The sequence below is a fragment of the Malaya genurostris genome, chromosome 1 (genome assembly GCF_030247185.1).
Source record: "Malaya genurostris strain Urasoe2022 chromosome 1, Malgen_1.1, whole genome shotgun sequence".
NCBI classification, from domain to species: Eukaryota; Metazoa; Arthropoda; class Insecta; order Diptera; family Culicidae; genus Malaya; species Malaya genurostris.
The window spans coordinates 27,363,442-27,651,799 of record NC_080570.1 but is presented as its reverse complement, the minus strand read 5'-3'; the positions used below and the strand labels follow the sequence as shown (position 1 = coordinate 27,651,799).

Sequence of the window (288,358 nt, the reverse complement as noted above, 5' to 3'; positions counted from 1 at the left end):
CAATCAGAGAGGTCATGCGGCCCCTCCTTACAGTAGAGACACTTTTCATTGTCTCCACTGCAGGAGTTATCCGCATGACTCCCTCCACACTTCATACACCGGGATTTATTGCAACAATGGGATGCTGTATGTCCCAATTGTTTGCAATTAGTGCAGTTCATGACCCGCGGCACAAAAAGGCGAACAGGTAAACGAATTCGGTCCAGGAGGACGTAGTTAGGCAAAGCCGAGCCAACGAAAGTCACCCGATACGAGTCTGATGGGATATAGGACTTAGTGCCATCCTCAGCGGTCGATACTGAACGCAATTGCTTGCAGTCCAGTATCTTAACGTTCTTGAGTAAGGGGTTTTTAAAACCGCCTGCCCCATGCTTAAGAACGTCCTCGCAAGTCAGACTCGGATCGGTGATCACGCCGTCTATCTCGACTTCGCGAGCTGGTACGTATACGCGATACTCCCGCGTGAAATGCTCATTTTGAACGATCTCATTAGCCTGTTTTGCACTGGCTAACAAGACCCTAAGCTTGTCCGGGCGTACTTTTTCAATTTTTTGTACGGTATTGTATCGCGAGGACAGGTCTTCAGAAAGTCTTAGAAGATTCAATTTTTTACCGTTGGCTTTGGTCCGGATGTAAACCGCATACGGTCCGGCCGGGAGTGCAAGTCCATCGGGATAATTTTTTACACGAGATATTTGGCTATAAGATGATTCCATTTTGTCATCTGGAGGGAGGTCAGGCAATTCTGTGCCTTCTGTCATGGCACGGAAATGTGTCCGTGCGGGTAAATATTGGAGGACAAATGTAGTGGTATTGAAGAACAGGGGGAAAAAAGAAAAAGGCAAAAATACTTAGCTTTGGCTCTCGAAGGGTGAACGGCAGACAAGGCCCGGTCCTAGGCAATCGGTGGATATTCCTGATCAATAAAGTGCAAAAAACCTCCTAGAGGAAAAAGCACTTTTTTGCAGTCTCTTTCTGCACTGTACAATGGAATCTTATACGTTTTTTCACTATACACTGTCCAATGTATTTGTTAACAATATAGCAGCAGCGCCCAGCTGGGCGCTGGCTAACGGTACCACACAGTGCTTCTTTACACAACTCACAATTGACCTTGAAGACGGATTAATTCGAACTATCACTCGACCGCACTGATTCAGACAATAGAATACGAAATGACCTTGAAAGCGGAATAAAACAATTTACCGCACCACTGGAGAAACACGAACTTGCGTCCGATCAGCCCGATAGTTGCAGTGGAACTGGTGATGTTTTTTCAGTTATCTGACGAGATTTTATTTTTCAATTTTTAGCTTGTCAAACATTGAGCTACATGAAATTTCTTTGCAAATTACATGACCAGTTTTATCTGGTTTAACAAAATGATACTGACGCGTGTTCCTTACTGTAACTGCTTTTGAAAACCGTAAAGTCAACGCGTTTTCTTCGTTTTTGTGCTCTTCTTTAGAACAAAATTCAAAATCGATTTTCGAAAAAAAATTTTCGGCCCAAACAAATAAATCCTTTGGCGTAATTATTTGGTCATCTACTGGTCGTTGCAACCTTGCACGTCGAGCACTTCTTTTAATTGTACCACCGATTTCATCGCAAGCACTTTTACCATGAGAAGTGGCCAAAAAAATTCCATTCAATTTCAACTTTTGAATGCTTTTCTAAATATTGAAGGTTTAAAAAGTGGTATTTGTTCTTATACTGCGAAGCAATAACAGTTTTTTAACATTTTTCTCTCCATGAATGTTATTTCGCAAGTACTTCACCATTTTTGTGTTAAACAGCTTGACAGATGCAGCGTTGTGCTTACAATATTCCGAAATGATCACAAAACTGTGATGCTTCATATTTCCATCCTTTTTGTAATAAATTACGTTACGGGTGAAGCGTCGCTTGTTCATTCGAACAATGAAACGATTGAATAGCTTCTTGAATAACAAAACTGAAGTTTTCTGAAAAATCTTATGTAATGACAAATTCTCCGGTTTGAATAGAATGCTTGGTAGTATCAAGATAATCGGCTTGTGTTCTTGCAATGAAATCGTGTTTCAAAAACAATGGCAATTCCTTTTCAAGATTTTTTAAAAATTCAGTTCTCTTCAAACTGAGAGTTTTTATTTCGCATCTAAAAGATGTAATTTTTTTTTGTTGAAAGCATAAATTTGTTATCAATAATAAGAAATAGTTGTATATAAAAATTCACCTGTCAACAGTCGTCCAATTTTTAAACTGAATTTCATTAGTTGCATAATCCTCGAATAATCTTTCGAATATGTTAACAATCGGAATAACACCAGGGCAGTTTTCGCATTGTAATAAATAACATGCCTCTGTTACTTCGTCGCATACCATTTTTCCCAATACATTACGAGTATTGTAGAAAATTGTAGCTCCAGAGTTTTCTAGACACCTATTTACACCGATAAACTTTAGTTTTGCATTTTGATGTATTTGGCAAACACAAACATTGTGTGTTCCACTTATTCCAACTGGGATACACCAGTGCGGACGAAGTTTCGTAAACGCAGACAAACTGATTATGTGTTCAGGAAATTTGGCATTGAACTTTTGATGTAATTCTTTAATATTGAACAGCAATAATCGTTTTTGAACTTGTTCACGTTTGCTGTCAATTAAAATCGTGACGAAATCCTTTTTACCCGGCATAACTCGACTGCATTTATCCGCAACTGCTTTACTGCAACTATAGGATTTTTGGACAAAGCAAGGCCTTTTTTGCTGCCGGGGCAAGATCCATAACCAAGTGACTCATGAATTTTCTTAGCTCTTGAAGCCAATCTTCGAGAAACGTTAAATAATTCATACATTTGCCGAATACTCCAGCTTTGTGGCACTGTAGTCAAAATTCTAATTTTATCATTTCTTGAATTTGTCTTAGATAAGGCCAGTCTGATTTCGTTTACCAACTGTGCATCGATAATGATTTTTTTTCTGAAAAATGAATGTAATCTTATTCATATAACTCTGAATATAGTAAGAAATAAATTAACGAAATGACACATTAAGTCAAATAAAGTTCACTGTAATAAGTAAGGGAAATAAAGTTGATTGAAATATCTATTTTTATATGAATTTTTCGCGAAACTTTAAAACATGTGACATACCAACTCGTCGTCTTTTAAAATTTTCATTTGATTCGAAAGTAGACAAATCATCTGTTTCTCCATCTTCTGTGCTCGAGCTACTATTCGGTTTTATTAATACGTTCAAAACTTCGGCTGGCTGATATTTGTTTTTAGAAATAGATCTTCTGCATGAATCACAAACACATTTTCCGATTAAATTTGAAAATAAGGAACTCCAGTTTTCATTTACAACTTTTATATTCTTATGAATAGACAAATGATTTTTTTTTTATTAAGTTGGTTACAAAATCGTTTAGGATTAGGCATTTTGTAACGAAAAATGCATCAAATAGTTAAAGCGACAGATACACAACTATTCCTTATACGATACAAGTTCGGTAACTGCTTTCGACTAAAGACTGACGACCATTGATGCCAGATAGTTGCAGTGTAAACCAGGAAACAACCTTTTTCTGATCAGTCGGTGTTGAACAGTCGTTCGCACCGCACGCATATAGCTCTTGGCTCCTGGAAATTTTTTCTGGCTACCTAGAGTTTCATTGATTCAAGGCTTCAGTCTTTTTCAAGGCTACCTGAATCACTAACAGTCTTTTTAAAGACTAACAATTAGTCAGCCTTTCTCAAGGCTATACAAAGAGTGATATTAGAGTGACTAAGTGATACAAAGAGTGATATTAGAGTGACTAAGAAATTAATCAGCCTTTTTTAAGGCTAGCTATTCAAAGAACTACTATTCAAAATTCCATTCATTTCAAAAATGCCTGCGTCCAACCGGAAAGGCAACAAGTCTAAGGCTAAAAATAATTCAATACGTAATAAATCACAATCCGTTATTCAACATTTTTCTAATAACATTCACGATCTTATAGAATCTGAATGTAAAAATAAAAGATAACGGACGGATTTTTTGGTTGATGGATTGGTAGATTACGAACGTCTTATTCGATATTTGTCCGAGAAACTTCATAAATTTTATTCATATGATATAAAATCAGACAGACCCTTCAAGGCTGTCTTGAAAGGCTTATCAAATGATCAAAGTACCGATGAAATTAAAAATGAACTAAAAGAATTGCTTGATTTTGCCCCTTCCCAAGTAATACTTATGAAAAAAGAGCGAATGGTACTTCTAAACCACGCTCTGGAATTTCCCATTAACTTTACTTAATACACTTCAATCGAAGTGATGTAAACAATTTGAAAACTTTAGAAAAAGTACGTTTCATTTCCCACATTAAAATTCATTGGGAACCTTATAAACGGCATAATCGTATTGCAAACTTAACGCAATGTCGTCGTTGCCAAGGCTTCGGCCATGGAACCAAAAATTGTCATATGGATATACGGTGTTTGAATTGTGGTAAATCGCATTCGAAAGACGTTTGTCCAATGAATGAAACCACTGATAAATTTTCATGTTCAAATTGCAATGGAAATCATAAATCCAATTATTTGAAATGTCCTGTCAGGGAAAAAATTTTAAACGCTCGTTCGCTTAGACAACAAGTCAAATCAACGACCTTAAATTTACAGAACATACCTGAAAATCAAAAAACCGTTACAAATGCCACGCCTAATTCTTCTAAGGCACTGATTTCTTCGAATTTAAAACAAAAAACAGGTACGCCTGCCAATTCGTCTTCTAACGAAAGCAATTTATTGACAGGTAGATCGACCTCGTCATCATCTTCTTCTAATGTCAGTTATGCTGGTATATTAGGTAGAAATCTACCACCTATTTCTTCTAATGTAAATAATCAAAACACAGGACCGCCTTGCAGTCCATCTTCTAACGAAAACAATTTATTAATAGGTAGACCGGCCAAATCATCTTCTTCTAATGGCAGTCTACCTACAAATATTCCTTCAATGCCATTCGCTTCTTTAAATGAAGTCGTTTTAGGCGATATAACTGAAAATAAAATGATCTACCGACAAGATCAACTTTTTCAAATGATCATCCAAATGAATTCGACTTCATCAATTTTTGAAGCATTTCAAATCGGATGGAAATTTGCAAATAATATTATAATGAATTTAAAATTTAACAGTGATGTTAAATAATTATTTGAATATTTTAAATTGGAATGCTCGATCTTAGAAATCGAGTGAAGATGAATTTTATAATTTTCTCAAAGTTCACAAAATTCATATTGCCATTGTGACAGAAACTTTTCTTAAATCAAATGTCAAATTGAAAAGTAATCCACATTATGTGGTTCATCGATTTGACAGGTTTACTGGAATGGGTGGTGGAGTTGCCATTTTTGTCCAACGGCAAATTGAACATCGAATTTTACCTTCTTTCAATACTAAAGTTATTGAAAGCTTGGGAATCGAAGTTGAAACCATTCATGAAATTTATTTCATCGCTGGAGCATATTTGCCATTCCAATGCACTGGCGAACAATTAAATTTCTTTAAAGACGATTTGCAAAAACTCACAAGATATCGGAATTCTGCGGATATCGACACAGCAATTGATAATTTGAATCATTACATTATCGAAGCTAGAAATGTTTTAGTTCCCAAAACTCAAACTAAATTAAATTCTCCTATCATCGATGACAATCTTCAACTGCTCATTCGGTTGATGAATGTTCGTCGACGACAATATCAACGTTCTCGTGATCCTGCTATGAAAAATATAGTTAAGGATTTACAAAAAGAAATTAAACATAGATTTACTCTTTTGCGAAATGAAAATTTCGCTAAAGAAGTTGAACAAATTTAACCATATTCTAAACCTTTCTGGAAACTTTCTAAGGTTCTTAAGAAACCTCAGAAACCAATTCCTGCTCTCAAGGAAGGAAATCAAATACTTCTTACAAATGACGAAAAAGCTCAAAAACTTGCTCAGCAGTTCGAGAGTGTACACAAAGTCTCACTGAAATATGATCATATTTCAACCCAAGTGTTATCATGACATTATTGAGACGAATTTTGATGAAATTAAATCAATTATTAGGAAACTCAAAAACATGAAGGCCCCTGGTAATGATGGAATTTTTAATATTCTTATTAAAAATCTTCCCGATGTTGCCTTGAGACTCCTGGTTAAAATTTTCAACAAATGTTTTTCATTAGCTTACTTTCCAAAAAGATGGAAAAACGCAAAAGTAATTCCTATCCTGAAACCTGATAAAAATCCAGCAGAAACATCAAGTTATCGACCAATTAGCTTACTTTCTTCTATCAGTAAACTTTTTGAAAAAATTATCTTGTTGAGAATGATGTCTCATATAAATGAGAATTCAATTTTTTTACCAGAACAGTTTGGATTTCGTCATGAACATTCAACTACTCATCAACTTGTCAGAGTAACGAACATGATAAAAGCAAATAAATCTTCTGGGTTATCCACTGGAGTTGCTCTTCTAGACATAGAAAAAGCATTCGACAGTGTTTGGCACAAAGGTTTAATAGCAAAAAGGTCTGATTTCCAGTTTCCCATTAATTTGATCGAAATGATTCAAAATTATTTAATTGATCGCACTCTTCAGGTTAGCTATCAGAATTATAATAATATTTTCACTTCTGATCTTTCAAATCTACCCGTTGGTTGTCAGAAATCGCTATTCTGTGACGACACAAGTCTGTTAGCCGCATGTAGAAATCTAAGAGTGAGCTGCAGTCGCCTACAAAGAAGTTTAAATATTTTCAGTGATTATCTGTCAAAATGGAAAATTAAACCAAATTCAGCAAAAACGCAATTAATTAGCTTCTTTTCTTAAACCAAACAAAAATCACATTCTCAAATTGAATTGCTTGGAATTGACATGGTCTGATCAAGCTAAATACTTAGGTTTAACGTGTGACAAAAAACTCACTTTCAAGGATCACATCGAAGGAATCCAGGCAAAGTGTATAAATATATTAAATGTTTATATCCTCTTATAAACAGAAATTCTAAGCTCTGCCTAAAGAACAAATTGTTAATTTATAAACAAATTTTCAGACCAGCCATGCTTTATGCAGTACCAATTTGGTCAAGTTGTTGTTCCACCAGGAAGAAAACGCTTCAAAGGATTCAAAATAAAATTCTGAAAATGATTTTGAAGCGTCCTCCCTGGTTTAGTACAAACGAGTTACACAGACTCACAAATATAGAACCATTAAATGTAATGTCACATAATATTATAAGCAATTTCCGACAAAAATCGATGCAATCTTCAATTGAATCGATTCGCTCTCTGTATTAGTTAGTAAGTTAGTATATAAGTTCCTTTTCCCCATTACACAATACAAGTAGGTTTAGAATACACAAAAATCTCAGAATTGCGGAAGCAAATAATGTCCTCATGGTAATAACCAAATCATATATATAATAGGGCTGAAAAGTCACCACTTGTAACTGAACACCCAATTTTAATCATAATAATTTAATTTTAACTCATATTCCAATAAATAGTTATTTAAAAAAAACCTTTTTCTGATCGCCAGGCAACCAGTTTCCGTAGTTTTCCGTATAAAAATATGACTTTCCATAGATATCCGTAGAAATGTTCCAATAGAAAATCTCAGAATCGATAGATCTGACATCGTTGCTGACAACAAGACTCAGTGGAGAACAAAAGGTGTACCAGATATAACGTGTTCGGGCCGCACGAACACGAACACCGTAAACGAACATTTACGAACGCCTTGCGCGTCACATCAATGTTCCTAGCGCCTGGCATTCAACCATCTACGCACTGTTCATCGTACTACACGGTGTCATAAAATATTTAATAACTATTACATAAATAGCGGGTAATTTTTTTTTCAGCGCAAAGTTGTTTATTAGTGTTCTCTTCATTTATGTGACTTTTTTTTCATTTTTTAAATTGCTTGAGAACGCGCTAATAAATAAACATTGATTTAACATTGAAAAAAACTTTCAAAAAAATCCAAAAAATTCTTATTAATAGTGTAATTTAATGCAAAGAAAATGGCGTTGGATTATAATTGAATAATTTGTTCGAAAGTTATGAAGTTAAAAAAAAATTTTGTATGGAAAGTTTAATTTTTCATAACAGCAACAAAAAAATTTGTTGATCAAAATTGTTTGACATTTTATGTTTTTACGTAAACCGCTATCAAAATAACAACATTTCACTGCAATTCACAATGCTGAGGTTCTAAGGTGGCCCACTTGAGAAATTCTTACCCCTCTAGGAGAGTGATAAGTTTTTAAGTCGTGAAAATATCTGGTTGTGCCTAACGTTTCAGCATATTGTTTTCTGCACGTCTTCGGAGATATGAACCTGAACTTAGGAGCTAAATTTTGGAAATTAATTTTGGACATCGATCTGAGTTTAAAAATTGAACTCTGAAAGTTAAGTTCTGGTACTTCAGACCGAAATCCAGGACCAGAATTCAGATCCAAAAATAAGCTGTATGATCAGAATTCAGTTTTAAAATGCATTCCAAAATCCAGGTTCAGAATTCGGTTCCAGAATGCAGGCCTAGAATTCAGAAATTGATACCAGAATTTTGATTCTAGGCCTGAACTTGGGAACTAAATTTTAAAATTGAATTCTGGACATCGATTTGAATTTTGAAACTAAATTCTGGAAGTGAAGTTCCGGTACTTCAGACCGAAATCCAGGACCAGAATTCAGATCCAAAAATATGCGAACATCCCCTAGAAAGAATTGACCAAACGTCAAACAGTTTACGTGAATTTCCGGTGTGGAAAATTCGAACAGTGAGTTCAAGTGTAAGTAGTTTGAAAATTCGCGAGAATTTTTTTTAGTTACAATTTTTTACTACAAAGCAAAAAGAATTGTTATTTTGATTTTAATTAATATGCCGACTATGCCGGGTCAACCTTTCAAACCCACACCCGCGATGTGGTTTTTCCAGCCACTGAACTTCTAGGCAATTTTTCTGAAAAAATGAGTTCTTTTGTCGTGAATACGACTTACTTTACTATGGGGTGCCTTTTCAAAATTTACCCTCTGAGAGCGTGATAAGTTTTTGATCGTGAATATCTCTTGTTGTATCTAACGAATCAACATAATTTTTGCTACATTCCATCGGAAATATGATCACAACTTTATGATAAAATATTCAGCTGTATGACATTATCGCAAATAATTCAAAATTAAACTTTTCTGAAATGTTTGGTATAAACGAGTATCAAAGAGGATAATTCATAAGGCGCGTTTGCCTTTCTCGTTTTTTTAAAGCTCATAGCTCAGTGATTTGTGAAAGGATTTATATAATCTAACTACAAATAGAATCGAAATTTTTCAACTTAAGCGTGTAAAGAAAAAGCATTGAAGTATTTCAATAGTACACTATTGAAAAACCTGTCTCATTTGACCCATGTCAACACCAGCCAATCAGAACGCGTTCTGAGGAAGAGAACAAAATATCTGCTGCTGTACAACAAATCGTTCGAGAAAAATGTTCCGAACAGTGCTTAGTATCGTAATGAGTTCCACAATTTGGTCCTTCTGAAAGGCAGGAATGAATCCCGTACAGCATCCTGATAGTTTCTTTCAATGAAATGCAAATCCGAAATGAAATAATCGAAATTAAAATTCTGTATGCGGCTATTTTTATAGCCTTTGGGACCGCCCATTAGTAAAAAGCTACAAACGAAATCACGTAAAAAGAAACCTCCTAACAAAAATTGGATCAGTTTGGATTCTATCGCCACTGCGAGCAGATGTATTTTGTGTCATTTGCAAAGCTAGTTTCGTCTCCGACAAGAGCGATTACGTCACAGCTGCCAGTCATTTGCATTGATGAAAAAACAAAGTCGGAGAGCATTACACAAAATCAGCCGTTCTAACGGCTCTAAAAGTTTTTAAAGAACTATTAGGATTTCTTGCTCGCAAATTGAAGGTAAATATCCTCAATTTAGTGCAAATCTAGAACAGTTTGATTAGATTCATGATGATCATGATGATTCATGAGATCAAGTGAAGCCTTCTTTGTTTTTGCGAAAAATGTGAAATAGGGGAATGCTTGCATAATTCATACAATTGATCAACTAATTGATATTCGGAAGTGTTAAGGAACATATCAGTTGTTTTCGTATTCACGACATCCAGTTTTGTCTCTGACATTACCCACCCGCCTTTTTTTCATGGCAAAAATCTCCATGTGAATTCAATCAATATTGAAAATAACAGATCTCTGGTATCTAAATGTGATATGAACTGGCAGGTAAGTGTGATATGAACACTATACTACATTTTATCTATGAATCCCATAACTTTCATTAGATCAAGCATTAAACAGCTTCTAAATACCAGTCCAAATATTCACACAACTTTACACGTAACTATGATGTGATTATTTTTTTGAGTGTAGCATCTCCGGTTGCAAGGAATCTCCGGTGCGCTGCTGAGCTCTCCAGCGAATTACAGATTAGTGCCGCAGCGACAATATCAAATCTAACTGCTTAAGCCGTACTCGTTCTCATTCACCGGATCACATTATCGTTGTAGTTTAATTTACACTGTATAACTTTCAGTCGGAATCGACGTTCCGTGCGACGTGCCGATGATCGCTAAATTGTGCTCCGGCAACTGTTAGACCGTTGCAAACAGCTTTACCGGGCATTAAGCTAGAGCCGCAGAAAAAAGAAGCGGTGTAAGTGGGTGTTTGTTTTTAATTTACGATCAGCTATCGCGGCCTGAAGCGTGTCGGTAGCTCTCTTGGGGTTTTCAGTGTTTCACTGGGAGAATTCCTAGGGAGCTGCACAAATGTCTGATGATGCACTCTTAAAACCAATTCTCTAGCCCGACTAAGTTAATTGCCGAATACAGTAATATAAATTCTTATCGAATCTCGATAATTTTATGGCTGAGTTTCAGTTTTGACATTTAAGTGTGTTTACATTTCAAGATAGAAAAAATTTAACTCAAAATGTTTTGTTATATCTTTACTATATCAGTTTTACAGTGTCTTAGGCGAAGATAGGTTTTCAAGACTTTCCCATGGTAGCTTGGCAAATTTTTCATCGGTTTCGCACGTCGCACTTGTGCCGATTTTCTATGCTCGAATTATTCTGGAGACAGAAACGACCGCACAAATTACTATCATTATTAATTGTTACTCTGTAATAATTAGCTTGATTGGATAGGTTCGGAATACGTGTTGATTTAACTTATTATCATGAAAATAGATAATTGAAATATTAATCTGTATGCGTTCATATATTGAATAACATCAAAAGTCAAGCTTTATATAGGGTGATTTTTTAAGAGCTTGAGAACTTTTTTAAACAATAAAACGCATAAAATTTGCAAAATCTCATCGGTTCTTTATTTTAAACGTTAGATTGGTACATGACATTTACTTTTTGAAGATAATTTCATTTAAAAGTTGACCGCGGCTGCGTCTTAGGTGGTCCATTCGGAAAATCCGCTTTTTTATCGACAAATTTTGTTCAGCGATGAGGCTCATTTCTGGTTGAATGGCTACGTAAATAAGCAAAATTGCCGCATTTGGAGTGAAGAGCAACCAGAAGCCGTTCAAGAACTGCCCATGCATCCCGAAAAATGCACTGTTTGGTGTGGTTTGTACGCTGGTGGAATCATTGGACCGTATTTTTTCAAAGATGCTGTTGGACGCAACGTTACAGTGAATGGCGATCGCTATCGTTCGATGCTAACAAACTTTTTGTTGCCAAAAATGGAAGAACTGAACTTGGTTGACATGTGGTTTCAACAAGATGGCGCTACATGCCACACAGCTCGCGATTCTATGGCCATTTTGAGGGAAAACTTCGGAGAACAATTCATCTCAAGAAATGGACCGGTAAGTTGGCAACCAAGATCATGCGATTTGACGCCTTTAGACTATTTTTTGTGGGGCTACGTCAAGTCTAAAGTCTACAGAAATAAGTCAGTAACTATTCCAGCTTTGGAAGACAACATTTCCGAAGAAATTCGGGCTATTCCGGCCGAAATGCTCGAAAAAGTTGCCCAAAATTGGACTTTCCAAATGGACCACCTAAGACGCAGCCGCGGTCAACATTTAAATGAAATTATCTTCAAAAAGTAAATGTCATGTACCAATCTAACGTTTAAAATAAAGAACCGATGAGATTTTGCAAATTTTATGCGTTTTATTGTTTAAAAAAGTTCTCAAGCTCTTAAAAAATCACCCTGTATATACGAGTTGTAATGTCCAGCGATACGTTCAATGTTGATGTTCTAATAAAAATGTGCGAGCTGGAAATAAAATTTCGAAAGACAACGTAAAAAGCGAGCGTTATTGGTAAGACACCATGAACATCCTAAAACAATGTTATCAATATCTAATAGCAGGATTAGTACTAGCAAATTTAGCACAACGCAATTATTTCGAAGTACTGGCCATAGTTTTCTACAACTTTTGCTTATCTTTCGAGCAATTTCCGGATCAGAACCTCAAGGCAGACATCTTGAAGGTTCTGATCCAGAAATTGCTCGAAAGATAAGCAAAAGTTGTAGAAAACTATGGTCAGTACTTGTACTAAATTTGCTAGTACTAATTATATCAACGAAGCGAACGAAATAAACCGTTTTGTTGTTGGACAAACATAAATTTAAAGGCGAGCGATTCCATTTTAATTCGAAAGTCAATTTTAGTTTTTTATTTGGGTCAAAATTTTTCAAAATCATTCTTAAATTTGCAATTTGCGTTCGATGTTCTCGGAGATGACAGAACCTATTTTCACAAACTTTGACCTTATAGTCTCACATAATATTTCGACGCGAATAGGTCTTATTTTACTATGGGGCGTCTTTTCGAAAATTAACTCTGTAAAAGAATGAGCAGAAATTGATATCTCTTGTTGTCTTTAACGCAGCAACATAAAGCAAATCTCAAAATTGAACTTTTCTAAAATGTTCGGTATGAACGAGCATAAGGGTGAAATTCAGTGTCAAAATCAGGCGCACAAAACTCCAACCACAATAAATGAACGAATCAACGCATTTTTTAAAGGAATTATAGATACTTTTTGTCCACGGCTGGCAAGTTAGTATCAATTATTTACAGTTTAGTTAAAATCCAAGATTGCGACTTTATGATTATTCCTTCAAATCGCTATGAAAATTGTGCTTTCGTATCGGGTTTGACAAATAAGTTGTTGAAATTGATGTCATATTAATTATCGGTCTAAATTTACACATCCTAGATGACCTCAAACGATTTGTTGTGGATTTTTGTGGTTTAAATGTAATATGAATGAATTTTAACTTTGCATTTTCAATGTCATCGTGATCGGTTTTGACCACTGCACAACTTTTTGCTCTCGTGTGTCCCGCCTTATACCATTGGAGTTCTTCAAGTGATGCAGTATAAGTTTGCAAAATTCCAACTGTCAAACGTACGATCAGCGATAATCGTGAGAGTTGGAAAAGCACGTCAGTTTTAACCGTATTCACGGCATCCAGTTATGTCTCTCACATTGCTTATCTGCCTTTTTTTATGCGAAGGATACGTAGTCGAAATCACAAAGCAACTGGTTCTGGTGTCAAAGTTTCTTGAAAGAAAAGAAAATTGCAATGAGATTTCGAAAACCTTCACCTTCGATTGCAAATATTCCACAAAAAATCGATGGTGGTCAAGAAACCTGATACGGTACAATTTTGTCTATGAGGCACCTTTTCAAAATTTACTCTGTAGAAGAATGAGTAGAACTTGATCGTGAATATCTCTTGCTGTACTTAACCCAACAACATAACTTTTTCTTCGTGCAATCGGAAATACGATCAACAATTTATGATAAAACTTTCATTGGTATGAAATAATCACAAACAACTCAAAATTATAGTTTTCTAAAATATTTCGTTTCGACGTGTTTTAAAAAGAAAAACTCATAAAGATTATTTGTCTTCCTTGTACTCGGACTACGGTTTTGTTGCAGTGAGCGACATTGCATTTTCGGGCTACCAATTGAGTAGGTTTAAAATGAAAAAAATGACGCATTTCATGCATTATAGCCTGCTTAGTTGACTTTTAATTTCTGTAAGAAGTGTAAAGTTTAATTCGTATTCACGTCATCCAGTTATGTCTCTGACATTACCCGCCCATTGTTTTCTTCAGTAAATAGTTTTACACAAAAAATGCCTGTGTTACTCCTATTTAATAGTTTTCCTAAATTCTAACACTAAAAGAAATGTAGGGGAGAGTGTTCGGTATATTTTGAGCTTATAACTTCTGACTAAGTGCACATTATGCGGACATATATTACAGATCGGCGTTTCTATGAGAGGGCGCCACTAGAATTAAATTCATACCATTTTCAGTTAGTACCAACCTTCAAAAGATACGTGTATAAATTTGACAGCTGTCTGATTATTAGTTTGTGAGATATTGCATTTTAAGTGAAGCTACTTTTGTTATTGTGAAAAAAAAATGGAAAAAAAGGAATTTCGTGTGTTGATGAAACACTACTTTTTGATGAAAAAAAAGTGCCGCCGATACCAAAAAATGGCTTGATGAGTGTTATCCAGACTCTGCACCGGGCGAAGCAACAATTCGTAAGTGATTTGCAAAATTTCGTACTGGTCATATGAGCACCGAAGACGATGAACGCAGTGGACGTCCAAAAGAGCCTGTTACCGATGAAACCGTGAAAAAAATCCACAAAATGGTTTTCAATGACCGTAAAGTGAAGTTAATCGAGATAGCTGACACCCTAAAGATATCAAAGGAACGTGTTGGACATATTATTCACGAATATTTGGATATGAGAAAGCTTTGTGCAAAATGGGTGCCGCGTGAGCTCACAATCGATCAAAAACAACAACGAATTGATGATTCTGAGCAGTATTTGGAGCTGTTATATCGAAACATGGCTCCATCACTTCACTCCGGAGTCCAATCGACAGTCAGCTGAGTGGACTGCACGCGATGAACCGAACCCAAAGCGTGGAAAGACTCAACAATCGGCCGGTAAGGTTATAGCGTCTGTATTTTGGGATTCACATGGTATAATTTTCATCGACTACCTTGAAAAGGGAAAAACCATCAACAGTGACTATTATATAGCGTTATTAGAGCGTTTGAAGGACGAAATTTAAAAAAACAACGGCCTCATTTGAAGAAGAAAATAGTTTTGTTTCATCAAGACAATGCACCGTGTCACAAGTCGATGAAAACCATGCTGAAATTGAACGAATTGGGCTTCGAATCGCTCCTTCATCCACCGTATTCTCCAGATTTGGCCCCCAGTGACTTTTTTCTGTTCTCAGACCTCAAGAGAATGCTCGCTGGTTAAAAATTTAGAAGCAATGAAGAGGTAATCGCTGAAACTGAGGCCTATTTTGAGGCAAAGGACAAATCGTACTACAAAAATAGTATCGAAAAGTTGGAAGATCGCTACAATCGCTGTATCGCCTCTGATAGCAATTATGTTGAATGATAAAAACGAATTTTGGCAAAAAAAAATGTGTGTTTCTATTAAACGATACGAACTTTTCCGCCGAACTGTTACATCAATAAAAAGCTAAAGTCCTTGCTAACAGCTGATTAATGAACTGAGTTGATTCATTTGATTGAAAAAACTTTATTATCAATTTAGTAAAGTGATAAATGTTGGCCATTTAAAAAATGTTCGGTTACTGACAATTTTTCACGATTTGTCGACACAAATGGGGTACCAGTAACTGAAATCGGTAGGCATTTTGAAAAAGACGAACAAAAACTTCGTTTGCGAAAATTTTGATAGCATCCGGTAAATATTCAATCCTGCTCTTCAATTTAGGATACTATAAAAAAAGTCAGAAACAACTTTTAAGTTGATTTTCACACAATTGAAATTTGTTTTGAAAATACAAAAAAGTACAAGCGTCTGTTTGCGTTGGTATTCGGCACAAAAAGAACGTGCTGCTATTACACACACAGAGAGATGGCATTTCACCAGAGTGATAAACGCTAGAGTCAGATTTTTGCCACACCGAGGATGCAAAAAACGAAGCACCGCACAAAAAGGAAAGCGCACTTCTGCTCAGTGTCGAATAGACAGCATTTGAGTGTGTGCTTGTGGTTAAAGCAGCTGACACGAGTGAAACACATTCTCTTCGCATGAATCGCTCACACGCGCTCTCGTCTAAATACACCCAAGTGACCACTGGCGCGTGATGGTGAGCGAACACTTCTGTGTACTTCAATTAATAGAGAGTACATCTGGCCTTGCTATGAAAAATTTGCAAGGAAAACCGAAAATTTTACGATAAATTGTTTTATTTTGCTGATTTTGCGTGTCCACGCTTCTTCTACGCAAACCATACAGCAGAGTGCTCACCGGCGTGTACACCTCTGTGAAAGTATCTGCATCCACTTCAGAGAATTTATTAGCTAATGCTCTAGCACTTTGGTGCGATTCAGTGGAAGATGTAAAAGGAAATAAACAAACGCACCCATGATGCGTGCACACTTTACACAACAGTGGTGTATGAATGTGAAAGAGAAGAGCTCTCGTTGAAGTTGTCAGTGCGAGGGGAGAAATTTTGCTTGCTCTTCGTCACACAGAGGAGATAGACATCTCTGCACACACACATGACATTTGTCGAAATGACGCTATCTGCTTTCTGTCAAAAGTTACCGCACACTGTCGACAACCGAACACCTCATCCTACTTCAGAATGCCTTTCGCAAAAACGCTTCCTCGAACTTGATGGTAATTCCAAATCAAGAAAGCAGGCGAAATTTCTTTGCAATTCTTTCTTGAGAGAAAAGATACTTTTTTTAAGATAGATATTTCAAAGATTTTCTTCACTTCAAAAAAGTTATGATAAATTTTTTCTGTCACCGGAGCTCGGCTACAGATGTTTTAAAAATTCATGAAATGTCGATATCTGGTATTAGCTCGAAAAAAAATTGTTTTTTTTTATCGAAAAGTCCCAGAGTCGACGTATTGTGTATTTCTAAGGCAAACAAGATAACCGTATAACTTTGCAGATTCACAAAAAACCGCAAGACTTCGAAAATATAAAAATAATCGCAAAAAACTGCATGATTCGATTTCAATTCGCAGTCTTTGATAGTTAATGGCAAAACGAACCGGTTCCTAGTTTCCGTTTCCGGAAGTACCGGAAATGACTATAAAATATTCCAAAACAGAGCTCACCTTGATTTCCCAGAGATGGTTCAACCGATTTTTATAAACTAAAATTCAAATAAATAGTTCTATAACTTCAAAGTTGATTGTAAAATCATATCTAGATCCGACTTTCGGTTCTAGTATTTACAATTCTTCATTTTAAATGACAATGCAGAAAACGATAATTCTGTCCATGAAATTTTAACAAGAGAAATAAAAGCAGAGACAGATAGAAACCATCTTTTGCAGATATGATCTGGCACAATGTGGGTGCTTCGTCTATTCACCCGGCTGTAGAATGGTTGTGTGGTTTTAAAAATAACGTGAAATGCCTCGTGTATGTATATCGTCAAAAAATTGAACTAATGTACTACAATACGATGCGAAATCTGATTTATTGCATAGCTAGTGCTACGATCTCTAATGCCGTTTTCGCTTGATAAATCTTGAACTCAATTTTGCTTACTTTAGTTTCAGGTTTATAGTTGTCAAGTGATATTCCAGTTCCGAAATCAAACTAATGCTTATCTTGCAAAATAATAATATACATCAAATCTGACTTCAGTATCATATAACACATGGATCAATAAGTCCCGAGACTAAAAATTGAAAAAAACATTTTTTTGCAAATTTTTTTTATTCATCAACATAATCACCTTTTAGGGTGATACAATGGTTCCAACGTTTTTCCAATTTTTCAATACCATGTTTATAAAAAAATTTATCTTTCGCTTCAAAATAAGCTTCAGTCTCAGCGATGCCTCCTCATTTGAACCAAATCTTTTTCCCTGGAGCATTTTTTTAAGATCAGCAAAGAGCCAGTACTCACTGGGGGCTAAATCTGGCGAGTATGGGGGGGTGGGGAAGCAGATCAAACCCCAATTCGTTCAATTTCGCCATTGTTTTCATCGACTTGTGGCAGGGTGCATTTTGTTCCACCGAAAGCAATCGCGGCACCCACTTGGGAAAAACCTTTTTCATGCTCAATTTTTCATGAAGGATAGTAAATACACTTCCATATGATATCTGTGTAATCTCAGCAATCTCACGGAGCTTCACTTTACGATCTTTCATTATAATTTTTGTCACTTCACTCACATTTTCTGGTGTAACGGCTTCCACAGGTCTACCCGAGCGTTCCGCGTAATTTGTGTCGGTACGACCACGTTTAAACTCGGCGAACCACCGAAAAATCGTTGCTTTTGATGGACAAGAGTCCGGATAACATTTTTCAATCCATTGTTTCGCTTGCACGGTGTTTTTACCCATTAAAAAACAATATTTTATCAAAATACGAAACCCGGTTTTTTTCATTTTTTAAACAAACTACAAAACGACTTTACTCCAACCTCGACAACTCAGCTGTTTCTGGTAGGATCGACTTAAAATTTTGACCCGTTTCAAGCAAAGGTTAGTACTCTAGAAAGACATGGTTACAGGTTTACTACGAGCGCCATCTCTGCTTTAGTCTCGGGACTTATTGATCCATGTGTTAGTTGGCTGGTTCAAATAGCAAGTGTTATCAGAACACTGTCATTCGATTGTACTTGGGCTACTAATAGTCAGGACCGTCGGAAAAGTGGAAAATCCGTTCGGGCCTTTTCAGGGGGAATACGAAAATTTAAATTCTTAGTCCCGGGTTGGCGGTTCAATGCATAGGATACTGGCCTCACAAGGCAGTTGTCGTATGTTCGAGCCCCGACCTGGAAGGATTCTTAGTGTCAGTAGGATCCATAGTACTAGCCATGCAATGAATCGGCTGCGAAGTCTGTTGAAACAGAAAGGCCAAATTTCGCAAAAGGAATGTAATGCCAAGACTTTGCAACGAAAATTTAAAACAAGTTTTTATCCATTATTAAAAAAAATTCAAAATAAAAGCACATTTGCAAATGTTAATTATTTTGTTAAGGTTATGTATTTAAAATCTCCCAATTCGATGATATTCCTCTATGCCCAAAAATGTTTGAGAAACTTCTCATGTACAGTGGTGAATAATATTGTAATTTCCCCCGGAACTTTCTCTCGACGGAACTGTTTGTAGTGAATTACAAGTTTCTATTCGGCAGAAATGGAGTAACTTCGATTTATCGACGCTTTAAACGCGATAGACGCGTTCGAAAAGCAAACCTCAGACATATTTCGATCACCATTTATTAAAACAACCATGTGCTTTTGATTGCTTATCTTCAAACTTATCGAGCGCTCCTCGTAGAATTAAAGACTCTGTAACAATAGTTCATATATATGACACAACGCAAAGAAATCTGTAATGAACTCAATCCGTCAAGTAATTTCCACGAAGGCATTTCCGAACAAAAAACGGAACTCTGTTATATACAGCCCGTATCAATTTCAATGTGATCTGATATGTTCCTTCGATCTGTTGATTTCAACACAAAGCAAACTAATTTTGGCGCTCGAAATCATAAGATCAAAATCAAACTCCTAATGTAAAAAATATAACAACAAAACATTTTCCATCCCCCTCTCGCCCCAAATGTGCTACTCGAGCCAACTTGTCACGGAACATTGGCCCTAATTGATGGATTAAATAACAGCTCTCCGGGTTAGCAGTGGCATCGGAACTCGGCAGCTGCCGATTGTTTGCGCCCATTTCCTAGATAAGCTCGTAATTCCAGCTCGAAAGCAAAATATTGGATCCATCCACCAGGCAAAGCCAACAGCGAACTGAAGTGAGCCGAAGCTTCGGATGGATTTTCCGCATGGTATCACGTTTCCTTCGCCCTGGCCCCGGCCCGATTATGCTGGGTGGGGCTCCACCCTCCCGTTTCGAGTGATTATTTTTCACAAATGCTTCCTGATGCAGTTCTTTATTACTGTTCCCCTTTCATCGAATGCTATATTTCATACACGCTCCGGTGAGGCGAGATGCTGCTCGAAGCAGAAGTCACCGTCGGCGAACGACCCTTCACCAGATTGGTTCCGTCGCTATTGTGGCCACCGACGCCGACGACGACGACGATGAAACGCGAGACTGAAGCGTGCAATGTTTACATATGTTAATGTAATGAGCATAAAACATACCCAAGCTCATTCCATTCGAGGCGATCGTTGAACGTAGGGACTGGGCTGGGCAAGTTCGGTTTGTATTGTGACTTTGCAAAACGAGTGCGATAAAACACTTGCCATTTCCAGAGTTGGTAGATTTGAACGATAAAACTGTTTATACAGAGCAGATTATACCGTGGAAATTGCGCGAAACTTTGAAAAAAGAATCGCAAATCATTATTCAACTAACAAGTAATTTGCAAAACGTTACTTATCAAAAACCAAATAATAACAATAAGGTTTTGCACGATCATGACATAACCTCACACAACTAGCAAGATAAAGATCGTTTAACAGATGTCAGTGGTTTGTTTACATGTTTACATTCCGATTGTGAACATACCACTGATAGCTGTCCACCATTAGATTTTTTATCGTGACGTCACGAATGAACAAGCATTCATCCTTGACAGTTCAGCGGTACTGTTTACAAACAAGCGCAAACAAAAATCGAAGAACACATCTTAAACAATCATCTTTACACTTTGCAACTAGTTACTTTTATTTAAGAAATCTCAAAAACAAACCGTATCCAAACATGAACAAATGTTTTAAAAACCTATTCAGGTCATATGGACCGTAAATGGTCTCATCCAATTTGTCAACAGACAAACAAAAACATTTCTGTTTACCAACAGTACTGCTGAACTGTCAAAATGTGTTCATCTGATTGAGGTTAGCAGTGACGGTAAAAAACCTAATGAACTTTATTCATCGCGAGTTCATTCCTGACGTCAACTTGTAAAACCTCACAGGCAAATAATTTCCACTGTATACATTATCAATAATAAAAACATAAATTTTATCGCGACGACACAAATGTGGCCCCCTGTCACGACGCCATCTTGATGAGATCAAAATCGGAACTTCAAAATCAGCTGATTGAAACGTAAACAAACAATCCGTAATGCCATTGCTTTACGGTTTACCTCGTTTAGTGCACGAAAATTAGTGAATTTTGGGACGACTCTCTCACAATAACTTGTCGGTTTAGTTAAAATACAGCAGACAGTGTTTTGGGTCATCAAGTGCAGGTGGTAATTTTCACAATTTGAGAATCGCGATAATTATCAAAACATCGCAGTGTTTGGGGCTCGAAACGCGAGGGGCTCAACGTAATCGGTGTACTTTCAAATGGCTGGTGCTCACATTCCGGTGTCAGATGGCTGCACAAATGAAGCCAGGTTCGACCCTGACAGTTCCGTCAGCCTGTTTACATCAGTGATTTCCAAACTGGTCCCTACAGCCCACTAGTGGGAATTAGCTCATTTCCAGTGGGTAGTAAACTCGACATTGTTAACAGTCACAAATCGTCACAAATAGTAGGCTACGATACTTAAAAAATATTTCTGAGTAAAATGTATTCATGACAAGTTTATATAGACAATGTATCATTGCGAAAAACAGCTCCATTCAAATCTTTAAGATACAAAAATGATGTTCAATTCTCGTGAGATTTGTAAGGAGGAAAACGAAAGTAAGAAAATGAAATTTTAAGTGCTGTTACGACCAAGAAATGGTCAAATAAGAATGAGGGTGAATAGTTTCGATGATTCATTATAAATTCATATCATAATTCAATTCATAAAAATACAGAAAAAAAATCAGGCCCAGGTTCAGAATGATTTTTAGAGTTCATGATTCATGTTTGAAATTCAGATTCATGTTTGAAATTCAGGTCCAGAATCCTGCCTTCCGGTTCAGAATTTAGATTCAGATCCAAAGTTTTTGTCAGGAATTCAGACCCTAAATCTAGGCCTGTAATCAGAACTCATGTCCAAAACACGAGAAAATCTATGTATTCCTGTCAGGAGTTCAGGTCTATCACCCAGGTCCAAAATGGCCTAGGCCTAGAACTCGGATCCCGATTTACGCTCAAGAATCCAGGTCCATGTTCTAAAATTAGTTCCAGAATTCAATTGAAGAGTCAAGGTTCAGGATCTAGTTTCAGGTTCAAAAACTCTGTCAGGATCTGCTCCAGGGTCAGAGTTCTGGCCCAGAACCAAAGTCCAAGTACAAGTTGAAAATTAAATTCCAGAATCCAAATTCAGAATTCAGGTTCAGGTGAAATTTCTCTGTCAAGAATTTTGGTCCAGAATCTGAGTTCAATTTCAGAATTCAGATTCAGAATAAGAATTCCGGATGAGAATCGAAGTTCCGATTTCAGATCAAACATTCACGTTCAGAGGTTAGGTCAAGTTACTCAATTCAGGTCCCGGTTCTGAGTTCCAATTATAGTACGGAATTCTGGTCTAAAATTCAGATCTTAGCTTAGAATCCATGTACACACGGAAAGACCGAAATCAGCATTTTGGCGTAAAAATTAGTTGTTTTCTGATTTTAGTTAGTTATTTTTTGAGACAACTAAAAAAATCTTACTTTTTCTAATTTAGATTTTTTAATTCTCATTCCCTCAATAATAATAAAATATTTGTTCGAGTGGCTATTTTTTTTAGCTGAATTCACCAATTAAACGTGCTGTCATTTCTTAGCTAAGGCCAAGGGGCAAATCACTCTAAACTCTAGACAATCTCATACTAATAAACTCATGTCATTCCAAAATAATTTTCTCTGATCTCATTTAATCCCAACTAGTCTAGATAAGTTTGGGTAATTTAAAACTAATCCAACCTAATTTTGCCTAATCTTGTTTGAAGTGTATCTGTCATTCGAACTCCCACGCAGAGATGCCATTTATACAGATTTTTACATGCGCATACAGATTTAATACAGAGTACAGATTTTATACAGATTTTTCAAATTAAATACAGATTTATACAGATACCACAAAAAGTAAGAAAGAAATAATGAAACTTTTCCATCTGAGCGTGTTTGATTGCCCATATTAAAATGAAAATTTTTTCGTGCAGCTGTTTAATGATGAACGCTGAAATACATTTATATCATAATTTGAAACCAATTTGAATGATGTTCAAGGAAGTCATGGCGTCATGAAACTTTATTGTCAGACTGAAAAGTTGTATGACCTGACTTGACGTTGCGTATTGGGCGTTTGAATTCCATGTTTGAATTCCAAGTCATCATTTTCAAACGAAAAAAGTATATGGATTTACAATTCAATTGTGGTTAATAACAAAAACAATTAAATTTCGTCGTTGAATGTTCTTGTCAGTGCGGTAAGGACTTACGATATAAAGGAATGCTCCTTGCATCTGCCATTCTATAACAATAATCTAATGGAATAACATCTTTAAACATAATTTTATTTCCGAAATTTCCATTCATTAGTGAATACAGATAAATACAGATTTTTATACAAAGCAATACAGATTTTCTATGAAAATATCTGGCATCTCTGCTCCCACGTTTACAGCTTCTTATGTCAAAATAATGCTTTTCCAGATCTCGGCTAAACTTCTCTAATCCCATTCTAATCCAGCGAGATCCCTGCTAAACTTTTTTACTCCTGGTAAAACTTGTTTGAGTTCAGACAAAGTTTAGAGTGATTTGCCCCTTGGCTAAGGCACACTTAATTTCCATTGAACTAATTTTTTTTAGTTGAATTAGAGAAATAAAACGTTGTTTTCATCCAGCATAAATGGTTGAATTGGCTTCTGCAATTTGCAGCTATATGGCACACTGTCACCAAAAAAACGTTAACACCGTAATGACTACTAGCCACTAGATGACACACTACTCCCGAAAAAAAAATTTCAGTCGTGGTTGTCTTTTCTATATTGGCAGGTATAAATACGATGTTGTATTGGAAAAAAAGACATAAACGAAACATAAACTTCTTTTTGAAAATTGTTCTTCTAAATCGCTGTTTTCTTCATTCGACTTCGCGAAATCGACTCTTTCACTTTCACTTTGAGCACGCGGAAAACCGAATACAAGTAGTACAACGGACGGCGTAGCCCGGAAGGTTGGAAGATACAAAAAATATCATTTGACATATACAATTTAGAGTACAACATTTGAAACTCACTTCACTGTTCCACGTAAAAACATTATTACACACAATCGCTTCAAATGCGCACAAATTCTCAATAAATACACTTTCCACTAAGAATTTACGGCATTTTTACATATTGCCTTAGAAATTTAAAGATGGATATATCGTACCAAATGCGAAAAACATCAAAACAATTTGCAAGCAGTTTCAACAAGACTAACCTTTTTAGCTTTTTAATAGATTGTTTTGCTTTGACACTTCTCATGAGTTTTTGGCTAAAAAATTTGTTAATAAAACCAATTTCATGTTTTTTTTCTTTGTGCTGTCTTTCAGCAATGATGGTGATAGAAAAATAGAGTCAAATTTTCTGATTTTAATCACAAAATTAGTTGTCAATAAGAATTTCGTGTTGGATTGAAATATTGCTGGTTTGTGTCTAGGATATTCGCCAACTAAACACATTCTCTAAAAATAAGAGTTTTTTTTCAGCAAAGTAAATTCTCAGTTTCAACTAATTTCATAGTTATTTTGGAAATTTGGTTGTTAAAATCAACTAATTCAAAAACAGTAATACGAATTAGGCGTAGAGCTTATTTCGGTCGTTCCGTGCTGAATCCAGGTCCAGAATCAGAATCTAAATAAAGAATTCTGTATCAGGCTCAGAATACAGAATCAGAATCCAAAGTCAGAATGCAAGTCCAGAACTCAGATCCAGAAACCAATTGCCTAATCATGCTTCCAAATTTTGCCCCAGAATCCAAGTCCCTCTGGACTACGTTTCTGAATCCATATTCAGATTCAGAATCCAAAATCAGGATCATGTTCCAGGTTCACGATTCTGATACATTCCCAGTATGTCTGTCAAATTGTTTGAGTAAATATCTTGTTTGGAATTCCGAATCCAGTTCCAGAATCCTGCTTCAGATTTAGACCCAAAACCTTCATCGAGAGTTCAAGCCAAAGAATCAGGTTCAGATCTAGAATCCAAATCCATGCTCAGTGTCCAAGTGTAGATCTCGGCCTCAGGCTCAGAATCTCTGTCAGAGTTCTGATTCAAAAACCATGTCCGGATTAAGTATTCAGATCCAGAAACCTTGTCGGATATTTAAATCCAGGATCATGGTCAGAATTCTGCTTTAGGTTTAGAATCTCTGTCAATAATTTCCAATCCAGGCTCAAAGCCTCAAAATAAGTTCAAAGTTTAGTTTCGGAAACTCTGTCAGAAGTTCAGAAAACAGAATTCTGGCGCAGAATCTAGGTTAAGGTCTGTGTCGGGAGTTCAGATGCACAATCTAACTCCAGGTCTAGAATCCAGATCCATGTTCCGAATACAAGTACTGCATTCTGTCTTTCACACAAGAAGAAAAACCAGAACTTTTCTCCATTACCCAACGAAAAGACAGTCTGCAATTATCACTGATAAAATGAGTATAATGAAATTCAAAAACTGGCATCTTGAGCTTTCAGAGACAGTTATATAAATACGTTTGCAACCTTCTCCAATGCGGGGAAATCGTTCTTCCAACTGAACTACTGTGGATGTTATGATACACAACTCAAATGACTTCCCGCTAGAAAAGAACTTGTTATTTGAACTGACTGTGCACGGTCGGTTAGGTTCACATTTTAGTTGATCCCTTGTGATAGAATTTCGCACATATAAACTAAATCCCTCGACCAGAGTTGGGATTGGGTAACAAATTATTATTTGTATCATTTCTATCTATTTTATATTTAAATCTCGAGTTCACTGCAAACATGTAATTGTCGCAGAATTTAAAAAAAAAATTTTACTTGGTGGGCAGTAGAGCGAATAATATATTTAAAATGAGCATTCGACCAAAAAAGTTTGGGAACATGAACTTTTCCTAGCGTTGAACTACGTTGCCTTATGAGAATGTAAACAATGTCAAAAAATCGAGGTTTACTGCGACGCCAAAAAAATACCTAATGGCAAAATGTGTACTTTTCAATTTGGAAACAATTTCCCGGCACACTTGGATTATCCAAAAAAAAAAAAGCCTCCACTACTAAACGTTTCAAAAATATCAGATGTAACGATAACTGAGAAATGAAAGCGATTGAACAATTACATAACATCGCAACCCGACAGTAAGAACTTCATTTTCAAAGATGAAGTGAATTTTTCACTTCACTCAGGTGTCCTCGGGATGCTCCACTAGGTAAACGATAGAGAAAGAAAAAAACACCAATGGACCATTTATCTCCGCCGACAGGCCCTTCGCTCATGCTGGAACAAGCAGCAGGTTCTGCTTCCGCACTCCGTTCACGTTCATGCTAACATCATTATGATACCGATAAATTCAGTCCTTTATCATCCGTGGGCCAGCGGACCAACACCCGACACTATCATCACCATCTATCTCGTTTTCTTGGAAGATCCTCCTTTCCCTTCCCGAGCGCAAAACCGAACATTCGGGCTCCAATCCAAACTACCCTCGGCACTGTGAACAGGATTTGTATATGACGATGTGGAGACAAGAGAGAAACGAATTTTAAGACGGCGCCCAACCTTTGGCCGGCGGTATTTCAGAGCCGTCTTTGTCTTTCCGCCCCGTCATCCGTTATCTCGTTTCAAAGAATCTGCACGACAGATTCCGGCGATTCAGTTTTGCGCACTGAAACAAAAACAAAGGGCAACGCTCGGCGGCTAACGGTAACGAAATTTAAACGAAAAATAGACAACTGTTCGTGATCGTGTACACTAAATTGATCAGAAGATTGATTCGCTTTTCGTTCCCGTTGGAATTGCAATAGAATGGCGTCTGTCAGTGAAGTGATGTTTTTCGGTAAAGTGGGATTGATTGGGAGCAACAATAGTGGAATGACTTCATACCATGTTCAACCGAGTTATGTCTTGTAAAGAAAATTTCGTAAATTATTTTTTTACACATTCGATTGGATTCGATGATGATCCAAAATTGATTCAATCCAAACGATATGTGTATTACATGGTTGTCAGCATATCTTCTCAGTAGTGTTTTAAATTTACCATCACTTTCAAAATGAACTTTTCTCTAAAAAAACAGTTGGGCAATTGACTTTTCTGAAGCTCAATTACAACCACAATTGCAACAGAGATTGGTTTGTTTTCATCAGGAAATGCTTCATTAAACACGATTCCTCGATTTGGATGCGTTGTTCTGGAGTAAGCTTATTCTTGATGATTTGCCAAACAATATTGCGTAGAGACATTACTTTACACTGTTAAAATCACTTTCAGACAATAGAGTAAACCTGCTAAAATACACCTGTTATTATTAGTTATCTATCACATAAATTATCAATAAATGGAAAAGAAATAGAGAAGCCTCTCTTAAACCGAATGATTTTTAACTATTCGAGATACATATTTCGGAAATTTTCAAGGAATATTCATCTGTGCCCATGTCAAAGTTTTCATTATTTATGTAACGACTTTTTGGATATTGCACCGAGATGCTATATCTCCTCTGATGGCTAGAACGAAAACGAGTGACGACTGACTACTGGTCGCCGCAGACTGTGAACATTTAAGGTTTTTTTTTGGATTTGTTAGGCGAAGATGGCAGTTCAATTTGAACTGCTTTAAGCACTGATGAGCCGAAGTCGAAACGTTAAGAAAACTGAAATAAAATATGTGCTTCTCTGTACAAACCCAAAAAAAACCCTAAATGTTCATATATGTGATTGTTTTCATTCTCAAATTGTCCCGGGTTGGCGGTTCAATGCATAGGGCGCTGGTCTTACAAACCAGTTGTCGTATGTTCGAGCCCCGACCTGGAAGGATTCTTAGTGTCAGTAGAATCGTAGCACTAGCCATGCACTGGTTCTGTACACTCTGAATTGGCTGCGAAGTCTGTTGAAACAGAAGGTCAAATTCCACTACAGGAATATAATACCAAGGCTTTGCTTTTCATTCTTAAATAAAAATCAGAAAAACGGTTATTTACAATTAAATGCGGAGAAAAAAAATCGGATAACAAACCCCTGAGCTGGGACAGGTTGGACGAGTTTGAAAAAATATATGAAAAACATCTAAGGCATCAATGGAAAACGTTTATTAGTAAATAAGCATGCACAACTTTTTATTCTTGGTAGGTGCATAAAAATACTTCGCTTCTTTTCTCATAGTTTCTTTAACTATTTCGGACTTAGTTTCGGTAGCATTAGTGAACTTTTTCAGCTTCATTTCTACCTTTTCCTCTAACAGCGAACGTGTTTACATTTGGTTTTATTTCTCTCCTTCTTCAATGCTACTTTTGTTGGAGAATCGGTAAAATTTTGGATCATTTCGCGATTTACGATCTTGACACTCCTCCCAATCAGTTCGCCCACTCGCCTTAGAGAAAGATCTGATATTTTCAGGATGGCCTACATCTGCAGCAGTTTCTATACTGATGGACGAATTTTGTTTGGGTTTTGGGACAATCTGTGATAAATCCTGCCAGGAACTCTAATGCTAAAAGTTTGGATGGCATTAAGAATTTTTATTTATTTTCATTACTTATTTCTCATGTATATTTTTTATAATCATCAATATTAGCATAATATCCAATCCCGTCCTAAAAAGACGGATTACATTTCGCGAATATTCAAGTGCACATTGCTATAAACATAAATAAAATAAACCTAGATTTCCCAGTGTAATATTAATGCAGTTGAACAACCCGTGACACCGAAAGTGCCGTCTGGTGTAGAATGGGTGCGTAAATGCTCCTAAAATGCATGTACAAAGTTGCCTGCCCATTTAACACAACCACAGTAGCTTATAGAAAAAAGTACACCCGTTTCTCACTTGAAGCGCTGTTAGTGTCACCGTACAGTGGGAAATCTAGGTTTACTTAATTTATTAGGTGTACAACTTTGCTTCCGCCGTTTTTTTTCCAAAATTTAAAGCTTTATTGCGAAAAAGTGCTTACAGATGTATTATTCAAAGTATTGTCCGTCGCTAGCGACAACTTTCTCCCATCTTTCCGGAAATTTTCGGATCCCGGCTCGAAAAAAGGAGTCCTTTTTTGACGCTATCCATGAAGCAATCCATCTTTCCAACTCTTCGAAGGATTGAAAATGTTGATCTGCCAGGCCGTGTGCCATCGAACGGAATAGGTGGAAGTCAGAAGGGGCGACATCTGGCGAATACGGCGGGTGGGGTAAGACTTCCCATTTCAGCGTTTCTAGGTACTTTTTGACCACTTTTGCGACGTGAGGCCGAGCATTGTCGTGTTGGAGGATGACTTTGTCATGTCGCTCTTGATACTGTGGCCGCTTTTCGTTTAGCGCGCGACTAAGGCGCATCAGTTGCGTTCGGTAGCGATCTACTGTGATGGTTTCACCCGGTTTCAAGAGCTCGTAGTAAATTGTTATTCATCTTTGAAGGTTTTTTCTCTTCCACCATCATGTTTGTCTTCGACATCGAAATCACCATTTTTAAAACGTTGAAACCACTCCCGACACGTTCTTTGACTCAGAGCAGCATCACCGTAAGTTTCTGAAAGCATTCGATGCAATTCAGTTGCATTTTTTTCGAATTGTAACAGAAAAGTAAAACTTCCCGCAAATGGCGAGAATTGGGCACATAAACAGACATTTTCGAGCGTGTATAATACGAAAACAAGAACAACTGTCACTGAAACGGGGATGACAATTCGTTAGGCACTGTACACACTCACTTTAACGGCATTATCATCTATGTATTTTAAACAGCCTCAGCCGGTACAGCCACCTATCGGAAAACGGCGGAAGCAAAGTTGTACACCTGATATGATATAAGCTAAAATTACAACTCGGCCAAACTGACCCAATGAATGTTTTCGAGAACAATTACGATGGACAAAAATAAAAGTAAAACTATACTGGAAACCGATATGATATTTTGTAAAGTTTTGAATACCTTTTCTAGTGGTACCACGGTTTTGGAAATCGGATATCAATCGTTCCGCGTTACAGGTATTACTTTACAAGAACAGAAATTTATTCATCAGCGCCTAAAAAAGAAAAAAAACGTGCTCCTGCACAATTGACAACAAAAAAACACCTGAAATTGCGTCGTTACGTGGGTGACCTAATACTCCACCTAAATCACTATTGATGTAGCCAATGTCCATAATAGTCTTTTCGGAAAAGCTATTCGGCCAACCTGCCCCAGTATCCCCTAATTCATAAAGACTTAATTTGTCAAATGACGGAAAATTTCATTTGTAATGACTTAATGTTAGATTAGCATAAATTTTACTAGTTTCGACTGTAATTTGTAATCTATTATCAATCAGGTTTGCAACTTTTTTTGATGCCGAATGTCTTAGAATTAAATGAAAAGTACACTCTTAGAAAAAAATGAAATTTACGCTTGACGTAAATTCAAGTATGCCGTTATTTCTTCGGTGATGACACAATATTACATCTACTAACATGTAAACATAAATTTTGCGTCTGTATCGATGTGAGTTTCAGCTAAAACAACTGTGAAGTTAATGATATGACTTATCTTTAAATGCTTTACATTGTGAATGTAAGTAAATCGCGACGCTCCTTTTATGTGCATCTATAAATATGTAACATTTTTTGAGTGTGTAGAGATTCGGTGTCATCTTGAAAAAAATTGCACTTAAGTGCACCTTCTACCAGCCGAACATATGTGCGCTTCTGTGGCTCAGTCGATTAACAGACGTACTTTTTGATCCAATGATTCACGGTTCAAGTAGCGCGGCAGTCGCAATCACTGTTCATTTATTCAATCTATTTCATGTTATAGAACTTAAGACACAATATTGAATGTCCTACCACGTGAAGTTGCGTGAACTTCTTCGACGCTCCATCCATGTGCATTAAATAAGACGTCAATGAAAGTTAACACATGGATCAATAAGTCCCGAGACTAACAATGGAAACAACTTTTTTTTTGTAAAATTTTTTTTATTCATCAACATAATCACCTTTTAGGGTGACACAATGGTTCTAACGTTCTTCCAATTTTTCAATACCATGTTTATAAAAAATTTTATCTTTCGCTTCAAAATAAGCTTCAGTTTCAGCGATGACCTCCTCATTTGAGCCAAATCTTTTTCCCTGCAGCATTTTTTTAAGATCAGCAAAGAGCCAGTAGTCACTGGGGGCTAAATCTGGCGAGTATGGGGGTGGGGAAGCAGATCAAAGCCCAATTCGTTCAATTTCGACATTGTTTTCATCGACTTGTGGCAGGGTGCATTTTGTTCCATCGAAAGTAATCGCGGCACCCACTTGGAAAAAAACCTTTTTCATGCTTAATTTTTCATGAAGGATAGTAAATACACTTCCATATGATATCTGTGTCATCTCAGCAATCTCACGGAGCTTCACTTTACGATCTTTCATTATAATTTTTGTCACTTCACTCACATTTTCTGGTGTAACGGCTTCCACAGGTCTACCCGAGCGTTCCGCGTCATTTGTTTCGGTACGACCACGTTTAAACTCGGCGAACCACCGACAAATCGTTGCTTTTGATGGACAAGAGTCCGGATAACATTTTTCAATCCATTGTTTCGCTTGCACGGTGTTTTTACCCATTAAAAAACAATGTTTTATCAAAACACGAAACTCGGATTTTCCCATTTGTAAACAAACTACAAAACGACTTTACTCCAACCTCGATAACTCAGCTGTTTCTGGTCGGATCGACTTAAAATTTTGACCCGTTTCAAGCAAAGGTTAGTACTATAGAAAGACGTGGTTACTGGTTTACTACGAGCGCCATCTCTGCTTTAGTCTCGGGACTTATTGATCCATGTGTTACTGATGACGCGAATCTACATACGACACAATTCATAAGAGGGTATTCCGTAAAATGACTGATTTTGAGGGTATTCCGTAAAATGACTGATTTTTGAATGATTGATTTCAATATATGTAAAAAATCACTTTTTGAGCAGATGTGTGAATTTACATGTTTCAGCACTTGAAAATATATCGGAAAGCATTAAATATGTGTGATATATGCTCACAAATGAGTCATTCTTGATGCTCGTATATGTCTGTCTCAGATGACATTACTCTCACCAAAGACATCATATTAACAAGATATCCAGCTCTCACATTTCCCGAACAAATCATTGGCAACATCCTTTTTTGCGAGCATGTCGCCCTCAGGTGAGTCCGCATCGAATCTCATACATAGAAGTATAGGGAAGAGAAATGTCAAATTCGTGCGCGCCAAAATAGCAGGGCTGTGCACCCATACAATTGACATGATATGTTGAATGTGATGCCGTGCGATGGCGTTATTGAACTGAAGATTGATTTCGCTCCAAGCTGACAGGGTCTGCTCTCACGCAATAAAATGTTGTACTCTAAAAAACAATGTTCCATTTTTACCTTTCTCTATAGAATGGTATTAGATTTGCTGGAAAACTCAACTTTCGAACGGAGCCTCGGAGACCTATAGTGTTATATACCATTCGACTCAGCTTGACGAGATTTTTAACGCGCAGTTTTCTCAGAGATTGCCAATCCGATTTTACCAAGCTTAGAGTCGTTTGATGCCATTGATCAAGTTCAAAGATCAAATGACTGTGACTTCTACTTTCGGAGAGATGATGGTATAAGTGACGTAACCGACAAAACGCATTATTTTTTACTGCTCTAATATATATCAGGGTGCCAATATTTTGGAATCACCTCTAATTTCGTAAAGCGGAAAGTGTTCAGAAGTTTAAGCCCATCGATTGCCACCTAGATTTGAAATTTCCGAATTTGATTTTTTAGATGCCGAATGTCTTAGAATTACATGAAAAATCGAGACTTAGTGTCATCTTGAAAAAAAATTTGTTTTGAAAAAATTGACTTTCTGGAACTTTAAAAAAATCTCTAAATTTTTTGTGATGATTTTTCAAGATCTTTGAAAATCTCACTAAGTGAATTAGAACGCAAATGTCAAGCACTGAGAAATGATACCGAATACGTGACATAAACGCTGAAGCATGCTCTTATGAACTACTCGAATAAAAAAAGCAAAGCCTTGGTATTACATTCGTGCAGTGGAATTTGACCTCCTGTTTCAATAGACTTTGCAGCCGATTCAGAGTGTACAGAACCATTGCATGACTGATGCTACGATTCTACTGCCACTCCGAATCCCTCCAGGTCGGGACTCGAACATACGACAACTGGTTTATAAGACCAGTTCCCTGTGCATTAAACCACCAACCCGGGTACATGAACTACTCGAATCAATCATATTATAATTATTTGGTGTCAAAAATGAGCTCATATTAGTGTCTGAAATTACTCAGTAAAGATTAGGTCGACTTAACATCTAGGTTCAAACAGAAGAAGATAGATTATCAACTTTTATCCGAATTGGAAATCGTGATCCTAAAGCATGGGTTGGCAAGTATAGTCAATGAGGCTCTTATTTCTAAGAATTTTAATAAAACACCACCAACTGTTTAGATTTCACAGATGTAATAACTTTAACTTTCACTGAAACTTAGTGCGAGTACCGATAAGTGAACTTGTCTCCTCGAATGCTTTCGATATAATCGAAATCAAATAAATGTTTTGTGAGATATTCTTGTAACGGCAATGGATAATTCAGATTCAAAGAAACGCAATCCAATCCTTTTGATCTACAATGTAATTCCGTTCAGTACAATTCTTAGTCAATCAAAACAATTTAATTACAATTAAATGAAGAAAGTCGATTTAGACTTATGTAGAGTTTGAAGCAAAACCTTCTCATTCTTTCTTAGATTTCTTATCTTGTATGGGTTTTTTCTTCCCAAAATGTCTCCTCACAAGTAAATAATAACAGAAGGCCACCAACAGAACCACTCCAATCATGTCTAAGCCATAGATCTGGAACACATTCATATCAAGCGCCGGAGAACGAAGATAGCTGAGTCCTTTATTTTCCAGTACTTTTTCTATCCAGAATATCGCCCTATCCAACGGGTGCTCCGGTTGACCTTTGAAGTGGTACGAGCGTTTCTTCATTTTTTCGTAGTAGCTAAAAATGGTGAAAAGTTAGTCGAAAGTCAGTTCATTACAAACGACACTCACCTGGGTTCCTGTAAAATTCGAACAATACACTCCCGAAGATTAGTTTCGTTGATTTCGGTTAGAGGCAAACTCAGACCAACTCCCGCCTTAACAAGTTTTTCCGCATTGCTGAACTGATCGACAAAAAGCGGTAGGGCCACCACCGGAACTCCATGCCAGGACGCTTCCTGTAAACTTAACAAACCTCCATGGCTGATTAGAAGTTTTGTCCTCTGGTTGGACAGAATTGCCGACTGCGGAACCCATTTCAGGGGGAGAACGTTCGCAGGAAATACGTCTAGTTTTTCCGGATTTCCATGTTTCCAAATGAATCCGTAGTCGGGCATACTGCGGAACACGTTGAATATGTCTCTGTTCAGTTGCTCTCCCAACATACCGCTGTCGATGTTGGTTCCGAAACTGAGCAGTATAACACCTTTAATGGCCCGGGCAATGAACTGCTTAATGATGGGTGGAACTTCCTCCCGGCGGGACACGTGTAATCCTCCCACTGGGATCACGTTCGGTGGCAAGGCCCGAAAGTGTTCCATGCTGAAATCGCTGTTGACCAGTATCACATCGGAGCGCTTTTCAATGTGTCCAACTGAGGCCGTCTGCTCACCGAAAAGTCGTTTCGACCGTCGGTCTTCATTGGCCAAGTAAACGCAATTGCGATAGAAGATATCGAAGCCCCAGTACAGGGTGTTCTTAACCCGTTCGATGAAATCCATCTGAGGGCCATACGTCGATGCATAGTGGGGCATGTGAGTGGTTCGTAGCGGAGCGTCCGCCATGGTGATAACGTGAGGAGGGATGTTGAAGGCAGAAACGGACACCAGCGGAGGGTTGTCAAAGTAATCAACGAATCCGAGCAAAAATTGTCCCATCGTAAGATCGTGAATCACCAAATCAAACTTGAACGTTTTGGGATACGCGAGCAACCGGTGGACGGTGTCATCCTTTGCCAGAATCCGGCTGCCGGTATTGTAGTAATCATACATAGCTTTGATGTTTTTTAGTGGACTACGTAGATTCGAGAAGTCCCAGTCCTGGGAAAGCTCTGCCATCACTTTCTTCATGAAATCTTTCACCACCAGAAAAGTCTTACCGGGTATCGATGTTTCCTCTTGGAAGGAGATAATTGTAAGATTGTGTCCATTCTCGTAGAGCCGATCGAAAATTTGCTTGTTCCAGATATGATGACTTTTGGAATCCAGTGATTGAAGGAACAGAATGTTGTCTGTCGCGACCGTTCGGAACAACACTGACAGTACTAGCTGGACAGTACAGAATGCAAACATTTTGAATGCCATCTTCGCTACCGAGTTGATTGAACGACTACCGTAACGTTTACGTAACCTTTGTGGGGCAGTCAAGCGCGTTAGCCGTTGGCCGGTTATCTTTGAATTGGAAATTATGCTGATAAAAGTTTTGATATACTTATCATCACTTTGACGATAAGTTGTTTAACCTAGCTATTTCGTGTTTGTTTACTTTCTAGCACTTGTGTCGAATTCATTCAAAGGTAAACACAAACCGACAACGTCCTCGGTGGTCCTGTCTGTATCCTTCTGGACACACCATTTTCGTGGGGCGATAGGCGGGTTTGTACAGGAAACTGCCCCGAGCGGACAGAAGCGATGGTCCAAATTGAATCTGCGCCGGTATCTGCTGTGTGGTCGGTTCCTCGCAGCTCAGTGAGTTGAAACAAAGCTCCCGGCAGGTTAGCAGTGCCTCCGTTAAGTCACAGCAGGAATATTTCCACTCACAGTAATCTTTGATTGCCGTTCGTAAATTACGCACCGGGTCTACATTTTCATCGCTTCCAGTAGTCGAGATGCTGCCAATAGAAATCACAAGAATGAACACCGAATGTGTGATCTTCATATGGCTGTTCTGGCTGAACTGAGCACCGCTGAGTGGCGAACTTAAGCATGAAGTTTCATTATCAATTAAAATTCTAGAAATGTGCGTCATTCTAGAGATGATTCCATTTTGCACACGAGGAAAGCGTCTGAAATATACTAGTTGGAATACAATTGAACCGGTTACCACTGACTTGAGAGTGATTGAGATCACTTTTAATTGGTTCAATGTGCTCCAACGTGGAAAACATGTTGTGAACTGGGTTAGGTGATGATATAATCGAATGAAACCTTGAAAAAACATTTTCAAACTATTATTCGGTATCAAGTAGTCGATGGCATAAATATTAAATGTATAATTGATGGACAAATATAGGATTCATACACCTAAATTCCTTATTACTAAAAGCAAAATTTAACAAACTTTAGAAAACTCAGATAATTACAGTAGGATCTTCCATAGAAACTTGTAAAATATTTGATAAGAATATGACACTTAAAGATGATGTCCAAAACATTCAATATAACATAGTCAACCTACTAGCATTGCAGAGACCTGCAATCTAGTTATCCTTGAAAACCCATTTTGAGCTTTCCGATTACTTTCACTAGTGTCGTTTTCGCTTGATGCCAAACCTACTCCAGTTTCCACTCTAACTGCTGTCAAACCGTTTGTTTGAAGCTAGTTCGAGCCTAGCCGTTGTTGAAATGAAAATCGAGTCAGTTTCGAACCTGGTTTTGTTATCAGATTTGCTCAAACCCTCTTTGTTAAGCGCGAAATCAACACAGTTTCGTGAAAAGTGTTTATTTGATGAAACTACCCTAGGTCAGTTTCAGTTTTCTCAAGCGAAAACGACATAAGGTATCCAAAAACTCTTTGATAGTGATATATGATGAAATCCAGCCTTCACCACATACAAAAAAAGGCGGGTGAGTAATGTCACAGACATAACTGGAGGATGGGAATATGAATAAAAATGAGAATCGTTCGTATTAGTTGAATGTGTGAACTTCGCTTCCAATTAACTTATTTGCACAACTTTTTTTTTCTACCACCCAATTAAATAACGCGGAGCAAATGAGAGTAAAAAAACTCTTTTAATCCACCTAGTGGTGTAATGATGCCTTTCTCATATAATTTTCCAAAAATATCACTAGAAAATTCTGTACAAAATTTTTTGTTTCAATCTTGAATAAAATAAGAAACTTTTTCTGGGTATAAATTAACATGACTATTTCAATTTGTAAACAGTTATGTCAAGTTTATAAGAGTTTTTTCTTTATTTTGCATCGTCGCGCCAAATGATTAAACACACTTTACCGTATAGATCTGGAACCAGAAGTCGGACCCGGATGAAATCCAACAGCAACCTATGAGACAGTAGGAACTTTTATTTGAGCCTAAGTTTGTGGAAATCGATCAGATTTTCTCTGAGAAAATTGAGTGAGTCTCGTTCTAGAGTTTTTGTCCTCTATTTCCGGTAATTCTGGAACCGGAAAATTGGAGCCAGTATAGCCGAAGTCGGTTGGTTTGGTAAGTAACCAATATAACCTACAAATCGAATCTGTTTTGAGTCAAATCTAGAAGAATTTGGCCCTTTTTTGCATCGTCGCTCTAAATGACGGTGTGCAATTTTAAACATACTTTACCCTGTGAAAGCATGATGAAATTCGATAGCAACCTATGGGATATACACAGACATTCTTCAGCTCGACGAACTGTGTCGAATGAAATAGAACACTTAGCCCTCCGGGCCAATTTTCACTAATCAATTTTTCAAGTAATTGCATAAACTTCCTATATGAGAAAGGCAATCAGTGTACTTTCATAGAAAAGCATCGTTATCATGATAACACTATCAAATAGGTACAAATTGAAGACAAAATTTACAAATTTACATTTTTTTCACCTGAAAAATATAGATTTAAATGTGGCCCTGCACGCTATACAAAATTGAACAAAGCACGCTGCGAACGGAGCAAAGCCACACGTACCGATGCGTACCAGTTTTGCATCGTCATTTTGAATGACCATTTGAATGTTTTGACACTCATCGCCCCATAATTTCGGAACCGGAAGTCGGATCTGGATGAAATTGCATAGAATATTTAAAGACAATGGGAGCTTCAACTTGAATCATGGTTCGTGAAAATCGGTTCAACCGTTGCTGAGAAATCAAAGTAAGTTCCGTTATTTGAGCTTTTCTACACTATTGCCAGTGCGTTCGAAATCGAAAACCGGGCACCAGTAGTCCCAAAGTAGTTTGATATATTCACTAACTAAAAATATCCGCCAACTATACGAATTTAGCAGCAAGTTTTATAAAAATGTGCACCTCGTTTCGACATCGCTTGTGAAAAAATACTCATGAAATTGGGAATTTCCACCAATCGCACTGTAATACCGGAACCGGGAGTCGGGACTTTTTGGCGACTTAGTTTGTGAAAATAGGTTAAGAAATTTCCAAGAAAATTTTTAATAAATTTGCACATATTTCCTTGTAATTTCCGAACCGAAAGTCAGATCCAAATGAAATTTAAGAAAATCGTATCACATTTTATTTGAATCTAAGTTCAGCCATCTCTGAGAAGCGCTCTACAAGTTGAAACAGTTTTTAGCCTAATTGAAACGAAATTTTTCCTTTATGGCTTCGCCGCTTTAGGTAGCGGTATGAAATGTTCAACATTAATGTTTGAAATGAAAGATAGTAGATGAAAATTTGAAACTTTATTCGGGATTATAACACCTTCAACTTAAAACTAAGTTCAAGAAAATCGGCCAAACCACCTCTGAGAAAATTTGAAGTATTTAAACTCTATTTTCGATGCTTCCGGAATCGGAAACCAGGACAGCCGGAATCAGTTTAATAGGCCGTCTACTAACAATGACTAAGGGTAGGAATGGTTTCGAGCCCAGTTTAGAATTTTTCCACACGATGCAGTCCAATGCTGGCTTTATTCGTATTCGTTTGGTTCGAATTTTGCACACCGAATGTTGGATTATCACGAATTCTCCTGGTTTCGACTGTAATTGGCTAGCAAGCGCATTCGGCTAATGTGTGCATCCATGGTTCAGTCGATTAACTGTCGTATTTCGCAATCCATTAATCTCGGTTCAAGCCGCGGCGGTCGCTGTCGGCAACAATTTTTTCGTCGTGAACACGACTTACTTTACTATGGGGCACTGTAGCAAAATTTTCCCTGTACAAGAATGGGTAGAATTGAATTTTTTCGTAGAAGATTGACTGGAACTCTATTTCCTCCACTGATTTCCAATTACCGGTACCGGATGTTCCGAAAGTAGCAGATCAACATCATAATCCATTGTCCTTCCATTGAAAAAAGTAGAATGGAAAATATTCAGCATGTAAAACAGCAATTTTTCACGTAATTATGATGTCACTATTTTTTCTTAATGTTATCAGCTCCAAAACTATCCGCCGCGTTTATTCGTACTGCTTTCATACAACTAAAAATGTCATCATAAATTGATAAAGAAATGTTCGAATTAGTGAAGCATAAAGTATGTTTCATGAACGGAAAAGTGAGAAAAAATGATAAACTGATTGTAAAAAATCTCACTTTTAAAAATTGCATCAGGCTCCAGTAGTAAGACGTATGTTGTTTATGACAAAAAAAAACAAACGGCAAATGTTTACTTTTTTAATTGCCAGAAACGAGTGCCGCCCAACAGTGCAAACAAGTTTAGCTCTCCTTCCAGATACTATAAATTTTGCAGCAAGTACATAATTACAGTTATGTTTCGGGGTTCGTGCGCAGCAAATATTACACCTACGCAGAAACCTGGAATATACCATGAGTTGTTGATTTGTTCATTTAGTTTTGGACTACGTCTTAATTTCCCACACTACAAAAGAATCAGTCTCAATTAGCGTTTGTCTTAGACCTATTAGTTCAATTATTATGCTCCAATCGGGATATCAGTTGTTTCCACTGTTCAGTCATTTTGGTTTTATGAGTTGTAATAAGATCAAATAAAAAAAATTGAATTGTTTCATTGAATGAAAAAATCTACCGTTTCGAGTTATTATAACTTTCCTTTCATCAAATAAGGAACATTACAGACAAGAATAGAACCAGAAGCAGAAACTGAAACAGTAACCAAAACAACAACAGAAATAGAAACTAAAACTTTAACTACTAAAACAGTTGCAACAGCTGCAAAAACAGCAAAAGCAATAGAATCCGAAACATAAACAATAACAGAAACAGAAGCAGAAGCAGAAGCAGAAGCAGAAGCAGAAGCAGAAGCAGAAGCAGAAGCAGAAGCAGAAGCAGAAGCAGAAGCAGAAGCAGAAGCAGAAGCAAAAGCAGAAGCAGAAGCAGAAGCAGAAGCAGAAGCAGAAGCAGAAGCAGAAGCAGAAGCAGAAGCAGAAGCAGAAGCAGAAGCAGAAGCAGAAGCAGAAGCAGAAGCAGAAGCAGAAGCAGAAGCAGAAGCAGAAGCAGAAGCAGAAGCAGAAGCAGAAGCAGAAGCAGAAGCAGAAGCAGAAGCAGAAGCAGAAGCAGAAGCAGAAGCAGAAGCAGAAGCAGAAGCAGAAGCAGAAGCAGAAGCAGAAGCAGAAGCAGAAGCAGAAGCAGAAGCAGAAGCAGAAGCAGAAGCAGAAGCAGAAGCAGAAGCAGAAGCAGAAGCAGAAGCAGAAGCAGAAGCAGAAGCAGAAGCAGAAGCAGAAGCAGAAGCAGAAGCAGAAGCAGAAGCAGAAGCAGAAGCAGAAGCAGAAGCAGAAGCAGAAGCAGAAGCAGAAGCAGAAGCAGAAGCAGAAGCAGAAGCAGAAGCAGAAGCAGAAGCAGAAGCAGAAGCAGAAGCAGAAGCAGAAGCAGAAGCAGAAACCGAAGTAATTTGTTCAAGCGAAGCCCTCCATTTGTGTTAATGGACCTCAAGGAACGCCTCTAAAAGCGTTTACTTCCACTTCTAAGATCACGTAGTGGTCCTACGCTACTCTAGCTGGATTTGGCCTCGTGCCATTACTCGAAAAATGTTTTGGAGTGGTGCAAGGCTGAACGACTTCAATCCCCCGAAAGCACCGGAACGACGGCCAATTGAGGAATTATGAAGCAGGTGTTTTTGGAGCATCATGAGAAAATAAAATCGAAAAAGATAAAAAGAAAAATTGGATCTCTACGCAAAAAAAAGGTTGGTCTAAACAACGCACAAGACTTAAAGAGTAGTGTTAAGAAGAAGGCTCGTGCATTTATGGATATGGTATTGAAATTGAATAAAGCGAACATGAAAAAAGGAAATAATATCTTTAAATTTGAGCCCCTAAAAGTTTGGAAATGATTGAATGGGAGAATTTTGCCGAATTATTATGCAATTTGTTTCCGTACACGTTTCAGAACCAGAACCTGATTTTCGGACCAGAATATTGTTATTAACTTGATTATTATTATTATTATTATTATTATTATTATTATTATTATTATTATTATTATTATTATTATTATTATTATTATTATTATTATTATTATTATTATTATTATTATTATTATTATTATTATTATTATTATTATTATTATTATTATTATTATTATTATTATTATTATTATTATTATTATTATTATTATTATTATTATTATTATTATTATTATTATTATTATTATTATTATTATTATTACTAACCCAGGAAATCATGTCATTGACGCCTTCTGAGAAAAACCTTATGCCACGAATTAAACATTTCACTGAAACCAGAACAAATTGTCTAAGAACCTAATCTCAAACACATTTCACAAATATGGACCGGGACTTTTTAGACTGGTATTAGATAAAAACCGAGTAATATTTCTCCGGAGCCCCGTAGTCCGTTGCTGGCTATCGTCGCCATCAGATAACTGAAAGCCCTTCGTCTTTCGGTCGGCATTGGTGTTCTCGTCCCGTCGTAATCAAAGTGTCAACAATTCGTTTATCATATTTCAATGAGACAAAAACGGTACAAATTTTACCGTCGCCACTGCTGCTTGTAGTTTCTTCATTTGTAAGAGTCGCAGTTTGTCAGTGAAACCAGTCGGAACCACTCGAACGGATCGCTTCCGAGCGGAATAAACGAGGATAATTTTGTTTTTTTTCTGGTTTTTCTGGTCACGAAGAACAGTTTCTGGAATTTTATTTGGAGATTAAAAATGTAGCACCGTAAGTATCCTGTTGCTGGTGGTTGCTGGTAGCATGAATTTCAAACCCCTTTTGAATTTTATCCCAGATGAAGTACCAGCAGTGCGTAATTGATCTCGCAATCGTAACAGTTACGATTCCATCACTAGTCGTTGTAGCGCTGCTGTTGGAGTATACGATGAACCAAACCGAATGGTCAGATCAACTGAATTCCCAGATCATTGTGCTGTGTCTGGCGGTGGCCTTTTTTGTGATCTGCATCATGATTACGCTGTACCTCACGCACCGAGTTGGAACCTGCATGTGGACCGGTCCGATGCCCATCGATCAGCTGTCAATTTATACCGTTGAGCAATGTTTGCAAAGTGGACCACCACCGGACTACGATACAACCCTATTGGAACCGCCATCCTACGAAAAGTTGGACAAATATCTGCTTGCCATTGACGAGCTACCTCCGTCGTACGCAGAATCGGTGGCGTCCTTGGAGGGAGCTCATATCTGATAAGAAAAAACGATTCGAATGCGGCATTTGGTGCAAAGTCTCGAAGTCGTATGCAAATCAGTGACGTTAGGTGAGCTCTAGCGAAGAAATAAACGAGATTGTTTACGCATTGCTAGTGGTTTGAATCTGTTTTATATTGACTCAAGATAACAACCACCTGAAAGACGTTGCTTAGTGGCTTGGCGGCTATCGAAACTGAAACTTGACCGTATTCTCGTTGAAGGTCTAATGCTTCATATGTTATAGTGTTGGACAGTCACAAGCTGTTTACTGCATCGCTTCCAGTGAAATTTGATACAGATGTAAGGAATCGTTCTGGAATTTATGATAAAATTTTGAGTATCACGAAATAACTATGAATAAATAACGCTCCATATGTAGTTCTGCGGTAGGGACAATCTTTACTCCATTGTTCCGCCTTATTGACTGTAACCGCGTAATGACGCAGTATTTACAAAGAACCTTTTCATTCAGTTTCCATCAGTGTTGATTCCATTTTCATCGTGTGCAGTCCCGAGTTGACATTGCAATGCAAAGCGTCTGGTCTGGTCTAACAAGCCAGTTGTCGTATATTCGAGTCCTGAGCTGGAAGGATGTCAGTAGGTCCGGTAGCACCAACCATGCAATGATACGCTATGAATAGCCTGTGAAGTCTGTTGAAACAGAAGGTCATATTCCACAAAAGCAGAATGGAATACCAATGCTTTGCTTTGCGTGTTCAGGAGGACGGTCACGATTAGATGTGAATTGCAAACAAAGATCGAAATTATAACAAATTTTACTATCATATCTTGTCTTGATGTTTCTGTACTGCCGCTTCGATGCTTGATATTTTCTTAATATCTCATCAAAAAAAATCAAGAAATAGTAAGGAGCGTATCGAAAATAAGCTATCCACAAATTTTTCTTTCAAATTATGATAAAAAACGGTATTTTATTCAAACTAAAAATTGATCCTCTATTGTACAAGGTAAAACTTTAGCATAATGAAAACCGGATGAAATTTAAGTTATTCCTTCACGAATTTATTTTCGAACTTTTTATCGAACGCTCTTCATCAAGTTCCGGACAAATGTTGCATCGCATTTTTGGACGCTTGAGCCCAAATTTTTTTGAACTCCTGCATGTTCTCAGCTGCCTTACCAGTCTTCTTGAAAACCCTCTTCACGATTACCCAGTAACGTTAGATGGGTCGAAGCTGACGGCAATTTGGTGGATTGATATTTTTCTCAACGAAATTTATACCCTTTTCCGCAAGCCAATTGAGAGTGGTTTTCGCATAGTGAGCCGACGCTAAATCCAGCCAAAACAGTGGAGGGGTACTATGCTTCTTATATAAAGGCAGCAATCTCTTCTCAAGACGTAGTTCCGGTAGTGTAAAAAATGATTGATTCTAACCACAGGAACATATTGCTTGCCATACTAGTATCTTTCGACCGAATTTCTCTACTTGAATCGACTTGTCCTCATCGCTCACATCCTCCCCAATGACGACAGTAAAGTATTGTGCACCTGAAAGAGCCTTTGAGTCCTCCTTTACATAAGTCTCATCGTCCATCAAAACGCATGCATCCGGACACTGCAAAAGACGCGAATACAATTTCCGGGCCCATGTTGCTGCTCGCTTCTTTTGTTCCACTTTGTTTTGAGATTTTCTACTTCTTGTAGGTTTTCATGTGATTCGCCTCTTCATACGCTGGATCATTTCAATACTCGTTCCTGCTTTATTGTCAAATCACGTATTCACATTGATTTGTTCTTCATGATTAGAGATACCACTTTCTGGTCCAGTTGCGGGTTGGAAGAATCGGGTTTTCTGCCTCTTCCTGGTAGCTCATCCAAAGAATAGTGTTCCCCAAAGTTATTATTGATGGTTTTAACACTGGCATGATTAATTCCAAACCGTTTCGCCAATGGTCGCATAGTAATTTCCTTCTCACTTAGCCATGTGTCCAGAACCTTAATTTTCACATTCTTTTCAATAAGCGACATTTTAAAAACGCAGAATTTCAACCGCACAAACAAGTAAACAAACGAAAGCTGACAGTCAAACGCACAGCATACTGTGATCTGAGCATAAAACACCATCACAAATACATGCGTACAACACAAATGTATGTGGATAGCTTATTTTCGATACACTCGTTACAATATCTGTTTAGCATCAAAATTAGTTATTATATATTTTGTAGCGGTCGCAGGTTTCAGGAATATGGTAAAAGTTTCAAAAGTTTAAAGAAGTACACAAAAAAGGATAGTTATTGGTAAAAATGCCAAAATGCACTAACTATTATTGTATTTATTATTGTATTTATTTACCACACAATATAATTTAGGGCTCACAAAACACACAAAATATCAGAAGAATGAAAGAACGGTTCAACAGAGCTAGTTCCTTTGAAAGAATTATAAAGCTCTGAATGGTTCTTTGAAATTAACGGTTTTTCCCAGCGCACCATTATGAATCTGAAAGCATAGAAGTGATGTTATGTACCTGACATTATCCGCAGTTCTATTTTGACGTGAATACGACTTACTTTACTATGGGGCGCCTTTTCAAAATTTACCCTCTGAGAGAGTGATAAGTTTTTGATCGTGAATATCTCTTGTTATATCTAAAGTGGCCCTTATTCTGCGAGTCGAGTGAGGTGAGATAAGTCGAGTCACCCGAGTCACGCGATTCTGACAGTCGAATGAAGTGACAAAAGTCACCAGGATGAACTTCGATGAACTCTCACCGTATTCTTGCAGTCGAATCTGTATGACAAGAGTCACTACGCAGTGAGTTTCAAAGTCGGTACCGGTAAAGCAAGTGACAGGAGGAATATTAATCGAAAAATCTTAGATATTTTCAAACCTTTGAATTTTTTAACATGGTTTGATGTTGTTATTAAACAACAAAATTAATTGTATCTATTATGTTGTTACTTTTTAGATTTCCTATGAAAAATTCAATTCTCATACATTAAGATTAATTTATACTTCCAGAGAATTAGAAGAGAGATTGAGCTGTAAAATTATTAGATACAACTTTATGAGCACGATGGACTAGGCTCATAATACTTTGGGATGAAAGGACTAATAGTCACGAAATGCGCGAAAGCACAGATTATTGTGATGTAATGTAATGCTTTTCTCATATAACTCATGTTTTCATAAATGTTACTAAGGAAAAAAAAGCTTTAAATTTTGAACAAGGAAAGTTGTTTAAGCATATAGCACAACCTATATAATTTATAAAAAGCTTTAAGGCAAATTTACAGAAGTTTGTCTTTTTTTTGCATTTTGCTCTACATGGCGGAATACATTTTAAACACACTTGCCCTGTTGTTCTGGAACCCGAAGTGGCATAAAAAAAGAGTCAACGGCAGACCATAAAACCTTTCATTATGGTCTAAATTTGCAAAAATGTGCTCAGCTGTTTCTTAGGAAGTGTTTTCAGTTCAAAATTCAATGACAAAATATTCCATGCTGAATATTAATCATTATATATTTATCCAGACTGTTGATTTAGTCATATGCACTATTTCGATTAAACCCAACTAAAAGTTATTTAGCAGGAATTTGATTTTGTAGAAGTAGCAGGAGTGCAGGAGTTGGTTTCTCTCGAGTAGCTGGCAGACAAAGTGCTAGTTTGTTTGCAGTATTTTCTGAGATCGCCAAATCGCCATCGCTAATTCTGTGCTCCTGCTACAGTACATAATATTTAAGTGTAACTAAGAATTCTTACCCAGTATTAATTTGACACGAAATAAATAAATGATATGCAACAGTTTATGTGTCCCAAAGTCATTCGAAACTCTCAGAAATATTTGACCGTTAAAAACCAATGATCAGTCAGTCGAAAACTGAATATTCAATCTTCAGCACATTGGCTTGGTAGGAATTATTTTGTGAGAGGAAGGATGTTCAGATAACGAGATAGAAAATTATACTCAGGGCATCTGTGCCTCATGAAGACTCTAATACCAGCACACTGTACCATAATCAAACTAACACTTTAATTGGACTCGTCCTTGCCTAAACCGAAGCCATTATTAAGTACTCGTTATTATTGAGAGATTAGCTGGGAAAAATACAATTAGGAATCCTGTACAATCCTTTCAACTTGAACAAGAATGTTACAACGAGTCTGTCCACCGGTAAGCATTTTATTCGAATGAGTGACAGTGGTCTGGACTGCAATGTAGGTAAACTTAATACCTCATTTAAATCAAATAAACAAATCTTACAGTTGATATTTCGCTCCTCAGAAGCGTACTTTGCAAATAAGACCGATATCGAGAAAATTTAAACCTCACAACCGGCAACATTTCCCACTCGTTTTGACGTTTGGAAAAACAAATCGTTCGTCACTTGCGGTTCACCATCTCACTCACCATAGAATGAACCTGTCACGTCACCCGAGTTGACTCCTAGAATAGGGTGACTACAGTCATGTGACAGTGAGGTGAGATTTGTCGAGTCACGTCACTCGACTCGCAGAATAAGGGCCATCAACATAATTTTTGCTACATGGCATCGAGAATATGATCATAATTTTATGATAAAATTTTCAGTTATATGACATAATCTCTAATAATTCAAAGTTAAACTTTTCTGAAATTTTTGGTATTTCCTTGTTTTCCCATCATTTTCTGAGCACCGGTTGTCGCAAGACATACAGGAGAGCAACATCGAAGACCTCACGCTTTTGGAATGAAGCGACAACAAGGTTGTCACATATACAGATTAATCTGTATTTTATTTGTCCTGAAAAATACTGATTAAAAAGTTGCGGAAGGAGAGAATTTCTTAGCACCGCTAAAAATCCACATTTGTTAAAAATTTGTTTCACTAAATATAATTAAACTAAATTACGGACAACAGGTCAGCTTGGAAACAGATGACGGAAATCAACGGCATCCATTGGAACTCGAATTCATCTCGTCACTCTTAAACACGAGTTGCCTTAATAAAAGATTCGTACTTTGGTGTAGGTGCATCGTTTCAAATTCCAGTAGTGAAGAAGAGGAATGATTGCACAATTCACACAATCTACCAACAAACTGTTATGCGAAAATTTGAATAATCTCTTTAATAGTAGAGCCTCTTTTTTTCTTGAAATAAAATTGCTACCGGGTGAGAGATGAATTCTAGATGATAACTCTACGATTGGGCAATGAACTGATGTAGTAAGCCATTTTACATTCCCGCGTTACATACTGGGATGGTAAGAATGGTGCAATCCAGAACTCTGGGACTAGAACTGAGTTGTGAGCCTAGACTTTTCAATCGGGTTCTGAAGAATTTAGTTCCGAAAATCAGTTCAGTTACGGGATTTAGGTCCAGAATTCATTTCCAGCAAACGTAATCCACTTCCAAAATTCTAAAACCGGATTCTAGACCTGGAATCAGGATCCGAATCCTTAACCTGAATTCTTTACCAGAATTCTGCAACCTAAATTCTGGTTTAAACCAGAATTTAGTTCCCAAATCTAGCTCTGATTCTGTTCCAAAATAATTATTTTGAAATCAGGCCAAAAATCCAATTTCAAAACTCAGTTCTAGAATCCATGTTTAGAACTCTGTTCTAGGAACCAGGTCTAATAGTAAGATTGAGCTCAAGAATTCAGTTCCAGAGTTCTGGAATGGAATACTGGAACTCGGACAGAATTTTTGTATCAGAACTCTAGAAGTTGAGCTCTGAGCTGACATACTGAAACCAAAATTTAGGTTCAGACTAGAATCCAGGTCCACAATTCAATTAAAAACTTCAGTTCCTGAATACAGGTCCAGCATTTTGTTCCCGATTTTTCGGGTATCAGGTTTCGATTTCGAAATTCAGGCCCAGATTTCAGTTCTCGATTTTAGGTTCAAAATTTAATTCCAAAACTGCACTTTTAGAAAAAAAAAAATCTTGTAAATTAAAAAGCAGCATCGTAACTCACATAAATTTACAATGTTTCTGCACTTAAAAATATGTCAGAATGCATTACATTTGTGTTAGATCTGCGATAAAAATGAGTCATTTTTGATGCTCATTTTTATCGCAGATCTAACACACAGAAATGTAACCAAAGAGAAACAATAAATATTTAATATATTTATTGTTTCTCTTTGGTTACATTTCTGTGTGATGTTACATGTCAAGTGATGTAGTCATGTTACTTTCCATCTTTCAATTTACGGTAATTTTCTAGTTAATAATTTTTGATTAAATTTCTTTTTAACAGTTTAACTGAGAGACAGTTTGATTTGATTTTTGATGCTCGAATATAACAGTCTCAAAAGACCTAAATTTACACGATTTTTTCTCAGTGTGTAGACACAAAAGTAAATTTTTCCATCGATTTATTATTTTTTAATTGGTTTGACGTAGCAGTTTTGCAATAAATGAGTGGAGTGGAAACATATATTGAAGAATCTAAATGAATGAGAATTTTGCAGGAAATATTATTTTTTTTGGAAAAAAGATACGCTCAGAGGCAGGACTCGAAAATGCGTGCTTATGCAGTCTGTATGCGTTTTACCATTTCCACCACCCTGACCGGTGGTCGACACAGTTCTACAACAGCACCGAGTGGATAAGCGTACATCGCACCAGTGCAGAAAAACTTTATTCAATTCAATTGAAACTGAATGTGGAACACATGGACGATCTCTCTAATGCAGTAAACTTCACTCTCTGACACACACAATGTTTGCTGACGGCCCGAACGGGCAGCATTCAGTTCATCACTCGTTTCTCTTCAATCGAGGCTCAATTTAACCACCGTCAGTTGATCACTTGAAGTAACAAAATAGCTCTTTCAATAGTGTGAGAGCGGCCTTCAAATGAGGTCCATGTAAACATTCGAATTGGTTCAAGATAATAGATGAAAGACAAACCAGATAGCTGAAATATCAATAACAGAATACACATAAATTAATTGTTTCCTCCTTCAGTTTTCATTTTTAATACTTTACTCCATTTATAATTCTATTCGTTCGAATTTGCTTGCTACCAAGAGCGAAGGCAATGATGGAGCTACACTACTTGGCACTCGAAACTGAGCAAGCAAAACTTCAAATGACTAGGTACGATTATTCAACTGACGATGAATTCCGGCAGCTTCACTTGAAAATGGCAGCAAAAGTCAAATGAATTAGTAGGGATATGCTGACGGTCAGCGGCCATAAATGTAATTTTCATCTTAAATTATTCGATTGAAAATGAAATTTCACCGCACTGCATCGCACAATGGTCTATTGTGTCATCACCGAAGAAATTACGGCATATTTGAATTTACATCAATCGTAAATTTCATTTTTTCTGCAACTGTTAGGTACAGAATCTAGAATTCTGGAACTAAAGCTCTGAACCTAGATACTGGAGCTGAATTTAGAAGAAAAATTCAGTTTAGGTCCAGAATCCAGTTGAATTGAAGAATTTTACTCCAATCCAACTGAATTGAAGAATTTTACTTCGGAATTCAGTTCCAGCTACCGAATCTAGTTCCACAATTCTGAAGCTGAATTCTGAACCAGAATTCCGATTCGAAAATCTTTAACTTTATTCCAGGTTCAGACCCGATTGCAGTTCCCAAATCTAGGTTCAGAATCCAGCTCAAAAATTCAGTTTCAATTCCAGAATTCAGTTCAAAAAATCAGATTCCGAATTCAGTCATTAAATTCTTGAACTGAAACTAAATTCGGTAATTGGGTTTTGGAACTGATTTCGGACCATGAATTCTGATGTATAATTCTGAAACTGAATTCTGTGAGGTTGTGACAACCTCGTTAGAACCGAACGTTCTATCATAAATCAAATAAACATAGATTTCCGACTGTACGGTGACACTAACAGCACCTCTAGTGAGAAACGGGTGTACTTTTTTCCATTAGCTACTGTGGTTTTGTTAAATGCGCAGGCAACTTTATGCATGCATTTTAGGAGCATTTACGCACCCATTCTCCACCAGACGGTACTTTTGCTGTCACGGGTTTCTCAACTACATTAGTATTGCACTGGGAAATCTATGTTTATTTAATTTATGGTTCTATCCATTGTAGTGTGTTGTTGGTATCCATGGTGATACCACGTTTATTATTCAATCGTGAGCGATTCTTGAGCAGACTCGGTCTCTTTCGATTTTTTTTGTATTACAACAGGTAACAGACATTTCGGTATTAACATGTGACTAGGGCATATCGCACGATAGGCCCTTGCGAATGTTACAAAATAAAATGCTCATTGCTCGGCTCTACAACCTTCATTTACACAATAATCGAAATAATCTCGTAGATAGAAGTCCAATCTACGAAATTGTGCGCAATATGCTTGAATTTCATGTTTAAAACTTGAGTAATGAGCATTATTTTTCGTAACTTTCAAAAGTTACACCCTAATCACATGTTAGTACCGATTTCGCAGATAACTCCAACTCGGTCGAGTGTTTCAAATCCTGGAAACACAATTCTAGAACTGAATGCGTGACCAGGACTTTAGAACTGAAATCTAGAACTGGATTCAGACCGAATTCTTAATCTGCATCTTTGACTGGAATCCTGAAATAGGTTCAGACTGGAATCCAGTCCCAGAGTTCAGTTACTAAATTCTGTTTCGAAATTTAGTTCAGTTTACTATTAAGTACTTTTTGGGCTTCGTGTGGACACGGTGCTCAATATGTATAACTTGTTGTTTTCATTCGTAGTAACAGTTACTCCGTGCGTTTTGTTTTCGAGACGAGAGTTTCGGATCTGACTTATTTTTAATCTTCCACAAGAACAATATAAACATGGAAACGAATGAAATGTTTATATTTCGTACCACAGTTTCAAAAGCATATTTATTTGGAACAAATACAAATCACCATCACATTCAACAACAAACGTTCCATCGCTAGTACGCTCTTCTACATTTATTCCGTTTGTCACGCTTATACCCTTCCGGACAGGTGTAAACATTGAGAATGTTGACCAATTGTGGTTTTACAGCGGCATCGGCACACACGACAGAGGATGGTTCCCGGCAAATTTCATCACAATCACCATTGTCATTTTCTATGCAACACCTATAACGCCACTCGCAATTCTTTCCCTCGTCATTAACGTGTTCACCCATCATGCCGACAGCACAAAACACCACCACAAAGACTACTATCGCTTTCATTGTGACGCACATCAAAACACCAACTTACACGTACCCCGACGATTCAAACGATAACCTTCGCGACAGTTTGGAGCAACCAAAATATGTCTGGTGTTGGCAATCGCTGTCGTGGAGTCCTGATGACCAGGTTCACAAACAATCTCCGGATCACGGCAGAGCCTTCGGCAACCCGCGGCACGAGCTAGGTCGAACTGACAGCATCTGTACAGCCATCGGCAGTCACTGTTCCCGGCTGGTGCAGTCGCATGCAGCTCGCCCATTATAGGGCAACAGTACACGATCAAAGCAATCCACAACACCGCAAAACGCATTCTCGACTGTTCTGAATCACGCTAAGAGAGGTGATAACAAAATTTCATGAGTTAACAGCAGCCAACTTTGACTGTCTGTCGTCCTCGAGGTTCCGATTAATCGCTCAAATTTTGATACTATTTAATTAGAGGCCTGCTGAAAAGAACCGAAACAGACAGAGAGCTAGGAAATGTTACACCAAACGCAATGTTTTTTGGCACAGTAAATCAACAAACATTTTTTTCTGATAGTAATTTTGGTACACCTCTTTGTTGTGTAATACGTTTCAGATGATTTGTCACTCATTTTAACTTATTATAACCGGGTTCTTCATTCGTTTGTCTTCCATTCGAAGCACAGTTTAACCACATACGAATTTCCAGACATGACAGTCACAATCTTTTTTTGGCGCACATCTGCGGTCCTCCGTGAAACTGGCACCAATGGTGATAAATTGGTGGCACTGCTGAGTTCCCATCACCACATTCATAATGCAAATGTCAAACCGTGAGAACCCCTTCGATTCGTTAGCTCATTTGTATAAATATATTGAGATTTCATGGCACACTTTGGTCGAAATGACAATGCAATTAATCTCGCGCTCCACCAAGCGATGAGTGCGGTCATTTTAGAAATGACCGGGAACGAACCAGATTTTTTTTTAATATTTGTAAGCACATACATGTCTTTATTATTTATCTTTGGTTTAACCGCCGTCAGTTGATCGCTTGAAGTAACAAACAGAGCTGCTAAATGTCACTATCAACTAACAACTTTGCACGACGAAGATTGGAAAGTTTACGTCACTGGACTGCTGCCAACCAGTTTCTACCAATCATCATATATTGAGTGTCTGAGAGCCGATCTGTCATAATTTAAATTCTCTTGATATTACGCTCACCAGGACGCTCATTGATTGCGGATGCGCTTGATATTATCTTCATTTCTCCTGTCACTGCTTGGTTACGATGTGACTAAATATTAATCAAGCAGCAGCATAAACATTGAATTAAATTCATTTACACCAATAAAAGTGGACTTTATCAATTTATGTTTATGTTAAAACTCTCATGGAATTTTTTTACTTCAACATGGAATAGGAGAATGAGAGAAAACAAAAAAGTTGTCTGTCTTTGACTGAGTATACTTCTACTTTGTCATAGAACTATCGAGTAGCCGATCTCATTTGAGAGACACATTGACCGTACTGATTACAGTTGACGATGATTTTAGCCAGTCTGTCAAGGTCTTTCAACAGTGTGAGAGCGGCCTTCAAATGAAGTTCATATAAACATTCGAATTGGCTCAAGATAATAGACGAAAAGGCAAACCAGTTATGATAGCTCAAATATTTATTACAGAATTAACATAAATAAAATTCAAATGTGAACCGCCACCCTCTATTTATAATTCTGGCCGGAGAGAATTCCTGATTTTGAGCTGATGTTCAGGCCTATTCATTCAAATTTGCTCACCACCAACAGCGAAGACAATGAAGCAGCTAGACTAGTTGGCACTTGAAACTTGAATTGTAGGAGCTTCAATTGAGTATGACAACAAAAGCGAAATGAATGAGAAGGGATATGCTGACAGTCAGTAACCATACATTTTATTTTTATCTTATATTATTCAATTAAAAATGAAATTTTACCGCACTGGTCAGAACATTACAAAAAAAAAATGTTATTTTGACTCCGTTTCAGGGTGATGACACAAAATATTTTTTCTGTGTGAATCATTTTCTTCTACCTGAAAAAAAGGCGGTCGAATGAGCTTCAATAAGTTGATCTATCTCATCGATTTTTCAAATTTAAAGTTCTTAGGGTGAAGCCAGAGAGAAAGCGACGCGAAGCAAAACTTGGCAGATCGCACGAAGTCGCGCGGCAGAGCTCCGTCCACTCAAGCTCAGCAGAAAAATGTCATGTATGTCAGAGTGAGTGCGATGCGATCTGTCAAGTTTCTTATCGCTTCGCTTCGCGTCGCTTGTCTCTTTCTCGCTGGCTTCACCCTTAGCCTTTCCTTGCTCGAAACGATTTGATTATTTTCGACGACGCTTAATTCAAGGTCAGTAACAGCTTGAATGCTCTTGTTCCAAATTTCATCAACTGTACAATGGCGTGAAGCATTAAGAACGTCGGAAACGGCTTGTATTGATTCATATGATTCGAAGACGCAAAGAGTAGACCTTGCAAGTCTTTGTTTAATATCTCCACACGAACGAAAGTTTCAATCAACATATTCAAGTGAAATGCACACTCAAGCGTTTCCGTGTAATTATAAAACCCAAACACTTTAGCTGATACGGCTGATTAAAACCTTTCATTCATCAACCAATTTTTCTTGTATATGAATATGGAATCAGTCTTACTTGGTACTGTAAAGCTGATATAAAACCACACAAGGCGAAATATTTAGATATAATAATACAGAAATATTTCGAAAGTATTTATTGGTCCCTAAATTCAGCTCCTATGATTGATATTTTGATCTTTGATGCGTCTCGAACTTATTAGAAACTTTTTCTTCGATTCGATTCGGTCGGAGACGGCCAGAATGTAGACCATGTTCGATGTACATTCTATCATGCCTAACCGTGTTTAGAGCTGTGTTTATCTCAAGGTTCAGGGTGGCGAAATGGTAGAGCGTATGCACGGAATGTATAAGAACGCAGGTACGAGTTCTGTTTATGAGCGTATCTTTTTCCAAAAAATCATCTTTTCTGTTAGGTTTTTCATTCATTCGGCTAAGTTAAGTTGCTTAAGTTTTTCATTCATTTGTTTCCACTCAGGCAGTGTTGGTGATTGCCGAAAATTTCACAGAAGCTTCTATATTGCTATCTATATTGTATACAACATTTTCAATCCGGTAGAAGATGCTACAAGAACTCGAGTCTCTCAATGCATGAACCGCGAGAAAATTTTTCTACATTCCTTCGTTCCACTTCATACTCTGAGTATTTCTCGGCCCTTAAAAAAAATTATAGTCTGATAATGATCATTGCTGTGTGGCATTTCCCAAGAGAGAATCGCAAGTTGACAATTATCACAGAAAATCGAATCGATGATTCAACTTGATGATTCTCATACTAGGTTGCAATATTTCAAAACCCTTGTGTGGAGAATTCACATACATTTTCTTAGACACAACTTATACAAAGATTATATGCACATAGTTAGAATAAGCGGCAATAGTAAAATGATTCTATCGCAATTATCAACTGCCTGTATAGAATCGGATCGCGAAACGAGAATAAGCGACCGTTTGTTGTTTCAGAGAAAATCCCCACAGCGGCGTGTCAACCTTTGATTCACAGAAATGTCATCGAGAGAAATTCGCTCTCGCACTGGTGTCGATTCTATGTTAAATGAGCCATGCCGGGTTTTTGTTGTTGTGATGATATTTGTTTCTCTTTGATGGCACTAATTGAATCGTGTGAAGAGTTGCAAATGAGCATTCTTCGATACGATAAAAGCCATCCTTAATTTGAACTACTCTGAACTGACGAGTCTAAGATGAAACGTAAAAATAGTTCGTCCCTACTTGATGAATGAAAAACTGCACTTTGAGGAAATTAACCCAATATCTGTTTTTTCATGCTCATGTTATGTTTTCGTTCGTCAAACTGAGCTGTCAAAATTTCCCAGAAAAAAAACGAAACCATCATAACGACATTATAATAACATTATACTTGTTCGATAGCGGCACTAAATTAATATTTACAGCATGTATGTATTAAATCCGTATTCTGTACGAAATTTGAATGTGCGAATACAAATCTTTACACTACGGGTAAATCTGAGTAAATGGCAACTCTATTGATAAATAAAAAATAAACTCAGTCTGGAATACGGACTGGGTGTTTTCGACGGAAGAACGAGTGTGTTAGTGGCGCCGCCGTGACACATGTGACTACTGTGCCAACTAACGGTATATTTGAGATGACTGTTAAAATGATTCAAGAACTTAATTTGAGTGTCATGTCTGTTTGTCTGTGCTATGAACTTATGAAACAAGTAAAAATCAGTTCCATCAAGGCTGTGAACCATTTCGCGAATGTAGTTAACTTTTGGTTCAAATTTGACATTTCGATAACTGCGGCCCAATTCAAAGTTTGGCGAATGGAGAGATATTTGGGTTTATTTTGCACTGAAAGCAAAATGATAACAATTTGTATAATAATTGCAATGCAGAGAACGTGAGAACAACTTCGAGAAAAAGGGGTAGTTTCTTTGAATGAAAGTATAAAAAGAAATTACACAGAAGTAATTTTTACTGAAGCTTAGTTTATTTGACCGCCCGTGAACTCCCGTAATTGATCAGAAACCAGTTGATATTGCATATTGAACCAAATGCATGATACCACGCCCGAAAGGGAAGGAACGTTAGTTCAACACATGTTCCAACTAATGACCGAGGAATACTTCTTCGCAGTATGAGATAAGCAAAGATAATGGCAAATAACTTGCTGAGTTCTGCTCCGATAGGCTTGACAATTTCACCGAATATTCTTGAAATGTTTTACTATGAGATAACACAAAGAAAATAATGAATGATTTTTCAAAAGTGTTAGGCCCTACCCGCCCCTTAAGGTTTCAGTTGAGTTGCTCGGCTGATAACAAAATAATAGACACTAAAATCCTAACCGATTCAAAATCAAGTTCCATCCATTTATATTTCAAATTATAGCTCCTAAACAAAAGTACAATTCTTGCAGGCATCGAATCTCCTTAACCAATCGGCAATAAACAGATCGAATCAAATACAAGCATCGATGAACCGGAGCGTAATCATGATGTCGATTAATATTTACTGTAACGAGCAAGATTTGCCTCCGGACAACGATTGTATTGTTTCTGTTTATCACAACGGCAATCAGTTCCGATAGCACGGGTTTCGAAGGGAATGGCCGGTTGTAGTTGGCACCGTAACGGAATTTTCAAGTTCGTGTCTCAGTTGGAGAATGACCCGAAGATTTCCCTACAATCTACATCCCCCACCCCCTCCCGGTTACGGTCATCAATGTCCGAATCTTGGCTGATGGCTGTCGATAGGAGCTTTGTCTGATGCTGATTTTTTTTTTCAATTATCATTCTATCTGGAGCTTCCGTGAGTGTAAGTCGTCTCGCATGACTACTCTCCGGATTCCGATGGAAATGACAGGATAGAGCAATGTAATGAAGTTTCATGGCGAAATAGCAAAAATCAAAAGAATTGTTGCATGTTGCAATCTATCGAAATTGAAAGGGTAAACGTCTACTCGCAGTGGCATCTATGCTGTATGAATAAATTCGGCACATAATAGGAATACAGTTTTAGAACTCGTGACAGCCATCCGTTAATTGACAGACAGAGTAGCGAAAAATTGTATTGTCAAGGAATACGAAATGAATTTGACAAACTTTTGTTCAAATTAGTGGTTCCAAATCTATGACCTAGGTCTGACAAAGTTATTCTTATACACTTATAAACATTTGCACGATTGATTCATATGTAAACTGCACTTCAATTTAGTGTGCTTTTTCATTTAAATACATAACCTAACTTTTTCATTTAAATACATAACCTAACTCGTAACTCGAACAAGAATTTCAATTTGAGTGTACGGTATCTTTAGGCCGAGTTCCAAAAGTTTTTGAATCCGAAAAAATTTCTGCGGGTTTTTTTTTCTCTGTACACTCTTACCAACCGCTACTCAATTTTGGGTCAAAACCTACCCAAAATCAACTAAAGTGCATCTCCCCAATTTTGGGTAACGAGTGATGACCTCAAGATTTAGGTAAATGCTAAGACAAGACCTGACATCTGGGTGGGCTGCTTTTGTTCCAAAATGGACCAGTTTCTGATTGGCTGATTTTGATGTAGCCACCTGCACATTGTGAAAAGAAAAAACTTTTGCAGGGTACGCGAGCAATGATGCCAAGTATAAAGAAAATCAGAAAAAAATTAATAAAATGTATAATTAGCTCACCAATGAAAATGAAAATTTCCGGAGAATGTTTCACTTTTTTTCAATCTCATTGGTAATAAATGTTTATAGTGGCAGGACTGTGTAATTAAAATAGGCATCAAGCCGTTTTTCTTTTTAGTGAATTAAAGTGTAACCAAAAAAAATTGTTCCATTAGTGTAAATTCGAAAGTGTGTTTAGTTTTACGAGAAGAATTAACTGTTGTGTTCCACACTGTGGTCGCATTAAGCATCTCTATCCAAACCTGACTTTTTCCGGTTTCCAAAAGATCCGGTAATACGTCAACAATGGCTTCGATTTTTCGTTCAACATGAGATATTTCGTGTTTTGTCATCAAAGCTCAATTAATCGTTTTTAAGCATTAATATATAATAAAGAAATGCATTCACCAAAACACGTTTTATGTTTATTTCAAATTAAAAACCTAAAGTCCAAAAATTGAAATGTAATATTTTTTTCTAGCATAGTTATTAAAAAAATCTGTAAATATGGCTACACTGTAGCCGATACGTTGGTATTTATTCCACAGGGCGAAAATGACGAGAATGATGATTCGGAAGAAAGAATAAGAAGCCAGTTGTCAGGTCTTGTCTTAGGGTAAATGTATGTTTAGTACAAGTGTTATGCCATAACAAAGCACGCTACCCATTTTTACCGATCAATTCCAAGTTTCAGTAGATAACGACCTAATTTTGAGTAGCCTATAGAAGAGCTCGACAATGAGTGATTTCTCGTCAAAAAATAGGTAGAAATGATTTTCAGTGTAGAGTATGACACACAAACTGGTTTGGCGAGCAAAAAAAAACAGTGCGGCTGAAGGAATTTTGACGAAAGTCTGCGAAACACTCGATTTCCGAAAGCTTTTTATTTCATAAGAAATCTGAAAATCTGTCATATCTGGTGGTACCCGAATAAAAACTATTGTATGAAAACAATACGATTTGTTGTTACAAAACTTTCCACAATTTTGCTTTGACCATTGAAAAACATTTTAATGTATTGTCATACACTATTCAATTAATTGTGAACATGCTTTTTTACAATAGAATGTATAGGTTGTTAAGTATCGTAACAATTCAAATCATAAATTTTTTTTCAGACGTTTTCTTGAAAAATAATTAAATGTACAGTTTGGATATTGTTTGAAACACAACGTGCACAATAAATTAAATTGTGGATCGTAAAAACTATATATTGAATCGTTGAAAATGAAAAAAATCTTGTCAAGATACAATAAAATGTATTGTAACACATGGTTCAATAAGTCCCGAGACTAACAATGAAAACAACATTTTTTTTGCAAAATTTATTTTTATTCATCAACATAATCACCTTTTAGGGTGATACAATGGTTCCAACGTTTTTCCAATTTTTTAATACCATGTATATAAAAAAATTTATCTTTCACTTCAAAATAAGCTTCAGTTTCAGCGATGACCTCCTCATTTGAGCCAAATCTTTTTCCCTGGAGCATTTTTTTAAGATCAGCAAAGAGCCAGTAGTCACTGGGGGCTAAATCTGGCGAGTATGAGGGGTGGGGAAGCAGATCAAAGCCCAATTCGTTCAATTTCGTCATTCTTTTCATCGACTTGTGGCAGGGTGCATTGTAGCAATCGCGGCACCCACTTGGAAAAAACCTTTTTCATGCTCAATTTATCATGAAGGATAGTAAATACACTTCCATATGATATCTGTGTCATCTCAGCAATCTCACGGAGCTTCACTTTACGATCTTTCATTATAATTTTTGTCACTTCACTCACATTTTCCGGTGTAACGGCTTCCACAGGTCTACCCGAGCGTTCCGCGTCATTTGTGTCGGTACGACTACGTTTAAACTCGGCGAACCACCGACAAATCGTTGCTTTTGATGGACAAGAGTCCAGATAACATTTTTCAATCCATTGTTTCGCTTGCACGGTGTTTTTACCCAAAAACAATGTTTTATCAAAACACGAAACTCATATTTTTCCATTTTTTAAACAAACTACAAAACGACTTTACTTCAACCTCGATTACTCAGCTGTTTCTGGTCGGATCGACTTAAAATTTTGACCCGTTTCAAGCAAAGGTTAGTACTCTAGAGAGACGTGGTTACTGGTTTACTACGAGCGCCATCTCTGCTTTAGTCTCGGGACTTATTGATCCATGTGTTAACCCCATAGATCTAATTGTGAATCAATCAGGCGCGTAGCCAGAGAAAATTTTCGGGGGGGGGTTTTAGAACATGGTGATAAATCAACACATGTACAATTTATATCACAATGTTTCCCATGGGTTATAATTTTTTGTTTCGGGGGGGGTTTGAACCCCTAAAACCCCCCCCTGTGTACGCGCCTGGAATCAATTGTTTATGCTGTAAAGTCAATGGTTTATTTTTTTACGGGTATCTCACGCTTCTCATATTTCATTATTATAACTACTGCACGCTTTTTTAATGTTTTCCCATCACGCTTAGTCCACCCCTTAGAAAATAACAATCGTTCGGCAATTATTTCTCGCAGCAGGATTGTATTACACAGATTCGTAGGTTCTTATCACGAGTTCATGAACATAATAGTATATATTTAACCAAACCTGGCTGTCCAATCTTTGCAATTTTTCATTTCCGGTGTAAGGGAAGCAGGGGTACAATACACCGTCTTAAAAAGTATCAACCTATCGTAACAACGAAATAGCAAATAAAATTATTTGCACAGCTCGTTTCCCTCACTAAACATATACAAATCTCGATGAACACTGGAAAAGGTCCCAAGTGCAAATGACAGTTTCTCATTGTTTACTTACTCTTTCAATTATTACGGCATATTCCTGTATTTTCCAACAATTTCTTAACTAGGGTAACAGATGTATTTTGGCCCGCTTTAGGATCGATTTTATTTTGGCCCACTTTGTAAAAATATCCACCAAATGTTTTAATATCTTTGAAAAATCCTTCCGCAATAGGTAATTTAATGTGATTAGCTTCAAACTGATGCAACATAGGTTACCTAAGATCGATTGGATCCATATAGTTTGTTAAGTGGGCCAAAATATATGAAGTGGCCAAAATACCTCTGTTACCCTACAGATCGAAAGTCGATGGGTTCAGTCGTTATTCTAGGTAAAGAGTTAGAGAGAGGGATTACCGATAAAACCGTAATAATCGAAATAGGAAGTAAACAAAGAGAAACTCTCATTTACACTTAGGACATTTCTTCGTGTTTGTCTTCAAATAGGCTCAGTTGATGAAAACCAGTGATGCCACATTAGCAGATTTATCTCTAGATATACAGACTTCTAATGAACGCTGCAGGTATTTATTAACGCACAGTTTCACTTATTCTCAAATGTCACATAAACATTTTTTTATATTTCGTGTTAACTAAAAAGGATCTTTTCCACTGCCATTGCAGCAGCTTGATTGCATACACTTTTTTTAATCTGCCTAAAAATTTAACCTGGCATCCCTGTTGTGAACGGCATGTGACTGTTGCACTAATCCTAGTGTGCGAGAAAAAAGTTCCTTGCTATGATAAATATTCAGTTTCAAAAAATACCGATCCGGTTCAAGAAACGCAAAAGGGTACGTTTTACTCCTTCTTTCCTGAAATGTTTTCCTATTTCAACAGATAACCACAAATCATCTGATGTTACAGAAAATTGCAACCAAGCTGTTCTCTACTACGTACGAATCAATGTAAAAATAATAAACCCTGCTTTGGGGCGAACGTTGAACGTTTGCCTAGACACGTGCATGTTTTGTTATTGTTTCCATCTTCGAACAGTTATCTCTCGGATGGCTGGCTGATTGCAATTGCTCTAATCGTTCAATGCAGCAAAATAAACAGAATAAAGAGCCCATACCGTAGCAGATGTTTTCTCTTATGATTTCAATCCTTCGATATATGGCAAATTTGTCCCCTTAACTTCACTCTCTAAAGTTATTTTTTAGATTTGCATTTTCCGATGAAAATCACCATTCAACTGTCTACACTATTTCAAAATAATACTAAAGTACCCGCTTGGTAGAAATTCCAGCAGCCAGCAGAAACCTGGTTAGATGTCGAGAACTGTCAAAACAATTCTAGCAGAATTGTATCAGTGTTTCGCTTATTCCATTTGTCAACCTCATCCAATTAAAAGAGAAATTTCGAAGGATTCTGTGTTCAATGAGAATATGCCATCCCGGTAATCTTGTTAATTACTGACAAGTTCAGCAAATTTGATATACCAAATTCCGGCAACAAGATGTGCTTTACCGAAATATCAGAATATTATTTTAAACAATCTCAGATAAATCTAAACAAAATTTTCTGATTTTCTTCTCACAAAGAATCCATCCACACTTGAAAGAATTCATGCAGAAAGGTTAGTTGAAACGTTGCTAGCATTTTATAAATCTTGAAAACCGTTTTCATCTAAAGTTATCATAATTTGGATAAAAGCGTGATAGGAATTCTACTTGTTCAAATTTCACGTGCATTAACGTTGGAATTTGAAACTGACACTGGTTAATATTCGCATTTCTATGCTGCAGTGTTCTTCTCAATTGAAGCCAAATTTCAAGTACAAACAATAGATTCACCTTCAAAATTTGGCGCATGTAAAGAAAATCCTCTACTCGGTGTCAAAATTCTACACCCCAACGAGATCATCCCGTAAAGAAGAATGATAAAATTTAAGTCGCCATGGTGGAAGAAATTAAAGAGCCAAAACGTGATCCACGTATAATGAAGGGGGAATTCTGGCGCTGTTAGCTTGCTGGCGTCTTGCTTAATCGACAATTTCAAGTTTCATGCAAGCACGTCAGAAGAGCAACAAACATTTATTTGGCTCGTTCACGTGTGCTGAAGGCTGACTCAACTCGTTCCTGATAGGGATAGGATAGGATCGGAACAGCGTCCGTTGAGAGTAACTATTCTGAGAGCCCTTCTTCCGGTGCTTCAAATCATCAGAAGTGAAACACTCTACCTACAGAAACATGCACGATTTCAAAGGTTTCAGTGTGTCGGATGTTATCAATTTATGATGCTATCAAGTTAGACAAAGGAAGGAAATGGGTTCCTTTCAAAAGGAAGACCCAAAATGCTAGGTTTCAAAACAAAACAATGGAATTTGATTGTTTCTGGCGTGCACATTGACTTTTCTAAAAGCTCACTTACATTAACAAATGTGTTTCCATTTTGAAATTAGTTTGTTTTCATCACGAAACACCTTCTGTCAAACAGAATCGATTCAGAGGATCAGTCAATTTCTGACAACGTTACCGGGACTACGCCTGTAGTTTAGGTTAGTTTAAAGCCTTTATCATTGAAAGTAATTTAAGACCTCTCATTTGAATCATAGATGGTTTTCTGATTTCATTTGAATCTTAGATCGGTTCAGCCATCTACGAGAAAAATGAGTTGCATTATTTTAATTTCGTTTCACATATCATCCAGTGATTCTGCAATCAGAAGTCGGATCCAAACTTAATTCAGGAACCTTGTTTGGAAGTATACTACTATTCATATGAATCTGAGTTTGTAGAAAGCGGCTTAGCCATCTCCGAGAAAATTGAGTGAAATTATTTGTCACACACGCATTTGCTGATCTCTGAGTCGAATGGTATATGGGAATTGTGTTCTTCCAGCATTTATTACTGTAAGTAGTTTAAATCAAAATTATTATGGAATTACTTTCAAATTGAAAATGCTGCCATCATCTAGTTTACATGTCATACTCATGTTATGTTGCCAAAAACGAACCGTGCTAAAATCGGCCCAAAGCAAAATGCCGTTAAAAAAGATGCTGTACACAGTCTTTTTAAAACTTAGAAACAATTGCATATAACAGTATAAAAATCGTGTTTCATTTGGCTCCGAAACAGCGCTTTATCATCAAACGCTTAAAACTCTTACTACTGGAATAAGGCGAAAAGTCGTTTACACAAAAATATTTATATCTCCGTTAAAAATGCACAGATTTTCACAATCTACGGCTTGTTGGATAGCTATTACCGTGCGGAATGTAAGTCTAAAAACATATTCTGTTTTCAAAATCAGTTGTGACAAATATTGTCAAAAAACTGAAAATTTTGGCATAAAACTTTGTATAACTCAACATCCGTTCTCAAAACCATTCAATAGCGTTCTGGGTGACAGGGAGACCTTTCATTTGCGACTAGTTTGATCAAAAATCGGTCCAGCCATCTCTAAAATCTCGACCTCTTTGTCGACAACACACATACAGATACACACACATACACACACGGACATTTGCTCAGTTCGTCGAGATGAATCGATGGGTATATGGCATTTTTTTTTAAAGTTTGAGCACACTCTATACCTATTTTTTAAATATATATAAAAAAGGTAAAAACAAATTCTAGTTCAAAATAACCACTTTCTAGTTTTCCTCTATGGAAAACATCGTTCAACAGAAGGCCTCCGTTGGTCCAATACGTTGAACCGTTGGTCTGATGAGTGCAGATGTCATGTAAATATTTCAAAAAAAATCAAACTAGGTTACAAAAGTCTGTAAATCCGAAAAAAAAAAATGTCTGCGAGCTTTCATTTCTCTATAGAGTACGAAACACAAAACTGGCACAGCAAGCAAAAAACAGCTCACCGATTTCGAAAGTCTGTAAGTTTTAACAAAAGTCTGCAAAAAACTCAATTTTCAAAAGTCCACTAAAAATGTCTGCAAATTTGCAGACAAATCTGCAGACCTGACATCTCTGGATCAATGTCCAATAAAGTACGATTCAGACGGTCCGGCTTCTTCCGTCACCGTCACCGGAACGTCAACGTCCGTCACGATCCGGTTTCCTATCCGTGTTCGTCATGTCATTTTCTTACACGCAGAATTTGAAGAACTTAGTTTCGCCCAATTTTATTCCACTAATACAAAATCTGGGAGCTTTTGAAGCCAATCGATCTTTTGTTTTCCTACCTTTTAATCGAATAAATAACTTTCAAAAATAACTAGAGATGAAAAAACAAAACAATCAGTTCCACTCAACAACGTAACGTACTTTGCAAATCTACTGATAAGTTTAATTACTTATATGTGGTATATTTCGTTTAAGAGTGGGATCTTGACACCGAATACATATATAACAAACGTCAGTTCAATACCGTAATTATATGAATCATGCATGTGTGCGATAATCACAGTCCGTCAAATATTCTTTCGGAGAAATGTTGACGGAGCTTGCCGTTGACGGACGTTGACGTTCCGGATCTCTGCTGGATCGTGTGAATGCGCAAAGGGAAAACTCATTTGACTAATTTTGACGGAGGCTGACGTTCCGGTGACGGTGACGGAAGAAGCCGGATCGTCTGAATCGTACATAAATCGTCCAACGGGAGAGCGATTCGATTTTAAAACGAGGCGCTTTTTTAGTTCAACAAACCCGGCAGCCAGAGGTCCATTGTTGAGCTATTTGCAATATAAAGAGTTGGAGCCCCGTTGGACTAGTTTTACTGAAAAATTATGGAAATTTCTAATTACCTATTTTTTCTTTTTATTTTGAACAAAACACCCAATTTTGGCATTCTATTTGAAGAAAAGGAAACAACAAATAACGTTCCGAAAAACTGAATGAGTATTTCGTTCTGTATGGTGTTCAACACACGCTCAACGCCCAACAAGATCTGACTGATCGTTTTGTTGTTTCAATCAATTGAGATTTTCCTACGTGTAGATAGTTAAAGTAAGATCAACAAGCCGAAGGAACCTAACAAAATATGTTGTAGATTGATTCGATGGATTGACACATTGTCGCAAAGCTGATTTACCGGTAGCGACACCTGCCAATGAAAAGTGGAACCAAGAAAAGGAGGATTCTTTCGGAAATTTTCATATCGGCAGTAGTGATTGGCAACATTTTTATCGTTTATGTAATAGTACGAATAGATATCAGCAATAAAATAACACTCGGAGTAGAAGAAATTCGATTTCAAAGTGATTACTACTACTTTTTTTGTGTAAACTGCGATTAAACATGGAAAATCTTCAGAAATGTGTGAAATTGGGTAAGGTTAGGTTTTTTCGGATCAACATTTTATTAAACAGAAACCAGTGTAATGTTGATTTCTTGAGTACTAGAATGTATAGCGATCGTGTACTTATTAGTTTGGATACTTTATTTGTTATTTCCAGGCTTTTGAAAAATGGTGTCAAACCAAGTTTAATGCTCTATTCTGAATAAACCGTAGATTTCGCACAATGAACTAAGATCAGCATTACCACCTCAGAGTAAAAACTTTTTCTTCAACTTTTACTATGATTTTTCAGATGAATTTGCCCGTTTTCGAAATAAATCGTTGAAAAAGTGGAGTAATTAGTAATTTTCCTATCTATTCAACAGCTCTTGCTGAAAGTATCATCTCTAAACAAGCAGCGCCTCTACATTTCAGTTTTGCGACAATATGCCAATCAACACAAAAACCATAACTTTCATTCCAACATATGAACAAGAAGGTTAATGACTTACTTAAAATTAATTATGGGTTGAAATTGCGATTAATAAGTTTGTACAATAGAACTATTACTATTACTAACTTTCTTCATAATGCTAAATTGACTTAAAAATTATCGAAAAATTGTGACTAAATACTTTCGGATCGGCAAGCTTGATTTATCATTACGCCTCTCTCAGAATTTGCTCCTGTTTGTATGTTTGTTTCAGAGCTGTCTAATAAAATCTGTGCTTTAAAATTCTCGCTGCATTAAACACGATTCAGACGATCAATCAACTTCGGTCGACGTCAAGATTCATTTAACATTTTTTAGCCTAATATTACTCACGTAACTGACGTCAAAATGATCCGTGAACTGTACGCTGTGTCCCTCCATACGAATTGCCTAAAATTAATGTTGTTGTTCCGTAACCGTTCCAAACCGGTGATAGTCGCGTTCGATGCCACGTGTGAATCGCTCTTACATATTGTTTTGTTTTCATCAGGAAATATTGTCGCTGTAGCACCAATCTGCAATTCGCTGGACAGTCCAGCGCAGCGACGTCAGTTGAACTGTCATTTTCTCTACATCAACTGATCGAATCATGTTACTTTATAAATATTTTGTTGTCTTGTTTGTGAACCACGTGCTTCAACATAAATGAACACATTGTCTTGCCTCCAGTATCCAGAATCCATGGGTTTGAAGCTCAACTTAACAAGGGAGTGAATTTTCGTACGATTATGAGTAATTAATATATCGGATGACAGTCTACATACCATTGGTGCACAGTGAACTTCACTGGAGCAACATCAGGCGAGAGAGACGTCGCTTCCGACTTTTTTCTGCATGCCCAATATATTGGCCACCAAGGTTTCAATATTGAATGTCTTCGAAATTATGCCCTGATGATAGTTCTTAGGCTGTGGACTATCTCGCGAATTATTTAAACTTTTAGTTAAAATTCGAGTTTTTTTTTGACAATTCGATAGTTATTTTCCGACACTGAAAATAATCTTGCGAAAAAAATCTGGTTTCAGATCTTTAGTAAACATTTTTTCTGTGTGATTTCTTTTTATACCTTCAGTCTAAGAAAGTACCCCAATAGAAAAAAATAAATACTTTGTCAAACAAAGTAAGTTTATTCTCCAAGTTCTTCTCACGCTCGCTGTATTGCAATAACTATACCACTTAACTTTCTATCGGTCAAACTTTGAAATGAGCCGAAGTATTAGTTTAATTTAACTATTTGACCAAAAACAACTGCTCGATTTCTAAATTTTAACTAAAAGTTAACATAATTCGCGAGATGGTACACGGTCTTAAAAATAATTTTCTCAGCAAAGATTCCGAGTATTTTCACAGATATTCGGCAGATTTTTGAAATATTGTATAGACAGTTAACAAAAGTTGCCGACTTTTTGATCCGAATCCGTTTCTTTTGTTTTTCTCGCTAAGCCAACAAAGCTTAAAACTTTGTTCGTTTTTTTTCTCGAAACCACGTTTGTTCAACTGTGTGTCACCAGGGCTTGTATTGTGAATCCTCAAACGAACGAAACAATGAAAAAACACCCGCTGAATGAAAGACCTAATTTTTTAACGTCACTGCTAACCTCAATCGAATGAACACATTTTGACAGTTCAGCAGTGCTGTTTATAAAAAAAACACCTAAATAGAGTTTCAAAATATTTGTTCACGATTGAATACTGTTTATTTTTGAGATTTATTAAATAAAAGTAACTAGTTGCAACGTTTAAAGATGATCGTTTATATACCGCTGAACTGTCAAGGATAAATGCTTGTTCATGTGTGTCGTAACGATAAAAAATCTAATAGAAGAGAGAAACTAGATGCGTGAGAGTATATACTACTGAGCAGACCAGTTCCCTTGCTCGGTAAAATGTCTGTGCTCTCAGTCTCAGTTAACACATGAACTAAGCAATCTATGGAAATTAGGTTTTACACGATAACGACACAAATGAACTGCCGATGAATCAAGCTAATCTTTGACAGCTGCCGTGTGTTTGTTTTGTTTTGCGACTGCAAATTTTTAATTGAGAAATGACGAAAAAGCGCCTGCTATAAACGTGTTCCACAGTGAGAAGAACTGAAAAGATTGCCCTGTATGCGTTTCCAGCATCAAGGAGCGATATTTGTATAAATCTGTTCAGTGTGAGGCGACTTCCAATTTTTGAATTCAAACGATAAACCTCTGATGAACTTTTAAACTGTAAACAAACCACCGGGGGCTGTCAAAGAAAGTTTATTCTGCTCATTTTGTGTCATGTTCGTGTAAAACCTAATAACATAGCGGGTGAAATCCTTCTGTTAATATTCGTTGCTTCAATTTGCAAGCCCTGGGTGTCACTCGTATTCCAGAACTATAAAATAAGATTTTTATTCGTTAGATGTCTCTCTAGAATCGGAACTACAACCAATAATATTCATTGGTCACATATAAAAAATAACAATATTCATTGTTATTTATAAAGTACCGTAATTGCCTCTGATGTGATATCTTATTCTGATTTATAATTTTCAATTAAATGGCAAACACCTAAAACGAATTCATTAACATGATTCTCTTAAATTCAGCAAAATTTACTTGGAAGGAAAAGACTTTGTTTATTAATAACTAATGGAAATATTCAAAATGATTATTGGGATTATTCGGATACGGAAGAGAGAAGATTTGAACTGAAACTTTATCGAAATCATTTTATTCAGTGGTGACCTGCTTTCATTTTCCTGACAGCCATGTCGACTAGTTTCTGTTCTTGCGGATTTAGCGGCGGCAGTTGAGGCCAATCCGGCAACGATGGCAGCGGAGGCAATTGACTGAGATCCAGATCACCAGTGTCCACAAGGATAGCAATTATTACACTCACCAAATTGATATCCATTTTGCTATCGATGGTACCATTGAAGTTGAGTTCAAAGTTGATCATATCTCCAATGTTATTGTTGGAGACCTGTACTGGATCGGTCGATACCAGGAAGCAGAAACCAAGGAAAACAAATACGACCGCAGCAATTGTGGCTTTCATGATGTTGCTTGTTGTATTATTTTATCGTGCCTGTGAATCGGAAATGGCTCCAAGGGATTCCGCCAACGAACTGATAGCTTTCCGCAATGTTAGACCTTATTTTATACGGAACAGTAGCTGGAGGTCAGAATTTTGTTTATCACGATAGCGTAAAACACATATCTACAATCCGTTTAAGCTCTGATTTGACAAGGAAGTCTTATCGACAGAAAGGGGATTCAATGAAAGATTCAGTGCAATGAGTGTTCCAAGGTCCTATTGGAAATGCGGCATGGTCATAAATTTAAATTCAATAACGACAATGGCGCAACAGCAGAATTAGGTAATGAATTTCCAAAACCGGATGACTAATCTTTGCCCTGCTGGCAACAGTATAGTTTATTTGAGAAGGGTGAAGTATTACAATATAGATATATGATTTGTTTAGAAATTTCTTGTTTCTATATTATCGATAATCTAATATTTTATAAATTACCGTTGCTAACAGTAATCAACTATTTTCAAGTTTGTACGGTTTACTAATTTTAGTTTATTGAATAAAACTTTCGCTGTTGCGTGATTTTGTTCTTTGTATTTTGACAACAATTGAAGGAGCGAATGAAATGAAAAATTCAAAAGAACTCAAAATTAAGTAAAAAGAAGTCAAATAATAGGTAGTTTTTTATTTTTCGTGTAGACTGCCAAAATCTCAGCTACACACTTAAAACCTAAGACAAGACCTGACAACTGGCTTCTTATTCTTCCTTTCGAATCATCCTTCACGTCATTTTCGCCCTGTGGAATAAATACCAAAGTATCGGCAACAGTGTAGTCATATTTACAGGTTTTTTAATAATTTTATGTTAAGAAAAAATGTTTATTTAATTTACATGTTTATACTCGGTTTTTGATTTGTAATAAACATGAAAAATGTTAGGGTGAATGCATTTTTTTATTATATCGACCGTCCCACGACAAAAGGGCCTAACTGCAAATGACAGTTTCTCTTTGTTTACTTTTTCTTTCACGATTTATCGAACTGATTTTATATTTGACGCTATACTCTTCGCAAAACTTTCAAGGTAAAACTACAAGCTTTCGATTTATATTGGAAACTTTAGAGAATTTGCAATAATGACTCCGTAATAATCAAAAGAGAAAGTAAACAAAGAGAGGCTCTCATTTGCAGTTAGGCCCTTTTGTCGTGGGACTATCGATATATTAAAGCTTAAAAACAATTAATTGAGCTTTGATGACAAAACATGAAATATCTCATGTTGAACGCAAAATCGAATCCATTGTTGACGTATTACCGGATCTTTTGGAAATCGGAAAAAGTCAAGTTTGGATACAAATGCTTAGTTCGACACACACTGTGTGGAACACAACAGCTCATTCTTCTCGTAAAACTAAACACACTTTCGAGTTTACACTAATTTAAAAAATCTTTTTTAGTTACACTTTAATTCGCTAGAAAGAAAAACGGCTTGAGTTATCAGGTCTTGTCTTAGCTTAAAAGCGATTCTCGAGTTCTGTTTAACGCAATTCCGAATGTGAAACTTTCGGAACCATTTTCAGTGTTTCTACATAGAATCGAGCAAAGAGTTACTTGGGCTTCTTCATATTCAATAATTTGGTTGTATAAAATCGATTTTCAATCAGAACAAGTGTCGTCACTAATCCATACGACGTCCAACTTCATGGATGTCACGACTCTGTGCGGAACGGTAATGTCCTTTTTGTGCTTCATAATTATGTAAATAAAAATACTCGGAATCCAGTTTGAAACCTACTTCAAGTGTATAATTTAACGCTTATGTAGTCTGTAAAATTTTCTGGAGTTTGTACCATTTTTTGATGGCATAAAATTGATTGTTTTTCAAATGCACACTTCTGTCTATTTTCTTTGTTTGCATAACTATCTAATTATTAATTTTGAGTTTGTATTGAATATCAGTACTATTCATTGCACAAGTTTTGACCATTTTTGGGTTTTTATCTTTGCTGATTTTAATTTGTCCCAGTTGTTGTTACTCTGTTTTTTTTTTCATAGCAAAGTCTTGGCATTACAATCCTTTTGTAGAATTTGGCCTTTCTATTTCAACAGACTTCGCAGCCGATTCTTAGTGTACAGAATCATTGCATGGCTAGTACTATGGATCCTACTGACACTAAGAACCCTTCCAGGTCGGGGCTCTAACATACGACAACTGGCTTGTAAGACCAGCGTCATATGCATTGAACCGCCAACCCGGCTGTTTTTTCATACTTATAATAAATTTTGCATTAATACGGAGCAACAAAAAACGATCCCACATTTCTTCCAAGCAAAATGTTTTGCTAAATGTTAATATAACCAACCAGAAAATAGTTTATTCTGAGGCTCACATTGCGAAGGGAATACGCATTATTCGGTCTGAGTGAACTATGCGCAGATGGCTTTGAAATAAACAAGTCTGAATTCTTTTCGGTGCAGATATTCAGGTTATTTGCTTGAAGTGTTTCCTTTTCCTAAGTGAACGGACATTTTTTTGCAGCAGGTTTCACCCACGTTGCATCTTTGATGGAAAGGAAAGAACATTTGAATCAAAGCAAGATTTTGGGATAAAGCAGGTCGTCATTTCAAAGTGTATTCGATCAAGACACATCAAATTTGCTGCCTGGAAGCAGGGGCATATTTTGAGGGTGAAGGTGGGCGAAGGGGCACTCAACCCGGGCGCAACATTTTTAGAGTGGCGGCAAACCAATCCTTGGGACATTACAAGTCATCTTTCCTGAGAGGGAACGGCAAATCTTATTTTGTTCCGAGACACATGAAATTTCCAAGTTGCAATATTTACAAGACATAACCTGAATTAAAGTAACATTTAAACAAATGAATAAAACAATCAAACTTGATCATGTTATTTACCACCGTCTCTCCGATACAAATGCTATTAAATTTTCCGACTATAATTTTAAATGCAAATAAATTTCTCTCTCGGCAGCCGAGTGTTCAGAGATCAAATTGACTCATCAAATAAAACCAGACATAAAAAAAAACTGACCCAGAACCAGAATCCGACCGTTTTTTCTTCAGTACCCGATTCAAACGAATCAGTTGAGTTTGATATAATAACCAGGCGCGTACCCAGAAAAGGATTTCGGAGGAGCTTTCAAAACATGTTGATTATCTTTTATACGCATAGAAATATGTATTTAATTACTTGAACATTTTTCGGATAAAGTGGTTTGTTGAAAATTATTAATTTCATAACTGATTTCAATATGCCAAATTTCACAGTTGACAGAACTTTCTTAGACTCGAATGAAACTTTCTGGACATGTAGACTTTGTCCAAAAATATGACATTGCATACTTTATTTTTCCAAGATTGATCTAGACTGTTTTCAAAAAACGTTTAAACATGTTTATCCATTTAAATAGTTGACGAAAAATTAGAGAGCTCACAAAAAATATTTCACTAGTGATTTTTACAAAATCAGTCAAAATTTCCAATAACAAATTTTCATAACAAATTGACTTCAAAAATTTTAAATCAATTCACTAAAAACAACATGCTTTATATTATTAAAAAAATTACAGTTCTTTTTATAGAAAACAAAACTAAACTGAAAGTCATAATCATCCAAGAATTCAATGAATCTCAATTTATAGTAAAATCGGAATACTGGATGTCCGATATTTGCAAAAAGTATCAGTAATGGCCAAGAAAAAGTTGTAGTTTTTTTTCCTAGAACTGCCCGCCTTACACCACATGGACGGTTAAAAGGAAACATAATAACCTATCTTGGGACAAAGTTTCGTTTAATTTGGGAGTGGTGTTTTTTTAAATCGACTTTGAATTTTGAAAACCGATTTTTTTTTATTGTTGGAATCAAATTAGCAAATTTCGCGCAAAAATTGTATTCGAAGTTAGCAGCATTCATAGATTTTATTACGAAAAAATAACCTTTTCCTAAATTGATCTAGACTAAACAGTTGGAAAAATTCTAGTGATTTTACATTCTTTAAGATGCACGTCGTATTTCACACAAATTTATATTCAAAAACAAGTAAAATTGTGTAATTTGCAAATTACAAGGCTTGAAATCGAATGAAATAAAAACAAAAGATCTATAGCAACTGCACGACTTGAACCGAGAATAAATTGGATCATAAAGCAAACCAATTAATCGACTGAACCAGAAAAGTACATACTTGCTTGGCTAGTAAATGATAAAATTAAGTTAAGTAGCTATGAATGGTATCGTTTGTAGAATTATGTAACCTACAAAATTCATAATTTTTTTCTGTGTATCTTTTGAAAAGTACTGGACATTTCTACCATTTTTTTGCAAATAATTCGAATAGAAAAATGACAAATCCTACAAAAAAAAAGTTGTTCAGTTGATATCGAAATTTTCGAACGAAAATACTGGAAAAATTACTAATCGAATTTTACACTGAATTACAGAAAAAAACGCCATTCTTTATTTGAATGAAATTTTGTCTCAACATCGATAATTATAATCCCTGTCAACCTTCCACATATTTTAAGATAGGCATATTATTTTAATATAAAGAAAAACTTTTTCTTATCCAGCATTGATACTTTCTGCAAATATCTGGCAACTAGCAACAGGGTATTGGGTAAAATTCGGTATTCGGAATCTTGGATAATTATGACTTTCAGTTTAGTTTTTAGTAAAAAGACAGGATAAAAAACTCAGTTTGGAGAAGAAATAGTTTTTTTTATTTTGAAAAACTTTTTTTCCTTCAAAGTGCCCATTTTGCAATGTATGAACGGTTTGTAGGGAGATTTTTCTATTATCAATCTTAGGACAAAATTTTACCAAAATCGAATGGAGGTTTCCCGATTTACAACGATTTTAAATTTTTAAAATAAACTTTTTTCAGTGTAGGACTCGATAAGAATTATTTTTTCAGTATTGTGATAATCACTTGTATAACACTTTTTTGTAAGATTTATCATTTTCGATAATAGTTCTTTGGAAAAAATTGGTTAAAAATGTTTAGCCCTTTTCAAAAGACACTGTGGATAAATTTTGGAAATGCAAAGTATACAAAGTGACTTTTTGACACAAAATTTACACGTCCAGAAAGTTTCATCCAAATCAAAGAGGGTGCGGCCAACATTTGTTCGAGTTGGCGTGAAAATCGTCATATGTATAGAGAAGAGTTTTCATAACATAATGATTTTTTTTAGTTTCGGGAGGGGTTTGAATCCCTAAAAAACCCCGCCCTTGTATACACACCTGTCTTCAATCGAAATTATCAATCAACACAATAAAACTATGATTTCAATTTTTCAAAAAAAAAACTTTTGAATCGAATCAGATCCAAACAATGAGTGGAACCATCAATGGAAACTATTCGCAAAACTTGGATGAACGTATTTTAAATTGAAATTATAGTTAATGGTTCTTGTGAAACTCTACGAATCAAACTCTGTTTAACCATCCATCAAAAGCTAGATGAGCGAAGTTTGACCCCGAATGAAATAAATTGATTGCGAATTAGTCGTCGGAACATACGAGTAGTTAATCCGTCATAGTTAGCGCAATTTGAGCGATTGTAGTGGAGCAGCTTTTGTTTGCAAGCCGCTATACAATTCGCTTAAACGTTATCAATTAATTTATCGCTAATTTCACTCACGCGCTGTACTCTGCTGCATAATATGATGTCGATTGACGGCTACGTCACTGTCACCAGATGTTGAAGTGACCCTTGACTCGACCCAGCCGTCGAACGTGGCGTTCCGATTGGCAGTTGAACGAATTGATTGAACCAAGCCTTTTCCAGACATCCAGTCCGAAGCTTAGGGCATGATATTCGCTTTTCGTCGAACGGCACTGAAATGCAATAAAATACTTATCGAATGATAGCGCCGTTTTCAATTCTAGCATGAACCAGCAGATTTACTTTAAAGTCACCAACATAGTAACGGGTGCTGTGAAAAGAAAAAAACAAAGGAAACATCATGTTATCTAAGTTTAGCGTGTATTTTCATATTATTTGAATACTACCCGAAATCGATGTAACACATCAAAACAAAAAGCCTATTAACAAAAACATTAGAACCTGACTGTTTCTTTGATATTCAGAAATTGATTTCGTTTAATAGCATGACATTTTCACCGTAGATTGAAACAAAAAACACACAAAATCATATTGTGCATGCAGAAAAAAGTCAGAAGACGTCGCTTTATCGCTTTATTATGTTCCTCCTGCGAAGTTCACAGTGCCCCAAGGTTATACAGCGGTGAAGCCTGCGATATGTTAATCACTCAAAATTATACGAATTTTCACTATCATGTAACATTGAGTGTCAAACTCATTGATTGCTAAACATGCACTACCATGCCAGTGAAAGAAAATTATTTCATTTCTGTAAAAACGCGTGGATAAGAAGCAAGACAACAAAATACGTATGATATAACATGGTTTTATTAATTGATGAATAGGAAATGACAGTTCAATTGACGTTGCTCGGAATCTTCGCTGCGCTTTCCAGCAGCGATGACAGATTTACGGAAATCTCCGTAGATCTACGGATCCGAATATTTTCTACGGATCCGTAGACAAAATCTACGGATATTGAATTTTTTCTACGGCAATTTGAATTTATCAACAGAGGCATACGGAAACTAGTTTCATCTGGCGAGCAAAAAAAAATTCCATCGCGAGAGCTTCCAACACATATGACACTCTATGGCAATGATACTACTACTATCTGGCATCACAGCTGTCTAGCAGAACAATTGTTTCCTTAGTGATGGCCGTCAAAACGTTAGATGACAGGGCTCTCACAAATTCCTCCGAACAAGACAAATATTTTCATAGAACAAATATCTAAAATTCCTAAAGCGGAAACTTTCCGTTTTGAGAAAATCGTCGTTCAAATTCATAAATAAAATTGATGTCAATCAGGCAATTCTAAGGTTACGTCAGTGCATCCATGGAAACTTACTGACTCAAAGTCCAAACAACGTAGGCTCGATGACTGGGTCCAATCGACCAAAGGTTGTTCCGTCAGTCAGGCTGACGTTGATGTTTGTCGGTAATGGGCGAATGAGTAAAATCTCCATTCAATAACTAATCGCTGATAAGGTGCGTGAAAAAAATGTGCTCCGATGTGAGAAGGCAGGCAAGCAAAGGCTCGACTACAATGATTCATATCGTCATGACCATGAGGAAATGGTGGATATAATCCTCTTGTCTGATGCAAAATTTGATTTAAAATGGGCAAAGTCTGTGCGGTTATTTCAATTTATGATTGCAGAGAAAACGAAGCCATATTTTTTTTGATCGATGACTATTGTTTCCTAGATTCCAAAATAAATCATGTTATCAGGACTTCCATGGATTGACCTTTTCCCAGCATGGTAAATTGCAAACCCTGCTTCGGACTGTTATAAAACAATCCGGATTAAAAAGGAATTGGAACAGTACTTCCTTTGAAAAAACCGAAGTTGCGAAATGAGATTTTCGATTTCCATTTGCTACTACACCATGCCAAATTAAATGTAGTGTAGTATATTGTTTACATGCTCGCAAGGCAACTTGGTTAAACATAAGATTGCAAGCAATATCATATTATTAGAGCAAAGTGCTTTGAATCCTTTCAATAATTCATAAAAGCTATATTCAAAGTATTGACCATTGTTTAAAAATATTCAAAGTATTGGCCATTGATGTCTACACATTTTGACAATCTTCCTGGTAATATAAGGATTACACGCCAATAGATATGATCACTTTTTGGCGTACCTAGAATAGTCGAAGTGCTACTTAGCCAATGCGTGACCCAAATTGTAGCGAGAAGTGGTCAAGCCTGGAGAATACAGCTAAGTGCTTTGATTGTATCCTGAAGCGGTTTTCATATTTCAAATTCATCAGTTATTGTCTGTAGCGATTAGTATTAACAGTTTCACCAGTAACAATTAGAGTTTCGTTGGTAATAATTCGATGCCAAACTGATTTTCTTTCGTGTTTTTGAGGTAAAATTTCACTTTTTTTCATTTTTCCATCTGTCTTTCATTCAATTCATGTAGCATCTACTTTCTACACTTTTGGACATTTCACTTTTTTTTATTTTTCCATCTGTCTTTCATTCAACTCATGTGGCATCTACTATCTACACTTTTGGACATTTCTCATTGCTTTTAAACGATCAGCAATTGTTTGCTGTGCAACATTCCACATTGCTGACATTCGCTTTTGACTAGAAGTATCATCTTCATCCAATATTGCTTGCAATTCATTGTCTTCAACGTTGTCTCTCTGAACCCGTTCAATCGTGTTTTTCTTGTTGCTTGGGAAAGAGCATGATCATCATATGCCTAAACAAGCATTCGATGCGATTTCGCACCAGTTTTCTTCAAACAAAAAATAACCAATATCGCATTCTGGTACCAAATTCGACATTTTGAACACGATGAAAATATGTATATGATTTGTCTATTCAATGGCTTGTTTATTCTATATGTTTGGCAGATGTCATATCAACCAAACAAAAAGCGGGTGGGTAATGTTAAAGCTGGAAAACCTGAATACGGATAAAACTGACATGATTCTTTTATACTCCCCAATATAGATAATTGAATCATATTAGTTTATAGTGCGCAACTTTTACTACTTCATTTCCATTTCCGATTTATTGACGACAAACATATTCTACCATACAATTGAATAACGCTGAGCAAATGAGAGTAAGAAAATACAACAAACAATGTTTCAGTAATTACTTTATCGTAGATTTACATACCCAATAGACTAAAACTTTTGCATAATCCTTCGGGAATATTTCAATGGTTCTAAAACGATCCGATTTACGGAATTTATCCAATGACTTACAACTGTTAAGTACATTTTGCCATCATTTATTTATCTACACCAGAATCAAAATTTTCTGACAGAATTCAGGAACTAGAACTGAATTCGAAATCCGCAACAGGCTAAGAATTCAGTTTCGAAATTCAAGTTCGGAACCCAGATCAAGAATTCATAAATTTAGTTTCAGTTTAATGAAACTAAACTCATTTCAGAATCCTGGTTTCGAGCTTAGTTCTAGGTTCTGAATTCTGGGAATGGATTTTGATGCCGAACTTATAAATTAAATTTTGAAACTTAAGTCTACAATCAAATTATGAAACTGAATATAGGAATAAATATCAAGTCGGTTCCGAAATTCAGGCTCGGAGTTCTGATCTAGCATTTATGGTTCCAGTATCCGAATGAAAAATTTCATACAATGAATTTTGTTCCAGAATTTAAATCCAAAATCAGGATTCTGGACTTTCGAAAAAAAAATAAAAACAAAAATCTAACCAACCCAGTTCTAGGATCCAAAAATAGGATTCAGTTTCAGATTGATAGATTGAAATTCAGGACCTGTAATCTGTAACTAAGTTCTGAAACTGAATTCTAATACTAAAATCCAAACCTGTAACAAAGTTCACAGCTCAGGTTGTCCAAAATTCAGGTTCAGAGTTTAGTTCCAAAATTCATATTTTAGATTTCAGTTCCAGAACCGAATCCAAAATGCAGTTCCCGAATCCAGACACAGTATTCCAAAGCCGAATGCGATTACCAGCATTAATCTGCTGTTGCCAGTCTTCAAGAAAATATGCATCGCGTTGAACTTGTGTTTTTACTACAAACCTGTACATCGTGCACAGCAGTGGTACTCAGGTGCGTGAGCTTAAGTATGAGCATATGTATCATCGAGTTAGCGCACGCGACATTACTATATAGCGTTCAACGATTTCATTAGGAAAGACGATACAAATAACGTAATAAAATTGTTGCAATTTGAAGTTCTTGTTAGTGGCGATATTAGTAACCCGACTCCGATTTCGAATGTATCGGGAAAAGTGATAAAAACAATCTTCAAACTGGAAAAATGAAAGAAAACTCCAATCCTGTTCTAAAACTTGTTTAAAGCTGATTGCTGAATTATTTAAATGTTTAAACCTTGTATAGTTTCTCTAATTGCTAGAATCAAAGAATGGGGGTTTTGAACAATCTCATAGTAATAAATGTGAAAATATGAGTAATATGATAACGGCATCAATACAACACTAATTGATTCAAAACAGTGTTTATTTTACAGATTTATATTACTGCTTTATGTTGCCATGAGCGAAACTCAAACCCACTACTCAACTGTTCGCATCGTAGAAGCTTGCGCACGAGTTTAAAACATGATAATCAAACTTGCACACTATGCTTGTATACAATCTTGAGTAAGATTCAGTGCGTACAAGCTTAAACATAGGAGGCGGTGTTCAATTGAGGCTTTATACCACATAGAAGGTCTGTTTCTGCTGTTGCAGATGGGAAGTCATCAACACGACGAAGAACAGAAAAAATGCACAATTTTCAACCACCGTTTAGCATTTATACTCGTCCAGCTGAACGTCGCGACTCAAACTAGCTCGAAACCTTCGTTCGAGTGTGGAAAAAGAAAGTAAGCGTGATGAGTTTTCCTCGTTGTTTTCGAAAGTTTTAGAAAACCTAATTTTTGATTTATTTATGGTTCTCTCACACTGTTCAAAATTTCGTTATAAATTGCTGATCATATTTCTGATGGTATGGAGAAAGAATTATGTTGTTGCGTTTAGTATAACTCGAGACATTCACGATTCAGTTCTACTCATTCTTCAACAGGACGAATTTCGGAAAGGCCAAGCCCCATAGTAAGACGTATTCACGTCAAAACAAAATTAAGGTTCGTTCAAACCAAATGTTCATTATCCACACATTTGTATCTTGAAGCTCACTACATACCGTTATACCTCGTATTGCTTGAAATGACACTGCCTCACGATTGTCGTATTTTAAGCAAAGGTATCTCACGTCCATATTAAACTGTATACTGCTAAAATTTGAGGTTGACTATAACGAAAAATTGAATGAAAATACTTGTGCTTAAAAAAAATAATTTTCCAGTTTCTGCTTCTTAGAATTCCATCTCAAAGTAAGATTTCATGAAAATTTCCAACTAAAGATGATTACTCTACCAACAGCCATCTCATTAGTAGATTGTTATTTTGCACGTTACTTGACTTCCAAAGTTCGAATTGTTATAAAATCGAGCACAATATTTTCGTTTTGGTTCTGAGAAGCAACAACAATAGTTTTACAATTAAACAATCCTGCAACGCAGAATGATATAGAATAGAGGAGCTGAGTTGACTGGAGGTACTGTTGCCAAGGATGGCTTTTATCGTATCAAAGAACGCTCACCAGCAACTCTTCACACGATTGAATCAGTGCCATCAAAGAGAGACGGATATCATCGCAACAACAAAAGACCGGCATGGCTCATTTAACATAGAATATACACCAGTGCGAGAACGAATTTCTCTCGATGACATTTCTGAGCATCACGAGTTAGCACGGTCGCTTATTCTCGTTTCGCGATCCGATTCTATATGGGCAGTTGATAATTGCGTCACAATCATTTTTCTATTGCCGCTTATTCTAACTATGTGATTTTGAAATAGTGCAACCTAGTATAAGAATAATCAGGTCGAACCATCGATTCGATTTTCATTCCATTTGATAAATTCCACACAGCACCGAACATTATCAGACTGTAAATTTTTTAAGGGCCGTGAAATCATCTGTTTGGTATGCAATGAAATAGCACTTCTTGGAGCGTTCATTTTTCAATATTGCACCCATGAACTAACACAAAACGGTGGCAAAACTTTGATATGTGAATGTCAAGACCAGCATCTCAGCTAGCTGGATGGAAAACGATTGCGTTAGAATGGTTGTAACCCGAAAATATTACCAGTTATTGGAATGAATTTAAAATAATTGGTACTATAGAGCCTCTTAAGCAGGTCAAAATTAAAGATGGGAGATGCATAAAAGAATTTGCTTTTATGCATCTCCCATCTTTAATTTTGACCTGCTTAAGAGCAGCTGGAAGTTTTATATGGGAGATCTATAATAGAACTGGAACTTGAAAAAACGTATCTCCAGCAAGCCGTTTTAGTTTTATTCATTCGAACAGTTCTACTGTCAAATTTTAAACTGGTATACGCTGCCGTTCTATTTTTTGGATTTTTGAAACACGACCAAAACGCTGCTGGGGCTGCCAGTTTTCCTAGTTATAACTTCCATATTTTAATTTCAAAACTGTCATAAATTATGCATCTAGAACTAGAACACTCCTGAACATGCCCTAGCGGAACTGGAACTGAAACAAACGTAACCCAAACAAGCCGGTTACATTTTATTTTTTTCGAACAGATCAAATGTCAAATTGGAAACTGGTAAACGCTGTATACCAGTTTTTAATTTGACAGTAGAACTGTTCGAATGAATAAAACTAAAACAGCTTGTAGGGGATACGTTTGTTCCGGTTCCAGTTCGATTATCCATATCCCATAAAACTTTTGAGTAGCAAAACACGAGTGAAGCGCATCGATAACTCGATTAATTATTCGATTATTGTTGTCAATTTTTTAAAATTCTGCGATTAGTTTAATAATCGAATATCAATTTCAAATTGATCGATAAAATATTGCTCGATTATCTGGGTTGTTGATTACTCGATCAATCTATTGATATTATGCCATCCCTAGTTAAACTCATAGAGCAGTCCTTCAAATTTATTTCGCCAGAAAGGATCGACGAAAAATGATGTATCCTAATGTTGGTAGCTAACTACTTCAAGCAGTGACTGTTATACACCATATTACACTAGTAAAACCAACGTACATAAACGTATTTCGGAAACGGCCCGAGTGCACAAGAAGCAAATGCATTCGACGACTTCGTCATCGCTATGCTGCTGTGCTCCGGAACCAATATAATTTCCCTAAACTATCATCCACAAGAACTGCGTCGAATGTGCATGGCCATCCATCAATATTATTTTTACACGCAGATAAATGATTTAAAAAAATTAAATAGTATGAAAGATTTCAGGTACCTTGAGTTCAGATTTTTTTCTTATTATTACAAAATAATAAACTGCAAATTTTTTTTATTGCTCGAACAACTTCTTTCAAAAGCTATATAATAGAATTGACAGTTCATCGAAATTTCTCAAGTTTTTATGAGTTGTATTAAAATACCTCAACTGATCTTTTAAAATAAATTGAAACTCATTTTCTTCCGTGCACGTCAGCACTTATATCGATTGAGACTCGAAGACTGATGCTCCAATATAGAGTTGCACGCCAAGAAGAATATTTGCTAAATTTCCGACTCAAATTTGGCCAATTACCACCCGGTTGACTAACCTATAGGGTACCATTTTGCAATCCTTTTCAGGACGGATCAGTACGGTCGGCTCGGAACAGTGATTCGATTCGATTTATCCAGATGGAAAGTGAAATTTACGGTGCGGTGACGGTCCTGCAATGGACCGTTTGAGATTTTGAATCTTGTATTGGACATGGCCTCCTACGTTGTACGTCCCGAAATCAATTGCAGTTCCGGAAAATAACTAATTACGTAGCAATCGGTTAAGCGTGGTGAAATGACATGTCGGACTAAACTTGAATGTAGTCTGGAATAGTGAACGTTTTTTTTTATTCATTGATCAATATCGTTGAGGTGCTAAAAATCTACACTTAAATAAGGTATGCACCTCTCATCTGAAGTTTATCACGGCACTTTCGTGTATATTAAAAAAACCTAATATTGAAATTCAACTCTAAAAATTATGCACACGGCTATGAAAACAGCAATCGAACAAATAGAGCTGTATAACCAGTACATTTTTTTCGCCATCTCGAATTTGTAATTATTCGATTTTATCATGTGTGTGTGTGATTGTATAAAAGCTGTAAAGCCGGATACTGCAAATGCGGACAGGAGCCATCAACGAGAACAACTTTTCCTTTGATACAACCAGGGATACAGCAAGGACGGCAGCGGCAGCAACGACAATCATCGCAGAACAACCGGAAAACAAGGCGAAAAGTTTCCACCGATTGCTGAATTCTGAAGTAAAGTATAATAATACGTATTGCATATACCATTGCTGCCGCAAACCGTGACTGGTGCGTCCGGTTAGAGCAATGGTTCGTATTATAGTTGGTACATTCATAGACAGGCGAACACAACGACAAGAAACCGGCCCCGATCCGTCAAATTCGTGACACCATTCGAGAATACCCTAGCTGTTATTTTTTTGCGGAAACTTATTTCTTTCCAGTTTGCAACATACTCGCAGTTTGTGTTGTAAACAAGTTTCTGCAACAAGAATTGTTACTCAAGTAGTATCACAAAACCGGCAGTAAAAGTTGAATAACTGTATTGGAACTCTAAAATACATTTAGACATATTCGAATACTTATAAACTTTCAACTGTCCGTTGGCAACATTTTGTCTAAGCCAAACTATCGAAACTGTAACTATAATTCGTATGCTTTGCAGCAGTCAGCTGGCTAATACACAGCAACAAAGGAACGATAAGACCATATAAAAATTAACATAAACTTTTTCTTCTCTGTTCATTGTGACACTTTTCACCGGAATGAATGTAAATGCAAATGAATGTGTTCCGTCGTTTTCAGCTTTTCAGCTCGCACTGGTGGTGCTCCCTGTACGAGTGAAGACACTCGATTCCATTTGCTGTTATAAATGAACTTGTTCCATCAACAATGTCGTTTCGTTTCCGTCGATGAAATGAGTTGAATCTCCGTGTCCTTTGTTCGGCAGTGTCGCACAAGGCTCGGCAGATTCCCCAAAGTTCCGAAGTGAACCTTAAATCATAAAAATTGTTGCGTTGTAGTTGATTATTCTGAACATGAAACCTCCAGTTTCATACGCATGGTTGGGGTCTACCGCAAAAGATCAACTGTGGAGAAGAGTTTCGATCGGTTCCATAAGAAATTTCTTATGCAAAATGAATAAATATTACTCTATATTCACATTCAAAAATGTAATCCAAATTTACAAGAATTATTTCAAAATTTGGCAACTATAATTTGCCATTCACGCAGATACGTAAAACTACATGTTTCAATTCTAACTGTAAAAATGTCTGAAGTATCCCAAACTAAAAAGATTACTACTACTTCTAGATGCATAATTCATGCCAGTTTTAAAATTTGAATCTGTAAACTATGCCAAAAAAAAACTGGCAACCGGAGGATTTTACTCGTGTTTAAAATATCTAAGGCTGTGAACCATATCGCGGTTAATTTGAACTTTTAGCATTAGCATTAGCATTAGCATTAGAGACCGCCCGTGTGTTGCTACTCCGTTATTGATCTGGACCAATTGAGATTGCAAAATGATTTTTTGAAGTAACATGTATGGGAATAACACATTGTTTCACACTGTGCAAACTGTATTGAACCATGCATGCTGATCAATACCGACGCCGGCCACGTCCGAATGCAGATCTACTTGGGAGGGAAAGGATTGTTAGTTCGATGCATGTTGCTACTAGGAACCGAGGAATCCTCTGCATTCCCACATGCATCACAGGAGAGGATACTTTGTTAGTAAATGTTTTAATAATGTTATAATGTGTTTATTACTCTGAGTAACCGGCTACCAAGAATGTTTTAAAGTATTATGGTTTTATGTGTTACTTTGTGCTGGCAATATAATGCACAAAACAGTCAATCTCCGAAATTGACAAAACTCCGGACAGTTGGCTGTCGAGTATGCAGTCACTCGTTTATGCATCTACCTTTCGTGTTTTTTTAGTCATGCAAAAAAAAACATATTCGGATTGATAAAAAAAAGGTATCATCTCACTGCTAGGTGGATTAAGCACGTTTTTATAAATGAAACTACGTGATACAAAATAAACGAGCGAATAGGATTTAGACACAAAAGTTGATTCATTGCATTGAAATATTCTAAACAGTTATTATAAAATCATTTTAAATCACCAAACAAACGTCAACAGATTTCACACGCGTCTTGATTCTTTATTATTTCCGCTTCATTATTTTAATTATTTATTAAAATTATAAATTGGTTATATTAGTTGATCTGGGGAGCCGGCTACCGAGAAAAATATTAATTTACTGTTTGAAATATTAATATCAACTGTTTTTACTATGTATTCAATATACCGATATATGTTATCTCTGTTATTAACTTTGTAATATAAACGGATTTGCGCAATGGTTGATTTTTATCATTCAATTTATAATCCTGAAAGCCAATCAATAACATGGAAGAAGAAATCATTCCTAATAAAACTTTTCTCCGAAGCTAGACGGAAATTGATAGGTTGAATAAAGAGATGATTTAGTAAAATAGAGTAATCAGAAGTAAAACATTGAAAATATCTGATAACTGAAAGGAAAAAGAAACTCCGGCAATTGTCGCCTTTTACGACATGGAAGCAGGAACCCAGTGGATCTATTCTTGGTTCATTTTTTTTCCGCCGGATTCCACACGGCATCTAGGCTGGTACAGTCCGGAGAGAGCTAATAGGTACTATCAATCTCCTAGTGGACCCCAGCCCCTCATATCGCGGTTAATTTGAACTTTTGGTTAAAATCTGACACTCGAGTGGTTAATTTGATGTTGTCAAAAATAACCCTGCTCGAGAGTATGGTTATTTTTGACAGATCGATAGTTATTTTCCAACACTGAAAAAAATCTCGCAATGAAAATTCTAATACTAATTCTTTAGTTGAAATTATTTCCAGTGGAAAATAAACCCAAATAACTTTCCGTCCGTCAAATTTGGAAATGGGCCACAGTTTTAGTCAAGTTTAACTACTCGACACCAAATAACCACTCAAGTGTCAGATTTTAACCAAAAGTTAAAATTAACCAACAATTTTTTAAACAGTCGAATAAGCGACCACTTAGAAATGTAGCGAAATTTTCCAATCTGATCTTGAATCTTCTTCAAAATTCTAGTTTTGTGAGTTGTAGGTTGATGGATGTTAAGGCCGTGAACCATTTCGAGGTTAATTTAAACTTTTGGTTAAAATCTGACACTCGAGCGTTCAATTTGATGTTGTCAAAAACAACCATGGTCGAGAGCATGGTTATTTTTGACAGATCGACAGTTATTTTCCGACACTGAAAAAAATCTTGCAATGAAAATTCTAATATTTAGTTAAATTTAACTACTCGACACAAAATTACCACTCAAGTGTGAGATTTCAACCAAAAGTTAAAATTAACCGTGAAATGGTTCACAGCCTAAGAGAACAACAGAACGGCAGCATATAGAAGCAAGTGACGAATGAATTATACTAAAACGGCCTACTGAGGACATGATCATGACTAGGGTTAGCACCTCGGATGCCTACCTCGCCCGGCAGTAATATTTTTTTTTTTTTTTTTGAAAAGCCCAGGGTTTTTTTGTGGGGGCACGCGAGGACACGCAGTGCTCCCAAAGAAAATTTCGAAAATATTACCGTTACTCATCTGGCCATGTGGAGGTTGGGAGTTTTAGGCTGTGAACCATTTCGCGGTTAATTTTAACTTTTGGTTGAAATCTCACACTTGAGTGGTTATTTTGTATCGAGTAGTTAAATTTAACTAAAACTGCGGCCCATTTTAAAGTTTGACTGACGGAAAGAAAGTTTGAATTTATTTTCCACTGTAAACAATTTCAAACAAAAGAAATAATATTAGAATTTTCATTGCAAGATTTTTTTCAGTGTCGGAAAATAACCATCGATCTGTCCAAAATAACCATGCTCTCGAGCAGGGTTATTTTTGACATCATCAAATTAAACGCTCGAGTGTCAGATTTTAACCAAAAGTTAAAATTAACCTCGAAATGGTTCACGGCCTTAACATCCATCAACCTACAACTCACAAAATTAGAATTTTGAAGAAGATTCAAGACCAGGTTGGAAAATTTCGTTACTTTTCTAAGTAGTCGCTTATTCGGCTGTTTAAAAAATTGTCAACACTTATAATTAAGTGATTCAGGAACCGGAAGTCCGATTCGGATGAAATTCTGGAGTTCCCTATACAACCATAGGACCTTTGATTTGAATTTAACTCTTCTCATCAATCCTGTCCATACCATAGCAGTAACAATGAGAAAATAATTGCAAGAAGCTGCTTTAAAATTTATTGCGTACATTGTAAACAAAAGTTACTATTTTATAACAATAAAACCTAGATAAAAGTATAATATTTTTTTAACTAAAATATTATGTTTCTCACCAATAAAACAAAAATGAATATTTTCTCCGTAAAACATTGTGGAGGGGAAACAAAAAATCGTGCCACTTAGGGAGAAGTGACAAAAAAGCTCTGTATATAACTATATATCTAATAACCGGAAACTCACTGATGCGTGGGTTATGCGCATTGTTTTGTTTAAGTGATCAGTTCATTAATAACAATGTGTCAATCAATGAGTATGATTTTATGGCTCTCGAATAGAAAATGAAATTTTGTTTCAGCCGTCTTGCTTTTAACTCTTTCGACACAAAATCCTAAAAAGTATCTGTCAAGCATCGTTTCTTTTTCAATGAAATGTAACTAAATCAACAATGTACATTTTATTGGACCACTTTCATATTTTTTCACTTTTCTTTGCACTATAAAATTTTAATATTGGTACTCGTTGTGAATGTTATATTTCAAAACTCTTTGGGACCTGACTAAAGAAGTAAAAAAATGGAGTTGATTTTATGCCTAGAGCTTTTATCAGATTTAGTGTCATCTCGAAAAAATTATTTTTGGAAAAAATCGACTTTTTGAGAAAAAAATTCAAAAGTCCCAGAAAGTTGATTTTTTCAAAAAAAAATTTTTTGAGATGACACTAAATCTCGACGTTTCATGCAGTTTTAAGAGTTTCGACATCAAATAAAATGTTCGATTTTGGAAATCTCATGTGGTGCTTTATCAAGATCGAAAATTTTCAAACCTTAACCGCCGGGCAGCACCCCTTACGCATGTCCGATTTAGCTCAAATTTTGCATGAGGACATTTTTCGAGGTGCTTAAACTTTTGAGCACTAGCGCTTTACGAAATTAGAGGTGATCCCAAAATATTGGCACCCTTATATATAAGAGCGGTAAAAATCAACGTGTTTTGTCGGTTACGTCACTTATACCATCATATCTCTGGACCCAAACCCACAGCCATTTGATTTTTGAACTTGATCAATGGCCCGACAGTAGCTTTCAAACGAGCCCAAGTTTGTTGAAATCGGTTAAGACATCTCTGAGAAAATTGAGCGCGTAAAAATACAACGCTTTTTGTCGGTTACGTCACTTATACAATCATATCTCCGAAACCAAAACTCACAGCCATTTGATTTTTGAACTTGATCAATGGCCCGACAGTAGCTTTCAAACGAGCCCAAGTTTGTTGAAATCGGTTAAGACATCTCTGAGAAAATTGAGCGCGTAAAAATACAACGCTTTTTGTCGGTTACGTCACTTATACAATCATATCTCCGGAACCAAAAGTCACAGCCATTTGATCTTTGAATTTGATCAATGGCTTGACAGTAGCTTTCAAACGAGCCCAAGTTTGTTGAATTCGGTTCAGCCATCTCTGAGAAAATTGAACTCGTTCAAATATCTTCGACAAGTGCACACACATACACACACAGAGACATTTTCCGATCTCCTCGAACTGAGTCGAATGGTATATAACACTATATTCTATATTTTGAGAGTGGTATTTATATATACGATTCAATTTCTTTTAAAATCGTACCGGTGAAAGTACTATTGGAGATGAAGGTACAATATAAATAAAAATATTTGGTGCATTTTTTCCAAAATATACCTTCGTTTCGGGTTTTAGCGGATTGTTATTGATTAACATAATTATTTGTAAGCTGCAATAAACTACTAAATTTGTCGAAGCCTTTTATTCATGTTCTGGCCGTCAACAGATAGTAGTTATTTAGGGGTTTGGTACCGCGTGGGTAACGGATTTGTGCTAAGTACACATAACTATTTTCATTTTTTACGTTTCGCTTTCAGCTCATCAGTGCGTCAGGAGTTTATGTTGAACTGCTAACGCCACCTAACAGTTCAACATAAACCGTTGAGCAGACATGAAGTTAATGCTATTCACATATACACTTATCACACCGAAGTGCTATGCCTTAACTGACGTGCCGAAAGAAACGAAACTAAGTGACGACGTTATGGCCGTCGGACAAAGAATGTTGCCAGATCATCGGTTCGGACAACAATGCAAAAACAGCTTCCGCCAAAGAATGTTGCCAGATTATCGGTTCTGTCTCTACCGGATTGTTGCCATAAAAGACTGGCAGCACCGTTTTGAATTGGTTCGACATACCCGCTGCCTCTCTCATTGACTCAAAAAGGGATGCGATAATAAATTCCTACTCGACTGCTCGTTTCTTTGTACATGATCGACCCGATTGACAGAGACATTACAAATGTTAAAAACTTTATTACTTTCACTTTATTACATTTCAGCTAGTGGAATGGACGATGTCAACCAAGATAGGCCTCCCTGTTGGTTTCCAGCAAATTTCTACAACTTATGCTCCCGCCGTTTTTTTCTCCAAAATTAAAAGCTATATTGCGAAAAAGTGCTTACAGATGTATTATTCAAAGTATTGTCCGTCGCTAGCGACAACTTTCTCCCCTCTTTCCGTCAATTTTCGGATTCCGGCTCGAAAAAAGGAGTCCTCTTTTGACGCTATCCTTGAAGCAATCCATTTTTGAAACTCTTCGAAGGATTGAAAATGTTGATCTGCCAGGCCGTGTGCCATCAAACGGAATAGGTGGAAGTCAGAAGGGGTGACATCTGGGGAATACGGCGGGTGGGGCAAGACTTCCCATTTCAGCGTTTCCACGTACTTTTTGCCCACTTTTACGACGTGAGGCCGAGCATTGTCGTGTTGGAGGATGACTTTGTCATATCGCTCTTGATATTGTGGTCGCCTTTCTTTTAGCGAGACGTTTTGAATTGGCTTGCTGACGGCAAGCTCTTTTTTGGGTTTGGCACGAATCTTCATCAAGCAATGCTTCTAGTTCATCTTTGAAGGTTTTTTCTCTTCCACCATCATGTTTGTCTTCGACATCGAAATCACCATTTTTGAAACGTTGAAACCACTCCCGAAACGGTCTTTTACTCAGAGCATCATCACCGTAAGTTTCTGAGAGCATTCGATGCGCTTCAGCTGCATTTTTTTCGAATTGTAACAGAAAAGTAAAACTTCCCGCAAATGGCGAGAATTGGGCACATAAACAGACATTTTCGAGCGTGAATAATACGAAAACAAAAACAACTGTCACTGAAACGGCGATGACAATTCGTTAGGCACCGTACACACTTAATTTAAAGGCATTATCATCTATGTATTTTGACCAGCCTCAGCCGGTACAGCCACCTATCGGAAAACGGCGGAAGCAAAGTTGTACACCTGATATTTCCTAAGAACTTGAAAATTTAAAGATTATCTTCAATTATGTAAGATTTCTATTCCGAGTTCAACTAAAAATCTGTAAGAAAACGTGGCAAATCGGATAAGAAAACGATGAAAACGAATTAACGATTCAGTTCGCTTTTTAATTAAATTTAGACAGATTTCCGATCCAATCGGCTGGAGGCGAAATTTATTCTCATTCATTCATAATTCATTCCACATGGAATTCTGAATGAAAAGTTTTCGCTCACTCGCTTTTGATACGGAATTCATTAGCAAGTATGACACATGCATTTTTATCTCTAGAAATCACAATACCCAGACCTTCTTCTCATAATACGATTGATATCTTTACCTGCACAATAAATTTCGTTCGATAATTTTTGCATGTTTTGACAAGTTTCGAACAGCTGAACCATCAAACATTTTCATTCTACTGATATATAAGCATAAATAAATATTTGTATAGACAGCAGCGATGAAACGATATTTTAAATTAAAAATCTCACCTACCGAGATTAGAACAGCTGATATCAGTAATTTAAATGTGTAGTCTACTGGGTTCTTCTTGCTTAGGTTCTATAGATGTACTGATGTAATGAGGAACTACCAGTCTTCAAAATATGTAGAATAAGACAAAGACACAATTTTGCTTACGTTATTCGAAGGCTGCCCTATTCTAGCCAGGATCTGTCGGATTCCAGAAAGGGACGATACTCAAAGTTACACGGAAACTTCGAGGTTCCATTCAGTAAAATACTTTGAGGTAAAGTGGTTCTAAGGAGTATTCGTGAGGCACTTGCAAAAATATACTGACGGGTGAATTATATCTGCTCAATAGTAAGTTATAAAGGGTGATTTTTTAAGAGCTTGAGAACTTTTTTAAACAATAAAACGCATAAAATTTGCAAAATCTCATCGGTTCTTTATTTTAAACGTTAGATTGGTACATGACATTTACTTTTTGAAGATAATTTCATTTAAATGTTGACCGCGGCTGCGTCTTAGGTGGTCCATTCGGAAAATCCGCTTTTTTATCGACAAATTTTGTTCAGCGATGAGGCTCATTTCTGGTTGAATGGCTACGTAAATAAGCAAAATTGCCGCATTTGGAGTGAAGAGCAACCAGAAGCCGTTCAAGAACTGCCCATGCATCCCGAAAAATGCACTGTTTGGTGTGGTTTGTACGCTGGTGGAATCATTGGACCGTATTTTTTCAAAGATGCTGTTGGACGCAACGTTACAGTGAATGGCGATCGCTATCGTTCGATGCTAACAAACTTTTTGTTGCCAAAAATGGAAGAACTGAACTTGGTTGACATGTGGTTTCAACAAGATGGCGCTACATGCCACACAGCTCGCGATTCTATGGCCATTTTGAGGGAAAACTTCGGAGAACAATTCATCTCAAGAAATGGACCGGTAAGTTGGCCACCAAGATCATGCGATTTGACGCCTTTAGACTATTTTTTGTGGGGCTACGTCAAGTCTAAAGTCTACAGAAATAAGCCAGTAACTATTCCAGCTTTGGAAGACAACATTTCCGAAGAAATTCGGGCTATTCCGGCCGAAATGCTCGAAAAAGTTGCCCAAAATTGGACTTTCCGAATGGACCACCTAAGACGCAGCCGCGGTCAACATTTAAATGAAATTATCTTCAAAAAGTAAATGTCATGTACCAATCTAACGTTTAAAATAAAGAACCGATGAGATTTTGCAAATTTTATGCGTTTTATTGTTTAAAAAAGTTCTCAAGCTCTTAAAAAATCACCCTTTATTTACTCAACGGTCAAGTTGTAATAATTCGATTTCAGTTTAAATATGGTTTACCCAATTTTAGCTTATTGAGCAAAGCTCTCGCTTTTAGAATGGACTCTAATGAAAAGAGCGAGTGAAAGAAAAAAATTAAAACAATTTCAAATTAAGTAAAATGAAATGAAAAATAGGTAGTGTTTTCGTGTACGTTAAGCCGAAATTAATTTTAAAAAGGTGAAAACCTTCAATCTAAATAGAATATTGCTTCTATATTTCCGGCAAATTAATTTTTGATCTCGAGAAGTAATCAATAGCATAATCAAAATACTCGAGTAACCAAATTTGTCTTTCCTCCCCAAGGTATCACATTTCTCTAGGACATTTTATAGAAAAAAAAACTGATACGACTACGGTACCATAGTAAACAAACTGGCTCATACGGTACGACGAGTTCAATAGCATTGTTATCGGCATACCATGCCATTTTCACTGCACAATACGCCAGCTGCGAAGAACATATGAAACTCGAAGAATGATTCCGAAGCAGCTCCTCCGACCGGATCCGGAATGGACGTCGCAATTGTTTCAAAAGAACAAACTCAAACAAATAAACACTACGGATCGAAATGGGCCTAATCGGGAACACATTTGTCATGTGGGAAACGCAATCTGGACACCGGTCCAAGCCAAACGACTTGTCTGATGTGTAGGTAGTATACCGGAGTAGGCTCGAGCAATCGAGCAGCCGGCATTGGTTCAACATTTGAAATTTTCCAGTTCAATAGCAACGGAACGATTCCCTGACCCGCCCGAATGTGGCGAGAAGAGAAATTGATGCATTTGTTTACCAAGTAGATTTGCAATTATCGCCTGCTTTTCGGAAAAGTCCAGATAAAGCTTTGTTATTGGAGGTGTTTCATGGATGTTGTGTCGTACGGTGTCCGGAAAACCCCATGGCCTTTGCGGCACTACTCAGCTGAAGGGAAATTCAATCATCCAACCATACTCCTTCCCATACGTTGTGTCACCGATAACAGATGTCTTTGCAGGTGTCCGTTGTTATGAAAATCAGTTTGAGAATTTTTTGAAGAAAAAAAAAATATTGAGCACCATCAAAGGCTAATTTCTTTACTAGCCAGCGCCTACTATTCTAGAAAAACTGTGTTCAGAGGGTTTTTTCTTTGCGAAGCATTACATGCGTTACTTTTTTGTAAGTTATAGGCAACCGGGGAACAACTTGACAGCTCCCACCCGCATACGCATGGCTGCCAGATGGCTGACTAAACGCTGCCAGCTGGAAAAATATGGCTGGCAGACATTCTGGTGACCGGCTGCCTCACCGCTGCCAGGAATACAACTCAAACGATACAACCGTATCCACCAGGATTTTTCCACATTGAAATCTTTGACATTTTCAGCGAAGGTGAGAAGATGAAAACGCTCGGCTAACTTGGATACAGGCGACTTTGTTTTGTCAAATTGGATTTGACAACCGTAACTGAATCAATTTTGGTAGCCTTCTGGTGGCCATGGCTGCCCAGGTAGCCAAAACGCTATGCGGGCATTGTTCTCAAGCGTTGCAAAAATTTTGGCTCTCTGGTTCTGTCAAAACGATTTACTACATCTTAAAAGGGCGTTATTGTGATTGCTTCCAATTTAATCATTTTTGTACAAAATTAGCAGCGAGAGTCTCTCTTGTACTGACTGCTTCGGACAGTAAAAATTTTCTTGCGAGTTGTTTCAAACGCAAAGTTTTAAGAAATATTCCACACATAGTTTTGATAGTAAAGGGTGATTTTTTAAGAGCTTGAGAACTTTTTTAAACAATAAAACGCATAAAATTTGCAAAATCTCATCGGTTCTTTATTTTAAACGTTAGATTGGTACATGACATTTACTTTTTGAAGATAATTTCATTTAAATGTTGACCGCGGCTGCGTCTTAGGTGGTCCATTCGGAAAATCCGCTTTTTTATCGACAAATTTTGTTCAGCGATGAGGCTCATTTCTGGTTGAATGGCTACGTAAATAAGCAAAATTGCCGCATTTGGAGTGAAGAGCAACCAGAAGCCGTTCAAGAACTGCCCATGCATCCCGAAAAATGCACTGTTTGGTGTGGTTTGTACGCTGGTGGAATCATTGGACCGTATTTTTTCAAAGATGCTGTTGGACGCAACGTTACAGTGAATGGCGATCGCTATCGTTCGATGCTAACAAACTTTTCGTTGCCAAAAATGGAAGAACTGAACTTGGTAGACATGTGGTTTCAACAAGATGGCGCTACATGCCACACAGCTCGCGATTCTATGGCCATTTTGAGGGAAAACTTCGGAGAACAATTCATCTCAAGAAATGGACCGGTAAGTTGGCCACCAAGATCATGCGATTTGACGCCTTTAGACTATTTTTTGTGGGGCTACGTCAAGTCTAAAGTCTACAGAAATAAGCCAGTAACTATTCCAGCTTTGGAAGACAACATTTCCGAAGAAATTCGGGCTATTCCGGCCGAAATGCTCGAAAAAGTTGCCCAAAATTGGACTTTCCGAATGGACCACCTAAGACGCAGCCGCGGTCAACATTTAAATGAAATTATCTTCAAAAAGTAAATGTCATGTACCAATCTAACGTTTAAAATAAAGAACCGATGAGATTTTGCAAATTTTATGCGTTTTATTGTTTAAAAAAGTTCTCAAGCTCTTAAAAAATCACCCTTTATAATAGGATGATTGTTCACTGCATTTGTGTCTAAAATGTGTTCGTATATACCAGTAAACACACTTGGAACGTCGTTCAATTCTCGGAAATTTACCTTTTGTGATGGATAAATTGCGTTATTTTACAGATTGATACTATTTATGCATAAGTTCCCATATTTTTGGTGCCGTAATTTTTAATTTGGCATTCATTTGGTGTTTTGTAATATTTTTGTTTTACATATGCTGCTCTATACCATAGTTGAGTAGGTTCGGAAATTTCATCTAAAAATAATATAGTTTTTAAACGGAACGTATGGCTCTATTTTACTCTTGAAAATAGAGTTTCAAGTTTTTGTCTGCATGAAGCATTTTCACTTCGTCAAAATTTACGCAGTTTGAATGTGTTGTTGGTGTAACTTGGTTATTCATTATAATAGGTTTTTAGGCAGCCTTGAACTGGATGGCTTTAGGGTTGTAATTATTTCCAAATCTCCAAATATCAAGGGGAACGTGCCATTTGAGCCAATTTGTTCTGATACTGAATAGAAGAGTAGTCATGAATTCTATGCATCGTCAAATAAATAAATCCCAAAGTCATACACAACATCGTTTTTTAGTTTCAAACAATTCATTTAATTAGTACGCCCTTTTCATTTGTTGCTCCCACCATCATTCATATTTGTCCCTACGTTTCCACTAAACACGAAACGAAAGCGTAATTGTTCTTAGTGATACGAATAATTACGTTGAACTGAGCTAATGTGTCAAGTTGTTTCCCGGTTGGTTAAAAGGCGTCACATGCGCTTCTTTATTGGCGTTACGAAGCGTTACATACGTTATTTTTTGTAAATTAAAAGCATTACGATGCGTTATTTTTTTGTAGATCATAGGCATTACATGGGTTACATTAGTTTGTTAGTTGAAGACATTACGAAGCGTTACATGTGTTACTTTTCTGCAAGTTAGAGGCATTACGTCGCGCGTTACATGCGTTACTGTTTTGTAAGTTATATACGTTACAAAGCGTTACATGCGTTACTTTTTAGTAAGTTACAAGTGTTACGAAGCGTTACATGCGTTACTTTTTTGTAAGTTGTTGGCGTTATGAAGCCTTACATGCGTGTCTTTTTGCCTTTCCCATATAGGAAGGTTATGCAATCACTGTGAAAACCAACATTTGAACCGAGGCCATAGGGCCCGTAGGGCCGAGTGTCATATACCCTTCGACTCAGTTCGTTTAGTACGCAAAATGTCTCTGTGTGTGTATGTGTTTAACGATTTTTTGCACTAACTTTTCTCGGAGATGGCTGAATCGATTTTCACAAACTTAGATTTAAGTGAAAGGTCTTGTGGTCCCATACAAAATTCCTGAATATTTTTTGGATCCGACTTCCGGTACTGGAATTATGGGGTAAAATGTGCAAAAAAATGTAAGAATAGGTGCACTAACTTTTCTCGGAGATGGCTGAACTAATTTTCACAAACTTAGATTAAAATGAAAGCTCCTTAAGTCCCATACTAAATTCCTGAATTCCATTTTGATCTGACTTCCGGTTCCAGAAATATGGGGTAAAATGGACAAAAAAATTAAAATATGTTTTCTTGCTTTTCTCATAGATGGCGCGACCGATTTTCACAAACTTAGGTTCAAATGAAAGGTTCTGTGGTCCCATACGGAATTCCTAAATTTCATCCGAATCCGACTACCGGATCCGGAAATATAGGGTGAAGTGTGTTACAAATTTTATACCATCACTGAAAAGGGCGAAAAACCGTAAAAAAATCTAAATCAACCTCAAATCTTCTCCAATTGATAGTTTTTAGACGACCAAACAAACCGATTTCGGTTATTCTTTCAAGAATCGATGAAAATTATTTTAAAGAATACCACAGTATTCTATATGATAGTATGATTGATATGAGAAAGGCATCATTTCACCACTAGGTGGATTTAAACAGGATTTTGTTATTTGTAAACGTTACGAAGGGTTACATACGTTTCTTTTTGGTGAGTTGTGACGTTACAAAGCGTTACATGCGTTACTTTCTAGTAAAAAAATAGGCGTTACGGAGCGTTACGTTTTGGGTGTTACGAAACGTTACATGCGTTACGTTTTTGTAAGTTACAGGCGTTACGGAGCGTCACATGCGTTTTTTTTTTGTAAATTGTAGTTAGGTAACACATGGATCAATAAGTCCCGAGACTAAAAATGGAAACAACATTTTTTTGCAAATTTTTTTTTATTCATCTACATAATCACCTTTTAGGGTGATACAATGGTTCCAACGTTTTTCCAATTTTTCAATACCATGTTTATAAAAAAAATTTATCTTTCGCTTCAAAATAAGCTTCAGTCTCAGCGATGACCTCTTCATGTGAGCCAAATTATTTTCCCTGGAGCATTTTTTTAAGATCAGCAAAGAGCCAGTAGTCACTGGGGGCTAAATCTGGCGAGTATGGGGGTGGGGAAGCAGATCAAAGCCCAATTCGTTCAATTTCGCCATTGTTTTCATCGACTTGTGACAGGGTGCATTTTGTTCCATCGAAAGAGATCGCGGCACCCACTTGGAAAAAACCTTTTTCATGCTCAATTTTTCATGAAGGATAGTAAATACACTTCCATATGATATCTGTGTCATCTCAGCAATCTCACGGAGCTTCACTTTACGATCTTTCATTATAATTTTTGTCACTTCACTCACATTTTCCGGTGTAACGGCTTCCACAGGTCTACCCGAGCGTTCCGCGTCATTTGTGTCGGTACGACTACGTTTAAACTCGGCGAACCACCGACAAATCGTTGCTTTTGATGGACAAGAGTCCGGATAACATTTTTCAATCCATTGTTTCGCTTGCACGGTGTTTTTACCCATTAAAAAACAATGTTTTATCAAAACACGAAACTCGTTTTTTTTTCATTTTTTAAACAAACTACAAAACCACTTTACACCAACCTCGATAACTCAGCTGTTTCTGGTCGGATCGACTTAAAATTTTGACCCGTTTCAAGCAAAGGTTAGTACTCTAGAAAGACGTGGTTACTGGTTTACTACGAGCGCCATCTCTGCTTTAGTCTCGGGACTTATTGATCCATGTGTTAAGTTATGTGATACATTTTTGTAAACTACAGGCGTTACGAAGCGTTACGAATGTTACTGTTTTGTAAGTTATAGACGACACGAAGCGTTACATGCGTTACTTTCCGTAAGTAAAAGGCGTTAGGAAGCGTTATATGCGTTATTTTTTGTAAGTTATAAGCGTTGCGAAGTGTTACAAACCGTTATGAGCGTTACGCAGCATTACATGCGTTACTTTTTAGTTAGTTATAGACATTATGAAGCGTTACATGTGTTACTTTTATGTAAATTATAGACCTTACGTAGCGTCATATGCATTACTTTTTAGTAAGTTACAAGCGTTACGAAACGTTACATGCGTTACATTTTTGTAAATTGTAGACGTTACGATGCCTTACATAAGTTACTGTTTTGCAAGTTTGCGTCTATAACGAATGCGTTACTTTTTAGTAAGTTACTTTCGTTACGAAGCGTTACATGCGTTACTTTTTTTGTAAGTTACAGACGTTACGAAGCGTTATCTGCGTTACGAAGCGTTATATGCGTTATTTTTTTGTAGGTTATAGACGTTACATGCGTTACTTTTTAGTAAGTTACAGGTGTAACGATGCGTTACATTTTTGTGAATTACAGACATCACGGAGCGTTACATGCGTTACTTTTTGTAAATTAGAAGTGTTAGGATGCGTTACATGCGTATCTATTTTGTAAATTAAAAGCTTTGCGAAGCATTACATACGGTACTTGTTGTAAGTTAAAGGCGTTAGGGAGTAAATGCATTACTTTTTCGTAAGTTATAAACGTTACCAAGTGTGACGAAGTGTTATGAAGAGTTACGCAGCGTTACATGCGTCACTTTTAAGTAAGTTACAGGCGTTACATGCGTTACTTTTTTGTGAATCATAGGCGTTACACAGATGTTACTTTCATGTAAATTATAGACGTTACTGACCGTTATAAATATAAATACTTTTCTGAAAGTTACTGGCGTTACGACGCATTACATGGGTTACGTTTTTGTAAGTTGTAGACGTCACGAAGCGTAACACACGTTTTTTTGCGAGTTATAACGTTACAAAGCGTTACTTTCTAATAAATAATTGGTGTTACGGAGCGTTACGAAGCATTTTTTGTAACAGATCGGCTGAATAGTTCGTATCGTTTCTATGAGAGGGCGCCACTAGAATTAAATCCATACCATTTTCAGTTAGTAGTAATTAGTTATTAGTTTGTGAGATATTGCATTTTGAGTGAAGCTACTTTTGTTATTGTGAAAAAAAATGGAAAAAAAGGAATTTCGTGTGTTGATAAAACACTACTTTTTGATGAAAAAAGTGCCGCCGATACCAAAAAATGGCTTGATGAGTGTTATCCAGACTCTGCACCGGGTGAAGCAACAATACGTAAGTGGTTTGCAAAATTTCGTGCTGGTCATATCAGCACCGAAGACGATGAATGCAGTGGACGTCCAAAAAAGGCTGTTACCGATGAAAACGTGAAAAAAATCCACAAAATGATTTTCAATGACCGTAAAGTGAAGTTGATCGAGATAGCTGACACCCTAAAGATATCAAAGGAACGTGTTGGACATATTATTCACGAATATTTGGATATGAGAAAGCTTTGTGCAAAATGGGTGCCGCGTGAGTTCACAATCGATCAAAAACAACAACGAATTGATGATTCTGAGCAGTGTTTGGAGCTGTTATATCGAAATAAAACCGATTTTTTTCGTCGATATATAACAATGGACGAAACATGGCTCCATCACTTCACTCCGGAATCCAATCGACAGTCAGCTGAGTGGACTGCACGCGATGAACCGAACCCAAAGCGTGGAAAGACTCAACAATCGGCCGGTAAGGTTATGGCGTCTGTATTTTGGGATTCGCATGGTATAATTTTCATCGACTACCTTGAAAAGGGAAAATACATCAACAGTGACTATTATAAAACGTTATTAGAGCGTTTGAAGATCGAAATTTAAAAAAACCGGCCTCATTTGAAGAGGAAAAAAGTTTTGTTTCATCAAGACAATGACCGTGTCACAAGTCGATGAAAACCATGCTGAAATTGAACGAATTGGGCTTCGAATTGCTCCCTCATCCACCGTATTCTCCAGATTTGGCCCCCAGTGACTTTTTCCTGTTCTCAGACCTCAAGAGAATGCTCGTTGGTAAAAAATTTAGAAGCAATGAAGAGGTAATCGCTGAAACTGAGACCTATTTTGAGGCAAAGGACAAATCGTACTACAAAAATGGTATCGAAAAGTAAGAAGATCGCTATAATCGCTGTATCGCCTCTGATGGCAGTTATGTTGAATAATAAAAACGAATTTTGGCAACCAAATGTGTGTTTCTATTAAACGATACGAACTTTCCAGCCGAACTGTTAAGTTTTGGGAGCGTGACTTTTTTGTAAGTTATAAGCGTTGCGAAGTGTTACATACGTTACTTTTCGTAAGTCAGAGGCGTTAGAAAGCGTTACATGCGCTACTTTTTGTAAGTTATTGGTGTAACGAAGCGTTACATGCGTTACTTTTGGTGAATCATAGACGTTACAAAGTTACTTTTTAGTGAGATACGGGTGTTACGAAGCGTTACCAACGTTTGGAAGTTATATGCGTTACATGCGTTACTTTTTTAAGATCAGCGAGCAGCGGTACAGTACAACATCTCCATGCTTTGTGATTTAACAACAACAGCATCGAAAAATGGAATCGGTTTTATGCTACTTGGAAGCGTGATGATTTTCAGCTCTTTCAGTTTTATGTTTGGTAGATTTTTTTAAAACGCTTGAACGGAAGCTAATAATAATTCATCCGTGGGACAAAGACCCACCGTGCGAGAATCCTTATTGTTGACATAATTCATCACCTAATCCTAACATTACATAGAAGAGCTTCGGGGTAACACCGCACAATATTGACGACATGACACAATTTATAGTGCTAGGAGAAAAATGGAGCTGAATAAATAGGGTTACCGGTACCTTATAAACTTTGTTATTTCAATAAATGTAGGAATATTGACCAACTCCCTAATTATTTATTTAGCCTATCGCAAACTTAATTGTAAACAGGCGCAACAATGTATAATAAGCAAGTATATCTCACGACATATATTATCAAATGCAACTCATCCTTTTGCCTACGAGTATCATGCGTTCCGAATCTCTCCGTTCGTGCGACCTGTCCAACGACACAAGCCCGCCCGCAGCCCACTTTCGGATTATGGTGGGATGCTATCCGTGATGTATGTATGCTTTGGAAATTAAACAGTACCAGAACATGCACATCCGCATTAATGTTTATAAATGTAGAAAGTAATGACAATGTTTGCTGTTGTAAAGTAAATATCAAAACGGTACGGTGAGGCTTTGACATCGACAGTCACAGCCCCATTTGTCTGACGGGATCACGTCCCCATCCGTACATTTATGATGAGCTAACTTACGAGCTCGAGCCGCAAAAACCATAGCCACAGCCCCAATGAGAGTGTTCCACTTGCCTAGCAGAAGTTGGGGACAATGATTTAGTCGGGATCCCCGAAAGCATACAAATGACTAACGAGTGTAGAGCAGTGTCATTCCCGATTTCGGAACGATAATCACGATGATGAATGAAGGTGCACTTGCTCTGGCTCGGCACATGAGTGACAGACCGTACATACTTGCATGCGTAGTTACCAGGAAGTGTAACCATTATCCGACACGGTCACATGCTCACAACCGTAAACCTTGCGCGTTCATTCCACACACGCCGGGCAAGGGATCAACACGAATGGTCTTGATTACGTCTGCTGATGAATTAAATAAACATGAAATGGTTTAGCTTTGTGGATAACGGCGGCCGGCTGCATAGAGAAATTTTATATTGTAAAAACAATGAAACTGTTCCGTGCGTTGGTTGGGTTTAGAGTTACGGCCAGGTTGGTCAGTCATTGGGCTAGTGAGTCGTACCAGCAGCAGCGTCCAACACGGAATTGGTTTAACTTTTCCACGAAAAGTGTGCCTAACGAGTTTTCAAGAGGTTCACCTAGCGGAAAGTAATTCAGAAATACGTCTTACGGTTTCGTATTGTATAGCGACATTGTTGTTCCAATAGGTATCAAAGTTTGTCGAATGGATCGGATTTATTTTTGTACTTGAATGCTACCTTAATTTTTATTTTTCGGAATAATATCTCTTTTAGAATTTCTCAAAAGAAAATATGTTTTGATTCGAGCTGATCATAAATATTTACAGCAAAATACTAGACAGGGTGATTACTCAATATGCCCTGTTACGACTAATAAAATCAATAGTCATTCAAGCATAGTGGTAAATAAATCAGTACGGAATTATTGGCGAACGATGAATTACACACTGTATATGATATAACTTTTCGCATACTTTCAATTATTCTAAACTTTAAGGGAGTATTCTAGATACATAATTTACGTCAGTTTCAAAATTTTAATCTGGAAACTATAACAAGAAAAACTGGCAAACTCAGCAGTGTTTTACTCGTGTTTCAAATGTACACGGATAAAAATCCATTGCCAGTACCATGATTAAGCAATTATGAAATTCATGAAACGTGCCTTCGCATGAGTTCATATCTATTATTAATGATATTATGAGCAAAAAGATTAAAATCAAGAAAATTTGTATGGGATTTACTCACAAAATCATCAGTAATAGACATGGTCTCATAAGGAGTAATGTTTCATGATTTTCACGGTACCGGCAACGGATTTGTATCCGTGTAGAAACCATAGAACGGTAGCGTATGCCAGTTTTAATTTTGACAGTAGAAATGTTCGAATAAATAAAACTAAAACGACGTTTGTTTCAATTTTCTTTGCGTTTTGCCTTCGGCTCGTCAGTGCTTAAAGCAGTTCAAGTAGAACTGCCATCTCCGCCTAGCAGTCCAACTTAAACCGCTAAGCAGACGCAAAGCTTACACAACTTATGTAACGCTTTTGGATATTACACAGAAGTGCAATGTCCTTTCTGACGATTAACACATAAAACTTCCAGCTGTTCAATTTGCTCTTTTGTCTATATATGTCTTTTTAAAACTTCATTCAATTCAATTGAAATTGAATGTGAGCACACACTGACGATCACTCTACTGCAGTAAACTTCACATTCTAACACACACCGTTCGCAGTCGCATCATATGGGCATCATTGCGTCCTCCGTTCGTTTCGTTTCTTACCGACAGGCCTGTAACCAGGATTTCGTATCGGGAGCGGCCAGTTGACCATATCCGAAAGCACTGGAAAATCGATCAAAAACATAGAAATGAAGCTCATAACAGATCGGCTGAAAAGTTCGTATCGTTTCTATGAGAGGGCGCCACTAGAATTAAATCCATACCATTTTCAGTTAGTACCAACCTTCAAAAGATACGTGTATAAATTTGACAGCTGTCTGATTATTAGTTTGTGAGATATTGTATTTTGAGTGAAGCTACTTTTGTTATTGTGAAAAAAAAATGGAAAAAAAGGAATTTCGTGTGTTGATGAAACACAACTTTTTGATGAAAAAAAGTCCTGCCGATACCAAAAAATGGCTTGATGAGTGTTATCCAGGCTCTGCACCGGGCGAAGCAACAATGGTTTGCAAAATTTCGTGGTTTGCAAAATTTCGTACTGGTCATATGAGCACCGAAGACGATGAACGCAGTGGACGTCCAAAAGAGGCTGTTACCGATGAAAACGTGAAAAAATCCACAAAATGATTTTCAATTACCGTAAAGTGAAGTTGATCGAGATAGCTGACACCCTAAAGATATCAAAGGAACGTGTTGGACATATTATTCACGAATATTTGGATATGAGGAAGCTTTGTGCAAAATGGGTGCCGCGTGAGCTCACAATCGATCAAAAATAACAACGAATTGATGATTCTGAGCAGTGTTTGGAGCTGTTATATCGGAATAAAACCGATTTTTTCGTCGATATATAACAATGGACGAAACATGGCTTCATCACTTCACTCCGGAGTCCAATCGACAGTCAGCTGAGTGGACTGCACGCGATGAACCGAACCCAAAGCGTGGAAAGACTCAACAATCGGCCGGTAGGTTATGGAGTCTGTATTTTGGGATTCGCATGGTATAATTTTCATCGACTACCTTGAAAAGGGAAAAACCATCAACAGTGACTATTATATAGCGTTATTAGAGCGTTTGAAGGACGAAATTTAAAAAAAAACGGCCTCATTTGAAGAAGAAAAAAGTTTTGTTCCATCAAGACAATGCACCGTGTCACAAGTCGATGAAAACCATGCTGAAATTGAACGAATTGGGCTTCGAATTGCTCCCTCATCCACCGTATTCTCCAGATTTGGCCCTCAGTGACTTTTTCCAGATTTGGCCCTCAGTGACTGTTTTCCTGAGAATGCTCGAAATTAAGGCCTATTTTGAGGCAAAGGACAAATCGTACCACAAAAATAGTATCGAAAAGTTGGAAGATCGCTATAATCGTTGTATCGCCTCTGATGGCAATTATGTTGAATAATAAAAACGAATTTTGGCAAAAAAAAGGTGTGTTTCTATTAAACGATACGAACTTTTCAGCCGAACTGTTATTGTTTAGCCTATTTCAAAAACTTATATTCAAATGAATGGTGTCATTTTTCCATCAGACATTTATTTTAATCGAGATTTAACTTCTGGATCTTGAAAAACAGGGTGAAAATTTGTTGAAAATTTCCAATCGTCATTAGAGGTAACGATGCAACAATAATAGAAAAGTCTTCTTCACTTGATTCATAACTGTTTCAATTTCAAGGTCTTGTTAGTTGATTTTCTATACAAATTTGGTTTTTCCGGTCTCCGGTTTTCGGTTCTGGAAGTAGCGGTCAAAAAACCAAAACAAAATCTATCTAGATTTACCTAATATCGTTTTCGTTTTTGAACCTAGAAGCGGGCTACTCTGACTCCGAGTAAAACGAACACGTGGTACGCGCCCTAAACAACAGCTCATGAAAAAAAGAAAAAATAAACAAACTCGGCTGGATGCGTGGTGCGACCCGAGAAAATTTTCAGAGCGAAACTACGCGATTGGAGTCCGATCTAGAGCGACCTCAGGTTGCTAAAACAGGTTGCTGGGTCAGCTTTCGGGCTGCTCTGATCAATAAACGAAAACGGTATAAGATGACTAGACCGATTTTTACAAATGATATAATAGATTCAAATGGAAGCTTTCATCCGGCTTCAGGTTCCAGAAAAACAGAATTTTGAGTGTTAAAAATCTCAACCAGTTACGCACGTTTGTTTCTGTAATAACTTCTAAGACTTCTCAGAAATACTCATCTTTTTAGCAGAGTCGGTGAGTTGATGAGTGACCGGCGATTCGCGTAGCGTGGCAATTGAAGACGATGCAGCCATGGTCAATGTGAACATGAGCCCAAATTGTAACTCCATTATCAAAAATACGTACTAGTTCAATAATGTTTCTTGAGGCAAAAAAAATCTGCATCTTTCTGACCCATTGAGTCTTTTTTGAGTTGATCGTGTCTCTTGGAAGCACTCGAGCCGATATCAGTCCATTATTGGGTAATCATTCTTTTCTCTGGCGAATAATAATGGATCTAGTCAAACATGTATTCGAAGTGCGCTTGCGTTCGTCTTTTTAGTCCTAAATAAGTATATGCGGGATCCAGCGACAGGATATCTTTCTTCATTCAAGTGATCCAGTTCAATTCAATGTATTATTGTTCCTGTCGTTTATTTTGTTTCGGTTTCAATCTTCATTTCATGTAACTTTTGAAACTGTCAGCGGCAACGGAACTTCGACCATCATGAAACTCTTAAAACCACTATCGCACGCTGTAATCTGCAGGATCAACAGTCCCATAATATTCATAATTTTTTGTTTTTTTTCTGGTTTTGATTTCGGGAGGAGTCAGGGCCACTCGGGCACCCCTCTAGATACGTGTCTGCTTACCGAAGCTCAGTTTAACCCCCGCCAGTCATGAAGTAACAAAATATCTCTTATGGCGTTTTTGTTTTTAATTTGCACTACACCGGTGCAAAGCTACACTAAGGCATGAATAAAGCAAAAAAAATGACGAAAACATAAACAGTAACCATTGACTACAATAACCGATTCCATTGCACAGAGCTACACCAAACTTTTGATGAGCGCTACACCAGTGGTATCGGTGCAGAAAAAGTGTAGCACTGGTGTAGTGCAATTGGTAAAAACGAACGGTTTAGGTGCAGCTTTCGCTACACCGGTGTAGTGCAATTTAAAAACGAAAACGACATTACAATTGAATGAGAGTGCGGCCTTCAAGTGAGGTTTATGTAAATATTCGAATTGGTTCATGATAATGGATGAAAGGTAAACCAGTCATGATAATATAGAAATCAATTACAAAATAAACATAAATTAATTGTTCCCTCTATCAGTTTTTATTTTTAATATTTCGAAACACATCTCAGTACATTTCAAACAGTCGAACTTGCCGGTGATAATTGAAAACTCCAATGAGAACCGCCACCCTCTATTTATCATTATGGTCGGAGAGAGTTTTGTGTTATCGAGTTGATGCCTAAGCCTCTTCATTAGCACTTGCTCACAACCCACAGTGAAGACAAGGAAGGCTATGAAACTGGTAGACTACTTGGCACTACAAACTGAGCAAGCAAAACCTCAAGTGACTAGGTAGGGTTATTCAATTGACATTGAATTCCAAGAGTTTCGGCAACAAAAGTAAAATGAATGAGAAGGGAAATGCTGACTGTCAACGGCTATAAAGTTCATTTTCATAAAAAAAAATATTCGGTTTGAAAAGAAGTTTTACCGCACTGCTCATAAGACATTACAATTTAAAACCATTTCAAATTTGCTCAAATCATGCGGTACCAAATACAATATCTCGAGGTTACCGATATAGAAGATGTCATGCTACCGTTGTTACTGATTTGCAGTCCAAAAAGGCAGACCCGTAAGCAGTTGCACTTACGCAGATCTCTTCGGAAGAATTATATCCATTTCAACAATAATTCATTGAATTTTTGTGAATTAATTCGAAAGCTTTTCAGTTCGAAAATTAAAATATTGATGTACATGTTAGAATCACATTGAAAATCATAGGTATAAGTAGTACTGTCTTATGACCAGTGCGGTGAAATTTCAACAGGCATGAATTCCTGTGTGTGTTTGTGTATGTATGGAACCATTAATGTCACTCAATTTTATCAAAGATGGCTGAACCGATTTTTACAAACTCAGATTCAAATAAAAGGTCTTATGATCCCATAAACTGCTATTGAATTTCTATCTTTATGCGACTTTCGGTTCCAAAACTACAAGGTAAAATGTACAAATCTATGGGAAAATGTGCACTTTTCCCTTGGTCTTACTATTCAGCTTCCTTTGGAGCTTCTTCTGGCTCAGGGTCGTCAACCATCCAGCAGCATGTACGGTTCTCTGAATAGTTATGTTAAGCCGTCGTCCGAAATCTCGAAACTAGTTCAATTAGGATTCAAATTTCGCCGGTAGTCTTCCAAAAAACTTCTCTCCGGCCCTCTGTTTATGATGAGTAATGCTAGTTCTCCTAGTACGCGTTCAACGCATGCGCCATGTATAGATTTAAAGCGTTGGTTGGCTGAGTTTGTTTTAAGTCTGCAGGATTTACAGTCCATAAAACATGTCGAACAATTAACCGCTGCTTCCCTTATCTTATTACGAAACATAATGAATAATTTTATCGATTAGAAATCCACTCGATCGTTATCAGCGAAGCATTTCGCTTATATATACGGAAATGTTTCGAGTCCTCATTCACTCACCAAAGTGGAAGCTAGTCGTGTAAACGCTTCGGATTCAGACTTCAAACAACTTCGTGACAAAGGAAACATCGCGCAAAATGAAAGGGATATTTATTGCCGCCCTCGTTGCCCTCAGCGGAGTTGCCTGCGGACCGATCTCGATCAATGATAATAACATCGGAGATATTGTCAACGTAGGAGTGAACGTTCAAGCCGACATCAAGAGTGAAATCAATGCGAACATTATAAGTGTCATCATCGCGATATTACTGAAATCGGGTGATATAGAACTACCGTCAACATGGCCCACATGGACCCCAACATCTTCCACCACTGACGACATAACAGGAAGCACAACTACCCCTGCTACCACTACTGATATTAATGATGGGTCAACTACTATTGGTACAACTACTATTGGTACAACTACTATTTTAACAACTCCTATTGTAACAAATCCCACAACACAAACTATGACTGCAGGAACAGCAATTCGTGACGTGGATGAAATTGTTAGTGCCATCAAACAGATCAAGGAGCAAGCATCGACGGCCAATCTCACCAAGGAACAGAAAGAGCAGATCTGGCGTGATCATGCCGAACAGTTTGCCCAGAGTTTGATGGGCAATAGAAACTAAAGGCTGAAATATATTTAAAAAAATAACGCTCCCATTTAACAGATATTAGTTTTTACTCAGCAAATAAGATGACTCCGTACCCCCATTTTACTTAATTGATTATTGATTTTTTATTATTCCATTATTGATGTAGCCTCGATATGATTCATCAATTCACCTTTTTACTATAGCTGTTAGCGAAAAGCGAACAAAAAGGGTTGGACGGATCTGTAAGCAGAGTCACTTACTCGTATTCGGTGGGAATACAAGATGCTCTTCCAACCATTATATCCACTGCATGGAAGAAGCATATCGCTATAAGTGCTTGAACCCGCCTGATGGTTTGTTTGAGAAGGACGTGTCAGACTCATTTCGAACCTTCAGAACAAAACAAATTTCCTTCAAGTGTCTTCAGCTGGCTATCCACAAACCCTCGTCCAGTCATCAATTCGTTCGCTACCCTGATGCTCTCTTCCATTACGTTCACAAGATCAATGAGAGTACACCAGATCTCAACGTTTCATGCATTTTTAAGTAATTTGACGTCAAAAAAAATTTGTTGAAGTGGTTTTGTCAACGCGGATTTCTGAAGTTACGCGGTCTCAAATTCTCTAAGTGCAAGACTTTTTTTCCAAATTTTTTTCTTTAGATTACACCATATCATGATGTTTCATGCATTTCTAAAACATTTGGCATGAAAAAAAATTTTTTTAACTAAGCCATTTTTTTCTATACGGATTTTCGAAATCTCAAATTCTCTAAGTCTCAAAGTCTATATATATTTGTATGTACATGCAGGATTAACGAATACCGAATGAAGTCGAAGAAGAGCGAGTTAACAATAGCCAGACACGTCCGGTGAGAGATTGACGCAGTTTCGCCTGGCCAATTTTGACAGCAGCCGGAATGCAGCGAGGCATCTGTCGGTTGCCCGAACACTCCACAAGCGCGGGTTGCTTCCGACCTCGTTAACATCTCGAAACACTAATACTACTTTCATATGAATGTGCACCTAGCATAAATTTGTAGTCAAATAAGACAACTAGCTTTCCAGGAATTTTCATTCTGAAAATTTATTTGCAATCAATTCGGCTTAATTAACCCTAAATGTCTTCGTTTCTTTCTTTAATCGACTTTTGATTTCTTTCTTTAACGTAATTCCATAAAAAATATGTGTTGAGCTAACTTTCTATCTAAAATTGTCAGGTTTTGAGTGATCAAAATCGAATCAATTGCTGAACTTTTTGCCTTTCTCATAGAGAAAGGCTTTACAAACACTGTGAAAACCGACTTTTAAACCGAGCCCCGAAGGGCCGAATGTCATATACCATTCGTCTCAGCTCGATGAACTGAGCAAATGTCTGTGGGTGTATGTATGCGTGTATGTGACAAACAATATCACTCGATTTTCTCAGAGATGCCTGAACCAATTTTCACAAACTCAGATTCAAATGAAAGGTCTTATGGTTTCATAGATTGCTCCAGAAATAGAACTCCCTTCGATTTATTAGCAACGATTAAACCGATTTTCTCAAATCATAATTCAAATTAAAGCTCTCATTGTCTTAAAAGATACTATGAAATTTCATCCAGATCCGACTTCCGGTTCCGAAATTATAGCGTAATGAGTATCAAAACATTCAAATCGTCATTCAAAATGGTACGTGCGGCTTTGCTCCGTTCGCAGCGTGCTTTGTTCAATTTCCTATAACGTGCAGGGTTGCCACGTTCAAATCTATATTTTTCAGGTGGAAAATATGTAAATATGCAAATCTTTTATTCAATTTGTACCTACTTGTTAGTGTTTTTACAAAATCATGATAACGATGCTTTTCTATAAAAGTATACTTATTGCCTTTCTCATATAGGAAGTTTATGCAATCACTTGAAAATTTGACTATCGAAAATTGCCAGTTGTTTTGCCGGATTTCGGTTGAAGCTCATACATATTCCGAAATTTCGGCAAACGCATTTTCTGATCTCGGTATAATTGTTAAATACTGTTGAGTTCAGCAACATTTTTCAAAATCTAGGCAAAAAGGTATAACAGATCGGCGGAAAAGTTCGTATCGTTTCTATGAGAGGGCGCCACTAGAATTAAATCCATACCATTTTCAGTTAGTACCAACCTTCAAAAGATACGTGTATAAATTTGACAGCTGTCTGATTATTAGTTTGTGAGATATTGCATTTTGAGTGAAGCTACTTTTGTTATTGTGAAAAAAATGGAAAAAAAGGAATTTCGTGTGTTGATGAAACACTACATTTTGATGAAAAAAGTGCCGTCGATACCAAAAAATTACTTGATGAGTGTTATCCAGACTCTGCACCGGGCGAAGCAACAATTCGTGAGTGGTTTGCAAAATTTCGTACTGGTCATACCGAAGACGATGAACGCAGTGGACGTCCAAAAGAGGCTGTTACCGATGAAAACGTGAAAAAAATCCACAAAATGATTTTCAATGACCGTAAAGCGAAGTTGATCAAGATAGCTGACACCCTAAAGATATCAAAGGAACGTGTTGGACATATTATTCACGAATATTTGGATATGAGAAAGCTTTGTGCAAAATGGGTACCGCGTGAGCTCACAATCGATCAAAAACAACAACGAATTGATGATTCTGAGCAGTGTTTGGAGCTGTTATATCGAAATAAAACCGATTTTTTTCGTCGATATATGACAATGGACGAAACATGGCTTCATCACTTCACTCCGGAGTCCAATCGACAGTCAGCTGAGTGGACTGCACGCGATGAACCGAACCCAAAGTGTGGAAAGACTCAACAATCGGCCGGTAAGGTTATGGCGTCTGTATTTTGGAATTCGCATGGTATAATTTTCATCGACTACCTTGAAAAGGGAAAAATCATCAACAGTGACTATTATATAGCGTTATTAGAGCGTTTGAAGGATGAAATTTCAAAAAACGGCCTCATTTGAAGAAGAAAAAAGTTTTGTTTCATCAAGACAATGCACCGTGTCACAAGTCGATGAAAACCATGCTGAAATTGAACGAATCGGGCTTCGGATTGCTCCCTCATCCACCGTATTCTCCAGATTTGGCCCCCAGTGACTTTTTCCTGATCTCAGACCTCAAGAGAATGCTCGCTTATGAAAAATTTAGAAGCAATGAAGAGGTAATCGCTGGAACTGAGGCCTATTTTGAGGCAAATGACAAATCGTACTACAAAAATGGTATCGAAAAGTTGGAAGATCGCTATAATCGCTGTATCGCCTCTGATGGCAATTATGTTGAATAATAAAAACGAATTTTGGCAAAAAATGTGTGTTTCTATTAAACGATACGAACTTTTCAGCCGAACTGTTTATCGATAAAATCAGTAAATTAACTAAACGAATATCGAAATGCAAAGCTCGAGAATTGGTTTTATGTGTGTACACACTTAAAACCGATTCTCGAGCTCGGCACAACGAAATGCCGAATTAGATCGGCAACACGAAATTTTGCTGATTGTTTAGTAAAATTGAATGCTAATTCAGCATGCGAATGCTAATTGCTTAAATTCGTTATTGTAAAGTTCTGATATCTTGGTAAAGCGCATTTTATTGCCGAAGTTTGGCATAATATGTTGCGCAAACAACAAATATACCGAAATCAGCAAATCCGTTTGCCGAGATTTCAAACAGTGCATTAAGTTTAACTGAAATTCGTCGTGACACTTGTCCTCTAATGTCACCTATCGATTTTGTACAGCACCGAACGTCGCATTTTCTCAAGGAGCTGAAAAATATTTACGAATTTGGCGAATGAAAGAAATTCCAGTATTACGTGAAAAGCTAATTGGAATCAAAAGGTTCTTTTTATATATACTTTTGAATATTTGTTTATTTCCAGATAGGGCGAGCACTAGAAACAAATATTTTTATCTGTGATATTTCTTTTCGGGATTTGATTTTTTTTAAATTGAAGGGAGCATCAATAAAATACATTCCTTGCCCAAACTTGTATTTCGTGATAAATTTCTGCTACAATAACAAAGAAAAATCCTTTCTACACTCGATTACTGATGACTCGGTAATCCATGATTCGATCCCGATCGCTTTTACCGAACTAACAGTAAAATTGCTACTGACATGTTCGGCAATAATTGACAGTTCAGGATTGTCGAAATTCTCAGGCATTATACATTTTACCGAGACGGTAACCGAGCCCTTCGGCTGTGCAAATCTCGGCAATTATTTCGCCGAGATTCAGCAAAAAATTTAAGTGTGTAGGTGTTTCTGTTGGTTTCTAGCTAAGTTCAGTTTACGCTGCAATTCTAGAAGAAACTGATCATTTACTAGATCTATATATCCGAAGAAATTGAAGATTGAATTTTATATACATGGTAATATAAATCATTTATTTTTAGGGGACGGGTATAGCGTGATGGGTCAGAAAGTTTTTCTGGTTCGAAGAAGCGAATGACATTAAATGACACCTCTATAATAAAAAAAATATATAAAATATTTATTCCGAGTTCAACTAAAAATTAGCACAAATATGTTCAAATTCGAAGACGAATGCAGTTCGCTTTAGCTCACTTAATTTTGACAAATATACGAATATCGAATTCTTTAAATTCATTGAATTCTGAATTATCATTTTTTCACCCACTCGTATTTTATTCGGAATACATTCTGGAGATTTACTATTAGGGTTTTTATCTGGTATTGTTTTGTTGGGGAAAAATCAATGACTGACTCACATTCACTAATCTATGACTAATTGACAATCGAAACACACTATCGTGAAATAAAGACCGGACGTTTTGGGCAGTGATAAGAAGACCGTTATCACATGGGTGAACTTTTCTATCCATCAGCTCAGTAGCTCAAAAGTAAACCTAACGGTCAGACATCGGTACCTTACCCAAATCCCGAAGAATGTTCAAATCAGTTACCTATTTCGCAACCATTGTGGTACTGTTAGTTGCAATTGAGACCCTACGAGCCGACCCACTTCCGGTGAACAACCTGCTCGATCGCACACTGTTAGGCTTCGGACGAGACGTTGGTCAGGGACTGCCGAGTTCAGTGAGTGGACCGATCAGCATCAGCGAAAGCACGGTAGGTGATATCATCAACATCACGATCAACATCAACGGCACGGTGAACTCGAACGTGACGTTGGAATTCATAAACGTGCTGGTGGTAGCACTCAACGACTTTGGGAATTATGGGATTACCATGAGTGACGTACGAGCCGCGTTACTCGGCTACACCGCAAAACATATGGGCTGGAAACCGTGAGTTTAGCCTCGGTTCGAGCAGGAAGGTATTAAAGTATATTGAATTCAAAGTACCATGCAGTGATTTCTGATGACGAGTTTGAAAGAACCCTGCCCTGCCGTATCATGATTCATGATATGATGAAAGTTCATCATCTTAGAAACTGTATTAAATCACAGAAAACAGATATATGAACTGTGTGTAAAATTTTCTCAATCAGCGATCGACACTTTTTTGGGTGCTAAATTCACATCACGCTGAATTTTTGTTCTGCTGTTAGTTAAAATCACAAGTTTATTTCTGTTTTATTCCGATTGAATTCACGATTCAATGATACAAACGACATGGAAATAAAGTTGTGTTTTAAACTTAGAGAAATCGTGTGAGAAGTGTTCAAAGTGTTGTAGTTGGTATATATCTATAACAGGTAGGAGATCGTTTGTCATCGTTTCGGAACGTAGTTAAACGTTTTGAGAGATCGAATCGAATAGTCGAGTAGGTGGCAGTAGTGAGCTAATTGTTTCCAGCGTATAGTAAATTCTAAATTTACACAGTATTTTGAAAAATGTTGTTCTGACCTTTATACCTGTTATCTTACCTTACCTAATAGCTATAGGCCTGGGGTGTCCTTTGCTGTATCAAGAATACGTCTCCGCATAACTCGGTCCATGGCTGCTCGTCGCCAGCCACTTTTTTTTTTTTTTTTTTTTTTTTTTTTTAAATAACTATTTATTGGAATATGAGTTAAAATTAAATTATTAAGATTTAAATTGGGTGTTCAGCCACAAGTGGTGACTTTTCAGCCCTGTTATATATATATATATGATTTGGTTATTACCATGAAGACATCATTTGCTTCCGCAATTCTGAGATTTTTGTGTAGGGAAAATTCTAAACCTACTTGTATTGTGTAATGGGGAAAAGGAACTTATATACTAACTTACTAACTAATACAGAGAGCGAATCGATTCAATTGAAGATTGCATCGATTTTTGTCGGAATTTGCTTATAATATTATGTGACATTACATCTAATGGTTCTATATTTGTGAGTCTGTGTAACTCATTTGTACTAAACCAGGGAGGACGCTTCAGAATCATTTTCAGAATTTTATTCTGAATCCTTTGAAGCGTTTTCTTCCTGGTGGAACAACAGCTTGACCAAATTGGTACCGCATAAAGCATGGCTGGTCTGAAAATTTGTTTATAAATTAACAATTTGTTTTTTAGACAGAGCTTAGAATTTCTGTTTATAAGAGGATATAAACATTTAATATATTTATTACACTTTGCCTGGATTCCTTCAATGTGATCCTTGAAAGTGAGTTTTTTGTCATACGTTAAACCTAAGTATTTAGCTTGATCAGACCATGTCAATTCCAAGCCATTCAATTTGAGAATGTGATTATTGTTTGGTTTTAGAAAAGAAGCTCTTGGCTTGTGAGGAAAGATAATTAATTGCGTTTTTGCTGCATTTGGTTTAATTTTCCATTTTGACAGATAATCACTGAAAATATTTAAACTTCTTTGTAGGCGACTGCAGATCACTCTTAGATTTCTACCTGTGGCTAACAGACTTGTGTCGTCACAGAATAGCGATTTCTGACAACCAACGGGTAGATTTGGAAGATCAGAAGTGAAAATATTATACAAGATTGGAGCTACACTCGAACCCTGCGGAACACCGGCTCGTACGGGTAGCAATTCAGATTTACAATTCTGATAGCTAACCTGAAGAGTACGATCAGTTAAATAATTTTGAATCATTTTGATCAAATAAATAGGAAACTGGAAATCAGACATTTTTGCTATTAAACCTTTGTGCCAAACACTGTCGAATGCTTTTTCTATGTCTAGAAGAGCAACTCCAGTGGATAACCCAGAAGATTTATTTGATTTTATCATGTTCGTTACTCTGACAAGTTGATGAGTAGTTGAATGTTCATGACGAAATCCAAACTGCTCTGGTAAAAAAATTGAATTCTCATTAATATGAGTCATCATTCTTAACAAGATAGTTTTTTCAAAAAGTTTACTGATAGAAGAAAGTAAGCTAATTGGGCGATAACTTGATGTTTCTGCTGGGTTTTTATCAGGTTTTAGGATAGGAATTACTTTAGCGTTTTTCCATCTTTTTGGGAAGTAAGCTAATGAAAAACACTTGTTGAAAATTTTAACCAGGAGTCTCAAGGCAACATCGGGAAGATTTTTAATAAGAATATTAAAAATTCCATCATTACCAGGAGCCTTCATGTTTTTGAGTTTCCTAATAATTGATTTAATTTCATCAAAATTCGTCTCAATAATGTCATCGTGTGATAACACTTGGGTTGAAATATGATCATACTTCAGTGAGACTTCATTTTCAATAGGACTCACAACGTTTAAATTAAAATTGTGGACACTCTCGAACTGCTGAGCTAGTTTTTGTGCTTTTTCACCATTTGTAAGAAGTATTTGATTTCCTTCCTTGAGAGCAGGAATTGGTTTCTGAGGTTTCTTAAGAACCTTAGAAAGTTTCCAGAAAGGTTTAGAATATGGTTTAATTTGTTCAACTTCTTTAGCGAAATTTTCATTTCGCAAAAGAGTAAATCTATGTTTAATTTCTTTTTGTAAATCCTTAACTATGTTTTTCATAGCAGGATCACGAGAACGTTGATATTGTCGTCGACGAACATTCTTCAACCGAATGAGCAGTTGAAGATTGTCATCGATGATAGGAGAATTTAATTTAGTTTGAGCTTTGGGAACTGAAAGATTTCTAGCTTCGATAATATAATGATTCAAATTATCAATTGCTGTGTCGATGTCCGCAGAATTTTCTAAAATAGTTTCATGATCCACGTGATTTTCAATGTGAGATCTGTAATCCAACCAATTAGCTCTATGATAGTTGAAAATAGAACTAATTGGATTAATTATAGCTTCGTTGGAAAGTCTGAATGTTACAGGAAGATGATCTGAGTCAAAATCAGCATGAGTAATCGGTTCACTACAAATGTGACTTTGATCTGTTAGAACCAGATCAATTGTAGACGGGTTTTTCACGGAAGAGAAACAAGTAGGATTACTGGGATGAAGAACTGTAAAGTAACCAGCTGAGAGTTGATTATGAAGTATTTTACCATTACTGTTATTTTGCCTACAATTCCACTGGACATGCTTAGCATTTAAGTCCCCTATTACGAAAAATTTCGATCGATATCTTGTAAGTTTTTGCAAATCGCCTTTAAAGAAATTTAATTGTTCGCCGGTGCATTGGAATGGCAAATATGCTCCAGCGATGAAATAAATTCCATGAATGGTTTCAACTTCGATTCCCAAGCTTTCAATAACTTTAGTATTGAAAGAAGGTAAAATTCGATGTTTAATTTGCCGTTGGACAAAAATGGCAACTCCACCACCAATTCCAGTAAACCTGTCAAATCGATGAACCACATAATGTGGATTACTTTTCAATTTTACATTTGGTTTAAGAAAAGTTTCTGTCACAATGGCAATATGAATTTTGTGAACTTTGAGAAAATTATAAAATTCATCTTCACTCGATTTCAAAGATCGAGCATTCCAATTTAAAATATTCAAATAATTATTTAACATCACTGTTAAATTTTAAATTCATTATAATATTATTTGCAAATTTCCATCCGATTTGAAATGCTTCAAAAAGTGATGAAGTCGAATTCATTTGGATGATCATTTGAAAAAGTTGATCTTGTAGGAAGATCATTTTATTTTCAGTTATATCGCCTAAATCGACTTCATTTAAAGAAGCGAATATCGCCAGCCACTTAATGCACGGATCCTTCTGAGATCCCCCTCCACTTGGTCGACTCGCCTTGCTCGCTGCGCTACTCTTCTTCTTGTACCAGTCGGATTAGATTCAAGAACCATTTTCACTGGGCTGTGATTCATACACCGTCTCCACGTTCCGTCATCCATCTGCACTCCGCCATAGATGGTTCTCAGCACCTTTCTTTCAAAAACACTGAGGGCGCGTTGGTCCTCTGCCAACATAGTCCAGGTCTCGTGGCCATAGAGAACAACCGGTCTAATGAGCGTTTTGTAGATGGTCAATTTCGTGCGGTGGCGTACTTTTCTCGATCGAAGGGTTTCTCTGAGTCCAAAGTACGCACGATTTCCTGCCAAAATACAATAGTACCTTACGGAAACTACCTAGAGCCCTAAACTACGCTTTACCTAAAATCAGGTTATTGAATGGCACATTGTCGCAAAGCTGATTTACCGGTAGCGACACCTGCCAATGAAACATGGAACCAAGAAAAGGAGGATTCTTTCGGAAATTTTCATATCGGCAGTAGTGATTTGCAACATTTTAATCGTTCATTCAAGAGTACAAATAGATATTAGCAATAAAAGTACACTCGGAGTAGAAGAAATTCGATTTCAAAGTGATTACTACTACTTTTTTAGTGTAAACTACGATTAAACATGGAAAATCTTCAGAAATGTGTGAAATGGGGTAAGGTTAGGTTTTTTCGGATCAACATTTTTTTAACAGAAACCAGTGTAATGTTGATTTCTCGAGTACTAGAATGTATAGCGATCGAGTACTATTTATATCGGATACTTTATTTGTTATTTCCAGGCATTTGAAAAATGGTATCAAACCAAGTTTAATGATCTATTCTGAATAAACGGTAGATTTCGCACAATGAAATAAGATCAACATTACCGCCTCAGAGTAAAAACTTTTTCTTCAACTTCTACTATGTTTTTGCAAATAAATTTTCCCGTTTTCATAAGAAATCGTTGAAAATGTGGAGTAATTAGATATTTTCCTACCGATTTGACAGCTCTTGCTGAAAGTGTCATCTTTAAACAAGCAGTGCCTCTACATTTCAGTTTTGCGACAATACGCCAAACGGAACCGGCAAATTGAGTGGAAACTTCTTAAAAATAGGTTGTTTTGCGGTTCCGTGTATGTCTGTTGACCCAGTGAATTTTGTTGAGCCATATTGATCCGATATCGGGCCATAGCGCTCCGCACCATTTGCATCAACCGCGTCAGCATGAAAAAATGCGTCCACCTTATCGGGCCTACGTCGTCGCGATAGTAATAGAGAATCGGGTTTTGCTATCTATTTCACTCTTCTGCCATAGCGAGACACAATGGAAACGTCAATGTTGTTTGAAACGCAATAGTAAATTTCGACTACGATTTTTCCGATGTTCGAATATACCGTGGAGTGTCATCTAGAATTAAACAATACATATTGTTGAATTTTATCTAAATTTAGTACATTTTTAGAGAAAACTAACTCATTATCATTATTAGTGAAACAACTCATAAAGTGGTTTTTAAATACTTCCATTGGACTGTTATCGGGCCGTTATCGGACAATTCCGCACCATTTGCATCAACCGTGTAAACCAGGAAACACATCGACATAATTGAACAACCCACTTAGAAAAAAAAACGTTCAACGGTGGTCCTTCATTGGTCCAATACGTTGGATCATTGGTCCAATGAAAGTCCAATCAATCGTTCAACGGGAGGCCAACACGGGACCTTCGTTTGCCGATTTTGAAACAGACCGTTGAACCGAATGCCATTTTTTTGGCATTAAAAATGCCTTACTCTTCACTATATGGGGTCGGGTGTCAATTAAAAGTTTCAAAAATTGTCGCGTAACCTTTTTGTGTCATAATTTTAAACGTTAATAACTCGGTCATTTGTTGATGGATTGTTATAATTTAACAACCAATCGATTCGGAAACTTTTAACTTAAACATATATGACGACGTCGTTTCAGTATTTCAATAGCATACTATTGCAAAAATGGTTGGAATCGACCTATGTTTTCATCCACCATTCCCTGTTTTACAAAATGACGTCAACTTCTTGTTCGACATAGGAGGCTTTGCGTCATGCATAAAAACACCGCATCGTTATGCGTAGTATGAAGAGAAATCTATAAATATATGCTGCACAGTATTTCTTTGCTTAGTTGATGTTTGACTGTGAATAAAACAAGTAGCTCGTCCAGTGAGCTGATGACGGGATTGTATATACGTTCACTTGCTGGATTGTCGCTTTTGCATTATGTGTTGGTGAAATTTCCTGTTGTCTGTGCAACATCGTGTTCGCTTGAGTATCTTATATATCATCTAGCTATTGAAGAACCTAATCAGCGTGGTTACCGATTCTTTTGAAATATCCCATGTATTTAGCAAATGTTTGGTCGATTTTTCCATTAAAAATGCCTTACACTTCGCTTCCCGAGGCTAGGTGTCAATTTAAAACATGCAAAACTAATCGCGTAACATTTTTCTGTCATAATTTTGAACGCTTATAACTCAGTCATTTGTTGATGGATTTATATAATTCAACAACCAATCGATTCGGAAACATTTAACTTAAACTTATGAGATAACGTCATTTGAATATTTCAATTGCGTACCATTGGAAAATTGGTTTGAATTGGGTATTTTATTTGGGTTATCATGGGCGATAGATTTTTCGGATCTAATTAGCAGCGCTTGTTTCTCGATCATTTGTTAATGGATTTTCCTAATTTAAATGATTCAAAAGCTTCAATATTGTAAGCTTAAAAATGTTTTAATTTTGTTTTAATTTGCATACTTAAATCTCCATTCTCATACGAACAAACGTGACAATGTGACTGAACAAGTTGTTGTTCCACCAGGAATAAAACGCTTCAAAAGATTCAAAATTAAATTCTGAAACTTATCTAAAAGCGGCCTCTTCGGTTTAGTAGTGTAAATGAGTTCCACAGGCTCACATATACAGTACAATTAGATGCAATATCATTGTACTGTATATGTACTGTATATGTGATATATCGGACTGTTTCACACGCTTTCTTCCTCTTATTGTTGCCATATTATTTACGACACTTTCCGGATATTAACAACGGTTTTGAAGAAGGGTACAACATTTTTCGTTAAAATAAATAAAATCTTCTCTTGGATCGATTAACTGTTTATAAAATTAATAAGTTTGCACGTTTCTCGAAAATTATTATCATAAAATAAAACAGTTTCATTTTTTTCAGGTTTAAATCTTTAGGTTGTTTGTATCTAAAATTGAGCTTTCAAGTAACTTTGAATTCATCATAATTGACTGATCGAAATTGAATAGAATCAATTATCAAGAAAAACTCTAATTGTCAATTTTATCATTCGCTAACAATCTAAGCGTCTAAACTAGAGCAAGTTTGTAATTAGTCAATTGAATAAGTTTTTAGTTCAGTGTATCATCATCATTATCATCTTTATTTTTGTATTAATTATGAAGACTCTAGAAACGTTCCATTTTTAATGTTATTGTGCTCGGTCGTGTCTTGAATACAACCCTCTAATTTTTTGTTCAACAAACCCGGCAGACAGAGGTCCATTGTTGAGCCATTTTTAACACGAGGAGTTGGAGCCCCGTTGGACTAGTTTTACTGCAGAATTTCTGAAGTTTTTTCCACTTATTTGTTTAAACTAACAATACATACCTGCACAATACTTCACGTAGAATAAGAACAAATTTTCTTTCTATGTAAAGGTAACACTTAATTTTCACACTATTTTTGCAAGAGAAAAAACAACAACAAACCGTTCCAGCAAATTGAACGAATATTTCGTGCAATATGTCGTTCAACAAGCGCTCAAAAACCAACCAAATTGAACGGCCTGCTGAGAGGGAATCCAATCAGCGTGGTCACCACAAGATAGCGTTATCGACGACACGACCTGCCACTCGTCTATATAAACTGTATCGAAAATTTAACTACCCCTCAGTAACTGGTGATGTCAAAACGAGGTTGCTTGAAAATCTATTGAAACTGGCAACAAAAGTCGAAAACTGTTGATTTTAGATAACAGTTACCAGAACCATGGCTACGTATGTTTTTTTTAATGGAACGTACTATATAAATAACCACAAAACACAAAAAAGTTATATCTATAAACCAAAAGAAACATGGATTTCTGTGAACCGAAAAAAATAGGATCAGCTTAGCATTTACCTTCACCCAGAACACCCCGAAAAGGCAGACATATAGCAGTTATTTGACTAGATGTTCATAGCGCAAGGTGAACGGACGGCAGAAAATATTACATTCGATTGATTAGCAAACAGTAGCAGGGCATATTCGCTTGTACTAGTTATGAATCATCGTTTTACCATGGAGCTTAACTCTATTTTACCCTCCATTGCAGATCAAAAACTTCGGTATGAATAAATCCGTTGGTCTTATCTCGCTCGCCGAGAAAAGCGAAGAAAATTCGTATGCGGAAAAAATAGCGATCATACACGTTCTACCGCGAATAACCATCGTACCGGGACCTTCCCGAAATTGGATTACTGAAATTGGAGCATACAGCCGATCGTAATAATCCTGTTTGTATCTATCAAGAACCATTATCTCACATCTTTATGCGAAGAGGATCATCTACGAATGGTGCGCCATTCTATCGAACGAGAATGGGGGCGCCTATGTTTGAATCAGGGCGCGAACTGGCCTATTTACATTCTAGAATTCCAGACCGTCGGGAACAAATTTTACGACGGAGATTGTTTGATTCTAGAGCGACAAAATGTGATGTTGGTCGCGATCTTGAATAAGATTGTGAGCTACTACCTACTTTTACAATCTTTTGTTTGATTTTTGTATCCGTATTCTACATCATTACAGCTAGAACATTAAAAAACGCTCGATCGAAAAATTGTTTTTATTTCTCGATCATGAATTCGATTTTTTTACGAAACGTTTTGCAACTCCTGTCTTTGATAGTCCACCACCGCATGAGCTAGAACATGTTGACTGGTTAGTAATTCAATTGCGTATAATGGAAAGATTTGATACCTTCTTCGGATTTCATAGTAGAAGTAACTGGTTCCATGCTTGAAGCACTAACAGTTCCATATTTTCTACTATATTGAACAAAATCCTTACAAAAATGTGTACCTTTCGCATATCTTGCGTTTTTAAATTGTTTGTTTATTTACTCTGGACCTCCTTGGTAACTAGTTCGTAGCAACATAAACAGTGTTGCTCAAGAAGATTATTTTTATCATTGTCAAGGGGTCGCTTTTTTTGGCGGTAACTGGCGGTGAATCGTTAACGGACAATTTCATTGCCAATTTTTCTTCGAAGTGCCTGGTCGTGTCGTCGGCGTTATGGTGATTGTTTTGACATATCCCATGAATTTAGAAAAATTTTTGACGAATTTTTCAGTTTGAAAGAATGCAGATGGCAAAACTAAATTTTCAATTGAATCCAATCAACTCTTTTGCGATCGCTGCGCTGCCCGAATGGCGAGCTTTGAACTAAACGATGGTGATAATTTTCAGATTTTGCTTGAAGATTCGAACAAAATGCAGGGTTTTTACATCGATCATCAATGATTCAGTAACTTTCGGTGGTATGTTTGATTGATATTTATGGAGAAATCGTAACACGAAATACCAAATTCGAAGAAGTGAGGTTGGGTACTGTTTTCATATCAGGGATATTCGTTGTTTTTTGGGTTGGATTTTGAGATTAATTGATAAATTATGATCAAAAGTTTTATGACTAGTCTATTTACTCATGTTTTATCATCTAAATCAAATCTGTATGTGAACTGAAAATTTCAAATTTCATCCGAGATTGTCAAGAGTATAGGACAATTTGAAATCATATGTTTGATAACAACACGTGAACAATCGTTTTTCTTACCCATATTTGTAAGGTTTTACCATCTGCATTCTTTCAAACTCAAGTAAATTGAAAAAATCGTCAAAAATTTTTCTAAATTGAAAGTAACGTGTTGAACACACCGCACGGCTAGCTCACCTCTTATTTTGTCTCAGGGTCGGCCACGTACTCGAGAGGACTCAGAACACCATACTCACCCGGGGTTTTGTCTTTAAGAGATCACGCGCTGAACAATAGTAGACCATCCAAATCAAAGGAATTGACTCTCTTATAAGGAAAAGAAAACTAAATAAATTTTACAATTTTATTGAATGGCCAAATTTGCACGGTTGCGGCGCCGATCGTTGAACGTTGGGGCCCTTGGTGGTCTTCGTGATGGGTTGATCGAGAGATAAAGTGACATACCTCGTGGTTCAGCTATATAGGACCGCCGTGGGTCCACGGTTTCTGGCGGGGGGAGCAGCAACACTTAGCCTGGTCGAATACTCGTTGTCTCAGTGTCAGATGTCCAGGATTAACAACTGGTACTGGTAACGTCCTTCACGTGGTACTTCAATGGCTGATGGCGACTTTTTCCGGGACCAGTCTCGTGGGTCCAGAAACGTAGGGTGGAACGTAAAGCGTAACTTCGTCTAGATCGTCAAACGGAACGTCGACACGGGGTAGGAATCTTCGACGTCTCGATGCTTCACCACCGCGTACTCTGGTTATTCCTCGCGGTCACACGGAATGTTTTTTTGGATGGTACCCTGTATAGCCGGTTAACAGGTTAAGGTCTCGGTAATTTTTCGTGAAGATAAACTTGTCACTGGCTCTGACGCTCACCAACTGATCACGATCCCTCTAGCTTATCCTTCATATCACCTATCTCTCTCTCTTCTAGATCTCTCTCTCCCTCTCTCTATCCTATCCGGAAACAGTGGTTCTGCTGATAATGTATCCTCTCCATCCTATCGTCGAATCGGTTAGTAGGCTTTATCGGTTGAAAACATTTAGGGTAACCACCTATAACAGTTGCGTATTTATTATCTACCTAGATTGTCACCATTCAGGAAGAAACGACTGCGTCGTTGGGATAGGCTACCGTTCCAGATGGGAACTGGTACTAGGCCCCAACGCCTGGTATGGACGTTCCGGGGTGGGTACTAAAGACCTCTTTTACCTCCAACGTATTCATCTAGCAGGATATTCGAAGCTCTCTGAATGCTGACAAACTAGGCAGATTTCAATAGAACTCATCGTAGTTTATCGGTTTTTGTTTTATGTTAGTTCGGGTTAGTATTGAACTTATTCTATGTTAAACAAAAAATACAAATATAATTGAAGAAAACTTTATAAGCTAACCACAATGAAAGAGAGTCAAAAGAAAAATAGCAAAACTTTACATTATCTTAAAATCTAAAGCTAAATCTTATTGTCTATTTTCATATATACAACTTTGGATGGAATTTTATTGTTACGAAAATTGTTCGGTAACAAAATACATGGGATATGTCAAAACAATCACCATAACGCTATCTCGTGGTCACCACGCTGATTGGATTGTTCAATTGGGCGGAAGTAGCTCCAACTGCGGAGTTCTCATTGTTTTGCTATCTTCTTTACTCTTTTGCTTCAGCTATCGGGGATGCCAAAAGCTAAAAAATTAAATCTGTACCTTACGGAAGAAAATGTCCGGCAAAATCTGTGTACAGATAAACTACGTACCATTGTTCCTATGTTCCATTTGTTTTTTTTTTCTACGTTACGACATCGACTTTTATGTACATTAGGAGCTCGTGCATAACAACTTGAGCTCCTACACAGCGATTACGATCTTTTGAATCTGAAGTTTGTCAGATAAATCTGGTACTTTGGCAACTCTGCTATCTATACACAACGTAAACGTTAATCTTGTTCGAAACGCAATCGTACACTCGAATTAAAATTCACGTTCGATTCACTTGAAAAATCACGTAGAATGGTTTCAAATGTCAAATTGAATATTTTACGTGATGAAAATGAATGTTATACGAACATCCCCTAAAATGAATAGAGTCATCACATAAGGTTTACGTGAATTGACCAAACGTCAAACAATCTACGTGAATTTTCAGTGTGAAAAAGTTGATTTTGAAAATGGCGAGCAGTGGCCCTCGAAGTGTAAGTAATGTAAATATTTGTGAGAAAAGTTATTTAATTACAATTTTTTACTCCATCGACCGGACGATTCTAGTATGAAAGTTTCCACATGTTCAACTGGACCGAGTGCTTGCGTGAGTCCGGAAATTTACCCGTTCCTGCCGAATGCTTCAAACAGGCCGTTGGTATGAAGCTAGAGACACTAGAACCATGTAATGCGACTTCAACCTGCATCGGTAGTGTTGTGGGAGTTCTTGAATCTCGACTTCGGCTTCGGTTGGATGGCAGTGACAACAAAAACGATTTCTGGAGGCTTGTCGATTTGAGATACCACGACGTTATTAGTTGCTTTTTAAGCCATTGGAATTATATGACAATTTTCTGAAATAAATGTTTTATATTTCATGACATCTTCATTTTATAGATTTATATCGACATCTTATAGATTTATATTGACATCTTCATTTTATAGAATTATATGACAATTTTCTGAAATAAATGTTTTATATTTCATGACATCTTCATTTTATAGATTTATATCGAAATCTGAAATCTCCCTTTTGAACTGATAGATAAATGCAATATGAACAGTACATTACATTTTACCTATGAAACACGTAACTTTTACTGGATTATGCATTAAACAGCTTTTAAATGCCAGTCCATTAAAACCTACGTGACAAGTAGGGTGGAAAATATTCACATAACTTTTCACGTAACTATAATATGATTATTATTTTGAGTGTAAGCTTGGCCGATGTTCGAATTTATGTCGTTTTCGCTTTATGCCAAATCTAACCCAGTTTCCACTCTAACTGCTGTCAAACGGTTCGTTTGAAGCCAGTATCGAACCTAGTTTTGACCTTGTTGAACTGAAAATCGAGTCAGTTTCGAATCTGGTTTTTATATCAGATTTGCTCAAACCCTCGTTGCTAAGTGCGAAATCAACACAGTTTCGTGAAAAGTGTGTCAGTTTCAGTTTTCTCAAGCGATTACTGAGTGATCATCTTGACCAATTCGAAAGAAGCCAATTTGAACTGCCCTGCACTGACGAGTCTAAGACGAAACGTGAAGAGATGTATAAACTCATTAGCGAAACTGAGTAGCGGTAAATAAGATAGCAAACGTGATATTGATTGACTCGATTGTTAAACGTCAAATTTGATTGTACAAGCTTATTCAACATAGTTTCAACTATGCACTACTACATAATGAAAATAACGTATCAAAAAATATGTTTCAGTTGAAATCATCCGATTATTCGGTGGCATAATTTGATGCGATTCTGCTTATATTATCATCCGAAATAATGATGCAACTGAACGAATTCCATTATATTATCATCCGAAATAATGATGCAACTGAGATTACTTATGATCGAATGTAGTGAAAACCATACCCAAAAAGCATTTCATAAGAACTAATTACTGTATACATGACAACATACGTTAAAAAGCATGTAACGGAACGAGTAAATTATTCGCCTTTTATGTTGTGTAGAATAACACGGAGAATTCACCTCCATGCAAATATCCACTCCACAGTCGCTGTGCAGCACATTTTCCAAAAATGTCCTTTGAACCTTACGCTCTTTTCGTAGGTCAATGAAAGGAAGGAGTACATTTTATGTCCTATTCACGCTCGAACCCAAACTACGAAAATCGCTTCAATGAAACATACGGTTTAATTAAAAAGTATCCATTATTTTCCATTATCATAATTCAATCAAATTTATGTGTTTACAAATAATTAAATTTTTCGGGGAATGTTTCGGTAACATAGAACCGCACTGATAGTGAATTATTCACGGAACACAGACAAGCTCCCATTAGTCCACACTGTTTCCGATGTCCACCGCATAGGGAACGGCGACAGGTACGTTAGCCGGAGGCGATCCGTTGCCGTCAACAGAAGGTGGCTGTTGGGATTTTTTGATCATTTCGACGATGTGCTGGAATTGTTCCGAGCTGAAAAATGGCACTTTTTCGCCGTTTTTCTTCCACGACAAACCCTTGATTGCTTCCGTCAGTCCATCCCAGCCTTTGTCACCCTTGATGACGTTGGAAATCCTCACACCCAATTTTTGGCCAAAATCGGATAGTTGTTCCGTTTGCGGAAGAGGACTCGCGTCTGCAAGTAGCAAAATACCGCTCAGGGCAAGAAAAAAAGTGTATACCAATTTCATGTTGCAGGTTGGCCGCGCACAATTGAACTGATTCTGAGTCACCAGCGATAATTATTTTATATCAATCCTCGTCGCTTCAGCTTATCAGATATAGCGACTTCAACTGAGATTTACCGGCCAACCCCAGTAGCGTGACCACAAAGACACTGAGTCCGGGATGTAGCCATTTTTTATGTACATGCGCGTAGCTGCTGCAATATAACAAGGGTATAAGGTTAGCAAGAAAGATCATTCTAGCTAATTATGGATGATTGCCATATTTTTTTTTTATTTTTATACATTTGATCGAGATTTTCTCTCAAAGATGTCAATCCATCCTAAAATTTGGGTGAAGAGATCTAAGTACTTTACAGAACAGAAACCGCCACAACGCAACGAAGATTGTGTATCTTTCATTCACGGCATAAAACTAAATATCCACGAATTAGTCGTATTACTCGGAAAACTTGAAACTTTAAACTAAACAATTAATACAAATAACAAATATAATTGTGTGTCAAATTTTGAACGAGCAACTCAACGAACACTATTTTGGGTGCTGCATTCCCATTGGGCCAATTTCTTGTTTATTAGTGTATGTAAATAGCGCAAGTGGATAAAGTTTATCTTTATTCCGATTGAATCCAAGTGTAATTCAAATGAAGAGGGAATAAATGCGACATGGAAGTTTTCTGTAATGAATAAGAGAACTCTGTTATCATTCTGGAACGAAACCGAGCATTTCATATGGTTGAGGTCGAATTAGTGGCTGTTCAGGAACAGGAAGTTTGAGGTTATTTATTCAAACAGTAATAGCAAGGTCATGGCATTACATTCTTTTTGTGGAATTTAGCCTTTCTGTTTTAACAGAATTCGAATCCGATTCTTAGCGTTCAGAATCATTGCATGGCTAGTGCTACGATCCTACTGACACTATGAGTCCTTTCCAGGTCGGGTTCGAACATATGAAAACTGGCTTGTAAGACCAGCATCCTATGCTTTGAACCGTCAACCCGGTCAAACAGTTCTACTGTCAAATTTTAAACTGGTATACGCTGTCGATCTATATAAATACATTTGAAATTTGGGCTGCCAGTTCTTTTGTTATAATTTCCAGATTTTGAAACTGACATAAATTATGCATTTAGAACTAGAACGCTCCAGAGTACGCTCTGGAGGAAGGTTTTAAATGGGAGATCTATAATAGAACTGAAAATGAAACAAATGATTCCACATTAAACCATTTTAGTTTTATTTACGCGAACAGTTCCTCTGATATTCTATTCTTTTCACCCACGGTGACACGATTGTCATTTGCATACAACTAGCTTGAAGCAAATTTTTTTTGCTTCTTTGTTTCTATTTCGCTGTGCTTAGCAGTGTTCATATCTAGGGCTGCCAGTTTTTCTTGTTATAATTTCCAGATTTAAATTTCAAAGCTGACATAAAATATGCATCTAGAACTAGAACACTCCAGAGTAAAATACATAACGGCAGCGTATACCAGCTTAACATTTGACAGTAGAGCTGTTCGAATAAATAGAACTGAAACCGATTGCTGAGGGCATGTTTTAAAGTTTAATTCTAGAATTTATAACAAAAGAAACTGGCAGCCCCAGCAGCGTTTTGGTCGTATTTCAAATATACAAAAAAATAGAACGGCATCGTATACCAGTTTTAAATTTGACAGTAGAACTGTTCGAATAAATAAAACTGGTACGGCTAGCTGGGGATACGTTTGTTTCAGTTTTAGTTATATCACCCATCACCCATATACAACTTTTTTTTTGCAGAATTAGTACGGCTTAGAATTCCCTCTCAGCAGGCCGTTCAATTTTGTTGGCTTGTTGAACGACATATTGCACGAAATATTCGTTCAATTTGCTGGAACGGTGTGTTGTTGTTTTTTCTCTTGCAAAAATAGTGTGAAAATTAAGTGTTACCTTTACATAGAAAGAAAATTTGTTGTTATTCTACGTGAAGTAGAAGTATTGTGCAGGTATGTAGTGTTAGTTTAAACAAATAAGTGGAAAAAACTTCAGAAATTTCGCAGTAAAACTAGTCCAACGGGACTCCAACTCCTCCTGTTAAAAATGGCTCAACAATGGACCTCTGTCTGCCGGGTTTGTTGAACGAAAAAAATGGCATTCGGTTCAACGGTCTGTTTCAAAATCGGCAAACGAAGGTCCCGTGTTGGCCTCCCGTTGAACGATTGATTGGACTTTCATTGGACCAATGATCCATCGTATCCCACTTAGAAAAAAACGTTCAACGGTGGTCCTTCATTGGTCCAATGAGTTGGATCATTGGTCCAATAAAAGTCCAATCAATCGTTCAACAGGAGGCCAACACGGGACCTTCGTTTGCCGATTTTGAAACAGACCGTTGAACCGAATGCCATTTTTTTCGTTCAACAAATCCGGCAGACAGAGGTCCATTGTTGAGCCATTTTTAATATGAGGTGTTGGAGCCCCGTTGAACTAGTTTTACTGGAGAATTTCTGAAGTTTTTTCCACTTATTTTTTTAAACTTACACTACATACCTGCACAATACTTCTACTTCACGTAGAATAACAATAAATTTTCTTTCTATGTAAAGGTAACACTTAATTTTCACACTATTTTTGCAAGAGAAAAAACAACAACAAACCGTTTCAGCAAATTGAACGAATATTTCGTGCAATATGTCGTTCAACAAGCGCTCAAAAATCAACAAAATTGAACGGCCTGCTGAGAGGGATTGGACCAATGAAGGACCACCGTTGGACTTTTTTTTTCTAAGAGGGTTATTAACCATCGCGATAAACCAATGACTTTTCGAAGGCTCGAAACTTCGAATAGCCCCAAGGGGCAAATCACTCTAAACTTTGTCTGAACTCAAACGAGTTTTACCGGGAGTAAAAAAGTTTAGCAGAGATCTCGCTGGATTAGAATGAGATTAGAGAAGTTTAGCCGAGATTTGGAAAAGCATTATTTTGACATAAGAAGCTGTAAACGTGGGAGCAGAGATGCCAGATATTTTCATAAAAAATCTGTACTGCTTTGTATAAAAAATCTGTATTTATCTGTATTCACTAAACAAAGGAAATTTCGGAAATAAAATGACGTTTAAAGATATTATTCCATTAGATTATTGTTATAAAATGGCAGATGAAAGGAGCATTCCTTTATACCGTAAGTCCTTGCCGCACTGACAAGAACATTCAACGACGATATTTAATTGTTTTTGTTATCAACCACAATTGAATTGTAAATCCATATACTTTTTTCGTTTGAAAATGATGACTTGGAATTCGAACATGGAATTCAAACGCCCAATACGCAACGTCAAGTCAGGTCATACAACTTTTCAGTCTGACAATAAAGTTTCATGACTCCATGACTTCCTTGAACATCAGTTTACATTGGTTTCAAATTATGATATAAATGTATTTCAGTGTTCATCATTAAACAGCTGCACGAAAAAAATTTCATTTTAATATGGGCAAACAAACAAGCTCAGACGGAAAAGTTTCATTATTTCTTTCTTACTTTTTGTGGTATCTGTATATATCTGTATTTAATTTGAGAAATCTGTATTAAATCTGTATACGCATGCAAAAATCTGTATAATACTGATAGATCTGTATAAATGGCATCTCTGCGAGGGAGCTCGAATGACAGATACACTTCAAACAAGATTAGGCAAAACTAGGTTGAATTAGTTTTAAATTACTTAAACTTATCTAGACTAGTTGGGATTAAATGAGATTCGAGAAAATTATTTTGGAATGACATGAGTTTATTAGTATGAGATTGTCTAGAGTTAAGAGTGATTTGCCCCTTGAATAGCCCCTATTTTAAGCCTCAATGACTTCGTCTTATTTCCCCACGCCAAATATATATATATTGTATGGTCAACGTTTATTGAGGATTGAATCAGTTTAGATGCATTCAAAACATCTATATTGGAAAATCCCTTTTCAGTGGGGGGAAAATTCTTCAGAAATTTATTCGTTCTTATACAACACTGTATGTTTAAAATAATCAAACAGTTAGTAGATTTTTAAATTTGATTCATGTTCATTTCAAGCTAGAATATTATCGTGTTTAACAAATTTCTCTCTTCAATATCAATATTATCGGCAATGTTTATGTTGATTTTATCCTACTATACCTTTGTATCAAGAAAAAAAAAATGGTTCAATGTCTTGAAAAATTTCAAGGCTCGAACGAAAACTTGGTTTCTTAGAATTTAGAGACGAATATGAATCGAAATAAGAGTAGTATTAAAAATTACCTTGTTAATTACTGGGTGAGCCATTTAAAGTGGAAACATTTGTTTCTGAACAAAATATGCCCTGTTTTCGGTGTTTTTCATTGTTTTGCCCAATGTATCGATCGATATGACGGCGATTTCAAGTCGTATGTTGTCTTTGAGTTTAGATATCATTCTTGGCTTATCAGCTTGATCTCGTGAGACAGTCAAAATCACCGTTATTCGATATGACTCGCTCGAGGAACAATGGTGGTAACAAATCGATTGTTACTCGAGCTGTATGGCGCGTTGCAATAGACGCTGTTCCTCGATTAATTGACGGTTTTCAGTGGCATAGAACCGACAATTTTGCTTATTAACGCATCCATTTAACGTGAATTTAAAGTGAAATATTTGTTAATTTTATCTAAATGGCGCTTAAAACTAACTAATCCAAAGAGAAAAATTAATTATCTTATTTGTAGTTTCAGGCAGCAATGTTTGCTGTATCAAACCAGATTTGCTTTTATCACTATTTCAATGTAAAAATTTTTCATTTTTTGAAGTTAATTATTTTCACAATTCTTTTCTGTGCATGTAGAACTCCTAGATCACAAAATAGCAATATTACAATTGCTGTTTCTTGTTCTAGCTGTTACTGATGGTATGGTGATGATGTGCAGTCTTAACAGTAGACTTATCAGTAATATTCAAAAAAGAATCTAAAAAGTGCAGAAAAAGCTGCTTGATATTCTGTGAACATTTTGCCCATAAACTTTATCCTAGAAACTAAAAACTAGCGTTTCAACTCTACATTGTCAGCGAGAGTAGTGCTGGGGCCAAATCAAGTCATTCAAACAGCGAATTTTACTGCTTTCCAAAGGCTGAAATTTCATTGATTCAAATAAAAATCGCATTTAATAACATTACATCGTGATACATTACGAAGATGCTCGTTCATGTTCGATGATGAATAAATTGTTTAAACAACTGACCTATTTTCTACTTTTAATTCATGAAAATTTCGAAATCAAATAACTTTGTTACCTTTCACAAAGGAGGTAACTGCTGGGAGTGTGCCATTGTTCGATTGGTGTGTATGTCATTGCTAAGCTGCCAACATAAAAAAACAGTTTAAAATAAAACAATAATCGATGAGTTTACCCAATTTTAATCAGCTAAATTCAGAAAAATAATCAACTTTTTATTTGCTTTGCGATTACGGATTTTTCCGTGAATGAAGAAAACTATGAAAAACAATAAACACCTCTCTTACTAGCTTTCAAACTATAGTCGGAGCATGTAAAATTCATCCAATTGCAACATAAAATCATATCGAATGGGAAAATAATATAAAAAGATATTATTTACCAAACTTTTATTGAGATCAACATTGAGACAATTTTTATATAAAACGTATTTTTGACCAGGCTCTCGTAACGCATAAACCAATCCATTGTCTCGTGAAACCATTGCTTTTAGTTTCGAAAAGCGGGTGTAAACTGTACATTTAACGAAGTAAATGTCTGCTGAAACAACGAGATCGCTCAAATGAAATCGAATTCTTATATTATTGTCGTCTAGATGACATTCACCTGTCGCTTAAGATAAGATTCTTCTCGTCAGTCCCATTCAAATAACTAATGCAGGCATCTTTCGACAAGCTCCTGTTAAAGATACATTATCATTGCACGACAAAGGTTGAACGAAATTACATAATAGAAAATTGATAATGACAGACGAGAAGAGATCAGTGAAATTTAAGTTTTTCAACTGTTTGCTTAAACAAAGGCAACGCAATCTGTATGAAAACTAACAATAAAAGAAATCAATATTCAAAGAAAAATTACAACAAACTGAACTGAACATATCTGAAAGTGCCATACACATACAGAGAAGAAGTTTGCTCATTGATCTTCTCTGAATAAAAATAAAAACCCTTCTCATTCAAGAAAAGGGTAACTACGCTTTATTCATGTTCGTGCTCAAGTAATTAAGCCGAAATAAAAACTCCTGTTAATGGGGACGGGTATAGCGTGATGGGTAAGTCGATGCCTTTCACGCAGCCCGCCTGGGTTCGATTCCCAACCCCGCACATAGGGTCAGAAAGTTTTTCTGGCCCGAAGAGGCGAATGACATTAATGTTAAAGCCTCTATAATTGAAACAAAAAAAAAAAAAAAAAACTCCTGTTAATGTAAATAAAGGCATAGGATTAATATTTATACCATTAATATTGAGGTCTAGTTCCCAAAGCCCGGGTTGGCGGTTCAATGCATAGAGCGCTGGTCTTACAAGCCAATGGGTCTTATGTTCGAGACCCGACCTAGAAAGATTCTTTGTGTCTGTCAGTAGGATTGTAGAACTAGCCATGCAATGATCCTGTACGCTATGAATCGGCTGCAAAGTCTGTTGAAACAAAAAGGCCAAATTGCACAAAAGGAATGTAATGCCAAGGCTTTGCTTCCCAAATCTAGAACCAGAATTTAGGCATAGAATACTGGAACTGACAATGAATTCTAGAGCTTGATTTGATCTGAGTTCTTATCCTGAACTTTTGAACTCAATTCTGGACCTGAATTCTGAATCTGAATTTTGCCATTTTTTTCTGAATATTTTTGGAACACAATTCTGAAAATCTGTAATTTAGGTTAAAACCAGACTCCATCTCCAGTTCTAAATCTCGAACGTTTCAGAAATCGTTGATATTGATGCGTTTAGTAAGATGAGTTTTTTTAATTCATGCAGAATTCAAAAATCGTCGCGTTCAGGTTTTAAAGTGATTCCCTCCCTAACAGCTATTGTCGTGGGGTATAGTCCAAAGTACGCACGATTTCCTGCCAAAATATGCCTTTAAATTTCTCTGCTGGTGTCATTATCGTCGGTCACTAGTGAGCCCAAATACACGAACTCGTCAACCACCTCGATATCGTCACCGTCTATCGATATTCGTGGTGGGAGGCGTAGTGTTTCTTCTCTAGAGCCTCTTCCTCTCACGTATTTTGTGTTTGACGCATTCGCGATCAGTCCGATACACCTAGATTCAGCTTTCAGTCCGATGTATGTTTCCATCATCTTCTCACGGTTACGCTGCACACTATCAATATCATCAGCGAAGAGCGATTGTGTTGTATGCCGCTTTGAAGTCAATGAATAGGTCATGCGTGGGTACGTTGTATTCATGACTCTTCTGGAATACTTGTCTTATCGCTTAATGTGATCCGTAGTGGCACGAGCTCCAGTAAATCCCGCTCGGTACGGCCCTACGAATTCCTTAGCTACTGGTTATAGGAGACGGCAAAGGATTTGGGAGATCACCTTGTAGGCGGCGTTCAGCAATGTGATTGCACGCTAATTGCAACAATCTAGCTTACCGCCCTTTTTGTAGACGGGATATACCACTCCTTCCATCCATTCCTGCGATAGAATCTCCTCCTCCCAAAACTTAGAAATCATCCAGTGCAGCGCTCTTGCCAGTGCCTCTCCTTCATGTTTGAACAGCTTCCTGATCTCCTCACTTATCTCCGATAGATCAGGTGCAGGAAATCTGTCGTCGGCTGAGCGTGTACCCAGATTGATTCCTGTATTTTGTAGTGCGCTATTCAGATGCTTGTCATAGTACTGCTTCCACCGATCACCTCACGTTCTTTCGTGAGAAGATTACCACTGTTATCTCTGCACATTTTGGCCTATGGCGTGTAGCCTCTACGTAAGCGATTCACCTTCTCATGAAACTTCCGTGTATCATTTGCGCGGTACAGTTGTTCAATCGCATCGCGATCTTGGTCTTCTTGGTGGTGTTTTTTTCTCCGGAAAACCGTGTTCTGTCTGTTCCGCACATGTCTGTATCGTTCCTCGTTCGCTCTCGTGCGGTGTTGCAGCATCCTCGCCTTTGCTGCGTTGAAGCGCGTTTTCCTCTGCAGTATGAACGCTACGTAGCTGCTCGAGATTGAGTTGCTGTGCGACGATTGTCGTGGACCGTCGACAGTTTTGAGCGCATACAAACCGCAACAAGATAGTCTGTAATCTCCCATGTTGTATACTAGAGATGGTCGAGTTTCAGATATCCGTATTTTTTTTTATTCGAGTCGGGTACATGCAAAAAATTTACAAAAATTGGCTAACCCCTAAATGACCAAACCTGCATCGGCCAGAAATAGTCGAAAACACGTTTTCTTTCGGCACGTCAGAAAAAACATTGCACTTCGTTGCAAAACAAAAAGTGTTCTGTAAGTAGCAGAAACTTTACGTCTGCTTAGCGGTTCAAATTGAACTGCCGAGTTTAGCACTAAGCAGTTCAATTTGCACTGCTAACCACTTGTGCAGATGTTTATTCGTTTTCATTAGTTTGTTTCGAAATTCGTGGACTTTCAGCAGAACAACGTCGAAAAATTGTGTACAAAAGGTGCACAGAACGCGGACTGTCACTGAGAAAGATAGCAAAAATGGAAGGAGTAAGTGAAAAAACCGTACGAAATGCAATCAGGAAGTTCGGTAAGGAAAACACCTTTGAGAATAAATAAAAAAAACGGGTCGGAGAAAGGTCCTGTTAACCCTCAGTTGGATAAACGTATACTGAAGGCGTTCGAGCAAAAGAAGGAGGCTTCAGTTCGGGATGTGGCCAAAAAAGTAAGCACTTCAAAATCAAATGTTCTTCGTGCTAAAGAACGTTTGAATCTTCGAACCTATAAGAAGCAGAAACAACCAAAACGTAGTCCGAAACAAGAAGCATCGAACAGGCCGAGGATTCGAAAGCTGTACAATACAATTCTTGCTGGAAATTTGAACTGCATAATCATGGACGACGAAACCCACGTGAAACTCGATTACAAATCCTTGCCGGGACCACAATATTATACGGTGCGGGAAGGGCAAGTGTGAAACCAGTCCGAGACATCGATTGAAGTCGAAAAATTTGGTAAGGAAGCTATGGTCTGGCAAGCAATTTGTAGCTGCGGTAAGATTTCGAAACCCTTCATCACCACTGTTTCAATGAACAGCGATATATACATCAATGAGTGTTTACAAAAACGACTTCTACCCATGATCCGAAGCCAGAAGGATCCTGTTGTGTTCTGGCCAGATCTTGCTTCTTGCCACTACTCGAAATCAACAATAGAATGGTATACTACCAAAAATGTCACTTTCGTCCCAAAAGACATGAATCCACCAAATTGCCCACAACTCCGACCAATTGTGAAATTTTGGGCATTAACGAAGGCACATCTTAGGGAACATGTCTCGGCAGCCGAAACCATTCAACAGTTGGAAAAAGATTGGAAAAAAGTGCCAAAACTTGTCGCCTAGAAGTCTGTACGGAATTTAATGAGGAACATTCGCAAGAATGTGCACCAGCTAGTCTACAATGGCTATGTAGCAAATGTTGAGAATAATATTCTGTTGTTGTAGTCTAATATTATCAGTATATCGAATAAAATTTGAATATCTAACACTTGTGAATTATTTACAGCGAAATCAAAGTGCGTCCATACTTTCTGGTACAGTCTTTATCTAACTCTCATTCCTAGTTTTAAACAGTGAATACTGAGTTTGGCATCACCGTACTGAGCTAAACCGGTGAGGATATGTTTAAACCACAGAGCTGCCAATACAACCCAGATTTTCGGTTTTGTTTTTGCTGATACTCAAAACGAGTAAGAGCATTAATGTGCGAAAACAAAAGTCGAACCGTAGTGTGATGTATACGATACACAACTGGCTACTGAACTCAATACGATGTGCAGCATACGAGAACATGTGTTGAGAATTGGATTGAAATGACATCGATTCGAACGTTGGCCGCCCATGGCAACTCTGGTGGATGAGTAATACAAGCGAGACAGTGTCATAAGAATCTGATTCAATGTGTTGATGCACAAACACATCAAATCACAAGTCACTAATCGTCTCTCGGTTGGTTCTAATATTTGACGTGCGCTCATCTGCTGATTGCTTGACACTACGATGTTGAGACGATGTTTTTCCTACACAAATGGTTATCCAGTTACTCAACTCGCTCAGTGATGCTGAGAGATGACAGAGGAGTTATGAGACGATTTGTAGATGTCATCAAGACCGTCACACAATGTCATCGTTACCCGTGAACATTTGGCTAAAAACAAAACGAATATTATTCAGCAACAGAGGAATTCAGAGGAATTGCAGATGGCGCTGATAGCCATACCGAAAATAAATATGAATATAAAAAATGGCACAAGTGCGTTGCTGTCGATGGGGAGTACTTTGAAAGGGGCAATATCGAATTTGATATTGATACTCCGTGACGCCTATGGAGAAGAAAGATGAGTTGTCGTCCTTCCGGAAAGTAGGTGAAGAATCATCCTTTTCTCTCCTTTTGTTATGCTGTTGAGAACATCAGTTGGAGTTGGAATGGTATCAATATTTCCTAAGCAACCCTTATTTGTCATCGGCAGAAAAAAAACAGCTACCTATCACCGTCAATAACAAAACATCAATTGATTTATAACAAGCTGAATTTTAAATTCAACCCTTGTGACCATCACTACTCGCCCTGAAAAGAGCTGCTTTGTTCTTCAACGCTGCTTTTTACTGCGATGTTGGCATCTCAAACTAAAGCCATACGGTACAGAGCAAGCGTGAAATTCTTTCATTACTTTTGTGTGTAGGTTTAGCTCTAGGAGTTTTTCATAATTTCATATTGTGTTCGTTTTCTTTTTGTTCTGTGTAGAGGAGAATTCAAATCTCGACGAGCAACTCGGTACACAATAATGACGTTTGAATACCAAGCATTGTTCGTTTGCTGTTAAGAATATTTCCATTTCACGCATGGTGATATGTGACCGACATGTGGTTCTTTTTATGCTTATTTTAATCTTAATATGAAAAGGGAAGCTTACACCAATAGCAATTAACAGCACATTGTTATTTCAGAAATGATTTGAAAAAAAGACAATTGGCATGCAACGAAAAATTTTACTACTTGGAAGAAAAACATACCCGTATATAAAACAATGAGAATTGACCAGCATTGCACCAATTTATTAAAAAAACCAACAACAACAGTAAAAACAATCACCTCGAACCGTAAAACTTGTTCATCGCGTATAAAAAAAATTGTGCTAAGTGAGTCTAAAGCTTCGTTCCTGCCCCCTCCTCATCCATTACACATTTAATATCTTCCATAGCCTGGTAGAAAGCAGCCAGCAGTTTGTGACTGCTGGTGACATCCGAGTCTTTGTACGCCGAAAACATACACCACAGTGTATCGGATAATATCGAGTAGAAGCAACCATACCCATCCGTACACATTGGGGCAACGAAGCCACAATTGATCGTAAATCCCAGGGTGCTGGTAGACAGGATGAAGTTACCCCCACCACCACTGGAAGATAAATTAATCTATATTACTCCGTTAAAATAAAAGAAAATCTTCCTCAAATTATCTCACCTTTTACTGTACAATGGGTCATCATACAATTCCGGAACCGGTAGTCCCTCGTCATAAGCCATGCACCATAGACCGAAGAGATGCCTGTCGAACCCGTTTCCCTTTCGGGCTTCGTTCATCAATTCATTCTGGCGATTCGCCGCCACTCGAAATAAACTAGCTTTAGTGGTGATTGCTTCCCGCGAATCTTCCATAGCGTTTATAAAATTGACCGTTTCCTTACTACACGATCGGCAAGTCTCAGTTCGGCCCTTATAAAATTGTCGCATCATTGCCGTCTCATAGGTCGGTGGAAAAGCGCCATGCAAACGATAATACGCCAATATTAAAGCAGTCTGTACCCAGGAGTCAGGATGAATCTTTTTCGATTTCATGTAGTCCTTGCCGTAGGTTCGGAACTGATCGACAGATACCGTAACGCAATTTTGCTACAATGAAAACAAGAATGTGAAAAAAAAATCGGATTACTCTAAAAGAAGCACTAACCATCGAATCCACCATTGTTTGCATTCGATCGATTTCCATCCGCATTTCCTCATCAACATCCAGTATCAATTCAACCGGTTTCGTCAGCTTCTTCGGTGGTATGGTCCAATCGGGAATTCCTTCCTCCACCAGTGTCAGCATGGCGTAGGTACTCACTGACATCGAAATCGAACCGTCGTAACAAGAATGTTCACCCAAGCAACCTAACTTCCCGTTCGGGAAGAACACAGTTGCACAACTTTTATCGCCCCATTTGGAATGTAGGTCACCGATGAGTGACCGTATCGCCAGGTCCGAGTAATCTCGGGGGCAGTTTGTGTCCAACGAAAACAAAGATACGGCACTTTCGATATCTCGCAGTGCATCTCTATTGTTCTGTGATAATTCCATCAGATGGTTCCTGTTCCGAGCCCAGGTAGTTCGGTCGTCGTGAGTTAACAATGCAACTCTGGGATATTCGGTGATCTCTCGGTCCACTCTGGACTGAATTTGTTGAAAATATAACAGAAAGTCCTGTGCACTGTACACCTCACCGTTCTCATCGAGTCCTTCTATTTTAAATATTCTACCCTTGTAAATGACTAGCAAGTGTGAAGGACAAGGTCCCTCCGCTTCAGTCTTGAAGTAACTAACAATTTTATCAATTTCAAGCCCAGGGATTCGACAGGTGTTGAATAGTTTTCTGTAGAGATCGGACGAAAATATGATTCTCTTATCAGCACTAGCAACCGGTCGGAGGGTTTCTTTCCGCAGCATGGTCCAGAAGCGCAAATTGACAGTACAGCAGATGGCTGCGCCCTTCAGAAAGTTGTCCGGTATATTCTCCAAGCCGACCGTTTCGAATAGAAGCGGTTGCGCCATCATACAATAGGGCATCAGTGGCATACGCAACGTTAGATAAGCATAATCTTCCCACCATTTGGCGACCTGAAATCAGAAGAGGAATTATATTTCAACAATGTAATCAATCTCGAACTGATGGACATTGTCTTTCGGACAAACAGTTTGGATCAAGTTCGATTGGATGAGAGTTCAATTGTATTTAAATGAGGAAAGTGTCATTGGCTCACGCAGATATTCGACGAACTACGCGGAGTTATGAAGTCTACAGTGATTGCTATACTGCTAGTAACCCTACTCGACATTGTCCGGGGCTCGCCGATTGGATCTATAAACATAACCGGTAACACATCCGGAGACGTGGTCAGCGTAAACGTTGAAGTAAACGCAAATATTCGGAACGAAGTGAAACAGGAATTCGAAAATGCATCAACGAGTGTCATCACCGTAGCGGATGTGAAGAACATCTGGGATCGACTTCATGCACTGATTGGTGAGATAAACCTGAACCAACCTCAGCTGGAACACGTAGCCCACGAACCGAAACCTCCAGTTATTGATCCTCCCAAAACGGGACCGCTTTCGGAAGACGACATCAACGAAATCGTGAAAGAACTATTCGGACTGCTGTCCGGTCAGCCGGAACTGTGGGAAAAACTGCAGTCATTGATGAATCGAAGACCACAGGTCGGAAACGGTCAATAGAGAACAATAAATCCAACAATCAGTGAAAAACTGTGTTTTAATAAAAAATGTGGATTTCACAGGTTCACAAGGTTACGGTATTGAGTTTAAGGTGAAAGAAAATTTACGAACAACTTGACATCTACGCCAGTAAATGTTAAAAATGATTTGGTTTCAACTTACCTTAACAAATACTTCCATAAAAATTATCTGTCAAATGATGGAAGTCCGAAAATTAAACACATAGGTCTCTCAAAAAGCGTTACGTGTCAGGAAACCTGTTTTAATCCACCTAGTGGTGTAATGATGTCCTTCTCATAGTACTTATATTTTCAGGAGATTCTGTCAAGTTTCTTTTTTTCAAACTTGAATAAAATCAAAAACATTCTTCGGCATGCACTTCCATCACCTTTTCAATTTGTAAACAGTGATGTTAAGTTAATATATAGGTTTAAATGTGGCAATTCTGCACGCTATACTAAATTGAACAAAGCACGCTGTGTGCTAGGCGGGTGCGTTTTCTTCTTCTTCCGTACCAACACGTACCGATGCGTACCGATTTTGCATCATTTTGTGTGACAGTTTGAAAGTGTTGAAACTCATTGCCCTATAACTTCGGAACCGGAAGTCGGATCTGGATGAAATTGGACAGTATGTTTTAGGACAATGAGAGCTTTAATTTGAATCAAGATTTGTGAAAATCAGTTTTTGGAGTTTTTCTTCACTATCACCAATGCGTTCGAAAGCGGAAACCGGGCATTAGTAGTCCCAAAGTAGAATTATATATCCACCAACTAACAAGGTCTGCCAACTAGATGAATTTATCAGTAAGTTTTATAAAGATGTGCACCTCGTTTCGCCATCGCTTGTGAAAAAATACTCATGAAATCGAAAATTTGTGCCAATCCCACTGTAATTCCGGAACGGGAAGTCAGATCCGGATAAACTCTAAGACCTTTCATTTGAATCCTAGTTTGTGAAAATCGGTTGAGCCGTTTCAAAGAAAATTGAGAGAAAACTTTTTCTTTAATTTTCACATATTACCATGTAACTCCGGAACCGGAAATCGGTTCCAAATGAAATTCAATAGCAGGCTATGGAATCATAAGTCCTTTTAGTTGAATCCTCGTTTGTGAAAATCGGTTAAGCCATCTCTGAAAAAAGTGTGTGCATATTTTTTTTATTTTTTTGTGCATTTCATCTATATCTATATCTCCGGAACCGGAAGTCGGATCGGGATGAAACTCAATAGTTAAGTTAAGAGACCATAAGACCTTCCAGTTAAATCTTAGTTAGTAAAAATCGGTTAAGCCATCTTCGAGAAAAGTGAGTGCATATTTTTGTTACATACATACACACACACAGACATTTGCTCAGTTCGTCGAGGTGAGTCGAATGGTAAAAGTCGGTTAAAAAGTCGGTTTTCACAGTGATTGCATAGCCTTTCTATATGAGAAAGGCAAAAATAAACACTAATAATAAGTGCCCAATCCGGCGATTGCGAGTTACCGGTGATTTTTTTCTTACTCCTTTCATCACAATTTGAACAACCTACTTTGTCATTTTGTCGTGAATACGACTTACTTTACTATGGGGCTCCTTTTCCAAATTTACCCTGCAAAAGAATGGGTAGAACTTAGTCATGAATATCTCTTGTTGTATTTAAGGCAGCAACATATTTTCTTCTCCGTATCTTCGAAAATATGTTCAGCAATTTATGATAAAATTTTCAGTAGTATAAGACAATCACAAATAACTCAAAACTTAAGTTTTCTAAAATGTTTGATATGAACAAGCATTAGGGTGAAATTTAGTACCAAAATAAGGTTCGTAAATTTTCAACCACATGAATTGAACGAATCATCGCACAAAGCGTATCATGCCGAATTGACATATAGAAATACGGAGTATTTTCAGTGGTTGATTGCAGTGGGATTACATGTCCATAGCTAGTGTTGTTTATAAACCATGAGTGTTTTCAATTGACTAATGTAAGGGAGACATATTTGTGCATGTTGTTTAAGACGGTCATTTTAGTCATTTAATGTATAACCCAAAATTTCTCGCCTAGAGCGAAACTGTTTATTCTTTGGTACAGATCAAAATCATTGTAATGAGCTTTTAGATATAAATAAATATATTTGACATTTCCGAAAAATATATGTTTTGACATTTCCGAAATGGTACCCGTACAATCCCAAAATACGGAATATTGTTTGTTGAAAATATTTGGTTTCATTTGATTTTTATTTCCATGTTATAAGTCGGTCGTCAGAATCATTTTAGTTGAAGTATAATGAAAAAAAAGCAATTATTAGACATTCTTGAAAAAATACGACATAAATGTATTTCTATTATGTTTTGTTACCTTCTATGTAATAAATATGTATAGAATTTGCTCAAACTGCAGAACAATATTCCGAAGTCGGGAAAAGCATGTCAGTTTTATTTGTATTCACGTCATCCAGTTATGTCTCTGACATTACCCACCCGTCTTTTTTCTATCCGCAGGAAACCAGTTTGCGTTGAACTGCGTCTCACTGACAACTGTGTTTCGTAATGTTTTTTTTATGTTCTAAGTGTTCATGACCTTGTCCAAATGGGATGTTGTTAGAGGCATACCACTCCATGACAGTCTCCCGTAATGGTAAGATGCCAAAACCCACAAAAACATAACAGAAGAATCTCGTTTCTCGAAAGAAGGAAACAAATCTTTTGTTATGTACTTCTGTACATTAACTTCCGGGTTCCGGTTTTCTAAAATTTTTGGAATTAGTAAAAATCAAAGAGAAACATTTACGGATCGAACGAGGTAGTGATCCATACTTATATCACTCCAGCGTGTCTTACTTGTTTATATAACAGGTGAAAATTTGATCTATTTTTAACCATTCTAGCCTGTGCAGGATGTTTTAACGAATGCACCCCATTTCGGACGGTCTAGGATCCAGTTTCAGAACCCAATTTTAGAATCCAAATCCAGGTTTAGAAGCAAAACTCAACAGTTGAATACTGCTCCATCCAGGACGAGAATTCAGATCCGGAACTTGTGCTGGTCCATAATTTAAGTCTAGGTACAAAACTTGGATCCTGGTTCAGAATCATGGTTTAGTAATCAGATCTTGGTTCAGGTCCTGGAACCAGATCCAGGTACATATTTCAGTTCCAGATTCCTGATTCAAAATACAGGTCCTGGATATAAGTCCAAAATCTTGGTTCTGGAGCAAAGCTTCAAGTCCAGAATCCTGATGCAGTACTCATTTCCAGAATCCAACGTGGAGTTGGAAGGAAGAATTTTCGGCTATTTGCTTACTAAAACACATCTATGTAGACTACATCCGATGAGCAGTGCGAGGCGAAATATTGGTCTCGGATTTTCAAGGATTTTCAATAAGGATTGAAGTTCTGTTCCAACGTAGGATCACTGTACCGATCTTAGCATCCTACCGGTGAACTCTCGATAACCAAACAGGGTACGTATAGAAATCACGTGCAGGTCATGAACTCATGTCTAGGTTCAATATTTCGAACCTGGTCTAGAATCATGGTTCAAAATTTAACTCCAGAATCCAGTGTTCAGGATCAGAATCTAGGTTCAGGCCCTAAATCCAAAAACGTGTCAAGATTTCAGCTCCAGAATTCCAGTACAGAATCCAAATTAAAATTCAAATCCAGAATCCTGCCTCGGTATCTAGGTCCAGGTACAAATTCCATTTCATATATCTAGATTCAAAATCCAGGTCCTGTATCTAGGCCCAGATTTCTGAAGCAAAATCCAAGAGTAGAATACAGTTCCAAATCTAGAATTCTTGTACAGAGATTAAGTTCAGAATCCTGGTCTCGGTCCTAGTTCCAAAAGTCAGGTGTAGAACTCAGGTTCAGATCCACAATTCAGGTCTAGTTCCTGGTCTAGAACCGTGGTCCAAAATTCATCTCCAGGATTTCGGTTCAGACATTGAATCCAGGTCCAAGTACACATTACAGTTCCAAAAAATTCAAGTCCAGAATCCAGATTCGGTATCTAAATCAAGAATCTAAGAGTAGGTACAGAATTCTTACCCAGCATCACATCCAAAATTCATCTTCAGAATCCATCCCTAGATCTGACCTAGAACCTGAAGTTCTCATATTACCGGGTCCGGTATGTCTTCCAGTTCAAATTCAAATTCAGGACTTCGGCTTATCATATTATAATCGAGTTCTAGTTTCTGATCCAGACTTACCATTGGACCTATCGATTAACTAATCCAGATCATGAACCTCGAAGATTCAAATCCTGAACCTGGAAGTTCCAGGTCCAGGAACTGTACCAAGTTCTGGACTTACTGTTCGACCAGGTGCAGGTCAAAATCCTGGAAAGGGTTATTTGGTTACGGATGATTACGTTTGTATTCCAGTCATTCCAATTCATTTGTAAGTTTAAGCCTTGACCTAGAAGAAATCATTACATAAATATGTTATAATAGTAACACAAGTCGTACAATCGCTCATGTATTTCAATATTTCATACATCTCAATATTTCAGTGAAAGAAAATATCAAAATGCTGTACGGAATTTATTTCCGGCTTTCGGAAGAGCCAAATGCTAGTTTTATTTGCGCTCGATTGATGCGAAGTTCCCACTTCGAAAAATGCACAAAGCTAATCAAAATATTCACTAAACTGATGATTTTTACATTCGATTTGCTACGAAGTAATCTTAATAGTTCTGTATATAACATTCAGAGTCATTAGAACGGCTGATTTCGTATAATGTTCTCCATCGTTGTCCACTTTCCGTTTTATTTTTGTCCAGTGCAAACGACCAGCAGCTGAATGACGCAATCGTTCTTTTTTGAAGCGAAACTCACTTTTTCGTACTAAAACGTGATTTTTCCGATGACTTTGCGTTGTTCGAATCATATTTGAGGAAGGCAGTGTGTCCCGCTGGGCAGTTTCTGCGTTGACAGAACGAAGCCCACACTCCATGCTGGTGACTATGATTCGAAGTAAATGCAGGTTTTCAATACATCTAGAAAATCAAATATAAATAATTAACGCGTTTAAGATATGCCGATTTTTCATGGGTATCACTGGCACGAAACTACCCATGTAGCATCAATCATCAAGTTACATCATAAAATTTGACAGCTCTCTCAGTCGAACTCTAACCGTGATGGTAAAAACAGTGAAGCAACTCCGCTCAGAACTGTGCGCGTTCAAAGAACGGCACTTAGCCGCGTCTAAAACGGACGTGGACGCCGAAAACACCCGTTGCGGCATCTACAACATCTAGGCACTATTAGACAACAATCAGACCATCGGAAGAAAGTCCGATTTCGAACGGCCGAAGATCCCGAGCGACAAGAAGCTCCAAAGGAAGCTGTAGAGGAAGAATGAGGGAAAAGTGGCTACATCGCGACGTGCACTTGGAGTGGAAGTTCGGTACAACCAGGCGAACATGAACATATATGTCAGGAAACGGAAGTCGCTTTCACTGGTTTCGGAGCTGCAGGCAATGACGCAGCCGCTGCGGTTGAATAAGATGATCAACGGTGATGGCGGTGGTGATGCACGACTAGACCTACCAGGACACTTCGTATTTTACTTCCCGCAAGAAGGAAGTGAGCTCCGAGATGAAGTTCCCCAAAAAGGTGCTGCTGCGGCTGACAATCATCGATAAGGCGATGTCAAAACCGCTCTACTACGGACTGGCCGTGAACGTGTTCTGGGTGGATCTGTCGTCGGCCCACTACTCAAAGCAATCGTTGGAGGAAATGGAGCGACTGAATATTGATGTGATACCCAAATCGGTGAACACGCCCAGCATATCACAATTGCAACATCTGGATGCCACGAAATCTCAAGTCACCCAATCTTCTTATTGATGGAACGAGATGCGAGGTGGCGACAGCAGGAGTGTACGGAGAAGTAAATTCCTACCTGTCACAATTTCTGTAAGACCAAGAATGTTTCTGTGAAGAGCAAAGAGGATGTCAAGCCTCGATCAGAGTATGCAAGGTCCACTAGTACCAGTTGTATCGGATTTAGGTGCCAGTGAACCTAAAAAAAGCAAAATCGCCACCGAGATCGCCGAATCGAATGGAGGAATGTGGAGGAATACAGTAAAAACTGTCGTTTTTATTTTTGTTGAACACCTCAGTAAAAGGCTTCAGTAAACAGAAAACCGGGGAGTCCTCATATTTAGTTCTGCTGCTTGGCATTCGTATTCTTGGCAGATGCGTGTTTCATCTGCTACTCGTACTCTACTACTTTAGACTTTGAAGAGGCCTGCAGATTACAGAAATTGTATCTGTTCCGTATACGATGGGTGGATGAGGTGGAGTTGAAAGACTAAATCCGTCGACGGAAACTAGATGAGTAGTGCGATGCGGAACATTGGTTTCGGGTTTTCAAGGCTCCTCCATTGAACTGGAAGCTATGTTCCAAAGTGGGAACACTGTACCGACCTCCGCATCCTACTCTCGAGAACCAAACAACCGTCTGCAGTGACCTTGTAAAACGACGGCCCATATGGAGGCAATAAAGAACTAGCTTGATTTTTATCTCACTGGACAAGGTATATTTTAACAATCTTAATTCGAAATACAGATCAATCTTACTACTTCAAACAAAGATGATTTGATTTTGGATAATTTCTTCACGGACCAGTAACCAAGTCGGTAGCCGCATCCATCAGTTCGCGCAGCGCGACACCCAACTCAATCAGCGTCGATTGAATCTTGTCCGACAGTTCAGGAGAGAAATCGACGACACCACCGTTGGACAGTACTTCGTACAGCATTTCCTCCAACAGTTCCCACGGGAAGATGGCGTAGGATCCATCGACGATATAATCGATGGCTTTGTGGATTTGTGCAATCATTTCATCGGACAATTCCGCCAGTTCTGGGAAGATCTCAAATTCATAATCAAACAAACCGTTGAATCCGATTTTGGTCTTCTGTAAGCTGTCGGCGATCAACGCTTCTAGCTCAGGCGAAAAAACGAAAGATCCTTCATTAAGCAAAACTTCTTTCACGATCTCTTCTACCAGTTCAGTTGGAAATAAAGAAATCAACAGATCCACAGCATAGTTGAAATATTTCTGTACTGCTTCAATACCCTCTTCATCTAGCTCCGGTGTGGCCGGGCTGTTTAGTGTTAGTTCCAAGAGTTTCTGTTTCAGTTCAACGCGATAATGTTCAACGGAGGCTTCCAATTCGTCGACTAGTTCCGGTGAGAAGTCAAAGCTTCCATCGTTAGCTAGGATTTGGCTCACAACTTCTTGTACCAGCTGTGAACCGAAAACTTCCTCAGCAGTACGAACAACCGTAACAACAGTTCCATAAATGATTTCCATCACCTCATCCGAAACAACTCGGGCAGATTTTGGCACCACATGTTTCGCTGGTTCATTTAACAAATCGTCTATCGTGTCCAGAGCGTCCCGAAGCTTCTCACGAAGAATCTCTCTGGTCTCATCGATACGCTCCCACAGATCAGCCGTGAAATCGATAGACCCGTCATTGCGGAGAATAAAATATAAAAGATCTTCCATTAGTTCCCATGGAATAGCATCGAAGGTACGCTCCACCATAATGTCGGAAGCCTCGTACAACCTGAGCCGGAATTGTTCATCGATTTCGATCAGCTCTTCAAAAACTTCAAATTCGTAGTCCAGAAGCCGTTTGGATGTTTCCTTGTAGGATTCTTTGGCAGCATCAATTCGATTCCATAAATCCGTACTGAACTCAAACGATCCGTCATTATCGAGTACTTCCTGAACAATGTCTTCCATCAGATCGTACGGCGTCACGTCCAACATAGATTCGACGGCATAATCTACGTAGATTTGAATCTTTTCCACGACAAAATCCGGGAACTCCTCTCCTCCGATGATGATCTCTTGCATTGCGGTTTTCAAATTGACCCCTAGTTCAACACGTTTCTGTTCGAGCTCGGCATGTAACTCGGGCGAAAAGTTGAACGCTCCATCATTGGCCAGAATTTCGTGAACCATATCCTGCACCAGATCGGCCGGATAGGTTTCGACAATTGTTCGGTAGACAGTGACGAAGCTGTCGAAAATCTGATCCAGCGTCTCCTGCGACACGGACCGTATTCCGTTGATGGGAAATTTTCTGATCACGTTCGGAGACGGATAACCGGTGGCAATTGCCAACAGGCTCAGTACAAGAACTACGTGCAACTTCATCCCGCTACTGAAGGGTGGCAACTGACTAACGATTTTGAATATGGGTATTCTAATTTATAGTTAGTTGTTTCCTTATCATACTGATATCTATTGAATTGACACAATCCCAATTGACTGGGAAATAACTGGCAGAGATGAATGGGCATAATTTCGTTTATCTGCGTTGATATGTGGTGTGGTCGAGAGGAGTGAATCATTAGAAGGGCTTTTTCTGTATCCAACAGCTCAGTAAATGTAAAAATCATTGTCCATTGTGACGAGTGGCTATCAATGTTGGTACGGCATATTCAACATATGCTGATTACAATCTTGCGAAATGTCCATTCTGAGTTCCGTACCAATACGGTTTTCGTGCAAAGATTTCACTCCAACAAGATTTGTCTGTAAATTTGCTGATTTATCAAACAGTTTGCCTGAAAATTTGCAGATTTCTTGCAGGCATGCTCCCGATTTCCGAAGATTTTTATAGACAACCAAACTCACTAAAGTTGCAGAATTTAAAAACGGACTCGACCATTATATTTTGTTTTGCTTTGCTCTCCAAACTTACACAATAGAGACCTTTATTTGGAGCAATTTTCATTCTACAGATATTTCAGGATTGGGCCAGACATTTCTGATTGGCATATTGTCGCAAAACTAAATTACCGGTAGCGACACCTGCCAATGAAAAATGGAACCAAGAAAAGGACCACTTAATTAAGCAGAAACCAGTGTAATGTTGATTTTTTGAGTAGTAGAATGTTTAGTGAGCGAGTATCATTTATTTTGGATACTCTATTCTCGTTTATTTCCGAGCATTTGGAAAATGATATTGAGCCAAGTATAATGCTCCATTCTAAATAAACGTTAGTTTTCACGCAATAAATTGAGATCAACATTACTACCTCAGAGTGAAAACTTTATTTTACACTTCTGCTATGATTTTCCAATCGAATTTGCCCGGTTTTATAAAAAATCGTTTAAACGGCGAAGTAATTGATAACATTTTCGCTTGATGCCAAACCTAACCCAGTTTCCACCCTAACTGCTGTCAAACCGTTTGTTTGAAGCCAGTTTCGAACCTAATTTCAACGTTGTTGAACTGTAAATCGAGTCACCTGGTTTTTGTAACAGGTTCGCTCAAACCCCCGTTGCGAAACAAACACAGTTTCGTGCAAAAATTTCCTGGGTCAGTTTCAGTTTTCTCAAGCGAAAACGACATTAGAACAAAGATAAACTCAAGATGGAGTAGTCTGCGATTTCTTATGTATCATTTGAATAGGACCCCTCGATGAGCTCGGTTCACTGTCATTTTCAGTCTTTTGAATGAAAACAACAAGCGTCTGATCGCTAGATGCGTCGTAACTATGACAATGATTGTTTATGTTTGGAAAAATATTAAGTTGCAATATGAACGATATTGAGCATTTTGCCTTATATCCAGTGATTCTTACAATAAGAAAGTAGAAACTACTTAGAACCATTGCCTAAAATTTATTAAGTTTGTTATTGTCTCATCCCTTTGAAGCATTAAAGTCAGTTGTGGCAAGAAATCATTATGTGCTGAATGTAAACATATGTTTGCTCCTTTCTAACTTGTATTGTTTCCATGGCATTTTGCCTGAACTAGTCGACGCTTATTAACGAAGGGTCTGTAAAATTACATGATTACTGAGCTTACTGGTTCACGATTACTGACCCAACATTTTTCAATGAATCGTATGGAACATTGTAATCTTGAATTTGTCTTTGATTAGAATGCCCGAAATCAGCGTGACGGCTCCTGTTCGTTTGGAACTAGAGTTTTGTTACACACGTGCAAACGACCTATCAAATGGAATAAATTCGAAAAATTATGATCGCAGCAGGCGTGCTCTTCGGACGCGAAAATTGTCAATCCCATCAATTTTTTTCGAAAATCAACTTTTGCATGTTTTTCTAGATAACGCAATAAATATTGCGTTATCTAGAAAAAAATCATAGTAATTGTCATAGTAATTGTAATGCAAGTATTGACTCTCGGGTGGAGACGCGTGATGTTGTAATCAATTAAACTGTCTCTTGAGGTACATTTTTCATTATCGATCTTCTGGGCAGCGTTTCCAGGTCATTTTTCCAAAAATCTGTATTTGGCGCAAAAATCTATCTGTACCATATCGGTATCAGAATCTCGTCAACATAAGTTCACGGAAATGTCACCAAAGCTCATTTTGGTGAGCAAAAAAAAGATCTAGTAGCCAGTGTTGGTGATTGCCGAAAATTTCACAGAAGCTTCTATATTGCTATCTATATTGTATACAACATTTTCAATCCGGTAGAAGATGCTACAAGAACTCGAGTCTATCAATGCATGAACCGTGATAGAATTTTGCTACATTACATACTCTGAGTATTTCACGCCCTTAAAAAAATTACAGTCTGTTAATGATTGTTGCTGTGTGGAATTTCCCAAGAGAGAATCGCAAGTTGACAATTATCGCAGAAAATCGAATCGATGATTCAACTTGATGATTCTCATACTAGGTTGCAATATTTCAAAACCCTTGTGTGGAGCATTCACAGACATTTCCATAGGCACAAATTATACAAAGGTCATATGCACATAGTTAGAATAAACGGCAGCAGTAAAATGATTCTATCGCAATTATCAACTGCCTGTATAGAATCGGATCCTAAACGAGAATAAGCGACCGTTTGTTGCTTCAGAGAGGATCCCCACAGCAGCGTGCTAACCTTTGATTCTCAGAAACGTCATCGAGAGAAATTCGCTCTCGCACTGGTGTCGATTCTATGTTAAATGAGCCATGCCGGGTTTTTGTTGTTGCGATGATTTCCGTTTCTCTTTGATGGCACTGATTCAATCGTGTGAAGAGTTGCCAGTGAACGTTCTTTGATACGATAAAAGCCAGCCTTGCTCGTAGCAACCTTTTCGCCTGTCTATCTATGCTATCAACGAAAATCGGTATTTATCTGTACGATCCGTGAATTATCAGTATTTTGGGAGTACATATCTGTATTATTGTATAGAGGTCAAATATCTGTATAAACATCGATAAATCTGGCAACGTTGCTTCTGGGTGTCAAGTTAGTGATTAGCAAAGACATCATATCAACAAGATATCCAGCTCTCACATTTCCCGAACAAATCTTTGGCAACATCCTTTTTTGCGACCATGGCGCCCTCAGGCGAGTCCGCATCGAATCACGTACATAGAAGTAGGAGAAAGAAATGTCAATTTCGTACGCGCCAAAATAGCAGCACTGCGCACCCATACAATTGACATGACATGTTGAATGAGACGCTGTGCGATGGCGTTGCTGAACTGAAGATTGAAATCGCTCCAAGCTGACAGGGTCTGTGATTAGTTAGTTGGTAATGTAATTTTAATTTTGTAAATTTTTTATTTATTTTTTTTAGTTAGTTGGTAAATCTGTTTATCTGCAGATTTCGTACATAGTGCTGCAGACATTTTTTGTTGTGCAGACTTTTGATAATCGAGTTTTTCGCAGACTTTCGTCAAAATTTACAGACTTTTGAAATTGTTGCGACCGTATTTTTTCATTTTGCTCGGCAAGTCAGTTTACCGTATCATACTTCAGAGAGAAATTGCTGCCAGCAAGACATACTTGCTAACTGCAAATTTTTTGCGGATATACAGACTTTTGCAACCCTGTCTGAAGATATTTGAAATTTTTACCTGTCATCTCTGGTAATGATAAATTTCATTCTCCATACAAATTTGGAATGCTATTACTTAGTTATGATTAAAAATGACATTAATAATTCTCTTGTAAGGGCCGCTTAAAGGTACGATCCCGTTTTGCTATAAACATATGTAAATGTCATATAGTGGTTTTCAGCTGGACATAGAATGCGACGGAATCGTCGCGGAATAGCGAAATAATGAGCGTCAGATCCACAGATGCCAGGTTTGTAGATTGGTATGAAAATTTGCAATTTCGTTTGTTAGCAGACTTGTCAATTAAGCAGACTATTTTACAGATTTTCGAAGTTTTTATATATTGAGCTCACACAGGAGCATTTCTAGTGTGCAGACGCCCGAAATTTCACCTGGCTTCCCTGCCAGAATATTGGACAGTTGTTTTAACCCCTTCACTGTCTTTTGTATTGAAATTAACTAGCATTAGAGCTACAAGAAAAAATAATCGACTGGTGAATTGAGGTTAATTGCAGTTTATACTGGTGAAATTCCTTAGCGACAAGTGTCATTTCATTGTTCATTGAAAGCCTCAACAAATGTATATCTGTCAAAGACGACCAACTTTGTAGAGTGGACGATTAACGATTTATTGTAATAGATTATTTTTATAGTTAAAATAGACAATGTTTCGAATGAAGCACGAGGATTTGAAGACAGAGGCGTCGATTAATACAAAATATAAAAGAAATGGAAACACACTAAGCACAAAATAACCATTATGTCACAGAAAATAGCACACGTTTGAAAAAATCCGTGCAAGTTGTAGCCGATGGCAGATCACATACGTATTATCAGAATGAATTCATTATGATTGAAGTTTACTTAATAATTATTCTGCTAAATGAAATTTGTCATTGTAACGGTCAATTTAGAAAATATTTTTTCTGGCTTGTGGTCTCCAAGGGGTTGAATCGATGCGAATGACAGTTTCGCTATCTTTGCGGCATTTTGTCGCTATCTTATCGCATCGCAATTTTTTCTAGCCGACAGTGAAAATTACAATATTTGTAAACATATGAAATGAGTCGAGCTAAAATTCAAAATACATTTGGCCAATCATTTTGATCCTAACAGGCTAACTAAATAGAAATTCTGTTTCATGTTCTCATTAGAAAGTGTCCTTTTGTTTTACAGTGGCGACGAGTGATAAGCATGACAGTATGACCATTTTTTTCGCGTGTAATAATTTTCAGCATCTATACTAAAGTATGACTGGACCTGTTTCAAAATTCAGATTCGAAATCCAAAATCTAGTCAAGAAACCAATTTCAAAATCTAGTTGCAGAAGCTAGAATTAGGGTTTCGTTCCAGTCTTAGTTTTAGTTTTTTACCTGTATTCAGAACCAAAATTCTAAAATCCTAATTCTAAAACAAAATTATGCGCCTAAAATTGAGTTCAAAATTTAGGTGGACCTGAATCCAGGTTCTGAATTCAATTCCAAAATTCAGTTTAAGAATTCAGCTCTAGAAGGTGACTGTTCGGCTCACCTGAGACTACTTCAAACCCGTTGTCCGGGTGCGAAGATAAGTTTTCCTCATTGTTTCCAAAAATTCGACAAAACTTAATTGTTGAGCTATTGATGGTTATCTCACAATGTTGAAAATTTTAAAATAAATTGCTGATCATATTTCTGATGACATGGAGTAAGAATTATGTTGTTGCGTTTTGTACAACCTGAGATATTCACGATTAAGTTCTACCCATTCTTCCACAGGACGAATTTACGTTATTTTAGGTTTCGTCTTTGACTCATAACCTTGCATAAATTTGGGCGTTAAAAAATAAGATTCCCTTCAAATTATCAAAATCTGTACGGCTAGATTGTACAGTACACTTCGGTGTAATAGAAAAACGTGTTTGGCAAATAGCATTAACTTTAAGTCTGCCTAGCGGTTTATGTTGAGCCGCCAGGTCGCGCTAGCAGTTCAACTTAAACTGCTACGCACTGATGAGGCAAAGACGCAACGTAAAATAACTTTGAACATTTTGGAACTGAGTTTATTCCTTAATTTATGTTAGGAATTCGAATCTATATAGAATTTCAACTTCAAAGTTCTGGAACAAAGTTGAATTATAGATCTGGATTCTGGAACTAAATGTTAGATCTGAACTCCGAGCCTAAACCTAATTCCTGGATTCGGTTCCAGAATTCAATTCCTAAATTCCGAACTTGGATTTTGGAAAAATTCTAGAGCTAAATTCATGAACTGAATCCTTGATCTGGATTCCGAACCTGAATTTAAGTTCTTGAATTCAGTTCTATTTCCTGAATCCTGGTTCAGAATTTTGGTTCTGGTGTACATAAATGAATGATGGCAAAAAGTACTCAACAGTTGTAAAAATCGGATAAAATTCGAAAGTCGGTTCTCTTTAGAACCATTAAAATATTCCCAACGGATTATGCGAAGTTTTCCTCGACTTTATATATTCAGAAGTATGAAGGGAGCATTCTAGTTTTAATAGTATTCAAGTCCTCCAGTTATGTCTGCGACAGGACCCAACCGCAAAATTTCAAGTCAAGTCATTCAAAGTGTTATTAAATAAACTTTCTTGTTTAACTAGATAGATTGAAACAGGTTTTTTTCAGTTTACAGACTTTTCGAACCCAGTCAGAAGACATTTCAGACTAGATTCAATTTTACAGCGTATCAATGTAGAAATTATCAATGAGCAATGTCGAACATTGCTCTATTAAGATATCAAAAGCTGATAGATAAAACACCCTACCGACTTCGTGCGTTGAGAAATGAACATTTTATTAGTCAAAATGAGAAACGCTGCAGTATTGTTCGTCGCAATTTTGGTGAGTGTTGTTTGTGAAACAGAATTGTCAGAAATGGACGACCAAAACTATCAGCAAATGCTGGCGGAAATAGAAACACTCATTGGAGACTTCGGTTTATCGGACGATTTGAGCAGCAAAATTCAGAGCAATGTAACAACGATGAGACACATTTTTCCCAGTAAAAACGCAATCAAGCGGTTTCTGGAACAGTTTCCCGCAAACAAACAGGAAAAGGCGAAAAGTGCGTTGAGGCAAGCCCTAGCCGTTAGTCTGTTAGAACGAACCAGCACGGAATCGTCTACTCACAGCCCAAATCGACCACACCCGATCAGTCCTGAACGATTGCAGCAAATGCTTCCGATTACTCTTAAGCGTGAGATACTGGAGGAGTTATTCCAACACGGTGGCTTAGCTCAGTTGTCACCAAAGCTTAGACGAAAGATTCATGCACTAATGGAACAAGTCCGCAATCAGTACCTTTTACCGGAGGAAGCCATTATTGAACATTTTTTGTCAAATTTTCCACCACAGCTAAGAACGGAAATAGAAGAAATAATTAGACTAGCAAAACTACATGGTCAAATGCCCGAAGCTAACGATCAGTTACGAGATCAAATTCGAAGATATTTTTCAAAGCAAAACGGCCCAGACAAAAGCTGGCATCTGAAATCGATTCCCATGGACCAATATTGGAACATTTTCCCAAGCACGTTACGAAAAGAGTTACGATCATTCGTAATAGCTCCTAAATCCAAAAAACCGATAGACTATATTTTTAAGGTGAAAAACGAACTCAGGAAACATTTGGAAATGCAGAATAAAAATTATCTGAAATAAATCGCCTAAACGTATGCACGGCTCACCGACTTTACGTATTTTCATATTATCATAGTACAGGTCACTCACCCAGTTCTTTTCGGTTTTTGCTTTCTGTTCCAACATTGCATGTAGTTTGGCCCCTATTCCAGTGCGGAAGTGTTCGATGACATTTTTGGAATTGTTCAGTTCTTCGGGCGTTCCGAATGGCTTCAGTGATTCGTAGTATCTTTTGAGTGTATGTTCCAGTTTCGGCAGTGGCAACGCAGGTAACGATTCATCGTAGCAGAATGTTGTCTCCTTGCTGCCCTCCGGCAGATGAAAGATCGTATCGCGGTTCATCTTGACTATTGACTGTGGTATGTCTGGTTCTGCGATAAAAATACACTTTCATCAACAGGTAGAATACCTATGAACTGTCTGCACACAAACTACAGTAGCTGTACTTGTTTCCCGTGACCGCAGTCGAATTTGAACTCTGGCCGATAAGAACTTCGTGCGTAATTACGCCTCTGTTTGCGTTTAAAATACAATTTCGATGACTATGGATTTTACCTTATTAAGGAATGACTTTCAGGCCCTTCTCAATGATGATATGGGTGCTTGCTTAAGAATTACACCATTAACAAAAACTGAAAGTAATTTCAGTGCGATTCTTTGACTTGGTAGCAATAATTGACAAACGCCCATCAAGTAAGATAGATGATTACTGACTGGTTGAAAAACACAATGAGATAGGTTATGACCAAAAAAAAACAAACTGGTTGTAGATATAGTATTGTAGTAAACACTGAAAGTTTGCACTAATACTACTTTGAAGCAGTGTATGAGTGCATTTTTATTGATTCAATTGAAAATATATCTACTCGTTTGTCTTTGTTCTGCTCATACATCAATAAAAACATTCACAGAACCAATTTGCCGTACGAAGCAGGGCTCGTTCCGATCATTTTTTTAAAACAGCAATTCGAACAAGAACGTGCCTCTCAAACTGATTTCACGATGCATTACTTGTTCCACTTAATGCACTTTTCTGTCCTCAGAAATGAACTGCAGAAAATGATATCAAAATGTCAGGTTAATAAATGTGTTTGTGATATCTCTTATCAAAGTTTGATCAAATAGAATAAAAAACCAAATAGTGGAAAAGCGCTTATTATACATTATCTGTAATTACAAAAAGAATAGTGTTCTTACAATTAGAATCATTTACCAACAACTATATTAAAGTATCCTCCGATCGAATGTACTCCCCGACATCCGCTTGATGGAAGCAAACCGTCACCAGCGGGTCCGCGAGCTTACAATCAGCTGTCGATTTTGCTGCCACACCGAACCCGAGCGGTGTGTCGTTCATGGACATTACGATTACCCCCTGGTACATGGGTGTGTTCTCTGTGATTCGCCCGAGCCCGGACTTCGTAATGTGATTACCGTACAGGAACTGCTGTTCTGCCGACGGCTTAACCCAAATCTTGTACTGGGCGTACGGTGCGAGGAAATTTAACGCCGTGATGTGCAGAATAAATTTGTTACCCTTTGTGAACTTCCCGAAGCACGTCCCCACCGAGATCAGTTCATTCTGTTTCAGACATTCCGCCAGTTTTAGTATTTTTTCCGACATGTAGTACACCCGTGAATTCATCTCCCGGAAGCAGTACGTTCCATCAGCACGGTCAATCAGAAGTTTTACATTCGAACCAATGCTAGAAAAATAATGAAACAGTTAAAAAAATTCATTTACGGTTGGTTGAGGCACTGAATGTGACCTCAGATCCTTACTATTTCGATAGTTTTTCGAAAAGAATCTTCGTTTTCTCCTCCGATAAACGTCTCATTCTTTACAATTGCTCCTATATTTGAACCAAGAATTTGATTAGAAATTATTATACCACGTTATTCCAGCATGCGACAATAATATTATTAAACAACTGTGCACGTTGTTCTCGTTATTCTTTTTTTGCCGCACATTTGACAGCTGTAGAGCACACTAATGCAACTGAAAGAAAAATATGCGCAGGAGTGTTGTGAATGTGAAAGATTACACGCTGAAAACAAACGAGTGAAAGTATACTAAATCTGGGTTATTTCAACCATTTTTATTTGTACTAAAAATCAATGTGCGATTAGCGATGAGATAAATTGCATGTGTTCATATGTGGAATCAGTTGCAACAAACAAATTAAATCCGAATATGGCGATATGTTTTGCGATATCAATAAAAAATTTGTTCAATGTTCGACGATTAATGTTCGGGCCAAGAAATCCCCCAGAGCACTCTTACGGGATAAAGATTCTCGCAACGCTAATTTACTGCATGAAATTTATTGAATTACGGTCTGATATATTCCCTCAAATATTCAATGTTTTATTGAGCCATTACTTTCGTTGTAGCCGGAATGTGATTGTCTGTGGAAAATCAAATTGTGTACCCTACTGGAAATGACATGAGAGTGCATCCATTATAATGTACATACAGGGTCCGCCATCTAACTTTTTTTTCAACTAGCGGTTATTTCGACATTGGTAACCTTAATGTCACTTCTTATTTGACAGAAGCTTAGTTTTATCCTTCCGCTGAATGAAAATGGTTGTGTATACGCTTGAGAAACGCGTGAAAACAGTGCAGTTCTACTTTGAAAATCATGGTAATGTTGCGGAATGTGTGCCAAAAAATCATCTTCTCGGATGAGACACATTTTCATTTCGGCGGGTATGTTAATAAGCCAAATTGTCGCCTCTGGGGGACCAAAAACCCGCACGTTATCAAGACAATTCAAGCCTTGAAGGACAACATTCGTGCAGCCATAGCTGAATTAAAGCTGCATACAATCGAAAATGTACTAAAAAACTGGACCGACCGTATGGCTCTACAGACTGCAAGGCCAGCCGAGGCAGCCATTTGAATGAAACTATATTTCACAATTAACCGGAAGGATTGTACTTTAATATGAAAAAAGGCGGGTGGGTAATGTCAGAGACATAACTGGATGTCGTAAATACGAAAACAACTGACATGTTCCTTAACTTTTCCGAAAATCAATTAGTTGATCAATTGTATGAATTATGCAAGCATTCCCCTTTTTGCACATTTTTCGCAAAAACAAAGAAGGCTTCACTTTTTGTTGAGAGGCTTGTTTCTACCTGATTTCGTTTGTAGCTTTTTCACTAATGGGCGGTCCTAACGGCTATAAAAATAGCCGCATACAGAACTTTAATGTCGATTATTTCATTTCGGATTTGCATAATTTATTGATAGAAACTATCAATATGCTGTAGGAATTCGTTTCTAGCATTCATAAGGGTCAAATTGCGTAACTCTCTTCAACATTAAACTCTGGAACATTTTTCGCAAAAAAACAAAGAAGGCTTCACTTGATCTCGATTACTGTGAATTTCACACAGCGAAACGTGCAAAAAACTAATTAAACTGTTCTTGATTTGCACTAAACTGAGGATATTTCCTTTCGATTTGCGAACAACAAATCCTAATAGTTTTTTAGAAAACTTTTAGAGCCATTAGAACGGCTGATTTTGTGTAATGCTCTCCACCGTTGTTTTTTCACCAATGCTAATGACTGGCAGCTGTAACCTAATCGCTCTTGTCGAAAGCGAAACTAGTTGTGCAGGCGACACAAAACACATCTGCTCGCAGTGGCGATAGAATCCAAACTGATTCAATTTTTGTTGAGAGGCGTGTTTTTACCTGATTTCGTTTGCAGCTTTTTCACTAATGGGCGGTCCTAACGGCTATAAAAATAGCTTTTTAATGTTGATTATTTCATTTCGGATTTGCATAATTTATTGAAATCAACTATCAATGTAGGGATTCGTTTCTAGCATTCAGAAGTACCAAATTGAGGAACTCACTACGATATTCACCACTTTTCGGAACATTTTTCATTCAACATTTGTTGTACAGCAGCAGATATTTTGTTCTCTTCCTCAGAACGCGTTCTTATTGGCTGGTGTTGACATGGGTAAAATGAAACAGGTTTTTCAATAGTGTACTATTGAAATACTTCAATGCTTTTTCTATACACGTTTAAGTTGAAAAATTTCGATTCTATTGGTAGTTAGATTATATAATTCCTTTCACAGATCACTGAGCTATGAGCTTTAAAAATACGAGAAAAGCAAACGCGCTTTAAGAATTATCCTCTTTGATACTCGTTTATACCAAACATTTCAGAAAAGTTTAATTTTGAATTATTTGAGATTATGTCACACAACTGAAAATTTTATCATAAAATTGTGATCACACTCCCGATGGCATGTAGCAAAAATTATCTTGATTCGTTAGATACAACAAGAGATATTCACGATCAAAAACTTATCACTCTCTCAGAGGGTAAATTTTGAAAAGGCACCCCATAGTAAAGTAAGTCGGATCAAATGTTTAGAATAGTACTGAAAAGTGCAATTTCAAAATTTTGAAATTTAATTAAAATAGAAGTACAACACAACCCGTTATTTTTTCTTCAATTTATTGATAAAGATCCACCTTATCACAGTATTTTCTTTTCTCACTATACAAAACATACAAGATTTATAATATCGAGGTCATAAAGTACAGTTTATACACAAATCTGATATCCGGACTCACAAAATTGAAACCTGAATTACTATTAGATATGGCCTAAAAAATCCTGATCTATAAAACAATACAATTTCGAAGATATTATACATTACCTGTGCGGGTTCATTATATTTCCAGTACAGAATTTTTGCTATACAATAACGTCCTAAAATTTTCTCTTACGCTCTGTGATTTCAAGTTTTTCTAACAGTAAGTACACAACTGAATGCTTTAAAATCATCCTGATATACATTGTAGTGGTAACATTTCACTGATCATTAACTTCAAGTTCACTTTAGACATGAATCCGGTAAACCGCAGTGAAGAACAATCAAAGGTAAATAAATACATAGCTTCTAATATATATGTTTCGTTGTCATTCGGCTATAAATAAAATTACGAATTAAATAGGAATGCAAGGAGTCCTCTTCCGCTGTTACTTGTTGTTTAGCAGGTGTCGAGGTCGGACATCATTATTGAGACCATCTACTGCATACTGTCGGATGTAGAAAGTCACCAACGACTGTCATTAAACGTTCTGTCTCTAATACTGCTGTTAATAAGTAAGTCAAATTGCCGCTCAACGCTCATGCACTAAGAACCTGTTTGGGCGTGTAAGCCCGTTCCTTCATTAGTTGGTCCAAATCTTCCTCTCTATAGTAAACCACGAAGTCGGCAGGCGAAAGTCCTTCGAATACGGCACAAACACTTGGTTTGAGATTGTAGAAGAACAGCGGCTGATCACGTTTGACAAAGTCCTGCGTAATACTGTCTATGACCGTCGCGGCCGTAAAGTCAGCACCGTACACGTGCGAACAGTCGATCACCACCGGCAGCGATTGACGAATGGAATGTTTGGTCACCAGATTACGAACGTAATCTACCGAAGGGAAAATCAGACACCGATCTGGAGTAATAATCAGGTACTCTGCACCGGCCGGACTCTGTGAGGAAACGAAACAGGTAATAGTAGGGGGGAAACATCAGTAATTTATCTAATATAAACCTACCGTTAGCCGTTCTACGGAAATCTTTGGTCTTGCAGCATGGTATAATATGAACACGACGTTGAGTCCTACCCCGAGAAGAATACCAATTTCCAGTGGCAGGGCAAGGCAGGCAATGAATGTCCCCAAGCCGGGTATCAAATCACTCTCTAGAATCGAACAAAATGCTTACAGTTGGCACGTGTTTCATTATTTTACTACAAAATAATACTAACTTTTGGTTCGCCACATGGGTTTAACGACTTTGACTTCCACCATGAAAACCACGGCTGCTATGATGATGGCAGCAAGCGTTGCTTTCGGAATATATGAGAAGTATGGAGTGAAAAATAACAACGAAAGTAACACAAGGGCACCGGTGTAAATATTCCCTAGGGGTGTTCGCACTCCCGATGCATTGTTGACGGCACTCCGGCTGAGGGAGCCAGTTCCGGGGAAGCCTTGCACGAAGGAATTGGCAATATTCGCAACACCGATGGCGATCAGTTCCTGTGTGGCATCCACTGGTTTTCCGTTAGCTGTATATCGAGAAAAAAAACGAAATTAGTGAAAGCTTCCTCCTTGTAGTTACACATCTAGAATTCACTTACAAAATGCTTTGCAGATGGCAATATTTTCCATTAGAGCAATAAGTGGGATAACTATCAATCCGGATCCCAAACTTGATACAACCTCCGAAAAAGATTCCTCCCGTCCGTTGGAGGATTGGTTAGCAGTCAGTGAGAACGATGGTGGTTCAAATGATGGCATTCCCGGAGGAATTTCCCCAATCAGTTTAAAGGGCGCGGTAGCCGATGACTGAAACACATATCCGATAGCTCCGCATACTATCACAAGAATAGCATTCCGAGAGGTTCCAATGAGCCACATGAATTTGTTAACGTAACGGTGCTTCTTCGACTTAAGTTCTTCCTCTTCGGGGCCCACCTTGAGACCTGCTACAATCTAACGGACAAGTGTGTTATTGTAATTCTACTTTTGCATTCATCGACTTACCCTCATGATCAGTAACACTGCGATGCACGTGATTCCCAAAACCGTATCCCAAGCACGAATGTTATGGATATCTGCGAAAATCGACTGCCAGATTTCCAAGAAGGTGCTTCCTCTTGCGGTGATTCCCAGAACATCCTTAATTTGAGACGTCACAATGATCAGTGATACGGCCGATGTGAAACCGGACGACACTGGACCAGACACGAAGTCAACCAGAAATCCCAGTCCAAATAAACCCATTAGCAGCTCAACGATCCCGGTCAGGAAGCATAGAAGGATTGCCTTGGGCACATTTCCCCGTGCAGTTTGATATGTTAGCAAAGATGCAATGGCAGTTGGGCCCATCGGTACATCTTTACAACTACCGAGAAAAATGTAGACGATACTTCCGAGAAAGGAGCCATAAAGTCCGTACTAGAAAAAAAGTATATGTTCGAAATGAAAGTCTACCTCGTGACTCATCAAGAACTTGTCGTTGCGAAAAAAAATTCCACAATCATGATAATAAATCCAACTATACACTTACGGCGACTGGAAGACCGGCAATACCAGAATAGGCGAGCGCTTGAGGAATTACTGTGAGGCCGACGGTTATTCCCGCCACTAAATCCCCAATCGCGTCGGTTGAGTTGTAGCTGTTTAGGCAGAAAAACAAGAAAAACGTTTACATTTTAAACGAACCGTAAAACCGCAAATGTTGTGTAATGATGCTGTGTGTGGGGGGGAATGTGCGGCACTCTTATCAACAACCAGAAGCCTTACTTACTTTGGCAGCCACCGTAGTATGGGCAATCGTTTGTACATCATCTTCCTAGTGCAGGCACTTTTGACTTTTCGCTGGCACCATTGATTGACCTCCTGTACGCGGCTTTCTGATGTGATTTTCTTTCCACTCGATGACACTTGGAAAATGACATTAGGATCAGACTAATTCTATATCCAGTTTCTAACTAAAGGGTGATTTTTTAGGAGGTATAGGATTTGATTTAAAAAAAAACAAAAAAAAATGAGAAAACTAATAAAACCTTTATTGGAATCGATAGAGCGATCAACAGGTCGCGGCCAACAGTGATTTTTTTGGGATGCATTGGTAGCTCTTGCAATGCCTCTGGTTGATCTTCACTACAGAAGCGGCAATTTTGCTTGTTGACGTATTCATTCAACCAGAAATAAACTTCGTCGTTGAACACAATTTTTAGATAAAAAAGCGGATCTTCCTGCAACTTTGCCAGCACCCATTCATGAATAAATTATAGACCAAACTGAACAAGTTTGTCAGTGACACAAAACACGATTCAAGCGTGATTTGTCAAATACAGTGTTGCCAATACGATACCAGCAAAAAAATCACCCTTTATAATTACAACATAATTAACTGTAGATTTTCAACACAGAAAAAAATAGTTTAAGTCAAAATTTCAGTTTATTAACAAAACTTTGTACAGCAGCTTTGCAAAAAAAACACGAATGATTCCATACTCATACCAGATGAAATGCAAACCTTGATATAACATACCGTAGAAATTTAGCGTCCATTCTGACTTCTGTTGTGTCTGAATTAGAAGTATGTTAACATAAATAAAAGTATATTGATGGTAAATATCTGTGATTTATTGAAACCAAATTGATTTTTATATGTTTGATTATAATTGTGATATCGTTATGAAATGTCCGGTGCCAAATTGTAATACTGACTTTCACAATCGATGATGTGTTGTATTTTTGTCCATATTGTTTTCTTCGCGCTCACTGACTGTTGGCTTTGAATGCCCCAAACGCCCGAGATGTTGGCAACGATAGCACAGGCTAGAGCGCATTTTTGTTGTCACCGAGCTGGTCTGAATACCTCGAGTACTGCGCCCGCTTGCATGTGCCTTGAAGATTTCCGCCCGGACGCCTGGCAGCGTTTGCCAGAAGGTTTTGTCGGAGTGCTGGCAGAACTCCGGCAAGAGTCTGGCAACAATGCAACAACCGTTTCCGGCAGAGAATTTCACCTAGCGGTTATCAACGGTTCTGTTTCTGTCGGATTTTTGCCATACAAGACTGGTTTTTCATTTTTTGGGCATTTGGTTGAAGTTTTTTCATTAGGAATTATTGCCAGGCGTCTGAAGGAGAATCTACCAGGTACATGCAAGCGGGGATATGCCAGTATTTTCATTTCATTCACCTGGTCCCAAACTCGTTTTATTTATTTTGGATGTACATGCAGGATTGACGAATATCAAATGAAGTCGAACAGAAAAAGAACGGAGAGTGATCTTGCTAGACGACACGTGGCGAGAGAATAACGCAATTTCGCCTGCAAAATTTTGACAACTGCCGGAGTCTTGCCAGGCTTCTGTCGGCTGCCAGAATTTCTCACAAGCGGGACAGTTTTGGAAACAGAAATGTTAAACTTTACCCTTATCGAAGCGTATGGAATTGATATTTTCCATGACCAACGAAATAATGCAGAACGACGATTGCGTACGGGTATTGGGTTTGCTTCCCAAGAATTTGTTGTTCTACAATAAATCTTGACTTGAAAAAAAAATCTTGTCATGACACTGTATTATAATGCTTTTTTGAAACATTTACGGAAATCGAGGATTTGTTCATTGAAACAAGAAGTTTCTGTGTTGTAGACTCAATTAAAACTACATATCGCAATTACAAACTTCCATAAGCCGCTTTTGACACCTATCGCCCATACTCGCATATCAGTCCCATATGGGTCCTGACCATTTATGAGTTAGCTCGACGGATAACGTCTATTTTGACGTTCGTTTCGGAAATTGCAAAAATAATTAGGGGTTTGTTCAGTAAAATTTGAAAAAAATATCAAGTCGTGTTTTTCCCATATGGACTGTACTCGCATATCTGTCCCATGTATTAAAAATCACGTTTTAGTAATTAAAAAATGTACAGGTTTCATTTATTGCTTTTTCTTGCCAGTTTAAAGGAATTAAACGTATTGCTCCCATTTATACTAACAATTTCATCCTCCGAAGCAACAACTCCAGGAAAAGATTCAGCTCTTTTTCCATAACTTTAACCAAAATCAGATGCAGGCATATGCGAATATTTCAAATTGAAATTTTCTCGAACGCACTGTGCTGAACGAAAGATTTCAGAACATTTCTCTCGGGTGTTGATGGCATTGAAACCTACAAATTCACTGTCAGTCAGCTATCTTCCATGAAAGACTCTCCACAAAAAAAGAAAAGTTCAATTTTAAGTTAGTTGTGGTTATTTTATACTACTGAAAATTTTATCATAAATTGCTGATACTATTCCCGATAGAATGGAGAAAAAATATGTTGCTGCGTTAAATACAACAAGAGATATTCGTGATTAAATTCTACACATTCTTATACAGGGAAATTTTGAAAAAACCGGCTCATAGTGAAGTAAGTCGTATTCACGACAAAAACCAACTTTCACAAACAATCGTTGATATTAAATGTTAATTAAATGGATCTATCTATCATATTGGTTTTACGTTATGTTGAATAAATAACAGGAAAACATACAAAAGTTCAAAATACTTACAGATAAACTCATTCGAACCCGTTAAACCACCATGTGGCTCCCCGGCCGACATTGATATGTTTAGGCTTGAACAGTTCATCGCCTCATTGACGTAAGATCCGTCCGGACTGATTGTCGTTCCCATTGTTTGTGTCATAGTTGCCGTTGTTCTGCCACCGTGGTTTCAACTGACTCGCTCAGTCCAAATGAATGTTCTGAAAGTGACAACAAAAAAAATGTACAACATTTAAAATGATTGAATGTATATTCTTAATGTATTCTAGAAAATGATTCTATTTATATCGTTGTAACGGATTATTCATATGGAGATTGTTTGTAATTAAAATGAAACGTGAAAGCTAACAATCCATTCAGTAATGGCGCGAACCATCGACAAGATGATGATAATTGATGGTGTTGTTATTCGCGTTTAACTGATAGTTCACACCCTCATGACAACCACATTCGGAATATTACCTGAATTGTCAAAACGCTTTTTGCAAACAATCTACCGTTTAGTTCGTTTATGAAGATTGATCATTTTTGTTTGAAGAATGATTTGTGACTATTTAGTGTCTTTTTTGTGTTCATAAATCAGCTTCAATTAAATGATTAATATTAGAAGCCTGTGGCAGACAGAAATTATCACAGATAGGGCTATTGTACCAATACAAACCTGGGACCGCACTATGAAACTCGAAACGAACAGTTTTTTGTAAGTGCAATGAAAGAAAGAAAGTTGCAGTTTTTGAGGTTAGAGCACAAATAACATATATACATGTTCGCATGAGTTGTTTGCACAAATTTAAACGATCAGTGAGGCGAGTACTTGCAGATGTCGCCGCGATCAACACTGTTTTGGGAGCCGCGTTCACATCACGCCAATTTTTTTTTTGCTTTTGCTGTAGCCACAAGTTTATGCTTTGTTTTATTCCGATTCACAAGTAAATAATCAGTGATTTGTTATCATTTCGCCACAAAGTAAAACGTTTTTAAAGATCGAAGTGATCAGTCGAGTAGGTGTCAGTAGTGAGCTTCTTGTTTTCAACGTGTAGCAAATTTATATCGTTTTTTTTAAATTTCTTTTTCAATTTGAACATTAGATCGAAGGTTCATTATTACAATCAAGTATTAAATCAAAAATGAGTTCATTGATTCATCAGAGAAGATTAGAATTATTAGAATTTCGATTCTAATTCACTTCATAATGCTGGGTAAATTATAATAACTCCTAAATTTCTAAGTCACATTAAACACTATTAAAGATTTATTACCTTCGAAACCGTTTTTTTATCAACTGTATATTTGTCAATTTATCCAAAACACACCGCCCGAAGTACCCTTTGAACACTTCACAAATGCAGTATTTCCTAACAAAGTCCACTCACACAATCCCCCTGGTAAGCTGATCACGACTTGCTTCGATGCCGGCCGATCGATGACTGAGCCGTATCAGCCATGTTTCCCACCTATGAAATCAATTGTAACAGCCGCCCGGGAACAACACAATGAACAACATCAACGTCTCAATCCGCCACCCACAGAAAATTGCAGAATATGTAAATACAGTACGAATGCGAGGTGGAATTCTGTTTTCCCCCACCGGTAGCGATCGTGGCGACTACCGACCGATCTTCACACAGTATCACTTTGTTTGTTTGGCACTTTCCAGCGATCGGAATTTCCGTAAGCGTTCGACGGCGAAATAATCCGATCTATCTTAGTTGACCTGTACGGCAGCCGGACGGATCGGTAACATCTGGTAATGCTAGTTTAGATGGGGATTCCTCCCCGATACCGGCCCGGTTTTTGTTGAATGGTATTTTTTCTCTCCCTCGAAAGTCACCTCGTTTGCTTCGAATCACGTGCAATATTACACTGGAATCCCACACAGAACACGTTTCAGTCGGGTGATCAATAAACAAGTCGATTAAGAAGCTGTCGATAGCGAGTTAATTCTATTAAAATGATAAACCATCGGTGGTATCAGAATTTCACTAAGTAGAATTTCTCATGAAACTGGGAATTTTCAATAATTTCTTCTGTCTCTTTTATTTTCTTCCATTTTTTCGATTATTCTAGAAACAGTTTTTCTACTTTTTTGTGTTTCTTCATATATGACACTGCTCAAGATCCTTCAGAGTAAACAAGAGTCGGATTATCTTCATATTTTCAATGGTAATAATGTCAAGTTTTGCTGTTACTGGATCTTGCGCTGATGTTCTATTTCTCTAATTACAATCCAGTGACACTTGGAAGCTTTTATAAACATCGTTGAGAGATTTTTCAGTCTTATTTTCGTCTTTGTTATTTCCAAATGATGGAATCGTTGTGACCCGTACTAAAAGGAAAGTCCTCAAAAAAGGCTCATGCTCAGAAAGGAACTGGGTGTATATTGCATTCTTAGATTAGTTCAGTTTCAGCTCAAGTCTTTTGTTCACGTCGCAGCGCATTTTCGCTTCATTGAAGGCCATCATCTGTTGGTCTGTGTCGAAGCCTCTTGTTGGTTTGCTCATCTCTAAATCATCAACTTGTTAGCACCACACACATGACGCACTGTGTGACAAAATGCAATAAAAAATCCTCAGCTTTGATGAGTCGATGAACCAGATAAACCTACAATATTCAAAAGGTATGCAATTTTTTCCACTTTTCCTCAATATCCACTGAATTAATCATCATAAAAATAGTTTCGCCCTTTTCCGATTTGTTTACTATTATGTTCCCTGTGTGAATTATGAAATATTTTTTTGTGAAATTGGCTGATTTCTGCGACTAAGGCAAATCTGCGGGTAGTTTTGTCGTCTTAATTACTTTTTCCTATAGCAAAAAGTTCAGAAACCATCTAAAATAACGAAAATAAATGGTTTCACCCTTCCTTTCTAACAAATGAAGTATCGCCCTGTTTGTTGGCATGAAACATGGAGGGCGAAACTTACATAAACAAATGGAATGACAGTTTCGACCTTCATAGTTCTTTGTATTACAAAGGTTGAGATTTTCGTGGAATCCGAATTTTTAGCAAATTTTGTAGGATTTTAGAGTATTTATTCATACGAAAGAGAAACTCGATTTGTTTACTTTGTGAGATTCGCACTTCTGTGATAAACAGCTGATATTTCGTATTTCGTACACTGATAAAAATTTGCACGATCGATTCGATTAAACACCACCTCAATTTAATATGCTTTTTCATATCAATACATAACCAAAGCGATTTGTTTCAAGATGTCATATACAAATTCACTAAGATGCGAGATTATATTATTTTTCACTTAGCTTTGATGTGTTTTTCCTCTGGATATGATGTGTTTTGCTATTAAATCGAATAACATGTGTTAAACACTTCATTTTCTAGTGGAAATGAGTACAACACAAATGTATGTGCAAAACACTTAATTCGGTCAACTGTGTCTCAATTAAATTCTATGTGGAAAACAATGTGACATTCACATGAAATACATATAGAATCTAGAGGTAACGATTGATCTGATCGTTTTTAAGTGCAATTCATATAAACGTAGCGTGAACCCACTAAATATCAACAGTTTTTATACTAATTTTATGAGTTAAGTGTTTATTTTCATGAATTTCTTGTGTTCTACAAACAGTGATATAGCTAATGCTTTGCACATGATGTGATTAATAAATGGTGTGTAAGAAAATAAATGGTTCTCTATATTGCGAAATGTTTCGTCATTAGCTTGATATTAATAAAAGTCTCGTTGCCCCATACAAAGTTTCTGATTTTTTTTTGAATTACAGATTGAGATGTGCGAAAAATATTTAATTATATCCGCACTTTCTCAGTGATGGTTGAAGCGATTTCTACAAACTTGATAGATTCAAATGAATGGTCATATGCTCTAATACAAAGTCCCTCAATTTCATTTGAATCCATCTTCTGGTTCAGGAACTGCAGGGTGGTATTTGCAAAAAAACAAAAATCTTTGCAATATCTTTCCTGATCAATTGTCACAAACATAGATTCAAATAAAAGGTAATAAATTGCAATTAAAATACCTGAATTTCATCTTGAACCGATTTCCGCACGAATAAAAATCCATTTTTGGTACCATGATCATGGAAATCATGGAAATCGTGAAACATGTCTTTTCATGAGACCATTGTTATCCGTGCGGTTCCGAAATAACAGGTTAACTAGTGTGAAGATTATGATTTTAAGGGTGTTATTTCATAAATGACCATGTAAAGAGCTGCAATTTCCTTGAAAACTGTTCATAAATTTTTATAGTGTTTTGTTTGCAAATATCCGAAGAATCTCACTTTAATTATACCGGTTCTGGAAGTACCGGTAATAGAGGTCCAGTATTCCCAAACGGAACGCACTAAGATTTCTCAGAGATGGCTGAAAGGTACTCTGATCATGTACAAATCTCGTGAAGTATAACCGGACCCGACTCCCGGTTCCGGAGTTTCCAGGCGATGAAGGCTTACACTTTTGAAACGTCGTTTAAAAGTGACTATACGAATAACGGAAAAATCTTCTAAATTTGAGGTGTTTATTTTCATGAATTTCTTGTGTTCTACAAACAGTGATATAGCTAATGCTTTGCACATGATATGATTAATAAATGGTGTGTAAGAAAATAAATGGTTCTCTATATTGCGAAATGTTTCGTCATTAGCTTGATATTAATAAAAGTCTCGTTGCCCCATACAAAGTTTCTGATTTTTTTTTGAATTACAGATTGAGATGTGCGAAAAATGTTTAATTATATCCGCACTTTCTCAGTGATGGTTGAAGCGATTTCAATAAACTTGATAGATTCAAATGAAAAGTCAAGTGCTCTAATACAAAATTCCAGTTCAATTTCATTTGAATCCATCTTCTGGTTCAGGAACTGCAGGATGGTATTTGCAAAAAAAACAAAAATCTTTGCAATATCTTTCCTGATCAATTGTCACAAACATAGATTCAAATAAAAGGTAATAAATTGCAATTAAAATACCTGAATTTCATCTTGAACCGATTTCCGCACGAATAAAAATCCATTTTTGGTACCATGATCATGGAAATCATGAACATCGTGAAACATGTCTTCTCATGAGATCATTTTTATCCGTGCGGTTCCGAAATAACAGGTTAACTAGTGTGAAGATTATGATTTTAAGGGTGTTATTTCATATATGACCATGTAAAAAGCTGCAATTTCCTTGAAAACTGTTCATAAATTTTTATAGTGTTTTGTTGGCAAATATCCGAAGAATACCGGTTTTGGAAGTACCGGAAATAAAGGTCCAGTAATCCCAAACGGAACGCACTAAGATTTCTCAGAGATGGCTGAAAGGTACTCTGACCATGTACAAATCTCGTGAATTATAACCGGACCCGACTCCCGGTTCCGGAGTTTGCAGGCGATGAAGGCTTACACTTTTGAAACGTCGTTTAAAAGTGACTATACGAATAACGGAAAAATCTTCTAAATTTGACTGAACATAGTTTACAAATTAAAAAGGTTTTTGGATAAAAAATCAAATGATTTTTTCGTTTGTTTTCAAGCTCCAATGAACAGTTCTCATAAGAATTTCTTCATAATATTTCTGAAAACATTAGTAATATGAGAAAGGTATCATCACATAATAGCATTGGGTGGATTAAAACAGGTTTTATTTTCAAATAGATGTGTTACTTGGTTAGTTTTTTTCATACAGGTTTGTTTTCAGATGAGCATTGTCTATAAAATAAAAAAAATAAATAACAAATAAACAAATGTTTGGCAATGAGCTAAATTCTACTAACATTTTCTATACTTATTTATTAACTTTTTCGAAAATTTTTCATTTTTCGCTGTTTCATTCATTTTCATATTTTCTATCCGTTCTTTGTTACTCGTTAGCAGTGATAAGCAAAGCTTAAAATTGTCACGCATTCTCAATGAAAGAAACCATTCCAGCAGTTTCATTTTCAATGTTTTACTGTCTCATTCGTAAATGACCGACACCAGAACAAACGAAGAGAGACGAAGCATTTTCGTTTCTCATCGAAAATATGAGAGAGCATAATTGCCAACGTCAAATATTTTTTGTGACAAGACGAAACCAAACTAACGTCTTCAGGTAGCACTAGAAGTATTTCAATTCTCATTCTTTCATCGATGCATTGAAAATCTGTGACGCTTGGCTATAAAAAGTGACTAAAATATGGCAAATCGAAGTAATTACATCCCAGAACTTCTTTGGAAATCAAAACTACAATAAATTCGAGCACCAATAGTTAAAACTAGAGTGCCTATAACCAGAGTGACGACATCTCATCCGTAATGCTGGCAACAATTAAAAACATTCCATTAGCTTTACATTGAATTGACAGGTCGTTTGCTCGTTTGGAACTGGTAGCTGTCATTCCGAACGAACAGCTGTCGCCACTCTGATTATAGTCACTCTAGTTAAAACTTATTGTGAAACCTTTTTCTGTCGTTTTCAATTCTCACATCTTTGGTTGAATATCGACACTGCATACTATAGGATTTTCACTGAAAACTGCAAATGACTGAAAGGGCAAATGAAAGAAACAACACAATTTTGAAACTACTGACTCGCGTCTCATTGACTGGACATGGATTTACTTCTCATAGTTCGCAAGCGAAGCTGAGAGTGACAATAATTTCTTATCAATTCTGTCTATTTTTGAGTCAATGAAAATGACTTTTATTAGCTCTGGTAATAAGCAGTGTTGGTGATTGCCGAAAATTTGACAGAAGCTGCTATATTGCTATCTATATTGTATACAACATTTTCAATCCGGTAGAAAATGCTACAAGAACTCGAGACTCTCAATGCATGAACCGTGAGAGAATTTTGCTACATTTCTTCGCTCCACTTCATACTCTGAGTATTTCACGCCCATAAAAAAAAATATGATCGTGGCTGTGTGGAATTTCCCAAGAGAGGATCGCAAGTTGACAATTATCGCAGAAAATCGAATCGATGGTTCAACTTGATGTTTCTCATACTAGGTTGCAATATTTCAAAACCCTTGTGTGGAGCATTCACATACATTTTCATAGACACAACTTATACAAAGGTTATATGCACATAGTTAGAATAAGCGGCAATAGTAAAATGATTCTATCGCAATTATCCACTGCCCACACAGAATCGGAACGCGAAACGAGAATAAGCGACCGTTTGTTGCTTCAGAGAGAATCCCCACAGCAGCGTGCTAACCTTTTATTCTCAGAAATGTCATCGAGAGAAATTCGCTCTCGTGTCGTGTCTATTCTATGTTAAATGAGCCATGCCGGGTGTTTGTTGTTGCGATGATATTAGTCTCTCTTAGATGGCACTGATTCAATCGTGTGAAGAGTGAAGAGTGAGCATTCTTTGATACGATAAAAGCCATCCTTGGTGATAAGCATATACATGTTTTTTTTTTCATTTCGAGCAGTTATTTCGCAGTTAATATTAATTTGTTTCGATCAATTACATACTTCAGACAACACTAAGAAAAGCATTTCCTCGGAACATTTTTTTTTATTTTACGACTTTCTCCTGTTATTTTTGACTTAAAATTTTGAATTGTATTGTGATGTTTAGCTAAAACCATGGATCGATTCATCTAACCAGTTTTTCTTGCTTACAAAGCTGCGAAGTACAAATACTTCAGTTGTACTCATCATCACCAATGTGATATTGTTCTCTTCGTAACTGTTCACTTGAATTTAAACATCTTTTACTCAGCCTGCACTTACTGAGGAGAGTTGGCATCACTGGGAGTGCGATGCGGTGTCCTGTTGCTACTCTTAAAAAAAGTATAATTTCAATGCGTTGTTTGATGCGTATAGTTGAAAATTTGATTGAAATAGTTATTTTGAGTGATAGTGCAGGTGTGGCAAGCGTGTGTTTAGTAGTGAGAGCTGTGACGTACCAAGGAAAATTGGCGCCCGGGGCAAAATAAGAGTTTTGCCGCCCCCATCGTTGGATTAGTGAGCAAGAAACCAAAATCCGGAAATCCGCAAAGATCTTCGACGAGCAAAAAAAAAGGTCCCAAAGATGATTCTGCCGCCTCCTTCAAATGTTGCGCCCGCGATCTCTAGAAACAACGAGTATCGGACTAACATTCCTTCCTTTCCCTCAGTAGCACAGCGTTTGCTCGTAACCAGCGTCGTTTCTGATCATTTAATAAAAAGTTAGGAATGAGTGGGTATGTACAGTTAAAATGATCACGAAGTGCAACTACGGGCGCTCTACTTCAGCTCAGCTCAGCTGCACTTACTACTTTCCGCTGTCATCCAGCCCACGTCCACAAAACTCATTGTGGCTATCACAACCAGAGCTTAAAATTGTCACGCATTCTCGATGAAAGAGTTCAATCCAACAATTTCATATTCGTTTTTTTGCTGTCTTATTCGTAAATGACCGCATCCAAAACAAACGAAGAGAGACAAAACATTTTTGTCTGTCATTGCAAAAAAAGAAAGTATCACTGTTAAGTCACTTGTTCCCAGAGGTGCCAGGTTATTTTTTTAAAAATCTGTCAAAACTCAAAAATTTATTTGGATTTGTCTGGGTCTACTATATACAAGGAAATTGTTACCGGGCTTCATTGTCAGTTAGGCAAAAAAAAAGGTCTCAACGATCATACGTACATTCGATTAACTTTTTCTTTGCTTTTTAAATTGTCAACACAAATATGATATACTGCGCATCAGTTCTTTTATTATTCCATTCAAACAGCAAACTAATTGGTTACCAACCTTGAAAATACAAAAATACCAAACACGCCAGTTATTTCCTGAGTCAGCATAACGATCACTCGCTAATTTCAGCACATTCCATATGTCAATTGGAGCGATTTTTGTTAGCACAAAGTTATTTACTTCCAAACGAGGCATGGCAACCTGTCAAGTAGCACATAATCAATTTTCAAAAATGTCAAACAAACAAATATCACACCAAGTTTTGGATATTTCTAAATGAACGATGATGATGACTGAATTCGGCATATTGTCACAAATGTGCGAAAAGATCTATTACATTGAGAATTATCACATCGTAGTATTGAAAAGGATCATCCTGCAAAAAAACACCGATTTCGGGACAGGTTCCCAGCACATAACAAATCTCTATCTATTACCCGACTAATCTCACCAAACGTGACGGTATGTAAGGAAACCGTTCCAGCGTTCAGTTTACAGCTGGTTGAATAGTTTCGACCTCCACGTGTGTGCCAATGATATCATATTCCGAAACGTGCGACAATCCCAAAGTCGCACCAATGGCGCCGATATGTGGAACATATATCTGTGTATCACATGGTAAAGCATATGAAGTATTGCTGGAGTGCCAATGGGATCGACAAACTTCCTTGTCTCACACTGAAGATACTGTCGTCCATGTCTGAATTTCTAATTTTGATTAAACACGTTCGAAGATTTTCAGAAGATATGTTTCGAGCGGTGCCCAAGAATGCAGGTGCACAGTGATTCAATGACTGAAGAGAGCTGGCACGCTGGCAGAGTTGTTTACTTCTATCACGCAAACGATTGACTCCACACGAAATGGTCACTTTTATCAGTTTCTAGAGAGAAAAAAAAATTCACCGTTGTATGCTAATTAGTTTAAGCCCGCACTGCGAAATGCACTATCAAATGCAGGTTACATAATTATACGATTCGTACTTACTTCGATTGTGCTGATAAAGATGGTTCGTGAAAAAACACAATAGATGGCTAATTATTCGAACATGCTTTGATAAAACTAAATAGGAACCGCCGTGATCAATCGCACTGAATATTAAAAGTAGCTCAAGTGTGATTAAGATCGAGTACATTATAATCAGATTGTTTATCGAGCCTTTAATTCTTTTGTTTCCAAAACAACCAGACACCCGGAGTCGACGCGTTCCTCCAATATTGTATGATAATTTCACATGCAATCTACGTTAATCACTGGATTCGGTTGAATTGAAAAACAATCGATATTGTAGATATTAAGTTAGACAAAGTTTAGAATTCAAGTTAATCTAATTAAATATTGCGCACTAGTTTTAGACTTTGTTCCAGTTTATTTTTCATTAGAAAATTTCAAGAGTCGATCACAACGTGTTTCTTGATTATTTTGATAGCTACTAAATTACTGTTTGTATTTCTTATTCATTTATCAGGTAGTACAAAAAGTTATGTATATCCAGTTCCTCATAACGCAAACTAGGATTTGATTTGGCTGTTCGATATTCTTGCATGTGAAAACATCCTGTAAACTTAATAACAGTTTTTTAGTGAAAAGTAATTTATTTCATAAAATTATGAGAATTATCACCACATGACGAGTTGCACAAAAGCAGTTTTCAAATCGTAAAATCAAAACCGAGCAAATTTGGAATTTCAACCTTCAATCAACAAGCTCCGAGACTTCTCCGAGAACTACTTGAATAAAGTAATATTTATTAGCATCATCAGAAACAATGTCTTATATTTCAGTTGATATATTTTTATCTAGCAAAATTTAAATTTTTCAGGCTTTCATCGGAAAGTACGTTTTCATAGCCGGGAGCGTGTTTTCGGATACGTACGTACAGGTGACGCAAATCCACATATGATTCAGTCAATTAGGACGTAATTCGTAAAATGACTGAGTTTTACAAGAATGATTTGAATATGTGTCAAACACACCCCGTCCTACAAGCAACCGTGTAATTATACAGTTTCAGCACTCAAAAGTATGTAGTATGAGTCATGAGACCTAGAAAGTATGCAGATATGATACACAATGTCTTTATAGATGCACATAAAAGGAGCGTCGCGATTCACTTACATTCACAATTCAAAGGCTGTAAAGATAAGTCATATCATTAACTTCAGAAATTCATTTTTACATGTTAATGGATTTAATATTATGTCATCAACGAAGAAATTACAGCATACTTGAATTTACGTCAAGCGTTAAATTCCTTTTTTCTAAGAGTGTAGAGGTCATGAAAACGTCATGCCGAAGCCAACTTTAAAAATAAGTTCTTTTTTGCGCTCAAATATGTCGGTCTTTGAAGCCATGAATTTACTTGATCAAAAGAGAAAGTAAACAAAGAGAATCTCTCATTGTTACATAAGTCGTTTTGAACATTTTATACAGATATGAACTTATTATTGGGGTAAAACCAACGCGTTAAAAATGTACAACCGATTCAAAACGGTCAGTCTTGTATGGCGAGAATTCGGCAGAAACAGAACCGTTTATAACCGCTAGACGATATTCTCTGCCGGAAGCGGTTGTTGCATTGTTGCCAGACTCTGGCCGGAATTCATATAGCTCTTACTGAAAGCATCATCTCTAACCAAACAGCGCCGCTACATTTAATTTTAGCGTCATTGTGCCAATGACGTTGAATAAAAAGTTTTTACTCTGAGGTGGTACTGTTGATCTCAGTTCATTGTGCGAAATCTACCGTTTATTCAGAATAGAGCATTAAACTTGGTTTGATACCATTTTCAAAAGCCTGGAAATAACAAATAAAGTATCCAAACTAAATAGTACTCGATCGCTATACATTCTAGTACATACTCGAGTAATTTACATTACACTGGTTTCTGTTTAAAAAAATATTGATCCGAAAAAACCTAACCTTAGCCAATTTCACATTTCTGAAGATTTTCCATGTTTAACCATAGTTTACACTAAAAGAAGTAGTAGTAATCACTTTGAAATCGATTTTCTTCTACTCCGAGTGTACTTTTATTGCTGATATCTATTTGTACTCTTGAATAAACAATAAAAATGTTACAAATCACTACTGCCGATATGAAAATTTCCGAAAGAATCCTCCTTTTCTTGGTTCCATTTTTCATTGGCAGATGTCGCTACCGGTAAATCAGCTTTGCGACAATGTGCCAATCAGTGACACTAAAAGTTTCGTAGGGTGAAAAATGAGTAAGCAAATGTCAGTGTGTTCTTACAATGGTAAATATACGTTCGCTTGAATCATACTATTAAACAATATAGATAATCGAAAAATTGTCAAAGAAAGTTATTTCCTAAATAACGGTTACTATGTATTAATGCAGATTATTTTCCAAAGCGACGAAAATTCGGCAATTCATCTACCGCGTGAAACCCCAAATTTTGGCAAAGGCAAACCAAAATATAACTCAAAAATAATGATATTGTACGAATTAGCGCAATGAAATTGAAATAAAACGAATTCCTAAGTATGTCATATTTGTAAATCTATCAAAACAGTATTGAATTTAGGGTCAATATTCTCAATTGAAAAGCAAGTGATTAAAGCATTCAGCAAAAATACAACCTTGAATGAAAGCGTAAACAACAGCTAACCGAAGGTGAACTACCGATACAATCAGATAAATCCCGTCAATTGTCACAAAAAAACAACAAATACCGTAATCTGCTTTCAAAACTCACAGCTCTACAAACAACAACAATAACATTACCGGTAGTACAATCTGGATCAGTTTGAGTGAGATTTTCACTGAAAACAAATAACATGGGCTTCTACACGAGACCATCTGATATTGTAGTAGAACAGATAATAATTGCTATACGCGTACTACTTTCGTGACGTGTCAGCAGATTTGTTTACACAAATCTGACAGTTTATATTCAAATGTGTTTTGAAAAATGGAAGTTATCTAGTATAGTATTCGGTTTTACTAAATAAACTTCAGTATTTACCATATTATGAAAAATCTAAACCGGTTTCGGGGGGAAAATAAAGCTTTATACTGAAACATTTCCTACCAAATAGGCATGAACAACTGTCGTACGCATATTATTCTTCAAATACAGACGGTGACGGTAAGCAACTGTTTTGTAACAATTTAAGGAATTCAGCATCATTGTCAGCTGATTGTTTGTATTGATATTTATTAGTCATGAAAAACCAATCCCGAAGTAAGCAGTTTTATCCGCATATCGTTTGGTTTCAGGTTAGTGACATGACATTGATAAAACCAGACTTTATTATTTATACCGGTTCCTTTTGTACTATACAAACTCTCTCTCTATATACCAATGAAATTATTATGTCGGGAACAGAGTAACGAAAAACACGATTATGGTTGTTTACATGGATCTGATAAATCCGATAAAACACGTATTTATCTATTCGAATGTTGTTTTCGCTTGAAGCTAAACCGAACCCAGTTTCGACTCTAAATGCTGTCAAATGTATGGATTTGACAGCAATTAGTGTCGGAACGAGTCGGCTTCAAGCGAAAACGACATTTTATTTTTCAATAAAAAAGAGTAGGCCGTTTCGAAGTCTCGCCAAAGTTTTCACACCAAAGACTGTTGAAGCCCTTCGAAGAACACAAATACAGTTTTCTGTTGATTCGAATTTGTCTGTTTTCGTTACTCATTGAAAAAGAACATTTTTCTTTCTTATTTTTCCTCTTCGACCCGTTCAAGCTATGTCACGCCAAGTAAAGTAATTTTATTCCGGACACGTGTAGAACCGCTTAAGTGCTTCGCACGTTTATTCAAACAGAGTCAATCAAGCGACTGATGGTTAATGTCCTATGATTGATACTGTTACAAGTTTATTTTGTCAGCATCCAGTTCTCGCAATTAATTATCAACCGACAGCGGTGCCGTTTCAAATACATTCGCCGGATCATACAGAACGGCATAACTGCTACACATTTCATGCTAATCGGAGACGAGTTGTCAAACCGGACGTGATCGTGACTTGTCATCGATTAATGCAAGAGTACTTGCCAGTGTTAGGTTGAGATATATGAGAAATGGTTTTTTTTCGTGAATGTGTTACAGTGATTAGGTGATAGATTTATTAAATGATTTGTTCACGAGCGAGAGAAACTTTGCAAACGTTGTAAGAATTCGTTGATTAAATGATAAACAAATTTTAAAAACATTTAAGTAATTAATTCAGTGTTGTAATTATTTATGTCGTTTTTGAAGCAATGATGGATCATCATGATGTAGGATTACCGAACGTATATTCGTCTCAGCTTCTTTATGCATGGTTAGCTAGAGTTAGATCTGTTTTCCGAAGTACGAATACTATTCATTTTGTTTCTATGGATCTAGCTAATAAAAGGGATATAGGTGCAGTAACCCTACTTCCTGAATCATAACTCTAACTATTCCTGAATCCCTTTCGGTACAATTCCAAGTGTACTTTTATTGTAAATAGGGCTCACACCCGAGCGTGAAACCGCCCTAGCGTGACTCTCCCAAACGCAACCCTGAAACTGGATCTATTAATCAGAATCAGTTTAGAATAATAATCGAAATGATAATCATTCTTGCCTGCCAACACGCTAAGTGTTGGTAACTGACCAGCGGCTAAACGGATTAGTCAATAAAAAAAATAGTAGACCCGGGATAGCTGATAGCGAACCCGTAGGTCTAACAGAACAGGGTCGAACAATTTGAGATAGACAGACAAGCAGGATCTTGCTCAATTTAAGCGCGCAATCTAGGAGATTACAGTTTGCTCCAAAGCACACAATTTAATTGAATTTAATGCGACACGCCCAGTGAACTATAATGTAGGTTATTTTTCCCACCATTGGATAAACAGGATTGCCTGGGATAAATTTCCAAGTTCCACGAGGTTGATCTGTGATAGATAAAGATTAGTCACAATCGGACGGCTTTGGAATGAGTTCATTTCAAACCGGTAAAACTGTAACGAATAATAAAAACTGCAAATTATGATACTTATCGAATCTTATTTAATCTTTAAAATTTAGTTGTTCTGCACGTTTTTACCTTTTTACCTTTTTCGTATAGAGACCGATGTCCGGAGGGCCGAGTGTCATATACTATTCGATTCAGCTCGACGAACTGAGCAAATGTCCTCTTTTCACAGAGATGGCTGAACAGATTTTCACAAAGCAATATTCAAATGACCACTACTTGTTCATAAAACATGTGGCCTCTAGTTTCTACTGCTTTTTGTTGGTTTGCTTTCGGGCTCGGATAGACTTCCGATTTTACCGTACATGGCGGGGTTGAATTTTTGAATTGTCTTTGGAATTATTGTGAAAATTGATTTTAGGAAAAAATAGTAAAAATGTATACTTTGTATACTTGATGTGTAAGGAGACAGCTGAACCGATTTGCACAAACTTAGTTTATTATGACAGATTTCGATCCCATACAACGCTTTAGAAGTTTATTTAGATCTGACATCCGGTTCCGAAATGGATAACGGTCATTTCGCCGAATCGTACAGGTGTCTCAAGGAGAGGTAGGGTATAAATGATAAAAAAAAATCCATTTTCGATTTTTTTTTCAGAACTATCGTTCAACAAAATAAACAATCATTCGAACAACATTTTGTAATTTTTTCGTGGAAAAATATTGAGAAACAAGTAGGTGAAGAGGTATTTTTAAGAACGCTTTATGAAAATCATGATTTGCGGTGTCCACTGTATCTCAGCGCAGACTAATCAGAAGGCAACAAATCAAAGCAGCATAGTTAGAGTAGACTAGACCCCAACGTTTATGTTTGATTTTATTTGAATTTTATAACTTTGGGTGCTTGTTCAAAGTGAAAATTACGATTTTTCACAAGAAAAATCCGCCATTTTGTAGCTGGTAAACCTCCCCAAAGTAACAAACAACGAAAAGGGAAACGTTGGGGTCTAGTTTTATATATGTAGGAAAATTTGAAAAAAAATGGTGCAGTAGTTTTTGAATGACGATGGACACGGACATTCAAAACCTGCTTACGAGAAAAACGCGCTTAAAGTTTTTTGTCTATAAAATCAATGGAAACAATTTGTTACTCAAGGGAGCCCATAGGGTCTAACATTTTCAAAAAATCATATTTTCTCGTATATAATTTGTTATAATGAAACATTTCAAGAATGTTTTGTCAGGTTTTTAAGTCAATCGAAGCAGAAATTGGGCCTTGGACTGGTGCACCGAGGACTTACTTCTTCGCAGTATGAGATAAGCAAAGTTATGGGCCTTTATAACTTGCTGAGTTTTGTTCCGAAAGGCTTGAAAATTTCACAGAATATTCTTGAAATGTTTTACTATAAGAAAATATAAATTAAAAATAAATTATTTTTCAAATGTGTTATACCCTACCCGCCCGTTAATATCGTATTTGAATTGAAATGATAAAAATGACGCTCAATTTGTTGGCCTAAAAACGTTCATCTGAAATGTTTTACAGATTCATTCATGATGCTCAGAACGGAATTCCAGGAAATAACTAGTCAACTTTAACTACTAAGCATGAAAGCATTTGCTATCGACCAGTAAAATTTTTGCGACACTTTTTCCTCGTACCTACGCTGACACGGGCTTAGTTCTGTTTAATGTTTCATATTCATACTTCCGGCCCTTATTACCAGTATGAAGTGGAAATTGGCTTTCACACGATGAACGGTAAATCAAGTCCATCTTTGACGTGTATTGATGGTTTGTGTACCATAGAATATTGTGGAATGAGATGGAATATTGTAAAAAAGGATAAAATAATATAGATTGAATATGTGAGCAAATCACTGATAGCTGTCAAACGATGTTCATCTAGTTTATTTTTTGAGGATGTGTCGTTTGGGACCTGATGAGTGAGATGATGTGTGTGTGTGTGAAATGTAAGAGGAAGTAAATGCAAGAACGGTAATAAAGGCCACCGTTTCAGCTCAGGACTAACGATCGACGAAAGTAGGGTGACGGTACTCCGTTTATCTCACCTCCATTAGTCATCTCATATATGCAAACCATTAGTTAGATTGAGATCTGTTGTCTGTGTTCGATAGATTGACTGCAAGAGTAAGATGAAATTAGGAGCATTTTTCGAACTATTTTAACTTACAACAGTGACCAAGTGGGAACCATAGCCTAGGAACGTCTGTGTGTTGATTTAAAATAGAAGCTCATAGAAGTAAATTTCATCAAGGGTCCAGTGTAGAACTGTAGTAAGGGACTGCTGCCTCTGTGACTACTTACAAAAAAATCCTTTCGGTAAAATAACTTATCCGGTGAAATCACCCAATCAACGAAATGGCATTCGGCTAAACGACTTTCGGCAAAAGGGGTCCGTCGAAATGACCAACTCTCACTTAGATTATTATGAGCGATTCCCGGTTCTAGAGTCGTAGGAAGAACTCCGGTTTCATGAACGTGTGTAAAACAACGATGTAAAAAGCAATAAGTTCATAGAAACTGAACTGTAATTTCTCATTTTTTGAAAAACCTTTCCAATTTGTAGCTCTTGTTAGTAATTGCCAAATGAACCTGCTATTCCAGTTCCGAAAGTACCTAAAATACTGGTCAAAGCAATTAAAGTTTTGATTGAACTACAGGTTCAAAATTACTGGGTTATGAAGCATTTAAAACTTTAAATTCAAAGTATACTTTACACTAGAACTTAGAACATATAATAGCTTGCTAAATAAACATGATCAACATAAGGCGGTAGAACAAAACTAGAAAATCGGGAACGGAAAGCTTTTCTGACCCGGAAAACCGAATGACCTTGAGGTTAAAGCCTCTATAATTGAAACAAATATAACTAGAAATTCTGAGGTACATGAAGTGCTCAATGCATATTTTTTCTATTATCGAGCAACGAAGTCTTACGAACCATGGAATTATGTTATCCCTATCCGACTTAGAGGGATAACATTGCCAACTGAAAGTGTTTGGTTTTCAATTTTTGCCACCAATTCCAAATGTTTAAACGAACACATTCGCTACAAAATGATTCCTCAAATAAAATCTATAAAAATTACAATACAACAATTCAGAAAAAAAAATGCAAATCCCAGCCACAATCGACTTGGTTGTGTACTACCTGAAGATAATGAATTAAAAAAATCAATGTAATTATCAATTATCTCTATCAAAACTGCGCAGCTCATCTAGACGAGAGGCTGCCTGCGTTCCGTTTATACTGCAGCTGAGCGCATCTGACAGCTCTTGAACTGCACAAAACCGGCACTGCGACGATCTGGCACCACCGTGATTCATCGTCAGCTTGTATACAAACTGTCCATTCAGTTCCGCTAAATTTCCATTTCCCCATGTTGCAGAAAAAAAAACCGGCTTCCAGTAGGTGCTCGTGTACTTGGCTCTTTTGCTTTCCTCCGTCGTAAACTCAATATGTTTGTTTAATGGAGATAGCCATCATCACGTGCTTTGCGTATTGTACGTATCAATTAAGGCACACTCTCTGTCTGTCTTAGCCGATTATCATACAAACGACTCACGTGAACTGTACAGTGGTGTAAAGATTGACATTGAAGGCGGTTAAGCCGGCAATTTTAACAGGCTTTCACCCACGAAAGTAATTTGATTTACACTTAGAAAAAATCATGTATTTGTACGTGTTTTCAAACCCTTAACTTAACGAAAAATGACATATTTCTACTCCGTAGTTCACTAAATTTAAAAAGTGTAAACGACCAATCATTTGAATATGTCGAGTATAATGTTCACTTTTTCTCAGTGTGGGTTGAAATCATTTAAAAATTGTGAGTAGTTTTACATTGTTAATGTTACAACTCAAACATCTGAAAAAGAAATTGTGACCAAACCAGTGAGTGACATCAAAATGGTTTTACACAAATACGTATAATAACAACGAGATCGTTTGACAACTATTAGTAGTTTGTATACATGTATTTAATAATTAGGTTTTTTATCGTCGCAGACAACTTTGATGTTTTTAGCTGTTCAATGGGCTGTTCAAATCCTCGAGAGACAACTTAATTCGAAAGCAAAATCCATGTAAACAGTCCTACTAAATTTTCAAGAATGGATGAACCCGAGCTCATTTGTGGCGTTGAAACTCGTTATTAGATTTTTTTTTATCGTGACGTCACAAATGATAAAGCATTCATCCTCGACAGCCCAACGGTGCTGTTTACAAATAGGCTTAAAAAATTCGAGGAACACATCTCAAACAATCATCTTTACACTTCGCGACTAGTCACTTTTATTAAATAAAAATCTTAAAACAAACCGAATCGAATCGCTAACCAAATGTTTTTAATCCATCTGTCAACAGACAAACAAAAAAAACTCTATTTACGAACAATACTACTGATCTGTCAAAATGTGTTCATCCGATTGAGGTTAGCAGTGACGATAAACAGTCTAATACAAACAAATCACTGATAGCAGTCAAATCTGAACTTAATTCATTAACTAAATTAAGCCAAATCGGACAACCAAGATCAGTTCTAATCTCAGTTTTCGATTACTATTAATAGTCTGTCGTTGTCGTAATAGTGAACAAAACACTATTCAGAACCGATTAAATCTCATTTCCTTCTAACGTGAATCAAGAAAATTACCGCTAAGAGTGAAATCAGTCGATCTCACATGGCTCAGACAATGATCGCTTCAGTTACTCCAAAGTACTACTAGGTAATCAAACTCGTTCTATTGTTTCCCGACACTCAACCTTGGCACTACTCGGAAGTTCCATCATCATGATCGCAAATGATTTATAACCCTAATAAATGGCAAAATATTCGAATAATAGAAGGCATGACACCTGAAGACGCCTACACAGTTATGACTATTCAAAACTGACAGCTGCTATTAAAATAGTAAACAAAGATATAGAAAAAAGGTGCTTAAATTGCTAGAAGGGAACTGTAGAAGTGTGTTCTACTTTGTTCCCTAGTAGATCGTATTGCACCTATAATGGTTTTAACATCCGGTGTGTTGACAAAACAAGACGAAATTCTACATTTATCAGATATCACAGACATTTTGATTCACTACCTAATGCATCAGTGTCTAAAACGATAAAAATTTGAGTGAAAATATATGAGCATGTAACCTCACTTCAAATGTGTAAGGGCATGTTCAGGAATGTTATAGTTCTAGATGCATAATTTATTTCAGTTTCAAAATTTAAATCTAGAAATTATAACAAAATAAACTGGCAGCCCTAGCAACGTTTTATCAGTGTTTCTAGAGTGACTATAATCAGAGTGGCGACAGCTGTTCGTTTGGAATGACAGCTCCCAGTTCCAAACGAGCAAACGACCTGTCAATTCAATGTAAAGCTAATAGAATGTTTTGAATTGTTGCCAAAATTACGGATGAGATGTCGTCACTCTGGTTATAGGCACTCTAAGTGTTTCAAATATAGAAAAAATAAAACGGCAGCGTATACCAGTTTTAAATTGTACAGTAGAACAAACTGTTCGAATAAATAAAACTAAAACAGCTTGCTGGGGATACGTTTGTTTCAGTTTCAGTTATATAAGGTGATTTTTTAAGAGCTTGAGAACTTTTTTAAACAATAAAACGCATAAAATTTGCAAAATCTCATCGGTTCTTTATTTTAAACGTTAGATTGGTACATGACATTTACTTTTTGAAGATAATTTCATTTAAATGTTGACCGCGGCTGCGTCTTAGGTGGTCCATTCGGAAAATCCGCTTTTTTATCGACAAATTTTGTTCAGCGATGAGGCTCATTTCTGGTTGAATGGCTACGTAAATAAGCAAAATTGCCGCATTTGGAGTGAAGAGCAACCAGAAGCCGTTCAAGAACTGCCCATGCATCCCGAAAAATGCACTGTTTGGTGTGGTTTGTACGCTGGTGGAATCATTGGACCGTATTTTTTCAAAGATGCTGTTGGACGCAACGTTACAGTGAATGGCGATCGCTATCGTTCGATGCTAACAAACTTTTTGTTGCCAAAAATGGAAGAACTGAACTTGGTTGACATGTGGTTTCAACAAGATGGCGCTACATGCCACACAGCTCGCGATTCTATGGCCATTTTGAGGGAAAACTTCGGAGAACAATTCATCTCAAGAAATGGACCGGTAAGTTGGCCACCAAGATCATGCGATTTGACGCCTTTAGACTATTTTTTGTGGGGCTACGTCAAGTCTAAAGTCTACAGAAATAAGCCAGTAACTATTCCAGCTTTGGAAGACAACATTTCCGAAGAAATTCGGGCTATTCCGGCCGAAATGCTCGAAAAAGTTGCCCAAAATTGGACTTTCCGAATGGACCACCTAAGACGCAGCCGCGGTCAACATTTAAATGAAATTATCTTCAAAAAGTAAATGTCATGTACCAATCTAACGTTTAAAATAAAGAACCGATGAGATTTTGCAAATTTTATGCGTTTTATTGTTTAAAAAAGTTCTCAAGCTCTTAAAAAATCACCCTTTATTATAGATCACCCATATGAATCTTGCAGCTGCTGAATTTGCTCCAAAGTTAGATTCCGAAGTTCTGCCAGGCGCCCTTTGCACAGATGCCTCTAGTGCAAGGAATTTAAAATTTTTGACAGTGATTTGTTTGCATTTCTACATAGAGAACAACCGGTGTAAGTTTGATCATAGTAGTCGAGCGCGTTCAGAAATATCGGAACATGAAAGAAGAAAACATGACATCATCATTAAAATCCGGAGCGGTCCGGTTCCAAGCTGGTGAAAAGACTGGAGATGCCAGTTTGTCGAGAGCTCAAAATCTACAAGGAACCCCTATTGTCCAATCCACGTGTAAATGTGTTGGTGTGGCTCTTTTCAGCCGTTATGTGATGCGTGCTAGAGTGAGTATGTCGCAAATACCCAGTGAATTTTGTCTAGTCGCATCGTACCAATTATTGAAGACATATATGCATAAACATATACTGCAATGCCTAGAGAACAGTTAAAAAAGGCATAAAACCGTTTGTGAAAATCTTTAACACGTAATGGAACTGTCTTCTACTTGGTTCATAAGTTCATAGTTTACGAAACTCTATATGCTTTTTCCGCAGTGTATGGTAATGAGTCAACAATGTTTTTACCTCAGTGTAAGATTAAATCCCCAATAAACTTTGACTTCGGCTTGCACACATTTTAATTTCGTATGTGGATAGATCTATATTAGGTTTTTTACCGTCACTGCTAACCTCAATCGAATGAACACATTTTGACAGTCCAGCGGTACTGTTTGTAAACAGATATATTTTTGTTTGTCTGTTAACAATTTGGATGAGACCATCTACGGTCCATATCGCCTAAATAGAGTTTTAAAACATTTGTTTACGATTTGATACGGTTTGTTTTTGAGATTTATTAAATAAAAGTGACTAGTTGAAAAGTGTAAAAATGATTGCTTAAGACGTGTTCTTCGATTTTTGTTTAAGCTTGTTTGGAAACAGTATCGCTGAACTGTCAAGGATGAATGTTTGTTCATTTGTGACGTAACGATAAAAAATCTAATGTGAACAGAAATCAACGGACCTATGAGCAGAGATGCCAGATATTTTCATAGAAAATCTGTATTGCTTTGAATAAAAAATCTGTATTAATCTGTATTCACTAATAAAATGAAATCCTTGCAACAAAATAATGCTAAAAGATGTTATTCTAATAGATTGTGGTTATAGGATGGTCAATCAGTCATTTCCGCGCTCACAAGAATATTCAACGACAAAATTTCATTGAGATTTCTATGCCCGATGAAATTTTAACGGCGGCTTTAGTGAAAAATGGGAGGCCAATACGTTTCCTGATGAAAACAAAACAATATTGAAAAGTCATTCACACGTAGCATCAGGCGACTATCACCGGCATGGAACGGTCACGGAACAACAACATTAATTGTAAGCAATTCATATGAAGGGACACTACGTCAAGTTCACGGAACATATTAACGTCGGGTACGTGTACAATGCCCGGCTAAAAAAATTAATAAATTAATCTTTACGTCGACCGAAGTTGAATGATCGACTGAATCGTGTTTAAGGCATGCGTTTCCTGATGAAAACAAACCAATCTAGTTTGCATTTGTGATTGTAAGTGAGCTGTCAGAAAGCCTAATAGCTTCTTTTTAAACATTTTTAACCACAACAATTGAATTGTAATTCCATATATTTGTCTAGTTTGAAATTGAATTTCAACGCCCAATATGTAACCACAGACTAACAGACATGACAGTATGAGTAAATTCTTTTAAAAATAATTTTTCGTGATGCACTAGTTCCACCTATATTGTACTGCGCGAACTATTTACTATCTGTACACCCCTTGTGTTATGTACAAGTTTTTTTACTAGTTGGTTTCCCCTCGTTTGTCAACACCGATCAGCTGCTTGCAGGGATGCCTGATTTCATCAACATATTTGAGAATGAATCGACACAATAAATTATTGGATTACGTTGATAATACATTTAACTTTTTCGCGAAGATAACCATTTATTTGACTCAACCACAGACTAACAGACATGACAGTATGAGTAAATTCTTATGAAAAAAATTTTTCGTTATGCACTAGCTCCACCTATATTGTACTGCGCGAACTATTTACTATTTGTACACCCCTTGTGTTATGTAAAAGTTTTTTTACTAGTTGGTTTCCCCTCGTTTGTCAACACCGATCAGCTGCTTGCAGAGATGCCTGATTTCATCAAAATATTTGAAAATGAATCGTCACAATAAATTATTGGATTACGTTGATAGTATATTTAACTTTTTCGCGATGTTGGAAGGTAACCATTTATTTGACTCAACGTTGTTCATCCAGACTATTGTTTATTGTGTTGGTAGTTATCACCCGAAATTAAGTGGCGGCAGGCCAGAAGCAAGTAAATATTGTAACAAAACGGGTTCGATTTTGTCTTGCGTTTGAGGATGAGAAGTAGGCACAATTATGTATATAGTTTTGGCAATATGTATTAAGTCTGTATCCTGCATGAAATTCGCATGGACGTATACAAATCAATACATCATAGGTAATTCTGTATGAATGGCAACTCTGTTGGTAAATGAAAAAAATAAACACAGTCTAGATGACAGACAGGATGTTTTTGATAGGGTAACGTGGCGCCATCATGACACATGTGAGTACTGTCCCAAATAAAGGAATATTCGGAATGACCGTTAAAATGATTGAAGAATCTAATTTGAGTGTCCTGTCTGTTAGTCTGTGATGTAACGTCAAGTCGGGTCTACAACTCTGCTTGACAGTAAAGTTTCACGATGCCTTTACTTTCTTGAATATCAGTTCAAATTGTTTTCAAATTATAATATAAATGGATTTCACAACAGATATCCAGATTAATTTGTGATTTGTCCGTTGAATGATAAACTTTTATCTCACCACTGGAATCAAATACTAAAAGATAGCTCAGACAGAAAAGTTTAAATTTTTCTTTCCTTCTTTTTGTGAGATCTGTATAAATCTGTATTAAATTGAGGAAATCTGTATAAAATCTGTACTCTGTATTAAATCTGTATGAGCATGTAAAAATCTGTATAATACAGATAAATCTGTATAAATGGCATCTCTGCCTATGAGAGAACTGGAACAAGGAATCATCAGCTGCGCAACTTTAAACTTTTCAAACACAGTTTATTTGTACTTCCGGTGGAGCTCTAAACCAGTAAGCTCATTGTCTCGTGTTAATGCATATAACTCAAGTGGTAAATAAACCCTATGCTCACCTTCAAAATCATTCGTAAAAATATTAATTTATTACGTGATGTCTAACTGTTCCAAAACAATTCAACTTCAATGGACGACAACCAACGTTTTTTCCCAAACTCGTTCAGACTTCAAAACAAACAATTCAAATAAACCAATGATGCATGATTTTCCAAAATTAGTAAACAAAATTGTGTGGCATGTAAATTTGCACCGATCTAATTTGAGAATAATATCTACAAATAGAATCAATAGCAGTTTAAATGCGCAGAAGAACAGTTTCGATTGACGGTAAACAATGTAAATAACTCTAATTTTACATGATAATTACTTCAGGACATGCTAAATTTAGCACCAAACATAATAATATAAATCAATCTACAGCGCTACACATGGCACGTATGTCATTTATTGAAACTCTCGCAATGCCGGATTTCAGCAGTTCGCATAGTTCCTTAAGTCTAAACTTTCGTTTACCTTCTGACACCGCAAAACCCCGATTGTAATTTTATGTTACTAACACATTTAATACATCAAAACTTTTGATCGACTTCTGGTTTCAAAATCGTGCATATATTTTCATCCCATATGTATCTTTTGCAAGATTTATTGACACTGTATGAAACACTCAACAAATCGTTCCGTGGAGGACAATCGTTTAAAATATTTTCGTAGTAGATAGCGATCATTCACAGTAAGTAATCCAGTAAAACTTTGGACCCGTTCATGTTCCGCTTCAACGATTTATGAATCGTACAACACAATGACTTCGGTTACACTTCTGAAAATAGTGGAATCATGCTGCATAATCACGACAACCCAACTTTTTGTGGTAGTAGATTTCCAGGAGAAAGTGTTTCATGACTTTATGATTCGTAACTTGTGGAAAGTTAAATGTGCGATTTTGGCAAACGAAAATTCTATCGCGTGAAAGTAAACGTCAAATTCAAACCGTAAAGGATCATTTTTATGAAATAAAACTCTTTGAGGGACGATCAATTAGGTATCGATTGCAGATGATTTACAACTATATTTTCATACATCAAAAATGAACCTTGAGCCGGCCCTGGATACAAAGGAAACGACCTCAATACTCGGTATTTTAAATGCCTGAAGAATCAATTATCACATAATTGATATCTCCTCTAGTCTGCAAAACATCGGTTTAACGCTTGATTTCAAAGAAGCATGTTCATTGTAGTTGTATTTTTTAAACTTACATCAACATTACAACTCATGCACATATTTGAAGCAAAAAATTCAGCATAAATTTACTCTACATTTAATACATTAATTGGAAACCCAATGAATTTCAGTTCTCGTTTGAAAGCTAGCATTGAATCTTTTATTAAATTCGAAGAACGGAGAAAAATTCAGTACTGATTTTTTGACAACGCGATTCTCACTGAATCTGATTTTGCATTCCTCGATGATATTCAAGAAAATAGTTCGTACATTGAATATATCTGATATGATTCTCGAACAGAGGGTTTTTGGGAAATGAATTTCAATAGCCGTTGTATCTCTACCATTTGCAGAATACATTATAAATAAATTCGTCGATGAAAAAAAAACTTAACCTTTCTGAAAATGTTCAGTGTGCGTAGGGTGGTTAATAAGTGAATTAATATTTGTATTTGAAATTTATTCGGCACTACATCATTAATGAAAGCAGCAAGTGCTGTAATTAACAATAGTTGTAATGATAATGAAAACATTAATAAAACAATCACACAGCATGTTATGCAACCATTTAGCTTGAATAACGTACGTAGAAGTAACAAGAGCGCAGACTACCGCTATGCCAATTCAAACGCGCCACTCAAATACTGCGCCTACTGTGTTTTTGAGACCTGCTGACAATGCTACGCTCCTGTTACTTCTATGAATCAAATTCATACTAAATAGCGTTTTATTGGGTTTAATCTAAATAGTGCAGTGTAATCAGCTAGCTGGAATGGAAACAGCCTTTCATCGCTATAATCACTATTTGAAATGTGGCAAAAATATGTTTGTTCATCGAAGTATCATCGAAGACTCTTCTTCTTTTCGATTATCTCTTTAGCGATATTTCTTTGGGTGAAAATTCGTCCTCAAGTTTCGTTAACACAAAAAATCACTTGTGAACTTCGAGGTTCCGAATTTTGTGAATGCTTTTATCATGAATGAAAATATCGTAACTGATTTGTTTCAGTCATTGAGTTTTTTTTAGAAAATCTCTTGAACTGAGTTTTTCACGAGTGATAGTGAAATGAACTTTATCTGATCATGATTTTCCCAACACTGGTCATGACAGCTCAACAATTGAGTAAATGTAACTAACTGTTGTGTAGATATAACTCACATTTCAGTATATTTTCACGAGGTTCTAATGGAAACTAGGTGGCTTTACTTTACCTAAATTTAGGGTATTGAACGAAGCCCCGTAAAATCGATCACCGAATAGACACATAGACACCGGGCACATCTGTAAATATAGATGTTACATTAAACGAAGCTTGAGCTTGAGCTTGAGCGACCACCCCTGGTTGCTACTCCGTTACTGATCGGGATTAGCTGAAATTGTACAGGAAATTTCTAGATGATCCGACCTGGGACTGGTAAATCATCCTTCAATGTACATCTTCTGGTAATCCCAGAATTCATTGAACAGTACCGGCGCCGGCCAGGCCCGAACGTAGATCGTCTAAGGAATGGAGAGGGATGTTAGTCCAACACTTGTTGTTACTAGAGGCCGTATATACTACTGCGCACTCCACAAGTGTCACGGGAGAAGGATATTTGTTAGTAAAAATTTCAGTATTGGCACTATTTGCGCGCGACTCAGTATGTTCCGGTTTCAAGATGCTCGGATGCACCACTAAACTCACTGACCTCCCGAGTTAACGTTTCAGCAACATCCTATATTGAAGTCCCGGCAAGTCTTGATTCACAGCTCGATTTCGAAATTTCACAGCTCTTTATAAATGAAATTACGTGATACAAAATAAACGAGTGAATAGGATTTAGATAAAATAGTTGATTCATTGCATTGACATATTCTAAACAGTTGTTATAAAATCATTTTAAATCACCAAATAAAGGTCAACAGATTTCACGCGCGTCTAGATTCTTTATTATTTCCACATTATTATTTCAATTATTTAATAAAATTATTAATTGGTTATATTGGTTGATCTGGGCAGCCGGCTACCGAGAAAAATATTGATATCATGTGTTTTTATTATGTATTCAATATACCGATATATGTTATCTATGTTATTAACTTTGTAATATCAACGGCGTTGGCAAAAGTTGATTTTTATCATTCAATTTATAATCCTGAAAGACAATCAAGAAAACATTCCAAATAAAACTTTTCTTCGAAGCTAGACGGAAATTGATAGGTTGAATGAAGAGATAATTTAGTAAAATAGAGTAATCAGAAGTGAAACATTGAAAATATCTGATAACTGAAAGGAAAAAGAAACTCCTGCAATTGTCGCCTTTTACGACATGGAAGCAGAAACCCAGTGGATCTATTCTTGGTTCATTTTTTTCCGCCGGATTCCACACGGCATCTAGGCTGGTACTGTCCGGAGAGAGCTAATAGGTACAATCAATATCCTAGTGGACCCCAGCCCCTATAGATGTTACATTAAACGAAATGTACAAACCCCCATTTGAGGCAAGTGAGACGGTCGATGCTTTTTTGTAAAATTTTTTTTTTGTTTTAATCTCATCATCCCTAATCTCACTTGGGAGTGCAAAGTGCGATTATCACTCAATGTTTTTGTAACATGTTGTTTTTTTTATACAACGCTACGAAGCTTCCGACAGCCTACTTCTTTGCTTAGTTGAATATTTCAAACACTGCTACCATCAGCTCGATTGTTTCCGTTTTTATAGCCCATTCGTCACTGGAAAAGTATTCAAATTGTTCGTATGCAATGTAATTCATTTGGACTTTTCAATGACATAGCAGCAGGCTGAGGGCTCCTAACAGTCACTCCAGATAAATAGTTATTTTTTCAACCACTTCATCGTATCTATCACCAATCAACCGAACACAAATATGCGCCTACTTAGTCAGTAATACCCATCGAACGCTTCCGTGCGGCTGACAGCCGTGTATGTTTTTCTACTGCACATTTATTGCTACGCACTGTAAACATAAACCTATTTCAAACGCACCATCCACGTGTGTTTTGATCAACAACGCCTGCAACGCATCGCGTACCGGTGCAACCGGTTACATCAAAGGTCAGACGGTAGTTGCGCAAAAATAGTAAGTTCGCTATTGTCGATAAGGCATCGGGCACCGTTCGTCGTAGTGTACTTCGGTTCAAACCACTCAGGGGTCAAACAACTCAATCGTAACTTGATTAACATTCCGAGCATCCCTCCGACAAATGCTTTACCGATTCGGATTGTCGATATGCTAGAATATTTATCACATTTTATTGCTCCGTAACTAGCTCACTATCGCGATCATAGCGCGGCCATATCAGATGTCACCATTTTGGGTAGCACCGTAACAACGCACGACCGTTATACGTTCCGCTTCGATGTTGAAAACAGTAAAGACATGCAAATCGGGTAAAATGTGCTAAAATATAATGTATACCGATCGGATCGGAAGTTTATCGCTGCCCGGCGGCTAACGGCTAAGCCGATCAGTCAGACGCAGTCATGAGATAGCCGAAAGCATCCGGAAGAACCTTCAGCCAGTACAACTTTACGGTTTCCGCTCGTCTCGCCGAAACAACGGATCGTAGATTGCACACGTGACAAAGAACCGAAAGGATGTTTCTCTAGCAGAAAATTTATTAACTTCAAATTCAATTTATTGCAGAGCTTCGGTAATTGGAATCGAAATGACATTTTCGCAATGTGATTAGTGGCATTCTGTATGGAATGTCATATTTCAATCGTTTGTAAGCCAAACCGAAAAGGACTTTACAACCCTGCGTGGGTAGATACAACGAAACAGGGTTGCTTGAACCGGATTACAGGACTCCCCGAGAGCAAGAACCAGAAACGTAACGGAATCGAAGAAAAACAAAATAAGCCCCCGTCACGTGACGAACCGAAGCGAGAGTTACTCTCACTGATTAATTCATTGATGCGGCGGCATCATCGCGCGTCGAGACGTCTCAAGGAGCTGCATGAGAGATTGAACCATAACCAGTTTCGGATGACAGAGAAGTTGCGCGAATACGGCAAAAAGAAACGGCGGTTTTTGTTTACAATCATCGAGATTGGTTGGACGATCGTGTGTGATGGGGCTTTGTCTCACGCCTACTTTTATTAACCTGTCCTCCGAAGAATTATCCGGTACGAGGCGGAAAATACTTGCCGGTCCAGTTCAAACGCACGTGATAATCTGCTGAAAACATGACGTCAGTAAAATGTTCGTCTCGCACGAGGATGCATGTTTTATTTATTTTTTTTTTTTTGTTTTTCCTTGTTACCAGAAAGGTATGATACATTGGACCCTCAATTTACGCCCAAAGTCGAGGGTGCGTAAATTAGATTTCGCGTAAATTTAATACAACATCATGTTATTTCAAATTTTTCGCGTAAAATTTTTTTTTTTGTTTCAATTATAGAGGTTTTAACATCTTAAGGTCATTCGCCTCTTCGGACCAGAAAATCTTTCTGGCCCTATGTGCGGGGTTGGGAATCGAACCCAGGCGGGCTGCGTGATAGGCATCGACTATCCCATCACGCTATACCCGTCCCCTTTTTTTTCGCGTAAAATGTTTTTTTTCAATTTCATTCGTTTTTAGCATAAATAGCGCATACTACGGTCATAAGTAAAAGCTTCTAGAACCATCTGAATATATTCTGCAACTAAGGAAATCAGTAAGAGATATTCCAAGATTCAAGAACTACTTGGAATTTTGTCCTTAGAGACTGCACTGTGTCACAGCAAGAACTACAACGGGCAATGTCTATTTTTTGTTAGCTGTTCATATTTTTAGAAAAATGAAAACAGGTCGTAAGATCTTCACGATTAATCAGCAGTTTATTAATATCTTTTCAATGCTGTTCATAGTCACGGAGCTACATATTGCTTACTTGTCCATTCTGATCTGTTTCAGGAATATTTTCAGTCATCCAAGGACTTCAGTGAACCACGAGTATGGAGTGTGAATATTAAGTTTTCTAATGCTTCTAATTATTCTGGTAGATCTTACGGTCTAAATTTCAGGTAGTTATTGGATGGCGTAGTTCATTCTCAATAGGCCCATTACTTGCATGTGGTATCACGTGTATGTGCCGAGGACAAAAAGTTAAAAAAGTCGCAGTTCCTTGTGCTGATATATCTTAAAGACTGGGCTCCAGGTATTTTTTGGGTTACCCAGAGCATCTACAATAAACCTCGTAATTGTAAGTGAAATCACGAGTATAGATCGTGATCAGTACGTTCGTTATTGCGGTCTGTTACGCTGGTAGATTTTAAGGCCTGAACTCCAGGTAGTTTTTGGATGACCTAGAATATTCACAATAAGCGAATGATTTGTTGGTTGTATCACGAACGTGAACCGTGTACAAGGATCTTGATTGTTCACCTGGTTACGCTGGTAGATATTAAGGCCTATACTCCAAGTAGTTTTTTGATTAACAAGCATTACCTCATAACTCATTACAATGATCCAATTAACTAATTGTGATACCATGAGTAGATCTCATGGCTTATATTCCAAGGAGGTTTTGGACGGACAAGAACTTCCACAGGTATTACAACAGTATGTCAATTTGTTGAATATAGTACATATCGCACTCAAAAGTTAAACAGAAGTCACCAGTCCCGCGATCATATAGCAAAGTCTTGGCGTTACATTCCTTTTGTGGAATTTGGCCTTTCTGTTTCAACAGGCTAGTACCTTGTTTCTACTGACACTATGAATCCTTCCAGGTTGGGGCTCGAACATATGACAAATGGCTTGTAAGACCAGCGCCGTATGCCTTAAACCGCCATCCCGCGTTTATATACTGATTACTTTTTTCCAGAGAATTCTCGGATGTACGCGATCTTCAGAATCAGGAAGAATTAAAAACCGGTATTTTCAACCACGTATGTCACACCATAAAAAGCCTCTCTGTTTGTGTGTGTGTGATGTGACAAATAATGTCACTCAGTTTTTTGGGGATGGATGAGTCGATTTTCAAAAATGTGGGCTCAAATGAAATGGAAGGAAAATGAATTTAGGCTTACCCGTAGAAGGCTATTGAATTTTCTCCGAATAGGACTACTGATTCGGAAACTACAGGGTTCTGGACTGAAAGGGTGATATACAAAAAATAATTCAAGAGCGTATTTCTACGCATGACGATAATTTTAACAATGTGTACGTCTTATCGCTTGATGGCCAATTTCGAATATATCAACTTCAAGATCCCGGTTCCGAAAGTAGTTGTCAAAAACTCCAACAATGAACTCATTTTATTTTCTCAGAGATTTCACATGCTAAAGTTCAAATCAAAATTCTTACGATCCCACAGACTGCTATTGAATTTCATCCGGCTCCGGAAATACGGAGTGAAATTTCAAACTGTTATTTAGATCGACAATGTCAAAAGCAAAAAATTCTGCTTAAATTTGAGCCAATGCCAACTGTTCGAATTTGTTGATTATGTTAGTTGCTGATCAAACAAAATAAACCTTGGTCATACCGGTTCCTAGTTCCCGAGTCTGGAAGTACTATTAACTGGTCAAAAACTCCAGAAAGGAACTCACTTCAGTTACGTACACAGTTCGAAAGGGAAGCGTTTGATTAACGCTCATTGGGAAAGTTTGATTAACCCTCATTGTAAATCAAAATTGGTTCGAGTGTTTCTCGAGACTCTGTCTAGAAATAAGTACATACTTTAAAAAACCCTGTGATTTTACATCTTATTAGAAGCACATAAATGGAGCGTCGCAGTTCACGCAAATTTACGTCGAAAACCATTTAATATTGTGTCTAAGACTCCATGACATGAAATTTATTGAAATAAAAAAAAAGAATACTGATAGCAACCACCGCGACTTGAACCGAGAATCATTGGATCGCAAGTACGTCTGTTAATCGACTGAGCCACAGTCTGCTAGCAGAAGGCAAGTTACAGTCGAAACCAGTAAAATTCAAGCTCATCTAACATTAAGTCATTACAAATAAAATTTTCCGTCATTTGACAAATTAGGTCTTTATGAATTACATCGTATGCGGGATTAAGTCACCTGAAAAAATCAAAATTTTTTAGAATGTAGATATAATCAGTTTGCAATTTTACTTGTTCGATGGAATGTTGAATTTTCTTAACCTGTCTTTCAGATAGCCAAATCATTCCCTTTTATCCGAACTTTTGTTAAGTTTGAGGACGTGTTGCGATACAAAATCGACCAGTGACGTTAGATGACCATACCGAATTTCGGTAGACACTAATCGTTTGTTCGAAATCATGGCAAACGCTTTAGCCGATTTCGGCATATTTGTCATCAAATTCAGCAAACTATTTTGCCGAAAATGCGCTATACCGAAATATCAGAATATTATTTTAGCTAGTCTCGAAGTTAGTTACGTAAATTTTACGATAACACTGTCATCGTTGCAAACACAGTGCAAAAAGTATACACCAAAAACTGATAGGTTGTGCCACACGCTTCTTTTAACTGACATGTCTTTCGAATGCACCGAAGCACAACCCTGTGGCAGTGTTCGATAGAACCGCATTTATAATTATACATTACTAATTACAGATTGCAGTATTCCGCTATATGTTACCGATTACTTGTTCATAGTTTCAGCACAGACAAGCAAACGTAGCTCACGTCAATGTTTTGACACATGAATTTAATCATGACGTATTATCGATTTCGATAATATAACTATTTCTATGATATAAAAAACCATCTATTTGTTTTATATGAGAACAGAAATAATGAAATCAATTCTTGGACCGTAGTTCCGTAATTGGAACTTAGTGTGTGTAAACCGATTAGTAAATTTATGATAACAAGGTCGATGCCTGGAATTGAGCAGCATTGAAGCTGAAGAGATTGTGATTCCTTGATGCGACCATTCTACGTCGAAGAAAAAATGTATCATAAACAATCCTTTTAATTATTTTGTAAAAAAAAACATTTTACTCTTAAAAACATTAAATATTAGATTTGAAGGAACAACAGAGTAAGTATAAATACTTATCATTATAAATTATTATTTCAAATGGCAATGTTTATAAGTTAAAAGCACTAGAAATATTACCTTTATCCAAAGTTTGTTAATTTTAAATTAATTTTGCAAGTTAAATTTACTATGAAATTGGTTGTCAAGAAATTGACAGGAACGCACAAGTAAAATATTTGTTATTTTTATCAACATATTTATTGAAACAAACTAATTCACTGAGGCAAAACAAATATCATGTTTTGTAGTTTCAAGCAACAATATTTACTATATTAAACCAATTTTCAATAAAATAAATAGTTAATTGAAGAATCCAATCAGCGTGGTCACCACGAGATGGCGTTATGGTGATTGTTTTGACATATCCCATGCATTTAGAAAAATTTTTGACGAATTTTTCAATTTACTTGAGTTTGAAAGAATGCAGATGGCAAAACCTTACAAATATGGGTAAGAAAAACGATTATTCACGTGTTGTCATCAAACATATGATTTCAAATTGTCCTATAGTCTTGACAATCTCGGATGAAATTTGAAATTTTCAGTTCACATACAGGTTTTATTTAGATGATAAAACATGAGTAAATAGACTAGTCATAAAACTTTTGATCATAATTTATCAATTAATCTCAAAATCCAACCCAAAAATCAAAGAATATCCCAGATATGAAAACAGTACCCAACCTCACTTCTTCGAATTTGATATTTCATCTTACGATTTCTCCATAAATATCAATCGAACATACCACGGAAAGTTACTGAATCATTAATGATCGATTTTTTTACCAAATTTTCACATGTTTTTGTATGTTAGTATTCGATTCATAAGAAAAAAAAAATAAAAACCATGCATTTTGTTCGAATCTTTAAGCAAAATCTGAAAATTATCACCATCGCTTAGTTCAAAGCTCGCCACTCGGGCAGCGCATCGATCGCAAAAGAGTTGGTTGGATTCTTCAATAGTCTCTGCAGGAATGATAGAACTATGTTATGAGAGTTGGCATCACTGGAAGTGCGAAGCGGTGTCCTGGTGCTGCTCTCAAAAAAGTAAAATTTTTAATGTGTTGTTTGATACGTATAGTTAAAAATTAGGTTGAAATAGTTATTTAAAGTATTAGTGTAGGTGTAGCAAGTGTATGTTTAGTAGTGAGAGTGCTATTTATTGAATAATATTGATTCGCGAAACTAAAGATACTCAATAAGCGGATACTGTGAATTTGCCGCCCTGTGGTTAACGATGTTAACCTGTTAACCTATCGAAGCGCCGTCTGCATGTCATTGTCGGTGTTGTCGGATTTCTATGGAATGTGTGAAAGTTTACAAGTCGATCGTGTCATTCAGACTGAAGGTCTAGGGTTGGTCTGCAGCGGACCCATTAGCGAGTGTTCTTATTTTATTCTTTCGGTGGTCGTGTTTCATCTCGCGTTGGTGACAGCAGAGCGAACAGGAGAAAAGGGATACTGGTATGATCGTTCCTTTTATATTTTGTCGTGAATACGACTTACTTTACTATGGGGCGCCTTTTCAAAATTAGCCATATGGAAGAATGGGCAGAACTTAATCGCGAATATCTCGACTTGTATTAATGGTAGCAACATAATTCTTTCACCATTTCATCAAAAATATGATCAGGAATTCAGGATAATATTTTGAACAGTGTGCGATAACCACAAACAACTCAAAAATTAAGTTTTCTTAAAATTTGAAAACAACGCGGAAAACTTTTTACTTTCGCTTGGGTTTTTCGCGCAAGGACGACGATTTTGAGATAGTCAGGCACATATCTTCAACTGAATGCGTATAAAAGGGGAACCGTGGTCGAAAATCGATCATTTCTTTTCGTGCGTTCGATGGAAGCAGACGTCGTGGGAGTGGAATCATCAACCAGCAGCGAGAGAGAATGCACCTTCTGCGTGGTTAATAAAAACCTCAAACGCTCAGGTCGCATCTCTCATTCGCTTGCTGGCCATCGAGGCGACAGGACCAGCCAGCAGCAGCAGCGGGAGTTAACCAGCAGCGAGAGAGAATGCACCTTCTGCGTGGTTAATAAAAACCTCAAACGCTCAGGTCGCATCTCGCATTCGCTTGCTGGCCATCAAGGCGAGAACCAGCAGCGACTGAAACTGGATTCTGAGTCTGTTATTGGATCTAAATTTAGGTCTTGAACTCAGGGTCCAGTTCTCTATTCCAGACTTCTACTCGGTTCTTCTTAAAACCATAATTATACTCCTAAAGAATTATGCGGAATTTACTTTACTGTACCTTTATACAACCAATTTTTGTCGTGAATACGACTTACTTTACTAAGGGGTGCCTTTTCAAAATTTACCCTCTGAGAGAGTGATAAGTTTTTGATCGTGAATATCTATTGCTGTATCTAATGAATCAACATAATTCTTGCGACATGCCGACATGGAAATATGATCACAATTTTATGATAAAATTTTCAGTTTTGTGACATAGTCTCAAATAATTCAAAATTAAACTTTTCTGAAATGTTTGGTATAAACGAGTATCAAAAAGGATAATTCATAAGGCGCGTTTGCCTTTCTCGTATTTTTAAAGCTCATAGCTCAGTGATCTGTGAAAGGATTTATATAATCTAACTACCAATAGAATCGAAATTTTGCAACTTAAACGTGTATAGCAAAAGCATTGAAGTATTTCAATAGTACACTATTGAAAAACCTGTCTCATTTGCTCCATGTCAACACCATGTCAGAACGCGTTCTAAGGAAGAGAACAAAATATCTGCTGCTGTACAACAAATCGTCCGGGAAAAATGTTCCGAAAAGTGGTGAATACCGCAGTGAGTTCCTCAATTTGGTCCTTGTGAATGCTAGAAACGAATCCCTACAGCATATTGATAGTTTCTTTCAATAAATTATGCAAATCCGAAATGAAATAATCGACAATAAAATTCTGTATGCTGCTATTTTTATAGCCGTTAGGACCGCCCATTAGTGAAAAAGCTACAAACGAAATCACATATAAGGAAATCTCTTAACAAAAATTCAATGGGAAAGATCCTTCCTTTTCCAAGAGCTATCGGCCCATCAGCTTACTCTCTGCCCTATCCAAGCTGTTTGAAAAGTCAATACAGAGGCGAATTCTTGCTTTCGCAGATGAACAGGATATATTTCTGGAAGAACAGTTTGGGTTCCGGAAAGGAAGATCCACCATCCACCAACTCACAAGGGTTAACAACGTCATCCAGCAAAACAAATCAGTGTCCAAAACGACTGCCATGGCAATATTGGATATTGAAAAGGCATTCGATAATGTGTGGCACGATGGCCTGGTGTTTAAATTGCATAGGTATAATTTTCCCATGTAATTAATTAAAATTATCAAAAATTATCTTGCAGATAGAGCATTCCAGGTTTCTCTGAATAATGCACTTTCAGAAAGATTTACTATTCCTGCTGGTGTACCCCAAGGAAGTATCCTAGGTCCCATCCTATACAACATTTTTACATCAGACATCCCACCTCTTCCGGGTGGTGGTGTTCTGTCACAATTTGCTGATGATACTGCCATCCTTTACAAAGGTCGTGTTATTAATGCTCTGAAGAATAAACTACGGACAGGTCTGGACGCTCTAACTGAATATTTTACAAGCTGGAAAATTGTGATCAATGCAGCAAAAACTCAGGTCATCTTGTTTCCACATTCAAGATCTCCAAAACTTGTTCCATCAGACGAATGCAGAATACGAATCGGTGATGAGGTCATTCAATGGTCCGATGAAGTTATCTATCTAGGACTCACCTTTGACAGACATCTGATATTCAGGTCACATGTTGACAAAATCGTTCAAAAATGCAGCATACTCATTAGGTCACTGTATCCGCTTATTTGTAAAACATCTAAACTGTGCCTGAAGAATCAGATGGCTGTCTATAAACAAATCATCTACCCCGCAATTGAATACGCAGTCCCTGTTTGGCGGGGCTGTGCACGAACACACAAACTTAGGCTTCAGCGCATTCAAAGTAAGATCTTAAAGATGATTCTAAATCTACCCCCTTGGACAAGGACTAGTGAAGTACATGAGATGGCTTCCCTGGATATACTAGAACAAAAATTCGAACAATACTGCACGAAATTTGAAGAGAGGTGCTCAATCTCTGAAATACAAATAATTCAAAATTTGTACGTATTAGGTTAGGGATAGTTATAAATAGGTAGATATTTTATTAATAATTAAAATAAATATTATGATTAAACATTAGTATGTAAAACAAGAGTAACTAAAACACCTATTATTAATAACGAATCGTATGAACAACAAAGATGAAAGACCAAAGGGTCAAAACACTTGTACTGTAAAATGTTGATGTAATACACAAAAATAAGATTAATAAACAGATATTTATGCAAAAAAAAAATGCAAAAATTCAATCAGTTTGGATTCAATCGCCACTGCGAGCAGATGTGTTTTGTGTTGTCTGCACGCTTTCGACAAGAGCGATTACGTCACAGCTGCCAGTCATTAGCATTGGGAAAAAAACAACGGTGGAGAGCATTGCACAATATCAGCCGTTCTAATGGCTCTAAAATTTTTCCAAAGAACTATTAGGATTTGTTGTTCGCAAATCGTAGGGAAATATCCTCAGTTTACGGCAAATCAAGAACAGTTTGCATAGATTTGAGCACTTTTCGCTGTGTGAAATTCACAGTAATCGAGATCAAGTGAAGCCATTTTTTGCGAAAAATGTTCCAGAGTTTAATGGCGTAGAGAATTACGCAATTTGACCTTTCTGAATGCTAGAAACGAGTCCCTACAGCATATTGATAGTTTCTTTCAATAAATTATGCAAATCCGAAATGAAATAATCGACAATAAAATTCTGAATGCGGCTATTTTTATAGCCGTTAGGACCGCCCATTAGTGAGAAAGCTACAAACGAAATCACATAAAAGGAAATCTCAACAAAAATTCAATCAGTTTGGATTCAATCGCCACTGCGAACAGATGTGTTTTGTGTCGTCTGCACAGCTAGTTTCGATTTCGACAAGAGCGATTACGTCACAGCTGCCAGTCATTAGCATTGGTGAAAAAACAACGGTGGAGAGCATTGCACAAAATCAGCCGTTCTAATGGCTCTAAAAGTTTTCTAAAGAACTATTAGGATTTGTTGTTCGCAAATCGTAGGGAAATATCCTCAGTTTACTACAAATCAAGAACAGTTTGCTTAGATTCGTGCACTTTTCGCTGTGTGAAATTCACAGTAATCGAGATCAAGTGAAGCTTTCTTTGTTTTTGCGAAAAATGTGAAAAATGGGAATGCGTGCATAATTCATACAATTGATATTTGGAAGTGTTAAGGAACACGTCAGTTGTTTTCGTATTCACGACATCCAGTTATGTCTCTGACATTACCCACCCGCCTTTTTCTTTTTATTATATTTCTCCGGAGTATCGAAAATCAGGTTTTGTTGAGATCATATTGTTTACCAAAACATATCCTATCCCATGATGCTCGTGGAGATACAGTGGTACCCGCGGTCTCTAGAAACAACGAGTATCGGACTAACATTCCTTCCTTTCCCTTAGTTGCACAGCTTTTGGTAATAAAAGGTTAGGAGTGAGTGGGCATGTACAGTGAAAATGATTTGCTTCTCCCAAGCTTCATTTTCTTGGTTCATTGTACATTTCCACTCATTCGGTTAATCACGAAGTGCAATTATGGGCGATCTACTTCAGCTCAGCTCTGCGGGTGTGATAGAACTATGTTAGATATACAAACTTAACACTGAATTTATTCTTACACCATTCACATTCAGTTCAAAGTTTGATAATTTCCATACACTAAACTAATATCACTACATAGCAACAAAGTATTGTTGCAACCTTGATGTAATTTTTAATCGATGTAAAAAAATTAGACTTTTCCCTTGTGTTCGAGAAATATTGCTGATGAATCACACGATATTACATCGAAACAAAGTATAAAGTATATTACATTAGCTAGACTGTATACCGTATACGAAAATGCATGTAAAATTACAAGATATTTGTGTAAAAAGTGGAAAAGTATTGCACTTCACGTTTAACACATCTATAATCTTTTCACAAAGCTTGGAAGTTACATAACCTGAAATAACAATTCTTTTTGTTTTGTACATTGTTCTCAATAATGAGTTTGAACAAAGAGAACCAAAGAATTTGAGTCTCGTGTTTTAACTGAAAGTAAGTCATAGAAGTAAACGATAGAGCAATTTCTTTCAAAATTGGATGTTGGAAGATGGCTTTTGAGCCGTTATCCAAAAAACGGGTGAATTGTAAACAAAGATTTGTCTTTCTTACATTATTTTCAATTTTCGAATATAAATTGCTCGCTGTCTCATTATGAAAATACATTTGAATAATGCGTCTATTTGTAGGTGGTTCTAGCTTCCCATGAATAATGTTTCATAGGAAAAAATCCCCAAACTACCTACGTAAGTGTTCACACATGTGACGTACCGTGTCTCTGTGTGTTATTCTATAACGTATCCATCAAACGGAGAAGAATAAAAATGAATGATTATCATTTATTATTTAAACAACTATTAAGGCAACACATCGTGCGCCGAGTGGAAGCAATACATTCAATTATTTCTTTCAATTATCCATAAATCAAAGCTTAGCTAAACTCAACGGCGAGATAAAACCGTTGATGGCCCAGTCAATTCATTAGTTTTATATCTCTACAGGCATAATGAGTGTCCAATTGAACATGATTAACAACTTACGGATGGTGATACTGTAATCTAGAGATCGTGCTTTTTATAAATGCATACTTAACAAAACAGTTCAAAAAACTAGTTACAGATCGGGAAATCCATGATACGGAAATCACACAACCATAACATTAAAAAAAAAACAAACACTATCTGCTAAACCGACAAGTTTTTGTGAGAAAATCGAGCCAAAAATCTCTACGTTTCAATCAACTGATTTAGTAATTCAGATCAGAGATGCCAGGTCAAAATTTCAAATATCTGCAGACAGGGTCTGTAAATCTAAAAAAAATCTGCAGTCAGCAAGTATGTCTTGCTGGCAGCAATTGCTCTATAAAGTATGACACGCAAAACTGACTTGGCGAGCAAAAAAAAAAAAAAAAAAAAAAATGTCGCGAAAATTTCTAAAGTCTGTTAATATAGACGAAAGTCTGCGAGAATTTCAAAAGTCTGCGAGAATTTCAAAAGTCTGTAAAAGTCTGCACAACAAACAAAGTCTGCAGCACTATACCCCAAATCTGCAGATTTACAGACAATGGCGTCGTGACAGGTGGCCGACAAATACAAATGCAAGCGATGCCAGCATTTTGGTTTTGTTTAACTCGTTGCCAGATCTACGATTTTACTTTCTGTTGGTATTTGGTTGTAGGATGTCACTAGTGGAGTGATTCTTTACGTTTACGTAGGGCTTCAAGTCGCTAAGCCTTTATTCTTAATGAACTAACGAGTTGAAGACGTAACGTACTGAAACAAATGGGCCATTTTTGGTTCAAAAGCTCCCTGGTTGCATGAAACTTTGTTCCCACTATTTAGTGTATGTTTCAACTGATTTTTCTCGAAGCCTGAAAAGTCTAAGCATATTAATTCGAGGAATGTGATTGCGAGCAATCCGGTGGATAACTAAAAACTATCTTTGTCACGTAGATCTATTAATTAACGAGGACATACCATACTGCTTCAAACTTTAAAAAATAATCCTAAATTGAATGCGCACGTGGCTCAACAGCAGAGGGTTCGTAGACCTTTTTTTCCTAACAACCAAATGGGTAACCTTCACTGTACCTGAAGAAATTGATCTACTACGTGTGTCGTTTGTTAAACAATTTCCTAATGGTTTTTGTTATAGCGAACGGACGCTATATGACCATTTCCAAAACCGAACTGTTGGTTAGTTCGAACTTTTAACCATTTATTTTAAGTTGTACCAAGTGCGAATCAAAATAAATCACTGTTTCCAGCTTCACTAATTAGAAACAGTCAATCACGAGTAGTTATTATATTCTGTTTTCAATTTTTACCTTGTTATGGCTGTCGGTTTGCTAGTTGTATAGTAGCATCAATCGAAGCCAACAATAAAATTGTATAATTGCACGAATAAAGCGGCTGGAAAGAACATATTCAATGCGATGTTTTTGCTTTCGTTAACACTTTTCTCCTTTGTCGGTGTTTACGCTACTTTACATTGATACACCGTCAAACCGCGCTCGGTTCCGAAGGTACCGTCGATGGGGGTGGCTCTGAGTTGTACACTGGCTTTCTGCTGTACTCTCCGTGTTGTCTTAATACTAAACCAAAACTTCACCGATCTACGGTACCTAACTTGTAGATATTCAACTCGGAACCATACCGTATATGCACCGAGAAAAATCAAATTTATTTGAAAACAACAACACCGTGCTGAATATGTGTGTGGTAGAATCAAAACAAAATCAGTCCACCGTTGAACGAAAAATATTCTTTGAGTTTGAACCCGAAAAAGTTGGTTGAATTTGCGAAGCTTTTTTTCCTGAGTGTACGATCAGACAACCTCACGATACTATCTAGACTTTTCCGTGAAATTTCTTCCTGAACAAAAACTGCTAACCCTCATGATGATTCAATAACAATGAACAGCGAGATCGATATGCAGCGCACAGTGTCAATGTCAAATTGCCGCACAGATTATGCACCACCTAGCAAGCTGAGCTGAGATGCGAAACTTTTATTTACATGGTTCAGTTTCCATTCGTTTTCTTGCGTTGAATTCGCTGTTAATTTTACCGGTTTCAATAATCGGGTTCATAGAACGTTCGGAAATCATTTTATAGCAGCCATTTAAAAATTTTTGTTTTATTTATAATAACTGTCACTTTATGCCGACAAACACCTAATCTGATACGGAATTAGTGCAACAAAAAATGACCACGAATGCATGAAAAATGATTTTTGGAGCAGGGAAAAAACAAAGCAACCATTCACATTCACGTGAGATGACCGAAGAAGGCGCAACAAAAAAATATATCGCGCTGCAACTCTGTTTTTTGTTTCGACAATTTACCGCAGCAAAGTTTATCGGGCTTCGTATAAGCAGTTCAGAGTTCTTTAACACCGCAAGGTTCATATGCGGTACCGACAAGGTCAAGTGTACACTTTCAGATTTGAAAAACATAACAATTGGTCTAAGGCCTTTCGCACTGACGTTGAAAGCAGAGGGCTTGTTGTTGTTTTGGGAGATACGATTTTCGTTGCTGTTGAACGGAGAACAATTTTTGACATTTGTGGAAAAGTGTATAATTTCGATTTATTGTGTAGATTCTTTTGGCGAATGAAGATATTTATAATGCATAACAACGAAGAAAATTTCTAATTAGTTTACATACATCTTTAAAATAATTGTTCAGCTATGCTGTTTAGTAGCTCTCAACGTATGATTATATATGACCACATCTGCTGAAATGACGATATCCGTTTAATTCAACTACTAGTGTGTAACTAACGATAGCTGCAATCGATCGGCATCGTTATGCAACTCGATGATAAACGAGGAAAGATATCGGCTGCCCTGATCAGCTGGTTACCCGAAGACATGCCACCAACAGGTCCAGTGAGCGGTGTTTCCACACACTTCTGCGTGATTGCACTTGCACACTCAGTCTACCGGTCCTGCAATTCCCATAATGCTGTCGAACCGTTCCCTACCACTAGCAATGACCCGTCAAAACTTTCCTTTTGCAACCTTCAATTCCTGCTGCAAACCGAGCTTCTCATATGTAATAAATTGACTTTGAAACTTTGAGAAATAATATAAAATGAACAGATGAAACACAGCAGCGGGATCGCAAGCGAAATCTGGACACCCCTAAATACGTATATCTCTAGAAATACTTCATCAACGCGTGGAAAATTTCGAAGACTGATGAACGTATGCCTGGTCATTGTGTAAAATCAATTTTTGATAATACTACAAGCTTTTAGATCAAAAATAGCGTCGAAAAAAGAGCAATTGCGAAAAGCAATTGTGTGCGGTTGCAATGAAAATCCGGATCTGTCAGAAAGAAAACCTGCCAAAAAGAATAGTTTTGCTGCAAGCACTGTCCTAACCAGAGATGCCAGGTAAAAATTTCAAATATCTTCAGACAGGATTGCAAAAGTCTGTATATCCGACAGACAGTCTATATATCTGCAGATCTGGCATCTCTGGTCCTAACGTTCCTAAATCTTTCGATACACGTTTGACGACGCCCCTAATGCTGGGAGCGGATCAAAAACAGATCTCAGGAATCATCAGAAAGATCAGATACGTACTGTGGCTAGAAACATGAGAATGTGTTCAACTTTTCTGCATACTTCAAAGCACCGGCAAGGTATGAAGTCGTTTAAGGCGATAATTGTACCGAACCGTAATGGTGAATAGAATGTGACGGTTAGAACCCGGGCTCGCATGTTTTATTGCGAATATTTGACGAAGATGATAATGGACGATGAAACATATTTACTGGAATACTTTATGCCGCTTTCCGGAAAGTCTTTTTACACTGTCATGCAACGAAACGGCGTAGATGAGCATATCAGGACGAAGAAAAAGGACATGATTCCCAAAAACATTTTTGGTTTGGCAGGCAATATGCAGCTGTGGACGAGAAAGACATTACTTCCGGAATGGTAAACAAGGAAATATACCGTGGATAGTGCCCAAAGAAGCGATTGTCTCTATTCCTACGAAGCCCTCTCTCCGTTCTGGCCTGAGGTGGAATTTTGTCACTACGACAAAGATGTTTAGGAATGGTATAAAGTGAAGTTATATGAATTTTTAATAACCTTCCCTGTTGATGACACTTGCTATGCTCACTCCCCCATAAAATATTCTTATAATCATCTCTGAAGAGCAAGAAGTACAATCCGTTAAGTATCTGTGCCAAGTTTGGTGATAAACCATTCAATAGTTCCGATGTTATGGCGTCACAAACATACAAACTTCCATCCATTTTATATATATATATATATATATATATATATATATATATATATATATATATATATATATATATATATATATATATATATATATATATATATATATATATATATATATATATATATATATATATATATATATATATAAATGTCAGAATAACTTTTGTGTTGATTTTCATGCAATTAAAATTTGTTTTGAACGCAGAAAAAAATACAACCGTCTGTTTGCTTCGGTATTCGGCACAAAAAGAACGTGCTGCTATTACACATACATGACATTTGTCGGAATGACGCTATCTGCTTTCTGTCAAAGGTTACGGTGGGGTGCCGGTAACCGAACACCTTCCCCTACAGTGTAAATTTTTTGCAACATGTTCTTCAGATGATAGATTTTGCCTTTTTCATATAGAAAAGCTATGCAATTTCTGTGAAAACCGATTTTATAATCGAGGCCCGGAGGACCGAGTGTCATATACCAATCGACTCAGTTCGTCGAGATCACAAAATGTTTGTGTGTGTATGGGTATGTTTCAAATGAAAAGTCCTATACAAAGTTCCTGAGTTTCATTTGGATCCGACTTCCGGTTACGGAATTACAGGGTAATACGCACCAAGAAAGGGAAAAAAAATAGTCACACACGTTTCTCAGAGATGGCGTAACCAATTGTCACAAACTCAGATTCAAATAAAAGGTTTTAGACTGCTATTATATTTCACAGGTTGCTATTAAATTTTATCCCGATCCGACTTCCGGATCCGGAATTACAAGGTGATATGCACCAAAAAAGGAAAACAAACACGTTTCTCATAGATGGCGCGACCGATTTTCATAAACTCAAATGAAAGGTCTTACGGCTCCAAACAATTTTCCTTATTTTTATTTCGATCCGACTTCTGGTTCTGGAATTACAAGGAAATATGTGCAAATTTATGAAAAACTGCGCTAAGACTCCAAAAATGGAATTCACTTCTATTTCTTAGCAACGGTTTCCACGAATCATGATTCAAATCAAAGCTTTCATTGTGTTAAAATATACTGTGCAATTTCATCCAGATCCGACTTCAGGGTCCGAAACTATTGGGCGATGAATGTCAAAATATTCAAATCGTCATTCAAAATGACGATGCAATACTGGTACGCGTCGGTACGTGCGGTACGGAAGAAGACAACACCACCGTCTTTGCTCCGTTCGCAGCGTGCTTTGTCGTATAGCGTGTTACCACATTTAAATCTAAAGTTTTCAGGTGGAAAATATGTAAATTTGTCTTTAATCTTTTATTCAATTTGTACCTACTATCCAACACAGTTAATCGGGCTGATCAATTTCTCTATGTGAGTATGTGTCAAATAACGTCACTCATAAAATAAAAAATTTCATAGTTCCATAGGTTGCTATTGAATTTAATCGTGCTTTCATAGAGTAAAGTGTGTTTAAAATTGAACACCGTCATCTAGAGCAAGGATACAAAACACGATAAAATTCTTCTAGGTTTGGCTTAAAATTGATTCAATTAGTAGGTAATATAAGTTACTTACTAAACTAACCAATTTCGGCTATATTGGTTTCCAGTTCTAGGTTCCAGAAGTACTGGAAATAGTGATTAAAAACTCTAAAACGAGACTCATTCAATTTTCTCAGAGATGATTTGATCGATTTTCATAAATTTAGGTTCAAATAAAAGTTGTTATAGTCTCATAGGTTGCTGTTTATTTTTATCCTGTTCCGACTTCCGGTCCCAGATCTATAGGGTAAAGTGTCATTTAGTGCGACGAGGCCTAATAAAGAACATTTTTATCAACCTGAGATAATTGTTTACAAATTGATAAGGTTAAGTTAGTTCAAACCCAAACAAAGTTTCTTTTTTATATCAAGATTGAAAAAAAAATTCTTGACAGAATCTTCTAATGATATATTTGGAAATATAAGTAATATGAGAAAGGCATCATTATACCACTAGATGGATTAAAAAAAGTTTTCCATTTTCAAAAATACTCCTATTCCAAGATAGTTTGACCGGATTTGAAGATCCTGTTTTTCTACAAATAGTATTGATGGAAAAGTGTAATAATGAATACAATTTTGGAATTCCGTATTCTTTTGAATGATTAGCGCTACTGGGTCATTTCAAAAATCGTAGAAATCGTAATATATCAAGACTGTTACTTTTTCATTAATTACTAACAGATGCAATCGAATTTTTCTTTGAAATAAATTTTGAAAGTTATATTTTTTCATTTGTGTTGGACACATTCACACAATCTCGCCTTGCAATAATCGAAAAAAGCATTATCATTAAAATTATCATTTTACTTTTAAATTCCCTCAATAAATTATTCGAATGAAAACTTACCTCTTCGATGTTAGTCTAAACTTGATGGCATGCGTACAGGCCGACTTCTGTCAAAGCAGACACTGCTTCCTTACAATGGCTCAGCCACCTGAGTTATAGCAATAATAGACAGAAGAAGAAAAACAATAATGATTCACAACATCTTTCGGTGCACAATACCGTAAACTAACAATGCGAAGCAAAAAGAAAAGGATGAACACGAATAAACTATTCCATTTTTTTTGTTGCGAATCTAGCAGATCCTACTACGCTACTAAGCTACACTATAAAATTGCAAATTTGCCACTCAGTAAATTTAAAACATGTCTGTAATGTCTAATTCACTAATTATCCAATTATCGTTTCACCGCAATGTGTCCTGTCTGCAGAGACGCGTTTGAATCACAATCCGCAGCAGGTATATATTAATAAAGCCGTTGACACACTGAGCGAAAAGAGACACACACACACTAGACACAACTAGTTCTCTACAAATCCGTCCAAGTCACAGAAATCCTCGATTTTCCCAATTGAGTCAGCGAGTTTACACTTCCGTTTTGAATCGCCAATTCAACTGCAATTTGTTTCGCAATGATTGCAATGGAACGCAAAGCAAGCACTTACTGTTACTGTACGGTGGCGACAGGTTCCACCGTCACTTCCAGGTACGGGTAGCTCATAAACAAAACCCTAACAGTTAGGATAACGAACCAGCTAAAATGCGTCTAACTCGATCGCGATCTCATAGACAACTAAACCTAAAACAGCTGAACGCGTGCCGAGCTTAACGATCGTGTCCAGGCACTTAGAAACAGTAAAAGCAAAGTGTGTAAACAAACCATTTTCATCGCACCTGGGCCCCCCCTCCCCTTCTCTAGGCACTCACTGCCATCAGTAGCACCAATGCAGACGGTAATCAATTTTCCACCGGCCTACCGACGATCGACTACAATTCGTAACATTTCGAGTGAGGCTCTGCCGATTGATCCGATATTGCCTAGAACATATCGAGATTGTGTAAATGATTAGAGTACTAATTTTCATTTGGATTAATAGCTAATTTAGTGCATCAGTTTTGTATCTCTAAACTAACTAACGCAAAACTACACACCCAAAGACAGTTCTCGAGCTCGGTATAGTAAAATGCCGAGACAGATCGATAACGCCCAATTTTGCTGATTGCTCAGTAATTAATATTACATTTTCTGAGATAATTAGATTTACAAATTTTTCGGCAAAGTGCATCTTTGGCCGAAATTTTGCCAAATCTAGTGCTGAACTCATCAATGATTTACAATTATCTCGAAATCAGCAAATACGTTTGCCGAAATGTCTGAATATGTGTTAGCTTGTACCGAAATTCGGCAAGACAATTGTCATTTTCGCTTGGAACTAAGCATTTGGTTTCTGACCAAATATTACGGAGAAATTTTCCGGTAATCATAGGAAAATTAACTCTATCAAACTCTATCAATGTTTTTCGATCTTACCATTAGATTCTTGACAGCAAAATATAAATAATTAGAAAAAAATTTGAAATCGGCATGCAAAATCGGAAATTTTTTAAGTTCTATGCTTGTCGCTTGGGCAGCGCAGCCCACGCAGAAAAGTTGGCAGATTTCGTCAATACAGTTGTCAAAACTTCGTATTGAGGAATCCTATTGTGATTTTCACTGGCAGTTGACAAGATCGCGATGCGACACGATAGCGACAAAATGCCGCAAAGATAGCGAAACTGTCATCCGCATCGATTCAACCCCTTCGTATGTGAAGCCACCATCAGTTCAAGGCATTACCAGTGCATGCGGGTAGACTTACAGTAGATCCGAATTTGATTATCAGATAGCTTTCATATAACTGCTGTTAAGAAGGTCAAAATGGGTTTTGAGGACCCGACGCCTCCCAGCAAGAACATCCGGCCGCGAAGCACGGCTCTGATTGCACAGATTTCGCAGCCACATTACCTTTAGTGAAAATTTGACAGTCGTTGTCAAAACTGACCTGTGAATAGTTGACTACGCAACGAAAACGGAATCACCCAGGATGATGCACTTCTTACCTGTACAGTAGTCCGTGGTGTAATGATCATATAAGTTGTTCTATGATTTATTGGACCTTGAGCAGTTGTCTCACCACAATGGTCATGGCTTGCTATGCATTGATTATTATATACCAGTTTGTACCCACACATCCACCCTCTTCTATAAAAAAAATTGAGCTTAATCTATCTGACATATACCGTATTGACATGCGCCATCACTAAAGCATGTTTAGAAGAGTGTTTAGTTCTAGATGCATAATATGTGAATTGAAAATTAAATCTTGAGATTATAGTATAACAGAAAAAAGAGAACTGTTCGTATAAATAAAATTTCCTTACTGGAGATACGCTTATTTAAATTTCAGTTCTATTATCCATTCCCCATATCAAGCTACGAATGGCCAAACAAACCCTTGGGCTATTCGCGACATTGTGAAGAATATCTGTTCTGATATGACAAGCTGTTGAATAATTTATTATCGTCAAAAATACATCTGGCACAAGTTGGTCCCAAAGCTATATTTGAACAGCTGTTTTGAAAAGATTTTATTTATAGTATTACTGACCCTTATTACCGTTCTCACTTCCACTTTCACATTCACTTCACTTACACGGCACTTCACTTGATTTTCCCTATTACCTGTATCACGCTCAGTGAAGTAAACACTGTAGTGAAAAAATCATTTTTTCCAACAAAATTTTGATGATTTGATGTTCATAATAACAACAAGCTCAACTAAGTAATTACATTTTCAGCTGATGCGACTTTCGTGATAAAAACCTACATTCACTTCACTTGGTTTTCACCGTGTAGTGATATCGGTAATAAGGACCACTGTATCAAAAGTCATCTGATTAGTGGAGTCACCACGTTAGTTTTTGGATAGCGGATCTAACTGTGATTAAATCGAATGCAATAGCTTCGCTTTTGCAGCAATATCTCGGAAAAATTCGTTCGAAAAATGTGCAATACTGCTGGTAACTTGACGCGAAAATTGGAAGCGAATGCATCAATTTTCCATTCACCCTTTGAGCCAATGCATCTAACATAGATAGCGGATCACACTGTAACTAATGAGTTTAATATATAAGGGCATATTCAGTAGTGTTTTAGTTCTAGATGCATAATTTATGCCAGTTACAAAATTTAAATCTGGATTTTATAACAAGAAAAACTGGCAGCCCCAGCAGTGTTTTACTCGTGTTTCAAATATAGAAAAAAATAGAACGGCATCGTAGACCAGTTTTAAATTTAACAGAAGAACTGGTCGAATAAATAAAACTAGAACGGCTTGCTGGGGATACGTTTGTTCCAGTTTCTGTTCTATTATAAATCTTCCATATAGAACTTCTAGCTGCTGAATTTGCTCTAAGATGAATAGTGGAGATGTTACGAAGCTCATTAATGGCATTCTAAGCAGTCCATTTTCAAGTATTTATCCACATTTGAAAATTTGCGTGACGCAATCGAACTAACTTCTAAGCAGCTTCTATAATACATCGTTCAGCTTCTATGTAGCAGGAAAGTTTACGCAGAACTTGTGCTGTACTTTCAAGTTGCCAAAAGATCTACTCGTACTCCTAAAAAACGAGAAAGTTCACTCGGAACGGTTCTGTAGTTCCCGTGTCAACAAATAACTACGTGTTTTCCTAAGCTGCAAGAAATATTACACGGATTTCTTTTTGTAAATATAAGTTCTCTTCGGCGTGTAATTTAAAGTAGCAAGAATGTGAATATTCTTAGAAAAATGCCATTTTTGGTTGCTTGGATTCATACTAGAGACGTAGGTATTTTCCCAGTGAATTTACTCTAAACTACTTATTGAATTGGTACAGAAAAATCAACGATTCATGAAGTATATATCTATTTTGTAACATCCTTGTCAAAATTAGTTCTCGTAACCGAAATCGAAGTGCGCGACGTTGCTAAACGCACCATATCCTTATCGTACTTCGTCTTCTTCTCTTTTTGTTTGATTGGAAACTCACACAACCGAGCTATTACAGCTCGAAAAATTATTCTTTCCTTCTCGCGAATTACTCAAACTTCTAACGCATTGTCCGCAAAACAAAGTGCTCACACATTGAGAATTCCACCGAAAGTTCTTTATCGAACTGGTTACCTGTTTACATCTAAACTGCTAATTCTTCCAATCAATCGGACATATTTCCCATTTTCATCATGTTTTCAATGTTTGGATACTACAGCAAACACAATTCATTATGTCACTATCAAGTCTAATGAAATGAATGTGCGCGATCTGACGATCCGCTCAGTAATGCGCGATTTATCAAATCCGCTATTCTGCATTGCGCGGCCATGTTACCCGCTTCTTTTGTGCGCGACGTTTCCGGTCCGCTTATATATTTTTTTATTTAAATGCACGACCTTCCTGGTCCGCTCTGTAATGCGCGATTTTATTGATCCGCTTTTCCAAAGATAGATCAATTTTTTTATCCTTTATTGCGCGACTTTCGTTGTCCGCTCATAATGCGCGACCATAATGATCCGCCTTTTTCAATTTTGACTATTACGCAATCTCTTAGGTCAGTTCTTTTTCTTTCAAAGCGAAAGCTTTGTGTCTAAAATATTACGGCAAATATCTATAATTGTTTCCTGGGTGATTCCTTTCCGGGTGTACAAAAAATATTATTATATCACAGACGGTTCTTATTATTTGCTGCAATAAAAATTGCAGCACCTGGCAAAGGATCGCCATTGTGAATAGTTGACTACGCAACGAAAACGGAATCACCCAGGATGATGCACTTCTTACCTGTACAGTAGTCCGTGGTGTAATGATCATATAAGTTGTTCTATGATTTATTGGACCTTGAGCAGTTGTCTCACCACAATGGTCATGGCTTGCTATGCATTGATTATTATATACCAGTTTGTACCCACACATGACCCTACTCGAAAGTGTGGTTATTTGTGACAGTTCGATAGTTATTTTCCGACACTAAAAAGAATCTTGATAAAAATTTTAATTCAAGATTTTGAGTAAATATCACTTTTGGGTTGTTTTTTTTTCTAAACTTTCTGTAAATAAAATTTTTCTATACTTTCGGTAAAAAAATACCCAAAAAAAAGGTTTCAAAACATTTACAAACGAAATAAGTTTTTCTAGAGGTTCTTCTCGAGAGCGGGTCATATCGCCGAATACCATTTCGCCGAAAGTCGTTTCGCCGAAAGTTGTTTCGCCGAAAGGGTCATTTCGCCGAAAGGGTCATTTTGCCGAAAGGGTCATTTCGCCGAAAGGGTCATATCTCCTACATGTTATGTCTCCTGCTTAACTGGTGTGGCGCAGCCATATAACCGAAGCCAAGATGGCTCGGAGGCACAAAGCAGCCGACCCGACGCCAGTTGAGTCGGCCGCCGACCCGCCGACGGAAACGGCGGCCTCTTGCATACAAACCTCTAACCGCCTCGTTTGCCCGCTCTACTCAAAGCTAGGTTTCTTTGCTTTAGTTAGGTCTGAACGAGCGGTAGCGAGGTCGGACAGCACATGAACTAAAACGATGTGGCGTAGCCGCATTAGATATTTTTTCATTTTTACTTAATAAACGGAAAATACCACCTACATTTGCCTGGTAGATACACCTATGCAATTGCTTTGATGCTTAGTAGCTAATAGTCAACAAGTTTTCTTGGGAACCACTTGCTGAGGTTCGTGAATCAATCTTTATTCAAGAGTACAACAATCAATCATTATTCAAGAAGTACAATGGTAGGTCAACAAAACGGGCGTTACCGCTGTCATCTCTCGTTTGCCTTTAATTTAAATCAATTCTAATTACGATTTCAAGACGTTTTCAAGATTCGACGACATGACCCTTTCGGTGAAATGGCATTCGGTGAAGTGACCCATTCGGCGAAATAACCCTCGGGCTGGCCAAATGGCTTTCGACCAAATGGCTTTCGACGAAATGGCTTTCAGCGAAACGGCTTTCGGCGAAATGGCTTTCGGCCAAATGGCCCTGATCCGTTCTTCTCTGTATTGCAATTACTATACCGCTCATTATTATTTTGTTTTCAGTGCAAAAAAATACCAATTGAAGAATCCAATCAACTCTTTTGCGATCGCAGCGCTGCCCGAGTGGCGAGCTTTGAACTAAGCGATGGTGATAATTTTCAGATTTTGCTTGAAGATTCGAACAAAATGCAGGGTTTTTATTATTTTTTCTTATAAATCGAATACAAACATACAAAAACGTGTGAAAATTTGGTAAAAAAATTGATCATTAATGATTCAGTAACTTTCCGTGGTATGTTTGATTGATATTTATGGAGAAATCGTAACATGAAATACCAAATTCGAAGAAGTGAGGTTGGGTACTGTATGCATATCTGGGATATTCTTTGTTTTTTGGGTTGGATTTTGAGATTAATTGATAAATTATGATCAAAAGTTTTATGACTAGTCTATTTACTCATGTTTTATCATCTAAATCAAATCTGTATGTGAACTGAAAATTTCAAATTTCATCCTAGATGGTCAAGAGTATAGGACAATTTGAAATCATATGTTTAATGACAACACGTGAATAATCGTTTTTCTTACCCATATTAGTAAGGTTTTGCCGTCTGCATTCTTTCAAACTCAAGTAAATTGAAAAATTCGTCAAAAATTTTTCTAAATGCATGGGATATGTCAAAACACTCACCATAACGCTATCTCGTGGTGACCACGCTGATTGGATTGTTCAATTATCTTTCCATCTATCAAACTTTGAATCAGGCCGAAGTTTTAGTTAAATTTAACTCCTTGATAAAAATACCTATTGGAATGTCAAATTTTAACAAAAAGTAATATCATTCACGAAATGGCTCACAGCCATAGCGTACAGAAACTATAGTATGGTTAGTGCTACGACACTAAGGCTGTGAACCATTTCACGGTTAATTTTAACGTTTGGTTAAAATCTGACATTTGAGTGGTTATTTTGTGTCGTGTGGTTAAATTTAACAAAAACTGCGGCCCATTTCAAAATTTGACGGACGGAAAGTTATTTGGGTTTATTTTCCACTGGAAATAATTTCAACTAAAGAATTAATATTAGAATTTTCATTGCAAAATTTTTTTCAGTGTTAGAAAATAACTATCGATCTGTCAGAAATAACCATGCTCTCGAGTAGAGAAATTGAGTCCAAATCACCTTTGCTTGCGATTCCACTTAGTATGGTAAGCTCTGTTTGAATTTCATTTGTTATTGGGAAAACATGAAATCGATACTAATTTCTTTAGTTTCATACTTGACCATTCCAACATCCAGAATCTTAGACTTGATAGTTCGTATGGGGCAGCTCATATAAATACTCAAAAAACATCAATACAGCTTGTTTATTATTTCTTGTTTAGTAATGTCTCTCGGTAAATCCGTGATTCATTTCAATGAAGATATCATTCTTTATATACGACATGAAATATGCATTTGAAGGATGATTTATTTCAGAATAAGAAAAGAGACACGGTTAAATTGAGCTAACCTAAATTGGACCAAAATTAAATAATTTTCACATTTTGATTTTTGTTTCTCACGGTGGAGTCATAGACTTGGAGCATGTCAACTTTCCAATCCAGCTTTCCCCCTTAGATACTGCGATCATATTTAAAACGAGCTCAAAAAGACACTACGTCTAAACAGAGAGTTAAACACAAATCGTAAATCCTCAGTGTCATATAGAGCATTTGTCGATCAGAAACACTAGAAATAAAGGTTTTGCTGTGTATTTGCAGTGTAGTCAGCTGAGAACATCCAAATACCCAAAGGAAAGGAACAACACATTTCCGTGTCTATAATCTATAATAGAGTCTTATGTCTTTCAATATGATATATCAATCGAGTGCAAAAAAAAACTCTTAGAAGTAATTATACACTGATGATAGTAGATTGATTGAACAACGATCCAATTGCAATTTACTATTGTTCGTCCGTTTACTAGTCGGTCTCACCCCATAAGCATAATTATTGCGCGCTTCAAGCGTCACACAGACGAAATGCCAATAGTCTAACCGCCTTTCCATTTCTATAAATCTAAATAACCCGCTTAAAATCATTGTTATATGTCCGTCTTTGACGTAGTTCGACACTACTGCTACAGGAGAACGTTTCCGTATAGCAGCTAATCGATCCGCGCACTGTTTAATGAGACAGTCGGCCGGACGACGCTCGAATGGTGCATTCTTTCGCTGTTCTATTCACGCTTCATTGACTGGTGTAGCAAAATTACCGCAAATCCAATTCACGTTTTTGCGCCAGTTACTTTAACTTTCGGTGATTGTGGCAGCAGATTTTAGATCCATTGTTTGAAGTTCAGTACTCAAATGCAGAACTAGTAAAAGAAGAAGTTTTAGTAAGCGTAAACATTTATTTCATGAGCAATAAACAATACCGTTCTGGGCATATCGATAAACGATAAATTCAAATACTAGAGGATGAGTCAATCCACACCACTATATTTTTTTGCTTCATATTTTTGCGTCAATATTTTAACGATAATCAATCGTATTACGATTAATTTTCAGTGAACTCAAAATAATCCGGAATTTTTCTCTATGTGGATATTGACAGATGGCTGACCGTTATCACGTAAACGTATGAATTGATTAGTTTCAAGAATAGAACAAAATATTCAGCACAGCTGATTTGATTGATATCACACTATAATTCTATTGCCTTCGAAGCTATACTAATCATCATATTCTGAAAATTGCACAGTAATTAGAACATTTTTAGAAACAATTACCTTTAACGGAAGCGAATGGACGCGACAGCATTATAGCGTATCTAATAATTTCCAATTTACATTCACACTTCTGGTAACGACGACGAAAATGATTAAAATTGCAATACCGTTCCATATCACAATTTATAACCCAAAGGCAGCGGAACCGGATTCACCTGTTTGCCGTGAATTTTATTACCCCATGTAAACAGGAATTAGCATTCTGTTCTTCTTGCCGCCTTCTTACGATAACGATACGACTGCTAATTGGTACTCTTCTCTTCAATTACACAAAATTTGCAAGGTAGTTTAGTTTTGTTCACGTGACAAATGTAACGATTTAGTTATCGGGTTTTTCTTTTCCGATTCATTACTCATAATTTCAATTTTCCGTATAGATAGAGACCCGTTCATAACATATATTTAGGGCATATTCAGGAGTGTTCTAGTTCTAGATGCATAATTTATGTCAGTTTTAAAATTTAAATCTAGAAATTATAACAAAATAAACTGGCAGCCCCAGCAGTGTTTTATCTGTGTTTCAAATATAGAAAAAATAGAACGGCAATGTATACCAGTTTTAAATTTGACAGTAGAACTGGTCGAATAAATAAAACTAAAACGGATTGCTGGGGATACGTTTGTTTCAGTTTCATTTACATTATAGACCACCCATATGAATCTTGCAGCTGCTGAATTTGCTCTTAGAGCAGCAATCTTTTGAATATATTTTCGTTTCAATGAAAAAAAGGGATTTTAATTTTCTTATAAAAACATATGCGTTTTCAATGGTTCTATAATATGGAAATGCAATATTTTCAAGGAATTTTAGCCATTAAAAAAATGAAACATTGAAAAATGCGGGTGGGTAATGTCACAAACATAGCAGAAGGACGTGCATACGAATAAAGCTGACACACTTTTAAATATAGATAAACGTTCGTATTAGGTAGTAGATTGTGTGAATTTTGCAACGTTAATTTCTTCGCTTTCAGAATTGTAACGATGTATGTATATGCTAGTAGAGGTAAACTTCGCCTAATCCTTTGGAAATATTTTAATGATTCTAAATAGAACCGATTTGTGGAATTTATACAATATTCACAACTGTTGAGTCATTTTCTTCCATCATTTCACTCGATTTTTTAATTCTGTAGCTAGACTTAAGAACTAAATTCGAATTTTGTGACAGATTCGCAATCCAGATAATGAAATCAGGTCATTAGTTTAATTCTAGAATTTTAGAACTGAACTCGGTTTCAGGATACAGGTTGCGAATTTGGTTCTAAAACTGTATTACATCTAGAACTGTATTACTTGAATTCCAAACCGTAGCAAAAGAACTGAATTCAGTTCCAAAATCTAACTCTAGAATCCATGTTTCGAATTTGATTCTAAACCTTATGAAATTGATTTCTGGCTAAAGCTAAGTCAATTCAAAATTTCAGGTTCTGAGTTCAGATCTTATATTCAGTTCCAGAATTCAGATCGAAAATTCATATCCCGAATTTTGTTCATGAATTCTGAGGTTGAAATTTTTGGTCTTGAACCCATTTCTTGTGATTTCAGAAAAATATCTTCGTATAGTTTAGAAATTCTCTTTCCCTTAGCTCTAAAGTTCAATCATCAAAATTATTCTGGTTTGCAAAAAAATAAATTCGAATTAAACTTGGTGAGATCTCTCAAGTAATGATGTTCTAAAATATTACGGCTGATCATTTACTGTGTACTTTAGAACTTTCATTTTTTCATCGATTTTAAATTTACCCTGCTCTTTTCGGTAGCTTCAATTATTGTTTCTTCATCGATTATTTTGACAACTTGAAACATTCGAACTCGTGTGAATTCACCGACTAATGTTAACCGAAGAGCTTTTTCGTAAAATTGAATTGCCACCATAACCCGCTTGCATGTGCCTGGCAGATTTCCCCTCAGACGCCTGACAGTGTCTGCCAGAAGGTTTTGCTTTTGGTTTGTTTTTATTTTTGGATGAACATGCAGGATTAACGAATATCAAATGAAGTCGAACAGAAAAAAAGACGGAAGACCGATTTCTCATGACGTGACGTGGCGATGAATGATATGAATGATGCAGTTTCGCCTCCAAAATGTTGACAGCAGCAGGAATCTTGCTAGGCTTCTGGCGGCTGACATAATTTCTCACAAGCAAGAAATAGATTTTACTAGATGACATCCCTCTTAGAAAAAAATCGTCCAATGAAGTCCTTCGTTGGTCCAATACGTTGAACCGTTGGTGTCCAATGAATGTCCAATAAATCGTACAACGTGAAGCCGATTCGGAACCTTCGTTTGCCGACTTTTCAACAAACCATTAAAACGAGTGCCATCTTTTACGTTTACCAAACCCGGCTGACTAAGGTCCATTGTTGAGCCATTTTTAATATGAGGAGATGGAGCCCCGTTGGACTAGTTTTACAAAAAGAAATTTCAGCTAATTTTATTACTAAAACAAATTAACTATTTATTACATGTGAACAAAAGTTGAGTTGATTTTATTAGCAATATCCAAGTTGATTTGTATTACATTTAAATAATTAAACAATTTGACTCATTTTATTGTTAATATTATTTGTGTAAAGATACAGAAAAGTTTAAAATCCGAAATAGTCCGGTCCCTCTTGAAATTTTTTAATCTGTCAACTTTTCTAAACTTACTTCTAAACTCCTGCCTAATCGATCGTAAGCTAATCTTGCTTACACTTGTTAATCTCAAACAATTTCTTTTAAACTTTTCCTACCCCTACCCCTATTCCGTCTTGTGTGCGTTCAGACGAAGTTTTGAGTGATTTGCCTCTTGTGGCCATGAATCATTGGATACTGTTGAAAAAATAAAATATCACGGTTTGATTGTGGTATGTTAAAAATTAGAACTGTAGAAAGCTAATGAATATATGAATCGAAGAATATGGGAACCACTCTTGTTTTGAAAGTAATCGTTTTATTCTTTAAAACAAACAAAAATATATGGCAAAAACTAATCCGAATAAAAAATATTGTAGAAAAACAGTACGATTTGCTGTTACAAAACCTGTCACAATTTTGCTTTGACCATTGAAAAATATTTTTATGTATTGTACACTATTCAATTAACTGTGAACATGCTTTTTACAATAGAAAGTATAGGTTGTTAAGTATCGTAACAATTGAAATCATAAAGTTGTCTCATACATGTTCTCATGGAAAACAATCAAATGTATAGTTTGCATATTGTTTTAAACACCACGTGTACAATAAATTCAATTGTGAAACAATAAATGCAATTGTAGAAACAATAAATTGAATTGTTGAAAATGAAAAATTTATTGTCAAGATACAATAAAATGTATTATAACCCATATATCAAATTGTGAATCAATTGTTTATACTGTAAAATCAATGGTTTATTTTTCTACGGGAAAGTTTATGTAATTAATCACTGTAAGTTTATATCTTATGATTTGTTTTATCGAACCATACAAGTATTGTCTTTATATTAAGATAATTTTAAATTGATTCTTAAGGTGAATTTATTATGAATTTGTTTATCAAGAATTTGATCAAATAGGGTAACAGAGGTATTTTGGCCCGCTTTAGGATCGATTTTATTTTGGCCCACCTTGTAAAAATATCCAAATGTTTTAATATCTTTGAAAAATCCTTCCGCGATAGGTAATTTAATGTGATTAGCTTCAAACTGATGCAACATGGGTTACCAAAGATCGATTGAATCCATATAGTTTGTTAGGTGGGCCAGAATATATGAAGTGGCCAAAATACCTCTGTTACCCTATTTGGTTTTGTAGTTCCGAGCAACAATTTTTCTATGTGTGTGTCGTTGGTTGGTCGCATATTGAGGTGGCAGTTCAATTTTACGGAAAAGCTTTTTGGTTGCTGCCCACATTATCAGATCCGAATGGATTCCGAATGGATTCCGAATCAATTCCGAATCGGCGAGAAATTTTCATTTGGAATTTCATGTGGAAATCATAATGAATTCCGAATCAATTCCAACTCCAGTGCAACAACCGATTCCGAATGAATTTCGCCTACAACCGGTTGATTCGGAAATCTGTCGGAATTGAGTAAGAAGATGCGGACTGAATTGTCAATTTGTCTTCTTCTTCTTCTTTCCCGATTTTGCACGTTTTCGTGCTGACTTTCAGTTTATTTTTAAATGAAAACATTACATAACTGATTATACACATTGAAATCTTCATGTTTTTCGGATATACAGAACTAGTAAATAACCAGTTCTTCTTAGAATTCCAACATAAACTGTTGAAATTCGCTGGAAATTAACAAAACAGCCTACCTTAGTCAGCATCATCCATTCCTCTAGCTGGAGTATAATGAAATGGCTTAAGTCGCCTAAATTTTACTAACACATTCATAAAATGAGCGAATATTCAATGACATTTATAATGTCACAGTCAATCAGGTTGATCGAGCAACCAACTCAGGCGAAAATTCTAGCACTGAACCGATCGAGCACTGAAAAATCAAGCAGTCGAGTAAGAATTCATTACGCATTCCGTCATTTCGATAATGTGGGTGAGAGCGCTTTAGTTGGCGAGAGCATTCGTCGGCAAATTCACCGTAGTTGGAAAAAGTTCCACATCAAAACTCTTCTACTGTCAGAAGGTATTTGACGGTGTGTGCGATGTGTAGATCAATTCGATTGTGGAATTGAAAAAATAAAGTTTCCCGAGTTTCACTAGTCGAAAAACAATGGAGAATACTGGAAACGAACAGAATGAAGCATTTTGGGAAATGGGACATAATCAACAGCCACAGTATGCGACAGCGGACAGTTCAATTGCTGGCACATCCAACTATTTCCATCCGACCACCGAAGCAGGTTCAAATTATAGCCACCATCCTACGGGGGATAATTTTACTGTGCTTGCCGATGGATTTGGTAACTTCATTAAGGTTTACCATCAACCCAGTGAAGATGTCAACTTGAACAATCCTACCGGAAAATACGAATACGAATTGTTCTCCAATAACAATTTCATGCGCTCTGCACCTGGTCTAGGGTACTTGTTTCATCAGCAACAACCACCACAACATCAATCACAAGTGGCAGCATCTACAGCGAGTGCTGTTAGTGGGTCACCCGAAAACGCAGTCAGCAACACTAGCATGCTTATCAATCAACTGGTCGGAAATTGGGCTCCAACTATTTCGGGAACATATTCACCTTTTGGGGGAAACGGACCATCGCTCCTAACCGATGGCTTACCCAGATCATCTCCGGAAGCATATGTTCAAACTCCACCATACACTGCCCAACAACAGCCAATTCCAGTACCGCAAGCCGAACAATCTTCCGTGAATCAACCACATTCTATGGACCAGCAAGTGTCTCCGAAAGTAACGCATGCTTCTATGAATCTTCCACAACAGCAGCCAGTTACGGCTACTGTAGCTGCCACTAATGCCGCCATTAATTATAACCAGCTGAATGATGATAATAGTGCTAAATTGAATCAGAATGTCAACAAAAAGCAACGAATCGTTGCTGAAGTTAAACCGATGCGAATGTCTTATTCCGATGTGTTGAGCAAGAACGTGGCCCCGTCAACCTCGCCGACGATAGCTATGTCACCGAACAGTACCACCAATAGTGGTATCAATGCAAAACAAGCCGCTACATTTCCGGGAAATAACGGTCATACCCCATCCGGTGGCAAAGCGAACAAATCGGAAAAGGGTTCAGGCAAAAAACCGCAGTCTTCCGCCAATTCACCAGAAGATAAATTCAACCGGAAGATGGATCGAAACAATGGCCCCGGAATAAAGAAATCAGGAACACAATCTGTTGGATCCGTGGGAGTTCAACAATCTTTGGACAATTCCGGTGGCTCGAAACCAACGGTGACAACCAATGGTTCCGATAAGGCAGGTAAAAAAGTGGATAAGTCCAACGGTAAGAATCTAAAAGGAGGAAACAACTCTGCCGGGAAGAAGAATCGCTTGCGCAATTTCAACGATTCCTATACGATTCAGGATGTGCAGGTAACTTCCTGTAAGGAGACATCAAATTACGAAGAACAAGTTGAACTAGATGAGGATAACGAAGGCCAAGGCGACGAAGAAGATTCCGATGAATCTGACGGAGCCCAACAGGAACAGCAAGCTCAGCATACTTACATGTACAATGTCAAAAAGAATAACAATTCTGCGGATACTCATATCGAAAAGATCTCCGGTTCGCGCAGTGCACATAAGCGAACTGGACGAACTTCTGGTACTACTCGTACGAAACAGGACAAAGTATATCAGCAACCACTGAACAGTAAGCGGGGACAGCGACCTCGTAAAAATCAAAAGTACGTGATTATTCAGAAGATTGTCAATGCCTGGATTCAGTACACCGTAATAGCTTTGCTCTGGCTGTGGTCTTTGGTAAGCGACGTGGTTTACCTAAGTCTGAGACTTTGTTGGGATTATTTGGTTGCCGGTTATCAACATTGCCAATACTATGCCATTAGCGTGAAACAAGAGTTGCAGCAAAATCGACCAGGGGCGTGGTTGAAAGGTGTGTGGAAATCATTCGACAGTCGGTTCGCTAAGGATTCGAGTTGGGCATTTTGGCGTGGTAAGGCACGATCACCTCCAACCGATCCGACGACCGGAGGTGGACAAAATTACTACAAAAATGGACGGTTACCATCGACGGCGGATGAGGCCATGTCTTCCTTATTGAACTGTAAAGGTAAAGATGCATACAGCATACTCGGTGTGAGCCCCGAGTGTTCCCAGGAGCAGATACGGAAGCATTACAAAAAGATTGCCGTGCTTGTTCATCCGGACAAGAACAAACAGCCGGGTGCCGAAGAGGCTTTCAAGGTGTTGCAAAGATCGTTTGAACTGATTGGCGAACCGGAGAATCGTAACGCCTACGATCAAAGCCTGGCGGAAGCGTTGAACGCGGAAAAAGCCTGGTCGGAAATTAATGATCTATTGACTCAACTGCACACAAAAATCTCAGAAGCTGCTAACACGATCAGGTGCGTGTTTTGCTACGATAGATCATTGGTTTTTTTTATCGGCGTGATATTTTTTCAATTACAGATGTAGCAGCTGTTGCCTCAGACACCCTCGAAAACCCACCGGACGAGCTCACTATGCTGCCAGAGAATGTAACTCCTGTAAAATTCGTCATTCCGCCAGAGAGGTAAGATTTGTTATCTCACCCATATCACTCCGGATGTCGGAGTTAGTTGAAGTTATCTTCTGTTCTCTTAGGGTGATATCTGGGCCGAAACAAGCCTGTTCGGAATGCGCTGGAAATACTTGGCCATGATGGAGGGTAACGTGTACGACATTACGGAGTGGGCCAACTGTCAGAAGGGTGCATTGTCTCACCTGCAACCCAACTCACACATCGTTCAGTATCGAATAGTGCTTGGTGGAAACTCACAGCAGCAACAGGGCCCTTCCCCCGGCGGACAAGGGCAAACGAGCGACAGAGATACCACTGGTGGAAGAGCTCGAAAGGAACCTCCTTCAAGGTGCGTTGAGTTTATTTTGGCTAGAGAGTTAATTGTTTAGGTAAAACATACCGATTATGATTATAATTGCAGTGAACCGAACTTGGATGATTTTCTGAACAACATTTACGGTGGACAGAACCAACAGGGGCAACCGCAGACGCAGAACAACTTCCGACGAAGGCACCGTAGGAATTGAAGCATGGCCTACGACTTTCTTTTCCACTTAGCAGTAGTAGTTTGTAGTAGACTGTAGAGATTATTATCCTATATTTAGCTTATAGTTTTTCGTCGCAAATCACTAGCTGAGCTGAGATAATTTGCGTTAGCATTTATCTTCGAGTAAATCGATCAAGGTCCGTCATTTGTTAAGAGTAGACACTTCGGTCTACTCAGCTGTATTGAAGAAGCAAACAGAGTACATTTACGGTCCTATATAACTGTAGTTCTAGACTTTTAAACGTTGATTAGCAAATGTCAAAAACTAAATCCTGCAGCCAGCTGTGTGCACTATTGAACACAATATAATAAATGCCGAATATAGCGATAGTTGGTTTTTTGTTACTTCATTCCTTAAATGCCCTTAAAATGTTCCAAGACATCATACCGAAAGTGCCTCAAGCTTCATATTCACTTCACCGAATTGCTGAACTTCTTTCATGTTGAACAATTTTGAGTGCATTTTCCTTGAGCCAAATTCCTGCTGACTGACACTCGTATTTCAATGGAAGAAAATATGAAATGGTTCTGTCGAAGTTCTTGTTCTTGGTACCGTTTTGATTTTTTTTATTCATAAAGATTTTTCATCTGCGCTTAAGCTTTACGTGGCCGTTTAACAATGAAAAAAATGTTGTTTTTCTTATGGCTGGATCTAGTTGTCATCTTCTTCATTGGAGAAGATGCGTTTTCATTGCTATCTAGCGAAAGAAGATGGAGCAGTGGTTCGCTATTCACGCTTCCGTCCATTGGTTCGGTGTCACGTGTTGTTGGTGGAATCATCGTTATTGATTTTATTTGCCAGTCGATGGGTGCGTTGCAAGCTGATGTTGTCAGCTGAGGATGTTCTATTGTTGGCTATCACAGATACAGCTTTTGTTCATTTGCTACACTTATTTCGAGATCGTTCTATTGTTCACTACACAATACTGTACTTGGTTTCTGCCGAACCGAACCTAAGCGGTTTTGTTTTATCGACTGAATTGGATGAGTCAATGCATAGGACGCTGGTCTTACAAGCCAGTTGTCGTATGTTAGAGCCCCGACCTGGAAGGATTCTTAGTGTCAGTAGGATCCATAGTACTAGCCATGCAATGATTCTGTACACTAAGAATCGGCTGCGAAGTCTGTTGAAACAGAAAGGCCAATAGTAAGCAAATGAAAAATTAAGAAATGAAATGAATCGAAATGAAGAACGCAGTAATTTAGAAAGCAGTTATTTTGTGTATCTGAAAGCCAGTAACATACTAAAGCTAAACGAATTAGCTTTGCTAAGAAGCATACTGATAAGTTTCTAGAGTTTATAAAAACCCTTCTTAATTCACCTAGTGGTGTGATAATGCCTTCATCTTCTTTCATAACAGTCTCATGATAATATATTTCATACTTTTATTAAATAATTTCGGATACTAATTTTGGCACTAACTGATCCAGATTGATTCGAGTAGTTCACAAAAGCATGCTTCAGTGTTTATGTAACACAGTCAGCATCATTTATCCAAACTACTTACATTTGCGTTGCCTTTTTGTATGAGAAGAGTGATGCTAGTCTATAAAAACCCTTCTTAGTTCACTTAGTGGAATTTTAATATATATATATATATATATATATATATATATATATATATATATATATATATATATATATATATATATATATATATATGTATATATATTTATATATATATATATATATATATATATATATATATATATATATATATATATATATATATATATATATATATATATATATATATATATATATATATATATATATATATATATATATATATATATATATATATATATATATATATATATATATATATATATATATATATATATATATATATATATATATATATATATATATATATATATATTGAAATATCACCATAGGGGGACAGAAAATAGAAAAAAGAATTATGGTAGATTCCCACATCAACATCCTAAGGGAGAATCTTATGTGCTTTTTGACTTGAGAAAACTGAAACTGACTCAGGGTAGTTTCAGCAAACAAACACTTTTCACGAAACTGTGTTGGTTTTTTTGGGATTTGAGCAAACCTGATATGAAAACCAGGTTTGAAACTGACACGATTTTTAGTTCAACATCATTGAAACTAAACTAGTTTCAAACAAACGGTTTGACAGCAGTTAAGGTGGAAACTGGGTTAGGTTTGGCATCAAACAAAAACGACATTAAAGTTTCACAGATCGAGACCCAAGGCATAGTGGCAAGAAGACCAAATTGCCAAATTAGCTCAAATTGTAACAAACAGATTCTATATTTTAGTCTTCGGAATTCTCGTTCTCTATTTGAAATCGGTTTTGCTCAGTCCTTTTCATTTGAATACGTTCATAATATTTTGCAAATGTGTTTGGCATCCCTGGCGATATGTTTTGCGGTTTTGCCCTGTCATACGAAGGAGGAAATAAAAGAATGTGATAAATACAACGATTAAAACAATTCTGGCTAAAAATCAAAACAATTTACATTTTATTCGTGTCCTGCACAGTTCGTGAATCAAATAATTGATAGTTAATCAGTGTTAAAATGGCTGAGGAGGCTATATTCGAATACTTACATTCGGAAATTGTGAATTATACATTAACGAAGGAAAATGATAAGGTATTTTGAAAATAAATGTCAGTTGCTTTTTTTCTAAACTGAATATTTTCGCATTCATAGGAAAACGATCTTTCAGCTTTGGAATATATCGGCTATTCGACTGGGTATCGAATAATCGAACGGTTGACCCGGGAATGGCCACGATTCAAAGACGAACTAGATACGATGAAATTCATTTGCACCGACTTTTGGAGCTCAATTTATCGGAAGCAAATTGATAACCTGCGAACCAATCATCAAGGAGTGTATGTTCTACAGGACAATGCCTTTCGATTTCTGACCCGGCTGTCCGCTAACTCACAATATCTTGAACATGCTCCGAAGGTAAGTTTGATTGGATTTTACCCTAACTTGTATGAGTAACGGTACAAACGTTTTCTAGTTCGTCGCATTCACCTGCGGATTGGTGCGAGGCGGCTTAGCAAATCTAGGGATCAACAGCACTGTTACGGCCGAAGTGCAGAACATGCCATCATGTAAGTTCCATATTCAAGTTAATCGAGCTTGAATTATGAAAAATAAATACAATATTGGTCTCCGTGTATTTTGACGTTTCATTGTTGAGAAAGAACTGTCACAACAAAACAACTAACGCAGAGCGTGCACTCAAAAATTAGTCGAATTTAATTTTTATGCAAAATGTGTTCTCAGTGGAAGAAATATGTCCTGTGGTTTGCTCAGGAGCATGTAGATTTCCGGCAAGCTGTAAGTGTTGTTGAATAACATGGATTAATTATTTGTAAATCATAATTATATGCAGGAAATATCATCTTTGTTGCGGTTATGGAACATGAAAATGCGAACTGGCGCCGAACACAAAAGTGATCATCCGTTTTGGATTGTTGAACTACCTGATGATGAAACCGCCAGAAAGTTGGCTTCACGTTCAATGTCCCTACGGTGCATATTCGAACTCTGGTCACATTCCACACTTCTCAGTGCATTTCACGATCAGCTAAACATGTACATTGAAAACAACAGAACGACGTTGAAACCTCTGTTTCAGAAAGATCGTAGTTTTAAGGTAACCGTTGAGACTTACAATAAGCATTTTACGCAAGCGGAAAAAGTGGCTAAAATGGAAACGATGCATTACCTACCGATGCAAGGACCGGTTAATCTTAGAACACCAGATGTACACTTTTGGTACATTGAATTCTGGGGGCTTGACCCGATGAGTGTACCCGACCAACCGATCGATATTTTGTTCGGCAAATGGGTGGCAGATGGAAGTCGGGACACTATAAATGAAATCTCGTTGAAGAAACGTAAGTTTATCGGGAACACATCAATGGATCCGCAGTTGTCCTTACTGATGGCTAATCAAGGATTGGTGAAACCCGGTGATTTGATACTGGATCCGTTTGTCGGTTCCGGTTCGTTACTGGTGGCAGCGGCAAAATTCGGAGCTTATGTTTTAGGTTCCGATATCGACTATATGACTGTTCACGGGAAGTCGAAGCCAACAAGGGCAAATCAAAAAGTACGGGCAAGTGACGAAAGTATCTATGCCAATCTGAAGCAGTATGGTTGCGAGAGTTTGTATGTTGACGTGTTGGTGTCGGATTTCTCCAGGAGTGTTTGGAACGACCGGCTAAAGTTTGATAGCATCATTACGGATCGTGAGTACTAGCAGGCCTAGCAGCGATTGGTGTAATTTTTTGTTTTTAATTTTCAGCTCCTTACGGCATTCGAGAAGCTACTGAACGCATCGAATTCAAAACACAGAGACGAGCCACCTGCTTGAACGAAGGGGTTGTTCACTATCCGTCCACGTCCCCGTATCAGTTCGACGAGTTATACAGGGATCTGCTTAATTTCTCTGCACGATATCTTAAAATGGGAGGACGATTGGTATGCTGGTTTCCGATATTGAGGTAAGCAACGAGTCGATTTGATCATGATTTGTAAAGACATGGCTCTAATTTTCGATTCCAGAAAAGATTTCACCCCGGAGATGCTACCGCGACACAAATGTTTGGAACTGATAGCTAATTCGGAGCAACCATTGTCCGTCTACAGTGCCCGTCGGTTATTGACGTATGAGAAAATTTCCGACCGCCGGGAAGACATGCTTTCGTACGAGCTATCGCAGGTAATGGTGGAAAACTTCCGGCAACGGTACATGGGCATGGTTTTACAAAATAGTGGCTCCCGAAAAGAACGTCGATTGGCACTGCGGAAAGCGGGTTGCGAGGAAGCTATCAAACGTGGGAAGACGCTTGACGTCGACGGAAAGTGGAAGTTTATCAATCAGGGAAGTGGTGAAGATACGGATAAATAAATTACGCATGTTTTTTTGCGTGAAGTAAAATTGGTTTCGATCGTTTTTATTTGTGATGCGTATGTGATGGAATCATTTCCGATTGGAACAACTTAATGTTTACATTCGAGCAACGGTGATTTTTTGTCGGGGAACTCTGAAAGGAAAGCGAATCTTGATTTTGGCACATATTATGAAGCATTTCTGAGCAGAACCTTATATGAATCACTCGTCTACGATCACTAGGATGAATGAGATCTAGCTTTTGGCTCCATTCGTACTCTTTCCAATCTTCCTTTCGTTTTTTGCGATCAAAATAAGATATTATACAGCTTACTGGAATCCAAAACAAAGCTGTCAGCATTACGACTGCCACTAGAAACGATTTTAAATTGAGCACCATTGCTTGAACAAAGTTTAGATTTTAGACTCAATTAGTACTTACTGACTATGTTATCCCGTAGAAACCGCAGCACTTTGTTGATATTGATTTCCTCTATTATATCCCAGAAACGTTCTACCACGTCCTGAATTGTTTTCTCGCACATCCCCTTGTTGCAAAACCCTTGGATGCATGGCGTTCCATCGGGTAGCACATCGGGAGGTTCTACCGGGAAGCACGTTTCGTTGATACTCTGCCGGCAGCAACGCTTACAAGCGTCCGCCATGGTGTCACACATACAGCTCTGCAGCCCTTGTGTTTCACAATACGGTACGCATTTCCCGTTGCGACATTGTCCCCGCTCTTGGCACATAGTTCCGTCACCCATCGGTGGGCTCTTGGGACAATCCGCATGATTTCCGGTGCAGCGTGCCTCTTGCTCACACGTGGCATACTGAGCTTCTCGGCACTTTACTCCGGCCATCATATACTGACAGTTCTGACAGCACGGTGAATTTTTATCGCTGCAGACCGCCCCTTGATTACGTCGAAGTTTGCAGTTTTTATCGCAGCACGCGTCGTTATCTTCCGTCCCCAGCAAACCCGCATCGCACTGTTCGTCACCTTCAACGCGCAGATTTCCGCAGAAAGATTCTTCCGGTTCGGAAAAGCATCGTCCCGATTTTGCCTGCAGAACCTTGCGAATCGATCGCAGCGAACACGGGGAAAACTTTTTATTGTTCACATCATATCCACTAACGGAGTACGTGTACATCAGGAAGCTACCGCCTTGGGAGGCACTCGGCGAACACTCGGGAATGTCCGGATCATGTTCGGATCCCCAGTTATGGCCGAACTCGTGAGCCGTCACCAGATCCGCTTCACGAGTGATTACTCGTTGGCCGTAGTGGTTCCGAGAACTGCTCAATCCTGAGTTCAAATATAGAGTGTAACCGTTTTTGAAGTACTCTGTTGGGGAAAAAAACAACGAAAGAAACAAAACAAAAATGAAGTGTTATTCGGCAAGTGATTTTCCGTTTCCTCAATCAGCAGAAATTAAACAAGCACCTGGTGTACAGATACCACCGACGGAGTTACGTCGAGGTGACCCGACATAGGCTAACCCAAGAATACCACCCTCGAATTTAAGATCGGTGAAAAGATGCGCGAGACAAAAGTCTTTGTGACTGTACTCTCGGGAGAATACCTTTCCAGGCAGCATGTTTGAGCGGGAGAAATTATCGTTAGAAGGCTCACTTGTGTCGAAGGACAGTTATGTTTTAAATTTTTCTTCGTGAATCGAGCATCAAATAGAATAGATCAACAAGCAATATCTTACCTCCAGTAAATTGCGAACATCCCACTTTTCACGAACCATATTGTAATGCGCTTCGCCTCCCCTCACTCGGGTGGGTTCCGAATGTACCACGATTTTCTTTATAACAAATCCCATTCCTTTGAAGCCCTCCTGGTCGGAACGATCTTGCCAGATAGTGTCATTGTATATCTTATGAACTCGATCGATAAGACTGATCTGAAGTGAGTTAGAAGCATAACAAATACGCATTCCAAAGATGTTCAGAATCATCTTACCAAATAATTTATAGTGGTTTTTGTGTTACTGCCACCCATTTCCTGAAAGAACCTATAGTCGGCTACCAACAGCAGTGGGCATCGTGTTTTCGTGGGCGTATACTCGTACTGATCGGCCTGACGCTTCCGTCGAAGCTTTTTTCCATTCGTCGGTTCGGTTGCTGTCCACATTGATGGCACCAGTGTTTCAAACTCCGACTCGGATCGATACCCATCCGTACCGCCGCCATCTTCATCGTCCTGCTCCAGTTCTAGACCTTCCTTCACGTACCCGCACGTTTTCGGCACCCCGCCCATTTCGCCATCAACGGCATCTATATCGTCCCAACTGAACTTGATGTCGGACGATTTGTAGGCAATCATATGCCTGTTACTCAAATCGTTCAAATGTCTCCACGACGGTTCAATGTGGTACGTTTCATCGGGCAGTACAACTGAAGCCGTCAGTAGCCCGTCCTCCAGGTGAGCATTTACCTGTGAGTTCGTCTCTCCAAATACTCGACCCTTGAAAAAATTGTCACGATCCAGGTGTATCACCGACTCTGCACCGCTGCCATCTACCGAATATGCGTGAAAATTGCTGTGCAGCACATCCTTGTGCGGGTGAAGAATCAATCGAAAATTACGCCCTAGAGCTCGGAACTCCACTTCCTTGATGGTATTGAACGGATGACTGCTGTGTTTAGCTCCCCGTTTCGTGATCCGGTGTGTCAGATCGTCGACATGTAGTGTTTCGTAGTGCCGCAGATTTTTGTGCAACTGAGCTAAAATATTCGGAAAGATCGATACCGTGGTTAGATTTGCCTACACATAGGGGTAAACTTTTTCACTAACCATTTGTTGCCTGTATCCAGCATAAAACCGACAAAATTATACTAATTATGACCACAGGATCGGTTGGAAAGCGACTCCAACTAATTTTACTCATTTTTAGTTAATTTTCCTTATCAAAAATCTATATTTTTCGGAGAAAACCCATATTTTTTCACTCGGCCACCATTTTTATTTTTCTCGAATTTTTCTGACTATGAATATTTGTAGAACTGTCAAAATGAGAGCAAAAACATGCGTACCGCTGGTGCCTCTGTAACTATAATATTGAAACAGCTGTTTCAAATGCCAAAACCAGCTGATTTTTACATGCCGGTTTTTTGTACAACATTCACAACATTAGCCGCTGGAAACAATTATTTTGTGCACGACCGATTTGTTATGATTATAATCGTCCGATTTGTAAATTGATAATCCAGTGCTATTGTAATTGATTAATGGTACGGTAATATGATGAGAAATCTGCATCTAGTTCGGTCTTTCTGTAGCCAAATTAAACCTTATTCATTCGTGACAACTCCAATATTCTACGTTAATGCTGGTAAGTGTGAATAATAATTACTGTTTGTGACTCCGTACGAAAATATTAAAATCTGGAACTGTTTGTAGACGATCAAAACGAAGTTATGTTATCATGCTGCCTAGATAGCTGTGTGGTGTCCAAGTAACCAATAAGCATCGAAACGTTGTCTATGCTTTATGGACAAATACACAATTGTCATACCATACTCTTCAGTCCTACATGCTACTGTAAGGCAAAATATTTCTGCACATTTCTTTTTGAAATGTTTTTATAAAACATTGCACAAATGTCAAAAGAGAATGACCGGAAATTGATTTTCTAATGCCAAATACAAATTTCATCTATAGTATTCCTTATTATAAGTTGTATTTGCTAATGCTATTTATCATATGAAGTTTGCTGTCAAAAATAACTTTGATCCGATTTCTTTTTTATTATTAAGAAATGTTATGCAATCACTGTCAATCAGGGATGCCAGGTCATTTTTTCAAAAATCTGTGATCAAGCCAAAAACCTGTCTGTGAAAATCTGTGCCCGTTTTCCGTACCATAATAGGTGATCAAAATCAATTTGATGAGCAAAAAAAAACGGTCTCAACTACCAACACGCTCTCTACATTTTTCCTCAACCGCTCTGTATTTTTTGGTGCAAAACTGCGCTCGATTTCAAAAATCTGAAAATCTGTGATTTATTCCAGAATCTGTGAAAATCTGTGTCATTTTTAAAATTTGTGCAAAAAATTTGAAAATCTGTGAAACACAGATTAATCTGTGAACCTGGCATCCCTGCTGTCAATCACTAAACTCGACTTTAGATCAAAGTTACCATTTTAAATTCTGTATGTGAACTTGAAAAGTCTGTCTATCATCTGTGAGGCATATTTTCGTTTTAACTCTATCAGAGATGTCCATCTCCTCTGTGTGACGAAGAGCAAGCAAAATTTCTCCCCTCGCACTGACAACTTTAACGAGAGCTCTTCTCTTTCACATATATACACCACTGTTGTATAAAGTGTGCACGCATCATGAGTGCGTTTGTTTATTTCCTTTTACCTCTTCCACTGAATCGCACCAAAGAGCTAGAGCATTAGCTAATAAATTCTCTGAGGAGGATGCAGTTACTTTCACAGAGGTGTACACGCCGGTGAGCACTCTGGTGTATGGTTTGCGTAGAAGAAGCGTGGGGCACGCAAAATCAGTAAAATAAAACAATTTATCGTTAAATTTTCAGTTTTCATTGCAAAATTTTCATAGCAAGGCCAGATCTACTCTCTATTAAATGAAGTTCACAGAAGTGTTCGCTCACCATCACGCGCCAGTGATCACTTGGGTGTATTTAGACGAGAGCGCGTGAGAGCGATTCATGCGAAGAGAATGTGTTTCACTCGCGCCAGCTGCTTTAACCACAAGCACACTCAAATGCTGTCTATTCGACACTGAGAAGAAGTGCGCTTTCCTCTTTGTGCGATGCTTCGTTTTTTGCATCCTCGGTGTGGACAAGAATCTGACGCCAGCGTGTATCACTCTGGTGAAATGCCATCTCTGAACACTCTGAAAATCTGTGAGAATCGTTTCAAAAATCTATCAGTTTTGCAGAATATTGTTAAGAATCTGTAGAAACCTGTGAATTTTGGAAAAACTTGTAATCTGACATGCAGAAACTGTGGTTTTATAGAAAAATCTGTGAATATGGTAACACTGCTTTAGATCCGAGTCCCGGAGGGCCAAGTGTCATATACACAAGCTCCCAAACACCCGCTTGTGAGGAATTCTAGCAACCGTCAGAAGACTGGCTGCATTCCGACTGCTGTCAAAATTGTCCAGGCGAAATTGCGTCATTGCAGTTGTGTTTCCAACGTACAGCAAATTGGAAATTTACACAGGAATTTGAAAAATATTGTTCGAGCCTATATATCTGTTATCTGTGGTTTGGTGTGGATTTTGAACCGGTGGCATCTTCGAGCCGTACTTCTTCAAAGACGACGATGGGCGGAACGTTAATGTGAATGGCGAGCGCTACCGTGTGATAATTGACGATATTTTTTGCCCCAAATGGAAGAATTAGCCAAGCCTAACATGTGGTCTCAAAAAGGACGGGGCCACATCCCACACGGTACGCGAAACAATGACCTAATTGAGAGCCGCTTTTGGTGAACAGTTTATCTCACGTTTTAGGCCCATAAATTGGCCGCCTAGTTCGTGTGATTTAACGCTTTTGGACAATTTTTGTTGCGGGTCATGTTAAGGCTCATGTGTATAAGGATAAATCAGCAACGATGGAGAAAGCATGCCAAAATTGGAACTTGTGCATGGGCCATCTAAAGCGGAGCCGCGGCCAACATTTGTATGAAATCATCTTCAAACATTAAGTTATGTTGATCGTTCTATTGACTCCAATAAAGATTTCATCAATGTTCTCAATTTTTTACAAAAGATACCTTTATCTCAAACAATTTATACGAGAAAAATACATTTATTTTCAGCACCCCACATTGGTCATCTGTACTCTGCCGTCATTGCGGACGCGATTCATCGATTCAATGGACTAGTGAATCGACCACAATCCTCACATTCCACGTCAATATTCTGCACCGGAACAGATGAACACGGCACAAAGATCCAGCAGGCTGCTCAAAACCATTCGGTTCCAGTTGCTACGTATTGTCAGCAGATCTCCGATCGATATCGTGGTCTGTTCAACAATTTCGACATATCACACACACGTTTTATTCGCACAACAGATCAGGATCACATGTTAGCGGTTCAGCACTTCTGGAAAGCTTTGGAAGCGACGGGAAATATTTACTCAGCACAGTATTCCGGCTGGTACTGCATACCGGATGAAACTTTTCTAACCGAAAGTCAGCTAAAGGAGAACGACCAAGGAATAAAAATGTCGGCAGAGTCCGGGCACCCTGTAGAGTGGACCGAAGAAAAGAATTTTATGTTCCGTCTGAATTGCTACCAAGACGACGTTGTGCATTGGATTAAAGGTTGCAAAGACCGAGTGGTTCCGGAAAAATTTCAAAAAATTTTACTGGATTTTCTCCAGGACCCGTTACCGGATATTTCAATATCACGACCAAAGACCAGAGTCTCTTGGGGTGTTGAAGTTCCTTCGGATTCTTCTCAGTCCGTTTATGTGTGGTTGGATGCCTTGGTGAACTACCTCACCGTGGCGGGTTATCCGAAAGAGGAGTTTCGTCAAAAGTGGCCACCGACAGTACAGGTACTAGGAAAAGATATTCTTAAATTTCACGGAGTTTATTGGCCTGCCTTCCTGATTGCTGCGGGACTAGAGCCTCCCAAGCAGCTCCTAGTACATTCACATTGGACTGTTGATAACCAAAAGATGTCCAAGAGTAAGTTCAATGTGATTGATCCGAATGAAAGAGCCGTTCTGTATACTCCCGAGGGCATTCGATATTTTTTGCTAAGAGAAGGTGTAGCACATAGCGATGGAAGTAAGATCTGTATGAAATAATTATAATGTGATTCAAATCCAGCTTTGTACTAGATTATAGTGATACGAAAATTTGCCGAATCTTGAATGCCGAATTAGCCGACACCTTTGGCAATCTTCTGTCTCGTTGTTGTGGAAAGGTTTTAAACCCAGAAGCTGTTATTCCTGTTGTCGATCGAGCTTCGTTGGAGTCTTTACTTGCAATTGAAGCTACCCAGAGAATGCTGGACCTGTTGCACGAATTACCGGGTTCGTTTAACCTTGTACCATTATCAATAAGTTCTCAATTCTAAATCAAATATTTCTGCAGAAAAAACTCGTCTCAACTACCAACAGTACAACTTCTATCTGGTGGTAGATTGCGTGATACAGATGCTGCACGCAACGAATAACTTTTTCGAAACAACTACACCATGGAAATGTAAGGGCCCAGACGGGAAACCCAAATTACAAACCATACTAGCCGTGACGATGGAAGTTCTACGGCAAACTGCAATCATTCTGCAACCGATAGTACCACGATTGAGCGGCCAAGTTCTGGATAAGCTCAATGTAAGCGGCGATCACAGGTCGTGGTGTGATTTGAAAGTACAGTTCAGCCAGAGGGAACGTCCTTTAGCAGATTCCGAATCGGTTCTGTTCCGGAGAATAGTGCTTCCCAAGACAGAAACACCGGTTCCGGTGTCCAAAGCAAAAAAGGTGAAAACCAAAAGTTAGTTTTAAGGTTCAAGGTAGGTTGACTGTGTGTTCGTAAAAATAAATACTCGATTGTGAGCCTGTTTATTGTGTTTCATTTCACTTCTGTTTCCTGAAAATGGGGTAGTTAATTCATTTCTTACTTCCCAATTCCTTCTACAGTGGTGTAGGAATACAATTGTGGAAATTCATTTAATTTCACTACTGCATTGAATTTTTATGTTAAATTCACCTTATGGTAAAAACGGTCAAAGTGGAAATATCACTAAGTGGAAATCACAACTGAGAATACTTTGAGAAAGGGCACTGTGATAACTGTACGTTTCTTAATCGTTCCATCTTGCCAGAACGTTTGACATTTAGTTCAGTTTTATGAAGGTATTCTACACGAATGTGTCATGCTTGACTATAATGAACATTAGAAAAGGTCCCAAGTGCAAATGACAGTTTCTCTTGGTTTACTTTCTCCTTCAATTGTTACGGAAAATTGCAGTAATTTCCAACTAGTTCTACAGTTCATATCGAAAGTTGATGGTTTCTGCTATTATCCTATGTGAAGTGTTAGATGGAAGGATTACTGATTGGACCGTAATACTCGAAAGAGACAGTAAACAAAGAGAAACTGTCATTGGCACTTAGGACCTTTTCTCGTGTTTGTCTTCTATTGACTCTCTCCGGTAGCTTCCTCGCACGTCAATTTCTAAGCGGATTTTCTGTAGAATCACACTACGAAGATTGCACCGTAGCTCTTGGGTTCTTCTTGATTTCAACTATTTCCGTGTAGTTTTCGTTTGCACGGTCAAGTTTCATTGTCAATTCGCGCATTTCCGCTGATGCTTCCTGGATTGATAGCTGTATCGCTAAGGAGTGTATCGAAAAGTAGTTAGCAACATTGATTATTGAATAAAAAAGCGAAAAAAATAACATATTTTGACATCAGTTTTCGACATATTGTAGAAAAATTACATTTTTATGCATTTCACTGATTATATTGAAGAAAATCCTAGTTTCTGTGAAACGCTCGCACTTTGGACTTGACATTCTTCATTAAATTCTGCATAGTTACTTTTGTGACTTTCCTGGTGGCAGCTGTCCAGTTTTTTTGAACTCCTGCTTGTTTTGTACCTTCCTTCCGAAAGTGCCGCATGACAATTGCCCAATACCTTTCGATTGGCCGAAGATCCGGGCAGTTCGGTGGGTTGATGTCCTTTTCCACGAATTGTACATTATTTTTTGACAACCACTGTAGAACGGAATTGGCGTAGTGGGCTGAAGCCAAATCCGTCCAGAAAAGAGGAGGAGCCTTATGCTTTCTGTACAGTGGCAGCATTCACTTCTTCAAACATTCTTCCTCGTACACCTTGGCGTTAATTGTGCCCTTCGTAAAAAAAATCGACGACCGCAAACCACAGGTACAAATTGCTTGCCAGACCAACACCTTTTGCCCAAACTTTTCCATCGCCACTGTGGTGTCAGCGTCGTTCAGGTCCTGGTACACCGATTTCGTATAATATTGCGGTCCGGATAGCGCTCGAGAGTCTTCCTTGGCGTAGGTTTCGTCGTCGATCAGGATGCATCCGTCTTTATTCTGTAGAATCCGGTTATACAGTTTTCGCGCTCTTGTTTTGGCCTGAACTTGCTGTACCAAGGACTTTTTCGGCACCTTCTGTTTCTTGTACGTTTTCAAGGAGTTCCAACTTTGATCCGTTGAATCATCCCGATGCTGGTGTTACACTGCTTGACCAAATCCCGCGTCGACGCCTATGGGTTTTTCCTGATGTGCTCAACCCCTTTATGTCCCGGCCGGGCTGGCTGGGACCCGTTTTCCTACCGGATCGGGACAAATCCTTTATGGAAAGGATCTTACCGAACTTCTTGATAATATTTTTGGCACTGGTGTGGTGCACTTTCACCCGTTTTGCAATTTCGTTGTACGTGACACCACTTTCTGAGCACAAAGTGTGCAGAATTTTCATTCGCGTTTCCGGATCAATTCGACTCATCATTGAAACGATAAACCGTACCGAAACCAATCGATTGCGCAGCTGTTATTGACATGTAAACAAACATGTCTCCGCACAATACGCTGCAAAAAATTAAGCCATTTCAGAGTAATAACTGTTTGAATGTTGCTATCTACTTATCGATACACTCCTTATATTGCCAGTTGAACTAATCTTGAAAAATAGAAAAAAAAACAAAATATTTCGAAAAAAATCGCCTCGCGAACTCATCCGATTATAAATTTCATATGAATTGTAATAGAAAGTAGATTTATTAATTATCCTATTGTTTCTCTTGTTCGGACAACGTTGGCCGTAAGGCTTTTTAAATCCACAAAAAAGAAGCAGATGCATTTCTCCTTTGAAACACAAGCCGGTTATCTGGTCCTGTTCTGAGCTTCTCGTTAACTTTTAATCATCAGTCAAATTTAAAATTGAGAGCGCTAAAGATGGAAACGCTCCTGAATGGTATAAAGTTGTCTTTATTGCTGTTGTAAAGAGTTATTTTTTGCAGGTATCGTTTTGGCAACACTGTTTTCGACAGATCATAATGGATACGTCAACAAGCAAAATTGCTGTATCTGGAGTGAAAACAAATCAGAACCATTGCAAGAGCTGCCAATGCATCCCAAAAAAGGCACTGTTTGGTGTGGATTTTGCGCCGATGGTATTATTCGTAAAATACCGGCCGATATGTTGGAGAGAGTGTGCCAAAATGGACCTTGCGCGTGGGCATTTGCATGAAATCATCTTCAAACATACAATTATGTTGATCGTTCTATCAGTTCCAACAAAGATTTCATCAATTTTCACAATTTTTTTGTTTTTGTTTTGAAAATCCAATCCCGTAACGTAAGCCGTTCTAGTTTTATTTATTCGAACAGTTCTTCTGTCAAATATAAAACTGGCATACGCTGCCGTTCTATTTTTTATATCTGAAACGCGAGTAAAACACTGCTGGGGCTGCTTTTTTTCTTGTTAGAAAATGTAAATTTAAATTTTAAAACTAATATAATTTATGCATCTAGAACTAGAACACTACTACTGCATATGCCCTAAAGCTTGCAAACAAAGAATTATTCTATAGAAGTCATACAGGCAAAGAATTTCTTAAAATAATACTTTGAATATTTAGGGGATTTTTGAATCAATGTTGAAATCAAGACTATTGTTTTTGAATATTTTTTTCGAAATAAATAAAATCATACTTGGTTTACATTTAGGTTCTTCTTTCTCGAAAAGATAAATGTATTCTGTCAGTATTTTAGTGAGCAGTAAATTGTGTAAAGCTCCTGATTTAATAAGACATCAGATCAAATATATCGTGAGTAAACTCTTTACTAATTGTTACAAAGAAAAGAATTACAGCGTCCTTTACTACATCACAATAGTTTTATGATCTTTTAGCTATTACATCACTATGATTTCATAATAATTCCGACATATTAAGGAAAGTTGAAAAAAGTAACCATCTTCAATTGCAGAAGACTTCAAACGGATTCCTGCCGGGCGAAAAATGCATCGCAGTTGGTAACCTTAATGTTGCAACACTGCGAGGTTTCCGCTAGTAGTTCAGTCACAGATAACAGATCCTGTTTAAATTTCAAATTTGCTATACGTTGGAAACACTACTGCCACCTACTCGACTATTCGCCGCGATCTTTCAAAACGTTCCACTACGTTCCGGAACGATAACAAAATCCTTCTGCATGTTACATAAATATTCGAACTATAAAATTTTAAACACTTATCACACGATTTCCCCAAATTTTAGAGACAAATTTATTTCCATGTCGCATAAATCGCACGAGAATTCGATCGGAATAAAACAATAATAAAAATGCCATTTTAACCAACAGCAAAACAAAACTCTAGCGTGAAGTGAATATTGCGTCCAAAATTGCGGCTCTTTCACATGAGCGGCACCCAAATCGTGGTGACACCTCGGGTCGATCGTGGTGACATCTGCAAGTATTCGCCACGCTGATTGAGCAAATTTTACACACAGTTCATATGTGAGCCTATATATCTGTGGTTCAGTGAAAAGAAAGTCTATAGTCCAATAGACTACTGACGAAAATTTACTGGCTAAGTTGTTGTGTCAAGTTAGTTGTTGTATGTTAAAGCCTCGACCTGGAAAGATAATCAGAGATGCCAGGTCTGCAGATTTGTCTGTAAATCTGCAGATTTGGGGTATAGTGCAGCAGACATTTTTTTGTTCTGCAGACTTTTGCAGATTTTTGAAATTCTCGCAGACTTTTGCAGACTTTTGAAATTCTCGCAGACTTTCATCTATATTCACAGACTTTTGAAATTTCCGCGACCTTTTTTTTTTTTTGCTCGCCAAGTCAGTTTTGCGTGTCATACTTTATAGAGAGAAATTGCTGCCAGCAAGACATACTTGCTGATTGCAGATTTTTTTTTCAGATTTACAGACCCTGTCTGCAGATATTTGAAATTTTTACCTGGCATCTCTGAAGATAATTAGTGTCAGTAGGATCGTAGTACTAGTCATACAATAATTCTGTAAGATAAGAATCTACAAACAATGATCAGGTATTGAACAATAACAACTCGATCGATTTCTACTGTACTTTCTGTTCAGCAACGCCATCGCACGGCGTCACATTGAACATGTTATGACAATTATATGGGTGCGCATTGCTGCTATTTTGGTGCGCACGAATTTGATATTGTGGCCAATGATTTGTTCGAGAAATGTGAGAGCTGGATATCTTGTTAATATGATGTCTTTTATAAAAGATAACTCATAAAGTTTCGTAATTATGATGTTTATTGTTAAGTACATTGATACTTTTAGGTCTAACTTCATTGTCTGTTATTGTAAGCCGTGTAGATTGGTTCTTATTACGTTGCCACTGTGGTCGCGTTACCCGCTAGTCATATTTTTCACCAGTTCAACAAAAATATCGAGTTTCAGCAGGACTTTTAGAAATGATATCGAATTCAGTATATATTCAGCTTTTCACAATAACCATCCCTAGACGACTAGACAATAATTTCTACAGGCGGGCGAGACTCGTACAAGTGGCTAATATAGTTTGTCCAGATCTTACATTGATATTTCGTATGGTTTACACTACAGTAGATATAGATAGTAGATCTTCTGGCGATTTGTGCCTTTTGAAGGATTTGTAATCCTTCTTTCCACATACTCGGACAATAAGTTCATATAAGTAATATCTAAACAAAGAAAAGAAGATCAAAAGCCGCCTTGCGAAGAATGATACTAGATTAAATGCTATTGGTGTAAAAACTAATTTCTAAATGAAATCAGATTCGGAGTTTCCACAGCCCCGGAAAATTCAGCAACTTTCCACTTAGTTGTACACATTTTTCTCGTCCACAATACTAGTCTGCATGTCGGACATCTCGCGGTCATTCTTTCGATCGTGGTGACAGTCAACAATGGCCGCATTGAACAGTATCTGGCAGCCTCGTTCGATCCAAGCCATCGGTCGATTCCGGGATCGCTTGTTACTGTTCCATACTACGCAGATGTAGTACACCGGTACGCCGGAAAGTGTGATACCAAGACCGATCAGCAGATTCAGAGGTTCGGTGAACGATGGTAGCAATACCAGTATCAGACAGCACGTAAGGAAAATAATCGGTAGTGCCAAATTCACTCGGATAGGACGAGGCATGTTGGGTCTGTAGGAAAAATATAGGTATGTAATGTAACAGGGGAAGGCACGTATCAATACGTCGGATACTCACTTGGTCACACGTAACCACAATAGTCCGGCTACGCAAGCAGCAACCGAGAGCCACAAAATTTGGCTAAAGTAGTTGATCAAAGCAACCACGTCGGCACAGAATAGCGTCAGGATCGAAGTAGCGCACTGAAATACAAAAACAAAACAAAAACATTGAACTTTGATTTTTCGGGTTCAATATCCGACTTACGGTAAAAATCAATGCTGGTATCGGTGTTTGGCGTCGCACGTGAACCAACGAGAACCATGCCGGTAGATGTCCTTCTTGTGCACCAGTCGAAAACAGTCGAGCCGAGGTGAACAGAATGCCATTGACACCGCCGAAGCAACTAAGAGCCACGAAGATCGGTACGAGCCAGGCCACGGAACCGAACATACGGTAACCGAAGTTCACGGCCACTGCGATTGAAGCAAGCATGTCGTGCCGCGGAACTACGGCGAAGTAGGCCATGTTGACGAACACATAGATCCCGGTGACCATTGGCATTGCAATCCAGATGGCACGAGGAAGGTTCCTGAAAAAAAAATGGCGTGTATCATTCAAATCTGTCGTGAACGATGGTTTCGCAAGCAATACTCACTTGTACGGATTTTCCAACTCTTCGGTAACAAAATTCAGATAGTTCCATCCTCCGAACGCAAACAGACCCGAGTAGAATGCGTACGCCAAACTGGACAATGCATAGTCTCCCTCCCAGGCATTCTCGAAGTGATCCGTCTTTTCCGTAGTCATGAACCAGGTTCCTGCCAGTATGATGGACACCAGAGCCGTCAGTTTGGCGAACGTAAACACATTCTGTATCTTCATCGCCCATTTGGTCGAGATGCAATTGATGCTGGTCAGGAAACACAAACAGACGGCGGCTAGCAGTCGAACGGCGTTGTCCGGAGGTTCGCAGTCGGGGAAGAATGGTTTAACCGCATACTGCGCGAAGGTCAGTGCCACGATCGCCTGTAAAATAACATTCTAGGTTAACAAGTCGAATCGCGTGTCTGCTGGTTATCGATAACACTGTTTAGTTATGCGTGGATGCTCGAGTCGATCAATTGGCGTGGTGTGTTTATAAATAGCAGAGGGCTCGAAACTGGGCGAGTGGGCGAATGAGTAAATTGCAGTTAATTAAAACTGTTTCGATTGGCTGGATACGGAGGCGTGGTGCGCAGTTACGTGCGAATGTTGCGTACACTGGCGTGGGTGAATTTGCCAATTGGTTTGTTTACTTAGTGAGATCCCCGACCCACCGACCCGGCCGAACATCGAGAGTATAGAGACGCGGTACAAGTTCATGGCGACTCCTGCAGCTGTGGAATATGTTTTATATGTTTCAATCTGCATGTGGTTATGTCGGAAAACGATGCGAGCGAGTGCGGTGACAGACACGGGTCAGACACCAGTTGTTTGTGTGCCCTCACTCAGGGTGGAACTCGACATTTGCATTTTGTTTATAATTTGCTTCATTCCGCGGGTTGTTTGCACAGTATAATAGTCGAAGATTGATTTTAATTTCAGTACCCAATTAATTCATAAATGTTGTTACGCGAGATGTAACCAATAGAACAAGGTTTTAATAGAACCAGGAAACTTGAAATGACTTTCCATACTCCTACGGTATGGTTGCTTTAGGAACATATTAAGTATGCGCTATGGTGAGCTAGACTTAAGATAATTGTTGATGAATCTTAACCCATTTATACAGGATAAACTACTGGATTGTAATTCAACCGGTTTGGGAATCAGATGTTAGATGTTTAGAATCTAGGGAAATATGCAAACGTTTAAAAACTTCATTCGCGTTTCGTATTCCACTCGTCAGTGCATAGCAGTTCAAATAACACTGCTAGTGCATCTTTGCGATTCAATTTGAATCACTTGAAACGTAAACATAATTGAAAATGATTCTTCAGCGCAGATTTGTTAATCAAAACCGAACGTGAACAAATCTTGAATGTAGTCTAGAAATATTATAACAAATGAACCTAAATATTCGAGAAGAAATAATTCAATATTTTCGCAATTTAAAAGAAATTTGATACTAATGTGATTATTATTAGGGTTACGGCTCCCTATTTTAACTGAGCTCCCAATCCCATCTCATGCCTTCATCTCGTAATTTTGAACAGGAATCATATTTTTCAACGTACCTGAACCAAACTATGAAATGTTTTAAAATATTCATTTAAGTTTTTGTCACACTTTTAAATTAAAAAAAAAGCTTTTAAAGTTGTCGTTTCTTCCATTGAAAAATAAATTCATTTTCCAATTTACAAAACATTTTCGTTTCAAGTTTTGTATTTCGTCATGTTTTCGAATATTTACTAATTGAATCGTCTCAAAACACTATTGCTATTTCACATAATTACATCAGTATTCAAAGTTGAATGACTTAATAATTAGTAATGATGATTTTTCACTTGCTTAATCAACGATTGAAAACTTTCAAAATTACTCGCTAAGCAATAAAAATCTTCATGAATATGAGATGATAATTTGCACTTAATTCACTTGACTGAGTCTTGTTTTCATCTCACTTCGTATCGCAAGGTTGCCAAGTTTTCTAATAATGTTACGAAAAAAATTTTTTTCTTTAAATTACCATCAGCAATTATATTTTTGATATCCATGACAGTTTCAATAAAACTGATTCGGCTTCGAATATTACTAGAAAATGCGTGTATTTAACTAATGAAATAACTATTATAGCAAATCTATTAGCACTGGTTTCATTCCGATATATCTCAACATAACGCTGTTAAGTGTGTGTGTGTTTCATCGCCTGCGCATTTGTTATATTCATATTGTTAAAGGAGCCAATCCAGATTAACCTTATTGGCACAGTTAACAGTTCGACTTGTAGATGGCGCAGTGGTTCAAACGATGATGTTTTCGAATGAAGCTGTCAAAATACATAGGAATGGTCATTCTCCAGTGAATTTTTATTTATTTGTAGTTGAAATTTGAATAATCAAAGAATAGTCTGCTATAATTAGAGAAAAAACATTGATTTCTATCAATTAGAATTTCAACCAATATTTTTATATTCCGCTTGAGAATAAATCTAAGTTTTTTGCATTCAGAATGACCAACAGACTGATAATGTTGCGACTTTACTTGTCGACACTGCTCTGAAATAATTGGTCTGGCCGTTTATTCCACCCAGTAGTTGTTTAAACCTATAATTTCGATTACGAAAATTTATGAAATAATCTCACTTAGCATAAATATCTAAATACAATTCAGTATTGAAGAAATTAAAAGTTTACTTTTTATGCGAACGTTTAACGAATGCAAAAGTTTTACCCGTTCCGTAGGTTTGTTTAAGGAAATATGACAATGTTAGTAACTATTTCCACATTTAATTCTAGATTCCTATGTTGCTCTATGTGATAATTTGTTAACACCATCGTTTTCTTGGTCCATAAAGTGAAGCATAGAAGTTGCGTTTGAAAGCCAATAGTAAAATTGGAAATGTAAAAACGAAAGGAAACGAAAACGACCAAATAATTGATTCCAAACTGGTTCTAAAATTACCGTGTGTTGTCACATTGTAGTCACGTGAAAGCTATGTGAATATCTTCCACCCTGCTTTTCCACAGTTTTCGATGGACTGTTCTTTAGAAGCTTTCAAATGTATAATCCTGTAAATAAAAAATAAATTGTATTTGTTCCAGATAAACAATAGATGATGTTCATATCATATTTATCTATAAGATAGACAATTGTTATTTTGAATACTGCTTAAAGCTACATGTAATTGAATTTTTTTTCAGAAATCTTATCATTTTTTTCAGAAACCTAAAACTAAAACACGTTATAGTTCACTGGCGTGTTTATGATCAAGTTACAAGTACTTCATACTGTAACTCGCACCGCGCTGCACCAGATGCCGAATCCCGATAAAATTCAATTGCAGTCGGTAAGATCGAGGAAGTGGGTTGATTGGGACTATCCACTGACAAAATCTACAAAGTTGAGAATTCACTGCTTTTCGCGTTTTAGACATCGAAAGGGTTTTATAGCAAATTTACAAACTACTTACATTTTAAGAATTCACTGCTCGCCATTTTTAGGATGGAGTTTTACACACTGGAAATTTACGTATATTGTTTGACGATTGGTCAATTCACGTAAATTGTATATGAGGATTTTATTAGTTTTAGATGATGTTCGCATAACCTTCATTTTCATCACGTAAAACATTCACTCTGACGTTTGAAACTATTTCACGTGATTTCTCAAGTAATTTGAACGGGAACTTTTATTTAAGTGCAGTTTACCGCATTATAAAGAAAAGAACAGCTTTCATTTGTTCTTCCAAGCGTGCGTCTATCATTCTCTAACGAATTGAACAAAACATTATCAGTAAGAAATTTTCCTCGAACTCAGTAGGCCAGTTTTCCATACACGCTCGCTCAACGTTACTCTATTGTGAGTAATTCGTACTCACTTTTGCTTATTTTGTATAAATGTCAAAAAGTGAGTAAGATTGATTGAGAAAACTGAGTAGATTCTACTCTGTTTCCTAATTAACAACAATTTTCACTCACCGTTTTTTGAGAACGCTTTGAAAATTTTTGCTCATTTCCGCATTTTGATTGAAAACGTATTTGAACGAAAATGGAGCTGGTTGGAGCCGCGGTAGATGAAGACGTCTATCGAAAATTAAAAGGTATTAAATATATTTTATAATACGAATAGTTTTTGCAGTTTTTTACGATTGAAGGTTTTCGCTGCCACATATGTGCAACCTTCGTTTCGGGATACGTGGAAGAGTTAAAAGCTCATTTTCAAAAATTTCACAAATTAAACACGAGTAAAAATGAAGAACTGCCGTTCAAATGTTCGGAATGTGGGATTCTATACAGGAGTTTTAAGGTTCTGCAGCGGCATATAATGAACTCACATCCTTTGGAAAATTATATCGAAGAAATTTCCGAAGTAAAAAGTTTTGTCGATTTCGCTTCCAGTATCGACACATCGACAAGACGTGATACGGACCCGGAGCCTGATTACTCTAAAGTAACCAATAAAATGTTCTTTATGAGCCCAATAAGTGCCCGGCAGCTAGCAGACGCTATGAATAACTTTATAACCAAAATGCGTGCAGACTTATTCATTCCCGAAACTAAAATTCAGGAATTTATTGAAGCGTGAATAGTCTTGCGGCATCTTTCAAAGAAGCTTCCAGTGCAAAAGACTTAGAATTGTAGTTCAAGTTTCGTGTAAAAAACAGCTGTAATCACAAAATGTAATCTTTTTCTAAAATAATAATAAAATGTTATGTTGTTTTAAATCTATACGCATTTCTGTACGGAAAGAACAATTCCTTGGCAATTCAAATGAAACTGAGTAGCATTTACTCATTTGAGCTAATTTTCCCTTTTCTAACACTGAGTAAATGTTACTCAGAATTTGACAAATTCCATCTTTACTCAAAAGTGAGTAAATATAACTTCACTCACTATAGAGTAGTTCCACTTTTAGCGAAAGTGAGTGAAATTCTACTCACTTTTGAGTAACATTGAGCGAGCGTGTATATCCCACGAATATGATCTTTTGGTTTGATGCACGCTCGCTCAACGTTACTCTATTGTAAGTAATTCGTACTCACTTTTGCTTATTTTGTATAAATGTCAAAAAGTCAGTAACATTGATTTAGAAAACTGAGTAGATTCTACTCTGTTTCCAAATTAACAACAATTTTTACTCACCGTTTTTTGAGAACGCTTTGAAAATTTTTGCTTATTTCCGCATTTTGATTGAAAACGTATTTGAACGAAAATGGAGCAGGTTGGAGCCGCGGTAGACGAAGACGTCTATCGAAAATTAAAAGGTGAGATAATTATATTTTCTAATATGAATAATTTGTGCAGCCTTTTACGATTGAAGATTTTTGCTGCCACATATGTGCAACCTTCGTTTCGGGATACGTGGAAGAGGTAAAAGCTCATTTTAAACAAATTAAACACGAGTAAAAATGAAGAACTTCCGTTCAAATGTTCGGAGAGCCACCGTGAATAGTCTTGCGGCATCGTTCAAAGAAGATTCCAGTGCAGAAGACTTCGAATTGCCTTAAGTTCAAGTTTCATTCATTTCTGGTACAGCTGATAGCCTTAAGGTTTATATTCTCGATTTGAATGAATTTTTGTAATGTAATGTTATTTTTTACTTTTTATTGCAAAAGTAACCACAAAATGTAATCTATTCCTAAAAGAATAATAAAAAGATTATGTTGTTTTAAATCTACACGCATTTCTGTACAAAACGAACGATTCCTTGGACAATTCAAATGAAACTGAGTAGCATTTACTCATTCGAGCTAATTTTCCCTTTTCTAGCACTGAGTAAATGTTACTCAGAATTTGACAAATTTCATCTTTACTCAAAAGTAAGTAAATATAACTTTACTCACTAGAGAGTAGTTCCACTTTTAGCGAAACTGAGTGAACTCACTTTTGAGTAGCATTGAGCGAGCGTGTGGTTTTGTATTGAGGTTTCTATGCCCGGTGAAAAATTAACGGTGGCCCTACTGAAAAATGGGTGGTTAACACGTTTCCTGATGAAAACAAAACAATATGTAAAAGCGATTCACACGCAGCATCACGCGGCTATCACCTGAATGGAACGATTACGGAACACTAACATTAATTGTAAGCAATTCATATGAAAGGATACTACGTCAAATTCACGGAACTTTTTAACGTCGGATACGTGAGCAATATTCGGTTAAATAAAATTAATAAACCAATCTGGACGTCGACCGAAGTTGATTGATCGTCTGAACTGTGTTTAATGCATTCGTTTCCTGATGAAAACAAACCAATCTCATTTGCATTTGTGGTTGTAAGTGAGCTGTCAGAGAGCCTAATGCCCTAGGGTGAATCCGGGTGAGATGTCACACCATTCAATTCGAACCACTGTCAAAGATATTCGATTCCCAACACTAGAGGCGTGCAAGGCGCGTGTCAACTTACGTTTTGTCTCTCTTTGAGGTTGCATGTTTCCTAAAGAGGTACCTACAATCGCTTACAGGCACTTGCGTTGCACCCCGAAGTAATACCTAGCGGTGGTGCCGGGGAGGTAGGGTAGGAGATCCAAGGTGTTTTAGTGGGTAGTTCCAATCAACAGTTGGGTAGTCCTGTGGAGAGTCCCACACTCCGTGCGTAAATGCATTTCACCTTGTAAAAAAAAAAAAAAAGTCACTTGCGTTCGAATCGCAACGGTGACTTGCAACGAAACTTCAACGTGGAAACCGCTTGGTAATTAATAGAAGAGAAAGTAAACAAAGAGAAACTGTCACTTGCTTATACGCCCTTTTGAAAAATTTCCCGAGAATTGGGATGAAAAAATAAAAGCAGACAAAAAAGAGGTAAAAAATCAAGTGTCGATATCGCATAATTCACGGTTTCAATCTAATCCGTGGTGATTGAAAAAGGCCGACTCGACCTATGAATCTGGTCGAGTTGAAACCCAGTGAAATGAAACAAACATGTTGTTACCAAGTTGCACGTGAAGTTTTCCAATTGGTTGCCGGACAAGAGTTTTCCAGCATAGTCAATTGATCCCTGATACTGTTACAGAAGACAACACCGTTCAAATCGGAGAAATTAAATCGTTGCACTGATTAGAGAAAATGTATGTTCATAAGCCTATGAACAGTTGGAGCTCAAATAATTCCGAATAATAATGGTATATTGATATCACTGTCAACATAATAAACTTCATCACGGCAGCAGTGAACACCGGTAAGTCTGCACCCGATTACCAGGAATTGAACTGTCAATATTTGTACATCAGAATAAAAATGAATGCAACCATTGCGAAAATGAGGAAGTCCGTTGACTTCACTCAGAAAATGTTTTGAAACAAAAAAAAAGTTGATATTTGTGTTGATTTCTTGTATATAAATTTGGATTCAGAAATTTGTCACACATCAAAAATATTGCAAACAGTTATTTGGGATCGATTCGTCGGTCCAGAAAAGGACCGAAATACTCAATTTCATCGTAGCTAAACCATGTTGGGTGTATTTTTCTCGAATACGAAGGTTCTGTTACTGAATATCGATGAAAATGAGCAAATTGGCCGATGAGTGTTAATAGAAAACCGAATATATTCAAGCGACTTTTTATGTGACGAGAAAGACCTGAATAACTATGGATATATAGATTGATAATCACTTGACGTGGATGACGATTGTTTTGTTGTGCCTTAATTGCACAGGTTCCATTATGAAATTCTTTTAGCTCTTGGTAGTAGTCTTTGGTGAATAATTATGCTGTCATGAGATATTGAACTAACTGATAGAGATACAGTAAGTTCACGCCTAACGTAATCGTTCGTTGAAATTATCGATTTAAGTTCAACATGCAATCATTAGTTTCGACCATGAATCATTCGAACTGAGTACCTTTGAAGCCACCCGACTGTTCTTTACCTACAATACAGGTACTCTTCTGAAGTGCCGATTGTAAACCATACATCATTGTAGCACAGTATTCACCCAGCGAATGAAATTCTTCTCAACTCTTTTCACTACAGTAGATACCTTCTCAATATGACAAATATTGGAACATTTCTAGTAGATTCATTTGTTCACAACAACATTGTCACGATATTAACTTTCAAACGTCTTTCGATAGCTACTCGTTCACATCACATAGGGTAACGGTAATACATTTTGGTCTGGTGTACATATTTCTGGATGTAAGCAAAATGAAGTACATCTTATCACAGAATTTTTAAGATGTTTCCTCTAACATATCGGGTAACTTCATTTTGATTATAATCTAAATTATGAGCACTTGGCTAAAACATATTTGAGTGGAGCCAAAACAGCTCCATTGCCCTACACGAGCTGTAACATCAGCGACACCGACATATGCAAATATGCTGTATTTATTATCCAGTTCTCGGTTGCTTGGCAGGTGTTCTCACTACACAACAATGTAACCGGCAGAATCTATCGGTGTGCTTCGATTCAAAAGCAATGCTGCATTTTAGCACTTTCTGTGCGACAAAGGAAAACCGAAATTTGGTTCCCAGCTTCGATCAAATAAGTTTGGCTTCGGAGCGATGGAATTTCTGGTCACCGGCGAGATAACACGATATCCATGAAGTGGCATCAGAAAACCACTTTATTGAACTCGAATGATTGAAAAATGCAATACATTTTTCATCACCCAGTGTCCATAGTAACTGTATTACTTTTCTGTTACATTCGCATTTCGGAAAGTGGTGGATTAAAACTTTAACTGACAATTAAGCTGAAAACAAATAAAATTACAGACATCGATCATCGATTTCCTGTGTTTGCTAGAGCAATCGTCCACGTGGAGTTTTCTCGATTCGTTCAACTTTTTCCCGGTCGCCTATTTGAGTTGGTGTTTGATTTGAAAAGATGGATTACAGTTTACGCACCGACCCTGATGAATGCGTGACCTTTTCAGTGAAAATATTTTCCGTTTCGTTTCATCCGTAAATTCTGCGAATATGAAGAGCTATCCCGCAGGAGCATTATCCTTTCAATGATTTATTGGAATTGGTTGGAACAGTTTTGCAGTGAAACATGGTTTTGTTTTCAATACGCGGGGATATGCTTTAAAGAATCGAAAAGTTATAATTCACTGGATTGCGGTCAGATTTGGAACGGTATTAGCTCTAGTGTTTTTCGTTAAAAAATTGAAAGTTTTGTGGAGAACACAGAGAAGTACATTTGTAAACCGAGTTGCGTTTTGTTTCCTTGTGACGATGGTCTTGGCGGATTGCATACAGATATCATCAATACACATATATGTTGATTGACATTGAAAATGTATATCATTTCCACTCCGAACCGAACATCTCAACAGCAACACGCCATTGCCGAATGCCCCCATCTCCATCGTTCACTGAGAAGGATAAAAGATAAGGAGTAGAGGAAATGTATATGCTTCACCTACTTTCCGGAAGGACGACGACTCATCATTCTATTCTATAGTTATCGCGCAGTTGATGATTTGGGTAGATATGACGTCTAGGATACGCTCTAAGCTAGTGATGCGACCGTGAGATCTGATGGATTCAAGAATGAAAAGTTGGTTTTCATCACAAAGTGCAGAAAAAAAAAGAAATTTCATACTTTTGAGACTTTCGCAGCCATTTGACAGTAACACAAGGGTTCACAAAACAACAAAACTTGGTCAGTGCAAGGCAATGTTAACAGATATGCAGCAAACTTAAGAAATGCTGCTGAAGTGAAACCATAGTTTTTCTTATTTTTTTGGAAGTGCTTGAAAATAGTACCAAAGACAAAAAATAAGATATGAGGATGCCGAACAATTGCTGAAAAAAAGTGATTCACAACGGGTACTTTCTAAAAATAACCGAACTCACTACCAGACGGGGCGCGAGGCGTATGTTTTTATTGGATGTTGGCATGCTCGCAACAATTTCAGATTTTGACAGTTGCATAGTAAACAAATGTTTTGGGAACTCAGCAGCGCTGCCAGTTTAACATGATTGTAGCTAGTTTCACGGAGGACCTTTGTGCGCCGTCTGTATATTTGTTTGTGGTGCTACTAGAGTGCCTATAACCAGAGTGACGACATCTCATCCGTAATTTTGGCAACAATTCAAAACATTCCATTAGCTTTACATTGAATTGACAGGTCGTTTGCTCGTTTGGAACAGGGAGCTGTCATTCCAAACGAACAGCTGTCGCCACTCTGATTATAGTCACTCTAGGTGCTACAAGGTTCTGTACACGGAAAATAAAAACTACCTATTATTTGACTTCTTTTTACTTAATTTTGAGTTCTTTTGAATCTTTTCTTTCGCTCGCTCCTTCAATTGTTGTCAAAATACAAAGATCAAAACCACTCAGCAGCGAAAGTTTCATTCAATAAGCTAAAATGAAGTAAACCGTACCAACTTGAAAATGAGTCAATACGACTCAACTGTAGAGTGAATATAACTCATCTTTAAGTTTTTTTACATGCGCCTTACGGAAACTTTACTTTACCTAAAATTAGGTTATCGAACGGAACCCCCAAATTGAGTGGAATCTACTTAAAATAAGGTTGTTTTGCGGTTCCGTGTAGTAACATACTGAAGATGAAATTAGAAATGCTGCATGTTGCAAGAGAAGTAAAACCTGCTTGATATCTCGGATTTTTTTGTATTTAATAATACACTGGGATCCTTTTTTACGCGGTTTATTTTTACGCGGATTTCCGAATTTGCGCGAATTTCCGAAGTTACGCTATTATTTTTTACACGAATTTTTGATGTTACACAGTTTTTTTGCGCGGTTTATTTTTACGCGGTACGTATCCCTCGCGTAAAGTGACCTCAGTATGAGTTTATAGGCTCTCTGCTTATGCTCTAAGATCTCGTGGACATTTCCTATCTCTGAAATATAGTGTAGTGTAGAGATTATGGCAATTGCTTAGGAAAAATTACGTTTCTTAAACACCGCAATCTAATGCGCTTTTAAAGCTAAAATTGTCTTGATTCGATGAAACATTTTAGAAAGAATTTTCAATTTTCTACTACTACTACTACTACTCTTACTACTACTACTACTATTACTGCTACTACTTCTAAATACAAATTATAATACCCCTAGGTCTCTTACAAATGGATCACTATTACCCAGTGAAATTTGTCGACCCGCATAAGTCCGATCATCGGCCCGATTATCGGACCGATTGAGCACGATATGGGGCCGATCGTAGCGCTTCGATTAGCCCGTCATCGGACAATTCTGCAACATTTGCATCAACCGCGTCGATCTAAAAAAGCTTTATGTTTACATTATGTATCGCTAGAGAAACAGAGCGAAGGAATATCAAACAAGGCATTTTCGAGCCAACGTCTCACCGATAGGATGTGAAAGAGTGTTAAACATTCTTTGTTTCGATCATAGAGGCTTTAACCTTAAGGTCATTCGCCTCTTAGGGCCAGAAAAACTCTGGTCCTATGTTCGGGGTTGGAAATCCCGATATATCCCATCCCCTGAGTATCAGACATCCGCTCTCTGCTAAGGTATATCTTCACTCTTTTGTTCTACCGATACACTATGTAAGCTTGAAACGCAATCAAAAGCTTTCGTTCACGATGCGTCCGATGTTCGGATTTACTGGGTATTTGGTTCATCGAATGATCGATTTTGTTCAGCCGGCCGATAGAGTCGATATCGTACTCAATCGGGCCGATGATCGGACCGATGCGTTTCAACAAAGTTCACTGAGTTGTAGCGTTTCATTTTCCGTTTGGGGTGTGTGTCATTACTCATTTGTAGCGTTTCATTGGCAGTTATGTCATTGATATGTTTACGTTTCGTCTTTGACTCATCAATGCATAGCAGTTCAAATTGAATTGCTTTATGCAAAACTCAGCAGTTAAATTTAAACCGTTAAACAGACGTAAAGTTTCTGCTATTTACAGAACACTTTTTCCTTTGCATCGAAATGCAATATCTATACTGATGTGCCGAACGAAAACGGGTTTTGGACTTTTGCTGGCCGATGCAGGTTTGGTCATTCAGGGCCGAATTTTGTGCTAGGGCACAAAACCGATTTTGATATATTCACGTTTCGACTTTGACTCATCAGTGCATAGCAGTGCACCGTTATTTCATTGCTAAGCTGAAATTTAACCTTAAGCTAAATTTCAACCAGTCTAACTAGAAAAGTAATCAGTATTTTAGACGTTTTGCGAACGCGGTTTGATTCTGGAAGCAACTGAATATAAAGACCAAATCTATTTCGTCATCCAATGATCACTAGAAGAAGCCAAGCAAAAGGTTTTTATAGCGTTATTGAAACTTAAGTGTCACTCCTGAGAACTTTGAAAATGTCTTGTTATAAGACCAAATAACAATTGACTAACGAAATTGCACCGAATTTATAGTAATAGATACCTGCATTTTTTCGAGTTCGGGTCGAGTGTGGGTAAAGATTTTTATTTTCTATCGGCTACCAGTCGGTTTCAGGTTCGGAAGAAAAATTATTCTCGGGTTCGGGTACATTCTCTGAAATGAAACTTGAATTGCTGCCCCGTCCTCTACACTCGCCAAATTTAGCCCCAGGCGATTATTTTCAGTATTCACATTTAAAAAAGAAGCTCGTTGAAAAAACAGGATTGCATCGGATGATAAGCTGAAACTAGAATGTTTTTTTAGACTGGGGAGAAATCGTGGTATAGAAATGCTGGAACGCCGCTGGAACAATTGTGTTGCTCTTCAACGAGAATATATTGGTGAATAAAATCAAAATTTGGAAACTATCGTACTGGAATTTTTAGATCGCTGCGGTTCCTTGGGGGATAACAATTTTTTTGTGGCTGATGTAAAAATGGAAATTTGTGGAAACATCGAGTAAATTTTAGTATGTACAGACCAAATTTTAAAGTGTACTGCAAAATAGTTCCGTGCGGAAAAACCTTTCCGCAAAGCTTCACTTTCCTTCGCTGTCGACAACAATAGTCGCATCTATTTTTATACTTGCTACAGGAACGAGTAAAACGCAGTAAATAGCAATGACAAGAGGTTTATCAGCCATTAACCTTAGGCACGGTGAATAGTTGACGAGTGGAAGTGGACCCGTTTCAATGTGAGATCTTCTGGGAACAATTCTTGGAAAATATATGAAAGACAGGTAAAAAAAATTTGATTATCAATTAATTAGAACTTGCAATTATTGTCTTTTATTACCTTATATTTCAATTGTTTTGGTGGTAGTATTAGTAACGATGATTCCAGTTCATGACATTCTCGCTTCGGTTCGGCTGGTAACCCTATGTTCATTCTACTCGTAAGTCCATTGTGAATGAGAAAACTGTACTGTTTCTTCTTCTCTTCTATAACGCTGTTTACTGAACGGATGAAGATTGATTGACAAGAGCTCCTCGGTGCTATACAGCGGCACAACCCAACACTTGCTTGTTGGTACGGGTAAGGGTGCAGTTGAACACTTCCGTTCGAACTTTTGCGTTGGAAGTTAGTGCATATTTTTCTCCAGTTCTGTTTTGTTTCGTTCTTTTAGTGATAGCATCCACCTTCTTTTCTCTCTCTCTCTCTCTCTCCCTCTCTCTCTTTATTTAGGCTATCACCTGATAGATTCATACTTAAGATACATCAAACAGCCCGCAGGATGTTTATTGTCTAGCATAGTGTAATGGTTGCAAAATCAAAACATTCAATAGTATTTGTCAAGGCCGTAAAACCAATCAGCGGGTACTAACAAGTTAATAGCAGAAAGTTTTTTTTCTGATGTAATCTGATTAGTGGATCAAATTTCAAAAAATTGAAACACAATTGTTTTGACAGCACTCTGCCGTTATCTTTTGATCGGGAATCAAACATAAACGCAATAAGCGTTTGCGTACGTCCGACGCTTATTACGAGAACCGCAATCCTACGTCGTAGCAGGCCAACCAACGCAAATTTAAACGTCAATCATCGTTGCATGTCATCGCAGTTGGTTTGGTATTTTTGGGGGCCAAACATTACTGTCTACCAAGGAATGGCGCAAAAATAGAATAACTTCTTTTACATGAAGCTTCATGTGGTGTGGTTATTAGTAACGACAGTCAGTTCAAGCGAATTTCAAAGTCCAAAAGTGGTTTGATAGTAAAATACTGTACCAGTTAACGGCAGTCGCAATTCATCATCATTCTTTACACGAGCAGCGTCAGTCTACTTGTACATCATCCATGCATAACAGTAATTTTCCGTAGTGAAGTTTTTTATTCGGGAGTACATCAAAACTAACTGACTGTGAAAACTAGGAAATAATTTTGCCTACCAACTACTTGCTGGCTGTCATTCTCAGTTTCTCACACCCTAAGCAAATCTTCGCTTCACCACTCGGCCTAGGCACGGCTGAAGTCGTTTCACCTGTGGGATGTAATTACACCGATCGACGTCTTAACGGAGAATCCGCTTCCTTCGGTGCAGTTCCGATTAGCTTGTTACCGAGAGCTTCGCACGGAAGGGGATGATGGGGATCATATAACCAGACCGATCTTGTTTTCCCCAACATTAATGGATGCACGTGCCAAGAACTGGGACATGCCAGTAGGAGCAACGTTTTGGGTTTACTTGAATTGCTACGAAGAAGGTGCAGTCGCCGGTTTTATTGACAATGGAATTCCGGACAAGCGCAGTGCCTTCGGATGCGGTCACAGTCGGGAATATGATCCTTTGGGAAATTTGATAGCGATATATTTTGATTTGTATCGATGAGGGGTGGAATCTGACTGTTGTCATTAGGGTTTGGTGCTGCTAGCGTCAGTTCTCGGTGTAAATTGCTATAGTAGAGATAACAATGTTACCGAACAATCTAATTGGCTTGAAGCTGGAACGCTTTCTCGTCTTTAAATAATTGTATCTCGCATGTCCGATCTCCTATCAGAGAGGCGGCGGAATCTTTTGAAACAAGATGCCTAATTTCGAATAGAAGGTACAATGACAGCTGTCAAGTGTTGCGTCATCCATTCGAGGTAGGACTAAAACAAGCTTCCGTTTCCTTTACCAGCCTGGAATAGTGTGCTCTGTTTTGTGACCTATTGAAACGATTTAACATTTGTGTTTACAATTTGTTAGCGTTCGTTGATTGTGCAATTCAATTAACTTAGAGTGAGCAACTCCTTCCAAGCGTTCATTCATGTAGCAATGACGGTTCTAGGGAGAAACGATGCAGATAGAGATATGTACAGGGTCCGGCACTCGAAGTGTAACCTATTAAAAAGGCCATAAATTCAGTTTGGAAAATTACTTTTACTTAATTCAAAGTACAAAATGTGTAAAAATAATACAAAATTCAGAATCAATTCACTTTTGCTCGATATGACCACCTTTTGCCTTGACTATGGCCTTGAGACGGTCAAAAAACGAATCGCAAGCTGCCGAATGTGACTTGCAGGTTTTTAGGCCCACTCGCGGATAATAACTTTTTTCAGCGCCTCGAGACTGGTGTATCTTTTAGTTCGGACTTTGCTCTCCAAAATGGCCCAAAGAGAATAATCCATTGGATTCGCATCTGGTGAATTCGAGAGCCATTGTGTGGACGTGATGAAGTTCGGAACGTTGTTTTTCAGCCATTCTTGGTTCACTCGAGCTTTGTGAGACGGTGCCGAGTCCTGCTGAAACGTCCATGGTCTGCCACCGAAATGTTTGTCTGTCCACGGCTTCAAAGCAACCTCCAGAATACTTTCCCGATAATATGTCGCATTTACCTTGACGCCAGGCTCGATGAAAACGATTGGAGAGCGCCCATCTGCGGTTACAGCGGCCCATACCATTATCTGTTGCGGGTGCTGCCACCTGGTGGCCAATCGATGACTCAAATTCTCGTATGAACGGTCGGTCAAGTAAACCCTATCGTTTTGAGAGTTTACAAATTGCTCAATTGGAAAAATTTTCTCGTCAGAAAATACAATGTTCGGAAATTGACCGCTTTCGGCCAAACGAAGCAACTCCTTCGCTCTCTCAAGTCAAGATTTTTTTTTTCAGTTCGTGCTCGCATCTCAGCCAACAAAGTCGAAAATCGTTTGCGGTCGAAGCAAAAGAAACAAAGACAATACAGTGCAGTGAACAATAGAGTGTACGGAATGGTCAAATACGATTTAACAAAGCCTGAAACTTGGCCAACAAGGCCAAATTCAATTTGTATAGATTTCAAGCGTTGCAAAGTTAGACCAGCAGCAAATGAAATTGAAATCTTACTTAAAGAACGAATGCATCTAGACGCTAATAATGTAACTGAGATTCAATTCAACAAGGCGTCTAACTGTGTGTACATTATGTTTAAACGTGAAAGCGATGCAATTGCATTCGCTTCGGTTAACAACGAGGTGCACAGCGTTGAGTGTGACAACATTAAATACAAAATTCCTGTGCACATGGTGGACAACGCCATACAAGTACGCGTGCATGACCTTCCCCCGCAGTCCAGCGATCAGTGCGTTCGGGAAATTATGTCGCAATACGGTGAAGTTCTTTCCATCGAAAGAGAAGTATGGCGGAATTTTTTCCCCGGCATCCGGAATGGCGTGCGAGTGGTACGTATGCAACTACGTAAGGCAATTCCATCATACATCATTTGTGGTCAAGGTGGGACACATCCGTGTAAAACGCTGATTACCTATGAAAATCAGCTGGTTACATGTCAGTTTTGTGAACAACCTGCACACTACGGTAAACCTTGCACTGAAACTGCGAAAAGAACATCTTCAACCAAAGACAAGGTCAACCGTTCAACAACGAAAACTAGTGAGCGTAGTACTCCTGTTTCACCATCAAACCAACCAACAACTGCAACCAATGTACAACAAGGCGCTCCTACAGCAACTAGCAACGAGCTCAAGACTGCGAACAACAAGGAAAACGAAAAGAAGACGGAAATCAACAACAAAACCACCGATGCGGCAATGGAGGACGAGACGAGCCACGAACAAAGTGCCCCTCAACCCTCGCAGGAGGGAAATGGAAGCTCTTCTCCTCCTAGAAAAAGAGTGACAACGAGATCCACTTCAAAACATTGTTTATTTAAAAAATCGGCTAATTCGGCCACGTAAAGCTTGTACGCAAATAGGCCTGAATAAAAAACATCTTTTAAATAAAAAAAAAAGATTTTTTTTCGCGTTCACTTTTGGCAAAATGCTTTCCTGCGCTTGTAAACAATACAACTCCGTCATTTAGCAAATATCTAGAGAGCTGATGCCCGTGCGTCAGCTGCGCGAGCGGTCTGAAGTTGGTTACACTTCGAGTGCCGGACCCTGTAAACCTCTTGCAATTGTGATTTGCGTTTGATTTGAAAATTGTGCAAGATGGCATTGCATTTTTTAAACAGATCTGAGCCAACGTCTAAACTTACCCTAGAAACTCTTGAAAAAATGGGTGGGTGAGTAATGTCAGAGACATAACCGGATTATCGTATACGAAGCATTTTTGGGTGCGTTCCAATTGGTAGCTTTGCACGTCGTTATACGGCGCCCAAACTTGTACAGTATATTCCAAAATATTTCAAATTAGGGCGCAGTAGAGAACTTTTAGTGTGTATAAGTCATTCAAATTAGCGATATTCCGTTTCAAAAATTCCAACGCTGCAAATGCTTTAGCCGTAGTTGATGAAATATGGGCCGTGAAGCTAAGTTTGCTGACGAATATTGCGTCTAAATCACGAATAGAGTCTACTCTTTCAATGATATGCCCTCGAAGCAGCGCAAAACTAGCGAACGCCTGAAGCTTATCATCTTACATTTATTAGTGTTAAGCAGCATACCATTCAACAAACATCATTGTTCAATACTTGCTATGTCATCTCGAAGTACTACATAGTCGAACATTCGAAGCGATTGGACGGAAGATCTTCAGATCGTCAGCATAGAACAATTTTCCAGATTTTCTGCGAGTACAAAGATCGTTGATGAATAAAATAAATATTAGCGGTCCCAACTGACTTCCGTGAGGAACACCGGTAGGGATTTCGAGCTTATTTGAAAGAACGGCATTATTCCTGACGAAAGCGGATCGACCAGAAAGATATGATTCGAGCCACCTAGTGAACCATCAGGGGAATCCAAGTCGTTACAGCTTTAGGATGACATGAGGATGTAATGATTATGTTTCAGCGATAACCTCTTCATTCGGAGCCATTGTGCGTTTTCTTTGCCATTTGCGGTTGTTTCTTTGCAATTTCAGCCTTCAAATGCTCCAATAACGCTATAAAATTTTCACTATTAATCATATTTTCTTTCTTAAGATAGTCGATAAATATTAGACTATGTACATCTCAAAATACCGTGGACATAAGCTTTCCAGCCAATTGTTGTGCTTTTGGGCGCTTTGGACGAGGTTCACCAGTTGCTGTCCACTCAGATGACTATCGTTTTGATTCCGGAGTGAAGTGATGAATCCATGTTTCATCCATTGTCATATATCGTCTCAAAAATACCACGCCAAACACTGCTTAGAATCATTAACACGCTCTCGTATTTGCTCAACAGTGAGCAAACGCGGCATCCACTTTGAACAGAGCTTTCTCACAGTCAAATGCTCAGGCAATTTAAAAACAACACGTTCTTTAGATATCTTTACGATGTCAGCTAACAAACGCAACTTCACTTTTTGCTCATTCAAAACGATTTTGTGGATTTTTTAATGTTTTCTGGTGTTTTTTAATGTTTTCTGGTGTTTGTTTGGACGTCCACGTTCTGCATCATCGGTGTCTCTACGACCACGTTTAAAGTCAGCAATCCAACGTTTCATTGTTATTTCTGATGGAGCGGAGTCTCCATAACACTTTTCAAACCATTGCTTTACTTGAACGGTGTTTTTTCCATCAAGAAGCAGTATAAAATTAAAACACGAAATTGTTTTTAATCCATTGTTCTAAAAATAACAAAAGTAGCGTCACTCTTAGCATAGTAAATAATAAACTAAGTTTTAACTGATAGCAGGTAACTGCAATAAAACTAGTGCCATCTATGTGTTACGTCCGGGACTTTTCAGCTCATGTGTTGTTATTACTGAAAATTCTGGTTTGAAGAATGTTGCCGAATATCTGAAGCATGTTTTTGTGAAAAAAAACACAAATCAATTTGATTAAATTTGTCAAAAAAATGAACCCAAATTCTTGTCATTAAACTCATTAGCTTAATTAAAAAGACAAACCATGTTTTAAGCAGACAGTGTCCATGACAAGAGAAAGGCATTATCACACCACTAGGTGGGTCGAGAATGGATTCAAACATGGTTTTCCATTATTTTATCATGACAGATTTCTACTGTTCGTTACAATAAGCGTTTCAATTTACGTTTAAGGGCCGATAGTTTCAATTTAGTTGACTCTTATCTTCAAGCAGCAGCCTGCATCGTGAGCCATCTTTCATAAATCTACTTCATTGTGATTGTGATGTGCTCGCAATTTGCGTACTGGTTTGAGGCGAGATGACGAACCGAAAATAATTTCTTCAAAGATAATTTTCGATGCCGTAAAGTCAAATCATTGCCAATTGTGGGTAGCAAAAGAGAGAGAGAGAGAGAGAGAGAAACGATTCGTTAAAGTTGATGTGTGCTAACGAAATTTGGTAGAATCAATCCCCCTTCGACGATGTCACGCTGGCAGAGCAGAGGAACTACTACTTTGAGGGAACAATTAATTATATTTGCTCTCTTCTTATACCGCCTAAAGGATGGAAACCGATGGTTCGTTCTATCAACGGCAGACCATCGTGAATTTGTTTACGAAAGTAGCAGTTAGTGGATGCCGCTTCGTCTCATTTTTTGAATGAATAATTTGTACATAGGATGAAAAGTCTAGAGACTTGCGGTTTAGTCGAAAACCGAACAGTTTTTCCAATCTGAAATATACGGCTTCCGTAATTTAATTTCGGTTCGACATTTTCTCATCTCGAGATAAATCAACATCCACATCAGACACTCCGTTTCCCACAGTGACATCGTGAACTGCTGAAGGCAATAAATTTCATTTTCGATCATCAAGTCCGACTGCTGTTGAAGTCTTTATATCTAGACTTGAATTGTTGGGCTCAGTGGGAATAAGATTAAAAATAGAATTTTTGTCGTAATCTAAGTAGAAATTGAAATGGCTCATTCTTTATGTTTGCCCTCCTATTAGTAAATGTTATGTAGTTTTGTATACTAAAGGGTGTAACCTTCGCTTGAAGTGGCATGATGCCAAATCCACATAATTTCTACTGATTACTTCGCAAGATTCCACTGAGCGTGTATTTAGTAAAATTTTTTAAACTTCTACCAAAAACTTCAGGAGAATTAGTGAACTGGATAGATTTTTTGGAACCCATAAATCTAATGTAAGAGCCATTATATGGAGTTCAATTTTTTTTTTGAATGAAAAAATCATCGTATCATGTTTAAAGCATGAAATCAAAAGTTAAACAATGTTGAATAATTCCGACGAACGAAATTTTATTTTGTCCACTTGAACATAGTTTAGTTTTTGTATAAAAAGAAGTTCGACGGCCAAGAGAATAATGCAGTTTTTATGAAAAACTTTTTCTATATAATAGCTTCAATATAAACATTTGGGAAAATTTCGAATAGTATATTAAGCAGAGTGTTAATTCATTTCAGGTGACCTCATCATAATTATTTAATAATGAATATAACATAATGCATCACAACGCAATAACACATGGGATGAAAAGTCCCGGGCCTAACGAAGAGAGCACGATTTTCTTTGTTCAAAATTAACTTTAATCATCAACGCAATCCCCATCAACAGCAACGCAATCATTCCAGTGCCGCTCTAACATTTCAATATCACCTTTATAAAACGATTTATCTTTGGCCTCAAAATAGGTCTCAGTTTCAGCGATAATCTCTTCATTCGTGCGAAATTTCTTACCGGCGAACATTTTTTCAGTAGTCTGGGAGAAAAATCCGACGAATACAGTGGATGTGGGAACAATTCGAAGCTCAATTCATGCTTTGATTGACTTGTGACAAGGTTCGCCATTGTTTTGTTTGACTTGTGACACGGTGCGTTGTTTTCTTTGCCATATACGCTATATAATATTCACTGTTAATGTTATTGTCTTTTTCAAGATAGTCTATAAATATTACACCACACGCATCCCAAAATACCGCGGCCATAACCCTTCCAGCCGACTGTTGTGCTTTCGGGAGCTTTAGACGAGGTTCGCCAGTTACTGTCCACTCAGATGACGATCGTTTTGATTTTGGAGTGATGTGATGAATCCATGTTTCATCCATTGTCACATATCGAAGCAAAAATAAAAAATTTGTTACGTTTAAACATGGCCAAACACTGCTCGGAATCATCAAGACGATCTCGTATTTGATCAACAGTGAGCAAACGCGGCACCCACTTTGAACAGAGCTTTCGCATAGTCAAATGCTCGTGCAATTTAAAGCCAACACGTTCTTTTGTTATTTTGATGGTGTCAGCTAACTCACGCAACTTCACTTTTCGATCATTCAAAACAATTTTGCGGATTATTTTTATTCTGGTGTTATGTAAACTTAGCGAAATACTCGAAAAACCAAAACAAAAAGCAACAAATTCAAAATTATTAATTAAATAATTAGCAACTAATAGAAACAAATTACCCACTGGGTTTCGATTCGTTTTCAAGTTTATTTTCCGGCGAACGACCGCAACTTGGTTAAAGCCGGGTATAACAGTTCGGCTGAAAAGTTCGTATCGTTTAATAGAAACACACATTTTTTTGCCAAAATTCGTTTTTATTATTCAACATAATTGCCATCAGAGGCGATACAGCGATTATAGCGATCTTCCAACTTTTCGATACCATTTTTGTAGTACGATTTGTCCTTTGCCTCAAAATAGGCCTCAGTTTCAGCGATTACCTCTTCATTGCTTCTAATTTTTTTACCAGCGAGCATTCTCTTGAGGTCTGAGAACAGGAAAAGTCACTGGGGGCCAAATCTGGAGAATACGGTGGATGAGGGAGCAATTCGAAGCCCAATTCGTTCAATTTCAGCATGGTTTTCATCAACTTGTGACACGGTGCATTGTCTTGATGAAACAAAACTTTTTTCTTCTTCAAATGCGGCCGTTTTTTTGAAATTTCGTCCTTCAAACGCTCTAATAACGCTATATAATAGTCACTGTTGATGGTTTTTCCCTTTTCAAGGTAGTCGATGAAAATTATACCATGCGAATCCTAAAATACAGACGCCATAACCTTACCGGCCGATTGTTGAGTCTTTCCACGCTTTGGGTTCGGTTCATCGCGTGCAGTCCACTCAGCTGACTGTCGATTGGACTCCGGAGTGAAGTGATGGAGCCATGTTTCGTCCATTGTTATATATCGACGAAAAAAATCGGTTTTATTTCGATATAACAGCATCAAACACTGCTCAGAATCATCAATTCGTTGTTGTTTTTGATCGATTGTGAGCTCACGCGGCACCCATTTTGCACAAAGTTTTCTCATATCCAAACATTCGTAAATAATATGTCAAACACGTCCCTTTGATATCTTTAGGGTGTCAGCTATCTCGATCAACTTCACTTTACGGTCATTGACAATCATTTTGTGGATTTTTTTCACGTTTTCATCGGTAACAGCCTTTTTTGGACGTCCACAACGTTCATCGTCTTCGGTGCTCATATGACCAGTACGAAATTTTGCAAACCACTTACGAATTGTTGCTTCGCCCGGTGCAGAGTCTGGATAACACTCATCAAGCCATTTTTTGGTATCGGCGGCACTTTTTTTCATCAAAAAGTAGTGTTTCATCAACACACGAAATTCCTTTTTTTCCATTTTTTTCACAATAACAAAAGTAGCTTCACTCAAAATGCAATATCTCACAAACTAATAATCAGACAGCTGTCAAATTTATACACGTATCTTTTGAAGGTTGGTAATAACTGAAAATGGTATGGATTTAATTCTAGTGGCGCCCTCTCATAGAAACGATACGAACTTTTCAGCCGATCTGTTAAATTAACGATATAAAAATGTTTATTTAGGAAGTGTACTTCTTTAACTTTGATTTATTATTCAAGCAATGTTTACATAATAAACTTCTTCCATCCGTTTAGTACAATATTGAAGAAAAATACTCAAACAGAAAAAAAGTTATTGAGAAATCTAATCTGGAAAATTCCCTTGAAGTGTGAAATTTTGAAAATGTACCCAGGTGAGTATAGAAAAGAAGTGAGTGGTCCTACGGCACTTTGGTTCCACAGAGACCTGTTGTGTTTCTACACGGAAAAGCCAGCGATCCGAAAACAACTGAAATATTAGTTGTTTTTCTGAATTTGATTGGTTAAAATTTGGTACAACTAACCGATTGTTGTCATTTTTTATTTATTGTGCTGGCAGTTTTGCAATGACACCCAGCCAAGACACGCACCACAAACGGGCGATGAAACGTTACAGTTGAGCTATGACATGTACTCTAATCGGAAAATGAAACGTTTCAATGAGGTGTCACTCGTGCAACGGAGCAATGACACAATCCCAGCAAAGTTACCTGTATGCATGAAATCATAAAAGACGGGTTGGTAATGTCAGAGACATAACTGGATGATGTGAATACGCAGTCAGTTTCTCTGATGTTAACGATTCTAAATCTTTTAACTGGAATTTGGGAACCGAGTTTGTGATTCGAATGCTAGAATTGATATCTGAAACTCAATTCGGGAATTCAATTCAGCTCAGAAGATCCAGAATGTAGTTCGAAGATCTTCTTCTAGTTCCTAAATTCAGTCACACTTCCAGAATTGTACAACTGAACTTTGGAACCAAATTCAAGTAGAATAATATTTTACCACCATACAATTTCACTATATAGGTATAGTAGAATAGAATGGTGTTAAAATATAATGCCAGTGAAATTATTCTACTAAACGCTCAAGTGACAAATTTGTGGCCAAACTCTAGACTTGTATTCTAGTTTAGAGCTCCGAACCTGGACTCTGCACGGAACCACCCGCGATCCCATTTCAACCAAAATATTAGTTGATTTTCTGAATTCGATTGGTTAAAATTTGGTACAACTAATCGATTGTTGTTTTAACTAAACTGTCATTTTTGTTTTTCGATTAGCAGAAACGATGGTTGAAACAACTAATTTAACTGTTTGAAAAAAAAAAAATGCTGTCAATTAGTGAGGACACATACCTTTCAATTTCAACAAATATTTTAGTTGAAATAACTGGTGTTGTTATTGAAACAAAATTTTGTTAGTTGAAAAATAAATCGGTTTTATTTGTTTTAGATATTTTTATTAAATTTACCTAAAATGAGTATTGAAAGATGATGCCTTCAAACGGTTGAACTAAAGTTATGCACTGATAATTTTAGTCAATTTATATGAGCTTGGGTGCATCAACCGCTGGGAATTGGAATTTTGCGACGGCAATTCAAACACACCATTCAATCGCAGCGCGTTCTGGGTGTCTGGAACCCTTCGCTCCTGTTACTTTTCTAAATTAAATTCATGTCAAAAAGCGTTTTATTGCTAATCCATGAACATCATCATCGATATCAAACAGCTGGAAGTAAAACAGTCTGCTGGAAGTAAATCAATGATCGAATTTGTAGCATAAAATTTTTGCGCATACCTGAAACATTACGAGATGATCATTTTCTAATTTGTCACCAAATCTTTTTCATCTTAAACAAGGTTAATTTTATCACAACACCGCTGTTAGATAAACACTTGTTATCATAAATTTCTCAAATCGAATGAACACAATTTCACCAAACGCTTTAACCATCGATGTTGTTTTCATTGACATTTTGAAGCGACGCGAACAGATTTCAACTAAAAAAGTTTTTGATTTTGCATTGCAATTATTGTTTTGCTTTCAACCGTCTCCGGCATTTGACAGCATTCAAAACAACATATTTTTTCAACTACTTGAATATATGCAAATCAAAAACCATATTGGTTGAATCAAAAAGAAATTAGTTAAATCAACTATCGCAAAAATCAAAAACAACTATCGCAATTTTATGATCGAAGGGTTCTCCGTGTGGAATGCAGTTTAGAACTCAATTAATGAAATACAGTTTAATTTGGGATCTGAGTTCTGTTCCTGGATTTCGGTTTTTGGATTTTCTAATCTGACATTTCAGTTCCAAAATTCAGTTTCAAAATGCACATCCAAAGTTCAGGTCTCGAATCAATCCTAATCTCAGATCCAGAACTCGGTTCCAAAATCCCGAGTTAGAATCAAGTTCTGAAATTCAGTTTCAGTTCCAGAATTATGGTACTTGATTCTGGCCTTGGATTCTGGGCAAGAAACCGCATTTTAAATCTGGCTTCTGGAATTGAAAAAAATATCAGGTATTGGATTCTGAAACTGAATTTCAGAACTAAACCCTAGAATTGGATTCTGATCTTTACTGAACGAGGCAACTATTTAGGCAGGAATAACTGAAGCATCAATTAGAAGAGCTGCTTTTGTGCAATGTTCCCCATCGTTTTTCAATTTTCATTGTATTTTGCCACAATACAAACGACCAGCACCAGGATGACGCAATCGCTCTTGTTTAAAGCGAAACTGGCTCGGCGAACGTTCAACAATCGATTCAATATTGAACTGAATTCTTAATAGTTATAGAACTGGAACTGAACTCTGAACCTAAACCAACCGGAAAGATGCACTTGCTTTACTTCCTGCTCAGTCAACTGCGCAGGCTAGAATGAACGAAATATACCAAGTGTTATCCTTTCATACATACTGAGGTACGAGAAAAATGTTATCATAAATTGCTGATCATATTTCTGATGGCATATAGCAAAAATTATGATGATACGTTAGATACAACAAAAGATATTCACGATAAAAAACTTATCACTCTCTCAGAGGGTAAATTCTGGAAAAGCGCCCCATAGTAAAGTAAGTCGTATTCACGACAAAATGTCTCAGTTGTTTTAACCAATTATTCAGTTATTTGAGTTTAAGACGCCTATTGCAATAAATATTTTTTACTGCTAGTCTCTTCAGGGGCAGCTAATTATCTGTTATCTAAGAAGCTGCTTATATAGCTTTATTACTAAACTCACGGATGATTATACTTCCCAAAAAGGAATTCACCAGTGAAATGAACACAGGGCATTAAGAAGTTTTTCCTCCATTTGCAGAATGGCTTTTTTGATTCCGTTTTCAAGAATGTTGCTGATAAGCCGTAGCATAAGGCACTTTCAAGAAAGTACAAATAGTACCGCTTCACTTTAGTAGCAAATTTTTAAGCGTTAATCGTTTTTAAATACATTTGCTTCAACTGTCCGAAAACACTTTACTCGCCGATGAAATTAGAACATTTATACTGCTGGAATATCTATTAAATACATGGAAAACTTGTTTTAAAATTCTTCTGCACACTTTCACTTACATGAAGTGGCCACTACGTAACTGACATAAATGACGTTTATTTGCCAAAAAATTTGAAAATTCTCAATATGAAACGGAACTGGTGAAATGAAGAAAATTTTTGTCCTGCGTTTTGCTGTCTTCGTTGTCCGCCAAGTGACAGTATTAAGCTCTCTGACAGCTCACTTACAATCACAAATGCAAATAAGATTGGTTTGTTTTCATCAGGAAACGCATGCATTAAACACGATTCAGACGATCAATCAACTTCCGTCGACGTCCAGATTATTTTTATTTTTTTTTAGCCGAATATTGCTATCCGACGTTAAAATGTTCCGTGAACTTGACGTAGTGTCCTTTCATATGAATTGCTTACAATTAATGTTGTTGTTCCGTAATCGTTCCATGCAGGTGATAGTCGCTTGATGCTGCGTGTGAATCGCTTTTACATATTGTTTTGTTTTCATCGGGAAACGTGTTGGCCACCCATTTTTCAGTAGGGCCGCCGTTCATTTTTCCGGGCATAGAAACCTCAATTTGAATACAGCAATTTCGTTTACCTGTATGGTTATAACAAAATCAACAGAAAGGTTGGTGTAATCAACAGCATTTTAGTTGGAACAGCCAGGGCGTGGAACAACAATTGCAGTATTGTAATTTTGTGATCTGCGGGTTCTCCGTGTACTGTTTCCTGTAGGTCTTCAACCCATGATGGCGCTCTATGGCAAGTGTCACGTTGCTCGTCCAAGTTCCGACTTCTTCGCCCACATCCCCAGCGAAAAGCCGTGGTATCTGTGCTGACAACACTAATTTAAATTACACATCCAGAGGAAATGAAAACTCGACGTGACATGAACAAAAGTTACATCGTCTGATGTGGAGACAGGATACAGTATATGTATTTAAACGTGAAATAGAATATCAAGTCCGGATGTTTGTCTGAAGGATGTAAACCAATCATAACGAAATCAGAACCAGAATCAATCTGAACTCTACGCTCAACAGATGAAAATCTCAATCAGGGATCGAAAAATGGGTACAACCATTGATACGAGCACGTTCATTAATTGAATTTCATCCAACCTTTTAAGTAACGCATGATTTAAGCATGACAATAAATTACATTAAGCCTTCATACATTAGAAAGGATAGGTTCACAGAGCTCCCAACCGTTTTCTGTCCTCCTGTCTCAGCAAATAAATCTGATTAATGTCGTCGTCGGCTCTTTCGAGAAGATGCTACCGTTTAGCTGCAAATGTAGATGTAGGTGCCTAGCTCTCAACTCCCAACTCCCAACGAGCAACAAGTTGTCCTTTCGCTTGTTGACGTGATGCCGCGTGGAAGCTTGCAAATCCAACCGAGAAGCTTGCGTTTGACAGTGGTGTAGGTGTGGGAAACAAGAGGAAACAAATTGTGGACAAAGTTTTGCAGGCCGATTGTAGAACCTTTTCGGAATCCCCCGCTACTGCTGCTGCCACTGCCCCCAGAAACAAAATTGATGATGCTTATTTAGGATCACGCCGGATAGTGCGAGAAGTGTTACTCTCGAGTTGATTGCAGTTCTACAGTTTGGCTTTTGAATACCGGAAAACGAAATTGATTTTTCTGAGCCTCACAGGAGGTCCAAAATGAAAATTGATTAACCTGAAAAAAAAAAGAACGTATCAACACTGGCTGTGACTTGTATGACAATGGTTTCCTGCGCATATTCCAACAGGAAGATGACTGTAAATAAGATCTGTGGATTGGGAAAAAGCTATACATACGGGTGGGCGGATAGTATAAGTTATCCGTTCTACATCGAAACAAGCACGGAATTGTCGGGAAGAAGTTCGGAGCAAAATACAGTTGGAACATTGGAACGCGTAGATGGAAAAAGATACATGGTTGACTGAAGAGACGTTTTGATTGTGAGTCCTGTTTGGGGGACTAGGTGTTTAGAACGAATGAATCCGTTTTCCGCTTGAATCGGTCCCTTTTAATCGATTCAATTCAGGTCCGAATGCCAAGCAAGCGTAAGCGCAATCTTCGTCATCCGATTGATACAAACCTGGGTGGTGGGTCGAATGATGAGCAGGGCCATCCAAAGTCGTAGAAATCCAACAAGTGGCCCAAAGGCAACAAGTAGATACGCATAGTCGCCTCCAGACCGGGTGATGCAGGTTCCGAGCTCGGCGTAACACAACGCCCCAACCGTCGACAGAATGCCACTCAGCGTCCAGATGACCAGCGAAGAGCCAACCGATCTGGGGGGAGAAAAGGGGGAAAAATCGAATGGGTTAGTTGGTAACAAGATGGCAAAACTTTTGCTCAAACATCGATACGTCAAAGTTTCGAATGCGATTCCAGGCGTTCTGGACTTGTACATATATGGGATTGGAAACACGTGAACGTGAGGAAACTGGGCTAACCAGTTTGAAATGCATTCGGTTACTGCGTAAGATTTACGGTTGAGAAGACGGGAAGAACGGGATAAACAACAAGCGTGAGGTTTGAATTATTTAATTTTTCGCTCCTTTCGTTACCGTTCGGGTGCGATATAGGGTTATTGTACCGATAGTCGTCTCACTAGTCGAGTCACAAAAATTTTTGATTACTCGACTTCTAACAAACGAAATGTGATTAAATCGAATACAATATATTTGCTTCGGTTAAAAAAAGTGCAAGTTAGTGGATCTCATTCTAGCTAATGGTTTTAGAAAATAAGATGAATGGTAGAGCTGAGATGACGTGGGGATACCGTTACCCTAGGGTAACATTTGTTCGGTATGCACATATTTTAATTTTGTGATGTAAAGAAAGAACCCATTAGTCAGGTCAAGACATTCCGATTGAATTGTTAATTAGTTTTTCATTTGCTCAATGCTCTGTTCAGTCATCCACAAGAAAATTGAGTGCACATCAGGGCGCTTACTTTACTATGGGTGCCTTTTCAAAATTCGTAAATATGTACAGCAATTTATGATTACATTTTCGGTAGTATAAATGAATCACAAATAATTCAAAATTGGACTTTTCTACAATGTTTGGTATGAACGAGCATTAAGGTGGAATTCAGTGCCAAAGTAAGGCGCACAAAATTTCAACCAAATTTTTTTAAAATGAACGAATCATCGCACAAAGCGTATCGAGCAAAACCGACACATAACAGATCGGCTGAAAAGTTCGTATCGTTTCTATAAGAGGGCGCCACTAGAATTAAATCCATACCATTTTCAGTTAGTACCAACCTTCAAAAGATACGTGTATAAATTTGACAGCTGTCTGATTATTAGTTTGTGAGATATTGCATTTTGAGTGATGTGAGTTATTGTGAAAAAAAATGGAAAAAAAGAAATTTCGTGTGTTGATGAAACACTACTTTTTGATGAAAAAAAGTGCCGCCGATACCAAAAAATGGCTTGATGAGTGTTATCCAGACTCTGCACCGGGCGAAGCAACAATTCGTAAGTGGTTTGCAAAAATTCGTCATGGTCATATGAGCACCGAAGACGATGAACGCAGTGGACGTCCAAAAGAGGCTGTTACCGATGAAAACGTGAAAAAAATCCACAAAATGATTTTCAATGACCGTAAAGTGAAGTTGATCGAGATAGCTGACACCCTAAAGATATCAAAGGAACGTGTTGGACATATTATTCACGAATATTTGGCTATGAGAAAGCTTTGTGCAAAATGGGTGCCGTGTGAGCTCACAATCGATCAAAAACAACAACGAATTGATGATTCTGAGCAGTGTTTGGAGCTGTTATATCGAAATAAAACCGATTTTTTTCGTCGATATATAACAATGGACGAAACATGGCTCCATCACTTCACTCCGGAGTCCATCGACAGTCAGCTGAGTGGACTGCACGTGATGAACCGAACCCAAAGCGTGGAAAGACTCACCAATCGGCCGGTAAGGTTATGGCGTCTGTATTTTGGGATTCGCATGGTATAATTTTCATCGACTACCTTGAAAAGGGAAAAACCATCAACAGTGACTATTATATAGCGTTATTAGAGCATTTGAAGGACGAAATTAAAAAAAAAACGGCCTCATTTGAAGAAGAAAAAAGTTTTGTTTCATCAAGACAATGCACCGTGTCACAAGTCGATGAAAACCATGCTGAAATTGAACGGATTGGGCTTCGAATTGCTCCCTCATCCACCGTATTCTCCAGATTTGGCCCCCAGTGACTTTTTCCTGTTCTCAGACCTCAAGAGAATGCTCGCTGGTAAAAAATTTAGAAGCAATGAAGATGTAATCGCTGAAACTGAAGCCTATTTTGAGGCAAAGGACAAATCGTACTACAAAAATGGTATCGAAAAGTTGGATGATCGCTATAATCGCTGTATCGCCTCTGATGGCAATTATGTTGAATAATAAAAACGAATTTTGGCAAAAAAATGTGTGTTTATATTAAATGATACGAACTTTTCAGCCGAACTGTTAGAAATACAAAATATTTTCAGTGATTGAGTGCAGTTGGCTTACGACACGTTTTGTTCGTTAATAAAACAGGCACTAACCGGTCGGTTGGACAATTGAACTATGCTCGTATTTAATAAATAGTTCAATTTTATATCAAGAATCATAGATAAAAGTCGTATCAAATAAGCCAAAAGCCAATGCTAGTCGTGCCTCTACTCACATAACACATAGGCTGAAAAGACCCGGGCCTAACAAAGAGAACACGAGTTTTGTTTTGTTAAAAATAATTTATTCATCAACGTAATCTCCATCAAGAGCAACGCAATCACTCCAGCGCAGCTCTAACATTTCAATACCACTTTTGTAGAACGGTTTATCGTTTGCCTCAAAATAGGCCTCAGTTTCAGCGATAACCTCTTCATTCGTGCAAAATTTCTTACCGGCGAGCATTTTTTTCAGGTCTGCGAACAGTCAGTAGTTGCTAGGAGCCAAATCTGGGGAATACAGTGGATGTGGGAGTCGTTCGAAGTTCAATTCATGTAGTTTTGCCATTGTTTTGATTGACTTGTGACTCGGTGTGTTGTCTTGATGAATCAGAATCAGAACAAATTGGCTCAAATGGCGCGTTCCCCTTGATATAAAATGAAATGTGGTTAGACTTTAAACAGTATGTTTTATATCAATTATTAATATTATTTCATTATTTGATTGGAAATATTTTTACGATTCGATTTGCCACGTATTTTCAATTATAAATGATTGAAATTTTAATTAGTAGCGAGCAGTGTCCTATTTTGTCTGCTGAAAATCTCCGACATATCGGATTTGCCTGCCATAGACGACGGTTTTGAAGAAGTAAGCGATATATCAAAGGGAAAGCATCGCTCTAATTAGAAGCAAATTTATAGCTAATGTTTCAGTCCTATGCGTAGCATGCCAGAGATAGGTTGTTGCTAGACATCAGGACAAACAGTGACATAAAATGATTTGAAGCTTTATTTGTGTGGTCTGATCATGTGTCATGCAAGCTCGGATGAAATTCCATGTAATGTCGTTTCGCCTGAGAAATTGACCTCTGCCCCAGAGTAAATTTTGAGTGCCTAAAATTAATTTTTAATTTATATAAGATGAACTCGATTGATAATGAGAAAAAGTTTATCGCTTCAACCGAAATCGCAGAATGGTAGAGAAATCTAACGTTATAAAAATAACTTCTTTGCATACAAAACTTGAACACAAGCTTGGCGAAGAGAAGCTTTAATATCAAAATCGTATCGCAGGTATGTACAAAGATCTAATTGCATACATTTGGGATATTGGTGTAATTTCGTCGGTTATAAAATAATGTTCGGTGTTAGTTCCTAATCAAGATCAATCCAAGCAGACTCTCGTGCAATTGCGGATTCAAAAGTGTGACGATTGATTGAACTGTTTGATTGTAGATCATTAGAAATTTTGGTTGTTTTTCTTTGCAATTTCACCCATCAAACGATCCAATAATGCTATATAATATAATAATGTCCTTTCTCGAGGTAGTCGATAAATGTTGCACTACGCACATCCCAAAATACCGAAGCCTTAACCTTTCCAGCCGATTGTTGTGCTTTCGGGACACTTTGGACGAGGTTCACCAGTTACTGTCCACTCAGATGACAGATCCATTGTCATATATCGACGCAAAAATTCCGCTTGGTTTCAGAGTTTTCTCATAGTCAAATGCTCATGCAATATAAAGCCAACACGTTTTTGTGGATTCTTTTATGTTTTTTGGTGTTACCGTCTCATTTGTAAGTTCACTGCGTTCTGCATCATCGGTGTCTCAACGACCACGTTTGAAGTCAGCAAACCAACGTTGTTATTGTTGTTTCTGAAGGAGCGGAGTCTTCATAATACTTTTCGAGCCATTGCTTCGCTTGAACGGTATTTTTGCCAATAAAAAAGCAGTGTAAAAATAAAACACAAAATTGTTGTTCTGAAAAAAAATGAAAGTAGCGTAACTTTTAGCATAATAGCTCACAAACTAATGAATAGAATATCATGAAATTTTAACAGCTGTCTTTCAAATGTTAGTATTAACTGAAAAAAGGTAACTGCAATAAAACTAGCGCCATCTGTGTGATATATCTGGAACTTTTCAGCCTATGTGTTACATCCAAAATACAGGTGCTGGATTCAGGCTCAAAGTTGAAGTCCAGAATCCAGGCTCAGAATTGAGGTCTAGAACTCAGTTCCAAAATCTAAATCCAGAATTGAAATCAAGAATCCAAGCTTAGAAATGAGGACTAGATTTTAATCTAGTCCAGGCCAGAATTTAATTACAGAATCGCGGTTCAGCATTCAGTTCCAGAATCCAGGTTCAAAATTGAAGTCAAGAATTCCGGTTCAAACTTCAGTACCAAAATCCAAGTTCAAAGCTTGGTTCCAGGATTTGGGTTCGAAACTAATTTTCTCAATTCAGTTCCAGAATTGAGATTAAGAACTCAATTCCGGAATTCAGGTCAAAAACTTAGGTTCAGTGCTTAGTTCCGGAACCCAAGTTGAACATCCAATTTTAGAATCCAGGTTCAGAATAGAATTTCCGAATCCAGTTTCAGCATTCAGTTCTAAAATTCAAGTTCTAGAGTTCAGGTCCAAAATTTTGGTCCCGAACTCAGACCAAGCATTCAGATCCAGGTTCTGAATTCGGCCTCAAAATTGAATTCCAGAATACAGGCTTAGAATTAGGATCTAAAACTCAGCTACAGAATTCAGCTCCAAAATCAGGGTTCAGAATTTAATTCAAGAATTGAGCTAGGTTTCTTTGCTTTAGTTAGGTCTGAACGAGCGGTAGCGAGGTCGGACAGCACACGAATCAAATTGATGTGGCGAAGTCGCATTAAATATTTTTTCACTTTTACATTTCCCAGCTCGAAAAAAGGAGTCCTCTTTTGACGCTATTCATGAAGCAATTCATTTTTTCAACTCTTCGAAGGATTGAAAATTTTGATGCAATCGTGTGTGTGCTATCGAACGGAATAGGTGGAAGGCAGAAGGGGCGACATCTGGGGAATACGGTGGGTAGGGCAAGACTTCCCATTTCAGCGTTTGCAGGTACTTTTTGACCACCTTTGCGACGTGAGGCCGAGCATTGTCGTGTTGGAGGATGACTTTGTCATGTCGCTCTTGATATTGTGGCCGCTTTTCTTTTAGCGCGCGACTAAGGCGCATCAGTTGCGTTCGGTAGCGATCTTCTGTGATGGTTTCACCCGATTTGAAGAGCTCCCAGTAAATCACACCTAGTTGATCCCACCGAATACAATTCATAACCTTGGCGCCGTGAATATTCGGTTTTTCCTTCGACGAAGTAGCATGCCCGGGCTTTCCCCATGATTTTTTGCGTTTAGGATTATCGTATCGAACCCACTTTTTATCACCGGTTACGATTCGATGTAAAAACCCCTTACGATTTTGTCTTTGAAGCAGTTGCTCACATACAAATAGACGGCGCTCGATGTTCCTCGGTTTCAACTCGTACGACACCCAGTTTCCTTCTTTCTGAATCATGCCCATAGCCTTGAGACGTTTTGAAATGGCTTACTGACTCACTCCCAACTATTCTGCAAGCTCTTTTTGGGTTTGGCACGAATCTTCATCAAGCAATGCTTCTAGTTGTTCATCTTTGAAGGTTTTTTTTCTCTTCCACCACCATGTTTGTCTTCGACATCGAAATCACCATTTTTAAAATGTTGAAACAACCACTCTCGACTCGTTCTTATACTCAGAGCAGCATCACCGTAAGTTTCTGAGAGCATTCGATGCGCTTCAGCTGCATTTTTTTTTCGAATTGTAACAGAAAAGTAAAACTTCCCTCAAATGGCGAGAATTGGGCACATAAACAGACATTTTCGAGCGTGAATAATACGAAAACAAGAACAACTGTCACTGAAACGGCGATGAAAATTCGTTAGGCACTGTACACACTCACTTTAAAGGCATTAGCATCTATGTTTTTTGACCAGCCTCAGCCGGTACAGCCACCTATCGGAAAACGACGGAAGCAAAGTTGTACACCTGATATTAAGACAATTGCAAGAATAGGCGAAATGTCATTCATCGAAATGACCCTTTCGGCGAAACGACTTTCGGCGAAATGATCCTGATCCTTCAGTTCCAGAGTCCAGGTTCAGATAATTCACGTTTAGAATTTAGGTCAAGAATTTCAGATTCAGAATTCGGTTTCAAAATATAGGTTCTGAATTCAGTTCCAGAATGCAGGTTCCAAATTGTATTGACTTCAATTTGCGGTTCAAAGTTCCAGGTTCAGAACTCGGTTGCAGAATCCAGATACGGCATGAGGGTTCATTCAGTTCCACAAAGTAAGATTGAGGTTCAGAATTCCATTCTAGGTTTCATGTCCAGAATTCAGGTCCAAAATTTAGGTGCAGAATTCAGTTCCAGAGTCCAGAATTCTGGTGCAGAATTGAGATCGGTTTACTCAATAATTGCATAGCCTTACTATACAAGAAGGACAGAAACTCTGAAATTAATGTCGTTTTTCATTGATTCCACTCGCTCGGTGCCAGTGTTTTGCCCTGACAGTTGATCAATGAAACGGTTTTGTAAAGTTTGGTTTGCACGCTTGCTGCTCTGAAAAGAAAACGGGTGCAAAATAGTTGCCCCGAAAGTGCATTTTTTTCGTGCGGTGCAAATCAATGAAAAACAGTGCACCTGTTTTGATTGCCCGACTGCACGAAAAATGCACGAATCGAGCAAAACACTCCACGAGTGTTCTCAATGAAAAACGACATAAGCTTATATCGGTTAATCAACGATGACTAGATTGATTTTCGTAAACTTCGTGCCAAATGATGGATCCTATCTTCTATTGCTTGTTATGGAATTTTATCCGAATCCGAATAAATAATGCCGAATGTTTGAAACCACGCTGCATACAACAAACTGCACATCCGTTATTTCATTCGGAGTGTGTTTGAAGTAAAAATATCTTGAACAAAATAGTTTCATTTAAATGAACTGCACTGACAATATTTCAGCATGAATAATTTAACAGACGTTGGGGGAGAACCAATAATGACTAGAGTTCTAGGGGAAATTTTCAACGGATATTACATCATTTTTCGTCTTAGTGTTTAGCTTTTTGTTTTGATATAAAAGTGTTTCATCCCGAACTGAACGCAAACAAGTTCGTGAAAACGACGAACTTTAATCATGAAAGTAGTTTCCTCGAGGGCCGTCTCAAGAGAACACTTCCAATAGGAACATTTCGCTACTTACTTAGTGTACAGAAAAACTCCGGCAGGGGAAACGAAAATTCCTGATCCAATGATCGTCCCTACGATGATTGTTATTCCATTAATCAGAGTAATCTTTCGCTTGAGAACGATTTTGTTTCCCCCGCTAGTTTCTGTGGCCGAGCCGTCGTTTGCATCCTTTTCGGGAAGTTGATTTTCTGCTTCGTTAGCCATTTCTCGCACCGATAGTGTTCAACAGAACAAACCTACACCAGACTTCGTTATTACTTTCACGCAAGATTAACCTAATTACTTTAGTAGCACGTCTTCAGCAATTCACTTCCGCTCGTTCGTTTTCATCTACACTTTTCACTTAACACGACGTTTTACCTTCTTCGGATCACCAAAACACGATCTGTTAGAAATATTAGAAATTCACAATACAAAAAAATTCAATTTCCAGTCTTCACAAAGTGCGCGCTTGAGAATCAGAACATTGGTTGAAGATTCCGTAATGCGACCGATCCCGACAACGTTTCACTTATCACTGTGAGCTGCCTCCGTCCTTACTACGATTCTGCTGGACTGGTTGAGGGTGGATGAAAAATCGTCCGCTTTTCCCTGTTCAATATATCAATGAACCTCTGAACTTACTACCACTACATGCTCTGGAAAGGTGGTTCATCCAATGTAGGAACTCACCGTACGAACAGTTTGCTCGGAGAGAAAAGCATGACGCAAAAATATTTACTTTCCTACTTCAGCATGAAATTGCTTATTAAACAGTTGACAAAAATGGCTTATGTGCACGAGTAAAAAACAATCCCTGTTGACAACAACATTCGTTATTGAAATTAGAATCAGTGCAGAATAGAAATAGAAAAGCAGTCTCTTCGATTTGCATAGTTAATAGTTGTTTTTCTCTACGTATTTTACGAAGTGACAGTATCGAACAAATAAATTAGAACTAAACAATTTCTTGGATTTACAAAAGTGATCAACACATTTGATGATTGTCAGTATTCGATCGATTATCACGAACAAATAAAAAGACTTGAAGTGTGAAATATTCTTTTTCAAGTAGCATTTTATCACATCAGCCCATGTAGCGATCAGCATTCGCACCACGCTCACTAACACGCTAGTTTCGAAAATTCTTAGTGACAACCAATGTTTACACTTTCTTCTTCACATGAAAAGGTGAACTAGCAATGGAAAATTGCAGAGAAAGCACTTCACAAGCCAAGAGTTCTCAGGGTTAAACACAAAGCGATATTTTTACGCTATTAATGATTGAATTTTCGATGATAAAATTAACACTCACACAATTCCGTCAAAAAAAATCGGAAGAAAATGTGCCGATCGATCTGAGCCTACTTCTACCGGACACGCTTCAGCACCCGATACCGACGACGACGGAAGACAAGACTGCCTGCCGTAGCGTAGCATAGCAGCGCTGATAGCTTTCTTCAGACACACACCGGCCACGCCACAGTCATCAAACCACGCAACGAAGTGTGAGTGAAATGAACCAAGCATGGTTTTTGGTTTCGCTTGGCTCTCCCTCTTCGAGACCAAACTGTTGATATCAAATGCTACTGAAACGGGTGGCAGATGTTTCACCGGGGCCAGCACAAACACGTGCGCGAATAAATGCGAAATGAGTTCCAACCAAATGCAGCGGTTCGGGATGATCGGGGATGATTCGTTAGGGATGATCAATAGCTGCGGGGAGTGATTTAATTTCGAGATTTCAAAAGTAGTTGAATATAAACTCATAACAATTTTTTTCTTAATGCACAGCATTTTAAAATGATAATTTTTGTGAATCGATGGTTTTTGTGAATCGAAATGAATCACATGAATGAAGCTACGACACTTCATGAAGTCATTTCGATTCACAAAAACCATCGATTCACAAAAATTATCATTTTAAAATGCTGTGCATTAAGAAAAAAATTGTTATGAGTTTATATTCAACTACGAGCGAATTTATATTCAAGAGTCTGTAAAATTATGCAATATACAATTACATGGCTTGAAATTCAATTAAATAAAAACCAAAAATCGGTGACAGCTACAGAAACTTAAACCGATGATCATTAGATCACAAAATATGTCCGTTAATCGACTGAGCCACAGAAGAATACTTCTTCTGGACAGATATTTTGTGAGGGAACCTGGGACGAACATGGCCACTTTTGGTTTTATGCAAAAAATATTAGTTTCACTCAGAATGTTTATTTACTATTCGAAAGCTGCAACCTTCAGCTACAAAACGTGTATTCTCTGTTATACGGGTGCAATCCAGCTTCGAGTGTACCAACCTCGAAATATAAAATGTGATAATAGGTGGGACGTAAATTGCCATTCACATTTCGACGCAGTAAATAATAACAATTGATTAAATAATTTGTGTAAGTGAAATTTTATTGCTATATTCACTGTTACTGTTTCGTACATGAAAAATCTTATTTTATATACAAATTCCTAATTTTGCTGAATAACTATGAAAAACGATGTGAAAAAAATTACAGGGTTTTGTTCGAGACTCGACCGATCATGATGAAATATAAATGCGATTATCCACAGATCTAAATTTGAAAAATAGGCAAAAGTAGAAACACTATCTAGAATTCTAAAGCTAATTTTAGTAAGTTAGAACCTTCAAATATTAATGTCATCGTCAAGTGCGTTCAAGAAGTATTCATAATTATATTTAGAGCAATTTTTTTTGTGAAAGTCCGCTTCCGTTCGTACATAGAGATTGTTGTTTACGACAAGCGCCACCGGTAATTTGTTTGCTATGTTAATAAGTAACGTTGAATAGTGATTGTCATCAAACAGATTGGTGAATCCGAAATGTCTATATAAAAATTTCCAACGCTGATGCATATCTACGGAGATCTGCTTTCTCTACGGATCAACTTCTTAGGACTTACCCAACTAACCAAAAGTTCGGATAAAAGGGTCTGAATAGGCTCAAAGTTCATCAATAGCATTCTAAGCAGCCCATTTTTAAAGTAATTATCCACACTTGAAAGTTTGCGCGACGCAATCGAACGAACTTCTAAGCTGCTTCTAAAATACATTGTTCAGCTTGGATCAGGGTCATGTCGCCGAAAGCCATTTCGCCGAAAGCCGTTTCGCCGAAAGTCATTTCGCCGAAAGGGTCATTTTGCCGAATGTCATTTCGCCGAATGGGCCACTTCGCCGAA

General features: G+C 37.5%; 11 protein-coding genes across 20 annotated transcripts; 5 read left to right on the top strand and 6 right to left on the bottom strand.

Annotated features, from left to right (window-relative positions):
• Positions 1–33,737: 33,737 nt before the first annotated feature.
• Positions 33,738–36,308, bottom strand: LOC131435668 (UDP-glycosyltransferase UGT5-like). The gene is made up of 2 exons (XM_058603796.1): positions 34,181–36,308; positions 33,738–34,127 (listed from the first exon to the last, which is right to left on the bottom strand). The coding sequence occupies exons 1-2, from the start codon at positions 35,470–35,472 to the stop codon at positions 33,857–33,859; spliced, it is 1,563 nt and encodes a 520-aa protein (XP_058459779.1). The 5' UTR covers positions 35,473–36,308; the 3' UTR covers positions 33,738–33,856.
• Positions 36,309–41,843: 5,535 nt separating this feature from the next.
• LOC131435672 (uncharacterized) lies at positions 41,844–42,765 on the top strand. The gene is made up of 2 exons (XM_058603812.1): positions 41,844–42,172; positions 42,240–42,765. Exon 2 carries the CDS (start codon positions 42,240–42,242, stop codon positions 42,654–42,656), a length of 417 nt encoding a protein of 138 aa, XP_058459795.1. The 5' UTR covers positions 41,844–42,172; the 3' UTR covers positions 42,657–42,765.
• Positions 42,766–139,185: 96,420 nt separating this feature from the next.
• On the bottom strand, positions 139,186–157,861 carry LOC131435651 (peroxisomal carnitine O-octanoyltransferase-like). Its single transcript, XM_058603772.1, has 5 exons — positions 157,684–157,861; positions 157,219–157,499; positions 140,102–141,028; positions 139,616–140,043; positions 139,186–139,549 (listed from the first exon to the last, which is right to left on the bottom strand). Exons 2-5 carry the CDS (start codon positions 157,468–157,470, stop codon positions 139,297–139,299), a joined length of 1,860 nt encoding a protein of 619 aa, XP_058459755.1. The 5' UTR covers positions 157,471–157,499; positions 157,684–157,861; the 3' UTR covers positions 139,186–139,296.
• A 406-nt stretch (positions 157,862–158,267) lies between these two features.
• Positions 158,268–159,111, bottom strand: LOC131435660 (60S ribosome subunit biogenesis protein NIP7 homolog). Its single transcript, XM_058603785.1, has 2 exons — positions 158,911–159,111; positions 158,268–158,834 (listed from the first exon to the last, which is right to left on the bottom strand). Exons 1-2 carry the CDS (start codon positions 158,964–158,966, stop codon positions 158,348–158,350), a joined length of 543 nt encoding a protein of 180 aa, XP_058459768.1. The 5' UTR covers positions 158,967–159,111; the 3' UTR covers positions 158,268–158,347.
• Positions 159,112–161,598: 2,487 nt separating this feature from the next.
• Positions 161,599–214,776, bottom strand: LOC131435620 (sodium-independent sulfate anion transporter-like). 9 transcript variants are annotated; one of them, XR_009230521.1, is made up of 11 exons: positions 214,654–214,776; positions 214,051–214,138; positions 167,242–167,435; positions 164,477–164,612; positions 164,237–164,345; positions 163,711–164,124; positions 163,305–163,659; positions 162,930–163,232; positions 162,718–162,863; positions 161,821–162,651; positions 161,599–161,767 (listed from the first exon to the last, which is right to left on the bottom strand). XR_009230521.1 is itself a non-coding variant. In XM_058603697.1 (10 exons), the coding sequence occupies exons 3-10, from the start codon at positions 167,375–167,377 to the stop codon at positions 162,295–162,297; spliced, it is 1,956 nt and encodes a 651-aa protein (XP_058459680.1). In that variant the 5' UTR covers positions 167,378–167,435; positions 214,051–214,138; positions 214,654–214,776; the 3' UTR covers positions 161,599–162,294. The 9 variants fall into 9 exon arrangements, 7 of the variants coding, with proteins under 7 accessions (XP_058459680.1, XP_058459698.1, XP_058459707.1 ...); XR_009230522.1 differs by having other exon boundaries at positions 161,599–162,091; positions 162,148–162,651; XM_058603697.1 differs by having other exon boundaries at positions 161,599–162,651.
• Positions 214,777–227,423: 12,647 nt separating this feature from the next.
• On the top strand, positions 227,424–230,840 carry LOC131435613 (uncharacterized). The gene is made up of 4 exons (XM_058603684.1): positions 227,424–229,816; positions 229,881–229,983; positions 230,055–230,320; positions 230,393–230,840. The coding sequence occupies exons 1-4, from the start codon at positions 227,529–227,531 to the stop codon at positions 230,496–230,498; spliced, it is 2,763 nt and encodes a 920-aa protein (XP_058459667.1). The 5' UTR covers positions 227,424–227,528; the 3' UTR covers positions 230,499–230,840.
• A 2,080-nt stretch (positions 230,841–232,920) lies between these two features.
• Positions 232,921–233,705, top strand: LOC131435604 (trafficking protein particle complex subunit 6b-like). Its single transcript, XM_058603671.1, has 3 exons — positions 232,921–233,149; positions 233,210–233,473; positions 233,532–233,705. The coding sequence occupies exons 1-3, from the start codon at positions 233,075–233,077 to the stop codon at positions 233,655–233,657; spliced, it is 465 nt and encodes a 154-aa protein (XP_058459654.1). The 5' UTR covers positions 232,921–233,074; the 3' UTR covers positions 233,658–233,705.
• Positions 233,706–233,716: 11 nt separating this feature from the next.
• LOC131435599 (tRNA (guanine(10)-N2)-methyltransferase homolog) lies at positions 233,717–235,457 on the top strand. Its single transcript, XM_058603658.1, has 4 exons — positions 233,717–233,854; positions 233,910–234,771; positions 234,828–235,026; positions 235,088–235,457. The coding sequence occupies exons 1-4, from the start codon at positions 233,789–233,791 to the stop codon at positions 235,431–235,433; spliced, it is 1,473 nt and encodes a 490-aa protein (XP_058459641.1). The 5' UTR covers positions 233,717–233,788; the 3' UTR covers positions 235,434–235,457.
• On the bottom strand, positions 235,444–238,422 carry LOC131435585 (ADAM 17-like protease). The gene is made up of 7 exons (XM_058603632.1): positions 238,222–238,422; positions 237,388–238,151; positions 237,134–237,328; positions 236,863–237,001; positions 235,858–236,763; positions 235,628–235,787; positions 235,444–235,569 (listed from the first exon to the last, which is right to left on the bottom strand). The coding sequence occupies exons 1-7, from the start codon at positions 238,313–238,315 to the stop codon at positions 235,533–235,535; spliced, it is 2,295 nt and encodes a 764-aa protein (XP_058459615.1). The 5' UTR covers positions 238,316–238,422; the 3' UTR covers positions 235,444–235,532.
• A 99-nt stretch (positions 238,423–238,521) lies between these two features.
• On the top strand, positions 238,522–242,982 carry LOC131435592 (methionine--tRNA ligase, mitochondrial-like). Its single transcript, XM_058603644.1, has 4 exons — positions 238,522–238,759; positions 241,224–242,204; positions 242,258–242,452; positions 242,514–242,982. The coding sequence occupies exons 1-4, from the start codon at positions 238,669–238,671 to the stop codon at positions 242,918–242,920; spliced, it is 1,674 nt and encodes a 557-aa protein (XP_058459627.1). The 5' UTR covers positions 238,522–238,668; the 3' UTR covers positions 242,921–242,982.
• Positions 242,983–247,678: 4,696 nt separating this feature from the next.
• Positions 247,679–286,604, bottom strand: LOC131435575 (Y+L amino acid transporter 2). 2 transcript variants are annotated; one of them, XM_058603619.1, is made up of 7 exons: positions 286,465–286,604; positions 285,184–285,555; positions 277,543–277,738; positions 249,224–249,594; positions 248,833–249,157; positions 248,644–248,768; positions 247,679–248,577 (listed from the first exon to the last, which is right to left on the bottom strand). In XM_058603619.1, exons 2-7 carry the CDS (start codon positions 285,372–285,374, stop codon positions 248,244–248,246), a joined length of 1,542 nt encoding a protein of 513 aa, XP_058459602.1. In that variant the 5' UTR covers positions 285,375–285,555; positions 286,465–286,604; the 3' UTR covers positions 247,679–248,243. The 2 variants fall into 2 exon arrangements, with proteins under 2 accessions (XP_058459602.1, XP_058459592.1); XM_058603609.1 differs by having other exon boundaries at positions 285,184–285,966; positions 286,465–286,541.
• Between the last annotated feature and the right edge of the window lie 1,754 nt (positions 286,605–288,358).

Bases quoted from the DNA above. Each gene is read 5' to 3' on its own strand.
- LOC131435668 (XM_058603796.1), bottom strand. From the start codon at position 35,472: ATGGCATTCAAAATGTTTGCATTCTGTACTGTCCAGCTAGTACTGTCA. The intron at 34,128-34,180 runs GTGAGTGTCGTT...CACCATTTTTAG, and splicing joins CGAATTTTACAGGAACCCAG to CTACTACGAAAAAATGAAGA.
- LOC131435672 (XM_058603812.1), top strand. From the start codon at position 42,240: ATGAAGTACCAGCAGTGCGTAATTGATCTCGCAATCGTAACAGTTACG.
- LOC131435651 (XM_058603772.1), bottom strand. From the start codon at position 157,470: ATGAACCGCGATACGATCTTTCATCTGCCGGAGGGCAGCAAGGAGACA. The intron at 141,029-157,218 runs GTGAGTGACCTG...TTCTGATTTCAG, and splicing joins CAAAAACCGAAAAGAACTGG to GTCGCCAAATGGTGGGAAGA. The intron at 140,044-140,101 runs GTTAGTGCTTCT...TTTTCATTGTAG, and splicing joins AAACAATGGTGGATTCGATG to CAAAATTGCGTTACGGTATC.
- LOC131435660 (XM_058603785.1), bottom strand. From the start codon at position 158,966: ATGAGACGTTTATCGGAGGAGAAAACGAAGATTCTTTTCGAAAAACTA. The intron at 158,835-158,910 runs GTAAGGATCTGA...TTATTTTTCTAG, and splicing joins TTCGAAAAACTATCGAAATA to CATTGGTTCGAATGTAAAAC.
- LOC131435620 (XM_058603697.1), bottom strand. From the start codon at position 167,377: ATGACACAAACAATGGGAACGACAATCAGTCCGGACGGATCTTACGTC. The intron at 164,346-164,476 runs GTAAGTAAGGCT...CTGCCTAAACAG, and splicing joins ATACTACGGTGGCTGCCAAA to CTACAACTCAACCGACGCGA. The intron at 163,233-163,304 runs GTAAGTGAATTC...CTCGATATACAG, and splicing joins TGCCATCTGCAAAGCATTTT to CTAACGGAAAACCAGTGGAT.
- LOC131435613 (XM_058603684.1), top strand. From the start codon at position 227,529: ATGGAGAATACTGGAAACGAACAGAATGAAGCATTTTGGGAAATGGGA. The intron at 229,817-229,880 runs GTGCGTGTTTTG...TTTCAATTACAG, and splicing joins GAAGCTGCTAACACGATCAG to ATGTAGCAGCTGTTGCCTCA. The intron at 230,321-230,392 runs GTGCGTTGAGTT...TTATAATTGCAG, and splicing joins CGAAAGGAACCTCCTTCAAG to TGAACCGAACTTGGATGATT.
- LOC131435604 (XM_058603671.1), top strand. From the start codon at position 233,075: ATGGCTGAGGAGGCTATATTCGAATACTTACATTCGGAAATTGTGAAT. The intron at 233,150-233,209 runs GTATTTTGAAAA...TCGCATTCATAG, and splicing joins TAACGAAGGAAAATGATAAG to GAAAACGATCTTTCAGCTTT. The intron at 233,474-233,531 runs GTAAGTTTGATT...AACGTTTTCTAG, and splicing joins ATCTTGAACATGCTCCGAAG to TTCGTCGCATTCACCTGCGG.
- LOC131435599 (XM_058603658.1), top strand. From the start codon at position 233,789: ATGTGTTCTCAGTGGAAGAAATATGTCCTGTGGTTTGCTCAGGAGCAT. The intron at 233,855-233,909 runs GTAAGTGTTGTT...AATTATATGCAG, and splicing joins ATGTAGATTTCCGGCAAGCT to GAAATATCATCTTTGTTGCG. The intron at 234,772-234,827 runs GTGAGTACTAGC...TTTAATTTTCAG, and splicing joins TGATAGCATCATTACGGATC to CTCCTTACGGCATTCGAGAA.
- LOC131435585 (XM_058603632.1), bottom strand. From the start codon at position 238,315: ATGAGTAAAATTAGTTGGAGTCGCTTTCCAACCGATCCTGTGGTCATA. The intron at 235,788-235,857 runs GTAAGTACTAAT...AATCGTTTCTAG, and splicing joins TCTACGGGATAACATAGTCA to TGGCAGTCGTAATGCTGACA. The intron at 235,570-235,627 runs GTTCTGCTCAGA...CTTTCCTTTCAG, and splicing joins AGACGAGTGATTCATATAAG to AGTTCCCCGACAAAAAATCA.
- LOC131435592 (XM_058603644.1), top strand. From the start codon at position 238,669: ATGATGAGAAATCTGCATCTAGTTCGGTCTTTCTGTAGCCAAATTAAA. The intron at 238,760-241,223 runs GTAAGTGTGAAT...ATTTATTTTCAG, and splicing joins AATATTCTACGTTAATGCTG to CACCCCACATTGGTCATCTG. The intron at 242,205-242,257 runs GTAAGATCTGTA...GCTTTGTACTAG, and splicing joins TGTAGCACATAGCGATGGAA to ATTATAGTGATACGAAAATT.
- LOC131435575 (XM_058603619.1), bottom strand. From the start codon at position 285,374: ATGGCTAACGAAGCAGAAAATCAACTTCCCGAAAAGGATGCAAACGAC. The intron at 249,158-249,223 runs GTGAGTATTGCT...TTTTTTTTTCAG, and splicing joins GAGTTGGAAAATCCGTACAA to GAACCTTCCTCGTGCCATCT. The intron at 248,769-248,832 runs GTAAGTCGGATA...TTTGTATTTCAG, and splicing joins TACCAGCATTGATTTTTACC to TGCGCTACTTCGATCCTGAC.